Source organism: Drosophila obscura, unplaced genomic scaffold (assembly GCF_018151105.1).
Source record: "Drosophila obscura isolate BZ-5 IFL unplaced genomic scaffold, ASM1815110v1 contig_73, whole genome shotgun sequence".
NCBI classification, from domain to species: domain Eukaryota; kingdom Metazoa; phylum Arthropoda; class Insecta; order Diptera; family Drosophilidae; genus Drosophila; species Drosophila obscura.
Window position 1 is genome coordinate 2198894 of NW_024542865.1, and position 269005 is coordinate 2467898.

Below are 269005 nucleotides of genomic sequence, written 5' to 3' on the forward strand. Positions count from 1 at the left end.
AACACAAAAAAAACAAAAAAAACCCAAGAGAAAGGGAGAAGCTGAGTGGGAAGACGACAGCAAGCAAAGGAAACAACAAACGAAGGAAAAGGAAGGCGTACAACAACAACAGCAGCAAACAAAATGGAAAACTGAAAAACTGAAAAACGAATCTGTCGCATAATTACAAAAAAATGTGTCAGACACGGCCGTGCCAACGCGGGGCTCTTCGGCTTTTATGTGCATGCGTCTAGACAGGGCAGCAGGGCCAGGACCGGGCCAGAACCAGGACCAGGCCAAGACGAAACCAGCTGATGGATGAATGGAGCCAGGGGACAGAGCCAGGGGACAGAGACAGGGGACAGAGCCAGGGGACAGAGACAGAGACAGGGACAGTATTGAGGACAGGCAGGGCGGGCCCATATGTCAAAGAAAAACGGCTGCCAATCTTTTCGCTGTAATTGTTGCTGCTGATGATGGTACAAAATCAATATTTATCATTGTTGGCAATACTCGTGGCCTGTGCGTATACGCCACGGCGTATGTGAGAGAGACAGCCTTGTCGAAATTCCATAGACAATTTTTGTTCGCAGCCAGCCGCCCGCCAGCTACATTTTTCCCATGCCCATCGGTAATTGCCACAGAAATCGAAGCATCTACTCAGCATCCCAGGCCACTCTGTGACGGGAATATACAAGTACCTTTTTGCATCTTTACATGGCAGATCAAAGGAGTTTTGGTAATTGCATGAAAGCATAACTGAAAGCACGTACACACATACATACATCTACCCAGAGTCCTACATATTGGAGTGCTGCAAGGATATTTCTGTGCAAGAAGTAATAGCCAAGACCAAGACCAAGACTTTTTTTTAAATTTGTGTGGAATGTATGTGAATTTATCTGTGCATTTTTTCCTCCTGAGTTTTCAGTCGCTTTGATGCCCCTTTAGTGGTCTCTAATTGCTGCCGAAAACTAAACCTTTGCTTGTAAAAGTGTGTGTGTGTGTGGCTGGCTGGCATGAAGGTCTGGGCTGCACAATGTTCTGCTCGTACATCATAAAATGAGTATCAACCGACAGCACTTCGCAATCAAAAGTTGTGATTGAGCGTCGATTGATTGCTGGCTGTAAAACGAAGTCTGACCAAAAGTCTTTGGCCAAGTTTTGCACAACATTTAATGGCTCAAAGGGAGGACAAAGATGATGGGTCAGCCACAGCAGCAGCAGCAGCAGCAGCAACAACCACCAGTTGGCCAAAAAGCAATTTGGACATTCAGTTTTTTGTGCTTTTCTTCGTTCTCTTTTTTTTTTTTTTGGTTCTGCTCGTATTTCTGTGCTGTGCTGTCTAGGAGGGACGGACAGTACGAGCATTGATTTAAATTGGCCATTTCATTGCTTCATTATTTGCCCAGAGAACGCAGATACTCAACTTGATTGTTTGTTTTTTTTTTTCTTTGCTCGGATCCACTTGGATTCACCACTCTACTCCACTTTGCTGGTATCCCTGCTCCGTCGAATATTATTTTTGCTGCCATCGTCGCTCATTTATTTATTTCTATATAAATCTAGCCCCCCTCCTCTACCCAGCATCCCACACAGCACCCAACTTCTTTAGTTGTACGAGTATTTATCTCAGTTTTTTTTACAGCTCTCCCGCACAGTTGATTGTGTCCAAGTGGATTTGCCGAAGGATTTGTGGAACTGCTCTGCATGGATAGGGGATTGTGGGGTGTGGTGTGGTGTGGTCTGAGTGGCCATTGACAGGTTAACCTTTGGAGAGAACTTAGGTGGGGCACTGGGAATCCCAAGTAACCTGATTACACTGCCAACGAAAGAAAAATTGAGTATAATTTCTTTGGGGCCCAGGCGAAGCTCTTTCTTTTCTGTAAATTCTGTAAATTCTGTAAATTATGCAAATCGAGGCAACATAAAAGCGCAGACCCCGTGCAGGGTTGTTGCTGTTGGGGAACAACATACGATCTGTGGGTCAGCGACTTCCTCTAGTAGCAGCAGCAGCAGCAGCCATCAGCAGCAGTCTCCCACTCGTCTGAAGTTTGTCTACAAATGTGGATTTACTTAATCAAGTATTTATGTTGGCCTACAAAAGTTAAAATTATGTGGTGCCCACGTCCACGTCCACGACCAGCGTCTCCAGCGTCTCCAGCGTCGTCTGCGTTGACGGCATAAAAGACAAATAAAAAACGAAAATATTCCAACAACAAAAAGAACAAAAAGAAAGAGGAATTCTCCAAATATTTGGCGCACATATTTGGACACGGGGCATACTCAGTGGGCATACAAGTGGCCCAATAACTATTAAATAATGGATATTTATATTTAAATATTTGTGGCTTTAACCAAATATGTGGGAGAGCAAGCCCGCTCTTGGTTTTGTTATGGAATTAGTTTTGAAGCTGATTAATAATGAATATCAAAATAAAAAGCAATGTCTTAGGTGACTTTTGATCAGCGTTTAAGGACCTGCCCGCCTGTTGATTCAACCCACGAGTACCGTGTAGAAAATATGTATATCGTCTGCCAGACAGCGGTGGCGGCTCAACCGAGCAGTCCTCAAGGCCGGCAAAACGAAATTGAAAACTTTTTTAATACCCCCTGGCCGTTGTCGTTGTCGTGGCTGCAGTCAAAGGGAGGAGGCATCGACAATGGCAAATGTGTCAGGACTCGAATTAGAATTAGAATTAGTGCGAAAAAAGGCACCAACATTTCTCTCTCTCTCTCTGTGTGTGTTTTGCCCATTTCTACGGCTATAGGCTTTCCTATATGCTTTCCTTTTGCTGCAGGACTTTTGGTCAAAAGTTTATGTTTAAATTTAGACTCAGCTTCAAGGCCTGCTCGGCTGGGAGGGTGCGAGCCCTTTGTTTTCATTGTAACCCATTGGCATGGAAAGATGCATGGACATAGGACTCTATGTACAGAGTCCTGCCACAGGCTCCTATCAGCCATGCAGCTATCATTCCCATTGTTCTATTGAATAATTGAAGCTTTTTCAATCTTATTCAATTAGGCATCCCAGAGCAGACACCAACGGATGCGTAGATGAATGGATAGAGTCGATGTTGCCATTGGTCTGCTGAGCACAGACAAGGCAATAAAGCCCAAACTGCGCCTAGGCTGGGGGGCAATGGGCCGGGATTAGGCCGCCCCACTGCGGCACTGCCACTGCACTGTTTGCCTGCTGTCTGCCCCAACTGGTGGGTGGGTGTTGTGGCGTGGCGTGGCGTGGCGTGGCGTGGCTCTATTCCTATTCTATATACCTATAGAGCCAAGAACTAAAGTGAATTGAATTTGGATTAAATCGAACCCATGTGCGTGTCCAGGAGGACTCTCTCTCTCTCACACTCTCTCTCTCTCTCTCTCTCTCTCTCTCTCTCTGTCTCTGTATTTCTGTGTGTGCGAGCGTCGGATAAGCATTCGTTGAACAATGAAATTTCATTTTCCAAGAAGTCCATTCTGCAGCATTCAGTGCCAGTGCCAGAGCTCTGTGACAGGCACAGAGACCCTTCTTGTTGCCCAAGCCCTGTTCAAAGTCCAAATTGGCTACGTTCTCGGAGATGTAAAACGCACTTGGCTCCCGTCTGGAGCCTGGCGCCTGGAGCCTGCTCTAATGAAAGGCCCCTACGCAGTGCAATTAAAAACCAAATTTCAACAACAGCCAAATGCTCTTTGCTGGCCCTGGGCATGCGTCACCTCGTATGTCACATCAATGTCCAAGTCTCCAAGTGTCCAAATGTCGAGCCCCTCACCCACCCACTCATCACATCACTTGTAAGTGGGTTCCAGTGACCACATCAAAGTTGAGCACGGCCATGGGCATGGGCTGTACTTCCAAAGTGAACTTTAGCTACATTTTATAGTAGGCTGTCGGCAGGCACGTATGTATGTAGGTATGCACCTCCCACTGCCATCGCTAGCTTAAGTATGCGTTATCCCGCTTTGCCCTTTACACTTTACGCACACGCTGCCTCCTCTCTGAGAGAGCGCATGAATAATGTACTCTCTCAGCTTCACTGAGTGTCGGTCTGACTGCGGCGCAGTTACAAAGTTCTTAAGGTGCTTCTCGACCAGGGGTCGGCACACAGACTCTTACATTTTTTTGGTGCGTGATGCAGCGGCTGCACGGCAGCATGTGTACGTGTGACTTATACGATCACTGATTTAGATATTTGCGCTGAGTCATGAGCTTTTAGCTATTTCTCTCTCGCTCTGTCCTCTGTGTGAGCAAAGCTGCTTGCAAAAAGCTGCAGCGTGTAAACAAAGCCTGCAGCCGCACAGACATAAAAGCTGATCAGTGTTCTTGATGCGTGTCCCGCGGCCATCTCCAATCCAGAACTCTCGCTCACCTGCCAGCGGCACAGGCACAGGACTCGTTCGTCAGTCAGCTAGGCAAGTGCTGGTCCTGGCGTATGGATTGATTTGCATAATTGGCAGACTAGGCGACAGGCCAAAGTGGATTAAAGCCACAGAGCACACCAAGTAAATATACACCGGCACAATGCGTATAGATGCCACCGACAATGCGTACATATGTATATTGGAAATGGGAACGAATGAATGGTAAATGGTACGAGATACATACATATACATATACAATGTACATATGTGTATGGGAAATTGTAAATGGAGAAATAATTAAATAAATCGTCAGCTGAGATTGGGCAAAATTTGTTAAGGGCCTGCCCAGGTTTTCCGTTGAATTTTCTAATGTTGAAGCTACCTGGAAACGTTGCACGCTGCTCCGAATGGCGTAACCGAATTCTGTGTATAATTTTGCCAATCTCAGCTTGCGATTTTCCTTAGTTGGTACCTAGTGCGAATTGCTTTTCCTCGAATATTCTGTGGGTGTTTTGCTCTTCACTATACCTCAGTTTCCTGCGAATCATCAATAGATGAAACTTCGTAAATTTCTTCTTGATTTGGGGGTGGGCTATTGGGGTGAAGGGTGAATACTGATTGCATTAATAAACAAATAAACGTAGATTTGTGAAGCATTTAACAATAACAAACAAATATATAATACAGTGGAAAACACTCGCCAGAGTCCTTGGCCGGGCTGTTCAAGTGCATAATTTAGAAACGATTACAGTTCTGGCACCATTATTGCTTGTCTGGTAATCAGAATTTGTTGCCAGTAACAGCCTGAGCTGAACAATATTTGTCTATTTGTCTGTCCTTCGTGTCTGTCCTTCGTGTCTGTCTGTAGTACTACTTAAGCTCAATAAAGATGTGCATATTTTTTAGACAATTACCAAAAGTTGGCAAATCTCTCTTCGCATACGAGTACACTCCTCTGGCTGTTGCTGTTTCTGTTGCTGTTTCTGTTGCTGCTGATGTAACGGCAACGTATGGCAAGTAAGGGAATTATGATGTCGTTAATATAATTTCAGGGTTTGTGTACGGCTAAACTCACATTGCCAGCCTACACTGCCACACTGCCACACTCAACTACACGCATGCTAAATCAATTACCAGGAGCCTGAGTAGAGGTGGCGGGTGGCAGTTATCCTTGATGTTCATGTTAGTGTCTGTCTGTCTGTCTGTCTGCCCTGTCTGTCTGCCCTGTCTCTCAGGGGGCACCTGTGGCATCGTCTGGCGCTGGCTTGGGCTCTGGTTGTGGCATTGGTTTGGTTTGCGTTCGGTAGCGGGTTGGGTGGCGGCTGGCGGCTGGCAGACAGTTTGAAACAATTTGCACTGCCACGGCCCATGGGACCCAACACACACACACACACACAGACAACAGCGAAAACCGACAACAAAGTCACCATAAAGTACTATACCAAAAAAAAGCAGAGTAACGTAACGCGCATCAGCAAAGTGAAACTGAATTAAAAATATTTCGTTGCGCCCAAAAGGCCAGCCCGCGCCACCGCCAGAGAGCCATTTAGGATGGCAGTTAATCCTTTTAAAAAAGTTTGCCCAACTAATTGAGGCACACAAATCAAATGGCTGCCAAAACCGCATTAAGACAACAAACAAGAAAAGGGCCAAGCCCACAACACCAGGGACTAATTAAAACAATAGCCAAAAAAAGCGGCAAAAAAAACAAGAAAAAAGTTGGTTCTGCTCTTTGGGGATCCTCGCAGATTCATCATTTGCTATTAGGCAAGCTTTATGTTGCATATATTGGAAGCAAACCATCCTCTCTGTTTGTTCCCCTAGATGTATCCTTAAAAAGATAAACCCTGAACATGGACTACTAGAAGCATTTTTCTATGTACGATATTCTATTATTTTCAGATCGATTTTGTATTTCAACAGATTTCTGTGTGGCTTCTTTTTCCCTTTTAATCTAATCTAATCTGTACCACACTTCTGATCTGTTTAATTATTTAATTAATTATTATGCTTATTACTACTCGTATCACAAATGGCCTTAAATACCCATTGAAGATCGATCGCTTTGATGGCAAAGATAGTTCTATACACTAGATTCCAATAGACTGAAGAGAGGTCTGGCTGTCCCAGGTGGAGCTATCCAAGAGGTGTGACCACTGGCCAGTCTGATATCCAGTATTCGCCCCAATCACGTATTCCTTCGATTGAAAATAGACAGACTCCGTGAGAGTATCGGATATAAAAAGCCACGAGGTGGTCAGGGTAAGAAAGAGGCACCTGTAAGTAAGTATTGTTCAGCCAACAATGGCATTGAAAACGCAAATGCGAAACAAACAAGTGGCCAGCCAAGTAGCAGCGGAAGGACGAGCATTGTATCGGGATGGGCGTTGTGCTTCGATCTGCATGTGACCCAGTAGTGCGTCAGTGCATGACCATGTACATACATGCATAAAAACTTGTTTTTTTTATAGCTTTCATCTGCATTGGGGACAGGGACAAAGTCAGCCCACCAGTAGGCGGGTCCGGGTCCGGCTTTTCGGTGACAAAACAGTAACGAAAAGGGGAAAAGTATCCCTCATAGCCTGTGGCGACTCCCCGGGCTTACAAATTACAATATTTACTGTGTGCCCGAGTCCCCCCTTTCTGTTGTGCTGAGGGAGGCCTGCCGGGGCCTGCCTTGGGGTGGGGGTGGGCGTATATGTAAATTGAAAGTTTTTCTGGGCCATCTGTGATATGCATGTGAATTCAGAGTTGCAGCAACTGCATTTATAAGGGGGGGGACAAAAAGAAAAAGTTTCTTTCTGTTACAGGAACATCGCCAGAGGAACAAGAAACTCGAGTGCACTTCGAAGGATAACTGAAGGATAACAAACAGATGGAGAAACCAGCCGTCGAGACATCTTCATTACTTCCACCTGAAAAATCAAGTATTTTTCAATGAGGGCAACATCGCTCTGAGCATTGATTTCCCTTTATTTTTCTACCAGAATACAATTCCTGTTCCAATTTACTGACTTGGCTCACCAGCGGTGAAGTCTCGCCTCAGTGCAAGATTCTGTCCATGATATGATTGTGTATCGGACATATTGCGGCTGTAGATGATAGAAGGATGTCCGTCGGCCATTTGGAGCCAACCCTATAAAGCAGTGTTCGGCGTCTGTGTATCGCAGTGCAGCCAGTACCCACGAGTATGGACACCACACCCTGGAACAGAAAAGCCTTGAGCAAACTTTAAGCTTCAGTTGATGTTTGGACTTACCCTCAGATACCGATACTCGCAGCCGTCACCTCCTCAATGACCTGGACATGGCTATTCTTCTGCAAATGCAAGCAGAGATTAGCGATTGGTAGACCCTAAAGAAGGGAAAAGATAGATTTAGTTATGAATGATTTAAGGAGAAAAAGCCGCTGGCAGCATTGGCTATTCCTAGTCTCATTTTCATCCATTCATCCATTCTGACATTCAGACATTCTCATGGCGGTCTTTTCTGCTCGCTGGCTTTGTGGTTTTATCGGAAGGTGTGCTCCCGCTCCGGGTGCCCGTGCACGTACTGTTCGTGCATAAGTGTATCCGTACACATCGCGATGTGGCAAACAATACAAGCACGTACACGCAGTGCAAGAGAGGAACGAGACTGAAAGAATGCTGTGCTGCAGTGCAGCGGGTCTTCACCGCCCCGCCAGTGAGATATGCAAGTGAATCTGATTAAACAGCAGCTGCACGCGTGGCGGTTAATTTTCACGTGTACGACGTCACCAGCTGTGAAAATTACAGCGATAAATTTCCCCTTCTTGGTAATTTACTGTGCCATGGAGAAATCTAATAAGTATGTACATACCATTTATGCCGATATGGCGATGCGGAGCAGAGGAGGAAGGCAACGAGCCAAAGAGCCGAGATATTTGAACTTTTAGTTCCTGGATATATTTTACTATTTACGCTTAAATTTCTCTTCTTAAATCGGAAACAATTTATTTTCCAGTGCAAAGCAAAACGAGAAGGAACGAAGGCAATCCACTTTTACCTTAACTCTTTTTTGTATAAAAAGAAGAAGAAAACGAACGAAAATTGAAATGGAAAGAGTGGGAATTCCAATATGTGATTTTTTAAATGGGATTATATAAAAGAAGAAATTTTGACCTGAATCGAAATACGTTGCAAGTTTTATTGAAATAAATACAAAAAATTAATTTTCTTCTTAACAATTTGGAGCGAAATTCTCGGACAAGCTAATTAGCAGCCAGAAGCTGCGGTCGATGTTAATTCTAACGTGGTTTAATTTTAATTCCAGTTGAAGACATTTTTGAGAGTAATGCTAAGTACCTAGATCAGTTTCGACCTTTGTGACCCATTTAAAAAAAGAAATTAATGCTTTTTTAACAAGGACTTCCAGCATTGACTCAAGCAAGTTCGAAATGCTGGGCCGATTGCTAGCGACTCATATGGCCAATATAATGGCCAATGTATGCTACATCACTGCCATTTCAAATGACGGAATTAAAAAAAAACCAATTATATTACGTTACCCGTATTGTTGCCCTTATTTTGTTAATAAACACTCCAAAATTCTCAGCAATTACTCGCTAAGGAAAATATTTATGATGAAAATAAATTTAAAATTGTATGCGACAATTTTTAAAGAAATATTTTATTTATGTACAATATTGACGAGGAAGGGAGCTGCCGCTGCCGTGTTATTATGCCTAACAGACATGGGCATAGGAAAAGGCGCTGCTGCTGCGCTGCCGCTCACGTACACGTGTGTGTGCCGACCACTCATCTATATATGTACATATTTATGTGGTCTAGTGGGATAATTGCGCCATTTTGGAATAAATGCTGCATTATGCACAGCAAAGTCAAGCAAAGCGTGGTTCGGTGGGTTAAGTCTAGGCCTTCCGATCCGGGGGTCCACGGTTCGAAGCGTGCACGGACTTTCCTTTTTTTTCTTAAACAAATCTTTTTTTCCACAGTTTTACAGTAAAAATTACATTTTAAAATTGTTTTGATTTTTTTTTAATTTAGCTGGCATTAATTAAATATTTAACTGGTAAAAATTTAAGAAAAGCTTTTTATTGAGCTTTTAATTAAAGCTTATTTGTTGTTTTTTTCCCTATTAAATGTTGAAAAAATACCATATGAACATTTTTTTTATTTTTGGGTTATTTGGGTAAAAAACTTGGCTAATTTTTAAATTTTACATGTATTTTACACAAATGATACTTACATACTGTAACGTAAGGCCTACATGCATTTTACATTTTACTTACATACATTTTACTTACATACTGTAACGTAAGGCCTACATGCATTTTACTTGACGTTCTCTACACGTTCCCATTCCAGCAGGGGCAGCGCCATCTGCTGGTATTCAGTGAAATAAATGTCGCTTTTACATGCAAAACAGCGGCGAAAAGCGGAAGTTGGTTGGTTGCTCGCATTGCACAGCACTGATTCTGCGTAATCATATTTTGAATTGCAAACTTGGCGGCAAATATTACGCTGACAAGGCAGAAAGGTTTCAAAATGAGCTTCAAATGGGTTATCAGTTTTCGAACATTTACTGGCGCACATACATGCAATACATACAAACAGACGCGTGACGTAACATTCAACGGATTTGCGGTAATTGATTTACTTATATGAGAACTTTTCTAGGGTAAATACTGCAATAGCACTAAACAAAAATTCACTAACTTAAAAAACAATTCATGGAAATATATGATGCAAAAGTGTGTGTGTTTGGTAATAATATGAATGTATGTAGATAGAAAAAAAATTAATAAGAATATTTAATAATAATAATTATCATAAAATAAACACAGATACTTGTAGTAGACTTAAGCATAGTGGATACCCGACGGTTTAAAAAATAGAGCCTTCGCTCGTTTAATTACAAAATATACGGCGTGTATAAATACAGTTTATGATTTTTGTTTTTTGATTTTGGAAATAGCATTTTGGGGAGACTCCAACACGCCAGCATCGTTGGATCCTTGCATGTTGTATATTCCGTGCAGTCCCGAGTCCCGAGTGTCCCAGTCCCAGTCCCAGGCGCTTTGGGTATCGGTCCATCCGCTCCGGTTCGCCCCGGTTAATGAATTTACGCCTCCTTCTTCTTAAACTTGTTCTTCAGGAGTCCGGGCAGGAGCGAAGCGCAGGCACACACCGTCAGTATACCCATCGAGGTCCAGGAGAAGGCCTCACTCGAGCTGGTCATCTTCTGCAGTGTCTTGCCCGCCTGTATGGCGATCACCGATGGCGGCGCGACACCGCAGAACGTGCCCAGGGCGAAGGTGTGCAACGGCACTCCGATAACGGGCGAGGCCAGGTTGATGAACCAATTGGGCAGAATGGGCGTCATGCGCAGGAACAGCATGTAGTTGAACAGACTGTCCCGATACTCCTCCACGTGCTTCGACCATTCGCTGGTCTTCTTTGGCCAGAAGTGACGGATAAGGCGGCGTCCCACCAGATTCGAGAGCGTGTAGCAGAGTGTGGCCCCGAGCGCCGAACAGAAACAGATCAGGAACAGGGCGATGGGGAACTTGTACAGGAAGCCGAGTAAAATCGACAGGAATAATGAACCGGGAATGGCAAATGTTTGTAGGCTATAAGAGAACAATGAGTTAAGAGCAACCAATCATAAGATCTGATATATGGGTCTCATGTGGCATATTTTCGGTGTTTCAGATTAAAGAACTGACTGCCTGCTGCTGCTGCTGCGGCTGTTGTGGCTTGTTTATTAATAGATGTCAAGGCAGACGCTGCCAATTGACAATGGCACCCCCATCGGACCACATCTTCTGCTAGAGCATGCCCGATAACAACAAAAGTAAGCTACACACATACATATAATTCGCCCGTTGCTGCTTTGAATAATTGCCAAGCAATCAACTGAATAAACCTACATATACGGGCGCACATAAAGTTACGTATGTGTTTGCTCTGGCTCTGGCTCTAGCTCTAGCTCTGGGCTCTGGTTGAAAACGCAATTGAATTATAAACAAGCTCAGCTGATTTCGTTGAAATTCTGTATGTGAGTGTTTGTGTGTGTGTGTGTGTGCATGTGGAAACAGTTGTCGAGCAAGCCAAAAGAATGCGTCACATGACCAAAGTCCAAACAAAAGCGAGTGAGAGAGAGACTTTGATTTACAGACAAGACACGAGACAGCACAGTGCACTTGTGCGCTCTGACGGAGCGCTTCCTGGTCTTCTGCCCACACGTAATTAATATGCAAACTATGCGTGGTGCCCCGCACGATCGGTCGAACTGATCGTGCATAATCAAGGCGACCAAAGACCAAAATAAAAAAATGTACGATTGACCGTGAATAGTAGTCGGCCGGCGGTCATTCTGTTTTTGGGGGGGCAACAGCAGCAGCAGAATCGCTTCTACGACTATTTTGTGTAATCAGGTCAAGGTTATTGCCGACAGCAGCAGCAAAAATCTTATCTAATCGGAAGCGTGTGCCCGATTAGTATATTGCCCGCTTTCCGAAGATCCCATGCGAGATCGTTACTGTATTTGAGTGTTTGTGTGTCTGTTTGCAAAAAGGATACAATACATAGGCGACAACGACGCCGAACATCACTTCAAAGTAATACATGTCCTTGTAGCGATCGAGGACTTTGGCCAGCATTTTAGCATCTTGTATATCACGCGGTATTTTCAAATGTTGCTTCTCAGAGCTGCAAGTACAAAAAAAAACAGAGAGCAACAAATAAAATAAAGGTGTAAAACAGGCCATATCCGAGTGATGTCTGTGTGTGTGTGAGTGTGTGTTTGAGAGGTGGCGTGACTTGGCAATCATTCTATATGCTTTTGTATGTGGAATAAACCCTCTCGCAAATCAAGCGAGACTCACACAAACACACAAACACACACACACACACAGACTTGCGTACAGATGTGTGTGTACACGCGTATTGCAGGTGCACGAATGCGCTTTGGACACATCAGCATCAGATCGGGGCATATATCTACATACGTATATCTACTCACTCATTCAATTCGGGAAATATTGCATAGACATAGCACATGGTCGCCACACTGGCAACAAATATTGCTGCAACAATGACTAGAGATTTCTTGGTGGCCTTTCGCTCATCCGCAGACATGGCCTGTTTTTGCGGTGTCTGCTGTTGCTGCTGCTGCTGCTGTTGTTGTTGTTGCAATTGCTGCTGCTGGTGCTGCTGTTCCTGTTGCTGCTGGAGTTGTGGTGGCTCCTCCTTCGGTGGTTTATGCTTGCCATTACTGCGCATGGTTGTAGTTTCTGTCGTTGCTGTTGTTGTTGTTGTTTCCGACCTGTCTAGATTCAGCGTCGCCATCTTATCAGTAATGGCTGGAAATAAAGAAAAATAAAGAGGGTGGGCATTAGTTGCGTGTATACCACTCGAGTTCATTGGGTTCAGGAGACCACCCACCCACCCTCAGTTGATAAGCGAACGGGTGCTACCTGCCCGCTACCACTTACCACCGTTAAGTGAAGATGTTGACAGCGCTTCGCGACTGCCGCTGCCTCTGCTGCTGTTCTCCATTCGACAGGCCATGACGCGACACACGTAAAGATTAGCTGTATATATATTCTGTTTTCGTTTAAACCAGCTGCAAGTCTAAAATACTTGTAAGGGAGGGGCGGCGGCTTTCAGAAGGGTGTATATGGGGGCGTTCTCAGGCTGTTCTTCTTCTTTTGTACTATATTTGAGTCATTTAGCATTTGGCGTCTAAGCGAAAATTAGCAATAGCTTTTGTTGTTATACAGTATCGAACACACGTTTACACATATGCATAGATATATATTTATTATGAACGTGTGTGTTTGCGGATCTGGGAGGGTTTTTTTTGTGTATATTTGCGCGCCAGCAATGTTTTCCTCTCTGCTCCACTATTATGTGTGTGTGCGTATGTATTCCCGACACAATTAATCAATAAAAAAAATAAATTCAGGAAACGCACGATTACAATGGGTTTATTGCGTTTAACTAGGCCCAAAATACGACTTAGCTTTTCACATTTTTACTATTAATTTTGTTGCTAAATGGCCAGCTAGAGGTGTTAGACCAAAGAGGGCACTATCGATAGTATCGATACTTTGCTGCTAGCCTCTACTATCGATGGTTTTGAGACTATCATGATAGTATCGAGCAACAGTCGTTGCGCTTTTGAGAAGACAAATTTGTAAGCAAATCGACTGGTGGCATCTAATTTTTACAATGGACAAGTTCGCAAAAGGTTTCAGTGGTTTTTAAATAATTATTTGAGCCCGATACTATCACGATAGTATCGGTTGTTTTTTTCAAAACATTCAACGTTGATATTCCTCGATTTTGATATTCCGTTTAATATTACTAGCTAGTTGGCCCTCTCAGCCCTAGACAAATAATATTATCCGATAGATACATACATTTTCTACAAGATTGGCAAGTTTTTAGAAGTCCTTTTTATTGCATTATTTACATAAAAAGGTTCAAACAAAAACGGCCAAAGCATAAAACGTAAATGTTGACTAAATGTGACGTCAGTGTTGCTGGTCAACCAAGTTTCTTCTATGCGTATGGACTTTTGTATACCTTATGCCCTTTAATGGATGTTAAATTTGTTGTTCCAAGCTCCATTGAAACATTAAAAATGATTTTATCCTAGATTGACGTGACATATCTGGGAGCTCAAACGATTTTTTAACGATATTTGAGATATCGATGTATGCTATTTTAACTATTTTTAAGCTTATTTATTAGAAACCTGATTTATTTTGTGCAATATTATTACTAATCATGTGTGTACGTACACATATCACTGATCTCTGATCAGGTTTTCCTGGTGAACGCGCCCATTCCCTTCTAGTGAGCGGTAGTCGATAGTTCTTCAGCTTATCGTGTTTGTTTACGTTTATCTGCAACAAAAACATACATTATATATTTATGTAATTGCCAAATCCGGTGTTGAAATCCAACACACCATAAATTAAACAATAAAATAACATGTGAGTGGAAGAAGGTAGCTGATTCATACGGTTAAAACAGATCCCTGTGAGAAATAGTTTCCTTCTTATCTTAATACATACACGTATGTATTTCCCACGCAACACAAAGAGACACAAAACATCAGGCAAATGTCCGTTGCGTTTGAAATGAGCTCTGGGGAAAGGAAACCAATGAATACCGGAGAATGGCTTATGGGCGCTCTTTCTGTACGAACTACGAAGCTCTGGGTCGGGTCTACCCAATGGATCGGATCTGGCTGGTCCCCGCCATCTGTAAGATACATACGAGTGTGCCGCTCGTATGTACATACGTACATACAGATGTAGTGATAGAAGGCATATTGCGAGAGATTGCTGCTTCTCCGAAAACTCAAAAAATTCTAAATATATAACATTTTGGCTAAGAGAGTGAGAGAGCAACAAATAGCCAGCAAACAACGAGCATGTAACACACGGGACCTGGCGGCCCAGTCTCCCCGTGTTCGTGCTGCACTCTGCTATCCGTTTATCCGTTCGCTCGCGTGTGTTAGACGTAGGTACCATCACATTTTTTGTTAGTTATTTTTATTTATTTTCTCGGCAAGTGCCTGGTAAAAAACGCCGTAGGGTTCAGATATTTAGATGGTATTTTTGCTGGCTGGAGTCCGGAATGTGGGCGATAAAAGTGCGAGTACATATACTATTTTTTTTGTTGTATACTACATAGCCTCTCCAAATGTACGCCGCTCGAAAATAGCCGGAGGCACAGCACCATTTCCCGTGTATCCGTATCCCGTACATGTGCACACTGGCACATACGTTACGGTGCCTGTGTGTGTGCGTACGGTCTCGTATCCGACCCGGTGCGGTGCGCCATAGCCTCTTCTTTTAACAGCCCTCACCGATTCATTAGCGAAATTTATTTTTGGAGCTGCTGTGGCCAAAACAGCGACAATTTTCAGTTTGAATTTTTTTGTGTTTTATGTTTTGTGTCTAAATGAACATACAATTCGACAACTCTGCTACATGCCATGCCATGCCATGCCATGCCCGGCGGGCGCGTGTACGTTGTACGGTGCATACGGCACACGGGCTGCTGCAGCTCAAAGAGTCTTCAATAGCGGGAGGAATCCGTCAACACTACGAACTGTCCCTCTCTCTCTCTCTCTCTCTGTCTATATCTCTCTCTCCCATTCAATTCTATCTACAATCTACAGAGGAGCTGTAACAAAATGCAATAAAGCAGCTGTTGTATGGGGAATGGTACATATGGGACATACTTAAGGGATATGCATACATATGTATCCTAAACTGTGGGGAATATTACATACAACAGTTTGACCGAAATTGACTCTTAACAATTTTTGATTTTGAATCAAACATTATGTAACATTATTTTTGGAAGCATTTTTAATAATATACAGGCAAAACAAAATACAGCATTTTCCATTTTGTGCAGATTTATCATCCGTGAAGGCAGGATACAAGATCAGCTGTTATCATGGACCCGGAAGCATTTTTGGATGTGGCCAATCAGGTCATCAAGCTGAAAATGTTTCCGTTTTTTGATATTGCTCACAGTTTACTTGCCGCGCTGGCCGTGCGCGAGGACTTGGGCGCCAATGCACAGGCCTTCTCCCGTAAGCATCCATTGGCCTGTTGGCTATCGACCATGCTGGTCATCTTTGCCGGTGGCATGGTGGCCAATGGCCTGCTCGGTGAACCCATATTGGCACCATTGAAAAACACCGGCCAACTATTGGTGGGCACAGCCGTGTGGTAAATATATAATTAGCACCAAAATCAACCAAAATCGTATCTGTATCTGTATCTTTGTCTGTGTCTGTGTCTGCTGCATCTGTGCATTGTAGGTACGTTGTGTTCTATACGCCATTCGATATTGGTTACAAGGTGGCCAAATTCCTGCCCGTGAAAATCGTGGCCAGCGCCATGAAGGAGATATATCGGGCAAAAAAGGTCTACGACGGTGTGGGACATGCGGCCAAGCTGTATCCGAATGCCTGGATAATAATGATCATCATTGGCACACTGAAGGGCAATGGCGCTGGATTCACCAAGCTGATTGAGCGCCTCATTCGTGGCGCATGGACACCAACGGCCATGGAATTCATGCAGCCAAGCTTGTACGTTTATTATTTATCAATTTTAGCTTGACTGGTGGTAGCACCTCAACTGATTCCTTGATTGCTTTGTTTTTGCAGCTACACCAAGGCTTCACTGCTGGCCTCGATCATCTTTGTGTTGGACAAAAAGACGGACTGGATCTCAGCACCGCACGCACTGGTGTACTTTGGCATTGTTATATTCTTGGTGTACTTTAAGCTGTCTTCCATTTTGCTGGGCATACACGATCCCTTCCTGCCATTGGAGAATCTGGGCTGTGCCATCTTCTTTGGCGGCATTTGGGATAGCTTGGCAAAGATATTGGGCCGCGGCCAGGCCAAGGATGGCGACAGTAAAGATGTTAAGAAGAACAACTAAAACATTATTTTGTAGTTAGACCAAACACAAACGTAATCAATCATCGCTGCCAAACCAAACGCACAGACATATTAGCATTAGCGTCCATCCATCCCATCCCATATGTAGATCGATCGATTGTACGATTTCGAGAGCAGAGCCAAAGCCAAAGACATTTTTCTTTTGTGTGTGAGAAGGAGTATCTATCACTCTCGATGACCAGCACCCAGTGTGGGTGTGTGTGTGTGTGTGCTGCTGGCCATCGATTTGTGATTTAAGAGACCCCATAAATTTTTGTATTTTAATTGTATTACAAATTGGTAGGATTAATTATGGGACAGAACTACATACACATACAGACTAACAACAGACTTAAATGCCATATACAACACACTTCATTAACGACATTTACGACTTGAACGACAGACGATGCCATGCCGCCAACAAGGGGCAGTGAGGCAGAAGGAGTGTGCGCTTAAGCAACGAACGAAAAATGTGTACATAAATATATTTGCAGCAGCAGAGTGCAGCAGCAGCAACAGGAGAAAGTGTCCGTGTTTCTTCTCGCTCCTATATATATATTTTATTTTTATTTTTTTTTTAAAATACATTTTAAGAGTGTTTTTTTTTAGGGCCAACTTTGAACACGCATTCAAAAGCTGATTTTGAAGGCTTAATTATTTTTTTTTTGTAAGAGGTATGAATGTTTATTGGTTGCAATAAAAAAATATGTAAACTATTTTTTTTGTTTGTTTTCTTTTTGATTGTTTTGTTTTTTTGAATATATGAAGATGAATTAATTATCTATGCCTATCAGATACCGAGAGAGAAAAAACAGATTACAGTTTAAATTATTTAATTATTATTGGAAGAATTTTAGGGCTAAAAAGGCCCACTAGAGATGCAATGAGGAGAAAAACTTCACTCTATACTATACATATATCTCTGTTTCTTGGTTTCTTCCACTAAAGCGAGGAAGACAGATGTCTGGACTTAAAAAATAGACCCTCTCTCTCTCTATCTGCTTCCTATTATTGCCCCTAAATTTTTAGTGTAATCCATCAATAACCTTTGTTTAGCTTTTACAATATATATATATATATATATATATATATATATATGTGTGTACGTTGTCCACTCCCTGAGCAAGTGTTATACAGTGGTGTAATGCGCCTTACAATGAACTGAAACGAAAGAAAAACGAAGAAAAAAAAGAGACAAATATGAATAGAAATACAAGAATCGCTTTCAGAGTCTCGCCATTTACCAATAAACTCGGACACTGGATCGTTGTCACCCTCTCCGCGCATTGTGCCCGTTATCTCCTCATTCTCCACCATTGGCAGAAAGAGCTGCACAAATTCTGGGGAATATGGATGAGTGATGGTCTCCAGAACTTCGGTGACAAAGTAACGTATCAGCGAGACATCTGTGTCCTCGATGGCGCAACATTGCTTCACATATCGCAGTACAGGCACCACACAGCCGCGTGTCAGCAGATTGACCATGCGATCCAGAATCATCTTCTTCATCTCCAGCTGAACGAGTATCTCCAGTTCGTCCTGCTTCGATTCGAACAGGCGTATAAGCAGGAATAGAATTTGCTGCTGCAGTGTGGGATGCACAGCGGCCACTTCGTCCAGCACGGCCAGATGGGTGGGACAGCTGTCGGTGGAGAGCTTAAAGAACGATGGCTCCATCACAACGTTCTCAATCCAGCGTATCACACCAACGCCAACAACTGGATATCTGAGGGACACGCACAACCATTCAATAAAAGCAGATGCAGCTGGCAGACGGTAGATACCTACTTGATGCAGTTGTACAGCGTTTGGAGTTCGGCAATTAGCTCCGAGGTGCCTTGGCCCACATTGCAAATCGCATGAGCCTTCTCGATGGCCTGAATCGTACTCTTCAGCTCGTCCTTGTTCAGCGTGCGTTCGGTTAGGGGTCGCTTCTTGGCCGGCTGATCGATGACAGCCGACGCATAGGCCAGCAGAAACATATACTTGGGCTTGTGTTCGGGATTGATTTTGACGCCAGAGCGGAATAAGGCATCAACCAGTAGCTCAAGGAACTGCGGGTTGCGTATGAGGTCAATTGGCGGTGGATCAGATCCCGAGTAGTTGCGAAACAGCACTGTGATGTCGGCAGGATTGAGTGTATTGCGGGTCAGCATCGATGTGAGTGCCTGACAGGCCTGTGGATAAACCGCTGAACCATTTAGGGCCATCGTTATGGGTGTCACATTCTGATTGCTGTGCGGTAAAGAGACAGATTAGAGGGTTGATTAGCTGATTTAAGAGCGGACTTACTTTTGTAAGGCATATTTAATGATTTCCTGAGAGAGTCGCTTCATGTTGAAGCCGCCCTTTTGCTCCTGGCTGAGCACTTGGATCAGAACCTGCGAGTAGACGTACGTGTGCTGGCCATGACAGACCATGCGGGCGCACTCCTGTATGGCGCCATGCACATCGTCCGGATTGTTGAGAAACTTCACAATGGAGGTCTTGAGAACGCGCGAGAAAACTTCAATTTGCTGGGCAGCCGTCGATATAGAGGTGATTTCACTTTGAAATCCCGCATCCGATATCAGTTTGATGGTAAAGTTCAGCATCAGGCAGTCCGGATATTCCTCGGCCAGGCGGTAGATCAGCGAACGCCACGTATAGTGATCGATCATCTCGGTGAGCCAGTCTGGCGTCTCGCCCTCTTCCGTGAATATGGTGTCGGCTTTCTTCGGGTCGAACGACTTGAGAATCATCTCCTTTAAATGATTCTCGACCATGGCCTGGACATCGGTCACCTTGACGCCGGCCAGAATGAGCCACTCGGCCAGCAAGTTGGCCATTTGGGCCACCGCCTTGTAGTTCTCCGACAGCATCGAAATCACTTCCTCCGGGGAGCCGCCGGACTGGAAGTACCGCTTCAATTGTGTGAATATCCCCGGCTCCATTATGTAGTCCGGTGTTAGGAATTTCTCCAGGCATTCTTGTATGGTCTTCTGTGGGTTGTCCTCGTGCACTTCCTAAAAATTCGAAAAATTGTCGTCAACAGAATCCACATATTGTTATTGCCACCACCGCCACCTCCGCTTCCAGGCGGCATCAGAGCGCAAGCCTTCTGGCAAAGGCCAATGCCGAAACCTTTCGCTACCTCGGAGTTGGACTGGGCCTTGGCACGGCCTTGCCAGCCGGAGTCCTCATATTCCACTTCCATTTTCCGGAAAATCTAATGCACATTAACAAATATTCACTTTTTACTTATTTTGTTTAGCAAATTTTTTTTTTAGTGTGACCTTAAGTTAAATATAGGGATGTGATTTTATTGATATACCAATATATCGATATATATTTTTATTTGCTCTGCTTCTGGAGCAGGACCACTAATTTGTTTGTCATTTTGGATATATAATATCAAAATTTGGTATTTGATGAGCGCTTTAAATAGCATTTGTTCATGTGTGTTCGTGTGCTTGTGTGTGTTAAATAAAACCAAAAAACAATAAAGGTTTTGTCGAAGCAAAAGGCTCATCTCTAGGAGGCTTGCAAGGTGTGTTAACTAGAGAGGTAGTGTGGGGTACTTGCAATATCGATATCGAATATCGTGTTTTGAACGTGGAGCCTGTAAAAATTTTGATTTAGCATTAGAATTTCCATGAAAGTTCCCTTCAAATACATACCCAACGTGGCAGTATGAAGTGTAGACTGGTGGCTGTTACTTTTAGTCGCTGGCGGAGTTGGTGTTCTTCTTCTGCTGGCGGCGCATGCGTGCGTATGCGGCCTGTTTGGCGCGCCGCTGATTCCCCTCCTCCAACGACTCATTGGCACGCTTCGAGCGTGCCTTCTCCCGCATCTTTTGCAAGCGCTCAGCACGATGTTGAGCCGATTCGATTTCCTGATTCTCCTCCATATCTGTGCTCTGGACTGAGAGCCGGGCCGTGCGCTCCGCTGGGGTTTCCACGGACCGCCTGATGCGCGCACGCTCCCTCATTTGGTTGAGGCGATTATTGCGCATATCGATATCTTCGCTGTCGCGCCGCTGCCGCTGATACACGGCCTTGCGTAGGAGCACCTGATTCTTCTTATCCGTGCTTTGATCCTGCTTGGTCTCCTGGATCAGCTCTAATTCGACTTTATTCACCGCCGAATCCAATCCAAGCATCAACTGAAATGTTAAGTCGACCATTTCGTTCGCTCCTGTTGGGTAAAGTCACACTTTTATTTTGGTTATAGAAGGAACAGATGGAAAAGTGAAGTGGTGGGAGCTGTGGTCTGAAGCTCTCCGTTGGATCTAGCTCCATTTGATTCCATAGAATCTGTTTCCGTTGGAGATTCATCAGCGCACTCCACACCCTTCCACACCACTCTTGGCCATGTCGCCTACATGTTCACAGTGTGGCATTCATGGGAGACAGAAGCCCCTGTGGAGGCAGCCAGCGGCTTGGCGGAGGGATTTATGTGGTTTATGTTTAGTGCTGTGGCCATGGGCAGCGGAACGGACTAAAGGTTGCAAAAGGATACAAGTTTTCAAGGGCGTTTTCCACCCGATTCATTGGCTCTCTTTTGCAATGAAAAAAAGACCAACCACAAACAAGCGTTGCGATTACTTGAGCAAAGGATCCGTTCTACTCACTTGGTATTGGTTGAGGTTACGACAAAAACTAAATCCAAAAGAAAATTCCCGCAAAAGTAGGAATCAATACGAAAAACTTGCACTCGCTTCAACAATTTTCACACAAATGACTTTACAGAACATATACGAATACGAGCATGACAAAATATTGACAGGAGATGTGATGTGCAGCCAACTTCATGCACTAGTGTGGGATTAGTGCGGCCAAGTTTCTCGAATGACGGAAAAGTGTTGGGAACTAGAGCGCATTAATTATTTGAAAGCAGAACTGTGCAAGTGGAGGGAACCGATGGGGAGCAGTATTCGGTAGCTCTCCAGGAGTCTCTGCCTTTCCCAGGGTTTACGAAATTAAACAAAAATACGATTTTTAAAATAATTCAATACGTTTGAAAAAAATTTATAATTTACAAAAATAAGCTGATTGGTCTGCCGCGATGGACAGGCTCTTAAAACAGCAGATACTTCTGTGATACCATACTGAATGCAGTTAAATAGCGAAAATCTGTGGCTTCCAAAGATACGAGAAAATTATGGAATAATAACAGAAGAATCGTAGAGAGACCCCCCCCAGTAACACATTCATATGTATATGATTCTGATACTGATTATTTTTCTTCTTGTTATTTATTCTTTTAATAATAATTTCTCAGACACTCGCACCTTTCGGCTTGTGGCCTTCACTCGGTTCTCGCTTTTGGGTGTCGAGTGGCGTCGGTTGCCTGAGCATATCCTTAACGACCTTCATGGTGAAATCGGGCAGCAAACAGCTCACCGAGCATATGATCGTATACAGCCAAATGGGCAGGGAGCCCAGCAGCAGATTGTAGACCAAATAGAGCTCCGAGCTAGTCAGCAGATTGTAGAGATACGTTGTCAGCATAAAGGCGCCAATGGAGCCCAAAATAATGGCAAAGTTCAAGTAGGTGAGATAGCGGGCCACCAGCAGCAGCTTCAGGTTGCCCACAATCACAATGATGGTTATGAGCATGCAGCCAAAGGTCTGAAAGCCCGCCGTTTGTCCCACATTATAGACGACATTATCATCATTGAGTACGGCATAGGCAAAGTAGAATATAATCAGACACTGGATGGCACCATTCAGTATCCACATGCTGAAAATGCCCCACGATGTCTGCCTGTTGTGCGACAGTCGCTTGTACAGTTCCGGATATCTACAAGGACAGATAGAGATCTTAGAATAAAAATCTCCCTATCCAGTGTGGATGTGAAACTCACCTGAGCAGCGTCTCTTCGCTGTATGGCTTATCGGATATGGCCAAAATGGTAAAACTAAACGATATATAGACAATGTCAAAGAGCCATAGAAAAAGCGAGTTGTACACATTGGTGGCCGAATACAGATCGTACACCTGAAACAGGGCCATGCAACCCGTTATGATGATATTCTTGTAGCAATAGAACAGCACCAGAAAGGCCAAGCGCTCCGAATTGTAGTGCCCATGGACGAGCAGCAGTCGCTGCAGCATCTCGAACTTGGCTATCGCATAGTCAGCACAGCGTGCCGCCTGCTTTCCCTCACGGCCGCTGATGCCAATGCCAATGTGCGCCTCCTGTATCATGGACACATCGTTCGCACCATCGCCAATGGCCGCTGTAATGTGGTTCCTCTGCCGTCGCTTGATAAGTGTCACAATTTCGCTCTTTTGCAACGGACTGAGGCGACAGCAGAGTACGGCACGACATTTGAGCGCCACATCGGCGAACTGTTTGGGCGAGTGTGTCAGCAGCGCGGCCACTGTGGCGCCATCGATCACCAGCGCTTCCTGGGCGGAAGCGTTCCTGCCGATGGCGGCATCAATCTCGCTGAGTCTTAGGAGCAGCTCTGTGGGCTGGGGCACATCCACCATATAGTGCACCCTGGCGCCTGGCGGTATGTGCTGGCAGGCGAGGCCAATGTTGAAGGCAGTCTCCACCTTGTCGCCGGTGAGTACCCAGATCTGTAGGCCAGCAGCCCTCAAGGCAACCAAAGTCTCGCCCACATTGTCCTGCAGGGCATCCTCCAAGGCAGTGGCGCCAAGCAGTTCCAGTTCTAAGGTTACAAAATGAATATATGTAAACATGGAAAACACTCGGACTCGTACTCGTACTCGTACCAATTTCCACAGTCTCGTAGCACTCTGCTATGAGGTTGGTTCTGTCCGTCAGCTGGGTATTTGCATGCCTGTACTGGGCCATGAAGCTGGCGTATGCCTGCTCGGTGAGGCTGCGCCTGGCCACGGCCAGCGTGCGCAAGCCCTGCCGGGCATAGGCCGTGATCTGGGCGTCGGTGCGTGCCAGTTCCGGACTGTGGCTGCAGCGCGGAAAGATGATGCTTTCGGCCCCCTTGCTGTACAGCCAAATGTGGCCCTGGCCATCGCGCACAATGACACTCATCCGCTTACGTTCCGAGCTGAATTCGAGCACATGCAGCCGCTCGTATTGCAGCTGCTCGCCAGTGGGATGGCGACGTATGCGCAGCTGATTGCTGTGGCAGCCCTCGTAGACCAAACCCAAATGGGCACAGCCCTCCAGCAGGGCCTTCTCGTCGGGACTGGAGGCCTGATAGCGGCCCACCACATCGCCGGTGGACATTAGGCGGCTCTTCTCCGACAATGCGGCTTCGGGTGAGCCGCCCTCACCTGGCGGCAGCAGTTCCACCGTATGGCAAATGGTCAGAGCCTCAAAGAACTGGCTGGCCTGCGTCTGCGAATGAATCGTAAGTTTATCTTAGATCTAAGATCCAATTCCAATCAGTTGGCCTACCTCCAGCACATCCAGCGCGAACGTCTCATCGGAGGCGGGCGAGTAGAGCTGTGTGCCCTGCAGTTGGTAATCCCGGCCAGCCACATAGCATTTGAGAAAATGCATGAGGTTCTTGGTCAGGGTGCCGGTCTTGTCCGAGAACAGAATATTGACCTGTCCCAGCTCCTCGTTCAAATTGGAGGCGTTCACCTGGCAGGGCTGATCGGTTTCCTCGTCATACAGCTGCAGATCGGACTGCATAAAGTGGGCGCCGGCTATGCGATATAGTTCGATGTTCATGTAGGCGGATATCGGCACCATGTAGTTGAACAGCAGCAGAAAGGACAGAAAGTCCTCGAAGATTTGCCAGAACGCATTGAAGTTCGGCACTGGTCCCAGGTGGGGCATTGTGGGCACCACCTTGGCCTCCTGCTGCCGCTCAATCATGTAGAGGATCACCACAACGACGATCATGCCGAGTATGAGGGCCACCATAAACCTGTTGATGTACTGCTCGCTGGAGGCGGACTTGTTGCCCGTGTAGCGGCTATTCAGCTGCAGTTTGGTGTGCATGCCCGTGTAGATGGCACAGCCCACAATCCTCTCGGTGTCCCTGACACGTACACCACGCAGCAGCAGATTCTCAAGAGTCAGCGGCAGTGCTTCGGCATCGGCATCGGCATCGGCATTGGCATCACTCTCCTGCTTCAGTTCCAGGCGCCCATTGAAGCTGTAGAGATCCGGTGTGGGTGCCTCGCACACAATGCAGCCCCCCATGGCGAGCGTGTAGTTGCTGGGGGCAAAGATGGTCTTCAAATTGGTCTCCCCGTCCAAATTGGCGGTGGTAATGCGGCACTTGTTGTCCGTGCTCGATGACTGCAGGAGCACCAGGTCGCAGGGCAAGTCGCCATTGCTGCTGACAACCACAAGATCGCCGGGCACAATGAACTGAGAGTCGATGCACTGCTCCTGGCCATTGCGAATGACGGTGACTGCAAAGTTAGCATTGGATAATGCATTGATTGATTGATTGGTTTATTCTTATGCTGATGTACCTCTGGCTGTATTGACAGTTTTGTCACTCCTTGAGCGCGATAGATCCTCCAGGCCCTCCTTTAGGGCGGTTATAACCATCACAAACAGCAATGGGATCAATGAGACCAGCGGGGATATCGTGTCATCTGTTTTTGGGAATACAAACAACGGAAATTAGCTTGGGGGCTTAGCTTGCTTTGAATGTGCACACAACTTACTCACGAAGAACGAGACAATGGTGATGATTAGAAAGTAAAAGTAAACGGCACGGCGGAACTGCTCGTAAAAGTTGAGTGGCAGAAATGTTAGCCAATTGTATTTGGTGGTTGTCACACGATTGAGGGGCTGCCGCTTGCCCTGCTGCCCACCGCCACACCCACCGATGTGTATGCGCTGCGCATCGGCGAGCTTCTCCCTGGATGATGCACCCATGTCAACAGCTATTTAATATTCTATCCTATGCATAGGCCTATTAAGTTTAGTTCATTATAAACGTTCGACTTGAGGGTGCGTGCGCACGCGTTCCACCTTCTGGGGCACAAGAAAGACTGAATTTCGATCGTTAAAAAAAATTGCCAAACGAAATTCGACAGAGTTTGATAAGGACCCCATAATGGTTTCTTGCATACATACATATGTACATATTTATAAATACTTACGAGTGCAAGTAAGTGGACTGTCAGAAGAGGCTGTTCAATCCATTTGTATGTTGTTTTTTATTGATTTGATTTGTATTTCCGCTGACAAAATAAATACTCAGATAGCTGTACGCCTTTGGAGTCAAGTGTTAGCCCCCACTACTTGTGGAGTATCTGTCTATCTTTCGATTAGATTCTCCTCCTGCATCACTCTTTCATGTCAAAGAATGGATTTGAATTTAATAAACTTCAGCTGATAGTATATCGAAGCAGATAGAGTATCAGCTTGGGTACGGTACGTAAATTGCTTGTAGTTTTTCGTTCCTATAAATCCTTTACGTAATTTACACGATACCCCCACAAACACTTTTTTTTTGTTTTTTGCTTTTCTTCGCTGCCTAACAGCCTTTTGGTACCATTCCAAAATTGATTAGAATTATCTGGCGGCTACTTAAGATTCTCATATCAAATCCGCTTGATATCTGGTGGGGTGGTGGGCACTAGCCGGGTCTAATCAGTAGCAGTAGCAGTAGCAGAGCGATTACCACCCATTGCAGCTGTTTCCAATGGGCTGCCAAATTAAATGAAGGCCGTTGAGCTCTGGACTCTCGCTGCCACTCAATGTTAGTGTGTTCGAATGGCACGTTATTTACCTGGAATATAGTATACATTTTCTAAATCTTTATTATCTGTTATACATATTAATATATATATTTTTGGGACAGCCTGAAGGCTTTTTTGGTTTGGCTCTAACTATTGTATATTGCATAAATAAATACATAAAATATTTTGTTGAATTATTTTAAGTTTTTTTTTCTTTCTTCTAGAACTAATAACATTTATGATGCTTTTTAAAATATGGTAAAGATATCAACTGTAGTGTTGAGGTATGTATGTATGATATGCACCCAAAAATATGCTATTAAATTTTCATAAATGCTCGTAAATAGTTATAGACATTTGAAGCGCTCTATGAAAATGTTTTTTTGGTTTTGGTCCTTAGATGAGCATTTCTTAGTGTTATTTGGTATTGATGGATGCTTTAGAAGAGAAAACATTTGCATGTTGATGGCTTGGATGGTCCGAGATTTAATGATTCCACATCCGCTATAATCAGAGGTAAGACTTCTCTCTTCCAATACTTTTTTCTCAGCCTCATTTAATTCCTCTAATTAAGTAATATTTATAGTGCCCATAACCATAATAAACCATTGAAAACTAATTAAAATGCATTAAAATTCAATAAATACTTTAAGTACTTTTCCGTACATACCCAGACTTCTGGCAGACATTGGTACTCCCCGATTTGGACTACAAAGTAATCGCAGTAAATAAATCAGGGCTGTGACTAAGTGTCGGAAAATGCACGCATCGGTGACACACACATTTCCAGTCAATGTCCGATCACGGACGATATCTAAACCATTTCCTAAGTATGTGTCAAATGTACATACAATATTTAAGTATGTATAACAATAATATTAGTATATATTATTATTATTCCCATCCATGCAACCACAATGTGCCACAGTGAAGCGTGGCCGGGTACAGCTAGCAATATACGCGTAGTATAAAGAAGATTAATTTTTGTTGTTTGTTTTAAACTGTATGCTTGATAAATATTTTAAGGGGCATTCGGATCTTTTTGTTGGTCAGACTTTTGTGCGCGCGGAAACGTTGCATATTCAACCAAATAAATTCAGCTAAATGCAGAATTTACTTATACAATAAAGATATTCCCATTCAGCACATTTCCATGTTATTTCTTTCAGGCTTACAGTGTAAAAATGCCCTGCGAATGGGGGGGTACGCACACTCGCACTTGCACTCGACACAAATCAAAAAAGAGGGAAGACTCCAAAGCAATTTATGCCTGATCAATCAAGTGGGGGAAAGAAACCCACATTGGGCGACTGAGTCACGCTGGTCATATGCATGCTCGTTGAACATGGGCTAACATGGGTATTTCTGGCCATCAGCAGATAGCTTTTCCCTCCTATTTGTTTATGGTTTATTTTTTGACTGGAAATATTGTCACCGGTATACATACGTATTACGTATGTACGAGTTTAGGCCAAGAAGTATTGTCTAGCCATCGACGCAACAGACACTATCCTGTCCCATCCAATCCAATCCAATGTATCGGCAGTGAGTCAAGTCTCAGTCCAGATAGAGTTGCTCAAATGTCAGAGTAGGAGGAGTAGTATGTGTGTGAGTGTGTGTTTGTGTCTGTTTGATTCAATGCTATACACGATAAGATATTGTTATCGACTTTATCTCTCTTTTGGCTAATGGCAAATCGCGCACGGACAGCCGTCGTCTGCCTTGGGTTAAGAGAGCCAGAGCCTCCAGAGAGGCGATCATTCCCATGGGTTAGTATTTCCGCATGCTCTCTGCAAAATTTATGTTGTTCTGACCGATAACTCTCTGTGTGCGATTTATTGATGAGCTGCTCCCTGTCCCTCCTGTACTTAGTTTTTGCACGCATTTAACAATATCTATAAGTAGGTATAAGTCGCCTGGTCTCGGTATGGGTATGGGTATGGGTATGGGCTGTATGTCGTATACGTGTGTACGGGCCAGGCAGGCGCACAAATGTATGTACATATACATATGTATCATTGCTATCAACGATTCTTCGACAGTTTGCCGATAGATCAGTTTGCGCGTGGAAGGCTTCTCTTTCCACCTGAAACTTGTATATAAAAAAGCACAACACACACATCATATTCACCCGCCGCCCCCTCAACCACATTATATGTGAACAATAAAATTGAATATATATATATTTTTTTGTATTTGTTTCTGAGCTTGCTGGTTCAGTCAGGACCTCGGGCGCAGTCGGTGCGCGGCGGAGCACACACGAAAACCTCTCGATTTAAACACAAGCAAAATGGTATGTTTACCCAAGGATCCCAGCTAGAGTATAAGTGACTCCCTGAATCATCATCATCATCATCAAATGAGTAATTTGTTAATAGTTTTATAAGTGAAATGCTAGCCAAATCGTGAAATTTTTGAAATTAAATTGAAATTCGTTATAAATGGTGTCTAATTTTTTTGAGCATTTTTTTCTCATTGCTTGAAAGTTGAAATTCAAACAAAATATAACAACAAATAAATAAGTTAAATATATCTGAAATTTTAGGGGTTTAAAAAACCTCTGCACAATCTCCAATATTAATAATCGTGAATTATATATTAAAGAAAAAATCAAGAACTATTTATATCATATCTTAGACAAGTCTAGCCATAAGATTAGATTCGGTGCAGACGATCTGTGTGTGTGCCTAAAGATATGCCAATCAAACTCTACAGATTGAGGCATTATATCTCTTCGCATCGAACCATCAAGAGTATGTGAAGCTTCGGCCATCAAGAAATACCCATACCCTATCTACCCATAAGAAATACGCTTTATTCTATAACCCAAGCAAGCATTATAATTGTGAAATCCAATGTTGTAAAACCGGGGTCTAACCGTAGCCCCGCCTGATATCGAAGCAATGTTTATGGATTGCAATATGACAACTACTTAAAGATCTACCAGAGGCAGAGGCAGTGGCAGTGGCAGTGGCCGTGCGAAAAAGTTCCTCAATCATGGTGACGAAAGGATAGAGATATCACATCAAATAAAAATACCAGCTACGAGTGTATGTACTCGTGCTATGAAGTGCCAGCGAGTGCTACCCTACCCAGGCACTCGTCGCTCTGGGGCTGGTCTCCAGTTTTGATAGGTTTCGCTCTTCCGATTAGTCAGCTGAGGTGGCTGAGTTGGTGGTGCTCGGGCACTTAGATATTATTATTATAATCTTATCAGTTTTGTGTGTTTTTTTCTTTTTTTTTTTTTGGCAGTATGTGTTTAGATATGGGCAGGGGTCGGTCTCGCGTCAAAGAGAGAGAGAGAGTGGAAGCCTCAAAAGAGAAGCGCTACGAGTACGGGCCATGGGCCACGGGCAATAGCGGATTGGATTACACTCGTATCACTCGTAGTGCTACCAAAGTTCTCTTGCACGGATGTCCAAGTGCGGCTCCTCTCTCGTTGGGACTTTTTAACCAGCTATCAATCGGCTCTCGTGATCGTTTACAAAACTTCACAATCGAATCGAAAGTTGAGTCTTTGAAGGTTCTTTTTTTGTGTGTGTGTGTGTGTGTGTGTGTGGATTGTTATTAATTGTTACTGTAGTTTTGACAGTCAATGTTGTTGGAAATGAAACCTGTAAAGCAGATAAGTTGCAAGTTGTAACCTATAAAGATAACGTGTGTGCACTTTGATGGCGTCTCTCTGCCCGAAATGATTGGCGTTCGAGCCTGATTCGAATACGGAAAAACCGGCGCTACTCTTATACTACCTACGATTTTGTGTAGCTGCGAATGCCTGGATGGCACTTAAAACAGTCTCCATTCGGCAGATAAGATTGGGTTTATCTCTGGGCAAAGAGTGGGTGAGCTTCGGTTTGCCGGTGCTGGCGGCCAATCCTTTGCTCAACAAAAACCATTGGACAACAACACATACACCGTCAGAGAGAGTGAGAAAAAGAGAGTGGGAGAGAGAGAGAGGAAGATTGGTTTTTCAGCAGAGGTATATATTCCCCCCCGATAAGCAATACGACCAATTCGAGTTAAACGAAGTATTTGTCGGTAGAGATACAGAAATCGGTCAGTAGTAGTTATGCTATTGTTTCGCGTCGGTGCCGTGCCACATTGTCCCCAAAAGTGTGAATATATGAGCCTAGGAGGAAAGGCAGCTGCTACTCGCTTGCTCCCGTAACCCGTAACCCGTAACGCCGTGGATAAGTCACGGATTAAAACCCAAACATGGACAAGATGTTCGAAAAAGTTCTTCGCAAAAGGGTGAGTTTCGTTTACAAAAGAAAAAACAAAGAAAAATAAATTCCAATTGGGTTACCGATAAAGCAGTGCCCGGTGCCGTGCCCGGTGCCGTGCCCGGTGCCGTGCCCGTGCCTATTTCCGGAGTATTAGATCATAGCCATCAATTTTTTAATATTTTTTTTGTTACTGTCTGAGTGGTTGTGCCTTTTATCTGTCCAGTAATCTCTATATGCTCGTATTTCGGAGGCAAAAAGCCATAAACTTGCCAAGTGTCGATACGGTTAGGTATTTTTGTAACAAACTGGCAGCAGATTTAATCCAGAATATATGTATGGGGCCTGACTTGCATGGGAAGGACATTCCAACATGTCACTGAAACTGTTAAAGCCATTCAGTGTACAAGTGCGAATATGCATATACTCTTTCCGATACTAGCGTTGATAGCGCCCCAAATCCATCATTGACGCACATGGATGGCATTTGTTGTTGTGCGACAAAGAAAAATCCAAATAATATTGCTCTGACGAAATTGCAGAATAAAATAATGGGTAGAACGTCCTTGGGATCCCCTCTTGATATTTATAAAATCACATCACAGCTTTATCTATGCTACTTTAATGCTTTTGATCATTAGAATCATTGCTTCGGTCAGAAAGTACAACTGTAGAGTGAGCGAGAAAAATAAACCAAAATGTTTGCATAGTTCCAACGCAGTAAAAATGGCGCCCAGTCAGCTTGGGGTTAATGAGCAGGCTGAGATGCAGATACCGATACTAACTGAGCCAAATGAAGCGAATACCGGGGAATCCCAACGAATCGATTCGGTTGCGCATGCTCATGCAGGCACGCACACATGCACATATGTGCATCACTTATTAGGGCTTTACTTTTTAGGGGAAATTCATCGCTTATTAAGGCCTTACTTTTCAAGGGAAAATCATCGCTTATTAAGGCCTGACTTTCGGCTAATTCTCGCTTACTATGTCATCGATTATGCTCCTAGGACTTCCCTGTGTTAAAGTAAACAGCCCATCGTATGGCAGGTTATCGCTTATGTCATCGAGCTGCATGACGTTGCCATCGATGTGTGGTTGCTTACACATCGCTTACGCGAACTGCAGGGATGTTTTGCAGTGTGTTTGTGTGCGTGTGCAGCAGGCAAAACGGAAGCTTGTATTGGTGCCATGCTCTGGCCCACCGAGATCAGAGTTCAAACTAAAATATCACCTTAAATCGAACTACATATGTATGTATGTAGGAACCTACATAAATGGGGCGGGACTTTATCTATTTTATGGCATAAGTACAACCTCGGCCAAAATTCCTAGTACATTCGTACCTTTAAGAGCAAAGCAATTACCAGGTTCAGTAGAACCCAAGAACCAAAAACAAATTCACCCATGGGAAGCTCAAACAATCAATTTTCATGTGATTTTTGTTTTTTATTTGACTGGGAACGTCATCATTGGATGCACTTTGAACCCACCCCATCAACTATGTGAGAGCAATTACTGTGTGTGTGTGTGTGTGTTTGTATGTCTACTATTCGGCCATAGGAATAACGGAGCAGATCGCAAAACTTCGACCGACGACAAACGACGTAGCGACGTCAATAAGTTTCGAGCGTTTTATTGGTTCCGCCAGCTGTGGCTGTGCCTGTGGCTGTGGCCCCGAAGCTGAGAATGTGCTTTGAGACGACCTGAAGCTGCCTGTGAATGAGAATGGAAATGGGAATGGGAATGGAAATGCAGATCTAATTCTCAGTTTGAGAACGGCTTTTAAGTGGCGCACAACACACAATCAGGCGGCGGGCATCTCGCGAGTGCGCGCTATTTGTTTTGTTTTCTTTTCTTTTTTTTTTTTTTTTGGTTACCTCTTCTCTTACCTACCTCTGGCTTTGTTGTTGCTGTTGTTGCTGTTGTCGGTTGTTTCTTTTTTTGTCTTGTTCGTTGAGTGTGAATAAATATCGATCGGTTGGCTTCAGATAGAAGGATGCTAGTGATATATAAGGATTAATATGTGATGCTAATGCCTGCTGCAACCGCTGCACAGCTGTAAAGCATTTTATTTGCGGGATTTCCAATACGTGAAGTCTTGTGTGCTCATAGAGTTTAAATCATGTAAACACGAAACACAAATATGTACCACGCACAGATCTATAGATGATATATGTACATATGTATGTAAATATATATATACGGGTACGGGTACGAGTGCGAGTGCGAGTACGAGTAGGAGAGACATGTGCCACAATGGACGTGGACGTGCATCATAGAACCTTTCAATTGAAGTGTTAAAATTATCCACTTAACATCGTTTTAAGGTTATACATTTAAATGTGTGTGCGTTGAGAAAAAAGTCGTCGATGCGCGGTTTCGGGCGCTACAAATGGGAATAACAATAACAATATCCGAGTATCCGTATTCCCCCGTATTCTAAACAATAGCAACAACCAGCACACATCCAGGTGTTTGCTTGGTTACACACACAGCAATAACAACAACCAACAACCAACAACCAACAAATCCCACATAAAAAAAAGAGAGTGAGTGAGTGGGAGAGAAATGATCTTGCACGCGAACAGCAACAGCTACAGCTACGCTACCAAATGCTCATTGCTTCGAGTATGCAAGTTAGACAATGAATTTCTTTGGCCATGAGCAATTCAGCGGTTTTCGACGCATCGATCGCATTGGCTCGTATCCACAAGCGCCAGCCGGTGGTGTCTGGCTGGGAGAGCTGTCCCAGGACAGCCACTATTATCATCTGAAGGAGACATTCCAATGGCACAGGCGTAAGGTGTGTGTGTCTGAGTGTGTGTGTGTGCAGAACACATAGGAAGAGCTAACAGAGTGTCCATATATATTTATTAACCCCATTAACCTTTACCCAAACATATTCATATTGATAGTTGGAAGCAAAAAAAAAAAAAAAGATTCGTCAGTCAGTCGACTGACGGTTGGTTGGGGGGTGGCGGAGCACATGTACCCTCCAACCCTTCTTGAGAAAAGTATTATTTTTGCTTTTTGTTTAGCACCTATTGGGGTGTAGATAATGAAAGCTGATTCACAGTTCAGCAAATAGAACCGAACCGAACCGCTTGATAATACAAATTCCTGAGAAAGAGCATATGTTGCGGCTTGTTATCGATTTGAGTTGTGTTCAAACGATTCTTTCTTTATCGCTATACCAACGCTGTGCTGTTCTGTTCCAGGGCCTCAGAGTTAGTGCAATGATTGATAGTATCCACAGCACGTACACAAAGCATACGAAATTCCACAGAAATAGCATACAAAATGTTATATTTGCGCTCAGGGCGGGACTAACCCATTGGCCTAGGGCACCCCTGTAATAGCCACTGAAATCTCAAATACAAAACAATTAAACAAACAAAAAAGTTCCAAGTTTTCATTTCAAAGAAGAGGCGCGAAAAAGAGCCCCGTTGAGGGTTGATCCTTTCTGATCACGCCCTGTTTACGCCTTGTTATCGATTTAAGTTGTAATGAAACGATTGTTTTTGTTTTTGTTATCGCCTGTTTCAACCCCGTTTCTGTTCCCCAGGGCTCCAAAGTCAGCACAACAAATGATTGGCTTCAAATACAAATTGGCGGACCCGATTTGGGCAAAAAGAAGAAGCCATCGAATCAGAATCGCATCAAATCAACAAAATACACATTGATCACATTTCTGCCACAGAATCTATTGGAACAATTTCGACGCATTGCCAATTTCTACTTCCTGGTGATGACAATAATATCGCTTTTAATTGGTAAATAAATATTCAGCGGAGCGCGAGCCCCACTTATACTCGTATGTTATATTTTATATATGTATATTTCTCAATACATATTTTGTTTTGTGCTGTAGATAGTCCTGTGTCGCCAATGACCTCACTGCTGCCCTTGGTATTCGTGATTGCTGTCACTGCCGCCAAGCAGGGCTATGAAGATATTCTACGCTTTAGAACAGATAACGTTGTGAATGCCTCACCAGGTGCGTACCCAAAAGAGCCCTCACCCACTCTATATACGAGGGCCTATAATATATAATATAATATAATATAATATAATATATATTAAACCATAATTATTTAGTTACTATTATCAGGGATGGCGTTGAGGCAATCATTAAATCACAAGATGTGGCACCCGGTGACCTGGTGGTGGTCGAGAAGGACTGTGATGTGCCATGCGATTTGGTGCTGTTGCGTACCACAGATCCGCATGGCAAGTGCTTCATAACCACCGCCAATCTGGATGGTGAATCGAATCTGAAGACACTGATGGTGCCCCGAGAGCTGCCCACCGTCGATCTGAAGGATATGCACAAGCTGGGCATGATCGAGTGCGAGACACCCACCACAGATCTGTACAGCTTCAATGGCAAAATCGAGCTGAGGGGCAGCGAGGGTCGTGTGCTGCCCCTGTCCGCTGAGAATGTACTGCTGCGCGGGTCACGGGTCAAGAACACAGAGTGTGTGATCGGCTGTGCCGTGTACACGGGCATGATCACCAAGCTGCAGCTCAACAGTCGCCTCACACGCAACAAGAACTCCTCCAGCGAGACGTACATCAATCGCTTTCTGATTGTCATACTGGTCGCCCTGATAGTCATAGTCACGCTGCTGTATTTCCTCAAACGGTGAGTGCAGTGCTCTCATCATCATCGGATATGCTGCGACTATATATTCTATTCTGTATGTTTTGCAGCTATAATGAGCTTTTTGTGATACCAAAGCTAACCTATCTGGGCGATGCCACAGACAGTTACAGCGTGAAGCAGTTCCTGCAGGACTATCTGTCCTTTTTGATACTATTCAACTATCTGATACCCATATCGCTGTATGTCACCATTGAGCTGCAGCGCGTCATTGGCGGCTTCTTCATGGAGTGGGACATGGAGCTGTACGAGACCGAAACCGATCAGCAGTGTGTCGTTAACACGTCGAACCTCAACGAGGAGCTGGGCCAGATCAACATACTCTTCTCGGACAAGACGGGCACTCTCACCAAGAACGAGATGAACTTCCAGCAGTGCTCGATAGCGGGTCGAAAGTTTCACTTCAAGAAGACCCGCCTCGAGGAGGAGGAGACCCACGCCCTGCTGGACATAAACAAGTTCAATGCAAGTCCCAAAAACTTTAATTCTCTTTTAATAAACAGATATTTAAATATTAAAAATTTGATCTGTAGGCGGATCAGCGCATATTCTTTCAGGCGTTGACCATCTGCCACACTGTCCAGGTGGCTGCTGGCTCGCTGGAGGAGGCCGATGCCAGCAGCAGCAGCACCGCCACCACCAAGAAGGAGCCAGCAGCGGTCACAGCCAACAAGTCGGGACCCCCCGAAATGTACTCCATATCAGACATCACCGAGGAGAGCCAAAACTCTAGTCAGCAGAGCGAACTGAATGTCAGCCACAACATTGAGAATTCGGTGTCCGCCCATCCGAATGGTGTGAAGTGGTGGTGGTGGTGGTGGTGCCACCATAACCTCCTCCTCGGATGTAAATCCCCTGCTGGTCAGCGATGACAGCTATAGCGTGGAGCGACGCAAACGGCCGCAGGTGGTTAAACGTAGCCCAAACTTTGCCCGTGCCGCCAATCGGGTGCACATTGCGCCCACGCCCAGCGAAACACAGATCGATCAGACTGAGCTGAATGGAGGCAACGGCAACGGCAACGGGAACTCCTCCCCCAGCAATGGAGCTGCTGGCCTGCATTCGCCACACATACGTCCAATTTCATTGCAATTCCAACGCTCTACCTCAGAGAGAGACCTGCCGCAGTTCGATGAGGCGCACAATGGTGTGGCACTCGGCCATCGCCGTGCCCACTCGTATGGGGCGCCCAATGCCTATCTGTCGCACCCCATTGGCAGCAGCAGCACACCGTCCACAAGCGCCATCTTTCGCTCGCCCAGCACCCATTCACGCGAGTCGTACGCGGCACCGACCTTCACCCGCCAGCCGACCATCCTGGTGCGTGCCGAATCGCAGCGTCGCAAGAACGAGATACGTGACTTTATATTGTAAGTTCCATCCGTTCGTTCATTGCCAGGCGCATTGCTTGCAGCTCTTAGTCCTTGAATTGTCATTGCCTTGCAGCACCCTCGATTATCAGGCGTCGAGTCCCGATGAAAAGGCCCTGGTGGAGGCCTGTGCCAATCTGGGCCTCGTCTACACCGGCGACGATGACGAAATACTCAGCGTGCGCATTGTGCCCCCCCACTTGGACTACAAGCGACCCTTCACCATTGGCAAGCCCAAGGAGGAGAAGTTCCATCGACTGCATGTGCTCGAGTTCACATCGGACCGCAAGCGGATGAGTGTCATAGTGCGCGATGCGGAGGGCAAGAAGTGGATCTACACCAAGGGCGCCGAGAGCTATGTGTTTCCGCTGTGTGCCAATAGTTCGGCGCAGTTGGTGGCCAAAACGGATCGTCATATCAGCGATTTTGCCCGGCTCGGTCTGCGCACACTGGCCATAGCACGGCGCATGATTGGCGAGGAGGAGTATCGCGATTTCCTGCAGGAACTGGCACAGGCAAATAGCTCACTCGAGAACCGAAAGCAGCTAAGCGAGGAGTGCTACTCAAAGATTGAGAGCGGTAAGTGCCAGAGCATCCATTCGACAGAGAACGAATCAAATGCTTTCTGCTTTCTGCCTTATAGATCTCGATCTGTTGGGGGCCACAGCCGTGGAGGATGCCCTGCAGGATGATGTGGCCGATACGCTGGTCTCCCTGCAAGCAGCGGGTATTAAGATCTGGGTGCTAACCGGCGACAAGGTGGAAACGGCCCTGAACATAGCCCTGTCCTGTGGCCACATACCGCCCGATGCCAAAAAGTACTTCATAATCGAGTGCAAGAATCGCGAGGATATGCTGCAGCATTTGAATGCTCTGGATCGCGAGATCATCTTTGGCATTGGCCAGGAGTGTGCCCTGCTCATCGATGGCAAGAGTCTGGCCGTGGCCCTGTCCGAGGTGGCCAAAGAGTTTCGGGATGTGGCCGTCAAGTGCACGGCTGTGCTGTGCTGTCGCCTCAGTCCGCTGCAGAAGAGCGAGGTGGTGGCCCTGATCAAGTCATCGAATGAGAACTACAACACGGCCTCCATTGGGGATGGGGCGAACGATGTGTCGATGATACAGGAGGCGCATGTGGGCATTGGCATTATGGGACGTGAGGGCAGGCAGGCGGCCCGTTGTGCCGACTTTGCCTTTGCCAAGTTCTGTATGCTGAAGCGACTGCTGCTCGTCCATGGCCACTATCACAGTGTACGCCTGTCGCTGCTGGTGCTGTACTTCTTCTACAAGAACATTGTCTTCATGGGCATTATGTTTCTGTTTCAATTCCATACACTGTTCTCCTCCTCCTCGGTCTACGACTCGCTCTTCCTCACGCTGTACAATGTGATATACACATCGCTGCCCATTCTGTTCATTGCCATCACCGAGAAGCCCTATACCGAAGAGAAGCTAATGAGGTAAGCCAAACAACAGAATTGCATGGCAAAGGAGAGAAATGTTAGATCCCTCTTTTGTTTTGTTTTTTGGTTGCTTGCAGCACCCCACAATTGTATAAAAAGAATACGGACAACAGGCAGCTGCATTGGCCCTACTTCCTGATGTGGGTGCTCTTTGCCATGTACCATGCGGTGATCATATTTTACTTTGCCTTCTGCATGTTCTCCTTCAACAATGTGATCCTGAGCGTTGGCCAGACGGCGGCCTTCTCCTGCTTTGGCACGCTGCTCATTTGGGGCGTGGTGATTGTGGTGAACCTCAAGCTCTGGCTGGAGTCAATGTATCTGTCGTATTGGTACATCTTTACGCTGGTTATCTCCATACTGGGCTTTATGGTCACAACGGTTATCTACAATGTTATCAATCTGTAAGTGCCTTCCTCCCAGTCACACAGTCATAACACTATTTTATTGTGTGTGTTTTTTTAGGGACTACGACACCGACATATACTGGGCCTACAATAATCTGTTGGCCTCCCTGCCAGTCTGGCTGTGGGTGCTGCTCGTCTCTGTGGCCTGCCTGCTGCCGGACTTCACCATCCGTATGCTGCAGCGTGGCCTCAATATCAAGCACTTTAGCATCTTTCCCGGCAAACAGCGAAAGCTGCAAATGCGCGAAAAATTCGAGTCCACCTACCTGTAATCCTGTAATCCTGTAATCCATCCTAGGCCATAGTTCTTTTTTTATACTGTTTATTTATTTATTTCGCCCCCCTTATGTGTACATATTTTCTTTTTTTTTTTGTTTTCTAAGAAAAAAAAAAAAAAACTATTGTTTTGTTGAAAAAATCGAAATGCTGTCTTTATCTCGACGACCCTGATCTCGCGCACTACTAAAATTCCTCGCTCATGGCAGATACAATACTATCTGGGTACTATCTGGGTACTATCTGTGTTCCAGTTCGGGGGGGGCGTAAGAGGAACTAATTTGCTCTCTACTCTCCATTGTAAATAGGAGCATCGGCATAGCTGAAGAGGCAGAGGCTGCGCTACAGTTTTGGGCGGCATTGCAGTTCTGTTATTAATGGGAATAGGCAAGCCATTGGATTGGATTTATTTTAATTTCTATTTATCTATAATCTAAATATTTTAAATTTATTTATTAAATGTGTCGTGAAGCTATGCGAGGCCTCAAGCTAATATTTTTTCTATGGTTTGCTCGTAAGTATTCAAGTTTTCAGTACAAATTATAAATTTATCGACTTGCAAGTATGCCCACAGAGAGCTTAATATATGTTTGTAAAATATGCATTGAACTGTACTCAAACATACCTATTCTATATTCCCATCTATTCCTATTCCTATATCTTTGATGTGCATCGCACGAGAGTTGAATGGTTTTTATTGAAATAAATTTCGAAAATATTTTGCACAAGAAAACAATTAATTTTTAGGCCTGGTTCGAGTTGATCCCCCACAATCTGTTTAACAAATGTGGAAAAATTGCATTTTGGTGACTGTAAGCACTCTGTATAAATCATTTATACTCGGCAATGTATAGCCTTTCATTTTGATTTTGATTCGTTTCCATTCAATAGATATACCTGAAGATATACACACCTACCTAATTTATGTATGTACTATGTAGATAAAGGAAAGCTTTCGAACATTTATAATAATTCTTCAATATTGCCATTATTTTTAGAGGTTATTATAATCCCGATAAAACAAGCTACTATTCATTGAAATTATTTAAAAAATGTACGAGAATTCACACAAGTTTATATATTTTTTCAACAGTTTTCATAATTATCGGGTATGCCACAGATATCCATTCCAACCGAATTCCAACTGAGTGGGAGTATTTCTAGCATACGAGCATTTCTAGGTTTTAGGTCTTCACATAGTTAAAAATTCGGATCCTGTTTGTATCTCTGGCAACATTTTATTTTCTTGTTTTGCTGCAAATATGCGAATTTTTTGGCTAGAATAGAATGGACTTTCTTAATGGTTTCTTATTGGTTTCAACGAAAAAAAAACAACCCAAGAATCATGCCCCACATGTCCATGTTCACATCCTTATTCTTCTGGCCACATAAATACAAAAAAGGGATGATAGTACAGCAAAATGAATGCAGCAAACAATTTTTGTTGGTTAATAAAGGCCTCACTTTTGATGAGGGCCTACATATAAGTCGACTCATAATTGTTTACTTGCTTTTGCAGCCATTATTATCTGTAATTATTTGCATTGGATTTTGGCAACTATTTTCGTTGCTGACAACGACTCCTCCCAGTCGGTTTCACAGTCCCTGAGTCATAATACTCGGAGGGCTGTCGCTGCCTTGCGTAGGGGCACCTGTCCGGTCGGTATGGCCCCAGACCCAGCCCCAGACCCAGCCCCAGACCCAGCCCCAGCCCCAGCCCCACTCTGGCCCCGAGCAGCGTTCCGTTCCGTTATGTTATCTTTTTGCTGCTGATGGCGTCGTTCTCATTCGCATTTCGCTGTGGCAATACCAAAAAACTTTTGATTGTGGTGAAGCCATTTTCATTGATAATGATATCTCTCGCAGACTGCTATGTACATATGTATATAGCATACGTACATATGTATGTATATAGCAGGCAGGGTACAACGTTACAGGTGCGACAATAAAGATACAGGGCAGGGGCAGGGCAGGGGCATGGGCCCGGGCCTGGGTCTGGGCCTGGTTCATTCGCGGCAATATGCTGCCCGATGGAATACGTTGCTAGAGAGCAGAGCTGAGCCGAGCAGAGCAGAGCACCTATTTGATTGGGTTAGCTGTGTTTTATGGAGAGCAGGCGCAGAGTTCGCTGGGTTAGTCAATGGTCAATAATACTCGTATAAATAATTCGATTGTGTTCCCCAAATCAAATGTTCGATGTGTGCTATCAGTAGTGTTATAGATTTCACTGACGCCCCAATGTATCTGTATCTAGCTACGTGTATCTGTGTGTGTGTGTGTGTGTGCATGACTATGGGGGCAAAAGAAATTCATAATCATTTATTTTCAACACGGAATTTAGTTTAGTTTAGGGCGGTTTCTCGCTACGCCAGTGCGTTAATTTATTCCTATAATACAAAAAAATTACTTATATTTCGTACATATTATGTCGCTGAACAAGGCATTGACGAGGCCAGAAGATCACCTATCGAACAATCAGACACAGAGCCAGAATCAGAGCCAGAACCAGCCCAAATCCACGACAATTATCAAGTATGAAAAATCCTCGTGCCTGTTCTGCAACGAATGGTTCGATGCACAGACATTCACAGTGAGTATATTCCAATCCATTCTGAGCTGTGATCAGTAACTGATCGATCTGCGTGCCTATTTTTTCCTTGTAGGAACATCTAATACACTGCGGTCAGGTGCTGGAGGAGTGCCCGAATAGCTGTCAGGTGTTTATACCGCGCATTCGCATGCGCTCACATTTGAAGGAGTGTCCGCGATCCAAGAATCTGCACAACCAGCGGCTGAGTGTCAGCATGGACCGGCTGGATCAGCAGCAGTCCGATCATCGGCTGCAGGTGCTCGAGCAGGACATCAGCACCATACGATCGGTGCTCAATGAGGAGATACGCCAGCGTTTGCATCTGATCACCGATGTGGGCAATATACGCAAGCAGAATCAAGTGGTCGAGGACTGGACCCGCGGCACGGACGACACCCTGGGCGGTCTGCGTCGCCAGCTGGAGGAGGAGGCCTCGCAGCGGGCCTATGTCGCCGAGCAAAATCAAATTGATTTCCAATACTGCTGCAATATCACGCAGGTGGGCTGGCTCCCCAATCGATTCTCCTTTCCTACAATTGTTTATTGTTCGCTCACTCTCTCTACCTCTGTTGGTGTAGTCTTTGAAGGAGCAAGTCGAAATCAAATTGGATGAGGCGCAGAAGCTGGTGAATCAGCTGTCCATCGATGTGACCTTCCACCAGAACCAGCTGAACGACAACATCCTCAAGCTCGAAGAGCTGATCTTCGAAAACGAAAGACTGAACCGGTGAGTGCTGGAAAGCCGTGCGAAAAAGTCTGTTAACATCAAGCTTAAGGCATCGTATTTTAGGGATAAGTTCTTTCGCATCGAGGAGTTCCTGCAGCAAATCAATGAGGACATTAAAACCAAGCTGGGCACCAGCGACTATGCCACCAACAAGCAGGCCACCCTGGACTACGAGGTCAAGAATGTCAAGAATATCGTCTGCGAAACGGAGGAGCGCTGCGATAAGCTGCAGAATGTGGTACAGGATCTGGATCGATCACTGCATCAGACCATGCAGAATCTATCCGATATGGAGAACCAAATGGCCATGCAACAGCGCCTCGCCAGCGTACAGAATATAAGGGGTAACTGCCGAACAGCCAGGAGGCACATACCTGATTTTTTTGTTAATTTAATTTAATTGCAGGTCATCTGATATTTCGCATTAAGGATTACTCCAAAAAGCTGGATGAGGCCAAGCAGTATGACACCATTTTGCATTCCGCCATGTTCTCCAATAAGGCATTTGGCTATGCTTTAAGGGTGAGACCTCATCCCATCCCATCTTTCCATCTAAAAGTGTTTAGTATTTATTTTGTGTATTAATTTACCCTCTCCATTCCCAGCTGGATATATATCTGAATGGGAAGGGCACCTGGAAGGGTCGTAATCTGATTGCCTGCCTCAATGTACTATCCGGGGAATACGATCCATTGCTGGCGTGGCCCTGTCGCCTGCAGGCCGAGGTTATTATCCGTGATCAGTGCTCGAATCTGTTGGAGGCCCAGGACTATGTAAAGACAATTTTTGTGCGCAAGAAGAGCGACGACTTCATCCAGACCAATCAGTACTTTCACATACCCCACAAGGTCATCACCAGTCGCAATTATTTGCGCAATGATTCCATGTTCATCGAGGTTCGCGTCATGAAATAAAATATTCTTTTTCGTTGTGGCACTCGTAGAGAAACGTCAACTATTTTTGGCGGTTTATCGCAACTCAATCGAGGGAGGTTTTTGCCCATCAAAAGAGGGCATGCCACGCCCAAATCGGTTCAAATATAACGAAGAAAACCAACAAACTTTGAATGTATTTTATTTTTGATCGCTATTCTTGGCATGTAGTTGTTGTGTCGCCTAGAATGTAGCAGCTACTTTGCGACCCAGCGACAGTGACCTGTGTCATGTAATCTTACATGTGTGCTACATATACATTTGCAGACAAAATTTTAAGTTGGAACTTTTTAGAAAATTGCAAAAGCTCGAAAAAAATGTTGATTTTATGCATTATTAAAAAATAAATAATAATAATAAAAAAAAAAATAAAAAAATGCTGCCCAGATTAGTGTAGATATTTTTGAACCCAATAAATAACACGACACACCATCTTCTAATAATTTATTAATTTGAGAGCAAACTGTAGAAGGCCTTTGTTTTTTTTTTTTGTTTTTAACCATTTTCCAAATACAATAAAACGTATGATAGATATATGTATGTTTGTATGTATGTATTGTATGTATTTCTAAAATTTTAACGACTCAAAATGCATATTTTTATTAATGTATAATATTTCGGTGTATGTTTTTCGAAAGTTTTTTAAATGCTTCAGGCAAAGGCAATAGAGTTACATTTTTGAGACACAGTTCGATAAAGTAAATCTAATCTTTATTTGTATTTTCATTGGGTTGTTTCTTTGTTTCTTTTGTTGTTTCTTTTTTTATTGTACAATTTAAAGAATGCATTCCACTTAATACAAATAAATAAATGTGTAAGGGTATATCGTTGTGGCTTTTGAATGTATGTAGTGTAGCAGTGTGTGTGTGTGTGTGCTGTGTGTGAGTGCGCGGATTACAAAAATTTGGCTTTTGCGTCTGCTTAAAACAATGTTTATAACAAATTGACAATTCAGGTAATATCTGTGAGCACTTAGTGTCTACAAAATGTTGGTCATCATGACGAATCATCATCGTATGATTGTCCATCTCCCTGGGCGTGTGTGTACGTAACGTATGTATACATATATGTAAATTATTATAAAATACATAGGAAAAAGAGAATACATATTCGAATAAAATTGGATCCTTTTTTTTTTGTTGTTGTATGCTTTTGATTTTTGATTTTAATTTGAATAATTAATAAATAGGAATAAACTTAAGATGAGCGCTGCTCCCCAACCAGTGCATAGAGGGCATGCTTGTAGTGGCCAGAAGTGTCGCCCTGCAAAAACAACAAACAAACAACAAAAATTTGAATTAAAGTTTTCATTTAAATGGTTCGTTGATCATATCATACCTTGATCCAGCTCTTCAGTGACTTGCCATACAGACGCTCGAATGCCACTTTAATGTCTGCCATATCAATCTGCAATAGATGGAGCTCCTTTAGACCAAGTTTTGAAACAAAAGAAAGGCTGTTATCTGCATACCTCGCAGCGTGTTATAATGACACGGATCAGCTGGGTATCATTGGTGCCAATGCCGGCCATGGCCTTGTGCAGACGTGAGGCAAAGTAGTCGGCCTTGTTGGTCACACAACGAAAGATGGCAATCAGGCCCTCCATAATGTCACCAGAGAACTCCTTCTTGATGGCCTTCTCCAGCGAATGGCCGGTCATGCCCTCATACTCTTGGAATATCTACAAAAAACAAAAAAAAAATAAAACTATCAATGACCATTCGGAGAGTCGCATTGCCCTGCTAGAGCCACACACACACCATTTTCAGTTGTCCGTAGTTCCTTTGGCACAGTATCATGTTGAACATGCTCTCATCGGTGCCGACGCGTAGTTCGCCAGCTTTAAGCAGCTCCCTGGCATCGTCCTTGGCCTGATTGGGATCAATGCGACCGCTCTCGTCGCGTGCCGCTGTGCAGAGCGACGTGAGCAGACGCTTAAAGTTGCCCGATGTCTCCGACTTCAGTTCGGACTCCAGATGTGCGCCGTACACTACATAAATGGAGTAACCAATGCCACAAAACTGCACTCAATACTCCGGATAGTTAACTTACAGCGTAAGTACTGGTTTTTGATGGTGTATATCTCCATGTTGGATAGCGTGCAGAGGATCTCGATGAGTACCTCTTCGTCTGTGCCAATGCCAGCCATGGCATCGTTTAGCTCTGCACAATAATAGTCGACAATTGGCCGGAGCAGACCCACGAGCAGCTTCTCAAAGTTTCCACTCGTCTCCGACTTGATGTCCTCGATCAGATCCTTGCCAAAATGGGTCTTATACTGGCGCTGGATCTCCTGGCGCTGTTCGTTTGTGCGCCGGCAAATGATGTTGATGAGCGCATTCTCGTCCGTGCCAAAGCCCTTCATGGCCTTGCGCAAATCGTGGGCATCCTTGACGGGATCAAAGCCTTGGGCAGGCAATAGAGTTGGGGTTCCCTAAAGAATTAATTAATTAATTATACAAATAACAAAACACCGTCTACGGATTATGCTCTGAATGAATGAAAGTGAATGGAAATGCGATTCCCACAGAGAAGCAAAGGGGAGTGCGGTTTCTGGGTGGTGCATTGGGCGGTGTGCCAGCTTGATTGATGACAAACCTCTTTGTGAACTGTGGGTGACCGATGCGCTTGCACCTGACCAAGCCCATGCCCATGCTCATGCCCATGCCATTGACTCTGCCGTTGGCCATGGCCATGACCATGCCCATGCCCAGCATCATATCCGGCTGTCATGGCTGGAGTGAATCCACTGCCAGCGGAGGGATAAGGGGAATTGATGGCTGATTGAGCGCCTGGATACGGTGCAGCAGCAGCAGCAGCAGCAGCTACCCCCCCATGCAGCTGATTAATGTTATGGGATGGGTAAGGACTTGTGTTGGCATTTGGATACGGTGAGGATGCGGATGATGCCGGATAGGGATAGGGTGCCGACATCGTTGGATAGGGTGGATAGCCCCCATGCTGACTGGGCGGATACTGCTGGGGCGGTGGCTGTGCATGGGGATGGTGCTGGTGGTGCTGGTTTTGGTGCTGGTTTTGGTGGTGGTGGCTTGGCTGTGTGTTGGCTTGCGGTGGGTATGGCGAGGAGGAGTATGGTGAGTTCTGCTGCATCGGTGGCACCCAACCAGCTCCAAAGGGTGGCGCATTTGTTGGTGGCTCATTAGTGGTAGTAGTAGGATGCGATGAATAAGGCATTCCAGAACCCTATAAAAGTCCAAAATATTCACAATTCATAATTAACTACAGCAACAACAAAAAAAAAACGCTCACCAAAGACATTTTCAAATTTCAAATTAGTTTCTGCAGATTTCTGCAGCACGTATCTTTGTACGTATGTATCTTTTCTTTTTTTTGAGAAGATGTTATCAATAATTTGGAATAATGAAAGTTTTTGGGTTCACATTCTGTGTGTGAGACAAACAAATAAATATTATAATAATATTTAGTGACCGAAATACTCGTACAGTCAAGGCATGCTCTAAGCGGACAGTCGGACACATTAAATCGATGTAAAAATTACTCATAAGCGAAAGGATACATTCCGCCATCGGTGATTGGGAAATTTCCAGTCACCGCGGTGATGGACACCACGAATGTTAATCTGCTGGAACTTTCTCTATACGAAAATAATCTGCCAATTTAATTAATTTAATTTTCATATTGTTAGAATGTTTTTTTTTCCCCAAGCCCAAAAACCAAAGCAAAAATCTTAAAGAAATTTAATTCCTAGTTGAAAATTTGTATGTACAACGTGCGCTTGCTTATAAAGTTTCAAAAGAAAAGTTTAAATCAACGTGCCAAAAATTGTGTTTAAAATAAAGTTATGATGATATTAACATAAAGTTTAAATTCAAATAAAAAATAGGGGTAAACGGTTTTGCTACTTACAAAGGGATACATTATGGGGGAGATTTCTAGGTGATGTTCCTGTGTGTGAGATTCAAGTACTGGAAAAAGGTAAAATGCAAAAAAAAACTCTAGGGTTTATTTCAATGCGGAAAATATTTAACTAACCGAACAAATAAGCAAAGGCAGAATTCTACAAAATTTTGTTTTTCTATTTATACAGTTGTCAGGGGGAAGCATACGCAAATGGGTAGCATATACTATTATGTACATATGTACATACGAGTATGTACCATTTATTATGTACAGACATCTAGACATAATCGGTATCTATACAGCTTGAAAGTAAAATAACCATGTGGCTTTCAATGCCTTAATTGTAATGACTGTTAATGGCGGCAATTATTTGATAAAGTCTAAGAACTTATTTAATTGTAAACAACACCTCTACATAGATAAGAGGGGCATTTGTAGTCGCGATTAAAAGCTTCTGTTTGTTAACTGATAAGTCAAATAATAATTTAAAAACAATTAAATATACAAATGCTAGTATGAGGACTTATCTAAAATAATCTATACAAATTTGTATAATTTCTCAGACGCCCAAACCGGCATAATTATTCAATTCTATTACTTGAAGCGATTAAAATATATATAAGCAATAAAAACTCGAATTTCGTGCTAAATTAATTCACTTTCGGTTTTGTTTACACCGAAAATACTTGCGATTTCATTTGATTTTGTTTTGTTTTGTTTTTTTGTTTAATATTATTTATGCACAAAATACAAACTTTAATTTGTATCATCAGTTCGGGATCGTAGTTTTATGTACTGAATATCCAATCAAATCAACAATTAAGGTGTCGAGTATGTCGAGCATGTAAGCAAACAATGTGGAGAGAGAGAGAGCAGCCCTCATAATATCTCATCTAAATATTTATATATATTTCTGTGGCTTACGTCACATACAGAATAACCCACATGATTAGTCATAATTTAATCATAATTAACATTCTTCTCGTACTCCACATCTTTGCTTTTTGCTGTTTGCTTTGCTTTCCTTTGCTTTGGAAATGACGCATGAGATTTTCCAGCTTTTTGTAAAGTTTCTTGGGCTTGGCATTGAAGATTGGGCTTGGGTTTGAGTATCCGTTGTGATGCCCCCCCAATTATTTGCCAAACTTTGCAAATATTCACAAGCCACCGGACCGATTGGATGGGTATGAGTCAGTTTTTAGGCCCTTTATTTACGGTTCATGCGTATTGGGAGTACGTGCACACCTCTCAGTCATTTAAAGGGAAAGTTTTATGGGAATATGTGGTCCCGGACACGTGTCGCTCTCCATACAAAGGCATACCATCTACCTACATATAATAGGCAATATTTGGCTGACATTTGCGTGAGTAATCCCATTATCAGGAAGGAAAAGTGTTTCATGTTCTATTTTGCACACTAGTAACCATGGTTGGAGGGGGGGTAGGATAGGGAGTGAGACAAACCCCACTATGCACTTGAGATGAATCATCTTACATTCTAAGCTACTTGCTCAGACATTTTTCGCCCACATCTCGCACAGACGGAGACGTGCGGTACGATATGGGGTTTGGTGTACACACTCGGTAAGCTAAGCAGATGTCTAGTCAGCGGTATGGAGCGGCTACTAATATCAAATGGAAATCGCATTGGTACTATCACAACATTTTAAATAGTAATTATTTCGTTGCAAGGTCGCAAATCAACAGATGGGTGGACCCCACATTGCACTCCGATATGGCAGGCAGGGCAGGCAGTCGCCAGTGCACATGTGTGGGTCCATTTGGAGAAAGGCAAAGATAAAGACACAAACGAATGCCGCCCTCTTAAAGTCGTCGTACGATATGTCTTTCTTAGTACATACCATACATATGTACATAAATATGCATGCATGGGTGGGGGCGGGGACGGAGGCGGGGGGATTATAAGATATGCACGATCTTTGAGTGTTTGCTTAAAACATTTACAGGCCACTGACTGACTGCTCTCTCTCTCTTTCTATCTCACTCTCTCTTTAGGTTTCTGGCACAATGTATATATTTGGGGAACAAGAAAATAAATCAATATAACCACAGAACAACTGAGTTTTACTGGCAGAAGACAACCGCAACTAATCAATCGCCTATATTAATATGCAAACCGTTTTAATTACTTTAAGTATCTGTATACCCGACGTCCGACGCGGCACGTTGCGTGTACTTAATGTGTCGAGGCGAAATATCTTATCAACCAACTACTTGTTGCCTCAACCACTTCATAGATCTATCGATTGCTCTATCGATGGTGCCAGCCGATGCTGGGCTGGCCACTATCGATAGTTGAAAAGCAACCAAGGAGCGCAAAGAAAACTTTTGAAATGCAAGCTAATAAATATTCTTGTATGTGTCTTATTATTATATGTATTACATATGTGTATTATTGTCATTTGATTTTGAAGCTGAAAACTATCGAAATAATTTATATTTAGCACCTTCTCTAGGTCACACACCCTGCGCTGGACGGCAATGGATGGACACACCTCCTTGTGCTAGGACACCTTGTTACCTGGCTTTTGAAATGCAAGGATGTTATTATTACTCACACCTTTGGATAACGATGATACGCGATAAAATTGCAAGAGATTAAAATATATTTATTGGAAATGTATATAAGCATATCCGTAGGCAGCTTCATATCGCTGATAGTTGGCGTCCTGATTGCAATATATCTGTACAGGCTGCTGGAGAAGGATGGTGAGTTGGACTGGTCCCTGCACTGGACACAACTTGCACTCAATATGTGACAATTCTGGTTTATATTTTGACCCATTTAGTTTCCCAAAAAGTGAGCAGAAAGCCACAGAATCCGGAGTATCCGCTGCCGCCCTCCCACTCACCACTGCATGAGTTTCCGCGCGCTGGCGTCTGCACCGACAACGATGTCTGCGGTCTTATGGCCAGGAAGGCCCTGGAGGATGGTGGTAGCGTTGTGGATGCCGCATTGTCGGCTCTGCTGTGCAACGGTCTCATCGGCATGCAGAGCATGGGCCTTGGCGGTGGCATGTTGATGAAAATTTATATACACGAAGAGCGAAAATCGTACAGCATTTGTGCCCGCGAAATATCACCCATGTCCCTGCGTGCCGAGAACTTTTCCATCTTCCGGGACGAGCAGGAGTTTAAGCAGTCCAGCTGGTCGATTGCGGTGCCCACCGAACTGGCTGGCTATGCCCTGGCCCATCAGCGATTTGGCCGACTGCCCTGGGCGGAGCTGGTGAAGCCAACGCTGGGGCTGTGCCACACCGGCTATCGCCTGTACAAGCATCAATACGATGCCCTTGCCCTCAACCGGGACATGATCAAGGGCGATCAGCTGCTGCGGAAAATGTTCATCGATCCCAAGAGCGATGACTTTTGGCCCATTGGCCATTACATTCAGCCGCCTGGCCAACTGTGCGACACCTATGAGCGGCTGGCCATGGATGGACCGTACAGCTTCTACAACGGATCCCTTGCCGAGGATCTGCTGGCCGACCTGAGTGACATGGGCAGTGCTATAAGCAAGGAGGACCTTAACCGCGCCGATGCCAAGATCAGCGAGGCCCTGGTGTTGCCCCTGGACGAATACGATTTGCATTTGACGCCCTTGCCAGGCAGTGGCCATGTCCTGGGCCTTATAATGAGCATTTTGCGACACTTTCGCCGGGACTTTGCACGCACCAACGACATGGGACCCCTGGAGGTGCATCGTATGATTGAGGCCATGAAATTTGGCTTTGTCAAGCGCTGGCAACTGGACGAGGCGGCCGATGAGCAGGTGAGTGAGCAGGTGAGTGAGTGCCTATGTTCTCACACTTTCTAGCTGTCTCTTTCGAATCCATTCATATCATTGCTCTCTGTTGCAGCTACTGCGAACCATGACCAGCTCCAAGTTGTCCGCGACCATGGCCGAGGAAATCGATGACTCGATGACGTTCAATAGCCCCCGGTCGTATGGGGCGCCGGCGGAGATACGTGTGCGAGAGGAGCACGGTACGGCCCACACATCGGTGCTGCATGACAACGATGCCGTTTCGGTTACCAGCACCATCAACTTTTAGTAAGCCTGCGACCCCACTTCTTCTGTGCCGCTAAATAATACATGTCTATCGATTCAGTTTTGGCAGCGGACGCACAGGAAAGCGTACAGGTGTGCTCTTCAACAATGCCATGTCTGATTTCTCCATCAAGCAGCTGAGGAACTACTTTGACCTACCCTTCGTGCCGGGCAAGAACAGGGTGACGCCCTCCGCCCGGCCCATGTCCTCCATGAGCCCGCTCATTGTCACGGAGCGGTCGACGGGCCAGGTGCGGCTGGTTGTGGGTGCCGCCGGTGGCACCAAAATCATCTCCTCTCTCGTCCCGCTGCTTGTGCGGATACTTTGGCAGCAGGCGAACATTAAATATGCCATTGATGCCAGTCGCATCCACCATCAGATGCTGCCCAATGTGCTGCTGTACGAGTACGGTCTGCTGGATGGCTATGTGAAGAGCCTGGAGACCAGGGGGCATGTGTGCGAACGCTATCTGAATCGCGGCTCTGTGATATGCGGCATAACCCAAAAGAATGGTACCATTCTGGTTAATTCTGACTATCGTAAGCCTGGTGGAGTCACTGGATTCTAACTTTGGGGGTATGTATTGTCCTTCTATCCTCTATTTAGTACTAAATTGTTGAATGATCTACATATGTACCTACATATCTGTTGGTGTGAGCTGTTGTCCGTCTCTGTTCTCAATTGAAATGATTGCATCTGTTATTATACAAATTATCGAGGCACTGGTTACTGAAATTATTATGATTATATTCCCCACAAAACACCGTTGACAATCAATCATATTCTACGATTATCTGTCCGCATGCCACACACCACATGGCAATTAGGTCGGGCCCTATAATCCTCCAATGCCAGAGCAAAAGCAAAAGTATTATTATCATAGTCATTTCAATCGAAATGTCTGGCTTTCATGACCAGATAATTGAGCTAAATGCATGCCATACAATTAACTTCACGGGAGTTTGTAGCGAAAAAGTTCACTAAATGTTGAACAAAAAATAGGGTAAACCTTTCTGTTGGCTATGATATAACATTTGTGGATGGCTTTCAAAAGATGACTTGAAAATATTCTACATTAGGTGACATAATGCATCCTAATCATGCACACGACATGCTTGTGGTATTTGGAAATTTTGCAGGAATTCTCTTATTGCAGAATTCTCTTTTACGGCTTTTGCTTGTGCGTCTCGAGCATCAAAGTACCGCGGCATGTGGCTGGCAAGGACGTAGCCAAACCTGACTTAAATAGTTTCATTAATTGAATTACAAAATGCACGACACGTTCTACGCCCTCAACCCAAAGTAGGGAAGTTCCGATATTGAAAGTTCTGTATAGAAAGTGAAAGCGGGAAGTGGCCTCAAAAACCAAAAACCAAAAACCAAACATGCAGGCCGCGCATTTTCGTGTAATCCCTGTGTATGGAAATGACTTTCTCCTATGTTGCACGTGACGATTTGTTTTGTTTTCGTAAATAATTTATTGTTAAATTAAAAGAAAGAATTCAAGTAATGCAAGTAACGGGACTCAAGGAACCTGGCCCCCACTCCATTAGACGGACGTGTAAAAGTGTTTCCTGTTGCGGTGGCAACAAATAAATAGCGTTATGTATAAGAATGTTGCAACAATGCCCAGGGCATTGAGGGCCATGGAGCAGGCCAGCAGATACTTCCATTCACTGCGAAATGCACCGCATTCCTCGATGCTGCTGCTGCTGGTGCTGCTGCTGCAAAGGTGGACACCCATTAAAATCGCCAATTCCTTAGCCAACGGAGTGTGGTACTTACTCGTTCGGGTGTATCGCTGGCATCAGCTGGCGGCGCATCGTCGCCAGACGTCAGGCAGGTGCAATTGTGATAGGCTAAAAGCGAACTGGTGGCCGGTCCGCAGGCACCGTCCACAGCTGATGCCAGCTCAGCAAACTCAATGGCCGCACAGACCAGCGCCAGGCAGCAAAAGACCAACGCCAAGGCCGAACTCACATAGGATTCGGCCAGCAGCACTTTGTAGCAACTGTTGGGCGCCCGATGCTCCTGTGTCCGGCGATCCCGTCTCAGTAGTATCAGGCCCGCAATGCTGGCCAGCAACAGCTAAACGGGGAACACCACACCACTCAAATAGAGAAGCCAAAGTTTGCAGCTGCATTTGGTTACACTCACAGATAGGCCGCCGCAATACGGATTGATCAGTATGAAGGCGTTGGGCGCCAGCAGTAATATCCAAATGGCCAGTCCAACAATCATCAGTCCCACAGCCAGTTGCATTATCAGAAGCTGCCGGGAGATATTCAGATTTCGTATGTGCTTGGAATATGCCGCCTGTAGACCTGCAGATGAGAGAGACAGCACGCCCACGCATAGCCAAAAAACGAAATATATAAGTACTTAAAGCCAGAGATGGCGATGGAATGTCGGTTGGGGTACATACTGTCGTGGTTCTTGTGATTCACAACTATCATGCGGCTGTGTCTCAGACTGTTTCGGGTCGGCGTATGTCGTCCAGCGATCTTCATGCCTTTCATATTCTGCGGCACCGTAGTACTCATGTAGACGGCCTGCACAGAGAGATTAACAGATTAAGCAGATTAGCGAGAGAGATCCATGAGGGAGACACTACTGACAAGGGGAATACTAACACTCACCTGCGACGGCTGCGGCGCATCCACGTCACTCAGGGGTATTTGTTCGTAGGTGGTGTTGGCATAACGCAGGGATCTATCCACCGGACTACTGGCTGCCACTGGCACAGCCACTGGCTCAATGCTCGCAGCCGGCAGCTCATCGGCTTGTGGCTTGTGGCGCTGTGGGACGTTCTGGTACTTTGGTTCCGGCTTAATGGTCGGCTGTTGTGAACGGGCTTTGACTGCTGGCATTGGCATCTGTGTTGGCTGGCCGGCTGACTCATATTCGTCGTAGTTGTTGATGCCGAAGAATTTCGATTTGGCATCGTTGAGGGCCGCCTTAACGGCAGCTATGCTGTGGCTGGTACCGCTCCCATTCAGCTCCTCCTCGGGCTCCAGCTCCAGCTCGAACTGTGACTGCGACTGTGACATGCCGTTGGACAGCAGCTGGTCACTCACAGCTCTGTTGGTGGCTCTCTCTGGCTGCCTGGGACTTTCACCAGCTCTGTGGAGCTGCTGCTGCTGTTGCTGCTGCTGCTGCTGCTTGTTGGTTGGTGCCACATGGGTGGCGGCACCCAGATTGTCATAGGTGCTTATTGGACGGACTTGTTGCGATTGCATTGCTAGTATTAAGCTTAGGCTGGTTGAATGGACGGTGGGTACATATAACCTCTTCTAGACGTTCATTTTTTCCTTTTCTTTTTCCGTTTTATCTGCAGCGCGAATGCTTCAAGCGATTCGGGACGACTCCGCAGCCAGTGGCAGTGCAAGGTGTACTATGTACTAGGGCAGCCATATCTTGGCTGCATTCCCTGCAGCGATCAGACAAAAAGATAGAATGAGAGAGAGAGAGAGAGAGTCCATGGTTAATTGTTATTCCGAGCCCTAGTCCATGAAATCGCTTCAACTGTGAACTTTTTTTCCCTTGCACCAAAGCCCAAAGCCCAAAGCCCGTTTCTAAACTTGTTGATGCCTCACACACTGCCACACACACATGCAGCCTATACGTGTTAGCCACAGCACGTTCATGCATCTAAACCAATACAACAACAACAAAAACACGTCCAACAGAGAGAGAGAGAGAGACGGAGAGAGAAGAAAATTACAAATTCACAAATTCCAGAGAACGGAGAACGGAGAACAGGCCGAGCCTACTGTCGGGGGGACTCTGGTGGGACTGTGGGACTTTGGATGTTTGTCAAGCTGAAAGAATTTCAAAATTATAGAGTCGGTTCTGGGCCGCTGAACATGCTTCCGTTTCTCGACCAGCCTGGCCGACTGATATATGAACGATTATGGCCCCTCCACCCAACCACAACACTGTCCCTACCCCCATTTGTGTGTGTAAATTCAAATTATATCTGTGATTGCCAAACTTTGCTTTTTGATCTATTTAGAGGTCGTCGCTGGCTTTTGGAGAAGTTTCTGTGGTACAGTGATGGTTCGGAAAATGGAAACATTTATGGGCTTAAAATTTTAAAGTTTCTTTCTTTAATTTTTGCAACTTTTCATACTATTTTTGTAACTGCAACTACACATTACTATTTATTATTATTATTGGTCACTTTATAGCCATATTTATTCACTCAAATTTCAAGCAAAAGTAAACGTTTCTTTTTATAGGTAAATATATTTTTAAACAATAAACAAACAAAAAAGTGCACACAGAATTAGAAATCGAATAGTTGCACTGGAAAAAAAAATCCTACGACTATAAACGAAGGGGTTAGGGTTCCTACTCTCAGAGCAATCACTGTATCACACACACACACGCACACATCACTCCATTTCTTGTACATAGATAAATGTAATACAAAAAACAAGAACAACAACAACAACCAAAAATAAAAACTTTTAAAGAGCAATTCGTACCCGATTCACAACAAACGAAATCTCAGTGCGCGTTTTCTTGTAGGCCAAAAAGTAGAGGCCCAAAAAGAGCAGAAGCCGAAAGAGAACACAAACAAAAACAAAAACAAAAATAATAATGAATCGACTGAATGATCGGCTGATCAACTGTACACACCAAATGTCGAAAATAGACTAAAAATAATTCTCACCAGCACACCGTCTCGATCCGATCGAGCGCTTAAAGAAAGAGCGAGACGAAATCCCCTCCCTCCACCCCATTTAAAAATCGTTTATTCAAGCTATATATTCATTAAGGTGAGGGCAACTCACGCTCTTACAGGTTCTTTTTTCTCTCTCCTAAATTTAATTTCAAATTTAAAATTGATCAAATAAAATGCGAATGTTTGCGAATCCCATAGCATGTGATGGTTAAATATCTCAACATAGTTTTGTTAACTGTTTTGCGCAAGTACAGTCCACTGGGATAGAGCTAGAATCTGGAAATGTCTCATCTTATAGATATTAATGCATTCCTGGTCTTTTTTCGCGTGGTTCATTTTAATTTACCCATTTCTGGGAATTTGGCAATGCGGAAAGTCTTTCCTGCCCGCCTGCTCTAAGAGAGGCTCATAGAAGGCCCTGCCTCACCTCACCGAAAGACACCTTGGACTTGCTTACCTGTGCACACACACACACGCGCGAAAGCACGCTCAGACTCCGCTCACAGACGCAGCTCTCTCTTTCGCAGCAGCAGAAAGGCTGAGAGACGGTGAGTAGTTGCTGCGCATAGTTTTCATTGTTATTGTTGTTGTTATTGTTGCTGCATTCGTGGACGTGGCCAAGACGGTATTTTCTCTGCCAAAACGAGCCCATGACTGCGAGAGAGGCAGTGTGAGAGAGAGAGTAAGTGAGGGAGTGAGGGACCGAGGCCAGCTTCGGAATGAAACACTTTTCCCTGTTCGAAATTCCTGTTAATCTCCCACACTGTAAACGCGACTTGCCGAAGAGCGAAGGGAGATAGAGAGTGTGAGAGAGAGCTCTGATTAAACAAGAATGATCTTGCGCGATCATGCGCCGTTTGTAATTCAGTGATTTTGGGGACTTTTTTTTGGGTGGAATTGAACTTCAATTCGTTAAGAGTTTATGGCTAATCAAAAGTGTCTGTAGAATTAAATACTTACGCAGCTTAAAGTATGCTAACAAAAAATTAATATGAGCTATTAATATTAGTTTGCGTCCTTAAAATTATATATAGAATTTTAGTTATAAAATATTTGCTGGAATTCATTTTATTTATTTACTGGATTAATTTAAGAGTTGCTTACTTAACATACCTAACAAACCTTTTATTTGCACAAAATTGATGTTCGATTCGCATGTAAAATGCGTGCAAATTCACTGACGAAAGCATCTGACCAAATTCAATGACATTTAAGGCAACAAAAAAAAAAAAAAAAAAGCACATGTTGTGTTGCAATTGTGAAAGACAAAACAAACAAACTGATACGAGTACGAGTGCGGAGGTATGCCGTGACAAAAAACCCCGAAAGAGGGGCAGATGGCAGGAAGATAGGTACGAGTACGAGTATTACTTACTATTTGACATATGGAGCTCTGCACGTACCAAATTGGGTTTTGCTGGCTGGCTGGCTGGCGGGGGGTCTTGCCTGATTGCAAAAGTACTTTCTTGTTGTTAAAGATTTACAGCTGATCTTTAGTGTAGTTCGAGTTTGAGTTTATTATAATTGTTTTTATTAGTTTAACGATTTTTTATTAAAGGTTCGAGTGGGGTTCCTTTATGCTGGCTGGCGCGGCGCACTGTTGTGTATATGGAAGAATGTTCTTCTTGTTCTTTGGCTTTGGCGATGGTTGGCTGCACTGCGACTACTTGTTGGTTTGCTGTTTTTGTGCGTTTGCATTGATTGTCTGGTACGATTACTGGTATGCATATTATTTTTGTATGTGGTTTATCTTCTGGTATGTGTCCTGCAGTTGACTGCTCATCTATGGGAAAGAGAGGGGGATAAGCTACCTTGAGTTTTGTCACTTCTGCGTTGCAATGATTCCTTTTCCATTGTATGCTGCTACTTGTTTGGTTTATTGGATTATTATTTTACGTATGCTTACATCATCTGGTATGTATCCTATAATTTATATATCTTTTACGATTTTTAGGCTGTGCGAAAGAGGGATTAGCTTACATTGGTTTTTGTAACTCCGTCTTCCTCTTGTCAGTTATATGGGTTAAATTTTACGAAGATGTCTGGTTTCATTTGCCGACCCGAGTATGTGCTCTGAAATTTACAACTGCTAGTCTGTGCCGAATACTAGAATATTGTGTACATACTTTTTTTTGGTTGCGTCTATTGTAGTGCTTCATCTGTAAGCTCTGGTATTTGTCCTGCATTTTATGGATGTACCCCAGTGAGACATCAACGCAGGCGCTTATGAGCATTATATTCTGGGTCAATCCCTCGTCTTGCACCAACTCCGTGCAGTCAGTTTTATTTTTGTAAAATGCATCTCGAACTCGCTTAACGCGTACCATGATTTTATAAAGGTCTTCCTGGTTGTTTCGGCTCTTCTTGAACGATTTCATTAACTCAATAAAAGCGCCATCGATTCTCTGATGTTCCTCTATAATCACACGGGCTGATGGTGTTGTTGGTTTTAGTTCACCTAGCGCGTGATATTCCTTCCAAAAGTCTTCAGTTGGTTTCATTTTCAAAGAAACAAAACAATTCATTCCGAATAAATATAGTATAGCTCAAAAGGTTAGCTGTATTTCTGGTTTAATAGCTGAATGACTTATGCAAACAACATTAAAGTTTCGGCCTACTTGGTTTATATTTTTTTTTTGTTTTTAGTTCGGGAATATTTCGAAAAGGGACTACTAGGTTTCATTCTGCTTGGTTTATCTTAGCGAAAATTAATAGGCACTATTAAATTTGGACAGGGGCTTTTCCATGGGTGTTCATTAATATATTTTATTATTTTGAATAATTTCAAAGGATTGCGAAATAAAGCTTTACCTTTATCTTTCTTAGATTTACATATGCACATCTGTGTGTAATTATGTATATGGGTTTAGAAAATATATTTGTATAAGACAACAAACATGAGGCCACTTCCTCAAACTGGCATTTACATATAGTATATATGTATATATATTTATGCATGTGTATTAATGTCGTTAACCGATCTTGCTATGAACAACAACAAAAACTTGATTGAGGAAAAGTGAAAGATTAGTTGACGCCACAACAGACGGAAGTTGACCGGCCGCTCGGCCACAAATGATCGAGATCTCCCGGTTGTCTGTGTCCTCATATGTATCTCTCACATGTACAAATATAATAGCTTTAAATACCAAATATTTCATCGATTCTACCATAAAAAATGTTTCATCACGTTGCAATAGCTACTAAAATTATCGTTATTGAATTAATCTTTCTTTTGTTAGTGTTCCGCCGCGTTCCTACATTCGACACTACATGGAACATGCAGAGATAGCACGGAGTCGTAGTGAAGTGTACCATGGCACATCTACACCACAATACATGCTACATAGAACACGTAAGTGTACCTGTAAAATACACATAGAACTACCCGCTCATGCAGCGGCTATTTACGTACCATAAATATAAGTACTTAAAACAAATAGGAGTCACTGGATATATCACGATAATAATATTTATTTATTTTTCTGTTAGTTTTCTATTTATTTGTCTATGATCTTTGGCTTATATAAGCTAAAAAAAACCTGCAAAAAAAAGTAGTTCAAAGCAAAAATCTGTTTTGAAGCTTTTTAGTTTATTTCTTGAGCGGACTCTTGCCCAAGTGGCGAAGACAGCTTAACTAAAATGCTGTTTTATATACTACATATATTTTTTAGTAGCTCTTTTCATATTATTTTGCTTTTGTTTTATTTATTTTTGTTTTGTTTTTTTTTTTTTCCTGCGCTTCTCTTCTTTTGGCCCTCGAGTTGCAAGACCATTGGATTGCTTTTTGTTCAGCAGTTAATTCAGTTATTTCATTAGTAAAAATGTTAAATAATATTTGCCAACTGAAGCATTACAAACGTTAGTTCAAATACCCATAACTGACAACAGTTTCATGGGAAGAAGACGACGACGACGACAAAACTGGGCAACGGACGAATGCACTTTTCTTTTTTTTTTTTTTTTTTTTTTTTGCGAAATGGCAAATCGACTTCAGATTACCCGCATATACATATGTACATACATTTGTGCATACGTATGTATTCATTGCAAAATATACTTAATGAATGCCCAGGCCTGAGTAGTTTTATTCAGAAAAGAATCCACAAGCGAGACTCCAAGCTATTCGATACCATTACCATCTTGGAAAAAAACCCACCCACGGTTCTCATGAGGTCGCTGATCTGATCCGATACGATACGATACGAAACGATCCAATCCGACTGCTTCCCACATCCACATGGCGAAAAACTTTCATTTGAGTCGCATAATCAAACGCTCATCTGGCTTCCCTCTTCCGGTTGGTGGTGACTGAGCCACCTGAGCCCTCCACAGCCACCGGGGATGAGGCTGATCTTCATGGGGGTTTTCGTAATGCTGCTGCTACTGCTGCTGCTGCAGATGACGACGACCCCGACCATTGCCGAAATCTCTGGCGTTGCGAATGGCGAACCATTGCGGTATCAGGCCGCTGAGTCCACTCCAAGCGTTCGGTGGTCAGTGGTCCGCTGCTCCGCTGGTCTCTGATCGCTGGACCGCTGGACCGCCGCTTGGTCACTGGAATTAGGACAAGTATGGGAACATAATCAGAAAGTCTCAAGTCTCAGGCCAAGCTGTACTTGGACTGCCACTATTTGCCACAGTTGACGGCTTAGGTTGCTGCCAGCCATGCTGCCAATTAATAGAATTAAAACAGAACACAGAGCACAGAGCTCTTACTGTACTCCAGTTTTAGTACGGGTTTTTTGTCGTCTTATTTTCCATCGCTGAATTGTGTAGTAGTACTCAGGTTCGGGTCGGGTACTCTGTTGTCTGTTGTCTGTTGTGACCGAACTAGCCAGCAAAATTACAACCAAAACACCAACAACACAAAATGAAAGAAAGAAACAACACAAAATATATACATATATAAAAAAAAACCAAGCCATTTTACGTCAACAGTTGCACCGCGAGGTTTCATCAAAGAGTTATGCAAAAATAAAAAAATAAAAAATACAAAAAAAAAATACTCGGAACATTTTCTGTTTCCAAGATTAATTGAGCACTCCTATGCCTTGTATTTATGGATGTATTAAAAATGTTGATTCAATAAACCAATTGACATGGTCATAAAAAACTAAAAACGTGTTGCCTAAAACTCCACAATAAATAATGCTCAAAACACGCTCAAATTTAAACCATACAAAATGAATGATGTAAAAACAGAAGAACAGAAATGGAAGTACGTTTGTTTTTGTTAAAAATTAAACAAAAATTAGTCTTAAGAAACACACACATACACATACATATGAATATGAATGTTTCAATATGTGTAAAGCTTATGCAAAATATATAAAGCCCACAAATATATTTATTTTTAATAGTAAAATTAACATATAAAACAAAAAATAAAGCAACAAAGTTGTACTTATAAAGAAAGGCTTGTTAAAAAATAGTTTTAAAAAATTGCACTAAATCTTTTTTATTAAAATAATTAGTTTAATTCTGGCCAAAAAATAAACTAATGTCACTTTGCACTCCCAAGAACAAAACCACAAGAAAACCAAAAAAAACAAAAACAAATCTACATAAAAATTCTTTTAAAAATTACTTTTTAAGAAACATCTTGATAAATTAGAAAGATTTGTATTTTTTTAAAGAAAATCTTCATACTTTTTTTTTAATAATAAAATGTTTTTTTTTTGTTTTTTTTTTTTAATGTGTAAAATGAGTGTTGTAATTGCTTAAATGAAAATATTTAAAACCAAAGCAAATCTTGTTACAAATGCACATAGTCGTTGAGTTGAATAACCAAATAAATAGAAACAAAAATAAAAATAAAATAAAACAAAAAAATATTCATTCCCCGTTTGAGGGGCAGTGCCAAAAAAAAAAAAAAAAAGTTGTAACCTTGTGGGAGTCTTGGGGTTAGCTTGGCGGTACCCACGGATCCCACCTCGCGGCCATTGTGTAAAGCTGTGCGATTGCGCAGCTTGTATTTCGCGTCGGCAACAATGCCACACAATGACAAACGTAGCCCAGCAGCGACCAGCGTGCTGCAAAACCGAGCGAGCGGCTAAAAAAACCGACCACCGAAGCGATCAACCAGGCAACCGACCAGCCGACCAGCCGACCGACCAACCAATCAACCTTATGGTGACGGTGGCCGAGTCGGGTTCGGGCTGGGGCTTCGGCTCGTCAGAGTCGGCATCGGGATCGCTGTTGCACACGCGCAGTACTCGCACTCGCAGTCTGCGTTTGGGGCCAAAACTTCTGCGAGCCAGGCGCCAGATGGAAACCAGTTATAAGTCAACTTTCATTCCAAGCAGACGTGTCAGGCGTACGGTTTGCGCTCGCGTCGGTTTTATTCGCCTTTCAGCGCACTCTTGGCAGGCAGCAGTCGGTAGGCAGGCAGGCAGGCAGGCAGGCAAGCAGCCAGTAGTGTTAACTCCGTTAATAATAACCAATATCTATGTGGTACAAGCTCCGCGCGACCGACACACATGCACATGCAGGCCGAGCCACATAAACGTGTAATAAGTTCACGTTCATAGGTAGCCATTCATTTTTTTTTTTTTTTTTTTTTTTTTCTTCTTATGTTTTCTATGTGTTTTATTTTTTTGAGTGTGGAGCTAAGGTGCACTCCAAATGGGATTTCTGTTTTTGTTTTTGCTGTGTGGAAGTGAAGTGTGATTATGGCCTGAAACTCCCCAACGAAATATGCAAATATTCTGGCCATAAATTAAAATAAAAAAAAAATAAATCGGGAACAATTCGGATTATACAAGTCTTTCGTGACGAAGACTCTCTTGTGCCTGTGTCTGTCTGTGTCTGTGTGTGTGTTTGTACTTTCTCATATGGTTCCAATTAGCACCTACGGATATCTGACAAAATTAGAGCTAAAATCTAAAGCTGAAACTGAAGCTGAAACTTTCCTAACTCTTGCAGCCAGTAGCCAACAGCCAGCAGCCAATTTTGATAATTAGTGTGCGATACACGCTCTAATGAAAGTTGTTTATGATAGCCAATGGATCCTCCGGGCGTAGTGAAAACAAACCCCCACCATCCACAACAACAACAACAACAAAATCAAAGTGGCTTCTGTTAGTTAGCCAGCCAGTGATCTGTATATTTATTTCTTTTTTTCCTTTTTTTTTGTTTTGACTCAACCTTGAAAGTTATACACCCCTCAGGGCAGCAGTCTGTTGGCTATTGTGTCTGTTGGCTGTCTTTTTGCTTGCATATTCTTTTGAATATTCCAAGCCGTAAAAGGGAAGCCATTTAAAGTTTACTTTTACTTTTCCAATCGACTGAATTGAACGTTGGAATCGATTCGCGTAGCGAGGGCAATCAAAAAGAGCTGCAAAGGAAAGCTTGTGATTCCGCTGCCATAGTCGGTAGGGTGGGAGGGAGGTGGGGTATGGTAGGTGGAGTCAATGACCCACACCTGTGATTTTTATGATTTTTCACGATTATCACAAAATGTATTGTGCAGTAATATACATTATCATCATCATCATCAGCAGCATAATCAACGTACGGAGTACTCACCTTAATTATGTGTGCAGTGGAAAATTCAATGTGAATGCAAAGTGAAAATCTAATGAACGCTGAAGTCGCTGCCCCACGGGCCTCACTCACGCTATATGTTCACATGGTATATGGTGTTCCATGCATTACACCTCATACAATATACATACATACATACATATGTATATATGCATAGATAGAGTGTGAGAGATACAGATACGTATCTGTTTAAATATATACATATATAAATAATAGCCGAGTGTATGCATAAATTAATCGCTGACGATGCTACAGCAGCCAAGCTAATCAACCAACGACCAACGGGGCAACCAACAGCCGCCAAGCCGCCAAGCATCGAAGCATCCAAGTATCAGCCGTACAAACAGATACTACTAGCCGTAACTCCAGCCAATAGTAGTAAAAAAAACCGCATCGGTCGCAGTAACATTTAAAAACCGCCAACAGCAGTCAATGTTTGGCTGCAACATAGTACTACCAGAAGCAACACCACCACAGCTGCTGCTGCTGCTGCTATTCAGATCGTCAGCGTCATCGCCATCGTTGTCGTTGGGTCGCCGCCTCGAGCTGGACGCTTTCAAAAGAGCCATGACTTTTTCATCGTATCCAATGTCCCCCATTATGTTGCTGCTACTTATGCTGATGATGCTATGCACAGCCGGAAATTGCCAAAGTAAGTTCGCTCATCTACAATCCACTATCCACAATCCACACACAGTTAAATATTCACAAAAGTATTCACAGTAGTATTGACCTTAATCCATCACCAAGCACGATCCTCCATACTCCTCCTCCTCCTTCATCATTCTTCTCATTCATGCACTCAATTTACCAATTAGCAAGTGGTCAAAGAAATGGGGTCAGACCAGACCAGATCAGATCCGATCACAGAAGCGTCAGAGAATCTGAGAATCTGCTTGTCAGATGTTGCTTTTTCTTGGGGGTAAATGTTTCCGTTCAAAACGGGAATGGCGGACGCAGGGACACTTTGCTATAAATATGAGATGCTTCGAATTTCATTGGAATTATATATTTTGTGTGTGTTTTAGGAACAATCAACAGGTGTGTGTTTTTTCCTTTGAATTGACTTGATTTGAGTGTTTCGAGGGTGTGAATTTTAATTATAAATCAAATATGTAATAAATAAATAAATAAACATTTTTGTTAATTTATTTATTGCATATATTTTGTTTTTCTCGGACATTCTCTTTTTTTGTTGCAAGTTTTGCTCGAGCGTCGAGCAATAAATCTCGGAACATTCTCAGAAATTGGTTGCACTAAAAGCAGTTGCAGCAGTAGGAAAAATGCTAGCTTTTTGGGCATAAGGACTTGGCTTCAGTTTTCAATAGAATATTTTACGTGCTAATTTGGAGCATTTAAGGAACATGAAAGAAAGGCCACCCCTTTCTTTTACAATATAAGTGTGTTACACACAATTTATTTTTATTTTTCTATTGTTTTATTTATTTATAATTTTATTTGTACCAGAGTAAAAGTTAAAGACTTCAATTTGGAATAATTAAAAATACATAAATTCTTTTCAAAACCTAAAAAGGTTTTATTCCTACAAATATCTATTGTAAATTTTGTTTTCTATAATTAATTTCATTACCTTTGAAGATGATCATAGTTTATTTTTATTTTTGAATTATTTTATTTATTTAAAATTTTATTTGTACCAGATTAAAAGTTAAAGACTTCAGTTTGGAATATTTAAAAATACATAAATTCTTTTCAAAACCTAAAAAGGTTTTATTCCTACAAATATCTATTGTAAATTTTGTTTTCTATAATTATTCTCAATGATCGTTGAAAATAAGTAATGTCCAAGCTCTGCATATATAAATGAAAGCGCTATAAATATCTTGAGAGAGTACAAATACAAGCTTTATATTCAAGAAGTTTTGGGGGGCAATCATTCCATAAATACCAATCGTAAAAACAGTTACCAATGCAAGGGCTCTGCCTCTCTCTCTCTCTGTCCCTGCAGTCAATATTGGAAAACAAGTTTATTCTGAAACCATAAACACTCAAAGACTGCGAGACGAGACGCATACCTCGGAGAGCGAGAGAGTGGAGAGAGGGCAGCGGGGGACAGAGAACAAGCTGTGGGTCTCTCCTCCAGTGGAGCAGTGAAAGTTTTCCCCCGTTTGGTCAGCGTGTTTTGTGAGTGAGACTTCTGTTCGAACCATCCATTGGGGCAGCGCAAATGGCTTGGGGGGCCCCAGGCCAGGCCAAGCCAAGCCAGGCCAGGCCACTTATGGTTGGTTTGCTTTTATGTAGCTGCTGCTTTTGCTCTGCGGCTTGTGACATTCTTACTTCACAAGTTTCACAAGTTCATGTCTGTGGTGTGTGGTGCTTGTGTGCTGTTGGAGGGGGCCGCGGACCGGGCGGCTGATACGTGATTGTGCTTGAACATTTCACTGGATGTTACGGCCCTCGAGCATTGCGCCCTCCTACGTGCAGCACATCCAAAAAATCCCTCCACTCCGTTTGGTTATTTGCTATTGGCAGCCCGATGTTGTCATAACGGCACTCGGTCGGCCAGTCGGCCAGGCCAGGCCAGGCCAGGCCACCTTTCTATCGCACAAATTCAATCGCCTGCCTGTACCTGTACCTATCGCCCGCCCGCACGCCTGCCCGCCTGCCCGTCTGTCTGTCTGGTCTGGTCTGGTCTGGTCTGCCCTATTTACCCATATTGTACCTACACACAGCTCCTACAAATACCCAATCCCATCCATTATTTTTGCATTCTGCGATCAGTTCGCATACAAATTTTGTGCTTTATGGGATGCCGTCTTGTAGCGACACGCCGCCCCCTCCCCTTGCTCCTTTTCGAGGGTGGGGATAGATGAGTGTGTATCATAAACACCGGTAAAACCGGATGAATGCGATTTGAGGCTCATAACAATAACAGCTTTTTGGCTGTCGGTGGGGGCATAAATAACATCATCGTCGCAGCTAGCGCAGTTTTTCTTAAACATACATACATACATACATACATATGTACATATGTATTTACATATACCCTCTTGAAGGGGTATTCTTGAATTTATTAGACTGTTTGGTAGCCTTAAAAGAAGCCATATATGATTTTTTTTAGTGTCTTGTTTAGAGGATCTGATTCAGGATCTTTTTAAGCTTAAAGTAGCATAAGCTCTCGGAATATATGTATGTTTGAAAATCTTTTATAGTGCCTGAGATTATCATTAGATCTTCATACATATGCATATTATCAGGCTGCTGTAGGAACTATATTCTCGGAAGTGATTTCTTAAGAAAATAAGTTTTTTTTTCTGAATGAAATATTTTGCAAAAATTAAACAATCATATATATTGCCAAGGAAACAAAGGAACGATCAGTCATAAGAAAATTGTGCATTATTTTAATGATACTTTAAGATAATCCTTATATTTTTTGTTCATGACAATATGATTATAATCATGATTATAATGATTATTTTAATTGTAAATGATAATTGTTAGTGGTAATCTGCCCTAATAATGATGTTGTTTCTTGGTTAGGCTTTAAGATAATCCAACCAGATTTCACAAATAGTACTCTTATGTTTCTGAACAATCCCCATAAATTTTGAACCAAAACAAATATTAGAATAATAGTTTAAATCTGATATTTTTGAAACATAAGTTTCGCAACAATCCTCTGACTACTAAAACACATAGTAAGGATCGATCTGCAAAGGGTATTCAAAAGGCTTTGCATCAGTCAAGCCCAGGGCTTTCTTTGCTGTTGTTTGGCAGAGGGAAAAAGAGGGAAACTTACAACTGACGTCAACCATCCAACAGCTGCAGCCAGCCAGCAAACATCGCCCAAACTGAAGCCCAAGACCAAACCCAAACCCAAACCCAAACCCCTGCCTGGTTTCAGCCTCAGACCCAAGGAACATATGCAAAAATTCCCGCGCAGAGAGCGTTGGCTTCACCAGCTTTGGCGGATCGTATCGTAGGCCAAAAGAAAAGGAAACACGACAAAAGCCAGAAAAGCCACAAAAGTCGTAAAGATACAAAGACACAAAAACAAAAAACAAAAAACAAAAAACGAGGCCACCAATGACAGCACCGAGCCCTGGCTGTGCTCTACCTTTTAATAGTACTACGGTACTCGTACATATGTTTTTGCATATGTATGTATGCATATCTTTCGGTTGTTTCCTAGCTCTTTGGTGACTCTCCTTGAAGACTGTCGCTGCATCGCTCTCCTTTCGTTTTGTTTGTCTGTCTCTTTGCTCTCATTAAGCTTCTGCCTCTGTTGGAAGACTCTCTGTCAGTCTCTCAGTCTGTCTGTATGTCTGTCTCTCGCTCCCATTGAAGATTGTCTTGCGTGCCTCCTCTCGCGGTCTGCCTGTCTCTCTTTGCATAGCGGTTGTTCCTCTCTCCTTACAGACAGACAGATGGCATGGCATTACTTCCTGCCCTTTTGCTTGCCAGCTTAAACGTGTTTTCACATGGGTAGTGGGGAGTGGGGAGCGAGTTTTTAACCGTTTCCCTTGTGCCTATTTTGCTTATTTATTCTTTTTCTACTACCTAATTGGCTCTTTATTCTTGTCGAAAATTTTCAGCAGTTGAGCAGCTAACAATGTAGACTTTATTTTTTTCTCTTTTATTTATCTACACGTACTTATGCTTACAAATATTTATGGATACAATGTACAATTGTGAGAAAGTTTTATTCTTGAAAATTGTGCAAAATCTGCATAGTTGTCTATTGGGACAGGCGGGCGGACCCCCATCATTGCATATTTATGATGGGAAAAATGCTAAAATAAAACAACGAACAACAAAATCTTAAAAAAAATTCTAAACTCAAATTGTTCGTTTAGAGAATGGGAATTTCATTTGGGGGGCCTGAGAAATTCGAGGTTCAAAGGGTGAAAGATAAAGAAGAGAGAGAAAAAAAAAATCGAAGAAACAAAACACCTACGCAGGAGCCAGGTCTTGGCGTCAGGCGACTATATAAGGTAAGGTAAGGTAAGGTAAGGTCTGGCTGGTCAGCCAGAGCTACTACCAAACCCAAGCACTGATCTGACATTTCAACTGGTTTCTCAAATTGGCCAACGTGTTCTAAATTATTATTTTTTTTTGTTTTTTGCACAGCGAGAGAAACCTGAGTGAAGTACGCGGCACCACTTGTTGCTGACTTTAATCGCAAATCTCGAGTTTATGCATTTATTTTAGCACAATGACTTGGGTCATATGATAGTCTAGTAGTCGTCGTCGCTTAGCATTCTCTGGGGTGCACACAAATTTCGACTCAGCTTACATTTGCATAATTGCTTCCAAGTACATATTAAATGAATGTTTGGCTTCATTCCGAATTATTTCCACTCCACCCCTGCCATTGTATGTAATTATTATTAATTCTATTTTTATGGCTTGTTTAATTATCCTGAATTTAGTAAGAAATATAAACATACTCGGTACTCGTACTCGTAGTTTCCGCAGTTGTATATTTTTTTTATTCACTTTTATTTGTGCTTTTTTTGTTGTTGCTTTTGCCAAGTTGTATCCCATTTCCTTGCTCTCCCTCTCGTGTTGCCGCATTTCGGGTTCTTCTGCTTTCAATTTTTACAATACGTTACATTCCCATACTGGTTTCGTGCTGCAAGGTCACGGTGGAGCAGCAGCTTCACTTTTGTTTCGGGGCTCGAGTTCTCGCCAGACCACATTTTACGAAAATCATTCCAGCCCATGATTCATATATCTATTTCTAAACATTTATTCATAACAGAACCAAACATGGCTCAATAATTCATATTACTCTACTTACTGATTGAATTTTGGTTTCTTGTACAGCTGCGGTCAATTCAAGAGTAGTGCCACAAATTATTTGAGCACCTACAGAATTAAAAATAGATTTTCAACATTTACAAAATATATAAAATAAGCGATTATGCGCTTCCAAAAAAGAAACACTTAAATAGATGCTTTCTGTCGAAAATATGTAAATAAAAATATTATTTTTGGTATTAAGATTAAATATTTAGTATTAAATGAATCAAAAATAATTTACTCATTTACTTACCACTGCTAAAAAAATATTGCATAATTTCGCTTAGTATTTATTTTTTTTAGCATTTATCAGCGCCCTTCTATGCACTTCTCAAAAAAGTGATAAAGCAAATTCTTAATTGAAAAATGAATTTTCGTTACTAAAATTGAATACTCAGTATTTTTGGAGGAACTCTTTTAAAGAAAATGCTCAGAAGAGGTCTTGAACCAGAACCTTCTGTACAATTTATTCAAATATTAACCACAAGTATTCATCATATTTTTTGGCAATATTTTAAATTATTTTTTTTGGGATTCTCAATGAAATTAATATTTGTATTAAATATGTATGCATATCTCAAAGAAAACTATAATAGATTGACCGCAATTGTACATAACTCTGGCCATATACATATGTGTAGAGTTGATCGTAATTAGACTTTGCATGTGCATGGGCGTGGAACCGCGCTCTCGATGGTTTCTCGATGGTGGCAACGATCTAAAGATTTTTTTGTGTTTTTTTTTTTGTATTTGTGCTTCCAGTTTGTGGTCCCCCGGCGGTGCCGCTGAATGCCAAAGTGCGAACTGTTGCCGGCGAGACCGGAATATCGGAGGCGCACTACGAATGCGATGCGGGATACGAGCTCTTCGGATCGCCGTCGATAAAGTGCGATGCACGGAGCGGCTGGGACCGTGAGCTGCCGTTTTGTGGTGTGAATGTGGCATACCGCAAGCCGGTGAATCAGAGCTCCTACACCCGCAGCGGTCCCGCCAGCTATGCCAATGATGGCAAGCCCGGGAATAAGGTGAGCATTTGCCCTTCCTTCCCATTTGCTCCTTAGCCAAAACTAAATGTGTTTTTGCTACCAATTTTAGAATCCCGATGGCCAGGAATGCTCGGAGACGCAGAAGGAGCCGTCGCCCTGGTGGCGCGTTGATCTGCTCACGCCGCAGGCGGTGCATGTGGTGCGGATCACAACGCGCGGCTGCTGTGGCCACCAGCCGTTGCAGGATCTGGAGATTCGTGTGGGCAACAGCAGTGCGGATCTGCAGCGCAATCCGCTGTGCGCCTGGTACCCGGGCACCCTCGACGAGGGCGTGGTCAAGACATTCACCTGCGCCCGTCCCCTGGTGGGGCAATATGTGGCCATTCAGCTGGTGGGTGTCGAGGGCAGCCTCAGTCTCTGCGAGGTGGAGACATTCACCAATGACGAATTCTCCGTGGATCGCTGCCTCAGTCCCAAGATCGGGGTGGACACCGTGGTGACGACATTTTCGAAAACCTGCTACGACTTTCATATCACCAAAGGAGAAAGCTTCGATAAGGCACAAACCATTTGCCAGCAGACAGGTGAGTGGTGTAGCAGCAGCAACAGCAGCAGCAGCCACAATGAACGTGCAACTAATTGCCTTTCCTCTGTGTATGCCAGGCGGCGATTTGGTACACGACTTTCGGGGCGCCACCAGCTCATACATTCTGTCGGAGCTGGAGCGCCGCAAGACTGAACTGAAGCCGCAACTCGTCTGGATTGGGGCACAAAAGGAGCCGGGCATTACCTCACGCACCTGGAAATGGGTGAACGGTATGCAGCCAAACAAAATATAAATACAAATATATTCCATTTACATGTTTCATCTTTCATCTTGCACCTTGCAGGTGAAGTTGTGCTGAAGCCCACCTGGGGCAAGGATCAGCCCAACAACTACAATGGCGAACAGAATTGTGTTGTGCTGGATGGCGGTCGCAATTGGCTGTGGAACGATGTGGGCTGCAATCTGGATTATTTGCATTTTATCTGCCAGCACAGTAGGTCCAAACCCAGAGAGAGAGAGTGATATTTAACCTTACTTGGTGTTCTCTCTCGCTTTGCTATTTGCAGCGCCATTATCGTGCGGCTCGCCGGATGCCCAGCAGAACACCACTGTCATGGGCAAGAAGTTCACATTGGGCGAGAAAATTCAATACGATTGCCCCAAGGGTCATTCGCTGCTCGGCCAGTCGGAACGAGACTGCCAACTTGATGGCACTTGGAGTGGTTTGGCGCCAACCTGCAAATGTAAGCGATACGTGTGAATGTGGCTGTGGGATCTTTGTACTTTTATGCAACGCTGCTAACAACTCAATTTCTCCTTGACAGATGTGGATTGTGGCAGTTTGCCGGAGCTTAAGTTCGGCTCCATACATCTGTCCGAAGAGCGCACCAGCTTCGGTGTGGTGGCCACATACAGCTGCCACGAGAACTACACGCTGATTGGCAACGAGAATCGCACCTGTGCGGTGGATGGCTGGAGCGGCAAGCAGCCAGAGTGCTTGGTGGACTGGTGTCCGGATCCGCAGCGCATCACGGGCGGCAATGTACGCTTCAGCGACAAGAGGGCCGGCTCCACGGCCACGTATACGTGCGAGCCAGGCTATGTGCTCGTTGGCGAGGCAGTAAGTGCATGCAGCAGAAAATACATATATGTATAAGCCAGATGGATGCAGCATTAAATTATTGGTATTTTTTTTTTGTTTTTTTTGCAGATTATTTCATGCGGTCTGGGCGGTGAATGGTCGAGCAAGACGCCCTCCTGTCGCTTTGTTGACTGTGGCGCACCCGCACGACCCGATCGGGGCATATCGATACTCCTCAACGGCACCACCACTGTCGATTCGGTGGTGAAGTACGAATGCGACGAGGACCACTGGCTGGACGGGCCCACAGAGCTCTATTGCACCCGGGATGGCAAGTGGTCCGGCGAGGCGCCCGTCTGTGAGCTGGTCACCTGCGAGACGCCCCAGGTGCCCGCTGGTTCCTTTGTCATTGGCTACGACTACAATGTTCACTCAAAGATCCAATATAACTGCGATCCCGGTCACATAATGCACGGCAATCCAGTGCTGGAGTGTCTGGACAGCGGCGAGTGGAGCTCCGATGCGCCCGACTGTGAATGTGAGTCCACACAAAAACACAGCGGAAATCTTTGACGCAAACGTGAACTTTCCTCCTGTTTTTGTTGTTGCAGACATTGACTGTGGACAGATACTGCCGGTGCCGTATGGCAGTCACAAGTATGTGACCAACACAACGTATGTGGGCTCCGAGGTGGTCTTCAGCTGCTCCCAGTCGCACAAGCTTAGCGGGGTGGTGAAGCGTCAGTGCCTGGAATCGGCCGTCTGGAGTGATGTCTCACCCAAATGCGAGGGTAAATTAAACCTTGACTTTGACTTTCTCTGATTAAAATGTATAATTTAAATGTTTCTATAATCGAATCCCTAGAAATACGCTGCACTGAGCCCCGATTGGCCACTCACAGCCTGCTGTCCGTCACAGGAAACGATCGCATGTATGGAAGGACACTCATACGCACCGCAGACTCCACACAGAACACCGCACAGACCTACAAGTAATTCAAGGATTCTTTTTACATTTTTAAAATTTTATTAAAATAAATAAATTTGTTTGCTTTTGCACAGAATTGGCGCACTGGCCAAATATCGCTGCGAGCGTGGCTATAAAATGGTGGGCGAGGCTTTGGCCACCTGCACGGACAGCGGCCAGTGGAGCGGCATCATTCCGGACTGTGTCTGTGAGTAGAAGGAATGCCTTGAATATAGCAAAAATTCGAATTTTATTTATGCTCCCTTTTAGATGTCGAATGCGGTGCACCCGAGAACATAACCAATGGCAAGGTCACCCTGGCCACAAATGCCACCTACTATGGCGCTGCTGTGCTCTACGAATGCAATGTGAACTTCAAGCTGAACGGCGTCTCCCGGCGACTGTGCACAGAGCATGGCAACTGGAGTCACGAGTCGCCCGAGTGCGTGGAGGTTGTCTGTGACACACCGAATATCAACGAGAATCTAATTGTCGAAGCAGGCACTCGCGCGGTGGGCTCTGTGGCCACCTTTAAGTGCCTCAAGGGACGCACCATGATTGGCAATGATACGCGCGTCTGTCAAAAGAATGGCAAATGGGCGGGCAAGAGTCCCACCTGTAGGCGTAAGTATTATTATTGAAGTTAATGATATACTCATCTAGAGAATCAACCAAAAGGGGTTTAATGCAAGGATTATCTAGCAGTAGTTTCGCGGCAGCTTCTGCTCAAATTTTAATGATATTTTCTGCATTTTATTGATGCCATCTGCATGGGATATTATTGCCAGAGCAAATACCTTGAGTAATATCGATTTGCAAACATTATTTCGCTACCTTTTGCTGCCTAAATTGAATACAAATTTTTACTTGATTGGCCTCTTTTGTAGCCGTCGACTGCGGACGACCGCTGGCCATCGAGAACGGCCGTGTGATTGTGGTAAACGATTCCACGCTGTATGGCGGCTCGGCCGAGTATCACTGCATTCCCAATTACAATCGCATTGGACAGTATCTGCGCAAATGCACCGAGGACGGGGCCTGGAGTGGCAAGCAGCCGCACTGTGAACTGGCCGCCGTCGAGGGGCCAGAGACATCAGAGCTGGGCACTGGCGTGGGCATTGGCGCCACCATCATTGTGGCCTTGCTGGTGGTCTTTGGTTTGATTTTTCTGTACCGCAACAAGGCGCGACCCGTGAAGAACACGGAGAATGTGCAGGCGGCCGAGACGAAGGATGAACGCAACGCGGCCGTCATGTCGTACTCGACGCTGGAGGCTAACAATCGCATGCACATGGACACCAATCCATCGGCGGCCACCTTCAACACATTCCAAGGCGGTGTGGGGCGCAATAATTCAGGCGGTGGTGGTGGCGGAGCGGCTGGAGCCGCAAATGGCGATAGACTGACCAACAATCGCTCGGGTAAGTGAATTGGCTTAAAAAACAAATACTTAAATGCTGAATCTATTTTTGGTTTTTTTTTTGTCAGAGAACATTTACGATCAAATACCAAATGAGCAGTTCTATGATGCTCCCTACGAGATGCGCAGCAATGACGAGGTATACGAGCCCGAGCCAGTGGCCAGCAATGTGATCACCATCAATGGCATCTCTGTGAGATAAGCTAGCCCGGAGGATGGAAATGGATCGACGTTGAGGACTAACCTTTAGTTTTTTGTGTTAATAACTGTATATAGTAAATGTTTAAGAATTAGGTCAAGGCTTGATCGCTTTTGTATGTACATGTATACAACCCATACTATACCATACCATACCATACCATACCATAGCTATATATACTATATATATATATATATATATATAGAAACAACTGTTGTAGAGCTGCAACCTATATTGTATTCTTTTGTGTGTTTGTTTAAATTATTTTAACTATTTTATGTATGTTATACAACAGAGTGTACAATGTTTTTTTTTTGTTATATGTGTGTAAAAAGCGTTTTAATTTTAATGGACCAAAACAAAACAAAATTAAACGAAACAAAACTGTGTGGCTAACCTTATTTGGAACGATTATAAAATGGCAACAGCCCAAGCCAACCCAACCCTACCCCCCACCTCCGTTGCTGTTGCTGTTGCTGTTGCTGAGCAACAGTTTTGTTTGATCAATAACTCAAAAATTTAAATTCACACAAAACAAACTCAATTCCAAATTATATATTCGGGCACTATGCTACTATATTGTTGCAGTACACCCAACTTTTAGGCCCAATCTTTTTTTTGGAAACATTTTTAACTACACTTTTGGCTAGAGCATGGCCAAGAAGGGCGGAGTGCAACAACTGCAGGCGGATCTGCAGAATGATGAGGACTTTGAGAAATTCCTGGAGCGTCCCGGCCTTTTGGGTAGCTATATGTGAGATGGCCTTGTGTGGGCTCTAACCCCCCCCCCCTCTCTTTGTGCGCAGTTCTGGACGTATATTCGGAGTGGTGTGGCCCCTGTCTGGGCATGGTGGGCGGCCTGCGTAAAATCAAACTGGAAAGTGGTGGCGACAATCTGCACTTGGCCATTGTAGGTAGTCTCTACGTTTAAGTAGCGCCCCCAAACTAATCATCATGACTACCCTGGCTACAGTGCAAATCGGATACCATAACAGCCCTGAAGCGTTTCAACAAGAAGAGCGAACCCACCTGGCTATTTGTGACGGTAAGTTGGCCCCAAAAACAACAAAAAAAAGAAATAAAATAAGTTTCGCAATCGTTATGGGCATGCCACAGGGTGGCAAGGCAGTGAACATTATGTTCGGCACGGATGTGCCCAAGCTGATTGCCCTGCTCAACAAGGAGCTGGAGAAGACAATGCAAAAGGCGGCTCGGACCATCTCGTATGCGGTCGATGAGCTGCAGCCCATCGAGGTGGAGCAATTGCGCGTCAAAACCGAGTCCACGGAGCGTGTGGAGCGCATTGAGCGCGAGGCCAAGCAGAAGAAGCAAATGGATTATCTCACCTATGTGACGGATGCCATTATCGAGAATATACCGGACATTGGTGTCACCGTGTTTGGGCCGCAGGTCAACCGGGATATGTTCAAGAAGCTGCAGGAGCCCGCCGAGCCACTCAAGATGCAGTGCAAGGACCGAAAGGTCATCCAGGTGACGGCCGAACAATTTGATATTGTGAATTTTGCGTGCAAGAATCCGCTGCCGGCCGATGTCATCGAGCAGCTGGATGGCAAGGAGCTGCTGATGTGCTTCTGGAAGATCGATGAGGGTGTCGGCACGGTGCCCAATGTCCTCACAGCCTATGCCCACGAGCTGACCAAGGAGCGGGTGGCGCCACCCAATGAAGAATTCGATGAGGAGCATGTCATTCCGCCCATTATAGCGCCCATGAAAATCAAGATCGAGGTGGAGCTTGAAGGTAAACATACATCCCCTGACTGTGGCGGCGGCACAGCTAATCCCCACACTTTCTTTTTCCGCAGAGGGCGAAGAATGGGTCGAGGAGATCAGCTCCGAGGAGGAGGCGAAGAAGGCCAAACATCCAAAGATCAAGTCCATCATCAATGTGCAGGAGGAGGCACCCGCAGCCGATGACGACAACGGGGAGCTGGATGGCGAAGAGGAGGGCAGCGAGGAGGATGAGCCGATACCCGAGCTGGATGTCAGGCAGTCAATGGCCAATCTTGGCATCGATTTGGACTTGGATCTCGACGATCTGGGCGAAGAGGAGGAGGAGGCGGTCGAGGAGGTGATTGTCAAGCCAAGGACTCGCACCAGAACGGTGAAAATGCCACCGATTTGGGTGCCCAACAACAGGCGGACGCATGCCGCCCTCGTTTACATGTACTTCCGAAGCCAAACGACCGGCTTCCTGCCGCCGGATCCCAAGCCGGAGCCGCCACACGTCATCATGGCCTTTGATGCCTTCAAGCGGCGGGAGATTATGAATGTTGTCGAGCGCCACAAGTCGGAGGTGCCGTCCTATGGCTTCTTCACCACCGACGATCCGGATGATACCACACTGCTGGCCAGCTCCACAGATCGTTACAATAACAGCGGCGAACAGTCTCCGTGAGCATCCCCTCTCGAGTCGAATCCCCTGCTATTCGTCTATAATTTTTGTGTGTTTTTTCCAGGAGCGACAAAATCGTACTGAAGGTCTCCAAGGTGCAGTCGAATATGATGCTCTCGCTGGTTGCGTATGGACCCAGCTATGTCAGTCCCAATGTCATTGCCGGCCGGGAGGAGGCACTCAAGTTCTTCCCGGAGGACTACAAGCAACAGGCGGAGGCGCCCGAGAAAGAAGAGGACGACAAGAAGAAGAAAAAGAAGGTATTTTCGGAGCTACAAAAACTATCTACTGCGGTTTCTTTCTCACGTTCCTTTCGCCTACGCAGGGCAAAAAGACTGAAGATATTCGAGCGTCGCATGATGTCCCAGAACCACCTCCAGAGAAAGAGGAGGCAGCGGCACCGCCACCACAGGCAGAAGCACCACCAGCCGAAGCTGAAGGTGAAGCTCCACCAGGCGAAGCCCCAGCTCCAGCCGAGGGCGAGGGCGAGACGGCGGCTCCAGCTGCACCAGCAGCCGAGGGAGAGGCTGCGCCAGCAGAGGGCGAGGCTGCTGCTGCACCGGCGGAAGGAGCAGCACCAGCTGAAGCGGCAGCACCACCTGAAGGTGAAGCACCAGCTGAAGGTGCTCCAGCTCCTGCTCCGGCAGAGGAAGCACCACCACCACCACCAGCGGCTGAAGCGGCCCCACAGGCGCCCACGGAAGAAGCAGCACCGGCCCCGGCCGCAGAGGCGCCACCAGAGGCAGCACCGGAGGCCGCACCCGAGCCAGCTCCAGCTCCTGAGGCGCCTGCAGAAGTTGCAGCAGCTGAATAACAAATGTTTATTCAACTTAAATTCTCCGTATTAAAATTAACTGCTAAAAGTGATCAAATTTGAGTTCTTAACGTTGTCCAACACTAAAGCGATCTGAGTGCAACCGATAGGTTGCGTTTCTATCGATAGTTGGCATTTAACTTAGAATTTCCTAAAAGAGGTTTAATGTTTAGTGCGTTGTATTTAATAGTTTTCACCATTTGATTGTACATAGAGTACATACACATTTATTGTTTTGCAACTTGTAGCGCACTCAAACACTTGCACTCAATCGATAGCTTGCGATGAGTGCTCAAAACATTTTTCCTGCCACCCTGGTCGTGCGCCATGAGCTTGTGGCGCGAATTTCGTTTTGGAACAGCCAAAACAATGCAAAGATATGTTTAAATGTTGCATGAGAGATAAAAGATCATTTGAAACGTTCGAAAACTGCATTTTGTTGTGGACAGGTCTTCTAAACGGCCACATACATACTCCCAAGTAATGACCGCATGCATGTGCACCGAAAGTCCGTTTGCATGTGTGTGCCGCGTGTGTGTGTGTGTGTGTGTGTGAGTAAAAGCCTCGTGAAAATTGAAATGAAATTGCATTGCACCACAATACTGCTGATCTGCTTCGAGCACGTGTCCAAGGTGATTGCCCAGGGCATGCCCATCAGTCCCTGCCCAAAGATCTTTCAGTATCGATTCGATGGCAATGAATGGTTCGGTCTGATCGCGGTGCGAAACCCAGACGTGAGGCAGCCACTCCAGCTACGCGTCACGCTCTCCATGCGGGGCAAGCCAACAACTGTAAGAAGGGGCATGGGCATGGGCATGGGCATAAAATAATAATAATAATAATCCCATCCATGTTGCAGAACTATCTTGGCGAAATAGAACTGCTGACCCGTGGACAGTTCACTAAGAATGCGCCAGTCCTCTACAAGATACGCTTTCCCAAGCATCATTTCCCACCCAAGCTGCTGCTCATCTCGGCCAACAATCACGTCATTTGCTTTGGATCTGGCGGTCTGTATACGGTCCACCATTCACCCATAACCATAGCTAATCCTTTTTCGCTGCAGATCACAGCATATTCATGACCCAAATCCAGCTGGAGCATACCAGAAAACTAACCTTTATACCGGACAAGAAGACTTCGCTTCTGTTGGAAGAAGAGGAGACCCTGCCGGCGCCGCAGCCACAGCCACCGCCACCGCACAGCCAGTTCAAGAAGTATGCATACGGATTGTGGTCGGTTCAAGCAGGCGCCTCCTCAATGCCATTCATTCGTTATCGTTAATGCCCGTTTCCGTATAGAAAGCCCTTTCATTCGCCCAAGGAGATCTGTGGCAAAATCGACAGCACTCTCGACTTTCGGCTGCCACTCAGCTCGAGGCGTTCGGATGTTATCACATCGCCAGTGTTTGCCGACAACGAAGACGCCGACGATGATGAGTTTGAGCACCTGTCGGAGGAAGAGCTGCAGGAGCAGGATACTGTGGATGGCAGCGCCGTGGGCAGCAGCCTGCCATCGATAACGCGCGGCTCATGGCCCTGGCTGGCGGCCATCTATGTGAACAATCTCACATCGTTGGATTTCCAGTGTGGCGGCACGCTTGTCTCGACCCGCGTGGTCATCAGTTCGGGCCACTGCTTCCGGATGTTCAACAAGCGTTACACGGCCAACGAGGTGCTGGTCTTTTTGGGGCGCCACAATCTCAAGAATTGGAACGAGGAGGGCTCTCTGGCGGCCCCCGTCGATGGTATTTATATACATCCGGACTTTAACAGTCAGTTGAGCAGCTACGATGCGGACATAGCTGTCATCCTACTCAAGGATGAAGTGCGGTGAGCAAACGAAGGCAGCCGAGGCGCAGATTTCCGCATACTGACCCCCTCTATTGCCTGCCATAGGTTCAACACGTTCATACGTCCCGCCTGCCTGTGGTCGGGCTCCAGCAAATCGGAGTACATTGTGGGAGAGCACGGCATGGTCATTGGCTGGAGCTTCGACAGATCGAATGCGACACAGCAGCAGCTGCAGCAGCAGCAACAGTCGTCCCAGCAGCATCTGGGAGAAGGCATCAAAAAGGCAACCGATACCAGCATACCCAAGGTGGTAAAGGCGCCCATCGTTGCGAATGGTGTGTGCTTCAAGGCCAATTCACATTTTCGCAGCCTCTCGTCGAATCGCACCTTCTGCGCGGGCATTCAGCTGGAGTCGAAGGAGTCACAGAGTAGCGGCAGCAGCAGCAGCAGCAGCAGCCTCTACACCGGCATTTCGGGTGCTGGATTGTTGATACTCAAAAACAATCGCTGGATGCTGCGTGGCACTGTATCGGCGGCACTGCCACCCGCCTTGGAATTGGGTGCCACTGCTGGATCAACGCACTGTTGTAGCAATCAATATATTATCTATGCAGATGTGGCAAAGTTTATTGATTGGATCACGGCCTTCATTATCTAACAGTCGCCCGCCCATGTGTGCAGGATGAAAAATGTTCGAATTCGAAAATAAATGCTGTGATAGCCGCCAGTGGCAGGATGCCCTGCTTTTGCCTGTGCCTGTGCCTATGCCCGTGCCCGTGCCCGCACCCGCGCCCTCAACGTTGATCAGGGGTAAACGCTTAATTATTTGTATTTGTTGTGGATTTATTTTATGGCCCTATTTGTGAGCCTTAACTTGTTTTAAATTGCCCACCTACCTACCCTGGGGATTAGTGGGATTGCGGTGGCACTCTGGCTACCTGTAACCGACTCTCCTGACACCTGTGTGCCACACATAAAGTCATATGCAATGATGCCTGACGCATCATTGCGCTTCCAGGCTTCGTTGTGTAAGAATGCTGCTGCTGCTGTCTCTGGTTAATTCGGGCCTCCTGCTTTTGTCGCTGGTGGCCGCCAACAACGATGATGGCTGCAACGAGGTCGTTTGCGGCTCGGTGGTGTCCAAGTGCCTGCTCACGCAGAGCTGTCAGTGCAAGCTGAACGACTGTCATTGCTGCAAGGATTGTCTGAACTGCCTGGGGGAGCTGTACACCGAATGCTGCGGCTGCCTGGACATGTGCCCCAAGCACACGGATGTCTTGCCCTCGCTGACGCCGCGCTCGGAGATCGGCGATGTGGATGGTGTGCCCGAGCTGTTTGACACCCTCACCGCCGAGGATGATGACCAGTGGTCCACCATGCGATTCCCCATGCGTGCCGGCATCAAGCATCGCCTGGAGGGCACCGACAATGTGCTGGGTGACCGACCCAAGCCCGGGGCCACCATCAACTGCACTGTGATCTATGTGAACTCCTGCATTCGGTCGAACAAGTGCAAGCAGCAGTGCGAGAGCATGGGCGCCAATAGCTATCGTTGGTTCCACGACGGCTGCTGCGAGTGCGTGGGCGCCAATTGCCTTAATTATGGCATCAATGAGAGCCGCTGCACGGCCTGCCCCGAGGACCAGGATCTGCTCACCTCCGATGCCATTCATGCCGAGACCGAACAGGATCTGGAGCGTATTTTCGGCGTCGAGGACGATGCATTTGCCGATGACATGTGGGACGACTATGCCGATGATGAGGGCCAGATCAATTGATATTTAATGTACTTGCACCCTAAAATACTCTTTGTAAATAAATGATCTAAGCATTATTCAAAAATATATAAATGGAAAGCCATGTACTTGACTTTAGCTATAAATATTTCAAATTTATAATTTATCATTTTTATGCGCCTCAGTCTCTGAAGGCCTTTTTAAACGGGACAGCAGCAGCATGCTCATATTTTGTGATTATCACGTGACTACACACTTGCAACGGGGCTGCTGTTGGCCCTTTTCTACAGAGCTTAATGAAGAAAAAACGAGGGATGGGTATCGTAGCAGCTGCAGAAATGTGGCTATCGATAGTTGCAAAAAACCAAGCCAACTAATTAAATCACTGATTTTATACCAGATTCAAACAAATTCAAATATATATTTAAAAGCGTAGTAGCTTGTGCATATTATTGTATTTCTATTTGAAAAAGTATAGGTTTACAATAGTGCGCAGAATATATCGATATGCCGTCGAATCGTTTATATCGATGCACGCGAAAAGCAGCGCTGGCACGGCACAAATTCGGGTCCATCCCGCCATATATCCCCATTTTGTCTGATCACAACACCAAAATGTGCAATAATCATTAAAATTGCAAACAAAATCTGCAACCAATTGTGTGCAAATAATTGTGTGTGCCTATAGTCTGTTGGAGAGTATATTAAAACGCATGAATATTGCATAAGGCTATGCATATTTACACATTTCAAGATCCGTGTGGGCGGGCAGAAATTTTAGCTGCAAAAATTTGAACGAAATTATAAAAAGGATTTACTGAATGTATGTACATATGTTCGGTAGAATAAAACAATTATCAGAAGTGGGTAAGACGTGAGCACTCCATAATTGAATGATAATTAACTAACATTGTTATAAACAGAATGTGAATAAATGTGGACATGCTGTTAGCGGCTCACTTTGAGGCTTTTGGGATGTGCGACTACTGTTCGCCTTATCTTTGGCGCCGCCGTACGCTGCTAAAACACAATGTAAGTCGCCTGTGTATTATTGTGTGAAGGTGTGTGTGTGTGTGTGTGTGGGGCCCTAGCCGGCTGCTAATTACTAACGGTAACTTGTAGTGCGCACATGCTGGGCGCTATCAAGCACGTCATCAACCACTATCAGCGTCAGCGTCATCGGCATCGGCATCGGCCATCAGTGTTTTTGTGTGTGTGCTGTGGCGTTTATCTACCTTTGCTGGACCAGAGCACACAGCAGGGAATCCACACGGCCCACGCGCCATCGGCCAGAGTCCCTGCCAATGGCATTTTATCAGTTCTGCCCGAACGGTGCCAGCTGGTGCATCTTACTCACGGTTCCAGGAGTCTCGCAACTCGGCAACAGATGCAGATCTCGAATCTCGTATCTCGTATCTCTAGTGATTTGAATTGATTGCGCTTTAAACATCAAATATGATATATGTATGATTACAAGCCCCAAAGTGTGTGTAGTTCTACATAGTATATAGTTATTAAGATTCCTTTGTGTTCTGTGCTTCCTGGCTGCCACATCCATTGAGCACTGACCCCTGACCACTAACCAGGTCTATTCCGTTTCCATCGTTGACAGGATGCTGGGCGGTGTGGGAGCTCGTCGCAGAAGGGGCTCATCACCGATGGCACGTTTGACCAACAGCCACATCAATAGCCTAGATGACAGCATAGCCATCATCGGAGATGGCGTCATCCGGAGGAGTGCACACTATGGCTCACAGGCCTCCAATAAACGGCGACGAGCCGTTCCAGGACCTGGCAATGATCAGGAGAGCTTTGCCCTTGTCCAGACACGACCCAATCTAGGCGATATCATGTGAGTAAACCCCAATTTCCCATGTACTACATGGGCTTTAGTTATTTTAGTACAAATGTGTGTGTTTGATGGGAGCATTGGATAGCCCTATAATGCTCATATGCTTCTCTGGATTGCCTTAAAAAGTTTAAAACGATTCTCATTTCCAGAACGAAATATCCTGTTTGTAGATTAGTATCGGAATAGGGAATTAGACACTGGTAATAACGTCTAAAAATCCAACTTATGTATAGGAAATGGTCATTGAGGTTTCCAATTGAAAAACTTGATGGAAGACGTAATCTGGTTCTGTTGAGAATTAAAGTAGAATATAACAATGTTATATGTTGACTATAGGTTGGAGGAGGTTCCTAGCCAATACTTTCATGGTTCTTATTTTTCAAGCCCTGTTGGGTAGGCTAGTATTATGACATTTCCCACGTTTATGGAAAATAAAGGGAGAGCGTAAGAGAGTGCATCGAAGCTGCTTTTTTCTGCTGCTTGTTCCAGCTTTTCCGAGCTGGTTTTTTATAAATAAATGTATAACCCCCCACTTTAATGTCGAGCACTTTTATCGTAAGTTCTAATCGCAGGTATGCATTTTTCAAATTCCCGTTAATTGTGTGCGCGAACACCAGGGTTGTCTCCGAGCATATCCTTGAGTGCTTCTGCGCAGATAGCCAGACACTCGATGACCGATTATTTCTTTCCCTAATTACTACAAACAGGGATTCAATATAAATATTAAATGTGGCAAACATATGGCTATACAAATTGGATATCTATTATCTAAATGTTTGCCTGCCAAAACAAACAAACTATAATTTCGATTGTAATTTCTATGTCTTCCCGAAGAGTGTGCGTGTGTGTGTGTGGGTGGGCGGAAGAGAGAGAGAGTGTGGGCAAAGCTTCAAAAGCTTCGCCCCCGGCTCTTGACAGCGAAAAACAACGGCTTCCTTGCGGCCAGAGCACGTTTCTGCGCTCTGTGTCTGTGTCTCTGCTGCGGTGTGTGTGTATGGTCGTCTCTGTTACTCCCACAAGCAACCCAGCCTAAGCTACCGAATATCTTATGAGCGAGTGGTGTACTCTCATGCGCCAATGCAGCTCTGGTGTCAGGCCCTTTAAGAAGAGCTTGAGCTTTTGTTTTTCGATCCAGAGCGCAGGGCTGATACTGGGACTGGCGCTGGCCTGGCTCTTCTGCGGCTGATTCCGATGGTTACCGCTACTGCTGGCCATGTGCCCTGGTGTACGTGTGTGTGCCCCCGCTCCGTTCCCGTTACCCGTTTCGGGTCTCTGTGTCGCCTTCTCCGTGTCCATGTCTCTCTTCGTGTGTCAGTGTTGTAGTTGTAGTCTGTAATACAAAGTCGCCGAGTTGAAGTCTTGCGTTTGTTGAGTTTTTCGTCCAACTGGTGAGACAATGTCGGTTGTAGCTCTCGCACAAAGCGGTTTTTGTTTTTTATTTTTCAACCTGCGACTTTTCCCATAATCTGGATCAAGAAAAATCCAATCCCTACACCCCACCCCCAGTGTTCTCTATTGTGTGTGTAACGAATTAATTGCAGTTTTTGAAACCCAGGCCCCGCAGGCTCTGACTGGAAAAAAAAAATATTTTGTAGAAAAAAAACACCACATCTCAAGAGTTGTGTGGCTATGTGTGTGTGTGTGTTTTTGTGTGTGTGTGTGCGAGTGTTTGTGTGTTGGTGCGCTGGCATCCGAAATTCGGGTCGAGTGGTGAAAATAAAGCTAAAACGAAAAGAAAAAAAAAACAGTTTCAAATCAAAAGAATAACTAATAAAGAGTATTGTGCATTCGGTTTCGTTTCGGTATCGGCGCATGATGGGAGTTTATCCCCGGGACTGGGCTGGGAATTATAGTGACTGGGGCCTCTTGTCCAGACGGCATTTGCACCTGCATCTGCACTGTGTGTTTGTGTGTTTGTGTGTGTGTGTGGGGACACTGTCCAGCAGTGTCCAGAGAGAGAGAGAGAGCGAGTGCCACATCTACAGGGCTTTGTACGCCGTCTTCCACATGTTTTTGTCGCGCTTCGTCGTCGCTAGTAGTTCCCGTTCCCCATCCGTGACAGTTGTAATTGTTGAACCGTTTCTTTACAGCTAACAAGCCCCAAAGAACAACGCACCACATATACAATATACACGCACACACAGACACAATTGCTTTGCATGTGTGCGCGTGTGTTGGGATTGGGTCAGCGGGTCGGGTCGGTCGGTGGCGGTGGTGGTGGAGGCAGTAGCAGCACAACGGGTGGAATGTTGCGTTGGTGGGCTTACGGGGCGGTGTGGTAGTGCTGGTGTGTGTGTGTGGTAGTGTATTTCTTTTTCGGTTTCGGTTACAGGGCGACAGCGGTCTAACGGTGGCATCGGTGCTGTGTGTGACGTATACACGCGTGTATACCGTTTGGAAGGTGAATGAATGGCTCTCGGGCTACCTCGGCAGGCAGGCATTCACACACAAAATCACATACACCACAGCATGCAATGCGATGTGTACCGTGTCCCCCCATCCCACCCCACTCATGCTTCAGCCTTTCCTTCGCTTCGCTTCGTTTTTTTTTTCTTCACCCCATTTAAAAATATAAATTTTGTACGCACGCAAATACGTGAATAAGGGGCAGAAAAATGGGGTGGTCGCCGACGAGGACGACGAATGGGCATATGCCCTTCTCCACGGAAGTGAACAAAAATTTTATAGCGCGTGTGCTTATGGACAATTTTTTTTTGTGTTCTATTTTTTTACTATGTGTACATGTGTGTGTGGGTGTGTGACAGATGAACAAACATTTGCTGAATGTCCCCCGCGTGTGCCGTGACACCTTCAGTGTGTGTTAATATGATATTAGACCATGTGGTGGCTTTGTGTAATACGGCGACTAGTTTTGTTTTACCCAAATAAAATTCAATTTCCAAAATTCCCATAGACTGTGACGGTGTCTTAAGTGCGTGTGTGTGTGTGTGTGTTGTGTTGTGTTGTGTTGTGTAGTGGTTCAATTAAAACCGGACAGGAAAGAAAGCAGAAAGTAGAACAGGCCCCAGAAAGTAGGCAAACTTTTATAACAATTTTGTTAATGCGTCAAAATGGAATGTTGGAGGGGGGGTGGGTCGGTGGTAGGCTGAGCGCAGAGGGGGTGCGCGCATGAATGCAAAACAGAGACAGAGATACGACGGCAGAGAGCGAGAGAATGGGAGAACAAGTGTGTCATTGTTGCTGTTTATTTTTGGCAATTAGAAGTTCGTTGGTCCGTCTGTCGCCCTCTAGTGGCCGCAAACCGCAACTATATTTACATGTGTGTGTGTATGTGACCGTGTGTGTGTGTGTATAATCCCGTTCCAGAGAAACATTCACAAAAAAGAAATAGAAAGGAAAAGAAAAACAACCAAAAACAAAAAAGTCCGACAACATTGCCCGCAATGACGTCATTACACATAAAGAAAGAAGCAAATATAGCCGACCACCCACTCCACTCCACTCCACACCCACACCCACCCACGCCATAATACTCTTGCCTTTCATTAAAGGCGATATAATGCGAGGCTGAGAAGGGTTTTGGGCTTACACTTGAATTAATTTACAGTACCTACAGGGGAAAATGTCAAGTGTAAACATAATTTGGTTGGTACGAACGTCGTCGTCGTCGTCATCGATATATGTAACCCAGACCCAGGCACAGGGACTGCTTCGATATAAACCAGGGAATGCTTCGATATAAACCCACAAAGAGTGGGTTGGTGCGAGTGAGTGAGTGTTGGCTTACAGCCGGTTCAAGAGTGCATTTGTGTGCGTGGGATGGAGAAAGAGAGAGACAGAGAGAGAGAGAGAAAGAAAGTGTGTGTGCAAAAATAGCATCGTTATCAGAAGAACGAGAACCCACACAGAATAGAGGAGGACTAGAGGAAAGGAAGCTTAATTAGTGCAGTGGGGCAACAAGAACTGTAAACAATTCCCATGAACGATCTCCCCCCTAGAATTTCTATGGAACATAAACATTTCTCGAGAATACCAGTGGAAGGGAAAAAGTAAACAGCAATTCGAATGGGATGGATGGCTCGTGCTGCTGCTTCCCCTGATGATTAAAGGCGGAGAGCAGAGCGAGAAGAGGCAGGCACACGGACAAGAGGACTCGTCTTTCATCCTTTCCAGTGTGATGATTCTCTCATCGTTTCAATATTCACCACGAAACGGCGGTACAACACCTCTCCGCTCTCCGCCCTCCGCTCCGCTCCCAGAGTGTGTATGTTTTTTGAGCTTTTTTTTTTTTGTTGGGTGGGTTGGTGGGTTCTATGCTATGCTTTTCTCGGCTGCTATTGCTCTTCCCATTTCGGTGTGTGGTGTTTCTCTTTTGGTTTTATGCTCTTCTCTTGGCACACGGCGGGTTTCATCCCCTAAATTTTTCATTCATGGCGTGTTCCAGTAATGGAATGTTATACCAATAAACGAAATGAAACCGAAACAACATATGTACATACATATACATATTTACCATCCATCCAACCATCCAACAAACAAACCGACAAACCATCAAACCAGCAGCCATCTATCCGTACATATACTTATGTACATTTAGCACACTTTTTGTGTGGGGTAAAAAAAGCAATGAAATTGAAAATGAAAACGAAAACGAAAAGCCAATGCATTTTGTATGCATCCTTCCTTCCTCTTTATTTTTCGAGTGCAGCACTCGAGCAGTATCATAAAAACAGCCGTGTCCACACGTACGGCTACACGACACGGGTACGGGGTACGGGGTACGGGGTACTGGTACTGGTACACGTGTACACACATGCGAGTGAGTGAGTGAGTGAGTGAGAGCCAGCCACTGATTGTGTGTGTCTCTGTGTGTGTGTTGTCTCTATAGGTCATGAACTGAATTGACCCGGTGTGAGCATCATAATTATCGTGTGGCAAAAACAAGAATCTGCTCCTCCGGGCTACGGCTCCTGCTGCTGCTGCTGCTGCTGCTGCTGCTGCTCCTGCACTCATTAGCCCACACAATCCTGCCGCACACACCTGCCACCCACCCACTCAAGTGCAACCGGAGTCCGGGAATCAGCATGGCACGGCATTCCGTCTAATTTTACCACGGGTCATACGGGTCGGATATACGTGTACGTGTGTGTTTTTGCGTGTGTGTGTGTGTGTGTACGAATGGATATCCTGAAATACGCAGTGCATAAATAATGTGGGGGTGGGGCGAGTGGGGCAACTGAACCGAATGCCAATCTGCATAAGTGATGGGGGCCAAGTGGTTGTGTGTGGGGGCGTGCAATGACTAGTGAACTAGTCAGGCGATCCCAAGGCAAATTAATTCATCAATTTTAAATGCAATCTAATTGCACATCGCGACTTCCAGTGCAAAAATATATAATACAATAATACAAGCCAACTGCAAAACAGAACGGACCACAAAAAGGCAGTTAAAAAATACACCAATAAATAAATCCGAAAAAAAATCGAAAAACATAAGCATAAACTAAACATAAACATCAACAAAACATCACATCGTCAGCTATAAAATAAAATAACACCAAAAAAAGAGAACAACAAAAAAAAACAATAAAAAAGATAAACCAAAAGAAGAAGCGCCACCAGGAGGAGCTGGAAAGTAGGAGGAGGAGTGCCAGAGTGCGCGAGAGTTGGTGGGGCTGAGATTCTCTGAGCCCGGGCGAGAGTGTTGCGCCGCGTGGTGGATCTGGATCCAGAGTGCCCAGCATTACCCAGTGTATATAGTTTCACACACGGAAGTCGCAAGTCACCCAAGTCACCCAAGTCACCCAAGTCGCCCCAGTTCGCCTGTACCCTGTACTCACTCCTTTCTCCACGATAAATAACCCTTCCAAAACGACAACAACGTTGCCACCTCTGCCAAAAATAATAATCGTTGGGGCACAGCCACAGCCACAGCCAGCTGCTCCGTGCTCCATGCTCCCAAATGCTCCCGAGCTTCTCGCGTAATTGGCCTCTCGAGTTAAATGTCCAGTTGCTGCCGCTATCGTGCCATGCGAACGGCGTGTCACTCCCGACAAATGCGTATTGTGGTTCACCTTGTGTAAAATAATTATGGCCGAGCGGTCGTTACAAAAGTATCAGAAATTGGATATAGTGACGGTATGTGTATGTCCTTCTTTCTAAGTATAAGTATGTATTCTTTTGGTTTTTTTTTGGTTTATTGTTTTAATTGTGCAACAATAAATATGAGTGATTAACATCGTACGTCGATTTTCAACCAGTATGGTTTTAATTGACATCAACTTGTCTGCATAAATCAAATTGAAATTAATTATTTTTACCATCTAATTAGTGTAGTTTCTGGGCATCTTAATTATGTCTATTATTTTATTTGGCAATCATCATCGACATATTTTTGAAAATATTCCATGTGTACAGGTTGGAAGCGGCTCAGGAAGCAGTGCTAGCAGGGCATCAACAGGACTCCTTAGGCGGGGGGCACTTGGGTCGAAAGGGAGCCCATCGCTTAGCTGATAGAATGGGTGGCCCGAAAAAAGAAGAAAACCCACCAGGTGGTGGTCCGACGTCATTGTTTATCCTAACCGAGGATAACCCAATTAGAAAGTACACACGATTCATCATTGAATGGCCGCCCTTTGAATACGCTGTGTTATTGACAATCATAGCCAACTGTGTTGTGTTGGCGCTAGAGGAGCACTTGCCGGGTGGCGACAAGACAGTATTGGCTCAAAAATTGGTAAGACTAAGGACCCACCATTTTTATCCCCCCACCACCATCCTTCTGTCACTCGCAAATAATCATCTGTTTGTTGTCTCTCTCTCTCTCTCTCTCTCTCTCTAATAAATTAGGAAAAAACGGAGGCCTATTTTTTATGCATTTTCTGTGTAGAAGCATCGCTCAAGATCCTCGCCCTAGGGCTTGTTCTGCATAAACACTCCTATCTCAGGAATATTTGGAACATCATGGATTTTTTCGTTGTAGTGACGGGGTAAATAATTAACCAGAACGGGTTTAACCTTTATCAAAAGCACCCCAAAAACACATAATCCAACGTTTTTTTTTGTTTTAATGGAAAATAAGTATTTTTAAATACACGCAAAACAAATTTTAATTTATTTTTTATAGTATACTTTAGTTTTTAAGCAAACTAAACCAGAAAACAAATCATGGCCATAAGCAGGAAAAATATTTGAATTTTTGGAGGAATCATTATGGCCATGAAAAGATCTATTTGTAACTGCTTTTGTTTTATATAGATTTAAGAAACTGTTAAAAATGACATATCGAATGAGGGAAAATCTCTGCATAAATAAGTTACATATATTTATAAGCAAATCAGATTAATATTAATAATAACTTCCCGTCCGATGCGATCGTAAACAGAGCCATGACGATATTTGCTGAGGCCAATATAGATGTTGACCTGCGTATGTTGAGGTCTTTTCGTGTCTTACGACCGCTGAAGCTCGTATCCCGAATTCCAAGTAAGACTTCGAGCCAACCAAAATTTAGTTTAGTTGTTGTACCATTTATGAGAAGGACCTTAGGCCAGACAATGATAATTCATTTAAAATTCTACTAAATAGATACCACATATCTTGGCTAGCTAGCCCCACATCACAGATTATAATTGAAAATTCAAAATTGCATTATAGAATAAGCTATAGCTACGACGTGTGGTGGTGTGTCGTCTTAGTGAGTGTTCAAGTAGATATTATAATGGATTTCAAATTCGATAAGCTAGACGAAAGGAAATGGACATAGACTGCATCGATAGGATGCCTCCTATAACTCGGATTGGAACTAGATCGGATATAGCTATTTTCATTTCATATAATACATACAAATCGAACCACTTTTTGCTTTAATTTTTTTAATGGGTAATCTATTAATAATTTTAAAACATCATCTCAAAAAAGGGTTCGATATGTACTAAAAATTATAGATTATCTATGAAAATTGAACATTATGTATTTTATACCGGCTATATATCGTAACATAACATTAAATATTATTTCATAATCAATTAATAATTAGTTTAGAAGTGAATATTCCATAAAGTCAACGTTGGATTTGGATGCCGAAACATGGACAAATTTAATAGCTATAGCAATCACTGTAAAGGTTTAACTATTCTTAAACACGATGCAGCGGCGATTATAGATCGTTAATGCATCGTTCCAAACCCAAACGATCATACATATATTTTGTGTATATTATAGATTTAAGATTATAGTTGGCTTACATTTTATAGGTATACCATGGATCAATGTAGTAGTCATAGAATTAACAACAGTAGAAGATATTCAACACGATGCAGGTGGCGACAATAGATCGTTGCTGCATAGTGCATATAAACCCATTCCAAAGGAGGATATATCTTAGATTTAAGTTTATGTTTGGCTCATAGCATATACATTTTATTGCTAATTACCTTAATTATTTACCAGTAAAAATGCTACATATATCTAACCAAAAGACAGTTATAAAATAATAGAAATTGTAGAATTTCTTATGCCTAAAAAGATTTTATAAGATATCCATATATATGTATATATATACTTATTAATCCTTTTTGAAACGTAATTGATTTTATTTTGCATTTTCTCCCTAATGGAATCTTAATTCTTTTCAACTATATATCCTAGACATTTTCCTAATGGAACATTTTTCTATACATATGTATACTAAAAGTAGCTTGGATTTGCTCTCCAGTTGAATGTGTGCCCTCCCCCCAGTGGGGATGAGCGCAAGGTTAGAGCAGATACAAACTATTGAAAGTTTTCGCTTGGGTCTCCCATTGTGTGTGCGAAATATATGAACTAGCCGCCGCGCGTTAAACGTAAATGTATCGTTTAATGTATCTTCTTTGTTTTGGATTTGACATTATTATTATAAACCTTTTTAGTTTTTTTTTTTGCTATTTGATTTTGATTGCTTTCGATTTAAGGTTCGATTTAAGATGCACCCTTTTATGGAATCATTTTGATTTACATACATACATACGTACATACATATATGTTGATTTTAATTCATATTTGTAATTGTTTTTGGATATTCATTGAGTATCGCTAATCAACTAATTTCAACTATTCGTTTCGATCGCTTAACGTCTGCAAACAGATTCATGACACTGTACCCACAAATAGGGCCCGAGGTAGACCTAAGAACACTTAGAGCCATTCGTGTGCTACGGCCCTTAAAATTAGTGTCTGGAATTCCTAGTGAGTAGTTTCTCGTGTTTCAAATTATTAATCTCTTCTACTATTTTTTTTTGTTTTCAATTACTTTCGTTATTTTGATGAGAATATCATTGGGTACTCTCTGCTTAGAATGTAAATGTAGTGACTATTTGATGGTCATGCCATCAATTAGTTTTGTCTGTACTAGAGAGATTGTCGTAGGGGCTCCATCGAGCCCATTGTAAATATGAATGTGCATCTACCAACAGCTGTCTGCTGCATTGCAAATCTTTACTAATCCAACCCATTCCATTCCATACAATTTTCTACAATCGACACACAACCTGCCGTGGAAACTGAAACTGGATGTGGATCTACACATAAATCGTCTAAATAGGTTTACAAGTAGTTTTAAAATCTATAATCAAGGCGATGGCACCTTTACTGCAAATCGGTCTCTTGGTGTTGTTTGCAATCGTAATATTTGCAATCATTGGACTCGAGTTTTATTCGGGCGCACTGCATAAGACTTGTTATAGCTTAGAAGATCCAAGTAAACCAATATCTAAAATTCAATTGAACATATGGAACCGATTGAAACTAACACTTTCTCTTCTCTCTCTCTGTGTGATGTGCACAGATAAACTAGTGAAGGAGGGCGAATCAGAGACACCCTGCAACACGGACAACAGCACAGAGAAGGCAGGCGGCTCCTTTGTATGCAACAACACCACAAGCATGTGTCTGGAGAAATGGGATGGACCAAATTCAGGCATTACGAGTTTCGATAATATTGGATTCGCCATGTTGACCGTATTCCAATGTATCACAATGGAGGGCTGGACGTCAATACTCTATTGGGTATACCCTATTACATATATCCGTATAACCGTTTAATACTTATTTATAATTTTGTTTATCCATAGACCAACGACGCATTAGGTTCAACATTTAATTGGATATATTTCGTGCCTCTTATAGTTATAGGCTCATTTTTTATGCTCAACTTAGTTCTTGGTGTCTTGAGTGGGTAAGTTGGTTCTCTCTCTATCGCTGATCGTATGCTCTAACAATCTATCCGATCTTTTATACACCGCAACACAATTTACTGTTTCTACTGCTATATTATATTGAATATTATTTTTGAACTGATTTGGATTCTGTTTTCTGGGTGGGAGAGTTTGAATATGCCACAAAAAATGTATTTGGGGGAAATTCCAAAATTCGATACTTCCAGATTATAAATATGTTTCGTGTGTGATATATAGATGCTTCGGAATCAGATACCACCTATTCGATGTAAAGTATTGCAAAATTTTACAACTAATTCGAAATGTTTTTTTTTTTGTGTGGGTTGCGTTGTTGTCATGTTCAGACTGCTCCCTTTTATACATATGTACATATGTGTATGTATTTATTATTTTTTTTTTTTTATAATTTCAAATATTCCAATTTCTATTTAAATTTGTATTTTGTTTTTTTTTTTGGGACTTTATGATCAATGTAATTAAATGAAACGTATTCCTCGAATATTCAGAGAGTTTTCAAACGAACGTAACCGCGTCGAGCGTCGCATGGAGTTTCAGAAATGCCGTTTTCGTGCCATGTTTCAGACAGCAATGGTCTCGTACCTTGACTGGATCACACAAGCAGGTTTATACCAATAGTTCTAAGCGCCACCAGTCCCCCCAGTTCCAGTTCCAGTACACCCACCCTCGAATGCAACCAAAAAGTAAACCAGCCATTGAATATTTAGAGCTATGAAGCAAATCGAAACAGAGCTATACTATATAGTATATATAAAATATACCCAATATTCGATAGCCCAAGGAAAACCCCCTTTAGTACTATGAATATCTCAGCAGACATCCATCTATAAAACAAAACTCAATTAAAAAAAAAAAAAAACGAACCAAAAGTACTTCCAAACAACATACTATATTCGTTATAAGGAAATTGTTTGAATTTTACTGCTAGTTATGTACGTACTACTACTCCCATACTAACTATACTAACTACTTAGAACGCAAGAAATTCCAAATAATAATCCAATAATAAACCACGGCCACAAAGAGTTGCTACAATTAATACTTACTTACTATTACTACTACTACTCCAAAATCAATTGATTAATCAAACAAAATACTATGCGAAATGCTGTTCGTTCACCCTCCCCCACCCCCACCTAAAAAACAATCCACGCCTCCACCTTAATCGTTCCGTTTCTGCCCCCTACCCCGGAACAGTACGTATTCTATGCATTTTGCTATACTTACACCAAACTTTAGTTGAATTTAAACAAACTAACATAGAGACAACGTTTAACCCTACCCCGAAACCAAACTAAATAGCTAGTACAACTATCTAGCCATACATATTATAGTAAAAGTTCTATTACTTGCGAATACAAAAGAGATGCCAGTTCCCGATCCCCCTGCCAGTGGAGTATGGTGTGAAATGTTAGTGTTTAAAAGGAATCAGCTATATACTATATATTTACACCACTGACCATACGCAAGTGCACCCAAATAAACAAAAAAAAAAAAAACTACTCATCAAAACCCACATCCCATAGCCACACTTCTGATGATGCCATCAGCCCATTATGGATGGGTACGAGGACGAGTACTTCTCGCTGGCTTTTGCCCTATAAATCATTCTGCATACTGCCCATACAAACATATACATACATACATATGTATGTGTATACTACGTATGTAATAACCATTAAACATTGTTCCCTTGACTTCTGACCTTATTCCAAGGGTCTCTCGTCCCGCTGGGGAGTCATCATTCCGAGAACCGATGCCAACAAATATATACATATATCAAACTCTGTGTTATTATTATCGTTTTAGTTGCCACTAAATAATTTCCACTATCTCTATTTCTGTCTCTGTCTGAATTTTTTGGTTTTATTTGGATTTTCCATTTGGAACGAACTATAATTTGAATTCTTCTTTAATTTGATTTATGGAATACTATTCTCGTACAAAGATGTGAAGTGATTTTGCTGTTGTAATGCTAATGCTGCATACATACTACTTACATTTGTACTTACATCTGATCAAACAAATCGAAATCGAATCAAATCCTATTTTTTGGTTTATCACATTCTATTTTGATTATTTTTTGTAGTGAATTCGCAAAAGAACGAGAAAAAGTAGAAAATAGACAAGAGTTTCTTAAACTTAGAAGGCAGCAGCAACTAGAAAGAGAGTTAAACGGCTATGTTGAATGGATTTGTAAAGCTGGTATAGTATTTAACCCCTATTTCTTGTTTGTAAAATCTATCTACTATATACTCCCATAATACATCCCACACCACACCTCATGCTACATCCGAAACAACACAAATACTCGAAGAAATACTATCCAACAATAGACAATAATACACATTACAGACCAAAAACAAAATGCACAAAATACTTTGCCCGAAAACATATCTGAGAAATGTTTTATAATTTTTCATGAATATTTTAACAAGAATTTCTTTTACAAACTAAAAGAATTCATGCACAGCTCTCATTTGTCTAGATCTTGCTCAAAGAACAAAGAATATACGAGACCACAAATGGTTCTTTCATCATCCCTAAGAATTAATTAATATTGTTAAAGAAGTTTGTGCATGCCTTTTAAAGGGTCGTTTCAATAAGGATTTTAATTCCCTAAAAATCCCCAACAGAGTTTTGTAATTAATTCAATTTGAGATCATCATATCTCTCCACAGTTTGAGGTACCATTCATTGTAATCATCTCGTTTGGTCTATACCAACCATTTTATATAAATCTAAATATATATATATATTTACCAGTTGTACTCAGATAATTAATACATATATAGCCAGCACCTGTGGCACATTCTTAGCGTACCTACTCCTTATAGAACCAGAAACAGATAAAAGCTCCTATGCATTGCCAAGTGTAAAGTAAATATCCCAACACAAAGATGGAAATATCGTATAAATATAATTATAAATATATATAGACCAATCATGCTCCCCCACTATACAAAAGACATATCCCTCACATATACTATATATGTATGTATTGTAAATGTAAAAGTACGAGTATATACTACATATACAATCCTTTTGTGCTAATTTTGTTGATTAAACCGATTTGCCTTATGTGATTCCAAATACCAATTGATACATTCCAATGATATTATTTCAGAGGAGGTGATACTAGCCGAAGAGCGAACAACAGAGGAGGAGAAAATGCACATAATGGAGGGTGATTGCCATATATAATACCAACTCTACTCTTATTAATTTACAATGATACTAATGATGGATCTTTTTGGGTTGAATTTGTAGCACGAAGACGTAATGCAGCCAAGCGGAAAAAGCTGAAAAGTTTGGGCAAATCGAAATCAACAGACACTGAAGAGGAGGAAGCCGAGGAGGACTATGGCGATGATGGTAAGAAAGATATTTAAAAAATAAGTTTAAGACACACAATTTTTTGGATGTAAGATATGAACTAAAAACGTTCCGGAGAAACAGCTTAGGTGTCGTCTATCAAAGTTAGGGCATAACTAATATCATTTATGAAGAGTTTCCTTCATTCGTTGGGAAGAGGGCAAAGCATGGACCTTTGTACTATATTGAAAATTCTATACACCAAAAAAACCCACACACAAAATGCTACAATTTTTTTGAATTGCGTTGAGTTGCATTTGATTGCCTAGTTTTTCTTGTTCTTCGAATGTCTTTAATACAAACAAATACTTATAAATAATACAATTTTTGTCTTTGCTTAAAACAAACAAACAAACAAAAAAAAAAAAAACTTAAACCGAAATGCAATTAATTTCGATATTTCGTTTCTTCATTTGAACCTTACAATATTCTCAAACAACAAAACGAATTTGTAAATCTCTTACATTGAATATCGTTTCGAAATGTGTAAGTAAATTATAATTTATTTATTCACTGCACACAAACACACACACACACACACACGAGTCGGCGAAGAAAATATCCAAAAATTAATACTCTACACACAAAAAAAAAAAACAAATATATAATAAAAATCATTACAACTCGTATCTGAATCGTAAAACATCTCTGTATCTCGTACTCGTACTTGTATGTTAAAATCACAAAAGAGTGTTTTGTCTAAAGAAAAAGTAGACCATTCATTTAGTTGTACTGCCTGCAAACATTCAACCGGGTTAGATTTAGATTGCATCCCAATTAGGTCTTTGGATATATTGCACCAATTCTTAGGGAAATGTTACAGAAATCACCTAAAAGTATAATCTGATTTGTATGTAAAATAATGTTACATATAGTGCTGCATATTGTTAAGCGCCATCCAGTGGGATATATTGGTATATTATAAGAAGTGGTTAAAGAATTTTACCGATTAGAATCCCTGCTATATCTTACTAGACTTAAGGGGTAAAGGGCTTGTTCTGGTTTACAAATCAATCAACCATAAGACAAGTTGGAATAAGTTGGAATTAAAAAATATGTCTAACCAGATCATCTATTCAAATGCTAACTGGATCGTCTTCGAAATATATTTCTGATGAAATTTGTTATGGGATGTATTCCAATACGAACGTCGTTTAAAGAGTTGTGCAGATTAGAACTCCACTCTTTTTTAATTTGAACTCAATCAAGTAATCTTTGAATGGGAAATCCAATTAAATTTTAACCCGAGTAAATCATATCAATTAGATCTGTCTGTCTGAATGGAATACAAAATCGGACATCAATTCCTACGAAAACGAACAGCTTAGACAGGGCAGAAAAAAATAAGTTTACATTCATATATTGATAGCATTTACCCCCAAAAGAATATAAATAATCAATGACAATTTATATTATAAAAAAAGATAACATACATACATTTTAAGTAGAAAATTATATTCAAACAGAGATCTGATGAGCATGAATACATACATATGTACATATGTATGTAAATCCGCGGCACACAAAAGTAATCTCTGTCTAGTGCTAGTCCTATGGATGCATCACACTTGTGTAACGTAACATCTCGAACATCATATCAATTAGATCTGTCTGTCTATATGTATGCAGTGCCAATAATTATAGAGTAACCAAGGCAACAACCACTGTGTCTTTAAGTGTACATCTCTCTATCACATTGTATTTGAGTAAATCAATATAAGAGATAACCAGTGGGTTTTAGAGCCATAAGAACTGAGAGATTAATAAACTTTTAGTTCTGAAACGCACTGTAGTATCTGATTATGCGCTGTAGGTGGATATTATACATCTGTTACCACACACCGCCGCGATCTAACGAATCTTACTAACAATGTGTGTTCGTTTTCCATCCCGTAGGTTATCTGAAAACTCGCTCGAAACCTCAAGGCAGTTGTACGGGATTCTGGAGAGCGGAGAAGAGATTTCGCTTCTGGATCCGTCACACGGTGAAGACGCAGTGGTTCTACTGGTTCGTGATCGTACTCGTCTTTCTGAACACAGTCTGCGTGGCCGTCGAGCACTATGGCCAGCCCTCGTTCCTCACAGAATTTCTGTGTAAGTATAGATCAGATACAGATCCCTGTAGATCGATTAATTTGTTTTTTTTGTTGTTGTTGTTGTTTGATTGTGATTTTCAGATTATGCGGAATTCATATTCCTCGGTCTCTTCATGTCGGAGATGTTCATCAAGATGTACGCGCTGGGGCCCCGCATTTACTTTGAGTCGTCGTTCAACCGTTTTGATTGTGTTGTCATTAGTGGTTCGATATTCGAGGTGATCTGGTCCGAGGTCAAGGGCGGCTCGTTCGGTCTGTCCGTGCTGCGTGCGTTGCGACTACTGCGCATCTTCAAAGTAACCAAATACTGGTCATCGCTGCGCAATTTAGTCATCTCACTGCTGAACTCAATGAGATCAATTATCTCGCTGCTGTTCCTGCTCTTCTTGTTCATACTGATATTCGCACTGCTTGGCATGCAGCTATTTGGCGGCCAGTTCAATCTGCCCGGAGGCACGCCCGAGACCAATTTTAATACATTCCCGATTGCCCTGTTGACCGTATTCCAAATTCTCACTGGCGAGGATTGGAACGAAGTCATGTACCAGGGCATCATATCGCAAGGTGGTGCACAGAAAGGAATGATTTACTCTATGTAAGTTTTCTCGGTTTTATCTTGTACACTCTCTCACTGTCTCTCTATCTCTCTTGATCATATGCATTGTGTACGCTATTTGCATTCAATATTTTGGAATATTGTATCGAGCTAACTAAATATCAGATAAACCCCCAACTCCCATATCCCGTCTGGGATCTCCTAGCTAATTCAAGAACATATTTCCCCCGACTCATTTTAAATGTATATCGATCGTACTTGTACGCTAGCTTAGTATTTCGTATTCGTATTTCGTATTTGTGTGTCCTGTAACTCCCCAAAATCTAAAGTGGAGTCCTAGTCATTGAACGTCGAACCATTAATCTGTGCAATCGAGCACGAAACAAAAAAACAAACCAAGAGAGACTTTGGAGCTTGAAGAATTTAATTGAAATTCTGCAAGCCCAAGTCCCACAAGTTCCACGTTCCCATCAGCAAGAGCCAACCTGCGCCACCCCATATAGCAATGGTCACCAAATTCGTAAGTGTAGAAATCAATGCTAATTGAAAGTTTGAACGAATGCTAATGCCTAACCTTCTCTTCTCCATTGCCATATCTATTTGCAGCTTTTCCGCGACTTGTGTTGGCCTTGACTCTGTGTGACACTGTAGTAGTAAACGTAGTACTCCTAGTTCCATCCACTCCCACTACTACCCACTCCAAGATCTTGTTCGGAATACTCGATTGATTGCCTGCTCATACATACACATATACATACACCTCTCATAGAACCTAACATAAGAAACACTTGAGTATAATATTATGTTAATTGTCATTGTGTTCTTGATATTATCCCCCCCCACTCCAAACAGATACTTTATCGTTTTGGTACTCTTCGGTAATTACACGCTCTTAAATGTTTTCTTGGCTATCGCCGTTGATAATTTGGCGAATGCACAAGAGTTAACAGCAGCCGAAGAGGAACAAGTCGAAGAGGATAAAGAGAAACAACTGCAAGAACTTGAAAAGGAAATGGAGGCCCTCCAGGGCGATGGTGTCCACGTGGAGAACGGCGATGGCACTGTAGCCGTAACGAAAGGCAAAAGCAAAAAGAAGGAGGAGGAGAAAAAGGAGGAGGAGGAAGTGACGGAGGGACCGAAACCAATGTTGCCATACTCATCGATGTTTATACTCTCACCAACCAATCCGTAAATATTCTTCCATCCACTCAATCATGCTTCCAATCTATCACGTCATGAGGTTCTCTTTCCGTTGTTCTGTGAGGCCTATGTGCTGGGGGGTTTTCTCATACTACTCGTAGATGTAAGATAATCCAGATCTCTTCCAGGTACAACTCATTTCTCAAAAGAATGTACTGTCCGGTCGATACTGAGTCGGCCAACCTAAAACTGGGGGAAAGACAGATGCCTGATTAAACGCGAACAATTTAAGAGTACAAAACTCGTATCGTAGATTCCATTTCCAATTAGTCCCTGGTGTCGATCCAAGGCTGTTTTTTTTCAGGTATTATACCAGGCATTGCTTAGATATCGTTAATTGTTGCTCTATATATTATGCTACATATATATTTAATCGTTACATCAAATAGCCCTATCAATGACATTATTCTAATCTATCTATGATAATCCACGACAGCAAACTGAGTATAACAAAATCACTAACTATTTTTAATACTTTTTTTCTTTTTTACCTTTTACCTTTTTGGATTCGTTACAATTTTATGTTGCACACAACCAACAAAAAACCAAAAAAAAAATCAATCAATCAATCGATTGATTGTATGAATCTACATTCTATTTGTAAATATATTCAACAACAATATCTGATTACAATCACCAATCACCATCAACAAAATCACCAAAAAAAAAACCATTACAACAAACACCACCACGATAAACGGAAATCATCATCTATCAACTCAACATTCATCTCAACAACAAACACCTTCAACAACAACAACAACATCTACAACAACTTCAACAACAACGAACAACGACGAACACATTTCAAAATTTGATCACCACGAAAAAACAAATACTCAACTTTCAAAATATCCATTGGAAACGACTACAAAAATATGCAAAAACCATCAAACAAACAAAAATCAATACCAAATAAACGGGTGACGAAATAAATAAATCGCAATCGGAAAATGAAAAAAAAAAACCCTTAAAAATATATGATAAATTAAACAAAAATCAAAACCAAACTGCAAACTGCAAACCGAATTTGATGCCATCCCGAATGAAAAACAAACAAAAATATGATCATGCGCATAATTTTATGACGATTACATATTAAAAAACTACATCTAAATATGATTACCGATACCACCCATAAAACAAACAACCCACATTCGATGTCCAATATATTATATTCGATAAACGAACGACTCTTATATACAGCATACGACGCGGCGCCCATTGGGTTGTTAATTTGCCATATTTTGATTTCTTCATTATGGTCGTCATCTCAATGTCATCAATAGCATTAGCAGCCGAAGATCCCGTTCGTGAGAACTCGAGGCGAAACAAGATATTGAATTACTTTGATTATGCATTTACCGGCGTATTCACGATAGAAATGTTGCTGAAAATTGTAGACTTGGGTGTGATACTGCACCCTGGCAGCTATTTAAGAGAATTCTGGAATATTATGGATGCTGTGGTCGTTATATGCGCTGCTGTTAGTTTCGGTTTCGATATGAGCGGTAGCAGCGCTGGACAAAATTTATCGACTATTAAATCGCTACGTGTATTGCGTGTACTCCGGCCATTGAAGACCATTAAGCGTGTACCAAAATTGAAAGCCGTCTTCGATTGCGTCGTGAACTCATTGAAAAATGTTGTTAACATTCTAATCGTGTACATATTGTTTCAATTTATATTTTCTGTTATTGGAGTACAATTGTTCAATGGAAAATTTTTTTATTGTACGGACGAAAGTAAACATACTTCCGCAGAGTGCCAGTAAGTAAAATTTATACTCAAGTTTCAAATTTGTTCCGTTTTGGTTTGTTCGCTCTCTTTTTTTTTGACTTTTTCGTTTGCGTTTCAGTTTTGTTTTCCTTGTTCCGTAACTAATTTTATATTATATTTTACTTACTAATATATTACTTAGACCTGATTATTTGTTTTTTTTGGTTGTATATGTGTGTATCGTATCGTTTTTGGGATCATTTGTTTGTGCCTAGGACTCTCGAACATAATGTCATATAAGTTTTTTCGATCCTTTTATAGTAATTATCTCAATGTTTTAGGTTTGATCATATTTTAATATCCTCTATATAATGGCGATATAGCTGTCTAGCTCTCCAAATCTATTACACACAAAACACACGATCTCTACGACTGTAACTCTCTCTCCTCTTGATATCTATCTATCTATCTGTCTGTTACTCTGTTGCTTAACTCTCTGTCTATCTGTTGTATGTTTCTCTGTCGAAGATCCAAGTAACCAAGTAACCAGTACTCAGTAACCATACAAAATAGAACTCTAAATACTTAGATGTATAACTCGTACGTACATTGCGTAGCTGTTAGAGCTAGAAAGAACAACAACAAAAATCATTTCACCCACTCGTACGGAGAGGTCTACATACTCTACTATTAGGCGACAAAAACTAACATTGTTCTTACATACACAACTACAAAACAATATATACCTACAATACAATAGTATCATTAGGGGGACATGCCTCCGCCATCTAATAATCCTTGATACCCACACATTGATGTCTAGCTGTATAGTTTTGTTGTTTAGCTATATATCTCAATATATACATATATCCGATACCTAAATATATATGTCTGTACATACATACATACATACCTATGTCTGATCTGTGTTCCTATCTACTCGTACATGCGTACATACATATACATATATGTTTTGTTAGTTAAGAGCATCCAGAGAGAGTATAGTCTGCGGATCTGTAACCCTTGATCCGATGATGGGGGGGTTTCGTATACTGAACTCAGTAATACCACCAAAAAGTGAATAGAAGAGAAGGCGATCCCGATCCTTGTACATAAATCTATATCTGTATATAGAAAGGTTTGATTGGGGATCATATCAAGACATTAGTTTCCAACCGTCCCAGCCTGTCCCTGTTTCGTATGTGTGTTGTATGATCGTTTATGTTCAACTTTTTAAATGTCTTAAGATATATTTTGTTTATTTCTGTTCGTTACGTTTATAATCTTTCGTTATCGAGTAAACAAAAAAGGTGCACTGATTTAACAGAATGTAAGAGTAGCATTTTAAAGTTTCTTGCCCAGTTTTTCTTGCCTGACTTGTCTAACCAACACGTCATGCTCGTAAACGGGCCAAAAACCGAAAAAAAAAAAAAAACAAAAAGAAATAAAAAAAGTAAAGGAAAAATATGGAAAGAGAAGAATCCCATACATGAACCGGACATAAAAAAAAAAAATGGCAAAAAAGAAAACCATCTGAGAAAATGCGCCCGAATCAACATACAGGAACGCTTCCTGTGAAAATGCGAAACTACAGATGCCAGTTACCACCTGAAAAATACCTTTTACAGTTACGCTTAATTTCTCTATGTTTGTGTTATATATCTATATAGTTAATAATCCGTTGAGCCGTATATCAATATATCTATGTGTTGTATCTGTTGCCAATCACCAATCAAATCTCGGGAAAGACCAATATCAAATTATCTTATTACGAGTATTCAACTCAAATGCAAGAGCAAGAAAAGAAAAGAAAAGATAAAGAAATGAAGAAGAAGAACCACCGCGTTTAGCCTGTGTATATATTAATCATCAAGATATTACTACTACTACTAATACTATTATATGTGTGTGTATAATGTATGTTTCATTTATTTGCAAATTGGGTATTCTCCAAATACCAAAGAGTCCATATTACTACCAGAAGATTTCTTAATAAGCACGCGCATAGCAAAAACACGGGCCGTGTAAGGAATTTGTATAGGAATGACAATAGGAATACTGTATCCATTACACAATAACTCAGATGAGAGAGATTAGCCAACGGCCCGGTTACAGAATAGTTAGTTGTTCTCCAGTCAGTTTTCAAGCGTTAGGAGCGTCCCCCCGTCCAAAGCATTGTCTCATTTCTAAACCAGCATTTGTACATATCGAGATCGAAATATGTGTGAGTTTCCGTATGGAAAGATGCGATACTACCGTCTTTGATTTTGATTGCCAATAAACTTGTGTAAAGACTAGTGTATGAATAGATCTGATCTGCCGTAATTGTAGGAATCGCAAACACCATTCTCGTAGACACCATAGACACCAAAACCAACTAGATGACGAGCTCTTTCCCCATATTTATGTGTGTGCATTAGAGTTTCATTATGTATTATGTATTATTACCACAAATTATACCACAAATTGAATTGAAACTGTCGTCACTCCGCCAAACGACTCGCACAGCGTGCACTCGCGAGACGTGGGTCGAGTCGAGTGTAACGACCTTACACTCGCCGCCCCGTCGCAGTTGAGAAGTGAAAAACAAAAGCAGATACTTATGCCACCAATGAAAGAATGAGAGTATCGGTTTGTTTTAGCTGTTTGACTTCGTATGCAATAACTGGGGGACCCCAGCCAACCTATCCAATTGATCAATCAAAACAAATCCAAATCCAGTTTACTCAAAAAAAAAAAAAAAACAAAGAAACCAAAAACAAGTTACATATGTACACGTACATACTCGTACCTAAGCATACTCGTACATGCATTGAAAAACCATTCACGCCCAAAAATTAACAACAACAACAAAAACAGCTGAGGAGACACAACTCGCCACTCGCTACTCGCTACACCCTCGCTACACACGCTATTCGGTAGAGTATAGTAGAGTGGAAATATTCGCTTGAGCGCGCTGCTTTTTGTTACACATCACCGAACGAACAACGGGCCGAACCACGCACAAAGCCGATGACTTCGAGACAACTATGAAACAACGAGAGAAAAGGACTCGCTCGCTCGCTCACTCGCTCGTTCGTCTTTTTTTTTTTTGGGGCAGGGGTTTCAGTGATATAGTATACATATTTCGTTGATTTTCGAGCATTTCTTTATTTGTACGCCTTTCTCTTCAGACTGTAACGAGTGTTGATTTGACTAGAGTTAGTTTCGAATTCAAATTTTCATACTCGTACAATGTCAATATGCAGTAGGACAACCAGCAGCGAACCGCTTGATACTCATACTCCTCTCATCAATAACAATAACAACAACAACACCGCTCCACACACACGCTCAAATCGACATCATGCAGAACTTGCAATAAAAAATGTGCTTTGGTCGAATCTATATCGTCTCTATAGATCTGTATCTGTAAACTGTAAATTCTATCCATTAGATTTCGATTTCTGCATTTACTTCATACTTCTCCACCCATCGTCGAAAAAAAAAGCTAAAGTAAAGAAACCTAAAGGAAAAACTGAAAGAAATAGAAACCAAAACCAAAAATACTTATAAAATGAAGTCATTACGATTCGAATTCTTTAACCATTCAGTTGTAGAATATATATTTTTCGATACTTTAGTTTCCGATCCGTTGCGTTTTTCTGTTACCCCCCCTCGTAGTGTGTTTTGTTGTGCCTAAATATTGTATCATTTCTGTACGTTCTCTCTACTGAGTCTCAAATGAAAATTACTAATTAAAACCACAACCAATAATTGCCATTGCCATTGCCAAATGACTTAAATCACGACCAACCAAACAACTACCACAACAACGCCCAAAAAACACCATCAATTAAATACATGAAAACCCCCAAACCAAATACCATGTAAAAAACGCAATCTGAAGGGGCTCGTACTTCAAGTACGAGGAGGATGAACTGCTGCCCAGACAGGAGCTGAGGGTATGGAAGCCAAGGGCCTTCCACTACGACAACGTTGCGGCCGCTATGCTGACACTATTCGCTGTCCAGACCGGCGAGGGATGGCCACAGTAAGCCCCTTCCACCCCCCCCTTATTGTTGTTGTAAACCTGCTATCTATCACTCTATATGCTGTATATGTATATATGTATCTCTTGATCTGTCTTTACCTGTCACTATCTATCTATCTCTCAATTGAACACTTGCATATCGAATATTGAATAATAACTAAATGATATCTTTTATTCGTTTTTCTTCATCCATCCATAAACAATCCATCTATACATCGTTCCATCGAATTCAACTGCGACTATAGGGTCTTGCAACACTCAATGGCTGCCACTTATGAAGATAGGGGTCCAATCCAAAATTTCCGGATCGAAATGTCCATATTTTATATTGTCTATTTTATTGTATTTCCATTCTTCTTCGTCAACATATTCGTGGCCTTGATTATTATCACATTTCAAGAGCAAGGCGAAGCTGAGTTACAAGATGGTGAAATTGACAAGAACCAGGTGAGCCAGACCCAAACCAATTCCGAAAATCCTAACCATGCGAGACCCCCCTGCCCACCACCTCAAACTCTATCTGTCTATCTGTCTCTCTATCTCTCTCTCTCTGTCAATCAATCTGCTTATATATGTGTTTCGTGTAATGTACCGCTAGTTGTAACCATACAAAAAAAAAAAAAACAAAAATCAATCAATAAAAAAAAAAAATTAATAAACAAATTAATACATTAACTAAATTGATTAATATGCACGTACATGTCACTAACTCGTAAATACTTGCTACCCAAAAATAAAACACATACACATTGAGCTCTGCTCTGGGGCTCACTTAACATGTACACACTGTACCAGACACACACAGATACCAGAAACCAGATACCCGATGCTCGTGCATTGCAATTGTATGTATAAATGTATACCCTAGAGATAGCTACAAAAGAAATGTGTGTGCCTTGCCTTGCCTTTTCGCCTTTCGTTTTTTAGTGGGTGTCCACTGCGTGTCGCCCCTGCAACCAGCCATACCATTCACACAAAAACCACACTCTCTAGTCTCTATAGTAATGCTCCATAAATATATATAAATATTTGTGTATAGTCGATGTGCCATCCATTCTAGAGTGAGCCAATCCCCACTCCTAAACTACTTAGTTTAGTACTCACCAAGCTAAAAAAAATAATAATAAAAACTCAAGACTCATGCCATAGAACATAGGATTGTGCAAATGTGCTACATCTTAGCATTAGCATATTCCCCTTTTTTTGATATATAAATAGTGAACATTTACCGGAAAGTAGAGATATCTCATTGTACTCACGATGGTCATTAAATATTCCGAATTTTAACGGGAATATTTAACGATCGATATCGTTCAGTAGTCGCCAGTCGAAAGAGTTTGCCAATCAAAAATACGCCACAGCCCCAAAGAAACCAACCAACCAAACCCCACGAAACAGGGACTGTAAGATTGTAAGTATGCCTCCAAATGCTACAAAGAACAACTCTCCACAAATAGAGAAATACTATCTGTATCTGTATCCACTGTAAGACCATATACATATACATTAATCCTTTGTTTTAGATATGGGAAATGAAACGAAAATACCTGTTGAATTTCCTCATTTTGGGTTTAGGTTGGAAAAGAAAAACATTCTCTTGTTGTATGAGCATTTGCATTTAGATCAGTGTAAATTCAAATCCCAATTACAAGACCAAGACACATCCTACTACTATATAGAGAAGATATACAAATTCCATCCAAAACAAAATTGGGCATGATTTGTATGAATGTATTTTGTGTTGAAATTAATGTGGTAGAAAAACAAAACACCAAATTCCAATTCGCTTTTACTTACCCTACCCTCTGTACATATACATAGATACCCAGAAATCAATCCTTCTTTTTATGTTTGCTTCAAGAAAACATCGGGATATATAGAAAACAGTCCAAACAACATGTAGTAGTCCTACCCTGTCCCCCCCATTATTGTGTGTATATACTCGTATATAGAATTAGACACCCTATTAGAACTATAAAATTTGTATTAAATATGTGAATGAAATGTTTGTATCGTAATTGATGTTGCAAACACCATTAGATGTACCTTGTACTTTGACAGAAATTGCATTGAGTGTTGTGAATGAAAAAACTTCGCCCCTCCTTCGAAATGCCACGAATGCTAATCGCAAAGGGCATCAAAATATTGCTACATAATCGCTCTTCTCTTCACTCCAGAAATCCTGCATTGATTTCACAATCGGAGCCCGACCACTCGAGCGTTATATGCCCAAAAATCGGAACACTTTCAAATACAAAGTATGGCGCATTGTTGTCTCAACGCCATTTGAGTACTTTATAATGATGCTGATCGTGTTCAATACGCTCTTGCTGATGATGAAGGTAATTTAAATGATTTTAATACATTTTATTTGCAACCTACAGCGGGGTCTCTACATCATCCGAAACGCTCTCCCAACGCTCTGCTCTGAATATCCTTTTCCATTTCTGTACTATTTTTTTTTTTGTATACGAACGGACTTCAAGTGATCTTTAATATCATCTACTATAAACATATAATTTATATTTCGAATGGAATAATACTTCCCCCGTTTTCATCTCATATATGTATTTAATAATATTTATGGAGAATATTTTGTGCTCCCTCTTTGCGCGAGGGAGAATGCTTAATCCAACTACTGCTGAATGCAAGCTTTATTTATCCCCAAAAACGGATTGATATCAACGCTGAACTCTATATATTTGATAAATAAACATAAACTAAATTGTTAATTGTAAATCTCAACAGTATCATAATCAGGGTGATATGTATGAAAAGTCACTCAAGTACATCAACATGGGATTCACAGGCATGTTTAGCGTTGAAACTGTGCTCAAGATCATTGGATTCGGTGTCAAGGTACGTTTTGGAATTGATTCACAATAATTTGAATAAAGATTTTTGTTATTGGGTTGATGCTGAATATAGAGACTTGAATAACACTTTATTTGTATTGCCTTTTTGTAGAACTTTTTCAAGGATCCGTGGAACATATTCGATCTGATTACCGTGCTGGGCAGCATTGTGGATGCCTTGTGGATGGAATTTGGGGTAATTATCAGTTGCTTGCCACAAGAACCGACTCAGAGCATACATATTATTGTTGTGTTCGATTTCTGTAGGCCGTTTTTATGCAAGACAAGAAAACAATGTAATTCATAACTGAATAACAAATGTATCTAGCTTCATTATTTTGCCAAGATACAAAAAACACACAAACACACACACACAGAGAACACACATACACAGAACATTCACACAGAAAAAAATACCCCCAGAGAACACCAAGAACCAAGCAAATATCTTATAAGTATCTACTATATATCTATCCACACACAACAGACCTGATGGCGTATCTCTCTAAACGCCTCACATTTAAGTACAACAATATATACGTGTACGTTTCATATCTATCTTATCATGAATGCAATTTTTATAGATGAGGATAAAGTATAAAGGACAAAAGTATAAACATTACTGAAGAAATTTACAAGGGATTTGTCCAGACTGAAAGTCAGAATTAATATGGGATTTGGATATGTAATTTCAATGGGGTTTCTATAAACAAAAGTGTAATATTAAAGAAAAAAGAGATTGATATAGTATTTATAATAGATGGAAGTTCGTGCTTAAGTTAGCAGATATATTGAATGGTAATTTATTGTAGGATTTTCTTCTACTGAGTGATAGTTACAGAAGTGATAGTTACAGTATTTCAGGTTTAAATCGAATGATAGTTTGTTTAGCGTTTTCATAAACTGTACGTCAAAGTGTCCATCGATAGAATTGTGCAAGATTCAGGGTACTAGGAATTTAGGTATTGAGGATTTGGCACTTTTGCACAGATCGCAAATCGAAAAATACAGTTACACCCGATATTTTAAACATGTTTTATTCTTCATATTTTTTTTACATACATACATACATATCTATATATATTTACCTTGATTTTCAATAGCATATATATATATTTATTATAAAACACACACATACAGAACAAAAAAAATAACTCAAAATGCAAAAAAAAAAAAAGAGAAACAAAGTCCCACGAAATACAGAAATTAATAATCATATTTCTTTTTTAATTTCCTTTTCCATATTTATTTGTGTACGAAAAAACAAAACAAAAAACCAAAATGTGGTCTCAAAATCGGGAAAACCCAATCCGAAATCAATCCAAAAAAAATATCGATGAATGCAAAAAAAAAAACCAAAAAAATATATATAAAATACATAAAATATATAACAAACACTCACGCAATGATATATATATATATACCTACACGACAAATACCAATAACTGCAAAAACAATCCACGCACACATCTCAAAAAATGTGTAATATATATCTTTATATATGTAATACACGCCAAATCTGCATATATGTATATATATATTCTGTTGTATATAAATATATATATGCAACGATATATCCCAACAATTGGCCACCGAACATCATCGATCGGGAATCGATGCCACAACACTCTTCAACAAAATCAACTCTAACTCTGAACAACAAATACAACACAAACAATTCAACAACAATTACAATCTCAACAATGATATACATATAACATCTGTGTAATTCTCGAATACCAATACCAAAAAAATACCCAAAAATGCAATGAATGTGCAATGATACAACTCTCTCTATATATATGTATATGTCTCTTGCTCCACCACTGCCACCAAAAACCACAACCACAACCACCACCACCTAAACCACAACTCCACAACCACTGCCACCGAATCACCAAAAACCACAACCACCACCAAAAATTGTTGTATCCAAAAACAATATATATATATATATATATACATATAAATTCACTGAATCAATCGAAAAACAAAAAATACTTTTACTATACCAAAATGTTAAATCAAATTAATCAATATCAATCAAACCCAAAAACCAAAATCAAATCAAACCAAAAACCGAAATCTCAATTCAAAAAACCAATAACCAACCAAACACACCAATCGATTCATCGATTTATCGATCAAATAATCAACCAATGAAACAAATTCTAAAACGCAAAACCATTCCAACAATCTGTCCATTCAACAATCGAACAAAATCAAACCCTATGCATGTGTATGTCCTGCAAACACACACATGTACTCATGCATACGCATACGCATCAAAAAAAAAAAAATATCTATACATACATACATGTAACTATCCTCGAATAAAAAAAAAAAAATTAATAATTAAAAAAAAAAACAAATCTTGTATCCCACATGTATGTGTATATATATATCTCCCCCCCAAATCAATCAATCATCTCAACAACTATATACATCGACTTCTACTACATGTACAACAAACGACACAACCAAGCAGCACGATGTAAGTACGAAACACGATCTACACTGATTTTGCATTTATCCAAAGAATTCCAATTCCAAACATTTTTCGATGTGTACCAATTCAATGAATCCTTAGAATTCCGCTTAAAACTTAAAGCTAATTAATTGCCTACCACTAAATAAGCTTATTAATTCCGAATCCTATTTCTTACATCATTTAGTTTGATTTTCTTTACGAAATATCGAATTATATCACATGATTAGTCATTTGTTCTCACAAACTACATACTTATTATGTCTCTGTCTTAGTTGAACTCATTTTCAAAGTTTTAATTTCTATTTCTATTTCGATTTCCATATACTATCATATGTGTTTCGTATTCAGTATTATTCAGTTTTCTGTTGCATAGCACACAACATTGCGATTTGTAATTAATTACCACTGTGTGTCTCTAACTCTCTCTCTCTCTATATATATATTAATATATATCTTTATATCTATCTGTATCTGTGACTATCTCTCACTGCCTATATCTGTCTGTCTCTGTCTCTTGTATTAAAGTTGCGTGCATATAAGCTTTTGTAGTCAAGAAATGTTAGAATTTACAGCGAAAGGGTGGCAATAAAATATTAAATATAAAGAACGTTCTTTATAAAGTAGCATTCATTGTGACATCGGTTGTGTCGCAAAATCATCTGTGATTCAATGTTTACCGATCTTATAAACTCTCATCAAGTTATAAATAAATATATATATTTTTGAGTCTATCTAATCGTTAGAAGATTATCTAACTGTGATATCAAAAAGATCAACTACTTTACGTGTGATAAATGAGTATAGTTGTTTACTCTTTAACCCATTCGTTTTTCACTATATTGCTGCCACGTTTCATAACGTGCAGAGTTCTTTCAATATTCAAAGATGATCGATCCATGCATCCGAGGGATGATCATCGATCTATCCGGGGGTCCCCTGCAACTGCTGTGCGAGCTGTTTTCGAATTAATTGTTTCCCTTGGTTTTACTTTGCGCATGGATTGCTTTGGTTTGATCGGTCTCGCAAATTTGACTGTTTGATGGAAACCCAAACGTACATTCCACCACACAATCGCCAAACACACACACACCAACACACACGCCTCTCCCCCTGACACTATTTTCCGATTCATCATCATTCACTGCGGTTGATATACAGAACAGAAATTGGCATCCAACCAAAACACAGACACCCTAAATATATGTACACGAGTACACCATACATAGTATATACTACTTACGAGTACACCAATGAGCAAATATATATATTCCACCAAAGACAACAAAAGACCCCAAAAAATATCTAAATACTGTCACAATGTGTACACACACGAATAACTATGATCAATCGATAACGAGAAAGCAAGGTGAAAGCATCATATCATCATTATCGAATCAAATTGTACATCGGATGAGAGGTATTCAAAGAGCTGCCCCAAGAGCTGTCAAATGTATGTAAGTAGTCCTTCCCGGCACACGATATCCGCCCAACTGCCCAACGTCATCAGTGAAGTGAGAGGTACATACAAAAATCTCGTTGGATCCAGACGATGGATGAACTTTCTATATAAAACATAACTCTAACGATATCTGTTGAGCTTAAACAAAAACAAACTCTTCAAAAGCATGACTTCAAAATATTGTCTGGTCTTTCTTTCAAGAATCCAAAAAAAAAAAAAACAAAGCCCGAACCCATTCCGATCCGATATCCCGCTAACTTTTCTCTCTCTCACTCTCTCTCTCTCTTTGTCTGGGTTGTCTCATGTTTGTTTTGGCAGTCTCTGCTGTAGTACGATAGTTTCTCTCTATCCTAGGTCACTTGGATGACTTTTGAGCTTTGTTAACAACCACCACACCCACCCTTCACCCAATCACCCCCCCCCTGCCGCTCTGACACTCAGTTTTTTTGCGATGCTCACACCATCTTTCACTCCACTCCCACCCATTATTGTAAGCAACTAAGTAGTGTGCCCCGGCTATTGTTCTGGGCTTGGATTGGCTTCGTTTCTCAGCTACAGCTGCTGCATGCCACACACACACACATACACATACACACACACACACACATTCAACCACACAACCAAACACACCCACACACACACACTCACAAATACTACATACATACATACATACACTCACTTAACATGCGAGTATGTGCGTTGAATGCACTTGGATATATATCATTTTTGATTCAGTTCAGTTCGTTCGGCTTTGTACACGCACAAACACACTCACCAAATGTTTTGAACCGTTTTTTACTGTGAGAACTGTTTTGTTGCTTGAGAACTTTCAAAAAGAAAATGCTGCAAATGCTCTGCAATCTACATATATCTACAATATAACCAACCAATCAAACCCCCCACTCCCAAAAAAACCATCAAAAGTATCAGTGGACCCAACATCGATCTACAGATCCCTCCGCTAACTGGTTGTCTCCTCCCCCATTGGTGGTGTGTCGTATAGGTAAGACTCTCTCCGTAACACTCTCTCGACTCTCGACTCTCGGATCGGATCCCATTTCTCGCGGTCAATCGTTCGGTAATCTTCGATCTTTACTTCGTCTTTCATTTCGTCAAACAATGCTTTATTATCAGAGTTATCTTTTGTGTTTACAAATGTTTGAGTTTTGTAAAAATACATTTCCTAATACTACTACTATATATATATATGTATAGTCCAACCAAACAACCAACGTAAAACCTGCATAGTATTCTATATAGTCAAGAGGCAAAAATTGAACTGCGCGAATACTTACCTAAATAGAAACCAACAATACAACCCGATTAGAACCAGAACCTTGTTGTAAACACATCGAAGATCTCCCTAAAAGCCTAAAAGCCATTAGATACAATTACAGATGCATAGATACTACAACAACACACACCCACATAGTACACTAAACACACTCCAACAACATACATATATGTAGAGATCCAACATGTAACTGAAACAACTCTGCTTACTGATATTTGTGATCTTGATCTACTACTGCTACTATCTTTGTATACTACCCTTTGATAGAGCTGCTGCAGTCTCGTGCAGTTGCAATTGCAATACTACTAATCTTCAACTCTACTTTACCTATTTCTATTTATTTTTTTCTAAAACAAAATATCTCTCTCTCTGAATACGAAATAATACGAAACATATGAATAACCAACCACAAAAAAATCAACAACGATCTCGCCGCCCAACGAACTCTATCGAATTATCTATCGTTTGACCAAAAACCGATACCGATAACGAAACCGAAACCGACCTGTGATCGATCGTCAAAACATGCATCGTCTATACATGCAATATATCTATATACATTTGAAAATCTCAATCAATGAATGAACAACTAAATCAAATCAAAAAAAAATAAAAAAAAAAAAACAATCATCAATCAAAAACTACATTTCATACGTTTTATACGTTTTTTATATACCGTCTTGTAAATTGTGACGATTTTGAACTGAATCTGAATATGAATCTGAAAACTGCCGAAAAAAAAAACACCAATCACTACTACCAACTACTACAACTACCAAAAACAACAACTATAACTAATACCAACAATTAAAAAAAAAAAAAACAATTGTGTGTGTCAATCAATGTAAACAATCAAAAACAATTAAAAAAAAATCAAATCAAAATCATTGATTTGTCTCAAAAACAAATCCACAAATTCAAATTTAAATTGAAAATGGTTTCTGGCTATCCAACAGGATGTAAGTAAACAAAATCTATCCTAACAAGTTTTCTACTTTCAAAAAACTACAACCACAACAACAACAAATAAACAACCACTACTACAGCCAACAACAACAACAAGAACTACAGCTACAACAACCACACACTCTACAAATACAACAACAAAACTACAAAAAAACCAAAAAACCAAATTTTTTGACTAATTAGCCTTTTTAGCTAAACGTTTTACTACTTACCATACTACATACAAAAAAAAAAAAAACTTTTAAAATATCTCTCCTACTATATTCAATTCCGTATTCAGATCACATCGATTGATCTCGTTTTGTGTACGTACATCATCTGTAGATGCAATTTTCTCCTTTGATATCTCGCTCTCGCTCGCTCGCTCTCTCTCTCTCTCTCTCTCGCTAGCCCCCCACTTTCTCTTGCGTACTTACTGGTAGTTAGATCTCGTAGATCTGATCTGATCTGGGACTGTATCCCCGATAACATCATGTGTATATCTTCCCACAAACACATCCTGTAATACTCGATTTTTGGGGTCTAGAATAGTCAACCAGCGACCCACCCGAAACACCCCTTGAAATCTGCTCTATGAAAAAATAATAAAACATAGAAAATTACGACCACAGCGTGGGATCATACTCCATTATCCCCACCCTTCCACACACATATACCCTGCATAGCCCATAGAATCCACCATATATATGTACATATATATACATATGCATATGTGTATAGCTACGCCCCGGATAGAGATAGTCGCCACACTCTGCCTCTCTAGCTCTTCACTGCATTTCCTGTGTACATATTGTATTTTCCAACGATCGACATGAATCGGTGCTACAGGTAGTCTCTATATGTATGTACTATATGAGGAATACATGCTACGATTCGGTTCGGTTCAGTGTGTGTGTTCAGTGTACTGCTGCGAGTACTATGTATGTTTTCTTTTCAGTTACAATCCACAAAAAAAAAAAGCACTGGGCCACACACAGCAAATTTTGTGTCACACCTCTCGAGCAAATGTTTTTTTGATATCCGTTGCTTCACCTCTTACAACAAAACATACATATAATATGTACCATAATATGTAACTAACCAAAAACCATCTGCTACCACCTACTATCTGCTCTAGTCTCTGTAGTCCATACACAAAACCTTAACATTAAGTACTACCTATTACTTCTACCTCTATAACATATTCAATAGTTGTAAACTCCAACGATATAGTATACAAATACGATTTTGCACAGTGTATAAATGAAGCAATTAAACGAAGCCCGCGGCGAGGCGGTATACGTCCTCAAGTCAGCAGTTGCCAGAGGCACATCATTCAGAGCACAACACCCGTACGTGTGGGTGCATGCCACATTTAAATGCAACAAACAAAAATGTACATATGTATGTATGTGTATGTATGCGCCCACAGGTATGACAAGTGTTTATACTGTTGCAACAGCTGATGGGTAAAATATTTTGGCCAAATCGGTGACGATTACAAAACAACGGTTAACAGAGCCCCAGTCCCCCCCTTACACCGAAAAAAAAAGAAATAATAATTAACACCAACTCTGACGATACTCTCTACCCTTTTGTTCCCAAGACTTGCCACATGCACCTTGATGCAAATGATGCAAACTGTACATAGAAAACCTAACAATACAACTGTTCTACTGTTATACTGTTCTACTGGCATACTGTTCTACATTGATTAAACGCTTTCTTTCGCTTACAAAAAGTCACCCAAAAAATACTCGTACTTAGAACGAATAAAAAATAATAAACCACACGATTAGTTTTTCTTAGTAAGAAAAAGACACACACACATACACAACCAACACACACAGAACGCACTGAAAGCGCTTTTCCAAACAAACAAAAACTTTTAACAAATCCGATTTACCAGTTACTATATTACATATAAATTTATTCGATTCCGTACTGTTTTTTTTAGTTCCATTTAATTTTTTTTGTGTAAATTATGAGTAGTAGAAAATTCGGAAGACGCACATAAAAGCAATCCGACTCATAAAAAAAAAAAAAATTGATTATACATCACACACATACACACAAACAGATACTCAAACGAGAACACATAGACACAACAGACACAATTGGTAGTAAATTAATTAAATAGTTTTTTTTATTCCAAAACGTAATCAAATGAAAATTCTGTATATTTGCATTTCATTAAATGGTAAAATGGATTTAATCAAAATCAAAATTTTTGTTTAGCATTTTGTTCCATCTATACATAATACTATTATGTATTGTATATGCCCCATATACATATATACTATATCTATGAGTAAAATGCAATTTGGAACGATATTAATTTGACATTTTATTTTGTTTGAAAATAGTTTTATTAGCTAATGATATATAATGATTTTAAATCGATACCTACCTACCTACCTACCTACCTACCTACCTACTACTAACTACTATGTATGTAACCTACTCTACTTACTACTAACTAATAACTGCGCCTAACTACATACTACTACTACTACTACTGCCACTACTATTACTGCACTGCTACCAACTACTACTACTTAGTACTAACGGAACGATCTACTACTAACCGATAGTTTAGATTGGAATGCATATCGAAAATGCATCATCCATCAAGTATGATGAAGATGATACGAACACACGCATTCGAGCAGTTCGAACGAGTTCCCCCCAAAAAAGGGATTCGGACGAATTCACGAACTATATTACAAAAAAAAAAAAAAAACAACGGGGACAAATCACTCTAATACCAATCTCCTTTTCCGTTCTGTTTTCTCTCTTCTTTTTGTTTGTTTCTTCGAATCTGCTCTACCAACAACAAAAAACAAAACAAAAACAAACCTTTTGGCCAATAATATTTTACAGTCGAACTCAATCAACGTCGGCTTCCTGCGTTTGTTTCGTGCGGCGCGTCTTATCAAACTACTCCGTCAAGGATACACAATACGAATTCTCCTGTGGACATTTGTACAATCATTTAAAGCACTTCCATATGTCTGTTTGCTTATAGCCATGCTATTCTTTATATACGCCATTATTGGCATGCAGGTAAGTTATCAAACGTTCCACCAACTACCATAAACCCCGTAAGCCAATGCGCCAAAAAAAAAGATATACAAAAAAAAAAAGAGTGAAGAAAACCACACAGAAATTTGTTCGTATATCCCGAATGATAAGTGGATAAAAAAAAAAAAAAAAACAGTTAGTTGCTGATTTCTGTTGTTAGGTCGTTGTTGGTTTCAAGTCTTAACCTCCGCTGGGTGTGGGAGCTTATTATGTATTTAAGAGGGGGCAGCAGTAGTTCCAGAAACATCATTTTCTTTTTACATTTTTTACTTTTAATTATAGCTCTTAACTCTGTGGGTTAGTGATCATCATATAACTCGTACTTATTAAATAGTTAATCTAGAATATAGACTATGTCTAGACATGGAATAAAAACCAAACAATACAAATTCAGTTTGATAGAATCATAAAAATGTTGGTCGAAATTTAATGCCTACTATTCAAACCAATTATAATGTTTATACATCAAACCAAAAGGTTTTCGGCAACATAAAGTATGATCCGGACACGCAACTGAATCGCCACAATAACTTCCAATCGTTCTCCGGTGGAATCATGCTGCTCTTTCGGTAAACGAGAAACATAATCCTAGTTTAAAACCATAGTAAAACTCCATAGAGATTACCCAAAAAAGATGGCACCAAACAAACAAAAAAAAAAAAATACAAAAATTCATGCATATACAAAATACATTAAAATGTAGATTCGCCATATATTCGAAATTATTGAACAAAATTTTGACACACGGAGTGGGCTTATTAGGGCATAAGGCCTTGTAAGTCCACTCTACAGTCCTCGACGGTGGATCCATCTACCGTTGTTGATTGGTCCCCACCTCCCACCCCCTTGCAATTTGGAAACATATTTCGATCATCAAGTATCCATAGTTCGTTCGTTGAATCTTATGTATATTCGCATCCCAACAACAACAAAAAATAAAAACTAAACAAAACAAAACAAAAAAGATATCAATGGAATCAATGTATGCGTTTGACAGTTGCCAGTTGTTGAATTTGAATTTTAAAAACTGTAATTAAATGTATTTGTTTAACATTAGGATCGTGTATTTGTTTGTGGTATATTCTTCGTTTTGGTTAACTAAATGTTTCAATGGTTGCACACAACCACCGATCATATCAGATCATATCAGATTATAAACCATTCTGTTTTGAACGCTGTACATACATAGATGCCTTTTTTTTTTTATTTTGATGTTCCTGTTTTGGGATATGTCGGTTATCATAGAACTATTAAGGGTACCTACCACATATTTACCACTTGCCACACTCTCTATATCTATATAGTGCGTTTCAAGGAAATTAAATATTGAAATTGATTTGATTCCGTTTTTGTGCTGCTCCTAAAAGTTCTCTCTTTTTGGTTGCTGATTTCATTAGGATGAAACGCACTGCATTAGCACTCCACTGTAACTGAATGAGTTTTGAAATTGGTTATTAATAATCATAGAGTATTTTTTATATATTTTGTGTATCTTTTCGTTGTTGTATCAATGGTAACCGATGAGAGTTTTTCAATGAAATTGTTTCGTTTGGTTGCGCTTGCTTTTATTTATTTTTCCAACCCTTTCCCCAACCTATATTTCTGTTTTATTTTTTTGATACTGAGAGCTGTTCCTAAATGTTAAGAAATAAGTTTTTTTGAGAGTGCTTTAGCTCGGATGTTGACATGTCATTGAGTTTTAGCATTGCAATAGTCGTACTCCAATCCACCCACACAGCCACTGCATATACATATCGACATGTGTGTCAATCGAGAGAACTCCTCACCCACATATATTCCATCCATTCTACCCATTCTGCCCCCGGTTCAGACTGTTCTGACAGCAGAAAGAAACAGATGATATTATATAGTATGTATATGTTATTCCTGCTCGCCCTGACCCACTCAAACATATGGATTTGCCGTGTTGGATAAAGAAAAGGGGTTGCGTCGGGTCAAATAGGGTCGCGGACTTAGAATTTCGTTGGGTGGGTAATGCCAGCCAGCGTTGAGGATTGTAAGGAAGACGAGGAATCTCGAGTGTGTGTAATGTGCAATATGATTTAAGTCTTTCAATACAACCAACAAACAACAAAAAAAACCATAAATCAATAATCCATTGAATTCTTTACCGATATTTGAATCGTGCCTAGGTGTTCGGAAATATCAAACTAGGTACAGTGGAAAATTCCATTACTAGGCACAACAACTTCCAATCATTTATTCAAGGCGTCATGTTGCTCTTCAGGTATGTAATCCCCAACTAGATCCTAGATCTCCATGCCCCTAAAAATACTACTTATTACTACTACTATTACCCAAAAACCACAAAAAAAAAAAAAACAAAAATAAAATGTTTTCGATTCTCAGTAATTAAGTTACTAACTAGCTATAGATACTATAAAATATCAAATACAAGTTAGCAATAATTTTAATCTAGTATACAACTAGACTCGTCTCTCTCTCTCTCTCTCTCTATCTATCTCTCATACGCGTCGCTCCTCCTACTACTACTACTATATGTATCATAAATATACTACTACTACTACTACTACTATTCGTACTATTACTAGTCTAGGGGTGGTTAGCACCTTGAAGCAGACGAAGGGAGGATGGTTATTAATAGATTAGCCTTAGAGCCGCCTAAATGGTTTAGTATTTCATTTTGGGGATTTTTTGGGTTGGGGTTTTAGGATAGTTTTAAGTTCCAACAACAACTTAGATTTCATTTCGTACCCAAAAACTCTAGAGTCCTAGACTATAGTACAATATATACATATATAATCTGTGTATTGGTTTCTCTAGTCACATGAAAGAAAATGAGCACTTCGTTCGGATATTTGTGGCGGGCAGCCCTACAGTAGAGAACGGTGGTAAATCCATAAAACAAAATCTAAATAATAATTATCAGCTCAGCTCTCTCGCTCTCGCTCGCTCTCTCTCTCTCTCTCTCTCTCTCTCTGTCTCTCTGTCTCTCTCCTGATTCCAAAATCCAATTCCAAAAATCAGATTCAAGCATTACCTTACATACATTCGTTTTGCTTAAACAATTACAAATAATTTTTTTTGATTGATACCTGTGTATGTAGCTTGGTTTCTAGAGTTATGTATACCACAAAAAAAAAAATAATAATAATAACAACAACAACAATATATATCCGTATATCAATCAATCAAACTAAAACTAACAAACAAACAAAAACTACAACTAAAACTAAAAAAAAACTAATTATTTACTTAAAATCGGCATATGCGACATATGTATGCCACGTATGTATGCCGCATAGTACGATATAGTATATGTATGTATTACCTATGTATGTACAAAAACAAATACAAAACAACAAAAACCAAAAACCAAAAACCAAAAACCTGTAGAACTAAATATTAAATATTTTGAAAGCGAAGCTTGATTTTGCCAAAGTTTTGCACTTTTCGTTGTTGCAGTGTTTTAAACCGTTGAGAATTTAAATGAGAGTTGAAATCATTTTTGCAGTATTATTACTGGTAATTTATGCTCTAGTTATATACTACATATACATATATATATAGTTGTTATACATATACGACCCCCCCCCCTCGAACAACTTACCACCTATAATGCTCTCTCTATATATACATATATATATATATATAGATATCTACTATATATAATGATAATTAAGTTAATAGAACTGCCAGTTGATGTATGTCTGTATGTAATTCCACTCTGTGATCGATCATCACTACTGCCATTAATCAGTCCATTAGCCATTATCAAACTATATACTCCAAGTACATACATACATACGTTCATCTGCTATACCAATAAGTCGAAAATTCAATCGAAATTACTACTATATGTATGTATGCCGTCATAGTCGTATAACCAATTGGCATTAGTCTCTCGCTCTCTCGCTCTCTCTCTCTATATATATGTATATCTTTGTCGTGTCTGTCCGCAAAAGTAACTGCCTTAAGTATCTGCCAAAGCTGTAGTATTTTTGAGTGTGTATGTAATTCTATATACATTAAAGGAGTTACTTCAACTATACTATATCATTCATATATCCTGCCGCCTACTGCAATCTCCTTATATGTATATACACTTACACACACATACCATAATCGTCGTATACGAGTACTACCTTATGTAAATACACACACCCACCCACCCACCCACACACACACACACACACACACCCAAGACACATTGCATACCCTACCTGCCCCCCACAAATCGTACCGATCGTATTTAGAGTTAGTTAATTAACATACATATATATTTAATACCTTACAAATAGTTTGCTTGTGGGGGAGCTACACCCCCCCACGCCTCACAGAACCCACATATATATTAATTTTTTGGTGTATTATTCCCGGATCTTCAGATGTGCAACGGGCGAGGCATGGCCAAACATAATGCTGGCCTGCCTCAAGGGCAAAGCCTGTGACGAGGACGCCGAGAAGGCCCCGGGCGAGTACTGCGGATCAACGCTGGCCTATGCCTACTTCGTATCGTTTATATTCTTTTGTTCGTTTCTAATGTTGAATCTGTTCGTCGCCGTCATCATGGATAATTTTGATTATCTCACAAGGGACTCCAGTATATTGGGTGCTCATCACTTAGACGAATTTGTGCGCATATGGGCGGAATATGATCCAAATGCGACGTAATTATCTGTTTAATATATACAACAAAATACATAAAAAAAACACACACACAAAACAAAAAATATGCACATATCCACCCACCCAACACCACCACCACCACCACACCACTTTACTCTCAAAATTCAAAAAGTTATTGTTGTTTTTACCACAAAGTTGTCGTTAACATTTGTTGTTTGTGTTTAAGTTTTATCCTGACCATTTTCCGGTTTATTGCCATCCTGCCATTCGATCAAGCGTGCACTTTTATATTAAACGATTGTTATTTGGTCGTATTTGATTCATATATCAAACGGTCGAGACACGGACGACTCTATTCTCAAAGGCTCTCCCAAGTATGAGCCGACTGTGTGCACAAGTTGAGCTTGAAACCTCTCCCCAACACCCCACCTTTGAGTTTATCTATTTGTCAGTTTTTCAGTTTTAAGTTGCTTTAACATGCATATGGATATATGGATAGTCCAGTCCGATCGATTGGGCATATGCATGTCTTCGGCTTGACACGAAGATTCACACACACTGTTTTGTGTTTTGTTTGTTTGTGTTATTTGGATTGAGAGTTTACACGCAACAGCAGCAGCTGTAGAAGCCGAGCAAGTGAAGCACCACAACTAATTTTCCTCCATATACTCCTCGTTGTCGTTGTCGTTCGAATGAATGAATATTAGTGGTAAAATACACTACACGGAAATGTACGACATGCTTAAGAATATGGATCCACCGCTGGGATTTGGTAACAAGTGTCCCAATCGGCTGGCCTACAAGAAACTGATCAGAATGAATATGCCGCTGGACGATGAGCTGAGAGTCCAGTTTACCACAACGTTGTTCGCTTTGATTCGGGAGAATCTAAGCATTAAAATGCGAGCGCGTATGTTGATACCTCGATACCTCGATTTTCCATATTCGACTCTATATTATATCTACATTAATATATTTATTTGCTTGTACTTTACGCGTTTAGCTGAGGAGATGGATCAGGCGGACATGGAGCTCAGGGAAACCATTACGAACATTTGGCCACTGCAGGCGAAGAAGATGCTGAATCTGCTGGTGCCACCGCTCGATCAGCTGAATAAGGGGAAGCTTTCAGTTGGTAAAATCTACGCTGGGTTCCTCATACTGGAGTCCTGGCGTAACACGAGGTTCGGCCAGATTGATTCGGGCATGCCGGTAAGTCAACTCTAGCACATAATTCCACAATTACCCCCTTCCCCAAAAAACTCTGGCCCCTCAATCCCCCCACACACAAAATGTACAACTCTAGTCGAAATTAAACGGAGTGGATAGGAAGCCCGAACCCTATCCACCCTCTAGCCCTGGTCAGATATGATAATGATAATCACATGATAATCATCCAGAATACTCGTATGTTAAGTGCCAAAAAAAAAAACAAAAATAAATAAAGTGTCGTTAGGAGCTTCTCTGGAATACATACGTATCCAAGGGTCCAACCAACAACCATCCAGTTGGGAATAATCTCTGGATGATTTTTGATATGAGTTTCTGTTCTTTTGCTTTATTTTTTGTTTCGATTCGTTGTTTTGTTTGAAATTGCACCACCGAAGAGCGAAAGTGGTTGCGACTACTATTTCTTGCTGCTATTTTTCATGTAATGATATAAGTCTATCATATGTAAGTCTAAGTCCTAGACATTGTGCTGTCCCCCCACAGTCACAGATTGTACATAAGCAAACTACCTATCCATGAACAACTTAACTATCGATCTAACTACCAGATACTCTAATTATCTTCAAAGCACAAAACTAACTACTACTAAAAAAAAAAAGAAATAGACACTGTAGCCAGAACAGAATTGGAATTTGCATTGGAGTTGTGGATTGGAAAACGTTTCAATTCCCTAATACCAAACACACAACACACTAAAAAAACACAACACACTCTACTGAAACAAATGACAATGAAACAAAAACATAAACATAAACAAAAACATAAACAATAACCACACACACAACAACAAAAATCTATATAATGAAATATTTATATGACTTGGAATAAATATGTAATATTATGATTTCTCTTCTCATACGGATTTACAATGAACCTCTCTAACTCTCATTGAACAAAAAAAAAAACCCCCAAACGAAAAACTACAACAAACAAAAAAAAAACCAACTATGAAAAAAAAACTATATCAAAAAAATACAAAAACAAAAAAAAAAACCGAAACGAAACGAAAAAAAATATACGCAGAACTGGAAGGAGGTATATAATTAATTTTATATGCAACCTCATGTTTTATCACATTTGTATATACAATACTACCTACCTAAAATATATATATTATTTTTGTATGTATGTTGCACACATACCTTGGATGTGAAAGCGAGTGAAAAAAAAATCCCAAGAATAAATAGTCAATGCACCACAAGAAGCTGCCCATAATTGTGCCACCTATCCGTTCAGATCTTCAGATCAACACACACACAAATTCTAAATTTCGTATTTACAATTAATATTATTATTGTTATGGGCAGCTGTGTGCAGACACGGGATGCATAGTTTTCTTCACTCCAGATCGAAATTGCAATCGAAAATCAAATACCTATATAATCGACAATGAATCGGAAAAATCTAAACAGAAAATGTTGCAACCCATTTGGGATGACAAAGAGTAAACTCGTATTTCAGTAACTCCTACAGAACGTTAATTATTGAGAGCAATGAGTACTGTATTTGTAGAAAGTCGATCTATCTATAAGTATACTCGTATAATGCATATATAACGAAAAATATAATCTACATATACATATACTCGTATTCGGTAGAAATTGAAGAGTTTACGTAATTTACTTTACTACCACTCGATTGTTTGCGATTGTATATTGTTCGTTGTTTAGTATCAGAAACAAGTTCTTAGATCTGTAAGTAAACCTACCTATTGATATTCTTAGATATATTCCTAGAGGTTTGCCATTTGATTAAACAAACACAAAGACAACAATCACGTATCTGGCGATAATTGAAGGTTTTTTACCTCTTAGAGGCGGGTTCTATACTGTATACTGGCACAGGGAGGGCACATCCCCAAACACACCCACTAAACACATACAAATACACACGTGTCGAAATAATTAATGAAATTGTGTTCTATCTGTTATCCTGTTATCCTGTGCACAAAACACATAAAACCCAACAATAACAAAAAAAAATTGAATCTGAAACAAACTGAATTTGAAACAATGAATTTCTCAATTTTAACATTGTAATTGGACCCCACAAAATACCATTTACAAATACAAATGGCAAATACAATATGCTAATCGCAAATGGCAAATCGCAAATCGCAAATGGCAATGATAGCGGAAGAAACCGGAAGACGATGACGAGCGTAAATATAGCCCAACGGCCGTCGAGGAGCCGGTATATATTCTATATATTTACATAGATATATATGCCTATGCCTATGCAAATTTTCGCTTGATTTTGCTTTCGCCTTTTTTGAAGCTCCTCCTACTCCACTTACACTACTCTCTTGTACTGCTCTTACCACCAATCAACCAACCACTCTCTCTCTCTTTCTCAATCAATCAATCAATAAATCTCTCTTATCGGCTAGAGGCATGTGTACATACATACTCGCCTAGGAATGTGCATTAATATAACTAGGAAATCCAGCATAATAAGCCTGCCCCACAATGCATACTACAAATACCTATATTCAAAATATACTATATAATATTATCAAACCGTAGAGCAACACCCAACTGCAATGCTATGGTCATGTTTCGCTTTACACACCATAATAAATCGTACACTCTAGACCCGACTCCTCTCTCTCCATTCGGGGACTGTGCTTTCCATAGTGCAAGCGATATGCGCCCCTAGAAACGATGCTTGCTTCTGGATCCCCTCTGGCACATCTTAGATGCTGCTCGCCCATGGATATACCCCAGACACCCAAGCCATCGATCGCTTAATTCCCCTCAAAAAGGTTTTTCCTTTTTTTTTCATAATGTGAAAGTATGAAAATGGCAGGAACCCCTGATACAGATCATAAATGATACAAAATATTTTACAAATATATATACATATGTACATATAAAAATATTTTAAGACAAAGAGTGTTCAAAGAGAAGTACATAAATGCCTGTGCAAACCCTATTTGGTCTGAGATACCTTTTCAACCTATGAAATCTGTTATTTTAGAGCATATTTTATGCATCGATTTGAGTTCATATACCCCTTTATACCCCTTTATATACCCCATACCCCTTTACATATCCAAGACTGGGTTGGTCCAATTGAAAATTAATAGAAACACAAAAAAGATCGATAAAAAAACATCATAAAGCAGATGTGCTTATTAATATCCAGAAATGTCTGACACATTCAAGATTAAACGTATGTTTAATCATTTCCAATGATGCTCAAAATGAATTACAAGGTTTTTAAGATTAAAGTGGGGTTTGCCGCATTTCCCCCATACAATTCTGAAGGACTAACCATGTGTATGCTGCTGCATTTGCGCCTGCAAAAAAAGAAAACAAAAAAAAAAAAAAAACGGATGACTTGTTGCCTTTGATTTAACATAGTTCCACACACTTTTGTTCAGCATCTTTCGAATACTAGTGCACCTGTTTTCCAAGTTTGAATCGACTTTTGCACCTAACAAAAAACAAACACCACACACACACACACAACTTGCAAACCCATAGAGAAAATAGAGGCCACAATGGCCATAATCTATCGATGCAATACAATAACTAATCCCCTGTAATCCACAAACAGTTTTAGAGCTGTCAAAAATACCACAACCAATGCGAATCTGAATAAACATAAATAAATCATTATAAATCTATGCCGATTGCTATTGTAATAACAATCCAAACAAAAATGAATAGAACCAATTGAATTGATGTATACCCGTGTATAAAAGAGGAATCCGAGAAAGAGAACAAAAAAGAAATATAATTAGAAGAAGAGATAGATCTGTAGGATCAGTGCGATGATCAGGCAAATGTCCTATATTTAATATGTTTTGTTCAGTTGTCGATCTGCCATTGAGTTTCCTTGTAGCATTTTGGCGCTCATTTAGGCATGCTTACATAAAGGCAATACAATCAATCATCAAACTAAAGACTGAAACTAAATCAATGAAACGAAAGCATGCGAAAAACAAAAATCAAACTTAAAATAAGAGCGCTAGCAAACAGCAGCTGAATCTATAATCTAAAACTTAGAAATGCTAGCAATACCTTTGAAGAAAATGAATTTATGTTTTTCATTTATTTTTAGTTTTTAAAACTAGTGTTTATTTTTTTTGTTATCAAACGGAACAGATTCAATTCGAGTTTCACCTGTTCCGTGGCTCCACCATTCTCTATAAATTGGCACACACAAAATAATTTACGATCAATAATCAATCCAAAAAATTAGAAATAATAATAATTCTCATAATACTAGCGGTACTACTTAGATTTTCTTCAAATCCTAGTGAGTTGTACAAAAGTTTGCGCATGTTTTAAACGTAACCAGCAAGTCTCTCTCTTTTAAGCTACTTAACTTACTTAAAAAAAAAAAAAACATCCCATGCGAAAGCATCCAAGCATACATAACAACAATAATTACAGACCTTAACTTACAACCTTACAACAACAATAAAACATCTCTCTACTCTACATCCTACCAACACATTCCGCATAGAGCTTGACACATCTCGAAATGCTATGCCATATACAATATATACATATATACCTACAAACCAAATACAAAACCAAAAACCTATATATCTTTCCAATATAAAGGAATCCAATATATTCAGCAAAAAAGCGCTATTTTCCCTTATATATTATATTATATGCGTGCATATGTATATAACTATATATGTACTATACATATGTATATGAGATTTACTTATGATACTAATTTTCCGATTATGATTTATGTTTAATGATACTTTTTTCGTTCTGTACTAAAAACCAAAACTCTTACTTACATCTTTACAATTATTCTATAATAATTCTTACATTCCATTTTTAATGCTTATGAAAATACAAAAACAAAACAAAAAAAACAAATACAAATACAAAAACCAATCCTAATGCGTTGCAATGTTACCATAAATATCAATATCAAAAATACTATCACCACTCACCCAACTTCAACAACAACAACAACTCAACAACAAAAAATACAACAACTGTATCTACAATAAACAACTACCGATTAACCATTGCAACCAATGCAACAATCAATCAAATTTGAAATCTGCAACAAATCCTAAAAATAATTAAAAAACGAAAACAAAAAAAAAAACAACAAAAAACCACACTGAACGAACTAAACGAAACAAAACGAAACGGAAACGAAAACTTTAACAAATGGCAATTCGAATGTCGATATCGAAAAACAAAAACAAAAAAAACATAGAAACAATCATTCTTTAACTGCCTGCTCGATATGGCCGCCCTCGACAAAGGAGGATCGCGTCAGAATTCCATAAGCTTCGAGGCGAATGGGGAAGGAGCCGCCAACTCACAGACACATTTGTTAGCGAGCACGCACCATCACCACCACGCAAACGGTGATGCCGAACACAACAGTTTGGCAACACTAGCACGGCGGAGTACGATCAGAAAGCGATCAGTTAGGTAATTTACAAACAAGCTTCAAATCTTAACTATAATCCGTAAAAGTGCCAAACGCCATCACCCATCAGCCCTCAGCCATCCGCCATCCGCAATCGTCATCAACAGCGCATCATCCTCAGCATCAGCATCAGCATCATCCTCACTATTCAGCATTGCACGCTCATCTATAAATCCACCTTGAAAACCATCAGACATATGTCCAAATTCAAATGTAACTCCTGTTTAAACTGAAATGAAATCCTTTCACATATGTATTTCGCATATTTCATTAAGTTAAAAATGCTAAACTGTAATTTGAAGACTCTAAACTCTAGTGCTTGTTTAAGCATTATTTAATACTGCTTTTGCACTGCTCCGACGTACTAGTTGTACCCATTCCATTGTAAAGAGTTCCAGCACTACTACCATAGGATAAATATATCCGAATAATTACTTCAAATACAGTACTGCATTTTTGTAATCTTCCATCTTAAAATCAATGTAAAAAAAATCTTTAAGATGATTACATTTATATCGTCAACTTGCATAGCAAGAAAGTCTTCTGTTTCAGTTCAGTTGCAACATTTTCATGAAGAGTTAATTGCTCTGGAAATGGATCATATCATGATCATGAGAAACCATGCGCATAAATGCATAAGCATAACATTCTAGACATATGTAAATGTGTATGGGTATTTAAGGATTAGACAAAACATTCGCTTCACAACAATACAATTACTACTAACCCTACTACCAACACTGCCATCAAAAAACCAACCAAAAACCAAACAAAACTAACCACAAGAACTACTACTCTTTGTGATTTTTGTACATTCCTACATTGACATAAGTAAATTGTTTTTCTTCTAATTTTTAAATATTTCAGAACCAAAAAGGTGAATAAGTTTGATAAACTCCAAGCGGTAAACCAATCTATGAACATTTATCGAACATTTTACTAAAAAAAAAACAAAAAAAAACCAAGACTAATAACTAATTGTGTATATTATATGAATATATATGTGAATACTCTTTGTGTCCATAATCCGTTTCCGAATATAAATGTTGTTCACAAAAAAACCAAATTAAGGCGTAAAAGTAAAACACTAGTACTTACAAAAACCACTTACTACTACTACTACTACCTTTGAATACACACACACACACACACACACACGCCCACGCACTCTACTCTCCACTCAAAAGTGCGCTCGTCATATTCCACCACGATGTAACGATACCTATGTATCATACCATTGTACAAGCATACATTATGTGTACTGTGTGTGTGTGTTTGTGTGTGTGTGTGTATGTGCTGTGTGTACCCCCCAAACTTAATATACAAATAAGTCTTCAATTTGCGTTTACTAAAATAGTACTACTACTACTACTAAAAAAAAAACTACTACTCGTACATACATAAATGTTGCATAGCAATTATTTGAAAACCGTTAGAAACGCAATCTTCGCTTAGTACTCGTACTCGTACTCAATGTTGTAATTTTTGATCGTTGATCTCGTATTGTATAACCAAATACTCTCGTACTCGTACTCGTACATGTACAATGTACTCGTAGGCGTACTCGTTCGTTCGTTCGTTCTCGTTCCTTGGGCAAAAAGTGTTGAAGAAACAAACAAACAAAAAAAAAACGGTGGACCGAACCGAGGGCACCACTCAACGATAGTCCACCTCCCCCCTCCCAACAGATCCAATCCCCATCCTGCTAGTCGTATGATCTATGTATAAACCACAACCCTTGGTTCCAAATTCATTTATTTTCTATCTATCATCGAGTCGTTGAGTGGTTTTGGTTGAAGATTAACGAATGGCTGGACTACTAGTTAACTAGCGGACTTGTAATCGTATAGATAATATTTTCCCAACGAGTGTGCGACCACCTCTTCACCGATTTACCGATTAGTTGGCAAGCAATAATCCTACTCACTTGAAGCAAAACTAGTGGTAATATTAGTCGTATATGCATAAGAACTTTTTGTTTTCATGTACCATACCCACCTGTCTGCAATGCAATACGTCTGTATGAATTGATTCACCAAAAAATCCCCATCATTCATTTCACAAACGAAATCGAATATCGATACAGTTGTCCTTTGTGCGACTCTTGCCTCAAAAACAATCTCAAACAAGATACAATATCAGTGGTACAAGTTGGCGGTTCTAACTCTTCTTGTCTCATCATTCCGGCAACAATCATTCGACTTCCACCCCAAAAACAAATCAATTAATCCAATCGCTATATAGACTTTTCTACGTACACATAAAGCCAAGAGTACAAGAACATTGGAATTGGAAATATTACTTTGTGATACTAAGATACTGAGAAAAAGGATATGCCCGGCCCAAGGGAACCAAACCACTTGTTTAATTTTTCTTTGATAGAAATTTACTCTATACATATATTGTTGGTATATAATCAGTTGCTAGTACCTACTACTAAATTGTATAGCTTAACTATGATTTGTATTTTTGCTAGAGCTAAAGCCAACCACAGAAAATTCAGATCGATTCAGATACAGATTTCTAGCCCTAATATTCTCCTAGATGAATACACAAAGCGATGGTGGCTTTATGTGTACGTAGTAATTGTTTTTGTACTCGATTCGAGCGTAATATTATGTACACTTTGACACTATCGTAAGTCCCACGAACACACGAGTGAGTACCCGTTCCCCCTTCGAGCAATATTCGATTGTTGTGGTAAGTAAAGCTCGGATAATGGAAAAGGATACAGGACTTGACCTCCCAACCATACTAACTCATACGAACACATCTATATTAAATCTGTATATACATACATCTGTATATCCTAGGAATTCACACACTTGTAGTCTGCATGCTTGTACATAATGTACCTTTATATGTAGTGTAAAATATAGCTTAGTTTTATTTTGTGATTGATTCTGTCTTGGCTTTGCTTCGGAATCGCTTGCGCCGCTTTCGCACTGCTTTAAACCACCATACGACACGGAATGCTATCGACAGTCACTCCACCTCTACCTCCACCACCAAACCAACCACCACAGCCATGTAGATAGCCTCTCTATAGAGTGTAGATAGCGATAACCACCAATCGATTTATATTTACTTTTGATTTCCATTGAGTTATTGATTTATTTGTACGAGACCATATCATAAATATAGGACAAACTATTCTAAATTACAAATGTAGATCGATCTGGGTAACAAAACAAACAATCAAATTGGCATATTAAGTAAAACGAAACTCAACTCAACTCAACGAGAACGAGATAGTGTTCAGATACAAACAGATATAAAAACAAACAAAGAACAACTACGATTAGCTGCTACTTACTGTGAAAACAAAAACCCTAAAGAAACGAAACCAAATGTGTTCCAGTATATATATGTAATATGTATACTACCCCCGTACCCCGCCCAATGTAGTGTATGGAATTGTTTAAATGTTACACACGCCCCCTATAAATAGGTTTAATCAAATCTCTACAATACATAATAAATATCTAAAACCGTAATTATAATTATCCTGCATTTGAGAACCTTTTGAATACTTCAATCTAGTACAATTGAAACCGCATTTGGATATGTATTTTTGTTGCAGTGAAAGTAATTAATATTTGCTTAATATTTGTTTTGATTATATATATAACTACCCACCCATATACACGTATCCCCCTTCCCCCCCCCATATACTCAACCCATAGTACTCAGCAAAGTAAGCATACATGTCTCAATGTATATTTATTTTGTAGCTTTTATATACCAAACATATCTACATATATATATATACTTGTATATGTATATTTTGCGTACCTATAAGCTCCTATAAGGAGCATGGGAGCAAACAATTGTAGTTCTTAATGTATACTCCAGATATGTACACAGAAATACTCCTCTGTATGCTGTGAACCCCGAGCAATGAATGAAATCCATGAGAAATCGGTCAACAACAACGATTCGTAACCAATTCGTAATCAATTCGTATAGCCTATACAACACTCCCTGATCTAGAAAAGAACTCGAAAAGAAACAAAAAAGAAATGAATAAAAAATAGACTGATTTCAAGTGGTGGTCATTCATGGATTGTAGAACTGATGTAACACAATGCCATTTGTCAAACTCTTTCGAACAGATGCTGGAGCTGCAAGATGCGTCTAGACGTCCTTCACAGGAGTCGCTTACCGGTGCCGATGCTGGCCATTTACATCCTGGACATTCGTACATGAACGGCCATCGGCGATCGCCTAGTTTGAGGTGAGTATTTCTATGCCCTTGCCTGGCCTCACCTCATGCTTAATGTATTTATGTCTGTTTCCTTTTGCAGGCACAATGGCTCGCCACTTGTCAGATCTCCAAGTCCTCGTCGACGTGGCCATCAATATATACATCATGATATCGGATTCTCCGATACCGTATCTAATGTTGTAGAGATGGTCAAGGAGACACGTCATCCTAGGCATGGCAACAGCCATCCGCGGTATCCAAGAGGTATTTATTGTTTTGATCAGAACTGCATCTATTGTAAGCTTATACAGCTAAATGATTCCGTATGTGTGCTTGTTGTAAGCGCAGCGCATATATAAATCAAAAATTAAATTAAAATACAAATATATAGTACTTGGAAAACTATACAGAAAATTCAGAATTGTCGGTCCGTATTTGATGTTTATCCTAAAACTAACCCCATCTTTAATTCGAGAGCTACATATCAGTTCAGTTATTTATTTATTCGTGCTTACAATGGGTACACACAGAGTGACCAAGCAAGGATTCGGCATTTGCCGGGGCATCTTTTTTATCTATTTTGTAGTATCTTAGTTATATGCAGATATATATGTCTACAATTCCAATAGCCTTAAACGAAAATCTTTTTGATACCAAATACAACATATATATTCCAAATAAATAAATATTTACTTTTCGTTTTGGTTCTGTCCTAAGTTTGTTCGATTATTAATCGATATCGTTTTCGTTTTCCTATTTCAAACAAAAATTAATCGGAGAAGGAGAAACCAAAAAAAAAGAAAAAAGATACATACATTACTATCAAAATTAATGCAATTTCTTGAACAAAAAAATACCTAAACAAAATAACAAAAAAAGAAAAAACCAAAAACCAAAAATACGTAAACTGTTGTGCCCCGACATCCTTAATTATTGCGTTCTTTTTCTTTATTATTGTTGTTATATGTACAATATAGGTTCATGGTCAGCATCGACAAGTCCGGCCCGTTCGCCTTCGCCTTCTCGTTATGGTGGTCATTTGTCTCGCAGTAAACGCACTCAACTGCCTTATCCCACATATGGGACAACAAGTCTATGTCAAAGGTCACGATCGCCGAGTCCCGCTCGACTTCAGGAGATGCGTGAACGAGACAGACTTGGTTATGGGATTGATATGGGTACATCTTTAGCACTTGTTATCTAAAGTCCAAACAAATCAAATCAAAATGATCAAAATCTAAAACTAAAATCGAAAAATCAAGCTACAAATCAAATCAAATCAAATCAAAATCAAATCAACAAATTTGTTTCTATATATGCTAGTACTACTTTCTTCTACACAAATTTCTTCAATCATATTTCTACTTTTACCAACAACATCAAATCAGATCTCAGACATGCTTACTCGTAACTAACTAATTCGTATTCGTACATAGTTGCCAAATACATGCTTAACATGTACATGTAATTGTCATGCCAAGACGTTCAATCAATCAATCAATCAATCAGTCAAACAATCAATCAGTCAATCATAAGCTTTAAACAACAGAATAGTTTGTTTAATACATAAACCACACCACAACAGCCTCTCGCTCTCAGAACTGCGAGCGTTTTACCATCTCGAACAAGCAACAACCAAAAAACCCATCAATCAATCAATCAATCAATCAAATATGTACTCAACTATTCGTACTCGTACTCTTGTTACTACTCCTAGCGTTACGCAGCAGTTCATCGTTTTTCATTTCATTTCTCTCCTAGATGCCCATATACGTTATACTACCACCCACCCCACCTAATACTCTTATATTATACTCAACTCGTATACTCACAACTCGTACTATGTATGGTTCTACTCGTGCCATGTACATACAGACCAGCCTCATCCCCATTACTCATACTCAAAAAACGAACTCAAACCACACACAGAATATCTCTGGCAAATAACGTGTTTTTTTATATTTTTATTTATGTATTATTTTTTTTTTATTTTGTATTCGATTCTAACAACGCGTTGTAACATATTTGAAATGCGTTAGATTACCAACAAGTCTGGTTAGATACGACTGCAACTCTACTACTTATTCCTTCCGTATTACACGGACACGAACACGGACGCTCGACGAACTCTGGGAGAGACATTGTGGGTTTTGGACTTAAAGCGAAAGCCTAGTCTTATACAACACCATTTTTTTCGCTACTTTATTTTTGGTCCGCAAAAAAAAAACGTTACCAGTGCTGGAGAAATGACCTTCGTTAGTAGTTGTTTCAAGCGTATCCTAGGGCCGTATCCTCCTACTGACCAAGAATCTCTATTTAAAGATTGCTTCTTGTTTCTTTGCCCAACTGCTACTCGTTCTACACACCCGTAAAAGTGGCAGGGCTTCATTCTCGAGCATTTCTCTACAATAATAAAAAATATAATATATATTTATTCATAAACTATTTGGGTGGTCAAAAGACTGTCATTAGCCATTATACTAAGTACAACTAGAGAAATACTTCATTTGGGATGCAGTTTTTTTTTTCTTTTTTTTCTTTTGGGTGTTTTCAGTATCTAGACTTGTGTGTGTATATCTATCTCTAACTTGACTATCTGTGAATGTTTGTCCTTAGCATTTTGCACTCGTACTATTCCGTTGATATCTTGAATCTCTGATTTTCATCCGTTTTCGTCGCTCTCTCTCTCTCTCTCTCTGTCTCTCTCTTACTCTTACTCGTTCGTACCCACCACAGTCATGCATGTTTGCTAGCTAACGATCGACCACCACAGCCCTGAATCATCCAAACAAACCTATGTACCATATATTTATACATATATTCTAATCTCTAGCACACTTGTTACTGTTATTGTTCGCATATATCTCATATATTCAAGGTCGTCTGTATTTCAAGATAGTGTACAAAAAAAAATAATAACACTTTCTTGACATACTTCTGGCGTACAATCTGATATACAGTGAATACATTAATTTGATTTATTTTCGAAACTGTTTGGCGTTCTTACATTTAAATATGTGAAACGTTGGACAACTTTTGTTGAGCAAATTGAAGGGCTTTAAAGACCTGGGAGCATGTTCGGTTTTTGAAATATTCTCTAAATGAAATGGAATTCAAGATACGAGTATCAATATGTTTGTCCGTCTGCGAATTTTTGTCTTATATTTTATGTTTTGTTGTACATGTAACTTCCACAACGATTGTTCAAAATCCGAAAATGCTCCACTCGAATCCGTTCGCAATTCATTTTGTTTTCTTATGTATATACTCGTGTTTTATTTTTGGTTGTTTTATGAGTCTTGCCCCATGTTGATAGCGCAATAAAGAACAATGTAGGCACTCACCGTTCAATGTCATATCTATACAATATATACATAATATTACTAGTAACTTATTTGCATCGATTTATGCTATACATACATTGCGTTTGGTTAATCGATGGGACAGTTGAACGGAAAAGTAATCTAATCGTTTGTGTGTGACTTGTGTTACCCCGACAGGTGGCACGCATGTGCAGCATAGCTACCCAACGCTAGCCTCCCGTCGTGCTGGAATTGGACGACGCCTACCACCGACGCCAAGCAAACCGTCAACACTGCAGCTCAAGCCAACCAACATTAATTTCCCCAAGCTGAATGCGAGTCCAACTCACGTAAGTGCAATAAGTTTCATATCAAATGGGAACCTAACTAATAGTTAAAACCTTTTATAGACGCACCACTCAACGCCCCACAGTGTTCACTCGCTGCCGCATCATCGTGACCTGCTGCGGGACCCTAGAGATATGTATTATAGTAGTAGAGATCGCGAGCGGGATCGCGAACGCCTTAGGATCGGGATCGGGATCGGGATCGCCTGCACGAGTATGACCTGCGCTTCGAGTACAGAGATCGGGAGCGTGAGTTGTATGAGCGAGAGCGTGATCGCGAAAGGGAGGTGGAAAGAGAAAGGTGAGATGGCTACATCACTGACACTGACTGACCGGAAGTTCTGAACGATTAAAATATTATAATATTTATTTCAGACTGGAATATATAGCACCGCTGTCGTTTGAGCAAGCGTTGGCTATGGGCCGAACAGGTCGTGTACTGCCATCTCCAGTTCTAAATGGTTTTAAGCCAAAGAGCGGACTTAATACACGACATTCCGATTCCGACGAGGAGGACTGGTGCTAGCAAAGGCTTTGATTGCGATCGCGTAATCGAAAGGATCAGATCTGGGTATAACATCAGGCCATATGCTCATCGTATTCAGCACCAAATTTAGATCACAATTTTGATACGATACGACGCATAAATCAACAACACCAATACCAACACTTACACCAACACTTGAACCAACACCTACACCGACAAACACCAATCAATCATCGGTATGTAGATGTACCAAGATCCACTTTAACACTAACCCACACCAACACCAAAACCCACACCCACACCACACTAACACCAGACACCAACATGAAATTGGCTGAAGGAGAAGAAAGCTTACACAAAGAATCAAAAAACCCAAATCGACAACCGCAATCGCAACGAGCAAACGATGAACAGCAAATACAACAACTATTAGTATCACAACAACAACAACAACAACAAGAACAACAAGAACAGCAACAGCAACATGAATGGCTACCATGCTGCCACAAGCCGTACGAATCCTCACTGATGGCAATCTCATTGCCGGAAACAAGAACAACCTCGCCCCACTTTAATTATGAAGAATTCATAGGAACTATACCAAGGACTAGATCTAGAACAACAATAACAACAGCAATCGACAACACCACAACAGCAACACCAAGGACAACAAGACAACATGAAAACGAAGCAATGATATTAAGAGTACCAATTACAATAACAACACCACTAGCTATTAAAAAGATCTATTCGGATAATGACATTAATTATAATGCTATATCCGATCTACATGATGGTTGGATACAAACAGCATCAGCAGCATCAGCAGCCCATCATTATCACCAGCCAGCAGAACAGACACAGCAATCACAGCAGCAGCAGCAACATCACCCGCACCATCCGCTCTATTCGTATCATACGCTATAAGGGAAGGGGGGATGATGATGATGATGAACAGAAGCCAGAACCAGAAACCGCTGAAAGTGTAACTTTAATTGTAACTGAAACTGAAATGAGATGTAAAAAGTACGAGAGATCAAGGAATAGGAGAATGGAAGATCGCTAGGAGTAACAGGAGGAGAATAAGAGAATATAAATAGGTATAGGAATAGCAACAAACTCAATGACAGATATGAATGATATATGTAATGATGATATGATATGATAGAGTGTATTTTATTGTACTAAATTGCCTAAGAGAAAAACAACCAAGCAAAAGGGAACTATATTTCAAAAAAACAAAAAAAAAAACAAAACAGCATAACATACTTAGATTGTAGGTCTACAATATACATACATAAATAGGAAGTAAATATTGTAGGATACTCGTCGCATACATTATACATTGTAGGTTTATCTAGGATATAGCTCGATGAATCTGTAATCTGCAAGCGTTTTTGTCTTGTTTGTATTTAAAGTTAGTAATTCAATTATGTACATTTTATGTAAAATGCAAAAATTATATATTTATCCACCCTGTACATACAAGTTTAAATGTAGATATCGAATTTTTTTTTTTTTTGTATGTAATGTATTTACCTACGACTACGATTATACACCACACACACACATACACATACACATACAAACTTTCGACCGAGACGGACACAGGAAACGTAAACGGAAACCCAAAAAAGAAAAGGAAAAACAAAAAAAAACAAAACAAAACAAATACTTAAACTTTAATAGCAAACAACAAATGAATGCGCATTTTGAATACCTAAGGATTTTCTCATTCATTCGTGTATATTCTCTCTCTGTCCCTCTTTTGATTAATCGAACATAAGCTAAAAAAGAAACTAAAAACTAATAAACTAAAACAATAACTAATAGCAATAGTAATGCAAGATCAAAACCCAATACAATACCAATATACAATATACACAGGCCTCTCTCTCAATCATACGACCAGCTCTGCATGCATACATATGTACATATGTACGTATCTATGTTAATTATAGTCTGTGTCTGTACAGACTTTTGAGGATGGTAGTAGAACATTACTTTATTTTCTGATACAAAAATCAACAAGGTGTGCGAACGAATCTCATTTTAATTTGCATTCAGAGAACTTACTTTTAATTCAGGAAGTTGAAAACTATTTCCGATTCGTTCGCAAATGAAAAAGTCTGTACATGATGATGATGCGAGGTTTAAGCTACATATATAGTGTAAATGATGAATCATACCTGATAGATATTCTCGTTTAAATATACATACGATATCGCCTATCTAATCTTGCCTTTTATGAGCAAAAAAAGCCTTAATGCATTGCCATTTTATTATTGGATGAAATATGAATCTGCTTAGTCTGATTGCATTTTTATTTAATTTTCAATTTAAGTTTCGGAGTACATATATCCGGAGCGACATTAACATTCATATGTAGATACCAGTATCAATACGTATACCCCTCCAGCTCTCATGCAAAAATGCAAATATGAATCTCATACACACACAAAAACACAGTCCACGCACTCACTTCTTACTCACTCACTCGGAATCGAAATCGAAATCACATGAACGCAGACATATAGCAGACACAGCAGATCGTGCATCAGGACATTAAGACATACATCAAATGATTGACTAATAAGATCCTAAATCAAAAAAAAACAACCAGTTAGTGTATAGATAGACGACGAATCATTGGATTATATGAGGAATATGACGACGGGATATCGAAGAGCGCACAAATATTGTAATTAATACAAAAAAAAAAAACAAAAGTGAATCCATAACTTAAGTAAATAATTATAACCGCTGAGCAGTTATGCGAATTTACACAGCAAAATGTACTTACGATAACGAATACGAATACGATTATGATGTATGATTATGATTACGATTACGATTAATGGAGAGTAGTAGGATTTTAGGAGGCATACAGAGGGTGATTAAAAAAACATTCAAGATGGGACAACCAAGCAAGAAGCAAAAACACCAAACCGAAACCAACTTAGCCATGTTCACTACAGCAATGTACTATAAAATAATTATACATATTAACGAGTAATAACAACTTAGCAATACGGCAAAATACCGACAAAAACCAACAAAATAAAAAACAACAAAACCAACTGGAAAACCGAATACAGCAAAACTGAGAAATAGAAATGCATACATTTTTAATAATTATATTATATTACGAATACATACATACAACAACAAACAACCAAACAAAAAACAAAAACGTACATACCAAGCGCGATTTATATATATACACTCACAAGCATACATATGTACATGCATAATTATACAATTTACAATACAATAGTCTATAAACTAGTGTCAAACGAAAAAACAAAACCACAAACCAAACAAAAAAAAAACCATAGCTAAAACAATGGGGAAAAAATAATAAGAAATGAAAATGACAAAAAAAAAAAACACACACACACATAATATCTAATGTAGAAAATTCGCTCGCTCGCCAATTTTGCTTGCCTTACATACAGTACATTGCAGTACAGTATAGTACATAACTACATGTACTCGTGTTTTTCCAAGGTGCCACCCTTTGACTACTTCCACACGAACAACAACAATATTTGTAAATCCGATTTTATCATTCCGTTGTCCATTCATTCAGTTAATAAGTATATTTAACACGAATCTATTCCTTTTCGAATCCTTTATCGTAGTCTAAGATCGCATACACATGCGCACTGCTTGCTTAGGCCATCCATTCATCCAACAATGCTCATGGGCGTGGAGTGGAGTGAAGTGCAGTGCAGTGTAGAGTTCTTGGTGGGGCAGCTATTGGCTTCCTTTTGCTATTAATGCCAAACAAAAAAAAAAAACAAACAAAAAACCAAAAACAATGAGAATACATTAAAAAGAAAAATACAGATAGAGTACAATACAAAATGGAACATCAAAAAGTGGAAATGAGTACAAAATGTGAGAGTTAGATTAATAATAAGATTTTATTTTGATATTCGTACATATGTATAACCAATGCATTATGCCTCTAGAGGAACCATTTAGTTTTTAGCTAAACTATTGGCATCCAATTCGATTTGGCACTTCGCTTCTCCCATTTGAACCCCTAGCTGGCTGACTGTGAACTCTCTGCCACATGCCACCATGCCACACTCGCCACAGATGCTTAGATGCCACAAATGTACTTACCACATACAACAAACAACATATATTGCTTAGGAGCCAGGTGCAGGCTGGGATTAGATCATTATTAGATCATGAACAGGAGAGATCGGATGATAAGCGTACGATATTTCGGGGAAGAACAATTAGGGGGCCAGCAGGCAAAAAACCACGTCCCTCCATCTACCAAACTAGATGCCAAACCAAAAACAGAAGAAGTACTACTAACATGCGCTGCCCAGCGTTGCGAGTTCGAATTGTTCTTCCAGGTTCTTGAATTGTGATTGATTTGTTTTCATACATAGAACTACTGTACAGACATTGCCTAAACTCCACTGCGATCCTGATACCCCCGATGTCTGTTCCCATTCGACTTCAAACCCGTCAGAGAGATGTAGCTGGAGCCGATCTGGTGACAAAGTGGAGATACTATACGTGTGTGTGTGTGTGTATGGCCCAATGAGCACAGGGTACGGTACGTCCCAGTCCTATGCCCATGCCCAGTGCCGGTATGCTGCTTACCTTCTTTACCTTTACCTTTAACTTTGACTTTGACTTTAACGTTTAACCTAAACTTGAACTAGAACTTCAGCCCCTAACTTAACGATTCGCGATATTCGGTATATTTTTTTTGTTAATTGTTTACTGTCTGGTTTGAAAAAGGTCACATGAGAAATCCAAAAAATAGTAGCTCGGAATTTTATACAAAGCAAACGAAAAGGAAATCAAGAAAATATGATATGATGATATAGTAGTAGTAGTAGGGGGGACAGTCTGTGGTCTGTCGTCTCTCTGGGGAGTAGACGGGACGGGAAAGAGAGGAATAGTATATATATATATATATATATATATATATATATATTAATTTAAATTAGAACAATTTAATGGTAATGGCTAAAATGTAATGATAATTGCGCATATACATTATACATATATATTGTATGTACGTATATACACATACACATATGTATACAGTATATATATATATATGTATGTATGTATGTATATATATATACATTGATTAACTGAATACACTAAGTAAATGACGACGCAGTTTAACTAATGGTTAAGATGACGCTAGAGATAATTGAACTACATTTAATAATACGTTTAATTATGTATAATTATAAAAAAAGAGGACTTGTAATTTATATACAAGATATACATACATAAAACATATAATAACATAAATACCTGCCTTCAACAAATTTGTTAATAAAAAACTATTAATACTTTCTTATTTTACATAAAGTAAAGGAATTACATAATAATACAAAACAAAACAAAAAAACCAAACCAAAAACAAAAACTAACAAAAAAACAAAAAAAAAAAAACAATAAAACAAAATGAAATGCCAGAAAAAATTACAAACCTAAGCGACTTGTGAGTTTTTTTCCCTTCAGCCATTTAAATTTTAATTAAAAATTAAGACAATTATTATTTCATTTTTTTTATCTGAATTATAATAGTAATATTTATTATTTTAGATATTATGATACAAGCCATTTAAATTGATTTATATTTTATTTTTATTTAATAATTTTATTATTCTTGTGAGATTTTGGGAGGCTTACTCATAGATATTATGATATATTTTTGGATGGATTTCTGTGTGGGTCTCTTTTTAAATGATTGCTTGCATTTGCTGTCCTGCTCATATTCATGTCTATCCATTAAAGCTAACGAATGAGTGGGGAAAAGCGAAAGCTGTCATGGTACATTTCCCAAAACAGTTGAACAGATGTGGCCAAAACTCTTAAACCAATTAAAATAGTTTGAGTTTCATTGCCCCATAATGAACAGCATTCTGTGATGAATCACAATCAATGTTGTGCTATGGATACATAAAGTAGAGCCTTCAAGTGCTCGCAACCCCTGCTGTCTGGGTCTGCAGCTTATTCTGAAGTGTGTGTCGCCGTGCAACAACCCCCTGTGGCTACTGTGGCTACTGTGGCTACACTCCCACCATTTGATGGGGTAGCATGAGTCCTGTAAGTCGGTTTTTGTGGTCCGTTAATGCCACAGCTGTGTGCATGAAGTGTTAAGAGCCCAACAGCTGGGCACAGACAACAGCTCTGGCTATATGTACAGTGGGAAAAGCCCAACCAACCCCCTAGAAAGTGAAGTCAGCTGGTCCAGGGGGCATGCGCAGGGAAGGCCAAGTGCAAACTAAGGCGCAGCCACAACTACGGACGGGTACATATTGATTTTGGGTCACAGTATACAACAGTAGTTACAACAAATTGGTAGCAGCACCGAGAGAATCCTTGCCACCTTAGACAGAGGAAATCCACACAACACACACCAGTTAGGGCGGCACACACAGAGCAGCACTAGAGCACATACTGTCCAATGGATGGAGTGATTAGCTAGCACTGCAAGACAGACAAAACAGACAGGCAGACAGACAGACAGACAGGCAGACAGACATATTGCTGGCAGTGCTGGCAGCCAATGCAAACAATACAAAACGCGGTGTGTGCAATGGGCGAGACATCTAGAAATTAATTGAGAAATTTGGACTGAAATTTGGATTTGTGTTGGCATGCAAGAAGTTTCGGGCCCGTAAGCAGAGGCCCCCCACTCACATATCCCACTAGAGTCAACCCCCCCCCCCACACGTCCCAAGATGGAGATACCCATTTCGAATATACTGCTGCTGTGCCTGATCTTTTTGCTGATTGGCGGTGTCATCATGATACTGCTCCAGTATCTGATATTCATCAAGTTCTCCAATCTGCCCGACGAGAGTGAGGAGCAGAAGCGAATGAATGCCAAGTATACGCTGCCAGTGGTAAGCCCTTCCCTCTCCCAATGCCCACCAATCAATCTATACTTTTATTAATTGTTAATTGTTAATTAACTATTGACAGAACATCAAAGAGACGGCAAGGAATCTGAAGGCACCGCCCAATCCCATCAACAGCTGCGAGAACCATCAGGAGAGTCTTCAGGGTGCCTCGGCGTTGATTTCCCTTAACTTTGTGATGCAGTTTCTGTTTCATGAGTTCAAAAACTCGAATCGAGTGCGTAAATGGTTCTACCGGAAGCTCTCCATCGAATTGGATGAGCTGATAACGAAGACAACCACCGGCAAGCTGTTGGACAAGCTGACGGTGAGTCCATCATCATCGCACACAGAATATCCTGCACAGGGTACTGCACTACGGTACTGGCTACTGGTACTAATGCCGGGGGCCCATTTCAGATCAAAGAACTGGAACTGGGCGATCAGTTTCCGGACATCAAGTCGCTGTCGGTGCACAATGTGGAGCTGGACGAGCGGGAGCAGCGCATCGAGAATCTGGATCTGCTGCTGGACATCAACTATGTGGGCAACTTCTCCACGTCCATCGATGCGGATATGGTGCTGGGCAAGAAGGGTTCCATCACGCTCAAGGTCAAGCAATTGTCGGGCATGGCGCGGCTGCAGTTCACACGCAAACCGTATACCCATTGGTCCCTGAGCTTCCTGGGCGATCCGGAGCTGATTCTGGACATCGAATCGAAGTACCAGGGCCGCCAGATGCAATCGAACATCACGAATCTCATCTCCAATCAGATACGCAAGGCGGTGAGGCGGAAACACACCCTGCCCAACTACAAGCTGCGCTACAAGCCCTTCTTCCACTGGACGGCCGAGGAGGAGGCCGTCGACTGTGACATTCAGCCCAACGGTCTGCTCAGCGTGAAGGTGGCCGAGCTGTCCCGCCTGATGCCCTGGACATCGCCGGGCACTGGCGACACCTACTGCACCATTACCCTGGCGCCGGTGCCCTTCATTGAGGCGCACCAAAAGGACCACCGGCACGTGCTCATCTCCCTGGACGTATTCATTCACAAGGCAAAGAACCAGCAGATTGGCATCGTCTTCAAGCAGAGCACCAGCCAGCTGGTGCGGATTGAGTCCGTGCTGCCGAATACGCCCGCCTGCAAGTCCAATCTGATGGCCGGCGATGCTTTGGTGGCCATCGAGGGCAAGCAGGTGACGACCATTCAGCAGATAGCCAAGGTGGTGAAGACCCTCCAGGCCACCGTCTTTTGTCTGCGCATCGAGCGTGTCATTCCCGGCATCATACGCAACGATGCCATCTTGGAGGATCTGGAGAAGTACGACGAGCTGTGCGACATGCCCTCGGCATCCGCATCCGCATCCGCTTCCGCCTCCAAGACAGACACCGAGGCGGCAGAGCCCACTCCCACGGAGACGGGAGTGCCCAAGCATCTGGTGGTTAAGCCCAGCCTTAGCCGTCAAGCGGCAGAGTCTGGCCTCACGGGCCAGACGCCCACCAACTCCCCCAAGAAGTCGAATCTGATTGCCAAGGCCATCAAGAAGACCATGAGTCGTGAGAGCAGTGACAAGGATAAGGATAAGGACAAAGATAAGGAAAAGGAGCGGGAGAGGGGGAGAGGGAGAAGGAAAAAGACAAAGATAAGGATAGGGATAGGGAAAAAAATAAACCAGATGACAGCTGCACGGAGCGATACACCGATGAGCCGGTGAACTACTTCTATCAGCACTCGACGATCGATTGCCCCTTCAGTGCGCTCATTCACATGGACGATGTGTGCAGCTTCCAGCTGGATGCGAACAGTCGCTTCCTCAATGTCTGTGTGTTTGGCAAGTGTGCCGGCGAGAGTGTCCTGCTGGGCTACAACAATGTCCAGATTGGCCAGATACTCGTCGAGTGCTCGGAGACGAGTCTGAATCAGTGCCTACGGCAGATAGCCCTCAATCCGGCCTCCCTGCAGGCAGGGTAAGCGCATTACCCCATTACCCCAAGTCACCCCCCAGGCATAGCCTGTACAGGGGAGGGGAGTGGAGTGGAGCACCTTAGACTTATCTTGTATTTATCCACAGGAAGATGCATGACCTGGCCAACCAGTCTGGCTTCAATCCGAATCTCTGCTTTGGCGACATTCTGTTTGGCTTCTCCTGGATGGGCAATCCGAACGTGGCCCTAGGCGATCCACCCACCACCAAGAGCGGCTCCAAGTCCCATTCCCCAGCCAGGTAAGCTCCAATCGTTGCATCTCAATTATCGTTTTGTCTGATAATTCCTCTCGGCAGAACCCAATTCGAGCGTGGACAGGACGAACCCCCGTCCGAAACAGTCTCCCTGAAGTCATCGAGCACACTGGCGGACAGTGGCATTTCCAGTGCTGGCTCCGCCAGTGCCGCGCTCCCGCGGGCCCACAGCTTTGTGCGCACGCACTTCCATCGGGCCACACAGTGCGATTTCTGTGGCAAGAAGATCTGGCTAAAGGATGCCATGCAGTGCCAGGAGTGTTCCATGTGCTGCCACAAGAAGTGCATAGCCAAGTGCCAGAATGCCACCGTCTGTGGGCCCGTCGACTGTTCGGGTTCCGTGCCGCCGCCGCTGCCGCAGCAGACATTGACATCCACATCCACATCCACTGGCGCAGCCTCCACTCCCTCGGGTGTGACCAGACCGGAGTTTACCATCACGCAGGCGGAGAACCTGGAGCTGTTTGAGCCGGGCAAAACGGGCACTGTGCCGATGGAGGAGGCAGCCACGATGACGGGCGAACTGGGACAGGCACAGGTGCAAATGCAAATGCAGGCTGCTGGCCTAGATGTGCACAGGTCCAGTTTGACGGGCATGCTGGCGCAGGGGATCAAGCGTCAGGCAAGCAACCTGGACATACCCGGCATCGTCTCCTCGCTGACTGGCAGCGGACAGCAGATGAACTCCAAGAGCCTGCCGCCAAGCCCTCAGCACACGCCCTCGCGGTGAGTCCACCCTATGGGGTCCATCATCAAAGACCTCCTTTCTGAACCTCTGTCCTTTTTGGTGGCCTCAGCAAATCGTCAATTGTGGAGGAGGCGCCGACCGCCATGGGGCATCAGAATCCCTTCGAGCGTGTCACCCAGCAACTGGAGGCACTGCCAGCGGAGTGCACAGTCCTCAGCTTCGAGCAGGTTATCATCATCACCGAGCCAATCATACGACACACCCGCAACGAGGATCTGATGAACCTGGCCAAGAGCTCCAGCAAGCATTTGTACGCCAGTGCGCCACCGGACGAGCGGGTGGCCAAAATCAATGGGCTGGTAATTACCCAAAACACACACGCAAAACTCATGCACAGTGCACACAGCTTAGATATGTCTCTCTTTGCAGCTGACTAAGCTAAAGGTCGCCCTGGATGCAGAGACGGAGGGCTATACCATGATGAACGATGCCGAAAAGGCAACAGAATCATCGCCCTGGAAATCAGCATCAACGCTCAGTGTGGAGAACAGATCCGACGAGCGGGTGCAGGCCCTCAGTATTATCATGCTCTATTTGTGCACGGGCCTGCAGCATGCCCAGGGTGTGGTTCTGCAGTAAATTCATACAACCCAACCCAACCCAACCCAACCCTACCATACCCTACCCACATAAAATACCTACCTACCTATACCTATACCTATACCTATACCTATACCTATACGCATACACTTACCCGTATGCACTCGTAGTCGATTCGTATACTTAATATGTAAGATCGTAGTAGACTGGAAATGTGTTAGTGAAGAAACGAAACCTATGGGTCATTTTTAATCCGTGTTGTGGCATACTCTTACCTACAAAAGTATTTCATTTTTAGTCCAGTTGGTTCCAATCAAAACCTTTCCGTTGTCCGTTGTCTTTTTCCGTATGCTTTATTTGTTTATCGTTTCGGTATTTCGATTTAACAGATTTGTATATAATATTTAAACGTTGGATGCATCAAAATCCAATGTGAACATCAAGTGAATATCTCTAGTGGTTTTTCAGTTATTGTTTTTTGATGAATAAAAATTTTAAACCTAGCGCAAAGTACTGCAGCAATTAATTAAATTTAAATATTACCTGTTACCATAATTTACTTAGTATAAACACCCCCCTTTATTTACGGATACCTTTTAAGCTTGTATGCCAACTTTTTCTCTAAGCAAACACACACCTAATATTTGCAGATACCTTGCAAGCTTGCAAAGCTCCCTTGGCTTTGCAACTATTATTTGCCTTGCCGCTGATGCATCATAGACGTGGGCGGGGAAAAAGTGTAAGTGTAAAGTGTAAGCTTTTAGGGCTTTTGGGTCTGCTCCACCGGCCCCATGTAGAGATGCATTATAAATCGAGCAAGACAATGACTGGAATGGCCTTACGTATACATGTCCTTGTCAGGCATTTCTTTGTCGGGTTGATAACACACAGCAACGCAATTAATTAGTGCACAATTATACATACATATATGTATATATGTATGTACATGGGGCTCTTGTCATTTTATGTTGGCTGGCAAGTGTGCGGAAAATTTCGTCTATATAGGCAGTTCCGGTATATCACAGCAGAGCAGATGCGTAAAAGTCGTTTCTATAAGTATACCCCCCGACCATTCCTCCGCCCCGCACTCGGCTGACTCGATCGTACATATATTTGGTATATTCTGAGCGTTTCGCACTGATAATGTGCTTTTTGGGGGTGCTCTCTCCACTCGCCACTGGCCACTCTCAGGCTCCTCTGTCAACTCTTTGCTGCGCTCTCTTTGCGCATTGAACTTTTACACTTTTCGGCTGGGACAAGAGACAAGAGACATTGGGCCAAGAGAAAGAAATACTGTTTATATCAGAGGCTATTGCTCTTACGATGACAAGACATTTTGGTGCGATGCAACTATACCCTCATTCACAGGGTATCTTAGGGGGTTCTTGGACAATATGTATTGCCATTCGCATTTCATTATGTGCACACAAATACGATTCCCAGAAACATATCTACGTACATATGTATGAGCTATACATACCACCAAAGTTAGTTCAGTTTGGTAAACTTCTCTTTCGCTTATAATAATAATAATAATAATTAACATAAACATATTGGGAATATGTATTAAAGATCCCATTGCGGTTCCTTCTCTAATGTCTGAGAGTAGCACTCATTTTAAGAGATATTTTTCATGGCCTTTTTCTGGAGAGATTAAAGATTGATCAGGCTGTAAAAGGAAGAACTTCTCCGCTATTTCCCCGGCAATAAAAGCAGCCTTTTAATATAAAAATCGTCTAACATGAAGGGAACTGCCATCTACTATTTGATTTTGGGCTTTAATTTATGGCATGTATGTGTGACCATTGAAATGCAAGAAAGAGCAAGAGTATCCTCTGTTCGAATAACCACATGAAAATGCCAATTTGTGTGTTATTATTTTGCCTTTTTCTTGCCATTTTATTTTCTTGCGTTTGTTTTTGTTGTGCGCAGTTTTCTTTCTTCTTCCGTGCTATAAAAACCGAAAGTAAAAATCATTTTCAATATTTCAATGCGCAAGAGACACACGTTCAGTTCGTACCCGGATCAGTAGGCCGTTCGAAACGAATTAAATTTTGAAAAGCGAGACTTTACACCTTTTGGCTGTAACTGCCCCATATTCATTCAGTAAATTCAGCTCGAATAGGCAACACACAAATTCGGTTGTGATAAATAATAAATATTTTTTTCGAGTGACGATCGCAGTGAAGTTTTTCCAAACAATAAATTAATTTACGCAGAAAAAATACGTCGGTATACGAATCCAAGCAATTGAGGCGCAAAAGAAAAACGAATTTAACGATATTAAGATGCGGCCTTTTGGGAACGATATTACAAACTTTGCATCCAATAACAGTGGCGGCAATGGCGGCGGCAATGGTGGTGCCAACGGTGGCAACCGCGGTGGCCATGGCCCCAACAACGGTGGCACCAACGTTCGTGGAGGAGCCAACGGGGCCAACAATGCCCCCAACAATCCGACCAACCACGGAGCCAACCCCGATGGCACAGCTGATGGCACCACCACCGGAGGAGCCGATGAAGACTCAAATGTTGGTGACGAGAACACACCCGTGGACAGTTCGACTGACAGTTCCCCTGACAGTTCGACTGAAAACATTGAGGATCCACGGCTGCCAGCGCACATTGCCCGCATAGGCGGCATTGCATCATTCTCTCCAATTGCTGGACGCGGCGTCATCCGCGTGGTGCAACGCTGTGAAGATGCAAAGGAGAACAGACATTTGGGTAAGTGGTGCATGTGCATACACCCCTCTGGGGAAGGCCGAAGGAAGTGGGTAGGCACAACGCAGTTTTTTCCCACTGCAGGGATAGATTTGTAGTTCTCTGTGGGCTCCAGGGTCCACCGTATCCAAGGTCTGATAGGGAGGTTTTTCCACTATATAGATATATCTACATACATACATATATGTATGTATGTATGTATGTATGTTTGTTCCGTCTTTTTGATCTGTTTCTTTCATATGTAAGTCGTAATATATATGTATGCATTTAGATGGAATTCTCTCAAAACAAAACAAAAATTGGCTGAATGCCAATTTCAGTTATTGCGCACTGACACTTCCCCATACGCGAGTGAGTGCAACAAAATTGTTTATAATTGAGTGTGCCCCATAAACCCCCCCACCCCACCCACTCCTGCTGTCCGCGAACACGCAAAGTGCGTCGCTACCACATTTGTTGGTGTAGGTGTGCATGTATGCATGTAGTTGTAACTGAGTGTGTCAGTTTTGCGTCAGTTAACAAAGAAAGGTAATTATTAATTTGTCGCCCCATCAATTCAATGATAAGTGTCAACCACACACAAAATACAAAACACAAAACACACAACACAGAACACAGAAATTGTTGATAACTTTGGTTGAGATTAGCGATCGAGTCGAGTCGAGTTGATTTTGATTTGATACGTTCTGCAATGAGACATCGATGCAATTTAACACTTCCTAGCTGCAGAGTCTTACCGCATTGCAGTTGCATGCATGCAACGCATATGATTGTATGCCGCTGGACAGCTGATTGTATAAGACAATGGCTGTATAAGACTATCCAACTGTTACACTTTCCCACACGTACAACTAAATGCAGCCAGCTCTGTCACTCTTCTACTCGTACGTTCGCACACGCACTCTCTCTGGGAAGGGAAGGGAATTTGTTGATCGCTGACTCAGAGAGAGCGAGGGAGAGAGAGAGATAGCTAATGCTGATGCTTATGCTCCCTGCGTGTGGTAAGCATTTTATTTATATTTTTAGTTGGTCGCCCCTCACGTGTGGCTCAGTGTTGGCCAACATTCGCGTCGCGTTGGTAGTTGAGTTATTGCGTGGGGCCCAAACAGAGAGCAAAACAGAACAGAGCAGAACCCACTGATAAGACGGGCGAACCGATTAGCTGTAGGAATAGAGGATGGCGCATCTGGTGGTGAAGGTGATTCAACAGTGCGAGACGGCAGAAGAAAGTGCACATTTGGGTAAAATCACGTAGATCGTAAATACATATACATACTTGCATATGTATATATGTATGTACATATATCCATTGAAGCTTTTGCAAAAGTTTTTTTTTGTGGAAAAGCGCCATCTATTGTATGCTTTTGGCGTGTGCTTTTTGCACTGCGTCTCTTATACTCGTATTAATATCACTCACTGGTTGGCGGTTTAACTCTTATACCCAGGCAGCACCCAGAATCAAATATTTCGCACTATTATAACCAATCAACATTTGCACTTCTTGCAGATCTTTCCGAATGCCAGCTGATGACATTGCCAGACGCCGTCTATCACTTGATGCGTAACACAGTGTTGCAAACTTGCAACCTGAGCGGCAATGATCTCAAATCAATCACACCCAAATTTACGCAGAAATTCAGCGCCATAACAGGTGAGAAGCTCTCGCATCCATTATGCGCTGCCATCTTTAATCTATGACCATTACAGATCTCAATCTCTCGTCAAACAATCTGACGAGACTGCCCGACGAACTAGCCAATATGACGGGCCTGGCCAAGCTGAACATATCCAAAAATTCGTTTATCGTTTTACCTCAAGTTATCTTTAAGTTAGAGAGTTTGACACACTTGGATGCTCAGGACAACAAGATTTTTGGTGAGTAAAATCTGGGGATGTGATGCCCAAGTCCCACAGTCTCTAAAACAATTGTCGTTGATGCATTTACAGAAATTGATACCGATGAGGCTATAGTGAGCAAAACGCTGGTCGTTGTTGACCTGCGCAACAATCCGCTGAGCCGCCTGTGCCGTCGCAAGCTCCAGAATTTTGAGACTTCGTTCCGCATAGAGATTAGCAAGGATGATGAGGACGACTGGTAGACTCTCGCCAGTCAATGTCTGACACACACACACACGTCCAAAGAACAAATCTCTCCTCATCTCGGGAAGGAAATGGCGTCTAATCTGAGCACCACTTCCACGTATTTATTCTGTTTATAGTTGTATATTTAACACACAAAGAAAAAAACACACACACACAAAAGAAAACACCTAAATCGATTGTTATAAAATGATGAATTAAAGAATTGCATACATAATGCAGATTATAATCTATCAATTGTTTTCATTTCCCAATTATATTACCACAGAAACAATTGTCAATTGTGAAAGACAACAAAATTTTGTGGAATTTCAAGGGAATTTTATCAACGATAAATTGCCGATAAAAATTACTATTGCGCGTCGCGATAAAAATACCTCAACAAGAAGGTGGTAGCCCTGAAATTCAATCGAACAAAATTATTTTTCTGTCAGCAACGTTTGCGGTACGAGCGCACAATTGTAAAATTAACCAAATACTCCCAAAAATATTTAAAAAAGCAAAATAAAATATGGACCAAAAGAAGCCAACCGCCAAAGTGCATCCGCTGTATCCGAAGTGCGAGAAGGCCAGAGAGACCGGAGTCCTTGGTAAGTTTCTGCAAAAACCACACTCCACACACATTCATACACAAATCTATACAAATACAGCGACATTTTGTACTTGCAACACAAGGGAATCTTCTCGTAGTCTTGTAGCTGCCACAACGGTAATTTCAGCGCGCAAGTGCAACGTTTTGTGGAGCTCTCTCGCCGCTTTCAACGTATCGTCCCGTCAATTTGTATGTGTGTGTGTGTGTGTGTGTACCTCTCGCTGAATCTTCCATTTTCTTGGAATTCTGTGCGTGTAGTAGTGAGATTTATGGGAAAAGCTTCATCGCCTCGGCAAATTGTGGCCTTCAATGCAATGATTCGAATCCAATGAAAGTCCATCGAGCTGCCACATTATCTGCGTGTGCGTGCACAACTTTTTACCGTGTCTCGTGTCTGGGTAGCACGACGCCGCCTTCCAGGCGTCTGTTCGTATATTTGCATGCGCCTGTGTGTGTGTGTATTGGTTAGCCGTTAAATTCTATGGAATTCTATGCGCGTAGTAGTGCGAAACATGGGAAAGCTTCATCACTTCAGCAAATTGTGACTTCTACAATCAGCGTCCAGCCGTTTTCAATGCAGCGATTGAAATCCTTTGAAATTTCATTGTTCCACCACATTTTCGGCGAGTGCTTGCACAACTTTTTGCCGTGTCTCCGGCCTGGGTGTCTGGCAGCGCCTCTTGTACTTGTGTCTGTGTGTAGAGTGCTGAGACTGCCATTTTCTTGGAATTCTTTGCATGTTCATACATATGTATGTACATTTTTATGTAGTGCGGCCAACCAGCAGCCAAATGTTTTCAATGCAGAGAAAGAATTCTTTCAATTATCCTCTAAATTAATTTTCTCGACGTGCAACGCAGAAATGAGTTTTCCACTCGATTGTGTATATATGGATGTATAAAGTGAGATAACTTTATTTTAATTGCAATTTGCATCTTGCAGATCTTAAATTGAGCGAACTGACTACAATTCCTCAGGCTGTTTTTAACTTTATGTCCCATGCTGAGGCTAAGGTTAAGGAGTGCGATATCAGTGGAAATATGTTGAGTTACTTACAACGTCAATTGGTCATAAAATTTCAGTATCTTACAAGTAAGAATCAATCGAGATTACCTTTTATGTACATATATGTAAATACTAATCACCTAATCTATTCTAATTTCAGCTCTCAATTTGTCCCACAATGTACTGTCGACACTACCAGTGGAGATTGGCAATCTGCAAGGCTTGGAGAATCTAGATATATCATGCAACTTGTTTAATACATTACCCGATGCCGCCTTCAAGTTGCCGCACTTGACATTTTTTTATGCTCAGGGCAACCTAATTTCTGGTTAGTTCATTGCAGAGCAACATTGTCTATATGCTGTTTATTCCCTTGCTCCCTTGCAGAATTCAACTTGACCCAGCCCGTAAAAAGCGACCGCTTGGATCTGGTTGACCTGCGCTTCAATCCGCTGAGTCACCACTTTCGTCGCAAGCTTATGCGGATGAATACGCCCTTCCGTTTGGTGCTTAACATCTCGGATATGAAATCGTACGACTACGAACTCAACGACGACGACGACGATGGGGATGTTTCAATTTAAATTGAGCATAAGAACTGAGGAACTAACAAACAAATGATAAGTAAAAACAACATAAGGAAACACAATTAAAGGCGTTCTCCAAAAACAATGAAGAAGTGTCATTTGATTTAATTTATGTTGTTTATGATGTTTATGATGTTAATGTTGATGTTAATGATGATGATAATTAAAAGATAAGGCTGACCTTTATTGGCAAACAGTGCCAAAATGATCAAAGGGAAAACAAGTTGGCGAGTGGATTAAAAATCAAAAGACTGTAGAAGAAATCTCAAAGGCCAGCATGGAGGCTACACGGGCGTCTCAAGAAGCTGCGTCCGAATACCAGGCGGCCATCAAGAGTGGCATTGCAGCCAATCAAGAGGATGTTAAAGAGAATTATAAGATAAGTGTGACTTTTACTGGCACACAGTGCCACTGATAGCTATAGTTAGTTATCCAAATAGGTATGCTACGGATAGCTCTGGCAAGCAACAGTAAAGGCGAGCGCCTGCAAAGTCCCAGCTCCAAGTGTTTTTTTTAAATTTTAAATTTGGAAACATTGAAACCAAACAATTAAGAAATCTCAAAGTACATTATCCGTTACATTATACTTTACATTATGTATCTACTTAATTGAACAGACTTTGCAGCAATTCAAGCACCTGCGGGCTCGTACACGAGCTGAGCACATTGTTGACATGTTCGGGATAGTCGTGCCCAGTCTATCCTATCCCATACCCTATGCTCTTTCCCTACATCACATTGGCGACAGTGGGTGTGGCCATAGTCCTTGTTTTCCCTTTGATCATTTTCCGTGGCGAATTTCCCGTTTAGTGGCATGCGTGTGTAATTTTCTTGAATCTTTCCATTTATGTAACTTTTGCAAATGCAAAAGCCTAGATATAGCCTAGAGACAAGAGAGCCAGCCTCAGTACCTTTTACCCAAAGTAAACTCAAATATGAAGCATTTTCAGCAATATACACTTCGGGGAATAGCTAGAGCGCTTTCCTTTATTCTTTATTATTTTTTGCATGTACCATGCGAGTATTATTAGTACAAATTTGTGTGCATATATTAATAATAAGAAAAAAAAATTGAGTGTAAATGATGGAAATATTTGTACTGCATTTTACTTTAAAATTTTGGCAGATCTTCAAAGCGCAGCGAGTAATTGTTGTTCTCGTTCTTCACGATTTCATCGCAGGTGACAATGGCACCCAAGGCCAGACGTGTCTCGAGACGTTGCACCTGCGCATCGCTGAGGTTTTCCGGCAGGCCTAAACACGAGAGGATTTATCGGAATTATAAGCTTAGCATTACATTGAAGCATTTGCTCAAATTACCCAACAAAACATATTCGGTAGTCAGTACGGGATGTGTGAATTGTGGCGGATATGCACGGATATCGGTCACATGGATCGGTACAATATTTCCATAGTCCAGAAACAAGATGCTGGGATAGCCATCGCCCACAAGCTCCATCAAAACGCCGCGATTCCATTTGCCCATATACTTGGCCATGCACAATTGCCCTTTTCTGCAAATAGAATTAAGAATTTAATTAAGAAATTCTCTCTCTCTCTCCCTCTCTGAGATTAAGTACTAACGCTGTGGCATAGGTCTCAGATTTGGCAATATTCTCCCCATAGTCTTGGAATGCTCGCTGCATTTTTGTGATCTCCACGGCCAACTTTGCGGGTGTGCAGTAGATGATGCCGTACTTTAGGAACGAATTGTCCGTGATAATCAAATCAACGTTCTTGCCCGCTGGCGCAGGCAAATGCGGCAGAAACTATGCAACGACACAATTAAAACCAAAACAACATTCTGATGAAACAGCATAATAATATACATACATCTTCATTCACTCCGGGCTCATGCATACCGGGCTCGATGGGTGTGATAACTTGCTTAAGCAGGCTGTTTATGCTTCTGTTGTGCTCCAGATAGATGAGCGCTGCCCTCTGCATGTGGCTGTCAGCGTCGTACTCACTCTTGTGGTACCTCAGTTCAAAAGTAATCGAATCTCCTTGCATTCCGTACATAACTTCCCGCAGACTGGGTGTTATTGCGCGCCTCGGCACGCCCCGTAGCTTCACAGGTGTAGCGTAGCGCGGCAAATCACTCACATAGGAGCTGCACTGATACAGGTTAGCCGGATCAGTGTATTCAACGCTGCCATAATCAATGGAGACCACGCATATATCCCTCGGATTGTCCACATTCAGCACCATGGCGCGCACTGCGTGTCCCTCGAACTTATAGATTACAATCTGGCCACAGACAGGCAACTGGTCAAGCTTGGCAACAGTTTGGCCATGCTTCCAGACCTCAGCGAGCACACGGTAGTAGGCCACATCGGAAAGGGTATCAGCCGGGCGCACATAAACGACATTTGACTGCTCGAAGGCAGTAATCTTCACCAGGGTACGTTTTGGCGGCAAACCCGTTTTGGGTATACATTTTTCAAAATGTTCATCATTTATATCCACTTTCTGAGCCGTGCCACATTTCTTATCGTGCTGCTCGGAGACAATGCTCCAGCAGAATGCATCGCAAAAGGGCATATCGCATATTTTGCACACGGTGGATGTGTAACCGCTGCAGACGGCGCATTTCTCGTATCCAGACATATCCAGCTCCTCGCTATCATCTTCAGCCACTTGCACGTCATCTGCATGCGATCTACTGGAAGTTTCAATAATATATTCGTACAAGGCATCGGTCATTCGCACAGTCCTTTATTTGTACTTACTCGATATATAATTTTCTGCCGCAACGCTGCTGCTGGATCGCCGGCTTCGTCGACGATTTATCTTTGTATTCTTTCTCAAGTTTATAGGCCCCGTGGCGCTCCAAATTATACTCGAACTTCACATTCAGAAAGCGCTTCTCCGCATCTCTAATAGCCAGCAGAGAGCCGCCCTTATAGGACGTAGCGTCCACAATTGGCACAACCAGGAACTCTGGATGCACATTTTCGCTGGGCGAAACGTGTATTGTGCGCGAGCTCAAATCAATTACGCCACGTGCAGTTGGCGCTATTGCTGGAACTTTAACTGGATCGGCTAATGCGTTGACGGGGCTCACCATGGACTGTGGCTTTCCCTCGGCGCCGAAACGGCTTCGATGCAACTTCATTAATTGTGGAAATGCATCCAGTTGCGAGTATGCAGCCTCCAAGGAACTGCAGCGAGCGATATTTAGCAAAGCACGCAAAAAGGCAGATCCATTCTACTTACCCCAAGTCATTAAAGAAAACTCTGAAGATGTCCGATCTAGGCTGCATATCGATGCTGCGAACATGGCTTTGGCCAAAGAAATTAAGCACCGCACATTTGGTGACTAAACTAACTTTTTTCCTTAGAACCAAGTACGGATATTCGGCGTTTGCCTTACCTGCCTCTGTTTTACGCATGTCGGTCGGCTTCGGTGGAGCTCGCGCTTTCTCAACCACATTCTGGCCACACTCCTCGGCGTAATTGTTGAGGCGTTCGTTGTTGAAATCCAAAACCATGGGATTCCACTGTGACCAATCCTCCGGAAGTTGACCCATTGTTTTAAGAAAATAAAACAAAACAACTTGCACTGAAAGTCAAAATTTGAAAGACGCGTGGATGATATGAGGAGGACCGTTTACCGTTTTAGCCATTCACATTAGGGTTGCAAAAACATCGATTTAGCATCGATGTCATCGATGTTTTTTTTCTCATTGATGTTTCACTGCATTCGCTGAAATTCGATCCAAAATGAATACGCGGGATATTTAATTCCAATTGAACGAATTTTAGCCATATGTGCTAATATTTGTAGTCGATATATAGCACGCAATATGCGATGAATATCGTCGCATCGGAAAATTAGTGTGTACACGCCAACTGCAAAAATCTATAGTTAATATATTGAAAAATTAAAACCGATTACCTTAAAATGATGAAGAAACGTGCTCAGTATGTTGGTAGATCGCATCACCAGCGATGCCAAGGTGTAGTATTTGCTCAAATGTCAACAGACAAGGGCTAGTGACGTAACAGTTGACCTGGCAAAAGAGGGTCACACTGGATCGACGCGGGAAATTCAAGGGAGAGCGCCGCAGCATAGCTCGTAAGTGGGATGCGGCACCTTTGGGCTGGCTGCGTTATTCCGGCTCCAACATTTGTTTGGCCCCCAGGTCCCGCCTGATGGTCAGCGCATAGCAGTCTGAATCTGGATCGTTTGGCCGTTAGTCCTTCAATTTGAGCTTTGAGTTTATGACGTCACTAATCGATTGGCAATTATGAATATTATTATCGATCTCATTTTGCCTATTTAAAAACAAAGGATTCCAATAGTCAGTCAACAGTAAATTGTCTAAATTCTCCCAAAATTAGTTTCGTTTCGTGCGGAAAGGCAAATACGAAACAAAAGGCAAAAGGCAATTGCGAATTTCAGCGAATTTTACCGTGGATAAAATACCAATAAATATACATCTTCAAGGAAGGTAGCAACCCTGACATTTTCAACCGGACAAAACTCTTTTTCCAGCGGCAAAGATTACGGGACGAGCGCAAATTTCCCAAATTAACCCCAAATACTGCTAAACAGCTAAAATATGGATTTAATTGAAAAAATTGACGAGATGCTTCCGCTGTATCCGAAGTGCGAGAGGGCCAGAGAGACAGGAGTCCTTGGTAAGTTTTTGCAAAAGCCACACGCCACACACAATCATACACAAATCTACGCACATCCTGTGCGTGCATACGGAAATTTGCATTAGAAAAAGGCATCAAATACAGCGACATTTTGTACTTGCAACACAAGGGAATCTTCTCGTAGTCTTGTAGCTGCCACAACGGTAATTTCAGCGCGCAAGTGCAACGTTTTGTGGAGCTCTCTCGCCGCTCTCAACGTATCGTCCCGTAAATTTGTATGTGTGTGTGTGTGTGTGTGTACCTCTCGCTGAAACTTCCATTTTCTTGGAATTCTGTGCGTGCAGTAGTGAGATTATGGGAAAAGCTTCATCGCCTCGGCAAATTGTGGCCTTCAATGCAATGATTCGAATCCAATGAAAGTCCATCGAGCTGCCACATTATCTGCGTGTGCGTGCACAACTTTTAACCGTGTCTCGTGTCTGGGTAGCACGACGCCGCCTTCCAGGCGTCTGTTCGTATATTTGCATGCGCCTGTGTGTGTGTGTGTATTGGTTAGCCGTTAAATTTCTTGGAATTCTATGTGTGTAGTAGTGCGAAACATGGGAAAAGCTTCATCACTTCAGCAAATTGTGACTTCTACAATCAGCGTCCAGCAGTTTTCAATGCAAGGATACGAGTCCTATGATTCGCTACAACACTTTCAACTTTTTAACGTGTTTGGCAGTTGTTGTTTTTGGCAGAAGCGCACAGTTTTCAAGGAGCTCATTCGTAGATTTGTATGCGTGTGTAGTGGTGAGGAATTCTATGCGTGTGAAGTGGTACGATGCCAAAAGTTTACAACGCACAGAAAGAATAGTCTGCGTGTCCTCTAATATATATGTATGCAAATATCGCTGCATCTGTCTGTAACAATGGGAAATAATTTGAAATTATGAAATTCGGATTTCGATAAATATTTTTATTTGCAATTTTATTTACAGTATTAGCAATGGACTTTAATTGTAACATATCACTGCGGCACATCCAGTTCTTAAAATCTGAAAGCTTAACCAGGAATTTCCTTCTTGCAGATTTAAACTCGAGCAATCTCACCGTAGTTCCTCCAGTTGTTTTCAACATTATGTCGCACGCTCAGGTGAAGGAGTGTGATATCAGCGGAAATTTATTGAATAACATACCACCACAATTGGCACTTGATTTCCAGGCTCTAACCAGTAAGAATCAATTGGCAGATTACCTAATAGATGGATATCTACTAATCATCTAATCGTTTCAGAACTGAATATATCGCACAACTTTCTGGCCATACTGCCAGTGGAGATGGGCAATCTGCCGGCGTTGGAGACACTCGATTTATCATCTAATTTGTTTTACGCATTGCCCGATATAGTTTTCAAGCTGCCGCACTTGAGCCATTTGTATGCTCAGAACAACTTCATTTCGGGTAAGCTCATCGCTAAGGGGCACTCGTGGCCAACAAAACATTATCCATTTCGAACCATCGCATCTTGCAGAATTCGATTTAAGTCAGCCCATAAAGAGCGACCGCATGAATGTATTTGACTTGCGTTACAATCCTCTGAATTCCTCGTTTCGCATTAAGCTGGTAAATAAATATACCAAATTCCGCTTGGTACTCAATGAGGAAGGTGTGTATAATGAAGAAGAGCAATGAAGAACCTACACTGGAGGAATAAACAAAACTACGAAATGAGAAGGACACGGCACAAGGAGGCAACACTTAAAGATGACGATTATTAAATATAAACCACAAGAAACAGTACACATCCAACGAGAAGGGACTGTGTTCCTTGTTCTCAAAGAATAAAAACCAAAGAAGAAGCACAAAAAACAATAGCAACAAAAGAAGCGGAGAAAGAAACCTACATTTAAAACTGTTGAGGCTGTAGAAGAGAAAAGAGATACATTTTTATTTTTTTGTATGTTTTGAATTTAAAATGTGGAACAACATATTGGAATAAAAAATTAAAAGATATGCCCTAAGCTTTTTGGGCACGTGCATCTGATTGGTATCCAAATTGTGTGGCTGGTGTTGCACATTCATAATTAAAATAAGCTAATAATATTATATTTCTTTAGTGCCATTAGTTCTCCACAAAAATAAGCTACTAATTATGCAAATCTTGTATGGATGATAAAGATTCGAATTTTTGTGGCCTGGTGGGGCCACAGCTTACGAGCGGACCGGCTGCAGGTTTGCTGTTGCAAGTACACAAGGCATTTCCGCGAGTAAGTAGTGCTACTGCTGCTGGTCCTGAATACCCAATTGACTTTACTATTTATTAGCCAGGGCCCTGGATATGCTGCACTGATAAATGTCTCCCAACCCGAGCCCACTACGGAATGCTGCCAAATACAGTGGAAACGAGGTAAACTAATTGACTTGAAGTCCATGCTGAAGACTAGATATTTCTTGGCATGTTTGCTCTGTAGAGTGCCCACTGTATGGCTCACTGTATGATTCGCGAGAGAAGGACGGCTTTCTGTGGGCGCAGGCAGCTCTTGGCGAGTGCATTGGTTGTCTGTTTCTCGCTGCTCGTGGAGATTGGAGCGTGAGTGGTGTGCTTACCTACGTGGCGCTCTCTCCCACCCGAAAAGAGAGATACAGAGAGAACGAAATTGCGGGGGGCTGACTCTCAGTTTGTCTAATGGACAACTAACAGCAGAGAGACAATGAGGCCGCACTGGGAGAGGGTGAGGTGGGGCAGGCAGCGCCATTAAAGCCAAGCAACGAACAGGCAACAGGTTTGGCAACACACAGCGAGAGATATTTTGGGCCAGAGACAGAGCCAGAGATACCGATCGTGGCTCGCTCTCTGAGCTGGGCTTTCGTCTGTCGAGGTTTCGTGGGTCCGAGGGCCAGCTTCAGCTTTCAGCTCCGACCGACGGCGGTGTATCCGATGCGCATCGGTGGCCCAGCAAAGCGAGAGACGGAGAGAGAGAGACAGCGGACATTGGCAGGGGCAGAGGCAGAGGCAGAGGGAGAGCGTGTGGTAGAGTTGGCTGAGAGAGAGAGAGATTTATGAATGCACAGACTCAGCCGGAATGGAATGGAGTGGAATGGCAGTCGAATTCAGTCGCTAGCAGGTAATCCACTAGAGCGCGTTCGGGCTACGGACAAGTGTTACCAACGAAAGACACGACACGATACAGACCCGCAGCAGTACATAGACGAGACGGTTGTAGTTCGCACAGAATCGGCATTGAATAATAATCCCACACCCAACGGAGGCAACGAGGCCCAGAGCGCGGCTAGAGCTAAAGCGTCGGAGCGCGACCCGAAACAAAATACACACACACACACACAGGAAAACAAAAAAGTAAAGAAACAAAAAACAAATCCAAGTTTTGTGTGTAAATTTTTTGTTGTTGTTTTAAATTGGTTTTTCTTTTTTATTTTATTTTTTTTTTGGCACAGCAAAGCCAAGTCCCGTAATACCGTTGCGAAATCTCTTACTCTCTCTCCCTGTCTCTCTCGCTTTTGAGGCATAACAAAAGAGCAATAAATAAAATCAAATACCAACAAAAGTGCAGTGTTCATGTTAGTAGTTTACGGGTAAAATATTTAAAACTCTTCTTTATTTTTTTGCTATTGTTTCCTTTTATTTTTTTGGCTTACAAATTACGAAAACAAACAATTAAAACAGTGCAGCCCTCGCATTCGCATGTCCAATGCAGTAACCTTCGAAAACAAAAAGGAAATAATTATGTACATCCCATAATCATATATTTAAGACTTTAGTTTAAAGCTATTTGCACAGCTTTGCTGTATTTAGCTGTGAACAAACAAATGCAGCGCACTGTGCACACGAACAACAACAACAACAGAAAAAAAAACACAGTGCCCGTCTAATTAGTATTGGACGCCAGCCACACAGCCTATCGATCGGGACAATGTTCTGGCAATTGGATATACATCATCATTATCATCATCATCGTTTGGGGTCCGGACTCCGGGCTCCGCATACGAGATCAAGCGATTGATCGATCAGACAGGAATTTGTATTACTCATACGCCTGTCTGTGCACTTTTTCCACACAATTGTTTGATAGTTGACAATGCCAGCAGCAGCCCCCAATACCCAGCCCAATGCCGAATCCTCATTTCGCACTCCCCACAATAGAACAGAGCATAGAATAGAGTCGATCGAGGGCCTGCTTTCCCCCACCACAGAGAACAACAAACAGACAAAAAGTACAGTAATCCCCTGACGGAACAAATTGCCACTGATCCGAGAAAGTGCCACTCAATTGTATCCGAGTATCCAAGTATCGAGTGGAGTGGAGTGGAGTGGAGTTGGAGTTGGAGTGGACTCGACTCGAGAATGTGAGAGGAGGAGAGTTCTCCCCAAGCCCAACCCCAACCGCAACCGCAACCCCAACCTCATCGCATCGTTGATGTGTTCATTAAATTATATTGTTCCGTCGCTTCACTTCACAATCATTTCCGATGGCGTCTGCCTTCTGTGCACAATCATTTCTGATGCTACCGATGCTTGTTGCTGCTGCTGCTACTGCTGATGCTGCACTTCAACAAGTTCTTACGCTTCACTCGAATTAATTATTTGCGGGGCGGAGCTGAGCTGAGCTTAGCGCAGAACCGAGGGTTATTTGAGTACTAAGTGTAGGTTCCTAATGGCGCCATAGTATGTTCTCATGCATCCTTCCTTTGAGCGACACAAAATAGGTAAAGGGCGGGGCAAATGTTTGCAAAGATAATCCATTTTTTTTGGCTTATAAAAATTAAACCAAGATGCTCTTGAATTTGGTTTAGTTTTCTTTCGAATGTCGGACTTTGAACGCAGCTTCAGACCCAGCTGTTAATCAATTTGCATGCTAATCAAACGCAAAGGCAACGCAAAGCTGTTTTGTTTATGGATTCCATGCAAATGAATTCAAAGAAAAATATGATACTTACTCTTCTGATTAAAAATGAGCAGCTTTAAACAGAAATTGATTCAAAGAAAAATATGCTGCAAATAAACAGCTAACAGCTTTAAAAAAGAATAGAATTATGATAGGAATATCTACCTTATTTTTGTTGGAGGAATTTCTATTGTAAAAAAAAGATATAAAAAATGTGCAAAATTCGTAGAATAGAAATTGAACAAATTCCAAAGAATTGCAATTGAAAGTGTGTACTTCCCCTGCGATTGTTGCACTGTGATCCCTGCTAGTCAGAACTGTAGCTTCCGCCCTCGTTCATAATCCCATCCAGCTTATACACACAAACCTCAGTTCAGTTCAGTTCTGCTCAGTTCAGTTCTGCTCAGTTCAGTTCTGCTCAGTTCAGTTCTGCTCAGTTCAGCTCAGTGCCAGTGCCATGGGTGTACTTGTGGTTAATGCGTGGGCATCGGCACTGTTGGAATGTTGCCCAAAACGCCGCCATAGAAGCCACCACAGCACCGCTGCTGCTGCTGCTTCTGCTTATGCTGCTGGTGGTGGTGCCTGAGCTTAGCACTCACTGTAACTTGGGCTTACGCATGAGGCTTGGGCTTACTCCCTCCGCCGATTAGGCAAGCAAGCGGCCTTTGGGAGAGGGTAAAAGCGAGAGAGAGAGTGAGTGAGTGAGAGAGTAAGAGACTGGGCGCATGCGCAGCGTCGTTACATACTTGACGCTGTACTCCGGCACACAGGGCGCCTTTCCGTCAACTTTGGAGCAGCAGCAACAGCAGGCAGCAGGCAGCAGGCAGCGACCGCGTCGCGTAATCATTAAACCAGAGCTGCCATCGGGGGTAGGCGGGAGGCGGGAGGGCAGTGGGCAGTGGAATGGGGCAAGGCAGCAGCAGCAGCAGCAGCAGCAACAAGTTAAAAAAATACCAGTTTTGTTCGTTATTCGAGGAGCGACAAAGCAAAACCTATGTACAGATGTATGGGTGTACACTGAGCACCGCTGTGTATCTTTAATACATACCAAAGTACCTGTACATACATATGTATGTATGTATGTATGATGTATGTGCATGTGCATCATTGTTGGGCATCGTCTGTCTGTCTGTGTGTGTGTATCCGAAATTTCCATACACCTGAAAGAACTCTAATCCCCAATTAATTGCCAACTCTCTGGAACTTCTAAATTTATTTTGCGTGACTTGAGATAATTTAGGAAAATGTATACATACATTAATAGAGTATATAGTATGTGGGTATATGCTTTTTGTATAAAGCTTAACGCATGATCGCATCTGCAGAGAATTTCATAAGGTCTGTAGTGTAGCAGCGGCTTATACAACAGCTAATATAAGCTGCTAACAAAACTAAAAAAAAAACATTAGCTGAATTACCAACCAGATAAATGACAAAAGATTTCGCTGAGGTCTTTGCTTTACGACAGCAGCCTACACGATCGGTAGCCCATAACGTCTCAAGGTGTCACGTAGTTGTATTCGAAACGCTACACACAAATCACTTAATATAAAGGAGCATTCTGCAGTGCACGATTGATTGATGTTTCCATAAGGAAGTATTATGGCCATGCCCATAAAGGAAAGCGTTCCATGGGAGTCAAGTAGTTACGCTCGTGCGGGGCAAACTAACTCAGTGCAAGGAAGTGGAGATGCCCCATACTTGCTGATAAATCAGTATTTGATTTGTTCTTCCAAGAAGTGATGCTACATTGACTCATATGCCCCACCAGACATTCACGAGTGCGCGCTTCTACTTTTTTCTCTACCCCTTCGGCGAATGTTGTCATCTAATTTTCTCACATGACTCACAATTTCGTTTCAAGTCAGTCTTTCAAGTGCTCTTTGAATTAAAGCTTATGCTGCCTATTTTCTTATAGCATTCAGCAAGTTGCTCAGCCACTTTCTTGGGAGTATTACTAGCCCAAGCGACCAAGCGACCTATGCCATATGCCTTTATAATATTGTCCCATTTGGATCGCTTGCTGATCAAAACAAGTTCTTCTAATGTGAAGCAAAAATTGTGAGAGATACTTTTATAGCCATGACTCATGGCTGCGAATGATAACGAAAATATATACATATGTTTCTGGCCTGGCCTGTCCTGGACTGGACTACGTGACAACAACCTTGACAAATCTCACATATTTCTCTCGCTAGCTCGCTCGCTCGCTGCCCATAGCTTTGCGGCAGTTGCACTTTCTGCAGTCGCAAACAGAGAAGAAGAAGGAGAAGCAAGAGGCGAAGCAGGAGGTGGAGGAGAAGGCAGCACTCCGTCATTAGCCCCACTCTTTGGCTTACCCACCTGGCCGGCCCTGTTGGTTGTCTTACCTTTTTGCTTGGGACTGGCTGTCTAAATTGCTCTCCTACGTACATTCAAAGATTCGCCTCGTATATCTCTGTGTGTGTGTGTGTGTGTGTGTGTGTGTGGTTGTCTCTGTGTGTTGGCTGAAAAACTTGTTTGGCGAAAAATGGTTAACTCAAATCAAGTAGAATTTAAGCCACAAAAGCAAAGAGCCATGTCTGTGTCTGTGTCTGCTGGCTTTGCTTTACTTTTTGTTGCTGCTGCTGCTGCTGGCTGTCTTGGCTTTTTGCCTCAACTCAACTCAACTCGATTCGATTCGATTCGATTTGACTTGGTTTTTGTGCGAGACTGAGTATCGTATCTTGTGGCAAATGCAGTCAAACGGACAGCGGTGGGTGCGGGGGGGGGCAGGAGATCCGCTTCAAGGCAACTTGCCTGACAAATATGGCAAAATTGTCGTAGGTGTTGTCTCGCTTTATTGGTCTGCGCAGCAACGACTTCAACATCGACATCGATATATCTGACTGTCTGTCTTGCTGTCTGTCTCGCTGTCTTGCTGTCTGCCTCGTTTCGCCAAGTCTTTCGTATTGCGTATGACTACGATTGCTTTGCCTTTATGCAATACGCTCAGCACCATAAGCAGCATCCAATCGATCCATCGCTCCGTCGCCAGTGTAAGTGGATGCCCCCATCCCATTCCATCCCATCCCATACGAGTATCTGTATAAATTTGCCAAAGCCTCCGCTGGCAGAGCTCTACAGCTGAAGCTACAGTCTTCGGTCTTCGGTCTGGGCGACCCATCAATCTCTTGACATTGACATTGGAACATCTGTTGTTCGCTTGCCTCTTCATAGATCAGAGCTCCCAGAAATCTACAGCTTCCACAGCTTGAACTCCAGCTCCAGCTCCAAGCGCATGGCCCACTCCTCGCAGAGAAAGCTCTTCGAGCCGATTTCAAAGGGAAAATTGGTTCTAACATATGTACATGTAGCTACATATACACGTGTATCTGGGTATCTTTGTATCTCATTGTGGTTGCTGTTGAAACGCAAAAATATTTGGCACGAAGGTCGTTGACAGAAGGCCGCTCCGCAGCTCTGGGCGAGGCAGGGGCAGGCCGCGGCTGCGGCTGCGGCTGCGGCGACGCTGACGATGACGATGAGATGATCGCAGATACGACCTAACGGGGCATACCTGTGCTCATAGATACTCGCACACACATAGATACATATCCCACATCCGCTACGCCATTGCAACGTTTTTTTGGGGTGATCTAAATTCGGGGCAAGCAAAAAAAACAGCCAGCAGCTGCGTGCGGGCCATTTGCCAGCAGATAAATCAAATATCGGCGACCAGAGACCCCATTTTGTTCGTCCATTTTTTCCCAGTGGGTTCAATTGTGGCCAGGCCAACCACCGACCCACAGTTATGCACAGCTGCACCACTCTCATCGAAGAATCGATCGACACACAGCTGCAGCTGCAACTGCCACTGCCACTGCCACTGCGGCCTACTCTGCGGTCTCCATCTGCGTCACGATCGCCCAGCCCTAGCCATAGCTCAAAAACAAAGTACAGTAAACACCATAGGCAAGTGAAACGGGGTAGAGATATTGAGCACAGATCAAGCAATGCTGCCTACACTTTTGAGGGCGGGAAACACTGATGTTTTAAGAAACGATCGGCAGTCGAGAGATTGAACAATTGCCAAGACAAACAACAGGGAAATATAGTTATTGGTATTTTATTATTATTATATTGTTTTATTGAGTGATCCCCCAATCTCTAAAATTTCATTTACTTGGCAAAGCACTCCACATAATTCTATTTCTCATTTAACTTATATTTATTTACAAAAATTTAAGTCTACGAATTTTACATTTAATAAATTTAATTTAAGATATAACTCGAATATTGCTAAAAAGTTTTCATCATCTTAAGAACAATTAAAATTCTGTTGACCACACACTGTACTACCTTTTACATACACTGAGAGAAAAAATGGCATAGTAAAAAGAAACACAGACATATTTAAATTAAACATTTAATTTTCATATTAAAATAATGTGAAATTAAAAATTATACCTTTGACTTGTAGCATAAATTTATTAAAACTTTTTAAAATTTTTAAAATATTTAATCAAAATATAAAACACTCTAAAAAAAAAAATAACATATTGATTTAAATATGAAAATTTGTCAAATATTAAATATATTTGGAATATGAAATATATTAGTAAATATTTATATTTAGATTAAATATTGAAATATATTTAGATCAAATATGAAATATATTTAGATCAAATTCAGCCTGGAGGCCCCAACTTAAACGAGGGTTCAGCTCAGGAAAAATAAATAACTAAATAAATGAAAATAAATACATATACATATGTATCTTAATAATTAAATTAAATATTTTCATATTAATGATACAATTTAGGTACAAATAATTTAACATTACAATTTGCATCCTTGGAGCAAATTTATTGTTATAAATATTAAAATGCAAGTGTAAAAATACGCTGCTCAGGGCTGCCTTTTTTTCGCTGTGTGGCCATGAGGTGTATGTCCAGGCCAGTGCAATTTCCATTGCCTTGTGCTAATTGTATATGCATTTTTCTTTCTGTTGCAGTCTCTTTTGTTGCAGTCGCAGTGTCCAGTCTACAGTCTTCAGTCTCTCTACGTTACCAAAATGAACTCGGACCCGGGGCCATTGTGGGCCAGCAGCAGCAGCAGCAGTCGCTGTCGCAATCGTCGTTGCTGCTTAATGGCGGCTCTCCTGCTGCTTATCTGCAGCGGACAGGCTGCGGCCCAGTCCAATTACGTGCAACATGGCGATAGCGGCAACTACACCACAAACGGTCTGCCCGAGGAGGCGACACTGGACGGCAAGGTAAGCCTCTGTCTAAGCCCAAGACCCCTCTACATGAACAGGGTTTATCCATACGTAAGAAGGGCCCTGTTGGCTAATCGCAGGCTAAACAGCTTCAGCTTCCCCAGTCGAAACGACACACGAAAAAGAGTTATGTCTGTTGGCTGAGGCTTAAGTTGAAGCCATGATTAAATGTGTTCATTAAGGTGTCTTTCTTTTTTAACATGAGCCTCGATGTGGGAGCCACATTTGAGGATTATAAATTCAAGGCAGTGCTTAAATGGGCTTATATATTTCTTTTAAGGCATTAAAAGCTCTCTGCAATAATTTCTTCCATGGCATTGCTTTTATTTGGTAATAGATTTATCTGCTCATAATTAAATATAAGTCCTAAAGTCCTATAAGTCAAGCCAAGAGCTCTCAGGGAAGCTCTCTCTACCCCACTGTAGCCAAGCTACGTGTGCAGTACCTACAGACTCCCTTGAGTGTTCGTTCTGGCAACCTACTGCAGCATTAACAATGTGCGCGTGAGTATGTAGGTGGGTAGGTCCATGCATATTTTTAGTGTGTTGTTGCCTCCGCCTGCTGTCTTCCTGCTGTCACGCTCTCTTGGCCCAAAAAAAAAGAAAACACAAACACAACACAAACAAACAAACAAACAAAAAGAGACAATGGAGTGGCCTGGAGGCCCTGGGAGTTTCCCTGAAGCATCCCATCCGTATTAGGTATTATAATGGCGTGCTTGCAGAAATCGGAAGCGCAGTCATGGAGGGCACTACGAGCGTAGCTTACATAATATGCTGATCAGTGGTGCATCTCTCTAGGAGAGCATCGCTTTCTCTCACTCCACACTCCACTCTACACACACACACTGGGAATCCAGGTGAATGTTGGGTGGCTGGGTGGCTGGGTGGCTGGGTGACTGGCGCCATACTCATAATAATTAATTTCTGTTGCTGTTTCTTTTGTTTTTTTTTTTGTCAAGGTAACCAAACTGGACGACATCAGCCCATTGATATTTTTGAATCGCACCAAAGCAGCGCTCAATTGTGCCGCTGGCTCCATGCAGGTAAATTCCCCGACCTAACCCAAGCCCCTCCCCTGCCCCTGCCCCTGCCTGACCTTTGAAGCCTCCACAGACACAGACTCAGACTCAGACGCTGACACTGCCACCTTGCCTCATTTTGTATTGCAGGTTGATATGAAGTTTAACGATCCATTCCATGGCATCATTCAGGCTGACTATGATCGCAGCAGTGCGTGTCGCGTCAGTGGCAAGGGAGCGCTCAGCTATCGCCTGGAGTTGCCCCTTAAGGGCTGTGGCACCATACAGGTAAGGCTTGCCCCGCGGCTTGCTGGTTCCCCTCCCCCCGTTTGATTACAGAATCCTCTGCCCTCCCCTCCCACAGAATCCCACACGTGTCTTCACCAACAACATTATTGTGCGCTTCCATGCCAATCTGGAGATGGATGGGGACGAGATTATTACAATTGTGTGCCGCTATCCGCCGCCAGTGCCCTCACTGCCACCCGCACTGCCAGCGCCCATGTGAGTAGCCTCTGTCCCGGGACTTGATCCTGGGACACTCTCTTGACCCTGACTCTTGAATGCAACTCCTCAATCCCTCCCGCAGCCTGAATCCCATTGCCACCAGCTCTGTGCTGCAGCCGCCGCTGAAGAGCATCCAGATACTGATGATCATCTGTGCCATTATGTTCCTGACACTCCTGCTGCTGGGCCTGGCCGTCTCCTACTATTGCCTGCGCAGCCGACCCATACCGGTGGTGCGACGCCTGCCCATGAGCATGGGCAGTGGCTCCGAGATCACAAAGCTGAGCGGCAGCAGCGTGGGCAACATAAGCGTCTTCGAGGGCGTCAAGATACCCCGTGCCCATGCCGCCCTGCAGGCCGTCTACTCCTCCTCGGGCAGCGAGGGTGCGCTCATACCCTCCGACTATCCCAGCGAGTCGCACTCGGAGATTGAGGAGATTGACACGCGATCGCTGCCGTTCAGCTCGGCGGGCAGCTTCGAGAATCGGGCCTTTGTCCAGGAGACATCGAGCATTTACAGCGATCACTATGCGCCCGCCCAGGAGGTGCCCGTGGCGAATGCGGTGGTCACAACGGCGGCCCTCACCACACGGCATGCGATACCCCTGCTGCAGGAGGGCTCGCCCAAGTTCGATGTGCAGGTGCGGGTGAAGAAGTCACCGCCGCCAGTGCCCTCGCCGGTGACCTCGGACACGGAGAGCGTGGCAACGCTGCGGCCCGATCGCAACAATCTATCGACCATTATGGAGGCGTACGAGGATCGGGAGAGCATCATGACCATGGACTCGCTGCCGCCGCAGGTGGAGACAATGCAGTCGCAGTTCACGTATGTGCCCGAGCTGCATCCAGCCCCACAGCTGCCGCTGTCGATGCCACTGCCACTGCCGCCGCCGGCAGAACCGAAGTTCTCGGTGTACACGCGCACCCATCACGAGGTGGTGGACGGACGGCCGGAGACCTGGTCCGACTACACCTACACCGATGGCGGGGGCACACGCGCACCCAGCGAGATAACCGACTTGTCCTCGGAGCCGCCAAACGACAGGACCGTGGACTCGATGCACTACTACGAGGATGAGTATGTGCCCATTGAGCCGCTGCCCCATACCCATGCACACCATTCGATGACAGTGGCCGCAGTGCCAGTGGCAGTGTCGCCCCAGCCCCAGCCCCTGCCCCTGCCCCTGCCGCATGTCACCTCGCACACGGTGGACGATGTCTATCTGCGCACCGTCACCGAGAAGAAGACCATCGAGGACATTGAGAGCCACAAGCGCAGGGTGACCGAGTACAAGAGCAAGCCGAAGGCACCGCTGCCACCGGTGCCGCCGCCAGCGCCGCCCGTCGATCCCAAATTCGATGTGAAGGTGCGCAACTATCCCAGCGAGCGGGAACAGCAGCTGTGGGAGAACTTCTCGGATATATCCAGCGCCTCGGGGCTGACTCTGACGCCCAAAATGGAGCGCAGCGAGCTGTCGCTGCCACCAGCGGAGCCCCCATCTCAGATTCACGACAACAAACTGAAGCTGACCAGCCCCGAGCTGGTGGGCAACATGAAGCCGATTGAGGTGCCGCCCCAGGACATGGATGTGCCCAATTGGGATGTGCTCATACGCATACTCGAGGGAGCCCGAAATGCCCGAAATGTCCGAGATCGGTTCGGGACCGGCGGGCGATGACGCCAGCTCTGTGCACAACATCAACAGCAGCAGCACCAGCTACCACAACATCAGCTACGACGACCGGGCCAAGTGGAAGGAGATCATCACCACACAGTCGACGCTGCGCTCGATGCTCACGGAGGCTGTGGTGCGCGAGGACTTTGAGCGCATTCGGCAGGACACGCGCTACGAGCGGATGTTCGAGCCGCAGACATGGGACGTCATCATACGGATACTGGCGCCCCCGCCCAGCGACGATGACACCGATGTGGAGATGCGTCTGCCGAGGCGTGGCGGCAAGAAGGCGCCACCGCAGCCCTGGGACACGCGCTCCCGTCGCAGCTCCCTGCCGACGCTCTACGAATACGACAGCGATGGTGGCTCCAGTGTGCGCACCATACGCAACGATCCCGGCCTGCCGCTCCATGTGGGCGGCGCCGGCCAGCCGGTGGGACCCTTCAATATGCAGCGTTCGAGACGCAGCTCGCGCACCTCCTACCAGACGGACCACAACGACTTCCGCTCCATGTCGGAGGTGACGGTGGACTTTGGCCGCCCGCAGGCGGACCAGCTGGACAATGTGAGCGATGCGAGCAGCTACTATCGCATGCAGTACTATGACGACGAGGATCGACGCTCCTTCCATCGCTCGCTCAGTCATCCCTCGCTGGCCCGATCCGCCAGCGAGTTCACCGAGCACTGGACCGCTCCCGATGACCTCGAGATTGAGATCTCCTCGCCAGAGGGCACACCACATGCTCGTCGAGCACGTCAGGTGGGTACACTCCCAGGGCATTTGATTGCATTTACTGACTCACTCTCTGGTTACTCTTGCAGCCCCTAGCCATAGCCTCGGGACGTAGCGGCGAGCAGCGTGTCCTGGCCCAGACCCAGTCGCAGAGCGAGTATGTGGACCCCCATCGCAGTGTCTACCATGCCGAGAAGGAGCTGCCCATGCCGCCGCGCAAGTGGTAGACCGGAGCCCTTCCTTCGAGTAGTCACACTGTCACTTCTACTATTAACAATCGACTAAACAAAAAAAAAACAAGCGTACCGGATGGAGGGGTTCCCAGCTCGGTAGCTTCAGCAGGAAGGCGCAGCACGCGTCCACATATCCATTTTGGGTGGGTTGGGGTGTCTGGGCCCTTCTGCTCGAGCTCAGCTGCAAGCCAATCAGTCCATGGTTCCACACATTCCCATAGGTCGTAGACGATTATATTCTTACAATAATTAACAAACAAAACAAACAAAACGTGCCAATTACAATTGCCTGACATTAAAAATAGCTCGCAGCAGAGAAATGCCCACAAAATGTCAGTTCAAAGCGGATGAGGTTCAAGGTTCAAGGATCATCAAGCTTCGAGGTTCAAGCCTCGATCTTCCATTAATGGAATTTCTAGGCACTGGAAATGCTTTATTTTAAAACACTGCACAAATCAAACGAATCTTTTGTATGTTTGAAACGCCCAGCAGCTCCAGCAGCGAATGAGAAAGAGAGAGAGACAGAGAGCATGGGTTAAATATTCCAATTTAGATATAGTTCGTATAAGAGATCCTATATGCTGCCCTGCCCAAAGCATTTCGATTGTCACAATGGAAAAAGAGAGATAGAGAGAGAGAGAGAGCGAAGTAGGAGGTGAAATGTTGCTGCCCTTTTTATATTTTTATTAGAATATTGTGTTCTGCCCCGACTTTTTTTTATATATATATATATATACATGATGTATATACAGAGTCCAGCCCTAACACACACCATGGATTTATATTTTGGGGCAACTGCCACATGCACAAAAACGAACAGATTCCGAGTAGCACAACCCATAAGAGAGGGTTTCCACAGGTTTTGAAATAAAAGTATTACTACAGAATAGAGCTAGAAGATATAGATGCAGATACAGATACGTGTATATCCCAGCTACATATATCCACACTGCGACACTTGCAACTGCAACACTTTCCTAATTGACACACACGACAGGCGGCAGAGGATCAGAAGAATCACAAGATGATATGCGGGCTTCCAATGGTTTTCCTTTCAACGGGTACCACTAAAATACTTTTCACGATTATCCTTCCTATCCTTATCTATCTTACATATATTATATTTTTTTTTTTTCGCCTAACGTAATACTAATCCGTCCAAGACACACACATACACACCGTAAATGTACTTAATCCTTAGCGTAATCGATCCAGTAATAAAAAGCAAAATGCGTAGAACTCTCTCAAACACAATCCACAAGATACAAGATACTTATTATTAAATTAGCTTATTGCGTGTAATCGAAATTAAACGATAAATAAATCAAATAAAAAATAAATATATATCTACTAACAAAGTTAAGGGTGTTTTCTTCTATTTTAATTATTTTTGTAGCTTATAATTTACCTGCTAATTATTCAGTCAGAAAAGGAAGATGAAATAAAGAGAGGACCGAAATACAAAGAGAAAAACCGAGAAATCAAAAACCTTCTGCTGATTTCTGTTCGCCTGGTGGCATAGCGACATATCCCCGGGCGAAATATCTCCTGGCAGGCCCTAACGACACAGTTTGCCTGCATATCTCCTCGCGGAGATTTTTTCTTGTTTCTCTTTGTATTTCGTTGCTCTCTCTCTTTTCGCTCTAATTTTTCTCATTTTCTTCCTCCACTTTCCACCGCTCAAATGGCAGAAAACGGTTAAATTCAAATCTGAGATACCAGGCGCACAGAAATCAGCAGAAGGTCGCTGCCTTTTTTAATTTCTCGTTTTTACTTGTTTCTCTTTGTATTTCGTTTCTTCCTCCCCTAATTTTTCCCTTTTTCTGCCTCCACTTTCCACCGCTCCAATGGCAGAAAACGGTTAAATTCAAATCTGAGATACCAGGCGCACAGAAATCAGCAGAAGGTCGCTGCCTTTTTTAAATTCTCGTTTTTTCTTGTTTCTCTTTGTATTTCGTTTCTCTCTTTTTCCGCTCTAATTTTTCTCATTTTCTTCCTCCACTTTCCACCGCTCAAATGGCAGAAAACGGATAAATTCAAATCTGAGATACCAGGCGCACAGAAATCAGCAGAAGGTCGCTGCCTTTTTTAATTTCTCGTTTTTTCTTGTTTCTCTTTGTATTTCGTTGCTCTCTCTTTTCGCTCTAATTTTTCCCATTTTCTGCCTCCACTTTCCACCGCTCAAATGGCAGAAAACGGTTAAATTCAAATCTGAGATACCAGGCGCACAGAAATCAGCAGAAGGTAGCTGCCTTTTTTTAATTTCTCGTTTTTTCTTGTTTCTCTTTGTATTTCGTTTCTCTCTTTCTTCGCTCTAATTTTTCCCATTTTCTTCCTCCACTTTCCACCGCTCAAATGGCAGAAAACGGATAAATTCAAATCTGAGATACCAGGCGCACAGAAATCAGCAGAAGGTCGCTGCCTTTTTTAATTTCTCGTTTTTTCTTGTTTCTCTTTGTATTTCGTTGCTCTCTCTTTTCGCTCTAATTTGTCCCATTTTCTGCCTCCACTTTCCACCGCTCAAATGGCAGAAAACGGTTAAATTCAAATCTGAGATACCAGGCGCACAGAAATCAGCAGAAGGTAGCTGCCTTTTTTAATTTCTCGTTTTTTCTTGTTTCTCTTTGTATTTCGTTTCTCTCTTTCTTCGCTCTAATTTTTCCCATTTTCTCCTCCACTTCCACCGCTCAAATGGCAGAAAACGGTTAAATTCAAATCTGAGATACCAGGCGCACAGAAATCAGCAGAAGGTCGCTCCTTTAATTTCTCGTTTTTTCTTGTTTCTCTTTGTATTTTGTTTCTCTCTTTCTTCGCTCTAATTTTTCCCATTTTCTTCCTCCACTTTCCACCGCTCAAATGGCAGAAAACGGTTAAATTCAAATCTGAGATACCAGGCGCACAGAAATCAGCAGAAGGTCGCTGCCTTTTTTAATTTCTCGTTTTTTCTTGTTTCTCTTTGTATTTCGTTGTTCTCTCTTTTCGCTTTAATTTCTCTCATTTTCTGCCTCCACTTTCCACCGTTCAAATGGCAGAAAACGGCTAAATTCAAATCTGAGATACCAGGCGCACAGAAATCAGCAGAAGGTCGCTGCCTTTTTTTAATTTCTCGTTTTTTCTTGTTTCTCTTTGTATTTCGTTTCTCTCTCTCTTCGCTCTAATTTTTCTCATTTTCTGCCTCCACTTTCCACCGCTGAAATGGCAGAAAACGGTTAAATTCAAATCTGAGATGCAGGCGCACAGAAATCAGCAGAAGGTCGCTGCCTTTTTTTAATTTCTCGTTTTTTCTTGTTTCTCTTTGTATTTCGTTTCTCTCCTCTTCGCTCTAATTTTTCTCATTTTCTGCCTCCCTTCCACCGCTGAAATGGCAGAAAACGGTTAAATTCAAATCTGAGATATCAGGCGCACAGAAATCAGCAGAAGGTCGCTGCCCTTTTTTAATTTCTCGTTTTTCTTGTTTCTCTTTGTATTTCGTTTTCTCTCTTTTCGCTTTAATTTTTCCCATTTTCTGCCTCCCTTTCCACCGTCAAATGGCAGAAAACGGAAATTCAAATCTGAGATACCAGGCGCACAGAAATCAGCAGAAGGTCGCTGCCTTTTTTTAATTTCTCGTTTTTTCTTGTTTTTGTATTTCGTTTCTCTATAAAGGCAGCGACCTTCTGCTGATTTCTGTGCGCCTGGTATCTCAGATTTGAATTTAACCGTTTTCTGCCATTGGAGCGGTGGAAAGTGGAGGAAGAAAATGGGAAAAATTAGAGCGAAAAGAGAGAGCAACGAAATACAAAGAGAAACAAGAAAAAACGAGAAATTAAAAAAAAGCCGTGACCTTCTGCTGATTTCTGTGCGCCTGGTATCTCAGATTTGAATTTAACCGTTTTCTGCTATTTGAGCGGTGAAAAGTGGAGGCAGAAAATGAGAAAAATTAGAGCGAAAAGAGAGAGCAACGAAATACAAAGAGAAACAAGAATAAACGAGAAATTAAAAAAATCAGCCTTCTGCTGATTTCTGTGCGCCTGGTATCTCAGATTTGAATTTAACCGTTTTCTACCATTTGAGCGGTGGAAAGTGGAGGCAGAAAATGGGACAAATTAGAGCGAAGAAAGAGAGAAACAAAATACAAAGAGAAACAAGAAAAAACGAGAAATTAAAAAAAGGCAGCGACCTTCTGCTGATTTCTGTGCGCCTGGTATCTCAGATTTGAATTTAACCGTTTTCTGCTATTTGAGCGGTGGAAAGTGGAGGCAGAAAATGAGAAAAATTAGAGCGAAAAGAGAGAAACAAAATACAAAGAGAAACAAGAAAAAACGAGAAATTAAAAAAAGGCAGCGACCTTCTGCTGATTTCTGTGCGCCTGGTATCTCAGATTTGAATTTAACCGTTTTCTGCTATTTGAGCGGTGGAAAGTGGAGGCAGAAAATGAGAAAAATTAGAGCGAAAAGAGAGAGCAACGAAATACAAAGAGAAACAAGAAAAAACGAGAAATTAAAAAAGGCAGCGACCTTCTGCTGATTTCTGTGCGCCTGGTATCTCAGATTTGAATTTAACCGTTTTCTGCCATTTCAGCGGTGGAAAGTGGAGGCAGAAAATGGGACAAATTAGAGCGAAAAGAGAGAGCAACGAAATACAAAGAGAAATAAGAAAAAACGAGAAATTAAAAAAGGCAGCGACCTTCTGCTGATTTCTGTGCGCCTGGTATCTCAGATTTTAAATTAACCGTTTTCTGCCATTTGAGCGGTGGAAAGTGGAGGAAGAAAATGGGAAAAATTAGAGCGAAAAGAGAGAGCAACGAAATACAAAGAGAAACAAGAAAAAACGAGAAATTAAAAAAGGCAGCGACCTTCTGCTGATTTCTGTGCGCCTGGTATCTCAGATTTGAATTTAACCGTTTTCTGCCATTTGAGCGGTGGAAAGTGGAGGCAGAAAATGGGAAAAATTAGAGCGAAGAAAGAGAGAAACGAAATACAAAGAGAAACAAGAAAAAACGAGAAATTAAAAAAAGGCAGCGACCTTCTGCTGATTTCTGTGCGCCTGGTATCTCAGATTTGAATTTAACCGTTTTCTGCTATTTGAGCGGTGGAAAGTGGAGGCAGAAAATGGGAAAAATTAGAGCGAAAAAAGAGAGAAACGAAATACAAAGAGAAACAAGAAAAAACGAGAAATTAAAAAAAGCAGCGACCTTCTGCTGATTTCTGTGCGCCTGGTATCTCAGATTTGAATTTAACCGTTTTCTGCTATTTGAGCGGTGGAAAGTGGAGGCAGAAAATGGGAAAAATTAGAGCGAAGAAAGAGAGAAACAAAATACAAAGAGAAACAAGAAAAAACGAGAAATTAAAAAAAGGCAGCGACCTTCTGCTGATTTCTGTGCGCCTGGTATCTCAGATTTTAAATTAACCGTTTTCTGCCATTTGAGCGGTGGAAAGTGGAGGCAGAAAATGGGACAAATTAGAGCGAAAAGAGAGAAAACGAAATACAAAGAGAAACAAGAAAAAACGAGAAATTAAAAAAAGGCAGCGACCTTCTGCTGATTTCTGTGCGCCTGGTATCTCAGATTTGAAATTAATCGTTTTCTGCCATTTGAGCGGTGGAATGTTGAGGCTGAATAGAAACGAAGGCTTCTGTGCAAAGCGTTTATTCCATAATGTACTAGTAGATAGTCTAACTGGTTGGAGTAAACAAAGTCTGAGGAATGCTTTTCAAGAGACAAGAATTTCAGATAGATAAATTATCACCCCAATGATTTCTCTCGCAGATTGAGTTTCAATAGAATATTCTGAAAAATGATAAATAGTATCCATTACGGTGGGTTTCTTTCATCAGCCATAAACTTCCGGTGATTGAAGTCTCGCAAAAAGGGGGAAATTGTTTACTGACTTGTAGTCACTTGATATTCACGTATTTTTCAGATGTACGAGACACAATAGGAAACCAAATCTAATGTTGAAAGCAGACGGATAAAGAGGGGAGGGAATTGTGGAATTTTCGCTGGCTATTATTCTGGCGCCACGGCGTCGGTTCCCACACTCATTTTTCACTGCCCGACAAAAGATAAGAAGGAATGCAGATATGTATGTGTACCATAGACATACACAAAAAATGATCCCCCAATGCACGCATTTGTATATTTTTATAGAAATCATTTCAGTATGCCCGTTGGAAAAGATCAAAGAATATTCAAGCCTTAGGTTATAGGTATATTTCTCTGTAATCAAATATCTAAGCAGCTCGTGATCCCCTTGGAAACCTTCCATATTCCTCCAACGAAAGTGCATCTACAATCCATCCAAAATAGAAAGAGCCCAAGAAGCAGGCCCAGCCAGAGCCAAAGATATCTTTAGAAGCGGGGTAGGAACACTCAGAGAAGTCTATGGCAGAACGTACGAGTATTCAGAAGGCCAAGGAAGAGGATCTTCAAATGAAAAAACACAATAAAAAGATACAGATACAAACACACAAATGCAGATACACAGATGTCAAACAGAATGTCAATCAATTGATTACATATTCAATAAATGTATCTTTCGGCAGTGTCAGCTTTGCTGACTTTTAATCTCATATACAAGTGCTTTTTCCCGTTATCCATTTGTTAACCGAATATATCATGGAAAACAAACGATAAAGACGGGGCAGAGAGCCTTGAGGAGAGGAATTTTTGCTGACTTGTAGTCTGGGCACAAGACGGCTCCGGTTCTCTCACTCACTATTCCACTGGTTGACACCACCGCTCGATTCTCGATGGAAGTTGTTTATTCTCAAGGGAAATGAGTTTGTTTATTTGGGAGTCGGAGTCTCGCACTTGACTCCCCAAACATACCAGGAAATTGGCAGCTATGAATCAACAGAAATCAGAAATATGAGCAAAGCCTCAAGTGCATTCCTTAAAAATGATCTACTGGTCGGCTATTCGTCACTGTGCTCAGGTCAATCATCAGCTATGGCAACGTGGCAGTATGAAAGCGATCTGTGTCCCATAGATACATTTGGAGGGCTAATAGGTGAACGAGTATGTTCATTGACCATTTTGATACATCGAAACATATACGAGCATAAGAATGCACCTTAAATAAAATTATTTCTACTCTTTTTCGATCACGCCATTTATTTCTCTCGCTTTCAATTCGGAGAAACGAAACGATTATTATTTTACTATTATCCATCATCCATAAACATCCGATGATTCAAGTCCCGCACAAGGGCGAATTGTTTGTATCCATGTACTTTTTGTCGGTACCCATTTGAAAACCGAATCTATCGTAGCAAGCAGCCGATAAAGGGGGTAAGGAATTGGAAAAATATTCGCTGATTTTTGTTATGGCGCCATGGCTGCGGTTCCCACACTCAATTTTCACTGCGAATAAATATGAGAAGGAATGTAGACATATACACATCTACAGATACACTCGTAGATAGAGATACACAATCCAACATTCTCGCTTTTGTCTATGCCTGGCTGATATGTGCACCCTTGGGAAAGGTAGCCCATTGCATAAGATCATCAATATTCGTAGATGAAACTATGCACAGAATTGGGATCAAAAAAACCAAGCTGAGAATCCTCGTTGTAGGATAGGGTATCCTTGTTTGTACGATAGGAACAATCGATCTGGCAAGGATATGCTATATCATTTTTCTATTAACAAAGAAATAAGGGTACGTTCAACCCATTAACCCCTATGTGTAGGTATATATGTATGTGTGATATAGCATTTCGATCTGGCCGATTCCGACAAATGACCTGTGAATATAAAATACTATAAAATACGGGTACACTAGTTGCATATTTAGCTATCCTTGAAAATGATAAAGAATTCAAGGGTGAGGCCTGACTTGTACATAAATGTGCATACATATTTACGTACGTTTCTCTCTACATTCCCTCTTTCGTATAACACTTTTGGATCCGCATATAACACTTACACATACGTCTGACCAATGAGAGGGTCCCAGAAACGATGCTCTCTCGGGTTTTTCTCGACCGTGCGAGGCTACAAGCTCGCAATTCGATGGCTGGCGTATGTTACAACTCCGAGCTATCCATCATATGCCAAATACCAATGTAGGTGCCTATGTAGATCGATCACCCACGCCCATGCACGCATATGCATGTACAATCAGAGAGATATCGCCTGAGCACCTGTACTCTACGCATTCACATATAGTCGTACAATAATCAGAGAGATATCGCCAGAGCGCCCACTGACAGAGTGAGAGTGAGAACAGACTTATATATGTATCTGATGCCGAGAAGAGCGGCCTATGTGAATAGAGTTATACATAAGACCATACACAGCAGGTCATCAGATTAGCACCTCTTTAATTTTAAATTTTTTACCCAACGGCACTTAATAAATCATCTTAAAAACTATATATAAATTATTTTATAGCGGGAGCACATTTAGAGAACATTTTCATTCATTTTTGATTGAGGTTTTTTGATAAAAACTTAGCTTATTTTGCATCATCAGTATATGCACCTCATGCACCGAAAGTGTCAAAGGGCGGCGCTAGGCTAATGGCGCGCACTGTATAGTCTGATGTAGAACTCTCTTTACATAGACCGTGGCTCAGCCAAAGCTGAGGTTACGACTATGCAGCCGCCTAAGAAAGAATTCAATTCAGTTCCGAGCTTCAACCAAAGTAAAACTTCCTTCTCTGTGCAAAAATCCTGTTGAATAAAAGTGAAGTGAAAAATAAATGGTGAATAAAACACTTGGACAAATATCCAAAGTTCCAAAGCAAGCATTAAAAAGAAAACTTTAAGCTCAACAGCAAACAAAAACTCTCTAGTTTGATAATAAATTAAAATCGAATCCCTAAAAAAGTTAAGTAAGCTCTATTGTTTCTTGCTTTCTTTGTTATTAAAGTGATATTAATTTTTAATAAAACTTAACCCATTTAGAAGAAAACTTAAATAATATATATGCTAATTTCATTATTTGAAACACCCAACAAAAATTGTTCACTCGAGAAACTTTTCTGGAACAACGAATATAAAAGTCCAAAAAATGTTTTTAAGATAACAAGAAATTAGTTTCAAAAAAATCAATAACCAGTATAAAAAAAGGGAAGTAAAAGAAATTTAAGAAAGTTAAGTTTATTAAATAAAATGTAAAAGAATCCACATTTTATTTACTATAATTAAACAAGATCCAAACACTAATGAAATTGATATAATTGTAGTTTATGCACTAGTCCCTAGGTATGAATATTAATTTACTCTTTTTGTTTTTGTTGTGAGGGTTGCTCACTTAATTCTTAATCTGCAATCACTTCTGTCATCAACTTCTTCTATTAATTTTATGCTCCCTATTCCTTAATAAAAAAAAAACCCTAGAATCAACACCTACTAATCAGATATGCATTCATATTTAGATCGATTTTATTTCTGTTTTTGAAAAACAAAAATTACTTCAATAAGAGATTTTATTAACGTGCTTAACTTCCGCGCTATTAAATTTTAATTAAAAAAAAATACAAACATTATTTAAAATGTTTTTTTATGTAAACCAAAAACTCCATGAAACAATTGTGATCAAAAATATTCCGGAAAACTGAAATTTTAATTATTTAAAGAATATTAATTTCCGTTTTATATCTTTTAAAGGACAGAACACAACCCTAGCGCAAATTCATAAATTCCGAACGCGTTGGCGGCACAATTATAGCACATTCGAAAAGTGCAGCGCCAGCTTATTCAGCCACTGCCTCTCTGCTCCCTGCACTCTGCACTGAGCTCGTAATTTGATTCTGTGGATAGGCGCGAGGGCTTATGCGTCAGATGCGTGGACGTCGTTGCCGTTATATGAAATGCAAAAATAAATAGACGGACACACACACACCACACACAGCTGCATAAGTATATAGAATCATCATATACCATAAGTATAGAATCGAGGAATACTGTAATACTCTCGGTACTGTCTCCGTTCTCGGTGTGGGCGAAGCGAAGCTCAGAACTCAGGGCCAGGCCCAGGCCCAGGCCCAGCTCGGGCTAAGGCGAAAGACATATAACATCAGGAAGCGTTCATTCAGTTGCAGAGCCTCGACGAAAGCACAGCTTCGACTCCATTTTCGCCGCGAATAACCAAAAACTTTAACGGGCGAAAAGAAAAGCGAACCCTATTACCGAAAGTTCAACGAAAGCTTTTGCCAGTGCGGAAATGTAAAATTGCCACCTTATTGGCTAGTGAAGTTCCATTAATGTAATATTCAAAGTAAAGCTCTTGCATAACCAACAACACGTGGTTTCGGAAAAATCGCAGCGCCAAAAATGCATTACGCAATAAATCTTCATTGAGAAATAAATTAAGCAAGTGAATTCAATCGAAAAGAAATAAAAATCAAAATGGGAAATTTTTCAACAAGTGTCCGGTGCCGTGCAGTTGGTGTGAAATAAATTTTTTTTTAAATATATATGCAACAAGTGAATAAATCAAGAACAAAAATTAAAATCAAATCAAAGTTTAAAATGAGTGTCTGACCTGTGAAAATGCAGGTCAATATGTGTATACATATATTGTATATGCAAATGTTTAAAGCAATTAAAAAATAAAAACAATTATTAGCGCAGCTTGAATACAGATTAAAAAAAAAACCAATTTTTCAATAAATTTAAATTTAAAAGTATAAAATTTAATCAAGCAAACATAATTGACACACAAAAATTAAAAAAAAGGGTTTCAATCATTTAAAAAAGAAAAATGTTTAATTACCAAAACTGTTCAACGATGCAAAGCCCGGACTATGAGGAGCACTCGATATATGTAACGGTCTTTAAGCACAGCAAAAAACCGAAACGTAAGTATTACACATACATATAAATATCTGCTACTAAAAACTTACCAGAAAAATATTTACAGATCACCTTTTTGATCCAATACTAACTAAACATTTTAAATGGAAATTCTACAAATTGTGCATTAAAAAACTAAAAAAGTGAGTGTGATATGCAATGAAATAAACTATGTATACAATATTTAGCTTGAGATAATTTTGCAGACTATTCTAGGAGGCAATCTAGAAGATTCCCCCAAACGCAACCAACACCCACATCACCACCCATCACAAAATACTCAGTTTGCATTTTGCGAACACCCAAAGTGAACAGCTACTGTAACCACAATCCGAAATTACAGACAACAGCAGCAGCAGCAGAAACAGAAACAGGCAGCATCAAAAAAGGAGTAGGAGGCGGGGGCGGGGGCCCTCCCACATGCTGCGAAATTTCCGAGCGCATTGGTAGGCCACCCCACCCCCCTTATTTGTCGGCGAGGGATTTGTAACCATAGCTACTGCAAGTACACTGTGCACTCCAGCCAAAAGAGATGTATGGTCTTCAATTCATTAAAAATTAAAATCAAATTAATCTAGTGTACATACATACATACATATGCATATAATTATGTAGGTATATTAAGGATTCTATAGAAGTTATTACATCTTTATATGTGTGCGGTATTGCTAGTATTATAAGTTTCAGTCTCAAATCAAAAATGAATCTATGGACATGGATTCTCTTGATATTCTTTCATTTAGTATTCGACATAGGTAATACTTAGGAGTAGTAGAAGTCACAAAACATTTTGGCCATATTGGAGCTCTTCTGAATGTTGATACAAGTTTATACGATTACAATTACATTTGCAAATATTAGCATGTTAGCCAACAGGTTCCACGTGCATATTATTTGTATCATAATTAAGTAACAAAATACCTTAATTAATATTGCTTTTAATTTAAGTATTTGATATTTTTGTTCATTTGGAATCTACTTACTGTTTGCATATACTCACGCATTTAAGCTATCAAATATAAATGCCAGAGCTTTGCTGGTATTTCGGATGGTTTATGCTATTATTGAATAAGGACACAACTTTAAGTCAATTTTGTTTTCTCTCTCTCTAAAAAAACTCATCCTGCATTGCACATTTTAATTATTTTCTTTTAATTTTTTGTAACTAACATAGATACATAAGATACTTACACTACATTAATATTAATTAATATTAATGATACTTATCTCACTTTAATAACATTTATTTATTTGATTTAAACCCAGAATCTATGTAGATTTGTGGCTTGTACCCTCAGTATTACAATTATTAGTTCGTTCAGCTCAAGCATTTAACTTTCAATTAAAAAAAGGAAGAACTCTCAGGTTCGCTTGTTTATGAAAGTTTATGCCATTAGCTAATAAGTTTATGTACAGCTATATGTACCTACATATACAACTATTTACTCAATTTATTCATATGATAAAACACTTGCACTACAAATACACATACATATATTCTGCACTGCATATTTATCTAGACCTAAGCATAATATAATTATTCCACATAAGCAACAATTTTAGCTATAATTTCTTTCATTTGCACATTTTGCACTGAATATTTATAAGTATTATATACAAATGGGCTATTCAAGTTAACACACTCGTACAGAACTTGTTTATGCAACTTAATTAAGCCATAATTAAGAAACATACCTACATATATCCATATACATAATCAATTCTATATATAACCCCTTAGATTTATTTACTTTTAAGAATATATACATTCATGCATACATATATTATTCAATATATAATATGAATATTATTTTAAATCTTATATACATATATACATATATTATCTTATGAATAGATTCTGCACTGCACATTTCTCTATACCTTTTCGAATATATATTTACATAATTATTTTATCTAGTTTTTAAGCATAATTTTACCATTTAATACTTTAATGCACGCAAAGTAGCTTACAAAAAGTAGTAGCACTTGATAGTTCAAATTAACATAGTTATACTCTTATACTAACACTTATACTTATCCTACATACATGCAATGTATGTAAAATGATCGAGTACCTAAACTAGTCCTTTCGAGATATTTACTCGACATTTTGTACACGTAAATTATTATTCTTTTGTACATACATTACATATAAGGGTGAAATTTACGCTTAACATTATACATAAGTAGACGTTATTACATTACATTACATTATTATTATATTACACAACTATAAGCACTACACAAACACATCACACATTTATCTACATGTATATTACATTTGCTTCAAGACCCCAGTGCGTATGAGCAATTAATTATCTATGGATTACAAGAAAAATCTTTCTAAAATCTTTCAATTATTCTGTAAATTCTGATGTTATCACCTTCTATTATATCCTTTTATACCCTTTAAATCTTAATCCTTTTTTCTAAAATTTCATTATTCTGCAAAGATAATTTTGCAGAATATTCTTTATTCCCCCTAAATAAGCAGCGAACGTGGAGGTTTCTAGCTCTGACAGGTTTTATTTGATAGGATGATTCGAGAGTCTAATAGTTTGAGATTAAAATATGTCTGCATTCAATTTTGATTATTAATTTGGTACCCTTTTCAATTCTTTGAATTAATTTTGTTGAGAATTTGTCACTAATATACATTGGGCATTTCGGATGAGTGGAGTGGCGAAAATGAGTTTTGATTTTAGTTAACAATAAAACGATTGTGGTCTATTTGTGTAAAGTGAGGTGGCAAATATATTGGTCGATTATCACCATGCTCCTCGATAAGATCGAATGTCCCAAACATAGCGATGGCCACAAAAGCGGGTGATGTAAAACCACCCACCAAAATCCGCGTACAAACGGAGTTTATTCCAATCTTTATGCGATGCAAAATGCCTTCCACCATGGAGTGTGAAGCGCCTGTGTACATAATGCGTAATGTGTTGAGAGTTAGCTGGAGAGCCATTTTTGAGTGCTTGAGTCTGTGTCTGTAGTTTATTCTTGCTTCAAGTTCCTCCTTCGTCCCTCCTCCGTCTCTTGAGTAGCAGCAAGTTGTGTGTGTACGAGTATATGCCCCAAAAATTATTTAGAGTAAACTAACGAACTCATTTGGTTTGACAATAAATGCTCAGAGAGTTTTTTTTTTCAATTCCCCTAAAATTATTACATAATATTTTTTTCTAAATTAAAAAATCGAATTAAAAATGTATGATTTGTAATTAAATTTTGGATTAGTTAACCCTGAAAATTGTATCGATTTTATTTTGGATTATAGGTCTTGAGGCAGTCGGATTCTGAGGAACAATAACAGATAGCGTTGGGGTTTGAGATGGAGAGTAGAATGGCATCACTCAACCAAAGTAGGAGCTTTCGCTGACTGCTGCCATTTTACTCTCCACCTTATCCTCCCCTATCTCTGTCAGTGTTGCCCGGTCTCCAACTGCCTGCAGGACCTGTGATCTTTTAATCAACCAAAAATCAACTGACCAAATGTTTTCTGAATTATGTTTTTTTCGTATGCTTAAAGTTGATCTTGAAGAATTACACAAAAAAAGTTTATATTTATTTTTAATGTTTTTTTTTCCCAGAGGTAAGCTTGCGTTTAGCCATATAACTTGGGTGTGCTACATCTTGTTTTGAAGCACTTTGCAGTTCTGAAAAGCTAACGAATGCAGCTATCGATTGGTATTTAAAAAACTTTATAGCTTAGGCTTACCGTCTCTAAAATATAGAGACAGCCAGCTTCGGCTATAAAGTTTTTAAAGCCCATTGATAGCTGCATTTCTTGGCTTTTCAGAACTTCAAGGTTCTTCAAAACAAGGTGTAACGCTTTCAAGTAATATGGAATAGCGCAAGCTTACGTCTGATAAGCAAAAAAAATAAACTTAAAAAAATTAAAACGCCATTTGTTTAAAGTTCTTAAAAAAAATAAAATAAAATCTAACCAAAACAAAAAAAAAATTATAAATCATTTTGCTTTCTTTTTTTTTTCTAGGCAACGATGGCATTGCTGTGGCATATCAGCTGTGGGATCGTTATGCATAGATTGGTTGGTGCATGACTCATGTAGTCGTCTAGATTCTGATGAGCATTTACAGTTAGTATTGGAGTTAGAGATGGAGAGAAAAATCTCAGCACGCAACCAAAGAAATTGCTTTCGTTTTCGGCTGGAATTTTACTCTCCGCCGCTAACCGCAATACTAACTGTCACTGTTCCTCTGAATCTAGGCGTCTCCAGGACTGAAGCTTCGACCAATATATGGGTAACGATCCCAACATTTGGTCCCTTTGCTGTGAAACATTGAAGCTCTACGACGGGACGCACGCAATCCTCTTCCTGTGCAAGTAAGCGGGTTGTCTGTTGCCTGTCATAGAACTTCAATGTTTTACACAACATACACATTGTATACAACACAAAAATTGCATATTAATTCAGATGTATGTATATTGATTGTTGAGAGCCTAAGAGTCGTGGGCACAGTGGGAGGAGTCTATGGTGTTCGAACAGTGAGTGTTGGCGTCGGAGTTGGAGAGAAGAATCGCACCGGGTAATTAAAGCGAAAACGTTTTCCATTGTTTGCTGTCATTTTACTCTCCGCCTTTGACTGCAACACTAACCGTCCGTCCACCATACGCTCTCAATGGCATACCAGGACTCCCAGCGATCCCTCAATGAATATTTCATTACATTCACTCTTATATTGAGTTGGGAGCATAGGCCTTGGGGCAGTAAAGATTCTGCGTAGAACCGAGAGATACTGTTTGAGTTTGAGGTGGAAAGATGAGCTTCACCATTCACCAGAAGTGTTTTCACGCTATTGTTGTTTGATGCATCTCAACTATCCACCTTTGGCTTGAACACTAACTTTCCGTTTCGCACAGAATCTTGACTCCCTTAGGGACTTATGCTCCCAATCAATATATACTATTAGAGCTCCACGACCAATCATAGTCAATGATGAATGTAGGTGCAGAGAGAAAGGTCTCCACCAGTCAACAAAAGAGTTTGTCTTTTGTTGTCTGCTGGAACTTTACTCTCTACCTCTATTTTCATGATTGACTATCAGTGTTCATCATAATCCTTTAGCACTCTGTGGCTTATGCTCCAACCATTACCAATACCACCCGAACAGCTTTTCATATGCCTTGGGAGGGGGTTCGGTTCTACAGGGACACCACAGACAGAGGTCATATCATAGCATCTGGACTTCAGTGTTTTATGCTCTTCTTTTCATATTTATAATCGTACAACATTGTTTGTTGCCTAAGCAGTTAGTCGGCGATCAAGTACTACGAAAAAATGTCTAGGAGAAGAGCGTAAAGCGTTGAAGTCATCAGATGGGGCAACAAATTAAATGGAAACCAACTCAATGTTTGCTTAATCTTATTCTAAATTATACAGATTCTATTCTATTTTATTCTATATTCTATTCTATTTTATTCTATACTATATACTATACTCTATACTATACTCTATTCTATATTCTATTATTTTGCTTAAAAAGGTCAAAAATTCACACAGATTTCTATAAATGTTTTTTGTATGAATGAAAACTGCAACTATATAAAATATTTATTGTAAATTTAAGTTATATAATAAGAGCTTACAAAATAGACAATAAGCAAGTAGAGATTAGGTTAAGGCATCGGAAGTACAAGAAAGAGTTCGCTTATCCTGCAAAAAGAGGGAGAAAGAGCACCAAAAATATGTATAATTTTGTGCAGTTCGCACAGACACAAATGTAAGTAGCTTCAATATACATTTTTTAGATATTCAGGTATTCATATTTTGTGCACTCAATTTACAGATATCATTTAGTGCGAGATGCAAGGTGCTGGCTGTGGTGTAAATGCCTCACAGGAGTATACAGAAGTTCCCAATGATCAGCAACAGAATGAGTGGTATGCCAAAGGGATAATCTTGTGAGGTAACTAATATTGGTAGCTAATATTAAATGTTTAACAAGACATGATTCAAACATTTGATATTTTATTTTTGTCAGGCAAACAGTTCGCTTTGCTACCGATGATGCGACGATTATTCTGAGCTCACCAAACATGGCTCTGAATACAATTAAATCCTTCTTTTTGGGACACCCCGCTGCAGTAGATTAAGCTCAAATATATGTATATGTATATGCTTATGTATATGTATGTACCGCTACTGTAGAAGAGTATATAAAATGTCAACTGATGGCAAGTAAACAGTGAGGACCATTTAAGTAATGGTTTATCATTACTATGCAGAGTAGAACGGTATGTCAGTTCCTTTGGGCGCTGATCGATCCTTTTTGAAAGTCTTTAATGACCAAAAAATATATATTGATTAGGCCCAATAGCCGTAAAACTATACGATACCATTAGCATGTCAATTTTGATTGTGAATGAATTCTATAGGGATAACAGGTGAAAAAGAAATGATTATATTTACCCATAAATATATTAAATGTTTTTTGTGCAAGCTGAATAAAATTATTTGTAATCATTTCAAATATTCCTAACAATCTTATTTATTATTCTATTTGCTATTATCGCCCATGCTAATCTGCCTTCAGTTCGTAATCTTTAGTCGATTATTTGAACATGATTCCAGCTAAAAATGGAATTCACAATTAATAGATTTGATGTGTCAAATTAAAAGGTAATTCGCGTACAAAATAGTGCACTATAATGTCTGACAGTTCGATTGCAAATCTACATATGCGAGTAAATATTATCAGTATTTATACGGGTATATTATATATAATAATAATACCCTTACTCGTGCCGCTTGCGCGTACCCCCCCACTCATTCATTTTTATCAGCGCTCAGCAATTTCCTTAATTGACATTCATTATATTTAATCAAACAAAACAAATACACACACAAGCACAAACAAACAAAAAACGTTAATAAAAACATATCGAAAAGCGGTTGCCCATCAGTGGTGGGGTTATGCCGTGGGGCGTGCGGCGTGAGGCGTGAGGCGTGTGGGTGGGTGGAGCTTGTGGCATTCAAAGCGCCTCGAGATCTAACCAGATGCCACCTTGCAATGAGGTGATAAAGCTCACGGGATCATAGAGGTTGTCGTTGCGGGTCTTGGGGTTCACCTTGATCTTGAATTTACTGATTAGCTCAACAGCAGCCGCCTTGATCTGAGCCGTGGCAAAGCGCATGCCTATATGTATGGAGGAACAATATGCATTGAGTATTTCCTTTGCTCAAGTGATCCTCTGACCCACTACTCACCAATGCAGATACGTGGACCCTCACCGAATCCCATGAAGGTGCCATTTTCGCGAAACTTTTTGGCCGCATCCGGCTCCATAAAACGGTCCGGCTGGAAGGACTGCGGCTGGTGGAAGTAGTCCTCGTCCAACATAAAGCAGTAGTGGGGTATCACAACGCTGGTGCCCACATCCACGGTGAAATTGGGGCCATCCTTGTTGGGCAGCTCAATGGCCTCGGTGCAAATTTTGACGGACATGAAAGCGGGCGGGAAAATGCGAATCGTTTCTGGGCATGGGAATGGGAAAGCACACAAAAAAAACTCACACACATATTATGCACCATATGGATGAAGGGTTCACTCACCTTGCACACAAGCATCGAGGAAGGGCAAATCATTTAGCTTCTCAAAGCTGACAATGCCGTCCTTGACATGAGCCTGGATCTCCTCTCGCAAGCGCTGCTGCTCCTGAGGATTGCGTCCCAGCAGCAACAGCATGTGGGCGAGCACCGAGGCCGTTGTCTCGAACCCATCCAGCAGGAAGGTCATGGTGTGTGCCAACAGCTGGCGTGTGTCCAGGTTCCGCTTCTCGGCCAGCTGCAGTATATAGTCGAGGAAGTCCGTGCGCTCAAATTGAGTACCACTGGCCAACTGGGCGCGCCGTGTCTGCACAGCGTTCTCCATGAGTCCCACAAAGAAATGCTCCACCTTGGGCGGCACAAAGCGCAGCTTGATCAGGCGGCTCAGCGAGGGGAAAGTGCTGACGGCCAAAAAATACAAGAGGAAGGTCCACGGCTGATTGAACAGATCCTTGATGTGGCCCATAATGGGTGTGGGATTGTCCGAGAAGCTCTCGGCACTGAGACCCAGCACACAGTCGGTGACCATCTCAGAGGTGAAGCAGAGACTCATCTGCAGACGGACTCAATGGTTACGAGGGGACTCTGAATGGGGTGGGGAGCCGGTACTTACGTCCTTGGCATTGATGCCCTCGGTTGCACCCAGACGTATCTGCTTGTAGACCCACTCACTCAGCTTCTGGCACACCTTGTTCGTCACCGGATAGACCGTTTTGATCTAAGTGTGGAATAAGAGTTATCCACTGGCCTTCTGGGGCAAAGGACTGATTCGACTCACGCGACTCATGGTCAGCCCGGGGGTTACATCAGCGCGACGCTGCTTCCATTTCTCGCCCGTCAGCGAGAATGGATTATTGGCGAAGATAAAGTCGGTCTTCTCGTCGATCATTTTGGCTATATCGTTGTCGTGGAAGCTCTTAAAGTCCGCGACAAACACACGACGTGCCAGTTCTGGATTAACCACCAGCAGCTGTGGCACACGTCCCCCGAATATGCCCACAGCATCGTATTTGTTCTTGTACTTGCTGCAAGACCGTAGAGTGTGGGTGGGAATGTGTTTCGATTGGTTGCCTGCTGCCACTTACACATAGATGTCATTGAGATCATAGATCGCATTCCGCTTCAGATTGTACATGTTCGGATAATTGCCAGTGGGTATCCTCGGCTTGGGTCCCGGCACTCTACGCTTCCGCCAGTAGTTAAAGTTCCAGGACATCAGCAAATAGAGTAGGCCGACCGTGGCCAGCCCCAGGGCCAAAGTAATCAGAATCATTATTCCGTATTATTATTCCGTATTCCGTGTCTGTGCTACGCTATGTCCGTTCGCACTGAAGTCTACGAAGCGTTTGTGCGGCTGCCCCGACTATTGAGCGCTTCTTGTAGCCCCAGCAGCGTAATATCCACCTCTGGGGCTGGACACGAGAGAGTGTGAGAGAGTAGCAAACAAACAATACGAGTGGGGGGTACCAAGCCCCGATAGCGGGCTTATCACTAATTGCTGGCGGCAGATCGCCGATTCAAGCGTATTTATTTACAATCTTGTGCACAATACTCGTAAAATGTTTGCTGCTGCAAAGCGTAATGAAATTTTGAAATAGTCAAATCAACCCAAAACAAAACTAATTCTGCAGCCACACTTTGCTTGATTTTTCTCTGTGTTTTTAGCAGAGAGTGGAGAGTGAGAGAACAGAGCTTAATTGATGCACTCATAAGACAAACTGCGTAGATCGTGTGGGCAGACCAGAATAGAATATCAAGCGCGGCTGTGTGTGGCGGTGGGTGGGGGGATGTGGGAGCCAGGCGCCGATTGGTGGTGGCTATGGTTAATTTCAAAAACAGGTTTTTGTGCTTGGAGCGTGCACACCACACCCATACCAAACATTGTTATAGAATTTCGCAATTGAATATAATTTATACTGCATAATTTTCTTATCGTTCAATGATGTTTATCAACTAAATAGCGCACATAGATAAGTACATCTGTTCGATAAGTACTGTGCCATAAAAACTTTATAAAGTATTCGCCGGCTAGAAATAAAGCCATATTTAATATCAATATCGGTGTTTCGATATTACATATGTATATTGAGTTTATAACAAGAGTAGTAAAATTGTGCAAGCCAAACATACTTCAATTGGACAACAAGCGTTTTGATTTTTGAAAAGAAATTGATTACAAATTTTTATTTCTTTTATTTTACAGAATTATCACACATTGCAATGATAAGAATGGTTCTATAATCCACAACACGTTGTACGTGTATGCAAGCATTAGTTTTGTTTTCTAATAACACAAAATATATTATTTCCCACTCAAAAGAAGGAAACCGCCTGGCGCGCAATTCGCAGCAGAGTTGCATTTTGTACATCGATACTGGCTGGCTGCACGTTAAATGTAGAATGTAGAATTCCTGTCAATTTCTAGTAGAAATTGGTTGGATCAGCACTTCTAAAAAAGATACTTCTGAAATCATCAAATTTGAGATAAGTCAACCTAATTTTTGATACATCGAAGCATCGGTATATTTTACTCGATTTCCCTGCATGCTTTTCCACATTCCGTCCACACTCACGGTTTATGCTTTGACATGTTTTGCTTAAACCTTATTTTATAAACAATTCAATAATTGGGAATTCCTAAAACTATCCGTTGTGGTAGAAAATAGATTCATAAATCGGAGAGTGTTATATTTTCAGTGCTGAGAGTCTCAGCTGACTGGTAATATGAAACCGAATTTCAAAATCGAGGAATATTATTTCCGATCATGGACAGGCCCGCCTAACCCATTGTCGACCAGGGCTATTTCGATTTACGCACGAATATTATGAAACTTGAAACATTTTTCACTTATTTCTGGTGAAAGATATCATGCCAATTTTTGTGTGTTTAACTAATGAGATGGATCTAAAAGAAAAATTTACAAGCAATATTATTTTCAGTGGCTTAATTAAAGGGTTTTCACTGTTTAAATAGAAGGGTATTAAGTGGGCTAAGTCCCGTTTTTCTTCGGGTTATTTACGGTATATTTTGAAAATGGCATGGTATATTTGGGTATATTTCTGTGGGTCAGGCGGTATATTTTTTTGATAAATCTTGTGGGTCTGGTCTGTCTGTCCTTCGGAAACTAGAGCTGTCAAACGATTGATAGTTGAGCCATCGATAGTTTTGAATGTTTTGAAAAAACAATCGATACTATCGTAATAGTATCGGGGCTCGAATAATTATTAAAAAACCATTGAAACCTTTTAGGAACTTGTCCATTGTAAAAATTAGATGCCACCTGTCGATTTGTTTACAAATTTGTCTTCGTATTTTATAGCAGCCAATCCAAACATATCAAAAGCGCAACGACTGTAGCTCGATACTATCATGATGGTCTCAAAACCATCGATAGTAGAGGCTAGCAGCAAAATATCGATACTATCGATAGTGCCCTCTCTGGTTTGACACCTCTACGACTGGGAAACAGTTTATTTAATTTATAGCTGGGCATGCGACTGGGAAACAGTTTATTTTTATTTTCATTACGTACGTCAGACCGCTTTCGTTTCGGAAACACAAAAGTTCAAAGATTGTTGTGCATTGACTTACACTTTTCACCATAGATAGGCTCTGGCGTGTGGCATGCTTAACGCGCCGCGAGAGTAGAGCATTATTTCACGCGCAAAATCCCTTTGGTCCAGCACCTTGAAATATTTCCGCTCTATTCCCTGTTTTTTGTTTTGTTTTTATTTTTGTTTTTGGTTTTGCCACAGCGCGTGGGCAGCACAGCAGCAAAAAAAAAAAAAATTGCCAACAAAACAAAAAACCCACACTCCACACCGAAGCAGCGCGCAAGCCCTACCGATTGGCCCCGTCGTCGTCGGTGCGTGCGAGGGTGAGAAGAACAAGCAGCAGTAGCAGCAGAAGAAGAAGAAGCAACCGTAAGCAACAGCAGCAGCAAAAACACGGCAATAACACCGTGTCCGCCGCCACAATTACAATTTTGGAAGAGCAGCCAGCAGCCACTGTGACCGCGTCATGAGCGTGGACACGTATGCGCCCAGCTCGGCGCTGTCGTTCCTGGACTTGGACGACAACGAGCTGATGCCCGGTGCTGACACGCAGCCGACCCAGTACGACTACCGTGACTTTACCATGCCCTCGAACTCCCAGAGCCAGACGCAGGGCGACCTGATGGAAATAAGTGTGAGTATCTCGTGTGCATGTGTGTGCATGTGTGTGCGTGTGTGTGTGTGTCAGCAGCAGCTGTCAGGTCACAAAAGCTGGCTTTGACATTTGCCCAACATTCCAACATTTAAATACAACAATAAATATATATAAATATTTGATACAAACAAACAAAATATTGTTAACAGCGTCGCCGCTCGGTTGGAGAAATGCATCCACGTTTGGCCAGCATCACAAACGATCTCGGCGACTTGCAGTTCGAGGAGGAGGACGATGAGCATGGCGGCTCGTATGTGAAGGAGCTGCCGCCGCATGCCTGCAAGTACTGTGGCATCCATGATCCGTCCACTGTGGTCATGTGCAACAACTGCAAGAAGTGGTTCTGCAATGGTCGCGGCAGCACCTCCGGCTCCCACATCATCAACCATCTGGTGCGCGCCAAGCATCGCGAGGTGACGCTCCATGCCGACGGCCCCCTGGGCGAGACGGTGCTCGAGTGTTACTCGTGCGGCGTACGCAATGTCTTTGTGCTGGGCTTTATACCAGCCAAGGCCGATTCCGTGGTGGTGCTGCTGTGCCGCCAGCCATGTGCCGCCCAGAACTCGCTGAAGGACATGAACTGGGATCAGGACCAGTGGAAGCCGCTGATAGCCGATCGCTGCTTTCTGCCCTGGCTGGTGAAGCAGCCCAGCGAGCAGGGCCAGTTGCGGGCACGCCAAATCTCGGCGGCGCAGATCAACAAGCTGGAGGAGCTCTGGAAGGACAACATCGATGCGACGTTCCAGGACCTGGAGAAGCCAGGCATCGATTCGGAGCCGTCGCAGGTGCTGCTGCGCTACGAGGATGGCTATCAGTACGAGAAGACATTCGGCCCCTTGGTGCGCCTCGAGGCCGACTACGACAAGAAGCTGAAGGAGTCGGCCACCCAGGAGAACATCGAGGTGCGCTGGGATGTGGGCCTCAACAAGAAGACCATCGCCTACTTCACCCTGGCCAAGACCGACTCGGACATGAAGCTGATGCACGGCGACGAGCTGCGTCTGCGGTACGTGGGCGAGATGTACAGTCCGTGGAACGAGATCGGACATGTGATTAAAGTGCCTGACAATTTTGGTGACGACATCGGCCTGGAGCTGAAGTCCTCCACTAATGCCCCGGTCAAGTGTTCCAGCAACTTTTCGGTGGACTTTATCTGGAAGTGCACCTCCTTTGACCGCATGACGCGCGCCCTGCGCAACTTTGCCATGGATCGCACTTCGGTGTCGAATTTCATTTACTCGCGCCTGCTGGGCCACGGCCGACCCGATGCCAACGATGATGTGCTCTTCCGCGGCGTCCAACCGAAGCTGTTCAGTGCCCCCAACTTGCCGGACCTCAATCGCAGTCAGGTGTACGCGGTCAAGCATGCCCTGCAGCGACCATTGAGCCTTATCCAGGGTCCCCCGGGCACTGGCAAGACGGTGACCTCGGCCACCATTGTGTACCAGCTGGTGAAGCAGCACGGTGGCACTGTGCTGGTGTGCGCCCCCAGCAACACGGCCGTCGACCAGCTGACAGAGAAGATCCATCGCACCAACCTGAAGGTGGTGCGCGTCTGTGCCAAGAGCCGCGAGGCCATCGACAGTCCGGTCAGCTTTCTGGCACTGCACAATCAGATCCGCAGCATGGAGACCAACACGGAGCTAAAGAAGCTGCAACAGCTCAAGGACGAAACCGGAGAGCTCAGCTCGGCGGATGAGAAGCGCTACCGCAATCTGAAGCGCGGCACCGAGAACCAACTGCTGGAGGCGGCCGATGTCATTTGCTGCACCTGCGTGGGCGCCGGCGATGGCCGTTTGTCGCGCATCAAATTCACTTCCATTCTGATTGACGAATCGATGCAGTCCACAGAGCCCGAGTGCATGGTGCCCGTGGTGCTGGGCGCCAAGCAGCTGATTCTCGTCGGCGATCACTGCCAACTGGGGCCGGTGGTCATGTGCAAGAAGGCGGCACGCGCGGGCCTATCGCAGAGTCTGTTCGAACGTCTGGTGGTGCTGGGCATACGCCCCTTCCGCCTCGAGGTGCAGTATCGCATGCACCCGGAGCTGTCGCAGTTCCCCTCAAACTTTTTCTACGAGGGATCGCTGCAGAACGGCGTCTGTGCCGAGGATCGACGCCTCAAGCTGGACTTTCCCTGGCCGCAGCCGGAGAGGCCAATGTTTTTCCTTGTCACCCAGGGCCAGGAGGAAATTGCCGGCTCCGGCACTTCGTTCCTCAATCGCACTGAGGCAGCGAATGTGGAGAAGATTACAACGCGCTTCCTGAAGGCGGGCATCAAGCCCGAACAGATTGGCATCATCACGCCCTACGAGGGACAGCGGGCGTATCTGGTGCAGTATATGCAGTATCAGGGCAGCCTGCACTCGCGGCTCTACCAGGAGATTGAGATTGCCAGCGTGGATGCGTTCCAGGGCCGCGAGAAGGACATCATTATTATGTCGTGTGTGCGCTCCAATGAGCGGCAGGGCATCGGTTTCCTCAACGATCCGCGACGCCTGAATGTGGCCCTGACCCGTGCCAAATATGGCATCATTATTGTCGGCAATCCCAAGGTCCTCGCCAAGCAGCAGCTGTGGAATCATCTGCTCAACTTTTACAAGGATCGCAAGGTGCTCGTGGAGGGTTCGCTGAACAATCTGAAGGAGTCGCTCATCCACTTCCAGAAGCCCAAGAAGCTCGTCAACACCATGAACATGGGCGCCCACTTTATGTCCACCATGGTGGCCGATGCCAAGGAGGTGATGGTCCCAGGCTCCATTTACGATCGCAGCGGCGCCTACAATCAGAACCGTCCCATTGCCGCCTCCAATCAGGTGCATCAGCAGAACGGTGGCAATTTTGGGAGTCCCTATCATGGCTCGCCACTGGGCTATGGGGCACCCAGCGGCAGCAGCAGCAGCAATGCTGGTGCCATGGTGACTGCTGCCTCAAGCATGGCCACAAGCGGAGGCGGAGGCAATGGCAATGGAGGTGGGAATGGCAACAACAACTACGGCAGCGCGGCAACCAGCACCACATCGGGTGGCAATGGCAGCGGCACTGGCACTGGCACTGGCAGCAATTGGACCACCGCACAGCCGCCACTCATGCAGCACGATTCGATCAGCTATATATCGAACGAGCATGGTGCGGCAGCACTCAGCAACATGCCCGTGCCAGTGGGCATGTTCATGAATATGAGCAACCTGCCGCCGCGCTTCTACAATCAGCATCAGCAGGCCATTTCGGCGGCCAAGCAGAACCGTGGTCCGCCGCCAGCGCCAGCGTCGTCCACATCAACGTCGTCGACGGGTGGCAGTTTTAACATCACTGCGGGGCCAGGCAATGGACAGGCGAATCCTGGGCCAAATGTTGGCAACGGTTCAGCCAGCAGCAGCAGCAGCAGCAACCACTTGGCCGGCGGCGGAGGCAGCAAAAAGAAGTTCCCCAAGAATCGGGGCGGTGGGGATCAGACCGGCAACGGCAGTGGCAGTGGCAGTGGCATTGGGACACCCTTTAGCCAGCAGCCGGCAACGATGTCCCTGCAGATGACCCAGCCGGGTGGATATACGCTGTCCCAGCAGCCAGAAATGTCCCAGGATTATGGGCAGATCTCCCAAATGGATGGATTGCTCTCCCAAGATGTGTCCCTCAGTGTGGTGAGTAGATTGATTGATTGATTGATTGATTGATTGTACATTTAATTGATTTCCTTCCCTTTCCCCTTCCCCTTGTTGCTTGTTGCTTTGGGTTTATCGTTGCAGTCGGGCGAACGCAGTTTGAATCAGTTCTCGCAGCCTTATTGAGAATCCGGCAAGAGGAGCAACAAGATCCACAGACGAATGAATACCAGAAATTACCAGCGAACAAACAAAAAACACGAAACAACCAACAGAAATAACAACAAAAACACTCAGCTTTTTGGAAGACATCAAAGAAATGGAAGGCAGGAGGCAGCAGCTGCGGGCAGCAGGCAGCGCAGAAGGCGAAAGCGGAAACCAGGAGCAACAGTAGCGAAACGATAACCGGATACTTAGAACATTTTTGGGAACACCATGATTCAGAGTGGGAAGCCAACTGACGACACGCGATTGGGGGAAAAAGAAAAGCATCAGCAGACTCAGCAAACTCAGCAGAAAGCAGCAGAAAGCAGCAGACACAGCGGCCGCCGCAGCTACTCAATAAATGGAGTGAAATGCAACGGAGACGGGCCCTGAAACTGCGGTGACGTTTCCAACGATAAACGCGCCCGAAACCAGCCGATGGGGGCAGGCCACAAACACACACAAAAGTGGGCCACACAGGACCTTGCCACCTCCCCGCACCCCCCCAACCAACCAACCAACTGTACACATTGCGTACACAAAACGGATGAAGGATGATTGTTATGATGATCATGATGATGATGATGATGCCCTGTCGAATGACAGGTGTGTTGTTGTTGTTGTTTTTTTTTTGTACACACTGCTCCACGGGCGGACTCTTTTGCGTGGAACAAAATGCCCCCCAACCCGCCTTAAGGACACGAATTGCAACATGAACGATTTGTTGCGGCTCACCTTCAGTACAATTCTTCAGCTCCTTCTGATCCCCAAAAAAAAAAAAAAAAAAAAAAAAAAAAAAAAGATGTGGGATATTTACACACCACAAACTCTCACACACACACACACACACAACCAACTTTATGCCTTTCTGTTGTACACACTTTGTAGATCTTTGAATTCTGAATTGATTTCTGTATGCATTCGTTGCCACAAGCAAAACACACACACACACACACACACACCAAGAGAAAACGAAAGAAATGAAAAAAACTAAAAAAACGAAAAAGAAAAACAAACCGTAAAGAAACGTTTTTATACAAAAGAAAAGTAAAAGGCAAAAAAAGCAATAACAAATCAGGAAAAAAAAAAATCTAAATAGTCGATGGTTAAGCAAAACAAAACAAAACTAAAATTTTCAATCACATGGGAACGCTGGCGGCCCCAAAATCAAAAATCAAAGGCTGCCAAAAAAAAAAAAAAAGAAAGAAAAAACAAACCATCGTCAGACGGTACAGAACGGAGATGACGATGACGATGACGATGATGATGATGATGATGATGGAATATCTATAGGATAAGCGTGTGTGATTCTTCTACACTTCCCCTTCCAAACCATAAAAAATTACAAAAAAAAAAAACAACTCCCCGAACCGAATCAACCCACACAAACACCGCATTAAGATGGTCAGACAGACAGGTGGACCGAATGGGACCGTTGACCGTATCGGATCTGAATGGATGACAGTTACAAGTTTTGCAATCAAAAAATTATAATAAATAAATAAATAAAAGAAAAATGCAAAATGCCTGTTGCGATTGTTTTTAAAACGATACAAAATGAGAATGGTATATTTTTTCTACAACATAAGGAAGCAAGTGGTGGAGTTGATTCGTTCGCCCCCAACGCCGCCCCAACACTCACTAAGAAAACAAAAATGTATGTAACGAACGCAGGAGGAAGGCACACAATAAAATGGTTACATTTTATAATACATTTAATTCGGTTGTTTTTTGGCGGGGGAAAACATTTCAATAAAGAATTACAATTTTCATTTGCGACAAAGCCAAAACCAAATGAGTTGCATTTCTATTGGGTTCTGTGGGTAGACGAAAAGAAATAAATTTAGTTGGGGCAGGCACTTCCAAGCACTTCTTACTCGGATATGAGGCAAAGAATCCATCATCGGGTCGCACTATGGATGGGGAGACAACTGTTACAGCTCTGATCTCATCAATTGATGGCAGTTTTGATGCCAAAAAAAGGGAAAGACAACAAAATCTGCGGACCCTGCGCATCGGGGTTTTCCTCTGGACTGTGGGTCGATCGATGGCTAAATAGTTACCCAGTGCCCAGTGTAATCAAAGGCTGCATAGGTGTCACTCCCTCTCTCTCTCTGTAATGCCAGCCCATCTATCGATCAAAACTCGTTAAAACTTTACATTTGTTGGCTTACTTTTTTTGGGTGTGGGTGTTTTTGTGTATATTTGGATTGGAACAGAACTTGCGTTGGGCATACAGTTTTCGGATGACATTATTGAACTAAAAAAAAAAAAAAAGTGAGATAGCCATGCCACATGGAGCGGAGTTCTGTTCGGGCTCCGCGTGGAATGTTCACAATAATTGGAATTGAAATTAATTTATGTAAACATTTTTGTATAAATAATGAAGAGGGGAGGAGGAATAGTAAATAACATTTAACGAAATAGAAGCGATTAAAATTCAAAGAAAACACACACAGGACGGGCGCACCACACAGCGGCGCATAAATAGTTCTTTCAGATCGCTTTGCGTGTGCTTGTGGGTGGTTTTCATCTTGTCTCGTGGTAATCTTTGAATATTAATTTACAAGATTGTTTGAAATACATTAGTTTTGGTATTTGTTTTTTGTTTTGTTTGCTTGTTGGTTGTTTTCCCAATCATGGAGTGTGTTGTGTTTTAAGTGTTTAGTTTCGTTTGTTTTTATCTGCAAAAAGATGAGATTTATGAGATTTAAAAAAGTGCTTTGGTATCTCTAATTACAAGACGCAACAATACATACAAAACATACGAAACAAAACATAAAAAAGCTAGACTTTATAGCCCCTGACACAAGTTGTGCCTTTGGTATATATATAATATATATACCTCTTCTTTAGTTTATAATAATACAATTTGTATTGCACGTTTCATTGGCTTATTTTTGGATACAAATATGGTTTTGCGTTTGCATCTAATGCACTTTGTGTTCAGTCGAAAGACTACGTAGCCTTTTGGAATTTAAATCTAAAGGCTATAAATCTCCCAAGCTAAAAGGAACTCTGTTATTATTGCTTTTATCAAATATTCTCACATTTAAATGGGTCTAAAGCGATTGCCTGTGCACTTTTGTTTGGTCTTAAATGATTTACTCTGTACCTTAGGTGCTCTAAAATGGGTACCCCATGTACGTTATGCCTCAGTGCTTTCTGTGATCTAAAATGCCTCCCTTTCCTGAGTTTCCTGAGTGGAATCTCGAAAGAAAACTTAAGTAATTCCCAAGTAATGCTTTCCATTATTGCACTTATTTCTTAGTCGTATAAACTAGTATGTCACACGTTTAAAAATTCGTTTGATTGGCTACTGGGTGGAGCTATCCATTCCTACAACCCCCTATAGCCCCCTCCTCCTAGTACATTCTATGGGTTCATTCTATTATTATTACTTGGATACAAATCACATAAATCACTTGATAATATAACGTTTTAAAATGCCATTCTGCATAACATTGGCAACAATCACTGGACGTATCACATTACGATTATATTCCCACCCAGATGCCGGCGACATATTCTTGTTCTTGTTGTTGTTGACAGCAGCAGGAGCAGCTCCTCCTCCTCCTCCGCCGCCGCCGCCGCCGCGTGACTGGCCGTGGCTGTGGCTGTGGCCGTGGCTATACTGTGGCTGGTTTCCAAACTGATTACCCGAAAAAATGGGACTAAACACTGAGCCGATATCCAGCGTTGGCTCCAGCGCACGGGCTGAGGCCACAAAGGTGGCCTTGACACGCTCAAAGGTGGCAAAATCGTAGACAGAACGTGCCGTGTTGGACAGATCGAATGGCTCCTCGATATTAAGCTCCTTCCACTGATAGGCATCGTTCTTGTAGCTCTTGGCCAGGCGACAGGCACTCACTGGCAGTATACCGCCCGTGCGCACCGAAATGGCATGGTTACGAAAACTAAAAGCAATTAAATACATATAGCTCGATGATGATGATGCTCCTCCATTCATTTACTCACTCAAAGTGGCTGTAGTACTTGAAGAAACCAAGAAAGAGCTCACCGAGCGTCTGTTGATTTTGTGTGGGATACGCGTCAATGTTTTCAATCAGATTCAAATCGAAGCAATCCTGCTGCCCGAGCTGAAACTTTTCTGGATAGAGTGTGTGCAGGCATGGCAGCACGTGCGGTGTGCAGCCATGCTGTAGATAGTGTAGGACCATCAGTACCAGCGAATAGCTGGATATGGTCATGCGTTTGGCATCATTAATGTCATGATATTGGGCCCATAGCTTCACCACAACCACCAAAGGGCGTGTGCGCCAATCAACTAAAGGATCAATCAAACAGGCAGAAGAGCGTTTAGTTGTATCATTTTGTTGGGTAGATTATTCTTGGGTGTTGTCTTACGCTGTGCATAGAGTTGCAGCAAATAGGTGTTCATGATGCCCACACAATTATTGAAATTCAAATCCACTTCAATCGCATTGATGATGTCCTTGAAGCGCAAAATTGGAACGCGCGCTTCAATCAAATTGAAATCGCGAAAGACACCTGCAAAGGAGAGAGACACAGAGAGAGAGAGACTGCGCTTAGAGACTGCTGCTGTGGGCGACTCTCTGCCCCTTTACCTTTCTTACCTGTCTCCTTGAGCACTGACTGAAATAGAGTCAACACTATCAGTGCCTCGGCACGCTTCTCATTCTGCATGTTGTGTGAATGTTGATAATGCTGCTGGTGCAGCTGCTGCAGCTGATGCTGATGCTGGTGCTGGTGTTGGTGTTGGTGTTGGTGGTGCTGATAATGCTGCAGCTGATGTGTGTGCAGATGCGGTGGCCCGCCAACCAGGCACATATCAATATCGGATGTGTCAGTTCCAAAGCCAGTGATGGTCGAGCCCACCAGCCATATGCGATACTTGGAGAACATGGGCTGCAAAATGCAAGAGGGAGAGCAGATCAGATCAGATCAGATCACTTTCGAGAGTGTTCGCGAGTGTTTTATACTCACATTCATCCAGAGCAATAGGAAGCGCCAAAGGCGCATCTTGATCTTGAATTTATTTGTGGTCTGCTGGGCACCACGGAAGCGGTTCCATATCTGCAGCGACAACTTGTCGTATTTGGAGAGGCAAATCAATTTATCTGGCTGCACGGTCAGCTCCATGTTGCGCGCTTGGGTCAGATAACGATCTGGCGGCAGTATAACCTCATACCAGGGCAGACTATTGGCTATGGGCGATGTTGTTCCACGATGCGGCAGTGGCCCATAGGCGGCGGCGGCTGCGGCTGCGGCGGCAGCCAAACCGTGCGGATGGCCATGCATATGTGTATGGTGTACGGCTGCACCTCCACCGTTCGACGGGGATAGCGCCGGACCTGCCAATCTAAACATTAAACACAATTTAAATCTAATCCACCGACACGAAATAGGTTTTGTTTTGTTAAGTGAATGGAAGTGAAGTGAAGTGAAAAAAATGTACTAGTATTTCGAATTATGCTAGTTTTGCTATAACGTTCCCGAGTCGAGTCGAACGAATAAAGAAATATGAGCTACGGGTTTGGTTTGTGTGACGACAACTGGCAATGACCTGTGTCCAAGCCTACTCTCTCTGGGACAAAAAGGATTTCGCCGCATTTCCCATTTGTATTTTGTCGTTTTTCGTTCCAGTCTAGAGGCTTCCTTTGATCCGAACAACTGCCATTTGCTGCTGGCTTTGGAAGTTTCTTTAAAGCAGGAATAGAAGTCCTTGCTTGGGAAATTAAATTAACATTTTCGGAAGATTATCGACAGGTGATATTTTACATTAATTATGCTACATTTCCACATCAAGTCAAGTAATGTTGTCTCAGGGCTTTCATTAAATCACGGTATTCCCCTTCGGTCAGTTGTTCCACAACTTGAAATTCAAATTTCACTTATTAATTATATTTGAGACACTTAAATGAAGGCTTTTAGAGACCCCCCACCCCCTTTTGAGACCCGACTCACCGACTGTTGTTGCTGCGTGTGTTGCTGTTGCCACTCCAGTGGGACTCACTGCCGTGGGAGGAGGAGTTGGAGGACAGAGCGGGCGAAACGGAGCGATTGCCAGGCACGCTGTGTGGCGACACTGTGGGTGGATAGCAGGGGGAGCTTGGATGTGGCCACACGCCAGCAGGCGCTGGCGGCGGAGGCGCTGGCTGGGCATACGCCTCGCCAAAGTGAAAGAAGAGCTGCTGCTGTGGCTGCTGTGGTCCCTTGAGGCTGTGCGGCGGCGCAGGCGGCTGCTGCATGAGGAATGGCACACCTGAAGCATAATTGTTGGGGCTGTGGCTTGCTGCCGGCTGCTGCTCGCCCGCGCCCGTGCCCGTGCCCGTGCCCGTTCCGCTGGCAGCCGCCGCTGTAATGGCCTCGTCCAGCTGCGCGCAGCTTATCATATTGGCGGGCGTCGTGCCCGGCGAATGACTGTGGCCACTGTTGGCCACCGGTGAGATCAGCGCCAGCGGCAGCGGTGGCGGTGGCACAAACATATTCCCGGCCACGGGCATGGCCACTGGTACGCTGGTGCCCAGCACAGGCGGCGACGTGGCCGTTGTTAGGGTGATGCTGGGCTTCGACAGCAGCGACAGTTTCCCAGCGGCCGGTGCGACAACAGTTTTTGTGGCCGCCACGCCAGCAGCTGTGCTAGCTGCTGCTTCGGTCGCTCCCTCGCTGCAGGCATCCACATCCACATTTACGTAGGTGAGATTGTACAGATTCTGATGCTCGGAGCTGGTAGGCGTGGCTGCCGCCCCACCACCCTCGATCACCGCATGGTAATGGTGCTGATAGTAGCCAGTCTTTCCACCATTTCCGCTCTGTATGCGTCGATGCATTGCACTAAAATTGCTGCTGGGCAATATCTCAATGGACTTTTGTGGCCCAATGATGCTTTCGGGGCTGTAGTGCATCTTCTTGTTGCTGTTGTTGCCATGATTGTCGCTGTGCTTACGCCGAAAGTGGGTGCTGATGCCATGCTGCTGCTGCTGCTGCGTCTGCTGCTGCTGCTGTTGGGCATGCTGCTGCGCCTGTGCCTGCTGCTGCTGCTGTTGCTGCTGCTGATAATGCTGATAGACATATTGTGCATTTCTATAGCGCTGCTGTTGGTAGCCACTGCCACCTGCACCTGCTCCTGCTCCTGCTCCTCCTCCTGTTGGTAGATGCCTGCCAAAGCTGTTGCTGCTGCTGCTGCTGTTTTTGTCGCTACTGTTGCTGTTGCTGCTGTTGTGAGCCTCCGGCAGCAGTTCCTTTTGCAGAAACGATGCTATTGTCAGCTGCTTGGGCTGTGGATAATAATATTGATAATAGTTTTGCTGATGCTGCTGATAGCCACCACCAGAGTTGCGTCTCTGTTCGTAGGACAGTGCCTGCTGCCTGCTGTTGCTGCTCCACAGCCAATGCCTCCTTCTGGCTGGCCACAGTCATTCCCACCTGCTGCTTTAGAAAGGGAATGAATATTAATTAATTAAGGCTAGGGGTGTAAGTATAACTCACATTCTTCATTTGATTGGTGGGCTGCTGTGGATAGTTTGTCTTCCAGAAGCTCAATGGCTGCTGTCGCGGCGGTCTGGCTGCCTTCAGGCTCTCTCCACTTGCCGCTGCTGCCGGCTGCTGCTTCACTCGCTCTGTTTCGCCGGTCTCTGCATCCTCAATGGGACTGTTGCTGGAGCTATTGCTGCACAAGCTTGTGGCTGCTGCTGTGTTTGTGGTTGAGGCCTCCGTTGAGGAATCGGGACTGCTGCGATAATACGACGATGTCGATTCTATGGATGTGGATGGTGAGCTGCGTTTCTTGTTGTTATTCAGCCATTTGCTTGTTGTTTTCTGGCTATTATTATGAGCATTATTATTATTGCCATCGCTTAGCTTGCAGTCGGACATTTGATGCTGTATTAAATTTTGATTTTTCATTAACAAATTATTGTTGTTAAGATTTTGCTGCTGCTGTTGCTGGTAGTACGAGGATTGCTGCTGCTGCTGCTGTTGCTGTTGCTGTTGCTGTAGATTGCTGTTGCTACCAAAGTATTTTTTTCTGGCCAACGAGTGACTGTGATTCGTATAGAGCATCTGTGGCTGTTGCTGCTGTTGGCTTTTAGTGTTGTTGGCGGCCTCGTTGAGGCCATTGATGCTGCTGGTGATGCTGTTGTGGTAGCTCGTCACCTGCCTCAGCATATTCGACGTCTTGCTGCTGTATTTACTGTTGTACTTCAGATTGTTGCCCGGCGATGATACGGCCGTCATTCTGGGCCTAAATTCCCGCTGCTGCTGCACGGGCAGCACTCCAGCGTTGCTGTTGGCCCCTCCTCCAGTGCCTGTGGCAGCGTCGACACCAACTTCTGCGGCGACAAAGATCTTCATATCGTCTCTTTGGGTGGCAAACATGAGGGGCTGCCCTTGTGTTTTCGTTTTCGGGGCTGGAAGCAGTTGGGGTCTCGTTTCGTTTCGTGCTTTATTTTATGGGAATTAAAATAGGATCCCAGCACGAACTGCTTTCAATTTCTTTGTGTGTTGGCTTAAGGACTATGTATGTTTTTTTTCTTTTTTAAAGTTAAGTGTAAAATAGTTTGGTTTTTTCTTGATTTTTTAAATAAATATATTTTAATATTTTTTTCCTTGCTTTTTTGTAGTTTTTTTTTTTTTGTATTTGGTGGATAAATATGTTAAATATTTTTTGGTTTTTGTTTTTTTTTTTTAATTTTTTTTGTGTGTTTTATAATTGCTTTTTTATTATAATTAATTTCATTTCAGATTTGTTCAATTTATTGGAGGAAAATACAACTTCTTCTGATTTTTATTGGCCGTCACTTTTTTACGCCCGCCAGTGTACCGAGTACCGTTAGATTTCAAGTGCACTGCAAATGCCACACACACACAAACATGCACACGCACTGTTTTCGTTTTCGTTTTTGTCTGTCTGTCTCCTCCTCACCTTCTATCACGTTCCGTTGCGTTAGTTGTGTGCAAAAGACGCAGCACCACAAAGTGCCGTTACATACAAAAGGAATCAACGCTAGACGGTAATTCTGCAAGGGGGAAAGGCGTATGTAACTAACAGAAGCGCGCAGAGGCTGGGGCGGGTGTTCTCTTATTTACTTGGCCAAAAAATATGCATTTTATAGTTTATAATTTACGCGGCGCGGGCCTGGCCAAAACGGTGCTATTTCTTGTTGTGCGTCGTCCTCTGGTTCACACTGCTCCGTTTTTGTTCATGGGATTGGGATTCTCTTAATACACAAATCAAATCAAACAATTATAAAATCTAAAATCTTTTTTTCCATCGACCCGCTTTAAAAAGCGGAAAGCAACTAACTACAACCAACTGAACTATTGATCCTTTGCGATCTCTAATCGATATTGTTATCGTCTCAACAGATGGCGCCCACAGCAGAATTCAAGAGAATTGCTAAATTGCTTGCAGTTTTTTATAATTTAACTCTCAAAATTGATCCATTATCCATTTTGTAATTTAACAAATTTATTATTAACCATTTCTGTGTACTTGAACTACATTCTCCTTGCAAATTTAATTAGCTTCCAATTTAATAGTTTAACGATTTGGCTTTAGGCTTATTTGAAACTAAAACTAACTCCTGACTGAAGCTGAGGGATGCTCCTCAGTACCGATTTAACAGGGACTTCCAGAAGAGGCGGAGCGGCAGCATGGTGTCTCGTCCCACGCAGCTTTTGTGGGTAAGCCTGAAAATGAATGTGAGCTGAGGAGGAGCAAGAAAACCGAGCAAAAACTCACAGGAAATTAGCGCGTCGTAGTCGCTCCAGGTAACCTTCGGTGGCCACGGCGCACAGAAAGATCTTGCGCACCGGACGCGAAACTTGATCGTGCAGCTGTCGGGCCAGTTTCAGATGCGTGTTGGCCGCACTAGCCACCTCGAAGATGCACTCCTCGACACCCTTGTCATCGCTCTTGCTGCGCAATATGCGCTCCTGGCTAACCCCGTGCCGCACCAGCACTTCGAGGGGCACACAGACCGCCTGCTGACGTCCCGCATGTGGTATGGCCCTCAACAGTGTCGCTATGCCCTGAGCCTTGCCCAAATGGGAGGCTGCGTGGTCCACTTGCAGGTCTTTGGTGCCGCTCACCTGCACCAGGAGATGCAACAGCGAGGAGAACGTCTGCTCGGCGTATTCCTCGAGTTCCCGCAGTGATTCGAACGCCTGATTGGGTGGACGCTCGCGCGCTGTGACCAGACGACGCAGATATATCTTGTTTAGCTTGCGGGCACCCACGGCATGCTTCAATTCCCGCAGAACTGGCTGATCCTTCACATACGACTGCTGTGAGTCCAGCTCAAAGCATTTGTCTATGGAGTCGTACCAGAACTTGAGACGCAGCTTCGCAATTTGAGGCTCTATTTGCTGTGGGGAGTTGGGTAGAGTGCAGATCCCTTAGAAACGTTTGGTTTACCCAAGCAATGGCAGTCACTACTCACGTGTCCGCTGACTGACCGAGAGACCTCCACGTTGAAGGCACGCAGCGCAAAGGCGGCTCGTCGCAGCTCCCGCGGCAGCAGCAAGGTGCTCAAATAGTTTTCATAGTCATATTTCCTAGGGAAAATATAGTTTTATCATATAATTCTCGGCTGGCCTCGTAATTTCCACTTACTCTACCAGGCCCATGCAGTACTTGGAGCCGAATCCATTGTTATCTGGCTCAACGGCCTCTGCCTTAGCCGGCTGGACACTCGCACACCTGGCGGTGAGACATTGTCCCTGTCCAGTACTTGCATTAAGTAACAATTTGTTATTCCAATTTCGTACCAGGCGCCGCATCTGTTACCGCTGTTGCTCTTCTTCTTCTTCGATGGAACAGCTGTTGGGTCCGAGTGCAGCTGTGTGCAGTGTTGCTAAGCGCCAGAAAACTAAACAAAGGATATTCCGCCTCCATAATATTCCAAGCGTGTTTGCGGCTGGACAAAGGCCAGCCAGTCAGAGGCGTGTGTGGGCAACAGGCCCATGCTATGGCATTTGTAGAGGGCCAGAGCTACGTTGGCCAGGTTGCCGAGGAAGTAGACTATGCGTTGACCCGTGCCCTGGACGCCTTCGGCCATTTTCGAGCTTACTTGGGTTGTGAACATTGCCTTGATGGGACGCACCAGCATCATGCCGACCATCATAATGGGGAAAATCGATATAGAATTGCCGGACATGTACATGATGAAGAGGTTCATGGGTATCTGCAATGGATCCAAAGGTTATTAGGTTCGGTCTGCAGCCTGTACACGAACAGTCGGCACGGCACTTACATTCTTCAGCGGCCCCAGAGCCAGATCCCATGATTTCTTTATAACCAAACGCTGATCGCGAACCACTTCGGTTTGATTCACCAGTGCACTGGGATTGTAGCCCAGCGGAGATGAAATTTCCGCATTTTTACTGCACGGGAAAAGCGAAATCTTGTGTGAAAATAATATCTATTACTGTGTCGCTGTGCCGCATTTACCTTCCATTAAAGTCCAACGCCGACTTGAATTTCTTTGAACTTTCAATGATCAAAAACAGCCGTTTCTTGCAAAATTGAAACATTTATTTGTGTTTGTATTTGAGAATTTCTTGAGTAAATATAATAAAGCCAGAACCAGAAAAAATAGTGTTCTTGGGATCAGATTAGTATTGAACATATTATGGCTAAAATCGATCTAGTTTATGGGTCAATGTATGATGGCCAAACTTCACAGCGACCCCGATATCAGTTGTTCAATCGCATCCGCAAGCAATCCGCTCAAATTTTGAGTTGAAGAATGCTGCGTCATAAGCGCCACATTGGGCGAGATATGAACCTGCTATCGGAGTCATGTTAGGTGCTGCTTGATCTGACTCATCTTGGGATATGCGCGACATCCGTCCGTTATTTGGAGCTGGATGCCGCTACTATCCTCACCCGCCTCCTCCAGCAGGGGTATTGCATGACATGGAGTTCTGAATGCGGCCAATTCGTCGGTTCGGCCTTAATCCTCCTCCGCCACCACCGCCGCCACCACCTCCTCCTCCTCCTCCGCCGCCACCACCCCAGCCGTTACCACCCCAACCGTTTCCACCTCCACGTCGGTTATCGCTGTTGGTGCTGCCACTGAGGGGGGCTATCAACGTCTGGAAACTGCAAGAAACTTGGCTTATTACTAGCCCATGGACACACACTAGACTTACAATTGCGTGATGATGAACCAGATTCCCACAAATAGTTCCACTATCCGCTGCCAGTCCCAAGGACGCTTCTCCCAGACGCGACCATCTGCGAACATATGCAACGTAAGAATTCCAGGGTCCACAGGGCGGGATGGTTATTTGCACTTACTGCGGTCGATGTACACCATGCTGCGGCCCTGCGAACATGCAGGATGCTCCTAGTTCTTTATATTATATTCAAAAATTTGGACAATAATCAAAACAATAACACGACGTGGTGTCAAGTGGTTAGAGATGAGCGAAATGTACTATCGATTATCGACTGCACTAACAGGTGCGATAGTTACAATTATAAATTTATCGAAAACCGAATAAATTTAATATTTAAAATATTTAATATATTGGCAAATATTAAAAAATATTTGTTTAATTGTTTTTAAAATCCATTACGGTTCTCTGCGCTACCGAATTAGCGTATGGCAGAACGGAATCGTACTCAGCGAAACATATCAGTAGTTAATATGTGGAAAGGCTTGATAATATATTATTTACTTTTTTATTTCCTTAAGGAGTTATAATGAATAAAAGAAAATATAAACTCCGAAATTTAAGGGAGCATAAATTTCTCCTTCACACGATCTAAAGCATATTTCATATGTAAAAGCTTAAAAAATTTAGTCTTTGTGTGGTAAAAACTGGTTTCGCTTATGAACATTTTTAAACTAAACTGAGAAAATATTAGTTAATGTTCGAGCAAGAAATTATTAAAACTATTTTAATTGATTTCTAATGATTCTGGCCATATTTAAATATGATTTAACCACAGGAGGAACAACCAGCAGGAGTATCACAGGACATGGAACTCTGAATGCGGCCAATTCGTCGGTTCGGCCTTAATCCTCCTCCGCTGCCACCACCTCCTCCGCCTCCGCCGCCACCACCGCCGCCACCTCCTCCACCACCACCACCTCCCCAGCCGTTGCTGCCACCATTACGTCGGTTATCATTGTTTGTGCTGCCGCTGAAGGGGCCGAGGAACGTCTGAAATCTTCAAGAAACTTGGCTTATTACCAGCCCATGGACACATACTAGACTTACAATTGCTTGATGATGAACCACATTCTAAAAAATATTTCTACTATTCGCTGCCAGTCCCAAGGACGCTTCTCCCAGACGCGACCATCTACAAACATAAACAACGTCAGATCTCTGGGGTCCTTGGGGCAGGACGGTTATTGGCACTCACTGCGATCGATGTAGACCATGTTGCTGCCCTGCTATCACGCAGGATGCTCTTAGTTCTTTATATATTCTCAATTTAGATCAAAATCCAAACAAAACAAAACTACTACGTGGTGTCAAGTGGTTTGAGATGAGCGAAATGTACTATTGTTTACTTTACTGATAGATTGTTATCGATAGATTGTTAATTTTACAGCGGCACGGTATTTGCTGTATATTTTGAAAATGAGCTGGTATATTTCAGTATATTTCTGAAGTCAGTCACACTGTGCAAATTAACAAAACAAAAGCTGCTGCCCGTGATCTAAAATATATATTTGCACCTTTATTATTAGTGAGTGTGAAAGTGCGGGGGCGGGAAACAGTAGCAGCAGCAGCAGCAGCAACAGTCGCAGCAGGTGGACATGGGACCTGGCTGCTAGCGGCCGTAAATCGTAATTACTAAGACCGCATTGTATCCGCCGCACACAACCAGAAATCGGTTGAGTTGACCAAGGTGAGTCCCCAGGCGGTTAGACTGCTAGTACCAATCCACAAGCCTGCTAACGCACTAATAACGCATTGTTTCTAACCAAGTTGCAGTCCTCGTCCTCCCCCACAAGCCCACACACCAGAGACCATTTCTGTATGCAATCTGCTAAATATAGAGACGCGCTCATGCCTAGAAGAAGATGTGGCGGTGGTGCATCATCACCACTCGAGCGCACCCATTCGCTAGCTGGCAGTGTAGCGTAGCCTCCATTGTCTTTAATAGCTTCCCAATGAAGAATTCCTTCTTGAATGTCTTTTGGCGGCCACCGCCTCCATTTGCGTGTCTTGGACTATTTTCCGGCTTAACATCTGCTCGACTCTCTCCATCTCTCTCTCACTCTCTATTTCTCTCTCTCTGTGCGTGTGTCTGTCTGTCTGCTGTCTGGCAGAGAGTGTGAAACAGGTTTCAAATTGTTAGACAAGCTAAAGATAAATACAAAAATTCTTTTTGCACTTTACGCTTCAACTTGACCTTTGCCGTTCCCCCTCCCGTGTTTTATGCTGATTTTTCACCCCAACAACTCGTTCTGGTTCATGCGGCCGGCCTCTCCATTCGTCTGGGTAGCTTAAACAGAACCACATTTTGGAGTCAGTCCCAGTCCCAGGTCCCAGTATTCCCACCGAATTTTTGATATTCCGTCAAGGTCAATGATTTCTCTGCCAGTCGTATCTGTGGCGGTAACCCTATCACGACTGAGCATATTAGCTGGACGCCCACACACACAGTGCTCTCGTAGCAGCACAGCTTCGAATTTTGTAAAGAAAAAACTATAATTTATGGATTTTCTATTGAGAGAAATCCATTTATTAGGCATAATTTATGGAACTAGTGTTGTAATAAAACGGAACATGAAACTATAGACGAAACTGTTAGACATCCACATGAAGATCGATTGATTGATCATTAATATGCAACAAAAGAATCTCCAGTAGGGGATTACTGGAAGCTACATCATCTTTAGTTCTGTATTCCCTTCTAAAGAACTGCTTGAATTGATAGCAGTGAAGAACTGCTTGAATTGATAGCAGTGAAGAACTGCTTGAATTGAGAGCAGTCCTTCATCAGTTTTAAGGGAGATTTACACCTGATTTAGAAACTGGCAAATACGGATGATATATCCTTTGAATCTGCTCAGATATCTGCCCACTTAAACCTCTTTTTCTACAAATTTCTGATACCCTCATTAGCGTTGGCAACCCATTTGCCGTATCATTCCCCGAGCACTGTGCAACGTCACATCTGGCTGCACGCCTGCCTGCCTCTATTTGGGCAATCAGTTGATTGTTCTTGTTGCTTTATATACTAATGTCTGTATTTTGCGTGTGTGTTTGGTGTTTGGTGTTTTTTTTTTTTGGTGCTGTTTCTAGTTCTAGTTCTGGGGCGCGCTGCTGGGTCTGGCTGGCTGGCTGGCTGGCTGGCTGGCTGTCTGGCTACTGAGTTTGGTTAACCCCCCGGAGCAGAGCTAAATGTTTTCTGCTACGAGCGTATTTTGTTTCGTATTTGGTTTTTTCAGTAATCGGCAAACAACGCGAGCGAGCGTACGCATTTTATTGGGGGCCTTCTAATATTTTTCGTAACCCCCCCTCTGACATCATTTCTTCTGTGTTTCTTTTTTTTTTTTTGCGGCAGCGGCGACTTTTGTGTGCGTGCGATTTTCTGTTGCTGTTTTTTTTTTTTGGTTTTAATTTTGTTTGAGTGGCTCACATTTCTTCTGCGTCACCTGTGTGTGGTCTCTCTTTTTATCCGCCTGCGCTACTCTCTCAGTCGTCGTCGTGTAATACCGTTATGCCCGGGTGTAGGCGCCTCTGCGCAGCCGCCCCCCGTTCGTGTGTGGAAACGACGTGGATCCTCGCCAGGAGTCGATAACCAGAGAGAGGAGAGGAAGCCCGAAGCCCTCGAAGCCAAAAAAAAAAGGATCTAATCAAACAACACACAAAGCAAAACCAAAAAAAAACAAAATAAACTGCCATTCTCCACGCTACTTTCTCTACCTCCTCTCTGCCATTCACCATGTATTCGGCGGGTAAATAAATACAAATAGAAATAAATTAAAATGAAAAATGATCAAACAAATTCCATTATCACTCGATCATTGCGCTCAACCCCACCCCACCACACCCCAACCGATCTGTGTCTTTTGTCTTCTCTTTTATTGTATTTGTATTATATGTAATTGTATTTGGAACGTACTATTCTTTTTGTTGAACGTACTTTTTGTTGAACGAGCACACACACCTTTTTGTATTGGGTTTCGATTTTGGTTCTCATTCTGTGTATATTCTGTGTACGCCGGAAACGGATCATCAAACTCACATCCACCCCTTAACCAACCATTCAAACACCATCATCTATCCAGCCATATCGTAAACGGGAGCATCAATTATATAATTGACTGCAAAGCCAAGCAGCAGCAGCAACAGCTGTGGCTGTGGCTCCCTGATAAGTTTTGCCACCGAATTAGCAGGCAGAACGGAATCGTATGCCATCATCATCCTCTTCCCCACACATTATCTGCACTTTATGTCAGGGCACTATCGAAGCACTAAGCGAAACTTATCAGTAATTAATATGTGGGAAAGGCTTGATAATTTATACCAATACCGATGTGGCCTCTTTAATTTGAATACAGAATTTATTTATTGATAAAAGTAACAAAAGAGGGGGAGTTGAAGAATGTAGATGATTTTGTTGTTGTTGTTGTTGTTTGGGTAAAAGCTTATTAAAAGCAGATACCAGTCAGAAATGCAATAACCAACCGAGGGGCGCTGCTACAAGACGCGTAACAAATCGAATTAAATAATAATAATATTTAATAACACTTTTTATTGTATTTAGGGAACTTTAATTATAATTTTGTTAGCTTTAACCAATTTGTATGCTATATAAATTGTTTTAATTTTCATGCATATAGTACAGACAGGGGGAACTCCTTTATAGACCAATGCATTTCCATAAATTCTCTTGAATTCTCTTGGCTTTTACATACTTTTACGAACCAGAGCATATTTTATATGTAAACTAGAGTTCTGTGTTTTTAAAGACATCTCCCTCTCCTATTTTTTAAAATTATTTATTTAAATAAAAGCCAACAATTTACTTGGTTATATTCCGATTCTAAAGCTTAAAAAGAAAATAAAAAGCAGAGAAAATGCGGCAGGAATTCATTTAAAATCAGAATTAAAAAAATGCTTTGTACTAAGGGATTACCTTCAGTCGGATTAATCGACTATGGTGCCCAAATTGGTGTAGCTCGGGTTATGGGTCCATCCATCATCATCATCATCACCATCATCATTATCGTTCCATAATGTCATCTCATCATTCACTTGCTCGTAATACACGTACTAAAACCTACCTTATTGCCTAGTCCAAACATTCCCGATTAATCCCTCAAATGCCCAATTCGTTGCAGTCCGCACCCACGACTACGACTATCCCGAATCGGAGATGGACGAGCGCGAGAGCCTGTACTTTGACACCATTTCGCTGGCGGATTCGGAGGCGGCTGCGGCGGCGGCTGCCCACCGCAAATCGCTGTCACAATCGCGCAACACCATCTATCATTCGGCTGTGGATCTGGCCAACGATGAGACGCGTAATAGCCTGCGGCTGGGCACGGGTGCCGCCGCCGAGCATGCGGCTTTGGCGTGGCAGCCCGGCTATCGGCAATCAACGGCACTGGAGCACCTGAACGGTGGTGGCGGTGGCGGTGGCGATCAAACGGATGCAGTGATTGCCGCACAAATGCTGGCCCTGCACAACGGACGCAATCATTTGCCCACCGGCATTGGTGTTGGCGGCCATACTGGAACGGCAGGAGGAACTGGATCTGGAGGTGGTGACGATGAGGTCTCTAGACGTCTGTTAAGAAATAGTAGCACAGTTTCTAATAAAGATAAGAAATTGCCAATTACATACTCCCAGTGGAAATTGAGGGTAAACAACAACAATAACAAATACGATCCAACAAAAAAAAAAAAAAAAACAAATTATGATCCACAACGAATTACCGCACGAAACGCAAAAAAAAAAAAAAAACAAAAAACGCTTCGCTCTTGCCGCTCTGCTCGCTGCCTCTATTTTTTAATCCTTCGCACTGACTCATTTCCATTCGCTCTCATCACATACACCTGACCATCCATCCATCCACCTGCCAGCCTGCTCGCTTGCTCTCTCGATCTCCGATCTCTTGCGCTCACCATTGTTGCGGCAATTGTTGTTGTTTCCATCTCATCCACATTTGCATATATGTATGTACCGTACACCCCATCATCACCATATCTCACTCTCCCACTCACTCGCGTGCTCTCGCCCGTTTTCGCAAGCTTTCGCACTCTTCGAACGTTCTCTTTTGCTACACACTCACACACATGCATTCTAGCCGCCTCTTCTTTCACACACTTCCTTGGTTTTATTAGCTTCTGAATGAATATACCCTTTTGCAGAGAGGGCATTATGCTTTAATTCAATGTTTTGTTATGCACACAGCAGGTATATACATGTATGTATGTATTTGTGCAGCTTTAATATAGATTTGTGTATTAGCAGCAGGAAAGATATGCAGCGTATTATCAACATCCGTTTTGTCCGTATTTAAAATTGTTTCTTGGCATTTTTAAATGTGAAAAATCTACCCTGCATATATAGTAATTTTTGCATATTTCTTGCGATCTGTCAAAAGATCGAACCCCTTTCAATCAGACTCTAAATTGTAATTGATTAGCAATCTACATAAATCAAAGAATTTTTCAATGTATATTATATATGTATATAGCTAACGATCTGCAAAGGGTATCCAATACTTCGGTGCACCGAAAACTTTCTTAATTTCCAAAAAACAAAAAGGGTGCTTGAGGGACTTTTTGCTTTTGGGTAAATGAAAAACTGTTTTGTATATTTTTGTATTTTATTGTAATTATATATATATGTATGTAGTATGTATGCCACTGCTACAGCTGCTGCTGCTGCACGGAGAAAAATGTCTGTATATACATATGTATTTAAATTGAAATAAATATATACATATACAAACATCTCCAATCTGTGCCTCCCGCCTCGCAAAGAGAGAGAGAGAGAGAGTGGGCGAGGGAGGCATCAAATCCATTCCGCTGTTCGGCCGCAACGGTCGTTTGTTCTTTCGTTCTGTCTCTCCCAACAAATGCCTGTCTGCTGTGGCTTTCTGGCCTGGCTGGGCGACCAGGAGTCCCAGCAGGAGTCTCGCACGGTGATGGGGGGTGGGGTGGGGTGGGGTTGGGGAAGTGTAGGCATTCGCACCCAAACGCTTTGTTGTGTTCAACCACCATATAGATAACCAAACAACCAACCAGATGTATTTTTTATTAAGATCTGTCGTCTCTACGTCTCACTACTGTGATTCACATACATACGGATGGGATGGTCTAAAGCTCTTTTTCGTTTTCTCCCTCTCTCTCTCTCGCTCTCGCTCTCTCTACAGACCTACAGACGCTTTGATGATGGCAAACGTAGCGTGGACTTTGTGCTGGCCTACAACGGCGAGGATCAGGTGGAGGATCATCGACACAAGCGTGATATTTTCGAGGCGAATCTGCAGCGCGAGGGCCTGCAGCTGGAGCACAACAAAGTGCAGCGCGTGCACTTCATCAAGATCCATGCGCCCTTCGAGGTGCTCTATCGCTATGCGGAAATACTGAAGATCAAGGTGCCACTGAAGCCGATACCCGGCCAGGATCAGATCTTTGACGAGGCGGCGCCCGCATTCAAGACATGTTTCACCCGCATGTGCCGCAGCCTGTTCAGTTCCGTGCAGCTGAACACGGAGCTATTTCCGGAACGCGAACCGCGCATCCATCTGGAGTTCTCGCGCAGATATCTGGAGCTGTACGACACTGAGCATCCGAATTTCTTCGATGATAGCACACGGTACTCCATCATTAACTTTATACTGCAGCGGCAGCATTTTCTCGAGGGCGAGGAAACAGCCGACAATCTGGGCATCGAGAAGCTCGTTCAGGATGGCATCTATACGTGCGCCTACACGCTGCATGATGTGAGTTTTGCATTAAACATATATTCTCCATGCTTATTCAATGTGTTTTCTATTTTGCATAACAGAAGGCGGACAGGGATCGTCTGCTCAAGGAGTGGGCCAGCATCACCAAGTGGAAGAAGTAAGTGGAAAATGCCTGGGCGCAATGATTCATTGCATGTGCATATCGCAATTGTTTGAGATTGTGCTGCCTTTCCGCTGCAGGCATAAGACTCATAGGACGCAGAGATTGCGTATAAAGCGGGGGGTTTTACTCTATTTAAATATGTTGGAAACCATTTGTCAGGGGCTTCTACAAGCTAATAGTCATTTCTTGGAGTACTGCTACCCAGCAATGAAAATCCCAGAGAAACAAACATTTGCCAGCTCTAAATTCTGTTAGAAAAGCAAAAAGGGAAATTCGAATTTAAAGAGCTGAGCAGCTGAACAGCAAATATAAATATTAATTAAGGGAAAGGTGAGTTAGTTAGTATCAGTATTTTAAAGAGATTAAAGCAATTAGTGCTAGATATAAAATTTTACAGGGATCTTTAATGCGATTATAAGACTTTAAAAGGGATTTATCTAATCTACACAGCGAAGGAAACAAACTTTAGCTAACTCTGCGAGTCTCTAAATACACACAACTGGGGATATAATTGTATTCGAATTGTATTTAAAGGTGGCTATACTTTAGCTTGCTCAATGGCTAGCTTCTGTTTATTCTTATATACTTTAGACCTGCCTGTGCTAGTGTATATTTTTAGCACTTAAACACTTGGAATGCTTGTAATAATCCTAGCTATTCCATGTGCATCAAAACCTTTTGAATTTGAAATATTCCTAGCATATATTTGATACACATTTGTAGCGTTTACTTTTCCCATATATGTTTTATCCCGTTTTATCTTTTCTGTGCAGCCTGCAGCCACTGGACCAAATCAAAGACTACTTCGGTGCCAAGGTGGCATTGTACTTTGCCTGGCTGGGATTCTACACACAAATGCTGATACCCATTAGCGTATTTGGCTTGCTGTGCTTCCTTTACGGCTTCGTCACGTGGAGCAGTGATCCGATCAGTCGCGAGATCTGCGAGGACAGCGGCACGATCATGTGTCCGCAGTGCGATCGCAGCTGTGACTATTGGCGCCTCAACGAGACGTGCACGTCTTCCAAGTTTAACTATCTGATAGACAACAATATGACGGTGGTGTTCGCCCTGGCCATGGCCATTTGGTCGGTGACATATTTGGAGTTCTGGAAGCGATATTCGGCGGGTCTGGTGCATCGCTGGGGACTGACGGGATTCACGCACCATGTGGAGCATCCGCGACCACAGTATCTGGCAAAGATATCGCGCTCGCGGCGGCTGGCTGGCAAGACGCAGGGCGGCACCACACTCGATCCGGATGTGCCCTTTTGGAGCATCAAGTTCCTGCCCAACTTTACCAGCTACAGCATCATGGTGTTGTTTGTGAGTACACTAGACCCACGAGTCCCTTCTTAAAGAGCTCCCTTAATGATAATTTGGATGCTGTTTGTGCCATAGATTTGCATATCAGTGATTGCCATTGCGGGCATCATCATCTATCGAATGGCACAGCGTGCCTCGCACAGCATCCTTGGCAGCGAGAACTCAATGACCTTTAAGGTAATGATACTGCCCATGACGGCGGGCATCATTGATTTGATTGTCATCTCGCTGCTGGATCTGGTCTACTCCAATTTGGCCGTGCGCCTGACCAACTACGAATACTGTCGCACCCAAACGGAATACGACGAGAGCCTCACCATCAAGAACTATGTGTTTCAGTTTGTCAACTACTATTCGTCGCTCTTCTACATTGCCTTCCTCAAGGGCAAATTTGTTGGCTATCCGGCCAAATATAATCGGGTGCTGGGCTTCCGTCAGGAGGAATGCAATCCGGGCGGCTGTCTCATGGAGCTCTGCATGCAGCTGGTGATCATTATGGCCGGCAAGCAGGCTGTCAATGCCATTGTTGAGATGCTAATACCCTATCTGATGCGCACCATCAAGGAGCTGATCTATCGCCATGGCTGGTACAAGAGCCACAAGGAGCAGCGACTGGTGCCCTACAATCAGTTCACCGAGGACTACAATCTACTGCCCGCCGAGAATAATTCACTTTATGTGGAGTATCTGGAAATGGGTAGGTCCCCTCTCCCCTAACAAAATACCCAAAATATTATTTTATAACTCAACTCGTTCGCTCGCACTCTCTCTCTCTCTCTCTCTCTGTCTATCTCCCTCTTTGTGGTGGTGCTGATGCTGATGCAGTTGTGCAATTCGGCTTTATCACATTATTCAGCCTGGCCTTTCCGCTGGCACCGCTGCTGGCGCTGCTCAACAATGTGATCGAAGTGCGTTTGGATGCCATCAAAATGCTGCGCTTCCTGCGACGGCCCGTGGGCATGCGAGCCCGTGATATTGGCGTCTGGTACAACATCATGACCGTCGTCACACGCATAGCCGTGGCCTCTAGCGTGAGTATTAATAAAACATCAAAGTCAATCTACTGATATTTCTAAGCCTTACTTTTTTTTTTTTTGGTAAACCCTTGTTTTAGGCCATGATAATTGCATTTAGCACAAACCTCATACCGAAAATCGTGTACGCAGCCTCATCGGGCGACCGGGAGCTCAATGGCTATCTGAACTTTACGCTGGCGTACTTCAACACAAAGGACTTTCAGGTGCAGCCACTGCTGGGCGGCAGTCAGTATGTGAACGAGACGGAGTGTCGCTACACAGAGTTTCGGAATGCGCCCACAGATGATCATCCGTACAAGCGGCCCATGATCTATTGGAAAATACTGACGGGTCGTCTGGCCTTTATAGTCATCTATCAGGTATGCTCGCTCGTTGCTCGTTGCTCGTTGCTCGGCGAAAATAGTTCTGATTGTAGCCAAATCTTTTTTCCTTAGAACATCATCAATATGCTGCAGGGTGTGCTGCGCTGGGCCGTGCCCGATGTCTCTGGCCGTCTGCTGAAGCGCATTAAGCGCGAGAATTTCCTGCTGCGCGAGCACATCATTGAGTACGAGAAGCAACATGCTATGCTGCAGGCCCAGACAGCTGTGCAGAACCAGAGCCAGAGCCAGCCGAACAAGAGCCAGGAGTCGTCGGTGCTGCGCCAGCGACATGCAGGAGGAGGCGATGAGGATGCTACATCATTTGTTTGAGTGCCTGCCTGCCTGCCTGCCTGCCTGCCTCACTATACATACATATATGTATAGGTATATGTATATGTATTTGTATAAGTTCATTCCTTGATTTAACGTTTTATTCTGTTGTATATACACGGCGGACACACGTCCAGCAGTTGTTGTTGTTGTGCTTTGTATTTGTACTTAAGATGATTTTTGATAATGTTTGCGTGTGTTTTTTGCATCGAATGTGCTCAAGCGATTGCATTTTTATATAGAGTATATATACCATAACACTTGATGTGCATTATTGTTGGAATGAGATTTGTTCAGATATATATTTGTATGTAGTTAATTGATGTAACGAATCATCTTTGCTTTAGCCAGCGCCCAGCACACAGAAATTATACAGATTATACATAATAGTTAGATAGACAGAGAGAGATATATATATATATACCTAGTTATATTTGTATTTTGTAGAGGAGGGGTATGTATGGTGTATCAATGTCCAAAATGTGCATTATTCGATTATTCTGTATTGTATTATTTATTGTTTTTTTTTGTTTGGCACTGAAAAGAACGGTACTCGTAGTTATGAATGCATAGAAGGAACATGAATGAACAAAAACAAAAAAAAAAGCGAATTATACACCATAGTATATATATATATATATATATACATATATTGTACATACCATACATGTGTGCTATGTATACTAAAACACTAAGAAACAATCCAATGTACCTTAACATACATATGCTACCTACAAACAAAACGAACACAAACATATGACATATGTATCGGTCCGCTCTCCCCCCCCCCCTTCCTACCCCTCTCCCATTGTTTTATTGATTGTTGAATCCATTGCGGAATAACCTAGGTATCTTTTGTATGTACAATCTCCAAAAAGATGATGCCCCAAAATATATATATATACGAGTATAGTATAAAGTGAATTGTTGTTTTGATAAACATATTTATACATACGATTGCTACGATTGCAACGATTGCGTTTACAACATAAATTTAATAATAATACGTGTAATAATAATGTTAACAAATAACGAATACGAATACGATTACGTTAGGCAAAACAATAAAAAAAAAATACAAAATGCCCCGAATAATGAATGATTAAAACAGCAGTCAACGAATCGAAACAGAATACTAGTTTTGTTGTGTACTTAAAGGATTAGAGATTAAACTCTAGTCCAGGGGAATATAAATAGATCATAAATTTAGAGGAATTTCACAGAGTAACGGCACAGAGAATGGCATAGGATCTCTGAGAAATATGTATATATTATATGATATTTAAGCATTGATCCCTTGTAATTTATACAAAAGATTTCTATGCAACAGAAACAGTTCTTATGGGAATAGGGAAAATATGGAATAGAATTTATTTGAACTTGTTTGAGAGATGTCCACTCAAATAGTAACGGCATGGAATAGGTTCTATAATAGATGTTGGAAATTTAGTGATTTCCATTAACCAAAACAGGCAAGTTTTAGTGGGAAATTTAAAGCGTAAAAATATGTTATAACTATAATTCCTGTTTACTTATACTCTGTGACACGTGCATAGGAAAGCTTTTTGTGGTGCCATAAAAACGGCTGAGTTTCAGTCCAAAAATAGTTATATGATACGAGTATTCTCCACGTTCCAGGCCATATCCAAAGCAGACCAGACAGATAAGAATAGAGAGACAGAGAGCGAGTGAGAGGTAATTATGCGCATTTTGCGCGTAATTATGTCAAAACAGAACCGGATAGCATTATAAAACGAATCGAAAGGCGATGAAAGCAAATCAATTGGAACAGAGTGGCTTAGGTGGGAGGGACAGCATTCAATTGAAAGTGACACCCAGTGACAGCCCAGAGCCCAGAGAGGAGGCCTCAATTGAGGCGTATCCAAGTGACACACTTGCAACCCACCCACCCAGCCAGCCACCAGTGGCAAATGCAGCGAGCCATGGAAAAAAAACAAAGCAGCAGGGGAGGGGGGGCGATGCGACTAATGCAATTTGCAAAATATACGAATGTGTATCATAATGCAACTGGTGCCAGCCTGGGGGTGTGGGGGTAATTGTCTTTGGAAGGTGTCTTCCAGCGTTGGTTTGTGCAGCCGCTTGGCTTAGTCACAAATCTGTTGCGCCTGGTAACGCTTGAATGGGATTCTCTCTTTCTACTCTGCTCTGCTCTACTCTGCTCCTCCAATTGTGATCTGGTGATCGGGATTTGTGTCGGCTTTCGGAATGAGTTTGGTTGGTTGACGTTACGTTACACCAGGGGCCAGAGGGCACAGCTGAATAAGCCGCTTTGGGCAGCTAATCTCTCATTATTATTATTACTTTTTTTTCTATTTCCTATTTCCGACAGTCGAAGCATCTGAAGGAGCTGCATGGGGCAGAGCGTCAGCAATTTTTGGACTCCTTTGATCTGGTCTTTTGCGATTGTGATGGTGAGAATGGGAGTGCTGGGAGTGCTGGGAGTGCTGGGCGTGCGATGGGAACCCTTTAATTTTGCACTGATTTTGATTCGTTGCAGGCGTGGTGTGGTATCCGCTGCGCGACTTTATACCCGGCTCGGCACGGGCTCTGGCCCAACTGCAGCAGCTGGGCAAGCGGCTGACATTTGTGACCAATAACAGCATCAGTTCCCCGGCGGAGCATATCGAGAAGTTTGCCCGCCAGGGCAATTTGCATATAGAAGAGCACCAGATCGTGCATCCGGCACAGACCATCTGCGATCATCTAAAGTCCGTGCAGTTCCAGGGACTCATCTACTGCCTGGCCACGGCACCATTCAAGCAGCTGCTCCAAGCAGCTGGCTTCCACCTGGCCCAAGAGGTGAGTGTGAGTCGTTGGCTGAAGCAAAGGCAACGCCAACGCCTTGTTGATCGTTTTGTGCCTTGTGCCTTGTGCCCTTAGACCGTTCCGACTGTCATCAAGAGTCTGAGGGATCTGCATGAGGCCATTTTCGGGGGGGAGCCCGTGCAGGCCGTTGTCATCGATGTGGACTTTAACATGTCGGCGGCCAAGCTGATGCGTGCCCATGTCCAGCTGCAGAATCCGCAGTGCCTGTTCATAGCTGGTGCCTCCGATGCTCTTATACCGTTTGGCCAGGGCGAGACCATAGGTAATAGGCCCTAGGAGCGCTCCCCCATCCCTCTATCCCTTTGCTAACTCTGTTGCATCTGCAGGTCCTGGTGCCTTTATCAATGTGGTAACCGAATCGGTGGGCCGCCAGCCCCTGGTGCTGGGCAAGCCAGGCGATGCTTTGCGCCAGCTGCTGCTGCAACGGCATCCGAACATACCGCCGGCCCGTGTGCTCTTTGTGGGCGACAGCCTGGCCAGCGATATTGGCTTTGCGCGCGCCACTGGCTATCAGACGTTGCTCGTCCTCACTGGCGGCACCAAGGCCGCGGATGTGACACGCCTGCCAGCGAATCATCCACAGCGGCCGGACTTTGTGGCCGATTGTCTGGGCGATTTGTTCGATTAGCGATTGCCCCTCAGCCGCCCAATTGCAGCTAGTTAAAGTGGTCCATTAAATGGTTGGTCCCATAAATGGATGGGATACATGAAAGAGGGCGTACTACTATATTATTGTAGATATATTTTGGCTTGGATATGGGGAAAGTAAATTGTGCCCTTCCTGGGTTCCTTTGCTCCCCAGAAGCACAAACCCAATTGGCTAGAAATTGAAAACATTTAAAGGGTATCGAATAGTCGTAGCACAGCACAAGAGAGCCCCCTACCATGCCATGCCATTAGCCTTAATCGTAGTATGTTTAGTGCCAACTATATTTCAGATAACGATTAAAATATGATGTTGTGCTGATTAGCAATCAAAAATCCAACAACTGCCCATTACCCCCCGAAAAACAAAGAAAAGAGAAGAGAGAGAAGAGAGAGTGCTAAACATGCGCCTTGGGTGCCTCGCCCAGCAGCTGTGCCACATCGGCCACACTGTCCGCATAGTAGTCGGGCAGCAGATCCGGCGATGTTTCCGCCTGAAGCTGTTCCAGCGTACAGCCACCGCTGAGGACGAGCAGCGTCTGGAAGCCACACTGCCGGCCAAAGTGTATGTCCTGGGCCAGCATATCGCCCACCATGAGCACACGCTGCGGTTCGCTGATCTTCAGATGCTTGATCAGCAGTTCGCCCAGCTCGCGTCCGGGCTTGCCCAGCGTGATAGCCTGCCGGCCGCTCGCCTCGATCAGGATGGAGGCAAAGGGACCCGGTCCAATGATGTTCACACCCTTGGCCACGGGCAGCAGGCGATCGGTGGCGCCACCGATTAGCAGGCATTCGGGATGCCGCAGATACATGTGGGCGCGCAGCAGCTTTGGCGATGTCAGATTGTAGTCCACATCGATAATGACGGCGCGCACGGGCTGGCGGTCAAAGATGGTCTTGGCCAGGCTCTCGTAGCTCTCCTCAATGAACTCGTTGGGCTATCAGGGACATACATATATAGAGTATAAGGGAGATCGATTGGTAGGAGCTTTACTCACGCCATCCAGCAGCTGGTAGCCCGCCTCCCGGAGCACCGCCTTGAACGCCGCACTGGCAATGATGTAGATCAGCCCCTCGAACCGTATGTCGCGCAAATAGAGGACAATCGACTGGGCCGGATGCCACACCTGTGCGGGGGCCACCTGCAGGCCGACTTTCTCGAAACGCCTCACGCACTGATCGATGCTGCGCACACTGTTGTTGGTCACGAAGGTCAGCTCCTTGCCGGCACGCTGCAAGGCCGCATAGCCGTCCACGGCCCGCGGTACAGTGTGCTCCATGCTCCATACAACGCCATCGATGTCGCTCAGCACCCGATCAAAGGAGGCCACAAAACGGCCTCTCTGCTCCTCGCTCAGCTGCAGGATGTGCTGTGGCTTCTTGACCTGCAAATGCAAGATATACGCGTGGATATTATTTGTTTTGCTGGATTAGAACTTGCGACGGGACTGACGCTCTCCATGATGTGTGTGGTTTGCCGGCACGTTCGTTTCTGGTTCTGTCATCACGGAAATCGACACCCGAAAACGAAACCGCATGAATTAGCACCTCAAAAGCAGCGCGCCCCGCGACCGACCTATTAAAGGCAAACGCGATAAAAAAAAGTGCTGGAAAGCTTATCTATAAAATACAAAGAACGATTACTTACCCTTTGCTGGTTAACCTTATCCTGGCCCAGCAAGAATTCCAGCAGAATTTAAGTACTCTCTGCCGCGTAGGGTATGTATGACACCCAGAGAGAGATAGAGAGAGAGAGAGAGAGAGACAAAGCTTAAATCAAAACAATAGATAAGTCACCAAAACATAGACGGGCGGGAGAACGAAGAAGAAACCACTTCAAACATGGCTTATCTCTAAAGCTCTCTGTCATTGATCTGTTCGTTGGGAGCTTTCTCTCTCTCTTCCCCTCCAACGAAAACTGTAAATGTTGGGCTTCCCATGGATACAGCTCTTCCATGGAAGCGTAAACATTTGCAAATAACTTGGAATCGTATGACTATGAAGCGATACAAAATATTTATGTACATAGTGTATGAGTATTTATATGTTATTTGTGTTACATCATTTACAATCTCTCTCCGATAGCTTTTCTTCATCATGGAGGAATGAATGCTTCTCCTTCTATGGGAGTTGTGTGTTCGCTGTTCCTTTGAGATTCATACTCATTTTCTATGCATATTTATCGTCTGTTTGGGCCTCCTATAACGTTCATTGTTGCAAATAAGCAAACATTTGAGATGGGATTGCCAATAAATAGCAATATATATAATTGTTGTATTATTAGAACCGTTATAAAAACATTTAAAGAAAGTATATTCTGGTATTCTGGTTTCTTTTCTGCCTGCGGCCATATATCGGTATTTTCGGTATTTTGGTATTCTGCCCAGGCAGAAGGACGCGCTAGTGCATTTCTGTAAACGCGCATCGTAAAATCCGAGTTTCCATTGTTTTTTGGCTGATTTCAGAGTGTTTGCAAGAGCGTAGATTCTGCTTTAACGATGCAACAAGTAAACGAAATATAGCCAATGCACGGATCAATGCCTGCAGCAGAGTGAAACAGCTGCGGGCCGGGTTCAATCGGCTCAGCTCAAACAGGAGAGGAGACTGGGAGTGCCTCAAGGGTCTGACATCCTCCCACTAATCAATCAATAAAATGGGGGCCGAGCACTCCCAGCAGCGGGCCGAGGCCGATGGCCACGAGATCTTCGAGGGCAGACATATGCCCGGTGGCGCTGGCCTGCCCGATGGCAGCTCGATGGCCCTGGCTGCCGCAGCCGGAACGGCGGCTGCCAACAAACGGCGCGGTGCTGGCCTCAACAGACAACAGACGGTGCCGGGCACTGGACCCGCCAGCATTGTGATAGCCAGCAAGCAGATTATAGCGGATGCCTCATCGCCGGCCAGCTCGGAGCTGAGTCGGCCGCCATCGCCGCCGCTGAGCGTGTGCTCCGACTTGCCATATGTCTCCTACACGGATCGCCCCATCGGGGACTCGCCCAAGATCCGCTCCAAGCCGGCCCACCTGCTGCAGCAGAGCAGCGCGAGTCGGGCGGCCAACAGGAAATCGCATCCGGGCGGCTTCACCACCACCACCAAGCCGAAGCGGCCCCAGTCGACGGTGTCCAGCCACAGCATTGTGATTGTGAAGCCCGGTGCAAGGGACACGAACGATGATATCGATCCGGATCTGGCCCGGCTGCGCAGTATTCCACAATTCCTGCCCGTTCTGCGGGAGTCCATCAGCTCGGCCACATACACGCGCGATGCTGAGATCCTGGAGCGTCTGCACTCGCAGCATCTGATCAACATTTGCACGCGCATGCAGACGCATCTGAATCTGTGCGCCTGCTACGTGTCCAGCGAGCAGAATCATCTGGTGGAGCGCACAAAGGTAGTCAGCAACTCCATCACGACGCTCTTTGCCAGCTTCGTGGACATGCAGAAGACGTATGCCTCGTATGCCGAACAGTTTGCCAAAATCCGAAGCGTCTCCCATCAGTTGAGTCGCTGCAATTCGTTGCTGCACGAGAATATTGCCAGTCTGGAGGCCATTAACAATTTTCTGGACGATGAGGACCGCCTGGAGCCGTTCGTCTGGCGCACCGATGACAACAAGCTGCGCGGCGAGGCAGAGGGGGCCACCGGTGGCAACAGCAGTCGTTTGTGGCGGCTGTAGGAGGGGTCGTCACCTGTGGAGCCTCTGCAGGACCAAACCGCCCCCCCCCCGCCCCAAAGATTTTCTTAGTACGTAATTTGCGTGTATTTACTGTGTATATTAATCGTTAACTAATGCCACACTTAATCGTGATTTTAAATTAGTAAATGCAAATCAAAATGATTTATCCCAAAAGTGAAATGTTCTCCTTTCCCCCCCCCCCTTGCACACACCTTCGAAATTTATTTATAAATCTAGGTCATCATTCAGGCTCTCTCTCGCGTTTCAGCCCGCTGCTCAGGTGTGTGTCGCTGGAAAGTGGAACACATGGCAAAGGCTATAGCCTGATTCCAGTTTCCTTCTCTCAATTATCACCTACGTCATTTGCTGTTGCAGGCCAGGCAAGGATCTATAAATATCTGGACAAGTGTCTATGCTCAAATGCAGTGGCAATGGGGCACAACGCAAGGTCTAAGTGTCTTAAAATTATTCATTTAAAATAAAACCAATGCCCAAAAGTAAATAATGAGCACTGGGGCTCCTTAAGACTTTAAATGGGAGCAATGAAAACTTATTTAAAAAACTTCTTTCCCATAAATTTAATATATATTTTGTACCCAAACACAAAACCTTTTTTCCATGCTTCATCTTCATTTGGCACCAAAGAATCCTACGAAAGATATAGTCCAAAAGTTCTTGTGGGCATATGGGAAACCTTCTAAGGATTATTTCCCTATTAAACAATCTCTCTGAATATTATTAAATATTACGCAACAAATAACACAAAATTGTTGGCCGCTTTTCAAGACGTTCTTTTAATAATCATTTTTTTTCACAATCAAAATTCCATACAACATTTACAAACAAATTACAGCCAATATATGTACGGTACACCCATACATATATGCGCATACACATATACACATATAAATATACATATAGTATTTCTAGTCTTAGGATAGATAGTTTCTAGCTCGATGCACATATCGAATATACATTAGATATAGGGATGCAATATTGGACATTGGGGTGATGGGTAAACTTTTCTGTTTTTGCTATTTGTTTTATCATTTTGGTAAACGCTACGAAGAGCAACAGCTTATAAACTATTCGTAATATACACAGACACATATAATAATATAATATATTGTATATATATATATATATATTGTATAACTTTTTGCTAAATATTTGTTGTATAGGGAGGGGAGAAGGATGTGCCCCATTTGGGTGATTATAACTTTGTTTTTACTTACTTTAAAGTCCAGAGATGTGATGTGATGATGAATGAATTGGCTTTGTGTGGTGGTGCGTGCATATATAGATAGATAGATAGATCAGCCCCTTCTCACTGGCCCCTCTCAGTGTCACCATATCGCACGTATACGTCTCTGCCTCATCGTCCGCATTGACTTGTAGAGGGCCCAGCAGCTGAGCAACAGGTTGGCCAGCGAGAATAAAGGTATAAAGCGGCTGCGTCCTAGAATGGTGAAAATGGAGGGTTCGGCTAACTGTTAGCAGCAGGTCTCATAGTTGCTCCAATAGACTAGGAGCATTAGCAGGAGGTTCACAAAACTTATATTCTAGAAGAGCTTCTGCATGTGTATTCGGTCCTGAACATTGCGTGCCTGCTGCTGCTCCTCAATCGATTTCAGCTCCTTGGCCACCGTCGACTTGAGGCTGCTATCCAGTGCCAATGCATCAATGAAATCGCGACGTGCCTGCATCGGATTCCAGGCGCCAGCATGGGCCTTGGCCCGCCTGAACAGTGCCTTTACATTGCGTGGATCCAGATTCAGCACCTCATTGCAGTGCTCGATGACGGCATAAAAGTCACCGGCAATCAGACGACACTGGGCATAGTTCAGCAGCAATGGTGTCTTGATCGCAGCCAGTTCCATCCATTCACCATCGTGTGGCTTCTCCTTGAGCATGAGCTGCTCAACAATGCCCACGGCCTCGCGATAGCAGGTCTCTGCATCCGTATACCGATTCGATTTGTAGAAGCCATTGCCCCGCTCCCTCAGCGTGTTGGTGGCCAGCATTTTCTCGTCATCGGACATTTGCCAGCGCTCCTTTTCGTACTGCTCGGGCAGCTCAATCGAGGTCAGCTCTATGATGAATTCCAGGTCCACAGGATGCTGCAACAGGGCATCCAAATCGGGATAGCCAATGCCCTCGTTTTGTAGTGTCATTCCACAGCAGCGACGTCGTTCCTCGGGCTTCTTTCCAATGTCCCTCAATGTCTTTGATATGAAAGGATACTGGGGACATAGCTGCCCGGGCGGAAATGTTGGAAATTGGGTCAGTGAGATCGCATTACAGACCCCTACCTATTCTCCCTCTCTCTCTCCTCCTCCGTATCATACTCTGCGGTGCATACATACCGATTTGTGTACCGTGAATTTGGCCACCTCGTTGAGGGACATCTGCTGCACAATCACTTCCCAGACCTCCAGCTTGAATTTCTTGCCCAGGACCAGCTCCATTGGTTTACCCATCTTCCTGCTGTCATCCACGATGCGTGCATCATGGGCTGTCCGCGTCTGGAAGTGGAATTTCACCTGTCAACAGGAGCAAAAAGGAGAGGGTAGAGAGGGTTAGGTGGTGCATGAACTTTCCAGGACCTTGGCCTAATTTCCCTTGTTACTATGCGGGGGTGGCAGCAGCAGCAGCAACAGCTGCACCTGCACCTGCTGCAGTTTCAATTTTGTTGTTTGTTTTCTTGCTTCTTGTATTTAATTCGTACCCGTGTGCCTGGCGTAAGCTCAATATAAGCGTTTCCCGGATTGATAATTTCCTTGCGGATGGGCTTGTTCTCGACATTCTTCTTCTGCTCCATGGCGATGTGGTTAACCGTGAATGTGGTTTCTGATTAAGTAGTACAAGTGTCCGCACTCCGCGCTGCTCTTTGTTTTCACTGAGTGGGGGTCCCGTCCGCTCCGTAAACAACGTCTTATTAGAGGTGTCAAACCATCGATGGCACTATCGATAGCCTCTACTATCGACGGTTTTGCGACTATCATGATAGTATCGAGCTACAGTCGTTGCGTTTTGATATGTTTGGATTGGCTGCTATAAAATACGAGGACACATTTGTAAACAAATCGACAGGTGGCATCTAATTTTTACAATGGACAAGTTCCTAAAAGGTTTCAATGGTTTTTTAATAATTATTTGAGCCCGATACTATCACGATAGTATCGATTGTTTTTTCAAAACATTCGACGTTGATATTCCTCGATTTTGATATTCCGTTTAATATTACTAGCTAGCTGAAACTCTCAGCCCCAAACAAATAATTTTATCCAATTCATCAATACATTTTGTACAAGATTGGCTAGTTTGCAGACCTTCTTTTTATTGGATTGTTTACATAATAAGGTTCAAACAAAAACGGCCCATGCATAAAACGCAAGTGTGTGACGTCATTGTTGCTGTTCAGCCTCTAATTAATGTTAAATTTTTTGTTCCAAGCTGCTTTGTGGATTACCTCTTGTTGCTCGTTTGTTGTTGTTCATTTCCACATGCTGATGAAATATTTCCCATACAAATCAAATGTATGTAACGGGATCGTGTACCCGAGACGATAGTCGGACAGGTGGTATGGTCAGGCGCGATACATCGATATGCTGCGGCACTTGTGGCCGCACTCTAGGCCCATCACTACACTCCCAGGTTTGTTTGAAAGTATGTTATAAAAAATGAAATTGTAAATACCCTGTAAATTTTGTAATTTAGCCCCAGCCAGGAAATAAAACACATTGCTTTATAGAATACTATATCATATGTATTGTATATGTAATTTGTATGCAGGTATCAATCACTGTTATTTTTAAAGGTAATTGCATTGTTACCCATTTGAATGAAACACACCGATTTTTTGAATACTCTTCATATAATTGTAATGCAGGTATCAATAAATGTATTTATGTATGTAACATTCAGTGGCGTAGGCAGAAAATGAATGGAATAGATACATACATATACATATACATATAAGAAACAGATACTAGAATATGTTATTTCTAAAATTCAATCTTTCGATAAAGGAAATTCGTATATAGTCGCTACCAGTCCGCTTCCTGCATACGCCACAAATAACATTATTTTGTACAATTATTATTTGTAAGTATTACTGGTTGTTTGTCTTCTCTTTTTGTATCCTTATGCTGAATGTTTAGCTAATACACACTAAAAACATTGTAACTGATTTCGTTTTGTTTTGTTTTGTTTGTTTTGACTAGCGTTTTAGTTATTTTGCTTATTGTAAACAGCATAAAATGTAACCATCTTATATTTTCGTATGCCTCTAAATAAACACAAAAATTATTGCACATTTTTTACTTTTTTTTGTTAGGATTAGAACATAGTTTGTGTGTCCGTGTGAGTGTGTATACTATGCGTGTAAAAGGTTCCTGAATGGGTCGGTTGGGGTTCCTCCCCACTAGTATATTTGGTTTTTCGAATTGATGATATGTACTACTTTTTGACTAATTGTTTTTTTCTTGTTTTTCGTTTCTTTTCAGGTCGATGCCCACCAAAATACTCATAGAGTAAAAATTTTGCCATAATTTAATATGTGTTTGTGTATGCGTGTTTGTGTGTATGATTTAGTAAGGGTATCTCGCTGTCGGCGAGACTCACTAACATTTCGTTTTTAGAACAACAAAGCACCTACCACATTAAGAGCTTGATGATGTTGTTTCTGCTGTTGTTGTTGTTGTTGTTGGTGTGTGTGATGCATGCTTGTTGTTGTTGTTGTAGTTGTTGGCGATTTAAGTTCTTCCACTATTATAGCACCGTGCTCGTCCACCGTATGATTTAATAGTAAATTCTCAACCTGCTCATCGGATAGTAACTCTTTAGGCTCTGACGATCTGTAAAGTTAGGGTATTAAGTTGGTCATTGCTGTGCACGGCAAAAGATTTCGAGTAAAACAAATACACAACAACCAAGGAAGAATAGAGTCTGAGGCGAGAGAGAGCGAGAACGATAGAGTGTAGTGTGGTGGATAGCAAACGGTTCTTTTTTTTTACTGTAGCATAAGAAGTGGGGTAGCGCAATGTGGGTGAGAGAGCGATATTCAATTATAGATGTAGAGCGAGTGGAGCAGGATTAGAGACAGATAGATAGAGAGACAGAGAGATATAGTGTAGGTCCAAGCTTAAGCACTTCCTAAACGAGCAAAAGTCAAGCAATTGCTGCTGTTGTCCTGCTCGTTTAGGGAGTACCTTCAAAGAGCAGGCAAAGTGGTTACAGCGATTACATTTACAGCAAACAAACTTAGAATCAAGACAATGAGAGAGAGAGCGAGAGAGAGAGCTTTTGCCAAGTACTGCCTTAACGGGAAATGCCGAGCGCGCTGCTCTCCTGCTTGCCTCGTTTAGCCAGTACTTACAAAACGTTCAGTTGATGTCGGTGAGCGGGGAAACTGAAAATGTAACGGGGCAAAAACACAACACATACAAATAATTTTTCTCTCTTTTACGTTTTTGAGCAGTACATACAGAACATTATTACTTTTGCTTTGCTGTTGTTGCTGCTGTTGCAATTGTTGTTGGGAGGACTTTTTTTATATATTTATTTTTCTAAGCGTGTGTGCGTTCGTGCTGTTGTTGTAGTTGTACTTTATTGTTGGTAGTTGCGGTTAATTTTGTTCTTGGGGAGAATGTGTTTTTTTTTTACTTATTTTTTGTTAAAATGTAGCAAAAAGCAGAGAGCGTGAGAGAGAGAGAGAGAGATCAAATCAAAGCAGCCAATTTGTCGATTCATTATTAATTAATTTTGTTGTTGCTAATTGCTGTACTTTTTTGTTGTTGGTTGGTTGTTGTTACTGTTGTTTTTTTTTACTGTTTTTTTTTTTTCGGTGGATAAGATGGGTGCATAAAAATCATCGATGGATTATTTCATGGATCATCGATGGATCGTATTTCGGATTTTTTTTTTTCTGATTATTTGAGATTATAATTTCAAATGAGCTTCGTCAGGCGGCTCTGCAGCGAGTTTAGCAGGCCGCGTCCGCCACTGGCACTCCCACTGCCGCTCGCACTGCCACTGCCGCCCGACGTCCCTCCACCATCTACTGACCTGCTAAAGAGGAAAAAGTCACCAGGTCCGCCGCCGCCGCCGCCACCTCCACTGGTGCTGCCTCCTCCCGCACTGCCCGTGGATGACATTCCCGTCGTCGTCGTTGTGCCCAGTAGCGCCTCCGCTTCGGCTCCGCCGGCTTCGCTGGCGGCCATCTCCGATTCGCTGTTGCGCCTCTCCAGGCTGCGGCCCACCTTCTGAAAACCGTAGCTAAACACATCCTTCACCTTGTCCCCCGCATCGATCAACAGATCCAGGCTTTGCCTCCGGCCGTTGCTCTTGAAGCTGTTCGAGCGCGACAGCCACTGGCTGAGGCTCTGCTTGCGGCTCATCTGCTGGCCGCCGCCGCTGGCGGAGTGGCTGCTGTCGTCCTGGAATATCGTCGTGCAGGTCACCTTTCGCCTGGGCTCGTCTGAGGACGAACCCGAGTGCTGTGACAGGACATCCGGATCGAAGCCGCCGCCGCCACGGCCCAGGCCGTATCCCAGGCCGCCGCCGCCTCCTCCACCGCCACAGCCACCGGCACCCTCGAGGCCGTGCTGATCCAGCAGCGATTGATTCGAGTAGCTGGAACTGGTGCTGTCCGAGTGGGACAACCGGATCTCCGTCCACTGCTCAATGTCGTTGTCGCCCGGTGCTCCCGAGACCGATGCTGAGGCCGATGCCGAGGCCGAGCCACCCAGCGAGCCACTGCCGCACTCCGAGCGCTGCTTCACCTCGTAGGGGGCATGGAGTCCCTGGGCCTGCACCGAGAACAGATTGGTGTCGCCATCCGTGGCGCTGGTGCTGGCCGATTTGTGCATGCCGCCCGCCAGCTTCTGGGGGAACGTTAGCACAGCCTCAAAGTCTGTCAGCAGATGGGGACAGTCGTGCGGATCGCTTAAACACTGACGCGGCGGACTGCCCGCACTGCCCAGACGATCGGGCATACGCAGATAGTCCTCCTCCTCCTCCTCCTCCAGATCCACCTCCGCATCATTGTCATCATTGTCCCTGTCTCTGTCCCTGCCTCTGGCATTCTGCATTCCACCGCCAGACAGGGCATCCACTGTGTCCACCTGCCGTAGCATGGCCTCGTAGTTGAGGAGATTATTGCGCTGCTGTCGTTGTCGGTGGATGTCCTCGGAGATCTGTTCTAGATTCTTCAGGGCCTCGTTGTAGGTGAGCTTGGCGGCGCTGACCTTTGCCTCCAGCTCGTTGACCCGCAGCTTTTGGGCCTTCAGCAGTCCGTTGTAGTTTGCACGCGTCTCGTAGTAGGGCCTGCGGGATGCGGGAGGAACAAGAACGAGTTGCGTTTGGGGAGGGGGCATGCCCCGCATTAGTGCTTGTGGGCGGGTGAGGCATACTCACGAACACAAGGTACAGTGCAGGGCGTGCATAATGCTAAAGTATCTCAACAAAAGTAAATTGCGCTTGAGCTGCAATCTAAAAGGAAAACGGAAAAACGTATAGGAAAAGCATAGGAGAAATCCAATAAACAAAGAGAGAAAGAAAGAAAGAAAAAGAAACGAAAAGAAAAAGAGCAAGAAAACATAAGGATAAAACCAAATGGAAAACCAAGAAAAACCATTAAGAATAACCCTTAATATATTATTAATCGATAATTATCGATTAGTTTCGATAGCTTTATAGATCACTTTCCATAGCAATTACACATATTCCCATGTATTTGTCGTTGAATGGCTCTATAATCATTTAAAACAAACCACTGATCTTAATCGATAATTATCGATCACTAGCAACAATACCCAAGAGACCTATAGATCACTCATCACACAAAATACACTTCTATTTCCATGTATTAATTTTTATATGGCTCTATAATCTTTGGAAACATAGCACAAACTAGGAAAACCCATCTAAGCGATAATTATCGATGACTCAATAAGTAATAATAATAAGAAGTAAAATAAATATTATAAAATTAAAAAACTTAAGCTTTCCCCATAAATTATATAGATTATAGTTTAAGAATCATAAAAACCAAAAAATAAAGCTTCGAAAATTCGCATACTACTATCCCGTATATTCCTATGTATATGTATATCCTGCACCATTTATAAAGCCAGAATTGTACCTGGATGCACGTAGCGCCTGCTTGAGTTGTCCCTGCAGCTTGTTCACACGATTGTTGGCCACCTCCAGCTTCAGCTGGCACATCTTCAGGGCATTGCGTGTGTCGGTGACCTCCAGCTGGGATTGATTCACTTTGCTTGCCGCATGGCTGAGCATCTCCTGGCAGGCCGTATCCAGGGTGGACTTCTCGCCGAGTCCCTGCTCGGCCAAGTATACCATCTCCTTGGCGGCGGCATGAATGGACTTGGCCTTCTCGTGATTGGCCGCCGACTGTTGCGTCTCCTTGGCCAGCTGTGCGGCATAGATGCGCGACTCGTAGTACGGTTTGGCGGCATCGATGGAGTTTCCCAGCTTGTGGGCGGCCGCCTTGATGCGCACCACACTCTCCGCCAGCAGACGCTTGAACTCGCACTTGGACTCCTATTGAGCGATGGACATCACAAAAAGGGGAGTGAATGGGTGAAAAAAATCAATATGCCAAACAAACAACAAAACCACTCACATCGAGTTCCACTTCGAATCGATTGATGTTGTCCGTTGCAGAATTCAGTTTCTCCAGCTCAATCTGTGGAGAAGGGGGGGGTGTAGGGTTGTGTCAATAACGGAACTCCTGCAACAGTGCCTCCCAACCCACCCACATACCTGGACACGCGGATCGACGGGCGTATTGCTTTCTGTTGACATTGCACTGGCTGTGAGTTTTTCTGCCTTTGCGATTTTCACGCTGCTTTTCCAGAACGTTTTCACTTTTGGCAGCTCTCTCTCTCTCTCTCTCTCTATCACTCTATCACTCTATCTTACACTCTGTCACTGGCAGCGCTGTGGCATGACGGAGCGGAGCGGAGCGGAGGCAGTGCAGCGGTTGGGTGCAGCTGCTGTTTCCACTTAAGTTGTGTGTTTAATTGATGCCGTAAATTCGTTTCATTTCCACATCAAACCAAAAAACAATCAAAAATTAAGAGCAAATATTACAGAGAGCTTTTTGCAATAACAAATGCGTACACATAACGATGACAACACGAGGGGAGGGAAAACAGCCAAGACAGCTGGCCCACGCAAATCAAGGTCTTTTAATGTGGGGTGTGGCTACAGTTCGCTCTCACCCATATTCGAGTGACAAAAAGTCACAATCTGTGTATCTCTGTTCGTGTGGAGAGCAAGATGGCACTTAAAAACTGAAATTTATACCATTTATTTGCCTTGGTTTTATGGAATCTGCCTGCGAGTAGTCACTGTCGTTGAGCCAACACCTAATATTCATACAACTTGCACACAACCACCACCTGAAAGCCTGAGCAGTGTTGCACAACAACAGCGGTGGGAAAAAAACAGCAAGTATTTAATTGCGAAAGAAAGAAAAACATATCTTACACTATAGCGCAAAACCAGTTTTACTTGGGAGTGGAAAATCTGGCGATCCTATCAAGAAATCTTTTTTCTATACACATATTTTCCCTTGGAAAACGCCTGTTTATCAGACCAGCAAAAAAGCTTTCTGTTTGAAAATGCCGCACTTTTGTCTCTCACACAAGTGTTGCAAAAAGAACAAAACATCTGCAGCTCAATTTCGCATTCGGGAAACTATCGATAGCTAATATTCAAAATATATCCTAGCCAAACGACATTTCATTCTCCAATTGGATTTAAACAATCCAATAAATGGGAGAGTCCCATTAGAATAAGCTAGATTGTAGTTGATTCTTCTATGTATACGAAATAATTATATGGTCAGTGCTGAGAGTCTTAGCTGGCTAGAAATATGAAACCGAATTTCCAAGTCGAGCAATATGGTTTCCGATCATGGACAGAGACCGACTAACCCATTGTCGACCAGCACGAATAGTATGAAACTTGAAACATATTTTACGCATTTCATGTGAAGGATATTGTGATAATATTTTATTACAAGTGAAGAGGAAGGATGTATCTACAAGAAGAATATACAAACAGCATTATTTTGCGCGGCTTAATTTAAGTTGTTTCACTGTTTAAATAGCAGGAAGGGGTTAAGTGGGCTAAGTCCTTTTCTTCGTCGGTATATTTCCGGTATATTTTGAAAATGATAAGGTATATTTTGGTTTATTCCTGAGGGTCAGACGGTTTATTTTATCGGTAACTCCGCGGTCACACCATACGTTTTTTTTGTTATTGTTTTTCGTTGCGCGCGGACGTAGAGCTGTCAAACGATTGATAGTTGAGCCATCGATAGCTTTGAATGTTTTGAAAAAAACAATCGATACTATCATGATAGTATGGGCTAAAAAAATTATTAATTATTAATTTTTTTTTTGTTATTTACTGGTTACTGGTTCTCGGTTTCTGAGGTTTCTGAGGTCACTCGAAAAAACAAATCAAGTGAAATATTTATTTTTCCAAATATTAAGACACATTTCAAATTGACCGCCAAACTCAATTTAGCGCACCAAAAATACTGACATTTTTCGCTCTCAATTCGTGGAGAGTTTGCAAAATTTGCTCTCAATTCGTGGAGAGTGCTCTCTTTTCAGTGGAGAATAGAGTGTTTTTGTGGAAACTTTCCCCTCATTTTCGTGCAGCATGTTGCTGAAATTTTCCCATACAATCTGTATCTTACGGGAACGCGTATGGAATAAAGATTCATTGTTGCGGGAAAAATTGCAGCAACATGGGGAAATGAATTAGCAGCATTGCTGTGCAACTTTGGCACGGAATGAGCAACAATCTGCATACCTTGGGAAAATGGATATTATGGACTTGAGGTATTGTTTGTAATTTCAGGCTCCAATTAATGCAGAAACTACTCAGTCTCTGTTTTCAAGATATTAACGAAATTTGGCAGCTCACGGGTTCCAATAATAGGTATCAGAACCGGGATAAATGTATTTATAAAACACAAAACATATACATTAAGAGGTAAAAAACATGTCAATCTAGGATAAAATCATAAATAATGTTTCACTGGAGCTTGGAACAAAACTTTTCACACCCATTGAAAGAAATAAGGTATACAAAAGTACATACGCATAGAAGATACTTGGTTGACCAGCAACACTGACGTAACATTTAGTCAACATTTAAGTTTTATGCTTTGGCCGGTTTCGTTTGAACCTTAATATGTAAACAATCCAATGAAAAAGAGTTCTAAAAACTAACCAATCCTGAAGGAAATTTATGCATCTATCGGATAAAATTATTTGTTTACGGCTGAGAGGGCCAACTATCTAGTAATATTAAACTGAATATCAAAATTGACGAATTTCATATCACAAAATATCACGGGATGGCAGCCCGCAGCAACTACGAATTGCACGAGTCTGGCAGCGCCACAAAACGACGACAAATTCGTTTTATGCTGTTTTTGTTTGAACCTTAATATGTAAATAATCCAATAAAAAGGACTTCTGAAAACTTGCCAATCTCTTAAAAAATGTATGTATATATCGGATAAAATTATTTGTTTGGGGCTGAGAGTTCCAGCTAGCTAGTAATGTAAAACGGAATATCAAAATCGAGGAATATCAACGTTGAATGTTTTGAAAAAAAAATCGATACTATCGTGATAGCTCTAATAATTATTAAAAAACCATTGAAACCTTTTAGGAACTTGTCCATTGTAAAAATTAGATGCCACCTGTCGATTTGTTTACAAATGTGTCCTCGTATTTTATAGCAGCCAATCCAAACATATCAAAAGCGCAACGACTGTAGCTCGATAATATCATGATAGTCGCAAAACCGTCGATAGTAGAGACTAGCAGTAAAATATCGATACTATCGATAGTGCCCTCGATGGTTTGACACCTCTACGTTTTTTTTTGTTATTGTTGTTGCGCGCGGACGTGTTCGGTCGTGCCCCCAAAATCGTGGTCGCCTAATCAGACGGACGCAAATGCGTTAAGAACCAACAAATCTCTCGAATATAGCTGAACGCACCAAGAGTGGTTAAAAGCAAAGCCCCTTTGGTTGTTATTGAAAATATATTCGTCAGCACGCGACTAACTCGAAACTCACGACTCTTGTATATTTTTTTTTTTTTTGGTGTTTTCCCCCCTTGCAATTGCTAAGAAAAGTGTGTGTGGAAACGGTTTTTTTTTTGATTGTTTTTCTTAAAGACAAAACAAAAATTGCGCGCGCGCCTTTGAGGAAGGGAAATAGAAAACAACAGAAGCAGCAGCTCTAAGGAAAAAGTAATTAAACCCCAAAAAAAAGCCATTCAAAAAAGGTTGGGGCATGAAAATGCAGTCCGATAGGAAAATGTTGGCTGCGGCTTTTATCTGCTGCTTGCTGCTGGACGCATTGTCTTTGGATTGTCTGCGTCTTAACTCGTTTTTTGCTTTTGGCTTTTGGTTTTTTTTTTTGTTGTTTTGTCGTTTTTGGTTCTTCTTGTTCTCTCCGTCTCTGTCCTTCTTGTGTGTGCCGCATGTCGTCTGCGTTGTGTGGCTTGCCTGTGTGTCTGTGTTTGTGTGTGTTTGTTGTCTATGGGATGCGCTTAGACGTTGCGTTGGCTCTTGCCACACGCCTTTTTTTTTTGGGCTTACATCAGCAGAAGCAGGAAGGGAGGGAGAAGAAGCAGAAACACCAAAAGGAGGAAGCGAGGCAGACGAAGAAGAAGAAGGTGAAGGAAGAGACAGAAACAGCAGGAGCAGGAAGAGGGGGGAGAAGAAGAAGCAGCAGCAGCAGGATGAGAAGAAGAAGAAGCAGAATAGAAGAAAGAGACACAGTAGAAACCACCAAAAGCATTAGAAAATCACACACACAAACACACCAAGCCAAAACGGGAATTAAAAGCGAAAACAAAAACAGAAGCCGCAAAAAACAGCGACAAAAACAACACACAAAAAATCAATAACGGTTTTGGCAGGGCCAGGGAAGGCAGAAGCCAGCAGCTGAGTGGCAACACCGTTATGCTTCCGCTTCCTCGCATTCTCTCTCTCTTTCTCTATCTTTCCCTCTCACTCTCTTCCTTTTACCAAAAAATGTCAACCGGCAGCCTTTTTGTGGCCCGGCCCAAAGGGTTAGATAACCAAACTTGAGGGAAATGCTAAGAAAATCCAAAGAAAAGCCTGCATCTACCGCCCCTGCATTCCAGTTTTATCTTTTGCTCATCTCTTTTGCTTTCTTTTTTGCTCTTCCCCCTCTGCCAGGCGCTCCTGCAGCAGCAGCATCAGCAGGAAACTGCCAAAAGGAAGGAACCACACACACAAAAAAGGAAAAGGAAATTCCCGAAACGCCGAAACTTTCATTGCAGCATTTTCTATAGCACATTTGTTGCTCTTTTTTGTTGCTGTTGTTGTTGCACGGGTAAGTTTTTCCATTTCCATTTCATGAGTGGAATATTTTCACCCACAGCTTCCACTGCATTGGGTGGGGTGAAGCATCCATGCATTTGTAATTCTTGCAACATTCCAAAGGGGATGGGGGGCAGGACGCCACACAGCTTTTAAACAGATGACACAAAAGATGGGAGACAAATTTATTAGTTGGCATTTTTTTGATGTAGGAAATCGTAGGGAACACTTTGGAATATTAAGGAAATATTAAGGGGAAATAATACCGATATCTAGGGGTATTTGAGCTCCATCAAAATGCAGATGAAATCTATTACAATTCCTTATTTATTTTATATTCTAATAGAAAAACGGTGCGAGATTTAACAAAAATATTTAGTATTGAAATTATACCAAAACCTGTTTTAAAAAAACTATTTAAAGATGAACAAAAAATACGTATTGAAATATAAATAATTTTTAACAAAAACTATTAAAAAATAATCGAAATAAATGGGAATTTGTGTTCAAATCTTTGGTTTTAGTTAAAGTTTTGTTTCTATTTAATGCGCAAATCTTTGGAATTAAAAAAATTAATAATAGTAAGGTGTTTTCCTGCCACAAGAACCCAACGAAACCTGTTACAATCCCATGGGAAAGAGTTTTTGTTTCTTTTTTGTGAAGAAATTCTCAAAGAAATAATTTTTCTTGCTGTTGGAATCCTGCTCAAAATTGTAGCCACTCCGAAATGCCTGCTGTATGCCGCCGCCCCTTCTTCTGTGTCTGTCTGACTGCATGTGGCCGCCCTCCCTCCTCCTCCTCTCATTCTCTGCGCCCCAGGGGCCGCTCTCTACCTCTCCCTGTCCTTGGCGGCCGCTTGGGAAGCTTTTTGTCGTCTCGACTTCGATTCGAATTGAATCGAACATTATGCGGGCCCTTTGTGTTTTCTGGTTTTGTTTTTTTTTTTTTTGCAATTACTAGAATATTTTTTGAAAGGGGGGCGACAGTCGGTTTGTCTGTGCCGCAGGTTCTCTTGTTGTGGTGCCTCTTACTCTCTGTCTGACAGTTGCCACTGAATTGTGTCACACATTTTGGTGTACGAAAATATTGGGGATCGGGGTTCACATTGCAGAAATGCTTTAAATACGATGAAGGAAACACCATGGACTTAAAGAGCACACAGTTGCCTTTCGCTTAGGGGAACTTTCTTGAACATCGCATCATTGCAGGAGAGAGTGACAGGAGGATTCACCTTCTGTGGATCTCACTTATTCTCATTGGAATATCTTCTCTATCATGGAATCCATGGATCCAACGGATACCTCTACAGATGGATACGCATCCCCCCCAAAAGATACAAATAGTATCTTGTATCTTGTGGTTGGGGCATTGGCCTTCTGCCTGCTCTTTGGCCTTCTTTTTCACACACGAAACAATGTGCTAGCCTCCCCTCCTACTGCTGCACTGCTGCTGCCTATTGCCTCTTGTTTTCTGTGGCATGTGGCAGTGGCATTTGCCTCTTCTCGGTTGCATTTCTCTATGTTTCTCTCGTGTGCTTCCATGGTTTTATGGCTATTATTATTATTGCTGTTGTTGTTGTTGTGGGGGCTCTTAAGTGCATAAATATTTCATTTATTCCATTTTATTGTTTACACCAAAAAGGTCGCCCCCGAGAGCGTTTTCACTCTTGCCGAGTTTAAGGATATTCATAGGGGCCATCACGTGACGTGAGTGGCACACATAGCGAGTGTAGAACATGTAACGAGTGGGGTACAAAGGTAAATGTCAAATGAATGGTATGAAGCCTTGAGAGGTGCTAAATAACGAGAGGAGAGCAAGAAGTGGCATGTAACGAATGTGGTACATGTACGAGCTGGGCATGTAACGAGTGTTTAGAGTTTAGAGTTTGTACGCACTCGTTGGGGGTACAAATAGCGAGTAGCGAGTATCGAGTACACAGAATTGGTACGTAATGAGAGGAGAAAAAGTGGCAAGTAGCGAGTCCCATGTGAAAAGTAACGAGTGTGATTTTTGCACATTTTTTTGTGACATGACATAGAAAGATATCTATAAAAAAAAAAATAAACAAAATATGATTTTTGCTCTCGCTCTTTGAGCAGAGAGGGAGCACAACGCAGCATTGTGTTAATTTGCGATGTGCGTGCAACATGAGGAGCAAAGACAGCAGCAGCAGAAGAGGCAGTGGCGGAGGCAACAGCAGACGAGGAGGTGGCAGTGAAGAAGGAGCAGCACATGAGCGAACATAATGGAAATTGTGTGGTTCACAGTTCATTGAACTTTCATTAGAATGCACTTTGCCACCTCCTCCTCCTCCTCCTCCTCCCATATGCAGTTGAAACGCAATGATGCAACGCGATGATGCTGCGATGATGATGAAGATGCAGCAGATGATACGAATGGATGGATGAATGGATGGATGGGCTGCTCTTGGGTTCAGAGACGACACTCTAGAGCGTGTCAACAGCGGCACCACCGCAAACAGCAGCAGAGGGGCAAGCATCAGCAGAGGCATGCCACCGCCCCCAGGCACAATGTCTCGCTTTGTGACAGAAAGGGTGGTGGTGGTGGTCACTACGACAGCGCTGCAAATCGTGGAATGTTGTTGCCTGTTACAATAATGTTTTAGGAATTATATGGCACAAGGTATTTTGGATAGGAAAACTACAGCTAAATTTAAGCGAAAAACTATCTGGAAAAGCGTACCTAAACTTCGGGTAAAAATATATGGAAAACTGTCTTCAAACTTAAAGGAAATCTTGGTAAAAAAAACTATGCTGACAAGTGAAAACCCTTGAGCGTGGTAAACCCTGTGTTAAAAGTCCCCGAAAATTGCATTGGAAATAATACCAGTTTGAGTTAATTCCTTAATAGGAACTATTTTCCATGGCACTTATTATTGCTACAATTTTGGAAAATATAAAAACAAGCGAGATTACCCCCTTAAATATAAAATTCTTTATTTTCTTTGTGGGGGGGAAATTCAAGGGAAATTTGTATCCGTTTAAGCGATTTTTTGTAGGTTTTTTTGTATTCGCAGAATTTCATTCACTATTTTTGAAAAAGTTTGTTTTATAGCTAGGTGCGAAGAGGGTGTTGGGCATGTGCATAATGCATTTGCATGCATGTCACGTACATTACTACTGTCGCGACTGCGACTGCACTGCAGCAGCAACGCGTCACCTGTATTTTTATGTCACCCTCCCGCCCCAAACGCATATTTAATCGCTCGCAACAAAAGAATTTGTTCACTTGTTAAAAATAATACAAATAACACCACACAAGGTGTAAAATAACATAAACGAGAAAAGTGAATAGGGAATGGGGAAAGCCGAACAGTCGATACTCTACTGTGGAATGGAATTATGGAATAAAAGAGAGCGTTTTAATCTCTTTTGGAAGAGTAAAAGAGCGGGTAGAATAGAAAAAGGAAAGAGGAATTAAGGGGCATAAATTTGTCTCTGTGCATCTTTTTTTATTCCGCCGCAAACGCTGGAAATGCTCTCTCTCTCTCTCGCAACAATTCCATCTATGGCTCTCTCAGCCAACAACAACCATGGCAAACACCTGAGGATTGGGTCGCTTTTTATTTTTGTGTATTGTTTTCTGTGCCTCGGGGGACGGGACATGATCGATCGTGTCGACAAACGGGACACGACTCCTCTTCGTTTCATTTCACGCGAGCTTCGATTCGGTCGCTCTCTCACATGCAGTGTCTGCACTGTTGCAATTCCTTTATTTTGTCAATCCTTCCATCTAGCGATCTCTCTCTCTCTCTCTCTCTGTCAGCAGCGCAGCGCAGGCAGGCAGCCAAACTTTGTCATTAAATTGTACGAGCTTTGCACTCATTGTACACGCACTCCTGCAATTTCGTTCTCTCTGTGCAAGCAGCACCCATGCAAGCGCATGGGAAACAACGGTTGTTCTGTAAACTCCTCTCATTTAATTTCAAGAGCTTTGGCTCTCAATCCCGCAGTTTCTTCATTCCATTCTACCACTCCTTGCTCCGCCTGCTCTGTCTAGCAGTTCCTATATCGTTCCTTTTTTCTTTTTTTTTTCTCTTTATTTCTCAAACCACTAATTAATGGTTAACATTTGAGCAAAGTTTTTAACGCTCTTCCATTAGTTTGTCCTTCCATTTGCATGTCTTTCAATTACCGTTTAAATACAGACATAAATATGTGGAATTTGACATATGTTTGTAGCAGAGTGCTGGGTATGCATATTTCCGCACTTCGCTTAAAACTCTTTTCACGATCTTTGAAGACTTTGTTAATGTATTTCTTAAACGAACTTCAACGATCTTTAAACGACAAATTGAACGATGTTTCTCACACTCAAGTGGCAGTTTTTTCTCTACAAACGAATGAGCCAGCAATTAATGCAGACTTGAAGTTACTTTGAGACACACTTAAAGCTACTCTAAGCCATATATCCAGGGCTCCAGATAACTATACACTATGCTGTATATATTCTCGTCCATTTTCCCCTCAAAAATCTTCCTCCATTTATCTAGATCTCTATTTTATATCTGCTTGTTTGTGTCTGTATATTTTTGCTGCTGCTTGCCGCTGGCTGGTTGGCTGGCTGGCTGGCTGGCTGGCTGACTGAGTTGTGTGCCACATTTGGCGGCAAACAAATTAATTTTAGCGCCTACATGCCACTAATTGGCGCTTGAAAGAGTTATGTATGTATGTACATATGGGGGCGTGTGCGATACCTCATTCGATTGGCGGATATGTGGGACAAGCGTTTAATAATCCAAAAGCAGACAAATTGATGGAAAAATGATACTCGTGTGTGGCGCGGCACCCCCACCTGTCTATGCTCGATAATCAGGGCAAACCCCCACGAGGATGAGGAGGAGAAGGAGGAGGGTGGTGGTTCCACCAGCAACCACTTACAGCAGAAAAAAGGCCAAAAAACAAAGCAAAAGACGTTAACACAAATGCCACTCTTGACCCACAAATGGTTAACGAGAGATACGAGGCATGAGGCATGCAAATAGACACAATACAGAAAAAGGTGACACATGGAGAGAGAAAGACAGAGAGAGAGAGAGAGAGAAAGAGACCTTGAGGGTTGGGTAGAGTGGGGCATGCCACACCACACTTGTGAGAATATTTGCACATGCAAAATTGTTTTTAATTTTAATTAGAAATCAATTTGCCCTGAGAGAATTGCCATTTGCGACCCAAATGCACACGTCGAATGTAATTGCCACCGATTGTGGCAACCCCAGCCACCCGTGGCACTCCACCTGCAACTGCAACTTCTGTGTGTGCAGCAGGAGAACCAGTTTTGCGGCACTCAAAGATACAAAAAAGCCTCAAAATACTTGAGAAAATTCTGGAATTGGTTATCTGAATGCAGCAGCAGCAGATTCAGGGGGTGATGGGATCAAGGCCAGAGGCCTGCCTCCGCAAAGGAAGAGTAGTTAGCAGTAATCGAATGTAGACCGGCGACTAAGGCAGCGCTCAGGCCACAAACAAATGAAGAAACTTTTAGATTTGTATCTCTATTTATTTTTAATAAATAAATGACAAGTGTGACTCCGGCTGTCAATGGAGTCGGATGGGGTCCCCACGATGACCTCATCCGGGGAGAAGTATTTGACGGAATCCGTTCAGTGTAAGATCAGAGAACTCGTACGTGCGAGACCGGATGTCTTTGCTGCGGCGCCCTTTTTTTTTTAACACCAGAAAGATACCTAATAGAACCCTCTTATCGGGGATTTTTGTGTTGTGCATTTATGCTATTTAAAATTTAATGTTATTCTAAATTTATTTATTTGAAATAATTAATTTAAAATTCCTGCTTAATTTTAAGTTATTTTTTTGTTTGCCAAAGCAATAAAAAGTTGAATGAACTTTTCAGTCAAATGAAACTTGATGAGGAGGAGGAGTAGGAGGAGGGGGCCGCTCCTTTAATGGGATTTTTGAGGAGTATTTAACTAGTAGAGTTTGTGCAGTCAATCAAATCTATTGCCAGGAATGCCAATTCGAACGCACCAACCAACACCAAGCTCCTTTTACATGAAGTTGCAGCCTCTGTGGTGCTTGGCACTGCCTGTGACTCGCTCGTAATCGTAATCGTACTTCTATCTTTGTGTCCGTCTGTCTCTGTGTCGCGTCTCGTCCGTCGGACTACTGTGGAATGTGTGCTGCTGCTGCTGGTGCTGGCAATTAAAATGAACTCACGCTGGCAACCCTGACAAAAACGTGCCGGCCGCCCCGCCAGACGTTGCGAATGGACAGACAGGACAGACAGAGGGACGGAGAAATAGACAGCAACAACTGTGTAAATGGCTCAAACAGCAGCTTGACGCCGTTGAAACTAAAAGTGAGATACTCCGTAGATACAACATACATACATACATACATAGATCGTATTCGAAGCTACAACAAATACAAAAAAACAAAAGCAACAAAATAAAATAAAGCTACTTACACCAAAAGCGCGCGCATTGATTTAATTTTTAATTTTCTGCCAGTTTCGGAGAGGTGAAGAGAAGCTTGGGGAGTAGAGGAGAAGAGTAGTGGCAATTGCAGGAGTGTAGAGTGGAGTGCAGTGGAGACTCGCAGGCGTGTTCTATGGCGTATGAGGAGAGGGATAGGCTCAGGCAGGGTGTGGAGTGGAGAGTGGGAGAGTAGCAGGCGACAAGTGGGAGAGTAGCGCCAGAGACAGAGGCAGCAGCGTCAGTGCCAGCGGCGGTGTGTGAAGAGCAGAGGAGCTTTAATGTCAGTGTGTGTGTGGAGACCAGGAGAGTCGATTGGTGGAGACCAGAGCCCATGGTTAGAGTCCATCATATAGAAAAAAAGATGACAAGAGAGAATAAAGGATATGTTTAGAGAGGAGAGAGAGCAAAGGATAGAGAACAGGAGTCGCGTATGACTGAGCCGAAACAAAGCCAAAGCATAGGAAAAGCAGCGCAAAAGCAAAGCAGTGGCGTAGCAGAGGCCGCAGCAGCGCAGATTCCACAGCAAAAATCAAAGCCGACGCTGCGCAAGCGTAACAAATTTGTTCGAAATGCAAGCCAAATCGTTGCGACGCGCGACGCCTCCGTTTCAACTGTTTGTCTCTGATGGTGTGTGGCTGTGCTTGGTGGCTCAGACATGTTCAGACATGTTGACAATTTATAGTGCAAAAATGTGGGGTAAAAGCATCGAATCATTGATGCTCTATGGAAGTAAGGTCATTAAATGAAGGAAAAAACTTAAAAAATAATATGAATTGTCATGATGTTTCTATGGAATGGATCTTACAATTAGGGATATAAAAAATGAATTTTGATAATTTATAAAATCAGAAAATTGTTTCGCTTTTTTTTTTTTGCAATAAAATGGAAACAGTAAATAAATGTGTAACTAAAAAGAACTATATAAAATAATAATAATAATAATAATAATAATAATAATAATAATAATATATATAATAAAATAGAATAATAAAATTAAAAAAAAAAAATAAAAATAAAAATACAACAATAAATGATTATAATTTTTGTAATTTCTTGTAGCATCATCGGTTAGAGTATACAAAAAAAAAAACATTGTTTGCTTGTGTGTGCTTACCCCTCGTTCTTGTTGTTAAACAATTTAATTATAATTTTAATTTGCAATTTAATTTCATAACAAAGTCATAAAGCGATCGGGTAGCGCGCTTGTAAGCTCTGGATCTGTCTCTGTCTCTGTATTTATTCATTGTTTCGAATGTTTATCTAATTGCTAATTTGATCGACATGCCAATGATCAGGCATTGCCTTTGCTTTGCTTTGCCCCAGGCAGCAGCACCAGCAGCAGCATCGATCAATCAATGCCATCAATCATGCATGCACAGAGAACGATAGAGAGATGTGGAGAGCACACACACACACTGTTTGACAGTCGAATAGACACACACATTTTATTCGATGGGTTTGGAGGAGGAAGACCTGCAATTAGTTGCCTCAAAGTGTGGCAAAGTCGTCTCTCTCATTCACATTTGATGGACAGACTGAGAACTGACCAAACAATTATTACACACTTTTTTTTTTACCCCATGAATTGAATGCGAGTGACGGCGCCGCCCCACTACACCACCAAGAGCCACTCGAGTGGTGCCTGCCCTCTCACGCCTGCTGTTCACGCTCTTCTTCAACTCTTTTGCCGCTTGTCTCTTCATTGGCCATTCTGCCCCTTGGGGCAACACTCGAACCTGTCAGCCATTCATTCATTCATTCCCCTTGAGTTCTGCTTCTGCCTGTTGGCCTCTCCTTCAGTGTGTTTGGCCAACACTTTCGGGGGCCATAAAAGAAATTACTTTTGCCAAATGTCAGCGCAGTGGATAAATTGGCTTCTGGTTGTAGCACAACAAAAGGTTAATTGACTTAACTGGCGATTAAGCCCATTGGAAAAAGAACAACAAGTCGGTTGACTTAACTAAAGTATAAACCAAGTTAAGATAACTTTTGCAGAAATAAAATAAATAAAAATAAATAAATAAAATATTATTTATATTTAATTTAAATATTTAATAATAAATAAATAATAATAATAAATAAATAATAATAATAAATACCCAGAAAATACCACTAAGCATATACCAAACCATCTTTGGTATAGTTTGCTATATTATTATTATTTAATTATTGGTATTTATTTAAATTCTGTTATACCTTGTTATATGTACCTATAAAATACTCCGCACTTTTCAAGCGATGACTAATCCATTCCAAAGTCTATAGCTATCATCCCTCTCCTCTCCTCCCCTACCATCCCTGCCGCTCCCTTTGCCACAACCCATCATCCAATTTGATTTAAACAAATTTGTTGATATCTCTTTTTTTTCGCCAAAGATAACGACGAATATTCGAAACAAAAAGCAAGCCATAACAAACGCAGTGGGGTAAGAATTATATGAGGAGGCAGAAGCGAAGCGAGGAGGCGGCAAAGTAGCTAGAAGATCATATGATAATAGCCCGGCACTTTATATAGAGACACTTAACGATCCATCCAAAACGATCCGTTTATGGGTAGCAATTAAGTGGAAGAATCATTGCGCGTTGACGGACAAGACAACATTTGACGACACATACAAATTGATTGATTAACAAATACGTTTTGATTCCTTCGATTCGATTCCAAATTATCCACAGGGCGGCACCGCACGTTCCAACGTTCCACACACAAAAAGCAAACAATATTTTTCCATAGAACGCAGCTCTATTTATAGTAGGTATATATTTTCATGCGGTCTTTTTTGGTGGGGTCTCGTAAGTACCGGGGGTCTTTTTTTTTCTTCTGTTTTTTTTTTCGTTTTCCCCATTTTGTCTTTTTCTTGTATTGTTTTCGTATTGCTCTCATTATTTGCGTGACAGACAGGCCGTGAAAGAAGGAAGGGGTCCGGTCCGCGCGGTTTTGTCCTCAGATGTTGCACACATGTGCTGTTCGCGCATCCAAAAATATGAAAGATGAAAGACACGCAATTCAGCGGTTTGTAATCTAATTGAAATTCAGTTTAGGTAGCTTATTAAATGATGATGTGTGTGTGTTTTTAGGGTTTTTGTTATGATATAGATAAGATACTGATGTTGATGTCGAATCTATATAGAAATGAAGCTAATATGCGTTTTATTATAGAGCATCATTGTTTCGGTTTATATGCAGCCTTAAAAAATAAAAACTATATTTTCTTTCGCTCATTTAATGTTTTGTTTGCCATAATTCATTTAATAAATTTCATTAAATAGGTATACAATACGGAGCACTCCGTCGAAAAGAAAGATAACTTAATTCCGAACTTAATTTCTTTCGATTGTGTGTGGCGCCGCCCCCCACACACTCCACACACACACACACACACACACACAAAATGATAATTGATTTCCACTTGAAAAGAAGCTCAAAGATAATTTATTTATTGTTTACTTTTGATTCAATAAATCGAATCAGATTTGTTTACGATTTCCAAGTATATTTGTTGGAATTTATATATATGCGCTGAAGGGGGAAATTGCACTTTGCGGATGCAACTTTTATGAGAAATAATGAGCGATGGGCGGGCGGGCGGTAGGTAGAGGGTCTCGGACTATGATCGATTGGGTGTGCTGAAGTCAGTGAACTCTTTGAACCCTTGGAGCCGCTCAGGGAATTTCCATTTGACCCTTGGAACCTACAGGAACAGCCATTGGTCCCCTGAAACCCATTAGGTACTCCCTTTCCATCCTTGAATGCCAACAGGAACTTCCCTTTGCCTGTTGACCCTTTGGCACAGGAACTGCGACGGAAATTATAATGCGGATGTCTCTCCCTACCATCCGAAAGTGGCATGCAAATGGCCTGTGCCTGGTCGCATGATGAGCAGAAGGCACCTCCGTCAAGGACAGTGGACGCTCAGGTGCCCCTCGCAGTTCTCTAACTTAAAACGAATACAAATCACTGCATTTTCTATTGACTTTTAATTCGAGTGGTGCATGGATGTGTGAGACACTCGAGCGGTGCCTAAGGGGTACATTTTATAATCAGCTTTCGAGTGGGGGGGGCCGCTGCTGATAAAACAAAACGAAAAAAAATACACAAAATCTCAAGTGGTGCGGCCTTAACAGCAGAGATTGCACATGCAATCGTTTTATAGCAGTATAGAGATATAGGCAATAGCTATAGCCTATAGCTATAGCGTTCTGTATATGGGTTCTATATAGTTTATATGTTCTCTATAAGTGTTCCGCTTTACTTAAGAGCGAGAGGGAGAGAGAGAGAGAGAGAGAGAGAGAAAAGCGTACAAAGGGCACATTTAACTGGTGGTGCCATTTGGTGACGGCTGAATGACAAGATTATTGTGGTTTGACGTATTACAGATTTCGATTCGACTATACTAGGACACGTCTCCACCGTCTAGAACTCTAGAACTCACCATAATAGGGTATAGGTTTTCGGATCTGTGGGATAAAAATAGATAAGTTATAGAAGATTTTCTAATAAAACTCAAAATACTATAAAATAAAAAAATAAATATCAGAAAAAATTAAAAAAATTAATTTTAAATATGGTTGATAATACTAGAATATTATAATAAAATACTAAAAGATAAATAGTACCGGAAAAAATAAAATATAACATATAATACCATAAAGTTTTCAGAGACAAAAACACTTGGAAAGTGCCAGGGAAACCACCAGAAATATATAAACTTATGGGGGGATATCTCGCCTGTCGAGTACACCTGATTACACCTGTAATCTCTCGATTACTTATGGAGTGTCTTCCCTTTTAAGAACTACCGAATTGAGGGTGTTTTTCCCTTCTCCTACAGGGTGTTTCCCCCCCATCGAAAACTCTGGATTATAGGGTGTCTCCATTGGTGATAGCTGCGAATCTTTTCATCTAGAACTCTCGATTGCAGTAACCTAAAATTTATAATTATAAATTTGTTTTCTATTTTCAGTATTTGTTTTTATATTTTTGTTCTAATTTATTTTTGTTGTTGTTTTTGTTTGGTTTGTTTTTGTTGCTGTTTTTTTTTTTTGGGGGGGTCAGGAAACTCTTTTCGCTCTACTACGCTGAATCGCAAGGAGAGATACGACGAGAGACGGAGAAGGTACATAGATAAGAAACGGAATGAGGCGTCGTCCCCCTTCCAGCGCCGCTCATCAGCAAGAGATGCTCGGCAGCAGAGTGGGGAGGGGTGTGTGGTGTGGGACGGTTTGTCTTGTCGTTGTTGGATCTGATTATGAAGGGGGAAACGCGGGAAACAGGGGGATCAACTTATTATAATTATCATTGATGTCTCTCTTCCGCGACGGCCTGACGCCTGTCATTCCTCTGTCGGCTACCAAATTTCGTCTATCGTCTGTCATCTGTCGTCTGCTGTTGTTTGTTTGTTTTCTTCTTTTTTTGTTTTTGTTTTTTGAAGAGGAAACCTTTTATCGATTTCGCCATAATATTCGTGGGGAGTGCAGTGATGTCACGAGAGGTTGGGAAGGGTTGAGACTAGAGAAAGGAATGAAAGAAGGGGAAGGAACGGGGCTGTATCAATCGGAAAGCAGCGCCCACTCTCTGGAGGCGACAGAGTCGTCAAGGTCAAGTGGAAATTGCGTGCCGCATGATGCAACGCCAAAGGCAAAGCCTCTGAAAGCTCCCCCCCAAAAGCCCCAAAGCCAAAGAGTTCTCGCGCGCTAAGACCCGTCAAAAGCCAGGCGTCGGATTGCTGTTCGGTGATTGGTTCTCGGGGGGTGGTGGGGGGTCTGGTTGTGGGTGAGGGGCAAGTGAGAGGCAACATCTCACTTTAATATGTATCTAGAGCAGAGTGTTTCTATTTATGGATATGTCCGTGTACTTCGTCTATATAAATTTTAGAAAAGGCTGAATATTTGAGTAGAAAAACGGAAAAAAATCATTCGCCAATAAGCTGAAATACTAATTGAATACCATTTTAAATACCATAAATACTCGCAAATGCAAACAAATACTAGAAAGTAGATACTATTAAAATACCATAAATGCAAGAAAATCCTATTCAAATGCCATAAATAACAGACAATATTATATCGATAACATATAAACCATAAAATATTATTTATATATTATAATAGAAATATTAAATATATAAATATTATTAAAATATCGTAAAATACGTATACGAAAAAAATACTACCATACAATAATATTAAAATACAGAAAAAAACCTAAATTTATTAGTAAAAAAACGTGAATAGATTTTTTAAGTTACTTGAGGATTTAGGAAATTTTTTGTTTAGAACGGCAAAAATAAAATTTTCTATTAGCGAAAGGATCCATTTGTTTCGAATGGTCCTGCCCATGGGGATCTGTGGCATAAATTCCGTTGCACACAGGATTTTCCGTTATCCATTTTTATGAACATTTCATTTGATTGCAAACTGTGGAGCCAAAGTAGGGGCCTGAGAGGGGCCAAAGTGGGCGCCCATAAAACAATTTTTTCCGCAACGTCTGCGGGCTTAGAGGGCTTTCTATATCCCACCCAAGGGAAGGACTTTGCAAAGCCGCCACGAAAGGGTCATCAGCACCGCTTATAAAGTGCCTCATGTGGCGTGCTCCTCCGCTGTGCGGCAGGTGGGCACGTGCCCGTGTCGGTGTCGGTGTCCGTGTCCGTGTCTGTCCGTGCTGTTTAGAATGTTTCCAAGAGGAAAGGACACTTTGCCGCATAACTGGCGGCTGTTTCCTGCTACTTCTGCGGCTGCTGCTGCTGTTGTTGCTGTGGGTCGCTGCACTCCCAGAGACAACTGCAATTCATGTGGCATGTGGCATACACTCGGTTTCAACTGGTTCAACAACCCACAACAGTTTTCCCCTGTGTGTGGTGTGGGGCATGTGGCATAGAATATGTGGCGGCTTTTGAGTGGCCCTTTTTTAGATAAGAACCATTCCGGGGTATTCCGCATTGGTGGCTGGACATTCCGTTGCGGCATGCCCTTTGGACTCTCTCTCTCTCTGTGGGCTTTTCTTTTCTCTGCCGGAATCCTGCAGCAGCTGCTCTGGAATTCTCAAGTTCAAGGACCACAATGCGAAAACAGTCAAAACGTCAACAGTGGAAAAGCCTTTTTCATTGGGATACCATTCTTTACTTTCCTTCCAAAACGAAAGCAACCTTCACTTTGACTCCCCGTTTTTTGTTGTTTTTTGATGTTTTTCATTACGACAGAGTTTTCCGTCTTTTGAATGCTACTTTTTGAGGAGGAAGGGTATAATCCAAAGATACCAGTAAAATACCGGAAACCATAACCATAAATACCATAACCTACCTGTGTCAGAAAATACTATTAAAATACAATAAAAGTACCATGAAAATAAAATACTACCCGAAAATATAATTTAAATTAATTAAAAATATAAAAAAATAATTTAAAAAATAAAAGAAATACTGAAAAAAAAGATCAGCAATATTTTTAAAGGTTACTTTAAACAAATACCCCAGAAACTTATTTTTAACAAGGGTATTCACCAAATTAAAGTGAATGAAAATTTCAAGGTTTTTCCTAGATTTTCATTGTCTCTGTTCTTTTTTTCTATTTCCTTCCTTGTTTTCCTGTCTCTTTCATTGTTATTCTTGTTGCTTTATTGTTTGCCGTGTTATTCTTCTTTCAAATTATTCTAAGGAAAAAGTCAAATAACAATCGGAATTCATTTTTTTGTCTTGCATTTTGCTTCTGGCTCTTCATTTTGCTCATTTTTTCTTTGGTTTTGTTTATTTTTATACCCTTAAAAAGGAGGTAAAAAAAAGTAGATGTAGATGACAGATGTAGCAAAAATATGTAGGCTGATGAAATATTTTAAAATTCTGACTGGCTGAGTACGGGTATAAAAGTAGAGTCGCGGCAACAGAAGCGACTCAACGAGGACCGTTTGGTTTTTTTCTTTTTTTTCTTTCAGATTTTTCCTTTGGTTTTTGCTGCCGTTTAAAAAAATTCTTACACTTGAGTGAAAGGCGCTGACAAATTTGTGGACAGAAGTTGGAAACAGAAGTCCACAGATGGGGCTCCTCTGGACACAAGATGTTCCATAGATAGATGGGGCCCTGGAGAGTGTTTCCAAAAGGCCAGACACATATATATACAGACATATCATCCCCATCCATCCATGGGGAGCATTCAATCTGCTGATGATGGAAGTGGATGTCCAATCAATCGACTCTCCGCGTAAATCATTTCGTGGAATTGTTTTGCGAATTCTGATGAATCGTTTAATTATTTTCCAAGAATGTTTCTTATTTTATCGGTCTCGGTTCTGCTTTGTTTTTTCTGTTGACGGCCCTTCATTTATTTATTTTTTTTTTGAGGGAAGTCTGTTTCTCAGTAAGTCTCCTGTTTGCTTATGGTTTTTACTCGGCTTTATTTTAATTTTTAACTACATTTTGGATATTTTGTTTGTAACTTTCGACTGCTATTACATACATATAAATAAAAGAATATTTGCTGCCCTCTAATTGGGGGGGATGGATACCTATTTGAATAAATTATCTATTTTTACGATTGAATAACTATTTTGTTGACTATTTTAAATATCTAAAGATTATCCATAATTCGAAGGGAGTTTTAATAGAGTATTTTTCTCTCTCTCTCTCTTTTATCTTGAGATTTAATGGTAATAATCCATGGAAATTTTTGTGTATAAAAATTCAATTGAATTAGCCTTTTTTTTTTGGGTTTTAGGTTTGCTTTGAGCTTTGTTTTCGGTTTGTGTTTTCAAGCAAATATTTAATATTCATAAGGGGCCCTCCACTGACCCCCACAGAGAGTGCTGCCCACATGCCCCAAACTCTCCAGCAGGTATCCAGATGGTTGTGGAAGCGGTCAGGGCATCGGTTTTCCAATCTTTTGTTTGCGTGCCCTGCATTTTAGAGGAGAACAGTGGATGGGGCAGCTACAGAAAGGCCCTCCTACAGATGAAACCACAAAAATAATCACAGATGTTACCACAGACATACGAATAGACTGCAGTTGGAGTCCACAGAAGTCCGACTCAGAAGTACATACAATGTTACCTCTCTTTCGCTACTTGCTACTCCCCTGCTTTAGCTTAAAAAAAAAAACGAGAAATTACTTTACATATACCAGAAATATACCTTTAAAATACGAGAAATATACCTTAAAAATACCGGAAATATACCTTTAAAATACCGTAAATATACATTAGATACTTTACCGGAAATAAGTAAAATAATTGATCTGATTTCGAAGTATCAGAAAGATGAAATTTCACTGAAATTTGCATTCCGGCAGTGTTTCCTCTCGTATTTCTATACCTCCTGCTCTTTCTCTCTCTCTCTCTTGCATGCACGTAAATTAGCACGTTTAAGTTTCATCTAATAAGTATCATGGATCACATTGATTACTAATAATAACTGTTTGTCCCTTTTTTAATGGGATGCCACATGGCGTCGTACATTTTCATGGGATGCCACCATAGCGTTGTCGTATGTTCGTTCCATTGTTGACTCTCGTTCAACACTCGCTCGAAGGGTTATGACATCGTTTAGAGCGAAAGAGCAGTTGGAGAAGAGAGTGAGAAGGGTAAAGGGTACGGCTATGGCTACTCCGTGTTGTCGTCAGCAGCAAAATACACGCCTTTAAGAGACCCCACAAATTACAGTTGTTTGCAATTGTCGTTGCGATTATCGTTTAGCTGACAGCAGGCTCTCTCCCTCTCTCCCCCCTCCCCACCATGATTATAGGGTACACACGATACGAGAGTACGAGCGCCATTAGATTTTCAAATCGGTTTTCTTGATGTTACCGCATCGATGATAGATCATGCAACTTCCGTTTGTAATACATATATATCTACATATACAATATGTTGGAATAATGATAGTAGAAAGCACTGCAAATTAAACGATCTTTGCATTGAGTATAAAGTTCTTTCTGTAAAAAGTATTTACAACGATCTTTGGAACCATTTAAAAATGTTCAAAGTTTCTTTTTTAGATAAATCATATTTTTTTCTTTAAATTTCAGAATTTTTTGTATAGTTTTCTGTGGCATTTAAACACTTGTTTAATCCATTGAAAATAATAATAAAGTGTGGGAATAAATATTCGAATATATATTCTGAGTTAAATGATACATTTCAAAGGTTTATACTGTCGGGGACTAAATGTTAATGATGGATAAAGTGTTCTTTGATGTTCCCTAATTAAATATGGTAAATGCAGTGATCTCTGATCGATTATGCATCCATATAGTTCCACCTTCAATCGTATTTATAGAGAGAGAGAGAGTGGGAGAAAAAACACACCCCAGAGAGTGGTATTTCCTCTAATAAATATTATAAATATTTGTATATGGCGCGGCCTTTACTTGATAATTCCTTAAGACAACGGAGGTGTTTCAACCGTTGCTAAAGATCTGACGGAGTGCTGAATGCATGCACACGGGTTCCTCACCTCCCCCCCACCCACTACTTTTAGTGGAGGCATTGGGCGGGCGTACCCCTCTCCACGCACCCCCTGAGTGCCTGTCCAAACTGTCATTTACAAGGCGTGGCGTTTGCCTTGAGAATCATTGGCTGTCATGCGTGTCTCGTGTGGATCGCCACTATATATCAGATATTCTCGTGTGTGTATATACATACATATTTACATATATGTACATGTGTAAGATAATTCAGACAGAAGAAATATTCACTTGCGAAACGATGAACAAGGAAGATCTTTCCATCTCTGCTCGTTATAAACAGAATTTAAAGCATTAAGAGTTCGAGATTAACAGACAAACAAATTAAGCCCAGGGGCACTCCGGTAATCGGTAAAGCAGTTCGTTCCTCCTTTGTCTTCTTCATTGTTTCACTGAATCAGTTCCTACCTCAAGCAACACCGACCTACCTCAATCAACCACAGCCCGCGACTCTCTCCCGCTCTTCCCCCCCTTCATTAACTCTACAGCTAGAGCTGGAGCGAGAGAGCAATAGTTTCGGCTATGTGCATTGCGGTTCCTTCCTTTAGCAGCAGCCAGCTGATCAGCAGATCAGATAAGCCTCGAAAGCAGAAAGCAGAAATCAATGTAAATTGCAGCAATAAAATTCGTCACTTTTTGCACTCTCTCCGTCCGTCCGTGCAGTTCTTGGGCTTTCGCTTCCACTCTTCGGTGTGTGAGTGTGGGGAGGGAGGGCAAATGATGTTCAAGCAGAGAGAGAGAGAGAGAGAACGAGAGTGCAGCATTCCCTTTGCCTTCTGCCTGCGAAATCTTTATAAGCCGGAGAGAGCCGCTGAAACCTTTGGGAGTGTGTGTATGTGTGTGCGCTGCTGGGCGCTCAATTTGTGTCCATGTCCATGTGTTCCTCCACATAAAGATCTCTCCACTCTCCAAAGCAGAACACTGTCTCCACAATATGCTCTCGTCTCCAGTCGCTCGATCGCATTTAATTTCTACAATTTTATTGTTCCGAAAGAAAATATGTGAATTTCAACGGGGAATTTGCAGGGTTTCACTTGTTTTATTGCCTGGTGAGACTCAGCAGCGTCTCCTGGGGCTGGAAGAACTCGTAGGTGAGCTCCCCCAGCCGATCGTAGAGGGAGCGGAGGTGGATCAGGCTCGAGATGGCCCTTAGGCAGAAGGAGAGCGGCGGGGGCACGGGCGTCAGCTGGAAGATGTCCTCCAGGTGGTGGATGTTGGGCAGCGTGTGGGGGAAGCGGTCGACGAGCTCGCGGAACAGGAGGCAGGGTATCGGGACGTGTGCTATGAAGTCGCGACGGTCCTGCAGGACATAGCAGTGCACGGAGTAGCGGCACTGCTTGGCCTGGTGCCGCAGGTACATGTGGAACTGCAGGACGTTGGCGAACCGGAAGAACACGCGCACATCCTCCGGCCGCGGTGTGGCTCGACCCTTGATCCGATCCACCAGATCCCCAAACGCGCAGAACGCCATCCTCGCGTTCACCCCCAGCAGCTTCTCCTCCAGCAGGCGGCGAGCGGCCATCGAGAAATCGGGCGGAATGGGCAGGGGGCCCATTAAGCCGACGAGAGTCAGCGAGGATTTACTGGTCAGGTCGGCATCATCGATGATCGGACGCAGCATCGACTGTGCAGGCACTGGGATGCGCCCCACCGACTCCTGCATGGACCGCACCCCCACCAGGGACACTATCTCGTACTGTTCCGCCCGCAGTTGCCTGGCTCTCTCCTCCTCCTCCTCGAGTAGCCTTTGATGACGGATCTTATCTTCCCTGTCGAGCTTCTGGCGGATTTTGCGACGAATCTCCAGCATGGTGGCATTCAGCAGGGAGCTGTTCCTGTCCCCCGCTTGACTACTCGCTCGCTTGGCCGCGCTCCGCACACCTTTCAATCCCGAGAGATCGCACTGCCCTGCCTTAATATTCTGCTCTTCGCTCGCTGTGGCAGCTGTGGTGCTGGGTAGGGTGTGGGGGCAGCGCGACTCTCTCCGCCGCTGGAAGCATCCTGGGGAGCTCTCGCGGCTGCGCGTGGGGCCCTCCAGACTGTTCAGATTGTCTTTGTTTTTTCGTGAAACCATTCCTTAAATTTAAATCCTCAAAAATCTACTAAAATTTTCCCAATTTCTGAGTTTTAATATTTTAAAATGAAAGAATTTTCGAGGCCTGAACGATTCTGGCTTGGGGGGGTTCGTATTCAGTTTGGACCAGGGTGCCTTCCGTTCGTCAAAATATAGAAGAATCGATGGAGAAACATTTGAAAATATATTATCTATCGATCTACTGCGTTTTGTTTACGATTCGATTATTATTTTAATCGGAATTTTCCCATTTTCAAGAACTTTTCGAATCGCAGCATGCAGTCCGTGTGGGAGATTTCCCTTCGAAAGGGGGAAAGGGGGCTCTCTCAATTCCCATCCATCGATCGTTGTTTTTCTGTATTTTTATTCTCTCCTGAAAAGGAAAATCATTCACGCACGATTAACCCATTGATGGGCCCGCTCGCCCGCTCCACCATTCGGGGGCATTATAGTACGGAGGAAGAATGTGTTAAAAATAAATTTTTTATTGATTTTATTTAGTGTGTGTGTGTGTTCGAGTGTGTGTGTGTGTGTGATGGCCTCTCGGTTTAATTTGCATGCCCCATGGCCCTTGCCTTCAGCTGCTTTCGGTGCCCCTCAATCGCATCGAGTTCAATCAGCAGCCCGAAGACCCTCAAAACCCTCTTCCTCCATTCCATATGCGCCCCGTTCCGTCCATGCCCCCATCTTTCCCCCATTCATATACATTCATTCATTGCGGATGCAGAGCCACACGTTCGTATTCGTTTCATTTGATACGCGCTATGCGATATGCGATACGCGCCACTTGTCCTACGATTTTAACATATTCCCAATGCGTTTTGCCGATATTCGTACATTGGATACGGATTTGGATTTTTCGCAGTATTTTTGTGCTTTTAATTGGCCCATCAAAAAATAGCCAAGCAAATCGCAAAAACACATAAAACTAGAAAAATCCATTGCACAAGAATCGGTCGACCTCCTTCTGGGCTTTAGAATTTTGTGGAACGATGGCTGGATCATCGCTGAATGGCTGGCCATGAGGGCACTTCTACACTGACCGAAAATTATGTGTGAGAATGAAAAACAGAGAAGAGAAGTACAGTGGTAATGTTGCACTGAAAGAGAGCTAAAGATTTAATTCAAAGAAACAGCGAAAATTGAGGCTCTCAACACACACAAAAAATTATAAAATAAATATTTAAAACATTTCCATTTTAATTTCTTTACTCCAGAGTCTGGGGACAGAAGGAAAATAAATAGAGACAGAACTGATAAAGACAGTAGAAATCGTGATATGATTTACAATTTGTTTGGGCTCCAAATAGCATTATTTTTTTTACAGCGTGAGAGAAAAAATTAAAAAAGTTTTAACACATTTTCGTCTACTTTTTGAGACGTCTAATGAGTAGTTTTCGCTGAGTGTATTGAAAATGAAGAGGTTTTTGATATATGGAAATTCAGAGCGGTAGTGAGGGGAGTGTAAGAGGAGCAGTGCAACAGCAGAAGGTGTGTAATGGAGTGCATTGTGTACATAAATTGTATCAGGTGTAGCAGGAGCAGGTGCATTGCACCTGAAATAGAAATAGTAGAGGCCCAAGCACCAGTCCGTGGCACAGTCATAGCCCCCAGAGGCCGTGTAAATAGAAGCGTAGAACCTACCTGCAATTTGCAGGCAGCGGGAGATAACGCGACGACGCAGCAGACACCTGCAACACCACCCCAACCCCGCGACAGACATTCCGTCTCTCAAAGAAAAAAGAAGCTCCTAAAGTATATTCATTGTCTGATAAGAAGAGCGGGGAAATTGGGAGGGGCGGGAAATAAGAAAACAAAGACAAAGATTATGGAAGAATAACATTGGAGATACTCGTCCATGCTGGTGAATTTCCTGACACGGAAGATGAATCCATTCGACGACTATTTACTCGGTATATTTCTGTTTGTTGTTTCTTCAGTTTTTATTTGTAAGTATAGAGGAAGCCGCTGCTCCTCCCACCTGCACTCCCCCAAGGGAGCAATGAAATTCGAGAGCCGAGCCACTGACTGACATCATGGTATCTACCACCTGCAAACCCTACACCCGGCAACCTGCACTTACCCTGTATATATTGTACAAAGCTGGGGCGGGATACATATGTGACTACAAGCAAAGGGTAGAAGCTGTATGGATTATTGGGAATTAGTTTTGGGGATGTGGCACTTATCGTTTTAATGAAAATTATGAATGGAGTTCCTCTGCAATTATTATCTATTGATTCAAGAGTTTTTTTTATTATTATTATATTATTTTATTGTTTTATTTTGTATCATTTTATCATTTTTAAATATTATTTATGATTTTTTGGTATACTTTTTAAAAAATTTGTTTGCCTATATTTTGCTTTATTTTATTTACATTATTTTTTATTTACTTATTTTTTTATTTATTTTTTTTTTATTTATATATTTTATTTTTTTTTATTTTTAATATTTTATTTGAATTGTTTTATAAACTTGTTTAATTTTTTTATTTATGTTAAAATTTTTGTGTGTTATTTTTTAATAGTTTTATTTCTTGTTTTATAGATAATAAGATACATAAATCTCGTTTTGAGAATTCCTACTGATAAGAAAGAAAACAAATCAAGAAATCAAGCGCACGGAAGAGAATTTTTTCGGTCAGATTCAGGATGGCTGTAATCGATCCGCCCGAGACGTTTGACAGTGCTATCCAGAAAATGGTAGAGCAAATAGCTCAAATGAAGATCAAGTTTCAGGCAGCGGATGATGAATCGGCCCTAGACTTAATCATTGAAGAAATGAATCAATTAAAATCTGATTTGGCTCAGATAAAAGCCGCTCTGATGGAAATAACCAACATTTTAGAAATCGAATAGATACATGATAAACGTAACACTCGCACATACACACACACAACATACACACAACATACACACAACACACACACATTCCCAAAAACATATCATCGCGATGAAAATGTCATAACTATCCAAAGAATCAAAGTGAAATCATAAATAAAAAATGTAAAGTGAAAAAGAAATAAATGAAAAATAGTTTAGGGGGTATGGAGTCCCTATAAATGCTGCGTCTTTCCTGTAGTATTTCGGGGCATTTCTATTGATATCCCTCTATGTAGAGATCCTATGGTAGACAACCCATCCCCTATGTTTTGTAGATTGCTTCACTATTTTTTTAACTTTACTGTTGAACTTTGGGGGGTATTCCTTTAGATTTTATCTTCGTGTAGAAATGCATAAATATCTTGTAGATCTGTGTAGCTTAGATCCCTTTGTATTCTATATTCTATATGTCCATCCTATGTGTCTCCCTCTTGGGGCACCTTCCGTCGGTCAGTTTCCCACATAAAATTCACAATCCATATACAGTCCACATACAATCCTTATACTAATTGAAAATAACTCCCACTTCATCCAAATACCATCTACAAATGTGCAATCCAAACTAAATTTACCTAAATTGTATTTACATACAATCCACACACACTCAACATACAAATCCACATACAATCCACATATAATCCACATACAATCTACATACAACACACATTCAATCCACATTAAATTAACACAAGTCCATTTCATCTTGGGAAATCTTTATTTAAAAATCCAATTTTTGTTAAATAATCCCCATATCTAAAGATATATGTATATCTAAAGGTATTCGCAAATCTTCCCATTTAGTAGATACATTTAATTGATTTTTCAGTAATATCTGCAGTGAGTATTCCACAGGGTAATTGCTACGTCCAAGCCACCATGCCACTCGTCTGGATATCCATATCCCCACTTTGGATCTCGATTTTCACACACAAATGCCAATAAACATGCAGGGGGCGGGGGGTAATGTGATGTGGAATGGGAATGGGGTGGAGGTTGGTGGATGGGGGATGGGGGCTGGGCTAGGGAGAGAGCAATCCCTTGCACATGTGCGACTTCCTTTGGCGCGACAAAACATTTTATGTGGCGCCAGTCGCCTCCCCAGCCTCCTACCATTCTGCTGTTCCAATTTTTTTTTTCCGATTTTCGGGGGTCAATTTTTGTTGCAGGGCACAACATTCTGTGCCACCGAAACTGATGATGTCCTACATTAAATGGCAATAAAAATAAAGGGGCGGAAAAGCGGGAAAAATCCCAAAAGGGAAAGGCAAGAGAAACATTTACAAAGATGCAGAGAGAAACTCGGTAATCAAATTATTTGTAGACTCTTTTTGAAGTGGATGGCAAAATATCCGCAAATATGCCACAAAAAGGGGCACATTGTGGGCGATTGCTGTCTGCTGTTCGATATACTTATGTATGTAGATGGATGGATGGATGGATGGATGGCTGGCTGTAGATACATGGTGTATATCATGTACAGACACAAAGATACAAAATATAATTAGTTTTTGGACCGCTGCACAGATGATTCTGTGGGCTTCTGGGGCTTCCGATGGATAGAGATTGCTGCTGCTGCTGCAAAACAAATTATAATGTAGAAAGGAAAGGAAAACGCTGTTGCGGAAACAACATTTTCCTCTTAATAGAATTTTCCTATAGCAAAATTGTGTTTACGGATGCGCGAGATGTGCACGAGAATTTTCCCCCTTACAAATATTCGCAGGTTTTTGCACTGACTGCTGCTGTAAATTTGTATGATTGATCGAAGCAGTGGGTGGAGGTGGAGGTGACTGTGAATGATCAATGGTATTGGAAAGAGGAAGCCATTAAGGAATATTTTAAATAGCTCAGGTTCATTCTGTTAGGTACATTTTTCTCTTTATCCTCTCACTTCGTAACTATTAAATGTATGAACGAATCGGCGCATTTACTTAAACATAAACATACATAAATGGGTTGTATTGGTTCCACTCGTTCTGTTTATTTTTCCATTAATTTTTTGATTCATTTTACTTTTATTCGATTTTACCATTGAATACCCTTAGCTATGACACATTTTCCATTATTTGTTGATTTTTAAGAGCTTTGGTTAAGGTTTGGTCTACAAAAGGTTTCCCCTTAAACTTTTTTGCAAAAACTTAATATTTTATCCCAAATCCTGTCGCAGTGAGGAGCGGGAGGGTGGCCCATAAAAACCTTTTCCTATGGTTTTCGTTTCTATATGTACATATATACTTTTCCCATTTTCTTTCCCTCTTGTTTTTTTTTTTTGCTAAATATTTTCTGTGTTTGCGTCATTTTCCACAACTGTTTTGTTGCTTCTACTTTTTGCATTAGTTTTTCTATGGCTTTTTCTTAATTTGTTTGTCGGGCGCCAGACGAACGACGACGAAAGCGAAAATTGGAAATGGAAAATTTGATTGATTATATGGGAAGAATGATGATGAACGAGCCAGATGATGATGCCGATGATGATGCTCTGTCAATGATGATCATGATGATGATGATGATGCTAATGATTAAATGCAGAATCCATCAAAAGTGTTGCAAACTTAATTGCCGCCAATTGATGTAGAGAATTGATTGAAAAATCATTTAACGAGCAAACATTCTCTAACGAAAAATCACTGAAAATTCGACTTTCATGCAAATGCAGTTTTTATATTTTTATACCCCGTATTTGTGTTGGTTAAGGGGTATGATGTAGCTAAGGGAAAAACAAGCATTCAACATAAACAATGGAAAAAACATACAAGAAGATACTTATCTGCAAGGATAGATAGATAGATAGATAGATATATACAAGAGACAAAAGAAAGGTAAACAAATTTTAGATAAAAGAGGTAAAATATAGGTAAAAATTAATTAGAAACAAAATATATAAAAGATAGATAGATAGATAAATTAAAAATAAAGTGAGATATGAAAAAAAATATATAGATAAAATATGTAAATAAAATATAGAAAAATAATAAACAAATTAGCAAAAAAT

General features: G+C 42.3%; 36 protein-coding genes and 4 long non-coding RNA genes across 63 annotated transcripts; 23 read left to right on the forward strand and 17 right to left on the reverse strand.

Moving 5' to 3' along the window:
* Positions 1-10380: 10380 nt before the first annotated feature.
* On the reverse strand, positions 10381-13379 carry LOC111065142 (transmembrane protein 41 homolog). Of its 2 annotated transcripts, none has more exons than XM_022353144.2 (4): positions 12811-13379; positions 12339-12678; positions 11897-12025; positions 10381-10944 (listed from the first exon to the last, which is right to left on the reverse strand). In XM_022353144.2, the coding sequence occupies exons 1-4, from the start codon at positions 12884-12886 to the stop codon at positions 10437-10439; spliced, it is 1053 nt and encodes a 350-aa protein (XP_022208836.2). In that variant the 5' UTR covers positions 12887-13379; the 3' UTR covers positions 10381-10436. The 2 variants fall into 2 exon arrangements, with proteins under 2 accessions (XP_022208836.2, XP_022208837.2); XM_022353145.2 differs by having other exon boundaries at positions 12765-12811.
* An 859-nt stretch (positions 13380-14238) lies between these two features.
* Positions 14239-17517, forward strand: LOC111065056 (trimeric intracellular cation channel type 1B.1). 3 transcript variants are annotated; one of them, XM_022353020.2, is made up of 4 exons: positions 14239-14319; positions 15758-16077; positions 16170-16442; positions 16521-17517. In XM_022353020.2, the coding sequence occupies exons 2-4, from the start codon at positions 15800-15802 to the stop codon at positions 16798-16800; spliced, it is 831 nt and encodes a 276-aa protein (XP_022208712.1). In that variant the 5' UTR covers positions 14239-14319; positions 15758-15799; the 3' UTR covers positions 16801-17517. The 3 variants fall into 3 exon arrangements, with proteins under 3 accessions (XP_022208712.1, XP_022208710.1, XP_022208711.1); XM_022353018.2 differs by lacking the exon at positions 14239-14319 and adding an exon at positions 14750-14851; XM_022353019.2 differs by lacking the exon at positions 14239-14319 and adding an exon at positions 14780-14855.
* Positions 17518-17618: 101 nt separating this feature from the next.
* On the reverse strand, positions 17619-20093 carry LOC111065055 (negative elongation factor D). Its single transcript, XM_022353017.2, has 5 exons — positions 19936-20093; positions 19095-19807; positions 18591-19037; positions 18047-18528; positions 17619-17963 (listed from the first exon to the last, which is right to left on the reverse strand). Exons 1-5 carry the CDS (start codon positions 19996-19998, stop codon positions 17932-17934), a joined length of 1737 nt encoding a protein of 578 aa, XP_022208709.1. The 5' UTR covers positions 19999-20093; the 3' UTR covers positions 17619-17931.
* A 98-nt stretch (positions 20094-20191) lies between these two features.
* On the reverse strand, positions 20192-21558 carry LOC111065057 (zinc finger protein 821-like). Its single transcript, XM_022353021.2, has 3 exons — positions 21415-21558; positions 20462-20978; positions 20192-20403 (listed from the first exon to the last, which is right to left on the reverse strand). The coding sequence occupies exon 2, from the start codon at positions 20965-20967 to the stop codon at positions 20503-20505; it is 465 nt and encodes a 154-aa protein (XP_022208713.1). The 5' UTR covers positions 20968-20978; positions 21415-21558; the 3' UTR covers positions 20192-20403; positions 20462-20502.
* Positions 21559-22022: 464 nt separating this feature from the next.
* Positions 22023-26436, reverse strand: LOC111064980 (phospholipid-transporting ATPase IF). 3 transcript variants are annotated; one of them, XM_022352905.2, is made up of 7 exons: positions 25851-26436; positions 25410-25660; positions 25212-25337; positions 24178-25148; positions 23529-24117; positions 22651-23464; positions 22023-22586 (listed from the first exon to the last, which is right to left on the reverse strand). In XM_022352905.2, exons 2-7 carry the CDS (start codon positions 25621-25623, stop codon positions 22061-22063), a joined length of 3240 nt encoding a protein of 1079 aa, XP_022208597.2. In that variant the 5' UTR covers positions 25624-25660; positions 25851-26436; the 3' UTR covers positions 22023-22060. The 3 variants fall into 3 exon arrangements, with proteins under 3 accessions (XP_022208597.2, XP_022208596.2, XP_022208598.2); XM_022352904.2 differs by having other exon boundaries at positions 25410-25739; XM_022352906.2 differs by lacking the exon at positions 25410-25660 and having other exon boundaries at positions 25851-26434.
* Positions 26437-29990: 3554 nt separating this feature from the next.
* On the forward strand, positions 29991-38930 carry LOC111065101 (phospholipid-transporting ATPase IF). 2 transcript variants are annotated; one of them, XM_041595571.1, is made up of 11 exons: positions 29991-30683; positions 34224-34431; positions 34530-34655; positions 34757-35303; positions 35372-35786; positions 35855-36123; positions 36155-36691; positions 36768-37270; positions 37335-38148; positions 38229-38555; positions 38617-38929. In XM_041595571.1, exons 1-11 carry the CDS (start codon positions 30648-30650, stop codon positions 38828-38830), a joined length of 3996 nt encoding a protein of 1331 aa, XP_041451505.1. In that variant the 5' UTR covers positions 29991-30647; the 3' UTR covers positions 38831-38929. The 2 variants fall into 2 exon arrangements, with proteins under 2 accessions (XP_041451505.1, XP_041451504.1); XM_041595570.1 differs by lacking the exon at positions 29991-30683 and adding an exon at positions 33250-33461 and having other exon boundaries at positions 38617-38930.
* A 1960-nt stretch (positions 38931-40890) lies between these two features.
* LOC111065072 (TNF receptor-associated factor 3) lies at positions 40891-43106 on the forward strand. The gene is made up of 7 exons (XM_022353039.2): positions 40891-40966; positions 41275-41424; positions 41498-41923; positions 42003-42151; positions 42215-42495; positions 42558-42673; positions 42757-43106. Exons 1-7 carry the CDS (start codon positions 40940-40942, stop codon positions 43063-43065), a joined length of 1458 nt encoding a protein of 485 aa, XP_022208731.1. The 5' UTR covers positions 40891-40939; the 3' UTR covers positions 43066-43106.
* Positions 43107-43632: 526 nt separating this feature from the next.
* Positions 43633-49216, reverse strand: LOC111065070 (annexin B11). Of its 4 annotated transcripts, XM_022353035.2 has the most exons (8): positions 49116-49216; positions 46972-47030; positions 45682-46287; positions 45136-45517; positions 44844-45073; positions 44555-44764; positions 44422-44490; positions 43633-44346 (listed from the first exon to the last, which is right to left on the reverse strand). In XM_022353035.2, the coding sequence occupies exons 2-8, from the start codon at positions 46981-46983 to the stop codon at positions 44281-44283; spliced, it is 1575 nt and encodes a 524-aa protein (XP_022208727.2). In that variant the 5' UTR covers positions 46984-47030; positions 49116-49216; the 3' UTR covers positions 43633-44280. The 4 variants fall into 4 exon arrangements, with proteins under 4 accessions (XP_022208727.2, XP_022208729.1, XP_022208728.2 ...); XM_022353037.2 differs by lacking the exon at positions 45682-46287 and having other exon boundaries at positions 49116-49214; XM_022353036.2 differs by lacking the exons at positions 46972-47030; positions 49116-49216 and adding an exon at positions 46354-46490.
* Positions 49217-49432: 216 nt separating this feature from the next.
* Positions 49433-59134, forward strand: LOC111064930 (glutathione hydrolase 1 proenzyme). Of its 3 annotated transcripts, none has more exons than XM_022352787.2 (5): positions 49433-49695; positions 49776-50770; positions 50847-51040; positions 51099-51614; positions 52195-52210. In XM_022352787.2, the coding sequence occupies exons 1-4, from the start codon at positions 49605-49607 to the stop codon at positions 51604-51606; spliced, it is 1788 nt and encodes a 595-aa protein (XP_022208479.2). In that variant the 5' UTR covers positions 49433-49604; the 3' UTR covers positions 51607-51614; positions 52195-52210. The 3 variants fall into 3 exon arrangements, with proteins under 3 accessions (XP_022208479.2, XP_022208476.2, XP_022208480.2); XM_022352784.2 differs by lacking the exon at positions 52195-52210 and adding an exon at positions 58971-59134 and having other exon boundaries at positions 49434-49695; XM_022352788.2 differs by lacking the exon at positions 52195-52210 and adding an exon at positions 58971-59134 and having other exon boundaries at positions 49435-49695; positions 49776-50758.
* Positions 52497-54490, reverse strand: LOC111064931. 5 transcript variants are annotated; one of them, XM_041595554.1, is made up of 5 exons: positions 53672-54490; positions 53464-53590; positions 53196-53386; positions 52824-53126; positions 52497-52762 (listed from the first exon to the last, which is right to left on the reverse strand). In XM_041595554.1, the coding sequence occupies exons 1-5, from the start codon at positions 54275-54277 to the stop codon at positions 52712-52714; spliced, it is 1278 nt and encodes a 425-aa protein (XP_041451488.1). In that variant the 5' UTR covers positions 54278-54490; the 3' UTR covers positions 52497-52711. The 5 variants fall into 5 exon arrangements, with proteins under 5 accessions (XP_041451488.1, XP_041451492.1, XP_041451489.1 ...); XM_041595558.1 differs by having other exon boundaries at positions 52497-52760; positions 52838-53126; positions 53196-53362; positions 53678-54489; XM_041595555.1 differs by having other exon boundaries at positions 53678-54489.
* LOC111064933 lies at positions 57374-58345 on the reverse strand. Its single transcript, XR_002606942.2, has 3 exons — positions 57855-58345; positions 57709-57801; positions 57374-57651 (listed from the first exon to the last, which is right to left on the reverse strand). It is a non-coding gene; the product is annotated as an uncharacterized LOC111064933 (long non-coding RNA).
* A 2597-nt stretch (positions 59135-61731) lies between the features above and the next one.
* On the forward strand, positions 61732-63745 carry LOC121404998. Its single transcript, XM_041595490.1, has 2 exons — positions 61732-62110; positions 63535-63745. Exons 1-2 carry the CDS (start codon positions 61732-61734, stop codon positions 63687-63689), a joined length of 534 nt encoding a protein of 177 aa, XP_041451424.1. The 3' UTR covers positions 63690-63745.
* Positions 63746-63758: 13 nt separating this feature from the next.
* Positions 63759-74440, forward strand: LOC111064927 (sushi, von Willebrand factor type A, EGF and pentraxin domain-containing protein 1). Its single transcript, XM_022352781.2, has 14 exons — positions 63759-63928; positions 69808-70070; positions 70141-70615; positions 70695-70847; positions 70922-71071; positions 71145-71321; positions 71403-71698; positions 71789-72197; positions 72271-72450; positions 72525-72651; positions 72722-72834; positions 72897-73250; positions 73514-74047; positions 74115-74440. Exons 1-14 carry the CDS (start codon positions 63844-63846, stop codon positions 74246-74248), a joined length of 3450 nt encoding a protein of 1149 aa, XP_022208473.2. The 5' UTR covers positions 63759-63843; the 3' UTR covers positions 74249-74440.
* Positions 74441-74739: 299 nt separating this feature from the next.
* LOC111064929 (actin cytoskeleton-regulatory complex protein PAN1) lies at positions 74740-77525 on the forward strand. The gene is made up of 7 exons (XM_022352783.2): positions 74740-74989; positions 75052-75155; positions 75219-75290; positions 75362-76004; positions 76069-76657; positions 76723-76918; positions 76984-77525. Exons 1-7 carry the CDS (start codon positions 74899-74901, stop codon positions 77470-77472), a joined length of 2184 nt encoding a protein of 727 aa, XP_022208475.2. The 5' UTR covers positions 74740-74898; the 3' UTR covers positions 77473-77525.
* A 260-nt stretch (positions 77526-77785) lies between these two features.
* On the forward strand, positions 77786-80022 carry LOC111064960 (serine protease gd). 2 transcript variants are annotated; one of them, XM_022352873.2, is made up of 5 exons: positions 77786-78104; positions 78332-78482; positions 78539-78689; positions 78774-79304; positions 79371-80022. In XM_022352873.2, exons 1-5 carry the CDS (start codon positions 77964-77966, stop codon positions 79921-79923), a joined length of 1527 nt encoding a protein of 508 aa, XP_022208565.2. In that variant the 5' UTR covers positions 77786-77963; the 3' UTR covers positions 79924-80022. The 2 variants fall into 2 exon arrangements, with proteins under 2 accessions (XP_022208565.2, XP_022208564.2); XM_022352872.2 differs by having other exon boundaries at positions 77788-78263.
* Positions 80023-80074: 52 nt separating this feature from the next.
* On the forward strand, positions 80075-81114 carry LOC111064961 (protein twisted gastrulation). Its single transcript, XM_022352875.2, has one exon. It carries the CDS (start codon positions 80300-80302, stop codon positions 81041-81043), a length of 744 nt encoding a protein of 247 aa, XP_022208567.1. The 5' UTR covers positions 80075-80299; the 3' UTR covers positions 81044-81114.
* A 414-nt stretch (positions 81115-81528) lies between these two features.
* LOC121404999 (voltage-dependent calcium channel type A subunit alpha-1-like) lies at positions 81529-82857 on the forward strand. The gene is made up of 3 exons (XM_041595491.1): positions 81529-81864; positions 81925-82033; positions 82614-82857. Coding segments are annotated over exons 2-3 (246 nt in total). The 5' UTR covers positions 81529-81864; positions 81925-82031.
* A 5340-nt stretch (positions 82858-88197) lies between these two features.
* On the forward strand, positions 88198-138862 carry LOC111064956 (voltage-dependent calcium channel type A subunit alpha-1). Its single transcript, XM_041595458.1, is given in 34 exon segments — positions 88198-88952; positions 89232-89550; positions 89664-89803; positions 91939-92039; positions 92395-92550; positions 92638-92858; positions 92924-93027; positions 93535-93650; positions 96174-96233; positions 96317-96421; positions 98318-98515; positions 98599-99112; positions 99926-100261; positions 101480-102043; positions 105882-106025; positions 106271-106472; positions 108203-108367; positions 108774-108884; positions 108993-109076; positions 111369-111374; positions 117953-118135; positions 120307-120401; positions 122524-122805; positions 123472-123674; positions 123768-123976; positions 129197-129417; positions 130283-130292; positions 133531-133652; positions 133723-133886; positions 134600-134800; positions 137123-137274; positions 137335-137449; positions 137452-137572; positions 137647-138862. Coding segments are annotated over 33 exon segments (5775 nt in total). The 5' UTR covers positions 88198-88952; positions 89232-89331; the 3' UTR covers positions 137798-138862.
* A 4587-nt stretch (positions 138863-143449) lies between these two features.
* LOC111065157 (PDZ domain-containing protein 8) lies at positions 143450-148259 on the forward strand. The gene is given in 8 exon segments (XM_022353162.2): positions 143450-144660; positions 144740-144982; positions 145075-146271; positions 146274-146623; positions 146728-146880; positions 146938-147621; positions 147693-147942; positions 148013-148259. Coding segments are annotated over 8 exon segments (3252 nt in total). The 5' UTR covers positions 143450-144495; the 3' UTR covers positions 148223-148259.
* A 1928-nt stretch (positions 148260-150187) lies between these two features.
* LOC111065110 (leucine-rich repeat-containing protein 20) lies at positions 150188-153236 on the forward strand. Of its 2 annotated transcripts, none has more exons than XM_022353105.2 (4): positions 150188-150910; positions 152415-152558; positions 152615-152782; positions 152855-153236. In XM_022353105.2, exons 1-4 carry the CDS (start codon positions 150472-150474, stop codon positions 153004-153006), a joined length of 903 nt encoding a protein of 300 aa, XP_022208797.2. In that variant the 5' UTR covers positions 150188-150471; the 3' UTR covers positions 153007-153236. The 2 variants fall into 2 exon arrangements, with proteins under 2 accessions (XP_022208797.2, XP_022208798.1); XM_022353106.2 differs by lacking the exon at positions 150188-150910 and adding an exon at positions 151991-152148.
* Positions 153237-153300: 64 nt separating this feature from the next.
* On the forward strand, positions 153301-155414 carry LOC111065111 (malignant fibrous histiocytoma-amplified sequence 1 homolog). The gene is made up of 4 exons (XM_022353107.2): positions 153301-153597; positions 154542-154691; positions 154765-154932; positions 154992-155414. The coding sequence occupies exons 1-4, from the start codon at positions 153519-153521 to the stop codon at positions 155186-155188; spliced, it is 594 nt and encodes a 197-aa protein (XP_022208799.1). The 5' UTR covers positions 153301-153518; the 3' UTR covers positions 155189-155414.
* A 726-nt stretch (positions 155415-156140) lies between these two features.
* LOC111082023 (protein vreteno-like) lies at positions 156141-158816 on the reverse strand. Of its 2 annotated transcripts, none has more exons than XM_022378201.2 (6): positions 158411-158816; positions 157924-158355; positions 157025-157853; positions 156776-156960; positions 156512-156705; positions 156141-156445 (listed from the first exon to the last, which is right to left on the reverse strand). In XM_022378201.2, exons 1-6 carry the CDS (start codon positions 158722-158724, stop codon positions 156303-156305), a joined length of 2097 nt encoding a protein of 698 aa, XP_022233893.2. In that variant the 5' UTR covers positions 158725-158816; the 3' UTR covers positions 156141-156302. The 2 variants fall into 2 exon arrangements, with proteins under 2 accessions (XP_022233893.2, XP_022233892.2); XM_022378200.2 differs by having other exon boundaries at positions 157025-157856.
* A 693-nt stretch (positions 158817-159509) lies between these two features.
* LOC111065078 (leucine-rich repeat protein soc-2-like) lies at positions 159510-161670 on the forward strand. Of its 3 annotated transcripts, XM_022353047.2 has the most exons (5): positions 159510-159838; positions 160780-160800; positions 160870-161013; positions 161076-161243; positions 161314-161670. In XM_022353047.2, the coding sequence occupies exons 1-5, from the start codon at positions 159760-159762 to the stop codon at positions 161472-161474; spliced, it is 573 nt and encodes a 190-aa protein (XP_022208739.2). In that variant the 5' UTR covers positions 159510-159759; the 3' UTR covers positions 161475-161670. The 3 variants fall into 3 exon arrangements, with proteins under 3 accessions (XP_022208739.2, XP_022208740.2, XP_022208738.2); XM_022353048.2 differs by lacking the exon at positions 160780-160800 and having other exon boundaries at positions 159517-159838; XM_022353046.2 differs by lacking the exons at positions 159510-159838; positions 160780-160800 and adding an exon at positions 160447-160591.
* Positions 161671-162838: 1168 nt separating this feature from the next.
* Positions 162839-174728, forward strand: LOC111064998. The gene is given in 8 exon segments (XM_022352924.2): positions 162839-163140; positions 169662-169922; positions 170887-170970; positions 171097-171234; positions 171311-171450; positions 171536-173075; positions 173077-173889; positions 173952-174728. Coding segments are annotated over 8 exon segments (3408 nt in total). The 5' UTR covers positions 162839-162846; the 3' UTR covers positions 174090-174728.
* Positions 174729-184743: 10015 nt separating this feature from the next.
* Positions 184744-186602, forward strand: LOC111065129. The gene is made up of 3 exons (XR_002606959.2): positions 184744-184886; positions 184949-185024; positions 185088-186602. It is a non-coding gene; the product is annotated as an uncharacterized LOC111065129 (long non-coding RNA).
* Positions 186603-190406: 3804 nt separating this feature from the next.
* LOC111065121 lies at positions 190407-191364 on the forward strand. The gene is made up of 3 exons (XR_002606952.2): positions 190407-190625; positions 190692-190811; positions 190887-191364. It is a non-coding gene; the product is annotated as an uncharacterized LOC111065121 (long non-coding RNA).
* A 334-nt stretch (positions 191365-191698) lies between these two features.
* On the reverse strand, positions 191699-193824 carry LOC111065120 (probable cytochrome P450 28a5). Its single transcript, XM_022353116.2, has 6 exons — positions 193537-193824; positions 193230-193476; positions 193065-193169; positions 192458-193004; positions 192113-192379; positions 191699-192041 (listed from the first exon to the last, which is right to left on the reverse strand). The coding sequence occupies exons 1-6, from the start codon at positions 193722-193724 to the stop codon at positions 191878-191880; spliced, it is 1518 nt and encodes a 505-aa protein (XP_022208808.1). The 5' UTR covers positions 193725-193824; the 3' UTR covers positions 191699-191877.
* A 2078-nt stretch (positions 193825-195902) lies between these two features.
* LOC111064942 (regulator of nonsense transcripts 1 homolog) lies at positions 195903-201228 on the forward strand. Its single transcript, XM_022352815.2, has 3 exons — positions 195903-196640; positions 196811-200299; positions 200405-201228. Exons 1-3 carry the CDS (start codon positions 196473-196475, stop codon positions 200444-200446), a joined length of 3699 nt encoding a protein of 1232 aa, XP_022208507.1. The 5' UTR covers positions 195903-196472; the 3' UTR covers positions 200447-201228.
* A 1403-nt stretch (positions 201229-202631) lies between these two features.
* On the reverse strand, positions 202632-209039 carry LOC111064941 (poly(A) RNA polymerase gld-2 homolog B). The gene is given in 9 exon segments (XM_022352814.2): positions 202632-203148; positions 203974-204381; positions 204443-204752; positions 204833-204976; positions 205054-205354; positions 205433-205808; positions 206414-207816; positions 207818-207880; positions 207938-209039. Coding segments are annotated over 9 exon segments (3897 nt in total). The 5' UTR covers positions 208826-209039; the 3' UTR covers positions 202632-203144.
* Positions 209040-209912: 873 nt separating this feature from the next.
* On the reverse strand, positions 209913-211294 carry LOC111065144 (NADH dehydrogenase (ubiquinone) complex I, assembly factor 6 homolog). The gene is made up of 4 exons (XM_041595441.1): positions 211065-211294; positions 210892-211006; positions 210192-210817; positions 209913-210139 (listed from the first exon to the last, which is right to left on the reverse strand). The coding sequence occupies exons 1-4, from the start codon at positions 211229-211231 to the stop codon at positions 210058-210060; spliced, it is 990 nt and encodes a 329-aa protein (XP_041451375.1). The 5' UTR covers positions 211232-211294; the 3' UTR covers positions 209913-210057.
* A 26-nt stretch (positions 211295-211320) lies between these two features.
* On the reverse strand, positions 211321-211984 carry LOC111065148 (ER membrane protein complex subunit 4-like). Its single transcript, XM_022353151.2, has 3 exons — positions 211902-211984; positions 211705-211834; positions 211321-211635 (listed from the first exon to the last, which is right to left on the reverse strand). Exons 1-3 carry the CDS (start codon positions 211982-211984, stop codon positions 211321-211323), a joined length of 528 nt encoding a protein of 175 aa, XP_022208843.2.
* Positions 211968-212896, reverse strand: LOC111065147 (glycine-rich selenoprotein). Its single transcript, XM_022353150.2, has 3 exons — positions 212754-212896; positions 212606-212690; positions 211968-212555 (listed from the first exon to the last, which is right to left on the reverse strand). Exons 1-3 carry the CDS (start codon positions 212770-212772, stop codon positions 212336-212338), a joined length of 324 nt encoding a protein of 107 aa, XP_022208842.2. The 5' UTR covers positions 212773-212896; the 3' UTR covers positions 211968-212335.
* Positions 212897-213122: 226 nt separating this feature from the next.
* LOC111065145 (glycine-rich selenoprotein-like) lies at positions 213123-213982 on the reverse strand. Its single transcript, XM_022353149.2, has 3 exons — positions 213831-213982; positions 213683-213767; positions 213123-213632 (listed from the first exon to the last, which is right to left on the reverse strand). Exons 1-3 carry the CDS (start codon positions 213847-213849, stop codon positions 213401-213403), a joined length of 336 nt encoding a protein of 111 aa, XP_022208841.1. The 5' UTR covers positions 213850-213982; the 3' UTR covers positions 213123-213400.
* Positions 213983-214088: 106 nt separating this feature from the next.
* LOC111065011 (anoctamin-6) lies at positions 214089-224532 on the forward strand. 3 transcript variants are annotated; one of them, XM_022352940.2, is made up of 9 exons: positions 214089-214322; positions 217771-218294; positions 219814-220386; positions 220452-220507; positions 221287-221839; positions 221915-222536; positions 222665-222870; positions 222954-223235; positions 223311-224532. In XM_022352940.2, the coding sequence occupies exons 2-9, from the start codon at positions 217806-217808 to the stop codon at positions 223566-223568; spliced, it is 3039 nt and encodes a 1012-aa protein (XP_022208632.2). In that variant the 5' UTR covers positions 214089-214322; positions 217771-217805; the 3' UTR covers positions 223569-224532. The 3 variants fall into 3 exon arrangements, with proteins under 3 accessions (XP_022208632.2, XP_041451448.1, XP_022208633.2); XM_041595514.1 differs by lacking the exon at positions 214089-214322 and adding an exon at positions 216123-216381; XM_022352941.2 differs by lacking the exon at positions 214089-214322 and adding an exon at positions 216123-216381 and having other exon boundaries at positions 217771-218207.
* A 1132-nt stretch (positions 224533-225664) lies between these two features.
* On the forward strand, positions 225665-227394 carry LOC111064970 (4-nitrophenylphosphatase). Its single transcript, XM_022352886.2, has 5 exons — positions 225665-225803; positions 225919-226000; positions 226087-226388; positions 226470-226677; positions 226742-227394. Exons 1-5 carry the CDS (start codon positions 225795-225797, stop codon positions 227041-227043), a joined length of 903 nt encoding a protein of 300 aa, XP_022208578.2. The 5' UTR covers positions 225665-225794; the 3' UTR covers positions 227044-227394.
* Positions 227329-228793, reverse strand: LOC111064969 (pyridoxal phosphate phosphatase). Its single transcript, XM_022352885.2, has 4 exons — positions 228709-228793; positions 228514-228636; positions 228059-228445; positions 227329-227998 (listed from the first exon to the last, which is right to left on the reverse strand). The coding sequence occupies exons 2-4, from the start codon at positions 228520-228522 to the stop codon at positions 227459-227461; spliced, it is 936 nt and encodes a 311-aa protein (XP_022208577.2). The 5' UTR covers positions 228523-228636; positions 228709-228793; the 3' UTR covers positions 227329-227458.
* A 659-nt stretch (positions 228794-229452) lies between these two features.
* Positions 229453-230904, forward strand: LOC111065127 (BLOC-1-related complex subunit 5). The gene has a single exon (XM_022353130.2). It carries the CDS (start codon positions 229714-229716, stop codon positions 230734-230736), a length of 1023 nt encoding a protein of 340 aa, XP_022208822.1. The 5' UTR covers positions 229453-229713; the 3' UTR covers positions 230737-230904.
* A 920-nt stretch (positions 230905-231824) lies between these two features.
* Positions 231825-233675, reverse strand: LOC111065128 (AH receptor-interacting protein). Its single transcript, XM_022353131.2, has 3 exons — positions 233465-233675; positions 233103-233279; positions 231825-232991 (listed from the first exon to the last, which is right to left on the reverse strand). Exons 1-3 carry the CDS (start codon positions 233555-233557, stop codon positions 232299-232301), a joined length of 963 nt encoding a protein of 320 aa, XP_022208823.1. The 5' UTR covers positions 233558-233675; the 3' UTR covers positions 231825-232298.
* Positions 233676-234533: 858 nt separating this feature from the next.
* Positions 234534-239924, reverse strand: LOC111065088 (SH3 domain-binding protein 5-like). Of its 2 annotated transcripts, XM_022353065.2 has the most exons (6): positions 239524-239924; positions 239384-239446; positions 238883-239301; positions 238156-238230; positions 236806-238065; positions 234534-235595 (listed from the first exon to the last, which is right to left on the reverse strand). In XM_022353065.2, exons 1-6 carry the CDS (start codon positions 239563-239565, stop codon positions 235376-235378), a joined length of 2079 nt encoding a protein of 692 aa, XP_022208757.2. In that variant the 5' UTR covers positions 239566-239924; the 3' UTR covers positions 234534-235375. The 2 variants fall into 2 exon arrangements, with proteins under 2 accessions (XP_022208757.2, XP_022208758.2); XM_022353066.2 differs by lacking the exon at positions 238156-238230.
* Positions 239925-242688: 2764 nt separating this feature from the next.
* Positions 242689-265853, forward strand: LOC121405041. The gene is made up of 3 exons (XR_005968340.1): positions 242689-243047; positions 244005-244161; positions 265679-265853. It is a non-coding gene; the product is annotated as an uncharacterized LOC121405041 (long non-coding RNA).
* The last annotated feature ends 3152 nt before the right edge of the window (positions 265854-269005 follow it).

What these genes read in the sequence shown, in the direction of transcription:
- LOC111065144 (XM_041595441.1), bottom strand. Translation starts at nt 211,231, where the DNA reads ATGCGGCGCCTGGTACGAAATTGGAATAACAAATTGTTACTTAATGCA. An exon ending in TACTGCATGGGCCTGGTAGA is followed by an intron (nt 211,007 to 211,064) that starts GTAAGTGGAAAT and finishes TATTTTCCCTAG; the next exon opens with GAAATATGACTATGAAAACT. An exon ending in CTACGACGCGCTAATTTCCT is followed by an intron (nt 210,140 to 210,191) that starts GTGAGTTTTTGC and finishes ATTCATTTTCAG; the next exon opens with GCTTACCCACAAAAGCTGCG.
- LOC111082023 (XM_022378200.2), bottom strand. Translation starts at nt 158,724, where the DNA reads ATGGGTCAACTTCCGGAGGATTGGTCACAGTGGAATCCCATGGTTTTG. An exon ending in TCTGAGACCTATGCCACAGC is followed by an intron (nt 156,706 to 156,775) that starts GTTAGTACTTAA and finishes TTCTATTTGCAG; the next exon opens with AAAAGGGCAATTGTGCATGG. An exon ending in TACCGAATATGTTTTGTTGG is followed by an intron (nt 156,446 to 156,511) that starts GTAATTTGAGCA and finishes TCTCGTGTTTAG; the next exon opens with GCCTGCCGGAAAACCTCAGC.
- LOC111065120 (XM_022353116.2), bottom strand. Translation starts at nt 193,724, where the DNA reads ATGATTCTGATTACTTTGGCCCTGGGGCTGGCCACGGTCGGCCTACTC. An exon ending in GATCTCAATGACATCTATGT is followed by an intron (nt 193,477 to 193,536) that starts GTAAGTGGCAGC and finishes ACGGTCTTGCAG; the next exon opens with CAAGTACAAGAACAAATACG. An exon ending in GGGTCCACGTATCTGCATTG is followed by an intron (nt 192,042 to 192,112) that starts GTGAGTAGTGGG and finishes CCATACATATAG; the next exon opens with GCATGCGCTTTGCCACGGCT.
- LOC111065110 (XM_022353105.2), top strand. Translation starts at nt 150,472, where the DNA reads ATGCGGCCTTTTGGGAACGATATTACAAACTTTGCATCCAATAACAGT. An exon ending in GAAATTCAGCGCCATAACAG is followed by an intron (nt 152,559 to 152,614) that starts GTGAGAAGCTCT and finishes TGACCATTACAG; the next exon opens with ATCTCAATCTCTCGTCAAAC. An exon ending in TCAGGACAACAAGATTTTTG is followed by an intron (nt 152,783 to 152,854) that starts GTGAGTAAAATC and finishes ATGCATTTACAG; the next exon opens with AAATTGATACCGATGAGGCT.
- LOC111064930 (XM_022352787.2), top strand. Translation starts at nt 49,605, where the DNA reads ATGTATATAAGCATATCCGTAGGCAGCTTCATATCGCTGATAGTTGGC. An exon ending in CAGGCTGCTGGAGAAGGATG is followed by an intron (nt 49,696 to 49,775) that starts GTGAGTTGGACT and finishes TGACCCATTTAG; the next exon opens with TTTCCCAAAAAGTGAGCAGA. An exon ending in ATGAGCAGGTGAGTGAGCAG is followed by an intron (nt 50,771 to 50,846) that starts GTGAGTGAGTGC and finishes TCTCTGTTGCAG; the next exon opens with CTACTGCGAACCATGACCAG.
- LOC111065101 (XM_041595570.1), top strand. Translation starts at nt 33,303, where the DNA reads ATGAATTTCTTTGGCCATGAGCAATTCAGCGGTTTTCGACGCATCGAT. An exon ending in TGGACATAAACAAGTTCAAT is followed by an intron (nt 35,787 to 35,854) that starts GCAAGTCCCAAA and finishes TTTGATCTGTAG; the next exon opens with GCGGATCAGCGCATATTCTT. An exon ending in GCCCATCCGAATGGTGTGAA is followed by an intron (nt 36,124 to 36,154) that starts GTGGTGGTGGTG and finishes TGCCACCATAAC; the next exon opens with CTCCTCCTCGGATGTAAATC.
- LOC111065128 (XM_022353131.2), bottom strand. Translation starts at nt 233,557, where the DNA reads ATGGAGCAGAAGAAGAATGTCGAGAACAAGCCCATCCGCAAGGAAATT. An exon ending in AGCTTACGCCAGGCACACGG is followed by an intron (nt 233,280 to 233,464) that starts GTACGAATTAAA and finishes TCCTGTTGACAG; the next exon opens with GTGAAATTCCACTTCCAGAC. An exon ending in AATTCACGGTACACAAATCG is followed by an intron (nt 232,992 to 233,102) that starts GTATGTATGCAC and finishes CCGCCCGGGCAG; the next exon opens with CTATGTCCCCAGTATCCTTT.
- LOC111064970 (XM_022352886.2), top strand. An exon ending in GGTCTTTTGCGATTGTGATG is followed by an intron (nt 226,001 to 226,086) that starts GTGAGAATGGGA and finishes GATTCGTTGCAG; the next exon opens with GCGTGGTGTGGTATCCGCTG. An exon ending in GCTTCCACCTGGCCCAAGAG is followed by an intron (nt 226,389 to 226,469) that starts GTGAGTGTGAGT and finishes TTGTGCCCTTAG; the next exon opens with ACCGTTCCGACTGTCATCAA.
- LOC111064961 (XM_022352875.2), top strand. Translation starts at nt 80,300, where the DNA reads ATGCTGCTGCTGCTGTCTCTGGTTAATTCGGGCCTCCTGCTTTTGTCG.
- LOC111065057 (XM_022353021.2), bottom strand. Translation starts at nt 20,967, where the DNA reads ATGGTCGACTTAACATTTCAGTTGATGCTTGGATTGGATTCGGCGGTG.
- LOC121404998 (XM_041595490.1), top strand. Translation starts at nt 61,732, where the DNA reads ATGACAAACGTAGCCCAGCAGCGACCAGCGTGCTGCAAAACCGAGCGA. An exon ending in CTCTTGGCAGGCAGCAGTCG is followed by an intron (nt 62,111 to 63,534) that starts GTAGGCAGGCAG and finishes ATGCTACAGCAG; the next exon opens with CCAAGCTAATCAACCAACGA.
- LOC111065011 (XM_041595514.1), top strand. An exon ending in ACTCCCAGTGGAAATTGAGG is followed by an intron (nt 218,295 to 219,813) that starts GTAAACAACAAC and finishes CTCTCTCTACAG; the next exon opens with ACCTACAGACGCTTTGATGA. An exon ending in ACAGCATCATGGTGTTGTTT is followed by an intron (nt 221,840 to 221,914) that starts GTGAGTACACTA and finishes TTTGTGCCATAG; the next exon opens with ATTTGCATATCAGTGATTGC.
- LOC111064931 (XM_041595558.1), bottom strand. Translation starts at nt 54,277, where the DNA reads ATGCAATCGCAACAAGTCCGTCCAATAAGCACCTATGACAATCTGGGT. An exon ending in GAATCACAAGAACCACGACA is followed by an intron (nt 53,363 to 53,463) that starts GTATGTACCCCA and finishes TCTCATCTGCAG; the next exon opens with GTCTACAGGCGGCATATTCC. An exon ending in CGTATTGCGGCGGCCTATCT is followed by an intron (nt 53,127 to 53,195) that starts GTGAGTGTAACC and finishes TTCCCCGTTTAG; the next exon opens with CTGTTGCTGGCCAGCATTGC.
- LOC111065127 (XM_022353130.2), top strand. Translation starts at nt 229,714, where the DNA reads ATGGGGGCCGAGCACTCCCAGCAGCGGGCCGAGGCCGATGGCCACGAG.
- LOC111065070 (XM_022353035.2), bottom strand. An exon ending in CAAAAACCAGTACTTACGCT is followed by an intron (nt 45,074 to 45,135) that starts GTAAGTTAACTA and finishes CCATTTATGTAG; the next exon opens with TGTACGGCGCACATCTGGAG. An exon ending in CACTGAAGAGCTGGATCAAG is followed by an intron (nt 44,347 to 44,421) that starts GTATGATATGAT and finishes TTGTTTTTGCAG; the next exon opens with GGCGACACTTCTGGCCACTA.
- LOC111064927 (XM_022352781.2), top strand. Translation starts at nt 63,844, where the DNA reads ATGACTTTTTCATCGTATCCAATGTCCCCCATTATGTTGCTGCTACTT. An exon ending in CACAGCCGGAAATTGCCAAA is followed by an intron (nt 63,929 to 69,807) that starts GTAAGTTCGCTC and finishes TTGTGCTTCCAG; the next exon opens with TTTGTGGTCCCCCGGCGGTG. An exon ending in ATGTGCTCGTTGGCGAGGCA is followed by an intron (nt 71,699 to 71,788) that starts GTAAGTGCATGC and finishes TTTTTTTTGCAG; the next exon opens with ATTATTTCATGCGGTCTGGG.
- LOC111065088 (XM_022353065.2), bottom strand. Translation starts at nt 239,565, where the DNA reads ATGTCAACAGAAAGCAATACGCCCGTCGATCCGCGTGTCCAG. An exon ending in GATTCGAAGTGGAACTCGAT is followed by an intron (nt 239,302 to 239,383) that starts GTGAGTGGTTTT and finishes ATCGCTCAATAG; the next exon opens with GAGTCCAAGTGCGAGTTCAA. An exon ending in CTGCACTGTACCTTGTGTTC is followed by an intron (nt 238,066 to 238,155) that starts GTGAGTATGCCT and finishes CGCATCCCGCAG; the next exon opens with GCCCTACTACGAGACGCGTG.
- LOC111065142 (XM_022353144.2), bottom strand. Translation starts at nt 12,886, where the DNA reads ATGGCCTGTCGAATGGAGAACAGCAGCAGAGGCAGCGGCAGTCGCGAA. An exon ending in AACATCTTCACTTAACGGTG is followed by an intron (nt 12,679 to 12,810) that starts GTAAGTGGTAGC and finishes CTTTATTTCCAG; the next exon opens with CCATTACTGATAAGATGGCG. An exon ending in ATATTTCCCGAATTGAATGA is followed by an intron (nt 12,026 to 12,338) that starts GTGAGTAGATAT and finishes TTGTACTTGCAG; the next exon opens with CTCTGAGAAGCAACATTTGA.
- LOC111065148 (XM_022353151.2), bottom strand. Translation starts at nt 211,984, where the DNA reads ATGTTTCAATTTTGCAAGAAACGGCTGTTTTTGATCATTGAAAGTTCA. An exon ending in GCGTTGGACTTTAATGGAAG is followed by an intron (nt 211,835 to 211,901) that starts GTAAATGCGGCA and finishes TTTCCCGTGCAG; the next exon opens with TAAAAATGCGGAAATTTCAT. An exon ending in CTCTGGGGCCGCTGAAGAAT is followed by an intron (nt 211,636 to 211,704) that starts GTAAGTGCCGTG and finishes GATCCATTGCAG; the next exon opens with ATACCCATGAACCTCTTCAT.
- LOC111065056 (XM_022353020.2), top strand. Translation starts at nt 15,800, where the DNA reads ATGGACCCGGAAGCATTTTTGGATGTGGCCAATCAGGTCATCAAGCTG. An exon ending in TTGGTGGGCACAGCCGTGTG is followed by an intron (nt 16,078 to 16,169) that starts GTAAATATATAA and finishes TGTGCATTGTAG; the next exon opens with GTACGTTGTGTTCTATACGC. An exon ending in GAATTCATGCAGCCAAGCTT is followed by an intron (nt 16,443 to 16,520) that starts GTACGTTTATTA and finishes TTGTTTTTGCAG; the next exon opens with CTACACCAAGGCTTCACTGC.
- LOC111064942 (XM_022352815.2), top strand. Translation starts at nt 196,473, where the DNA reads ATGAGCGTGGACACGTATGCGCCCAGCTCGGCGCTGTCGTTCCTGGAC. An exon ending in GCGACCTGATGGAAATAAGT is followed by an intron (nt 196,641 to 196,810) that starts GTGAGTATCTCG and finishes TATTGTTAACAG; the next exon opens with CGTCGCCGCTCGGTTGGAGA. An exon ending in AAGATGTGTCCCTCAGTGTG is followed by an intron (nt 200,300 to 200,404) that starts GTGAGTAGATTG and finishes TTATCGTTGCAG; the next exon opens with TCGGGCGAACGCAGTTTGAA.
- LOC111064969 (XM_022352885.2), bottom strand. An exon ending in GCTACCAGCTGCTGGATGGC is followed by an intron (nt 227,999 to 228,058) that starts GTGAGTAAAGCT and finishes TGTCCCTGATAG; the next exon opens with CCCAACGAGTTCATTGAGGA.
- LOC111064960 (XM_022352872.2), top strand. Translation starts at nt 77,964, where the DNA reads ATGCATGTGCACCGAAAGTCCGTTTGCATGTGTGTGCCGCGTGTGTGT. An exon ending in CCGCACAGCCAGTTCAAGAA is followed by an intron (nt 78,690 to 78,773) that starts GTATGCATACGG and finishes GTTTCCGTATAG; the next exon opens with AAAGCCCTTTCATTCGCCCA. An exon ending in CTACTCAAGGATGAAGTGCG is followed by an intron (nt 79,305 to 79,370) that starts GTGAGCAAACGA and finishes TGCCTGCCATAG; the next exon opens with GTTCAACACGTTCATACGTC.
- LOC111064980 (XM_022352905.2), bottom strand. Translation starts at nt 25,623, where the DNA reads ATGGGTGCATCATCCAGGGAGAAGCTCGCCGATGCGCAGCGCATACAC. An exon ending in TCGCGCTGGATGTGCTGGAG is followed by an intron (nt 24,118 to 24,177) that starts GTAGGCCAACTG and finishes ATTCATTCGCAG; the next exon opens with ACGCAGGCCAGCCAGTTCTT. An exon ending in AGCGAAGAGACGCTGCTCAG is followed by an intron (nt 22,587 to 22,650) that starts GTGAGTTTCACA and finishes CTGTCCTTGTAG; the next exon opens with ATATCCGGAACTGTACAAGC.
- LOC111064929 (XM_022352783.2), top strand. Translation starts at nt 74,899, where the DNA reads ATGGCCAAGAAGGGCGGAGTGCAACAACTGCAGGCGGATCTGCAGAAT. An exon ending in ACAATCTGCACTTGGCCATT is followed by an intron (nt 75,156 to 75,218) that starts GTAGGTAGTCTC and finishes CCCTGGCTACAG; the next exon opens with TGCAAATCGGATACCATAAC. An exon ending in GATCGAGGTGGAGCTTGAAG is followed by an intron (nt 76,005 to 76,068) that starts GTAAACATACAT and finishes CTTTTTCCGCAG; the next exon opens with AGGGCGAAGAATGGGTCGAG.
- LOC111065147 (XM_022353150.2), bottom strand. An exon ending in TGGTTCATCATCACGCAATT is followed by an intron (nt 212,556 to 212,605) that starts GTAAGTCTAGTG and finishes AGTTTCTTGCAG; the next exon opens with TTTCCAGACGTTGATAGCCC.
- LOC111065111 (XM_022353107.2), top strand. Translation starts at nt 153,519, where the DNA reads ATGGACCAAAAGAAGCCAACCGCCAAAGTGCATCCGCTGTATCCGAAG. An exon ending in AAAATTTCAGTATCTTACAA is followed by an intron (nt 154,692 to 154,764) that starts GTAAGAATCAAT and finishes TTCTAATTTCAG; the next exon opens with CTCTCAATTTGTCCCACAAT. An exon ending in TCAGGGCAACCTAATTTCTG is followed by an intron (nt 154,933 to 154,991) that starts GTTAGTTCATTG and finishes GCTCCCTTGCAG; the next exon opens with AATTCAACTTGACCCAGCCC.
- LOC111065072 (XM_022353039.2), top strand. Translation starts at nt 40,940, where the DNA reads ATGGAGAGCAGGCGCAGAGTTCGCTGG. An exon ending in GCAGGCGCAGAGTTCGCTGG is followed by an intron (nt 40,967 to 41,274) that starts GTTAGTCAATGG and finishes TCGCTGAACAAG; the next exon opens with GCATTGACGAGGCCAGAAGA. An exon ending in CAGCGTACAGAATATAAGGG is followed by an intron (nt 42,496 to 42,557) that starts GTAACTGCCGAA and finishes ATTTAATTGCAG; the next exon opens with GTCATCTGATATTTCGCATT.
- LOC111065145 (XM_022353149.2), bottom strand. An exon ending in TGGTTCATCATCAAGCAATT is followed by an intron (nt 213,633 to 213,682) that starts GTAAGTCTAGTA and finishes AGTTTCTTGAAG; the next exon opens with ATTTCAGACGTTCCTCGGCC.
- LOC111065078 (XM_022353046.2), top strand. Translation starts at nt 160,462, where the DNA reads ATGCAAGGATACGAGTCCTATGATTCGCTACAACACTTTCAACTTTTT. An exon ending in TGATTTCCAGGCTCTAACCA is followed by an intron (nt 161,014 to 161,075) that starts GTAAGAATCAAT and finishes TAATCGTTTCAG; the next exon opens with AACTGAATATATCGCACAAC. An exon ending in TCAGAACAACTTCATTTCGG is followed by an intron (nt 161,244 to 161,313) that starts GTAAGCTCATCG and finishes CGCATCTTGCAG; the next exon opens with AATTCGATTTAAGTCAGCCC.
- LOC111065055 (XM_022353017.2), bottom strand. Translation starts at nt 19,998, where the DNA reads ATGGAAGTGGAATATGAGGACTCCGGCTGGCAAGGCCGTGCCAAGGCC. An exon ending in AGGCCCAGTCCAACTCCGAG is followed by an intron (nt 19,808 to 19,935) that starts GTAGCGAAAGGT and finishes TCGAATTTTTAG; the next exon opens with GAAGTGCACGAGGACAACCC. An exon ending in ACGCTGTACAACTGCATCAA is followed by an intron (nt 18,529 to 18,590) that starts GTAGGTATCTAC and finishes CGTGTCCCTCAG; the next exon opens with ATATCCAGTTGTTGGCGTTG.